Genomic DNA, 288358 nt, shown 5'->3' on the forward strand with positions numbered 1-288358 from the left:
ATGACTCTAAAGAGTCTTTATTTACTAAAGATGATTATTCATGGGACTTAATGAAAAGAAGGACTGAAATATGAGTGGAAAGCAGCAGTACAGTTATAGAAACCCAAATACCAGCTAAAATAACAGCATCTTGGTATTTTTTAGCACAAGTGAGAATTGTTTTTTTTTCCCCCAAATTATTTTCTCAGCTAAATATGATAAATATGAAGTTGAGTGTAACTAAAATTGTACTTACTGGTAAATCTGGTGTAACAGTCTATTCTATTAAATGCAGCCATGTAATAGTAAGGGTTAGTTTTGTATAAACAGATCAACCTAATAAGTAAAAGTGCCAAATAAGATGGCAGTTCTCTAAGTAAAAGGCGGTTTTCTGTGATAAACTGATAAAATTGCTAGAATTCTCCTTAAATTGTGTGAATTCTCTCCAGGACAAACAATCAGTGTTTCTAAAATTCATCTTGCCATAATACAATGAGAAGTGGTTGTTTTAGTTTTCTATTCTTGTTGTGACACATTATCACAAACCTAGTGTCTTAAGTAAACACAAATTTATTTTGTTACAGTTTGGGAGGTCAGAAGAAAAAAATAATAGGCAATCTGCATTCCTTCTGGATATTATGTGTGGCGGGTATCTGTTTCCTTGCCTTTTCTAGCTTCCACAGTGTTGGGAGCCAGGCTGCCCAAAGTCAGAGGAAGCCCCTCGCCTGAATATAGGAACGACTCAGACCTGTAAAGATAAATGTCCTTCCTGACATTGCCCAGGGGACTAAGGTTCCAGGAACTGGAGACAATAGTATAATCCTTTCAAAATAGCTACCGCTTTGCTCATGTTACCAAGATAGATAAAGAAAGTTAAGAAGTTAAGACGTCTTGTGATTAGGTAACTCCCGCCTAAAGCTACATGTTCCCTCCCTTAAACCTGCCCCTATATATGTAACCCCCCTACTTACAATAAAGGAGACTTGATCAGAAAGCCTGTCTTGTCTCCATTCTTTGCGCTTCTTGTCCCCCTTCTCCTTCAGTCCTAGGACCTCCGTTGACTGTCCCACGGGCCGGGACACCACAGGCCATGTGGATTCATTGGTCAGAGCCCCTTTCTCCAACCGCAAAGGCAGCAGCCTAACATCTTTATCCTTTGTTTGCATTATCACATCTTCTCTAACTGACTTTCCAGCCTCCCTCCTACAAATACCCTACAGGTTATATTAGCCCCATCAAGATTTTCAAGATCATCTCTCCATCTCAAGACCATTTCCTTTATCACATATGCACTGTTCTCCTTGCTATGCAGCATAGCATGCTCATCTTTGGGAGTAGAGGCATTTTTCTTCTCCCATAGTGGTTACTCTAAAATAATGTTAAGGCAGACATTAGTCACATTTCAAAACATCTCATCAACAAATCCATGACAGAGTTAGCATAAAATTTTGGTAAAATATAGTGAATGAACATATTAAATGAGATTTTTATACATAAAGTTAAATGGTGGCAGGTCTTCAATATTCGTTCATGACAAAAACTCCCAGAAAACTAGGAATAGAGGGTGTTTCATCTACTTGATAAAGAACATCTACAAAAATCTTATTGTAACATACTTCATGGTGAAAAACTCAAAGCTTCCCCACTAAGATTGGCAATAGGCAATGGTGTCTCCTCTCACCACTCTTTTTCAACATTGTACTGGAAGTTCTAGGTACTGCAACAAGAAAAGAAAGAAAAGAAAAGAAAAAAGAAAGAAAAGAAAAGAAAAGAAAAGAAAGAAAAGAAAAGAAAAAAGAAGGCAAGAGAAAAGAAAGGTATACAAATGAGAAAAGAATTATAATTGTCTTACTGTCTTAGTTCACAAATTACATGATGGTTTGTGTAGAAAATATGAAAAAATCAACAAATAAATCTTCTGGATCTATAAAGAAATTAGAACAAGGTTTCTGGATACAAGATTTACAAACAAAAGTTAATTCCTCCCCTAATTACTATCAATAAATAACTCTGATAAAAGAAATTTAAAAAGTATTAAATGAAGAGATTTCCCATGTTCAAAAAGAGAAGATGGGAAGATTTAATATCATCGGTTCTTTCCCATTCAATGTATGGATTAAACACAATCTCAAACAAAATCCTAGCAAGTTATTTTGTGCAAATTGACAGTGATTCTAAAGTTTATACAGAGAAGTAAAAGACCCAGAATAGCCAACACAATACTGAAAGAGAATGAAGTTGAAAGACTGACACTACCCAACGTCAAGACTTACTAAAGCTACAGTGAAGACAGTGTGGTGTTGGCAAAAGAATACGCAAATCAATGGAATGGAATAGAGAGCCCATGAGTAGACACATATATAGTCAACTAATCTTTGACAAAGGAGCAGAGGCAATAAAATGGAACACATAATCTTTTCGACAAACGGTACTGGAACAACTAACATACAAATCCTGTTTTTTAATACTGGCACTCTGTAAGCACATGTGACTACTCCCACTGGTGTGAAACTAAGTCCTACTGATATACTTTCCATGTAAACATCTTTAATGGGAAAGTAACCTACTCCTAAACAGATATACTTTTTCCTGTTCATAATCCATAGCCCATGACATGTTGATTAAAGCTGATTAAAGCCACAAATAAGCTAATATTATCTTTAGCAGATATTAAGTGTGCTCTGGTATAATAATAATGGAAAACACACTTAAGCAACCTGGACTTGTGTTTTATAAAGCAAGCAACCCACTTTAAATCTAGATGGACTATTTTATAAGGTACTAAGCTTCTATTTTGAGGCAGTTACAGCTTTGATTAATTTGAAGATGAAAATAAACACTTGATTCAGTATAGTGGGGCTATGCTTATGAAATTAATGTAAGTTAGTTTTGAATATCTAAACCTGCTGTTTTGCGGAATACCAGCATATGTCTAGAGGCAATAGAAACTGTGTTTTATAATTTTTTGAGGGTGGGTGTTTTTGCTTATTTTTATTTTACCAATTTTTAAATGAGTAGCATATTATTAGGTGATAGCTTATCTAACATAATTAACATAATTAAAGGGGTTTACGGTTGGCAAAGAGATTACTGTTTTTTAATTATTCAGTAATGTTTTGTTTAGTCCCTAATATAGCTCAGGCAACAGGATATATGCTTTAACACATTTTTAAATTTGATCCTATTTTTTAATTTGATCCTGATGATGTATATATATTGGAAGTAGCCAAAAATTATACTCTTTATGATTTTCACAGTGCATCAGTTCTGGCAAATAAATGCATTGCACCATAAAAAATGGGACACAAATTATTTTATCTTTGAAAGAAATTATTTAGAAGTTATAAACAAAAAGGAAAATGACAGACAAAAAAAGGTTTGGAAAATCACATTGTTTTTTTGTTTGTTTGTTTAACTTTAGAGAATGTTCAGTCTGAATCAAGGCAGCAGCACTTCAAAGGCTTTTCATAAGTGATGTCAAGTAATTTCAATTGAATTGAAGCTGCCAGGTTCAAGAGAGATATTGAAGGTATCAGGACCCTAAGGACATTGGAAACTTCACTAGTTTCAAATCAATTTAAAGTATATTAACATCAAACAGTGGGAAATGCAGGTTAGTGATAGCATTAGAGGAAGACTTTGGGCTACTATTTTTGGCTTTCCCTTTTAGTTGTTAGTTGTCATTGAAAAGCTATGTATGGCTTGTATAAATGTGTTTTCCGACTTCCAGAAATCCAGACCTCATTTTTCTTAGAAATTAAATTCTGCAATGACTGGTGGTGTTTCAGTTACCTTGCTTTAGGTATACTTGCTTTCTTTCTTTCTTTTTTTTTTTAATGAAAGAAAGTAAACCAGTCTTAAGTGAGGTTTTTGAAGAGCTTGTCATTCTCACTGTTACACTTTACCTTTATTTGGAACAGCATTCTCTGAATACATTATAACAGATATTTGGAAGTGTTTTCTGAAACTGATAATCACATATTTTATAAAATCCAGTAAGTAAAAGAACAGTGAACACATGACTGTGACTCTGGAATTTGGGATAAACTTTGGAGACAGAGTTCTGTATTAATTTACCAAGGATTTGGAGGTTTCTGCTGGAGGGCCATACAAGTGACTGGGAATAAAGCTTTTAAATCTCCTCTATTTCGTTCTCAAATAATTGAAGCTTCCTACATCTAGATAATTCAGAAACATCAAGCTACTACTGGAAAAAATAAATTATTTTTTATTAGATGGAATTATCCATCTTTACTATAATAGAAGTCTTTTTATCCAACAGGATCAGAAACTGGAGGTGATAGATTAATCCAAAAAAAAAAAAAAGGTAACTATAGAGCAAGAAATCATGAAAAAAATGTATAAACTGCACATTTTTTTAACTTTCAGTTTTAATAGAGTATTGACTTGCCAAACACTTCATGTAAGAGTGTAAGGCACTCCCAATTTCCCTCCCCTCAAGGTCCTGGGAGCAGCCATTCTATTCCCTGTATCTATGAAATGGGCTTTTTGTTTTCAGATTCTATATATAAGTGGTACTATATAGTATCTGTCTTTCTCTTTCTGGTCAGGATGTTGTACTTGTTAGACTGACTCAAACAGACACTCTTATGAGTTCTTGGTAGTTTTGCATATGTGGATTAGGTATAATTTCCTATTGTATTTTATTAATAGGTATACAGTATAATGAGATAATCCAGAAGTCCCCTTGAACTTTAGGCACGTTGGTTTGCAAACTGGCCGCCATAGATGGAGGGCAAGGCAAGACAGAACAAAGAGGGCAACTACTCCAGATTAGTAGGTGGTAGATTTAATAATCAAGGGAACTTGTATCTGAGTCTTGTCTTGGGTGACCGCAAGCTGAGTAGATCACCACACCTGCCCACCAGAAACTTAAAAGTTTATATACAGGCCTTTACTGGCTTCAATCGCATATTCAGTTCAGATGGTTTGAACAATATCTTATTCTCCCAAAGTTGTATCCTTGAAACAGCTCCTAATGTGAGAATGCTGGGCAGATAAAACATTCCAAGAACAGGGGAGGGAGTAAGGAACCTCCGATTGCTTGGGTTCTGCTCAAGGGTCAACTTGTGGTCACATTCTCTAAATAATCTCCAGCAGCATCAGCTTCAGTGAATCTGCTAAGTGATTACAATGCTATTTTCTCTTGGCAATTAGAATCAGTGTTCTGAGAAAAAATAGTAACCACTTTCTTTTTTTTTTTTTTCTTTTAATGGGAACTTGAAATTGCTACATTAGGCTGTTCCATATCCTTCAAAATAGAACCATTGTGAAATATTTCAGTAGAAGCAACGCTATTTGTTATTATGGCCTCTAAACCAACAGAACAAAGGTTTGTAGGTATGAGAATCAAATACCTTCAAGTTGACTTTTAGGGTATATTGGTAAATTATTCTACTCTGTTTCATATTCTTTATATCAGTGCTCAATAACCTGCTTTTGGGAGAATTTGGGATCACATAATGGTGGCTTATTGAAGACGTATCTCAGTCTATATGCCAGTACCCCAAGTTTGAGAGATGAGCGGGGGGTGGGGGGGTCTCAAGAAGTTATAACTGTGTCCTCAAAGATCCAAATTCAACAATTTAAAAGGCTGTGAAAAATAATTTAGTTCTCATTATTAGAGGTAATACCTTAAATCGAACCTGATAATTACTATGATCTATGGGTTGCCTCCTGTGCTACTACTGTATTTCTGAGAAACAAACTATCAAACAATGTAGCCACTCATGACTTAATACAAGTCAGAATTATCATCTCACAATTCTGTTGGTAAGAAGTTTGGCAGTCCTGAGTTAGTACATCTGTTTAGGGTTTTACTAAATCAAAATAAGGTATCTGTAGGCCTGGGCTTGGCTCTTACCTGAAACCCTAGGGGAAGAATCCATTTCCAGACTCATTTATGCTGTGGGCAGAATTTAGTTCCATGCGGATATACTACTGAGGTCATGGCTCCCAGTGGAAATTGTTCTCAAATTCTAGAGGATTCCCACATTCCTCTGTATTGTTTCAAAGTCACCTATGGTTGTCAAGAGCTTTTCACATTCTAAATTTCTCTGACTTCCACTTCTGTTCATCTCCCTTGCCACCAGCCAGGAAAAAATCTATACTTTTAAGGGATCATATGATTAGATTGGGCCTGAAGTAGTCAGAGTTCTCCTGAGAAACAGAACCAATAGTATATATTCACACAACAAAGAAGCAGATATACACACACACATATACATATGTAATGATATTATTTATACATATACGTATAGTTATTACTTTACAAGTAATTACGAGTAATTACATACAATTACACACACATATACACGCACATGAGAGAATGAGAGACAAACAAGATACATATTGATTTATATTAAAGAACTGGCTCAAAATGTTCAAGATAGGCCATCAGACTGGAAACCTAAGGAAGAATTGGTATTACAGCTCAAGTCCTCGGGGAGTCTTGGCATAATTCCCCCTCTGAGGAGGAGGTTAGTATTATCCTTAAGCCTTTCAACTGAATGGATGAGCTCACCCACATAATGAGGTAAATCTGCACTATTCAAAGTTTACTAATTTAAATGTTAACCTCATCTAAAAAAATACTTTCGTAAAAACATCCGGATATATTTGGTCAAATATCTGAGTACCATGATCTAGCCAAGTTGACACATAAAGTTAACCATCACAAGTCCACTCCTTGTCTAATTAGCACCTATGCACATTACTTTAAATCATACTTAATCTCCAAATAAACAAGTTCTTGCTCCCACCTAACATGATCCGACTATCCTGTGAACTGTAAAAATGCATTAACCCTTTTCTCAGAAGAGGATGATGGTTACTCTTCTTCTCAACATCCTATTCTTAAATACTATGTTATTAATGATGTTTAAATACTATATAAAATTAATACAACATATTTTACATAATAGAGAAAATAAAACAACATATATAATACCTGTCATATATATAACACATATGAAATAAACATTTTTATAATAAAATGAGATCTATAACTATTACAATCCTTATTTGTGTGTCTCGTTACATGGTCATGGCTGATATTTATAACTACCTTCTTCCATTACCCAGTCTGTTTTTGCCTACAGCTTTCTCCTCAGTTGATCATGGTTCTGTACTTGAACCTACATTCCTGAAGGGTCTGGATCTTTAGTAGCTCTATATGAACTGGGTTGTGGTTTTTCATCGACTTTAATCACAGGGCATGGTAATGCCAAGAGACACTCCAAGGGATCTCCTGTATCCCAGCCTTACTCTTCCTTATCTCCATTGTGTAGTAGCAGGTTGATTTCTCTTTGAGAGTCAGAATCAATTACCCCAGACAGGACAGTAATGCTTTTTTTGCCTGATGATTCAGAGACATGAGGAACCCAAAGTGGCTACATGACAATTTTAACTCAGTTCAATTAAATCATTTTTTGTGTATTCTGGTAGAAGCATCCTTTTCTTTGGAACTAAGACCTCTAGTCCAGAAGAACATAAGGTCATAGAAACAGGAAGCAAAATTTTTATTCATGAATTACTAGGGGTAAAATTGAGTGGTACTGCTCCCATTCCCACCTTAACTTCTAGACCTGTGAAATCTGCTACACTGATTTAGAGTACAAACAGCCTCCAGGAAGATATTGCTCCAGTTCTGGATGATACTGCCACCTACTTAAGTGTTGTAACTGAGTCTTCAAAAGGTTATTCCACCATTTTTTTTTTTTTAAGCCACTGCTTTAGGATGGTAGGCAGCATGGTAAGACCAGTGAATTCTATGAGATTTGACCCATAGTGGCCAAATTTGTTGTGAAATGAATTCCCTGATCAGAAGCAATGCTGTGTGGAATAACATAACAATGGATAAGACATTCTATAAGTCAACTGTTGGTAGTTTTGCAGGCAGAAGAAAATACATATCCAGAGTAAATGTGTATTTCAGCAAGAACAAAGTGCTGTCCCTTTCATGACAGAAATGGTTCAATGTAATCAACCTGCCACGAGGTAGCTGGCTGATTGCCCTGGTTAATGGTCCTATGTCATACTCAGTGTTGGTCTCTGCTGCTGTCATATTGGTACTCAATAGTGGTTGTAGTCGGGATGGCCTTGGTGAATGGAAGTTCATGTTGCTGAGCCCATGTATAACTCCCATCCTTTCCAACATAACTACCTGTTCATGAGCTCACGGGGCAACAGCAAAAGTGCCTAGAGAAAGAGGTTATCTTATCCACTTGATTATTTAAATCCTTCTTATTGAAGTCATCTTTTGGTAAGCATTTACGTGGGATGCAAATATTTTACATTCTTTGCTCAATCTTTCCCAGACCTCTTTGTTATCAATTTTCCAAATGTCTTTTTTAAAGTCCTTGACTAACCAGCCAAATCACTGGCCATAGCCCATAAATCAGTATATAATTATATGCCTGTTCATTCCTATTCTAAGCAAAATGAACAACCAAGTGTAGCCCTCAAAGTCCTACTCATTGAGAGGATTTACCACTGTCCTTTAGGAATATTCCAGAAAGGAACTATAGTAATACAGCTTTTTCATTTATCAGTGGTGCCTACATTTCACATCTGTAAACTATCTGTAAACCGGGCCTGGGTTTCTATTCCTCTCCATCAACTAGTTCTGAGAAAATTTTCATGAAGCCACAGTTGCAGACTCAGAGAGATCAATACAGTGGGAATGGGGACCATAGGTGTTTGGGTCACTTCATGTAATTATTTGTGTTTTCAGGGCCTGCTTGAGCCTGCACATATATACCATTTCTATATGATAATTAAGTGCTGCTGTGCATACCCAACTTTATGGGTTTATGTGTCAGGTAATACCCTGTTCTTGATCTGAAGCTCAGACTTGATGTCCATGATTAAGCTTTCAATCTCTAATAAGGCCAGTAGAACACAAAAGCCATTTATCTGAAGGAAAGTAGTTATTTGAAAAGAATGGCTGGTCTTAGAGACCTGTGCTCTATTTCTTCATAGGGCCCTGGAAAAAGCTCCCAAGAGCTTCCCACTTAGTGAGGAAGTAATTCCTGCCAGCTCTACTTTCATAATATGATCAGACTGTAAGCATGTCTCCCCATCTCCATTACTACTACCTTGGTCCAAGCCACCTTATTTGTGGGATTCCTGCAGCCACCTCTGATCTAACCTCCCAATTTTGACCCCATCAGTTGCATAAGAAAGCATTACCTATTCCAGTCTTGGATAAGAAAATTTCTACCATATTTCTGCAGAACTATGCAGGGTCACCTCCCGGCACAAGGTTGACTGTGGAATACAGTCCTCCTGCAGCCTTCTCACAGGCCAAATCTAATAAAGTCAAGTTAAGAGAAACAACCATGTTGTCCACATAATGACCATCATTGCCAAACCCCTGTTGATCACCCACAATGCAGGGCCCTTGTCGAAATGCAGATTTGGATAGGATTTTTGCCCAGGCTTAATTGTATACTGTGATCAATGAAAATACGATTCTTAAACACCATGCAGAGATGATTCTTCATTTATCCCACATTCTTAGCTCCCGAAAGTCTTACACTCATTCATTAATTTATTTACCAAATAGTTATTGAGAAAGACACCCCCCAAAAGGTCATTGTCCAAAAAGGTAGAGGAAAATTGATCATTGGACATGTAACCTTGGTACAAGGCAACATACAATAAGATGCAGGAGTAGTAGCAAGGCAAAGAATATGCTATGAACCTCACAAAGAAGCCTCTTTTTCAGAGGTTCCCAGGTTTTGAATTTCATAGACTCTCAAGGTTTCAACAATAAAAACTTTCCATTTTGTCCAATAAGAAAAATGTAAAAATTACCCTCATAATTGCTATCATTTTTTAAGAAAAAATTTCTGACCTTTTTTTTTTTTTTCCTTTTTCTGTTAAAAAGATAGCTTCCCTTGTGTATTACAGCCCCAGAAGGGGAGCTATGAAGTCTTCTAGGAAAGCTGATTTTCAGAAGCATACACAGCAGACCTGGAGAGATTATTCTCACGCTCCCACACCCCAATAACTAATCATCGGTAATTCCTGCCAGCTCTACTTTCATAATATGATCAGACTGTAAGTGTGTCTCCTCACTTCCATTACTACTACCCTGGTCCAAGCCACCTCTGATCTAACCTTCCTATTTTGACCCCATCAGTCAGTCTATTCTCAGCATTAGTTGGAGAGAGATATGTTAAAAATCAGACCATGTGACTCCTTCCCTCAAAACTCTCTAATGGCTTCCCATTACACTCCCAATAATATCCCAAGTCTTACCGTGAACTACATGGTCAACAAAATCCATACCTACTATCTCCTACCATAGCCTCTCTCACTCTGCCTCAGACATGCTAGCCCCTTGTTCTCACACATGCTGAACACATTCCAGCCTCAGCGGCTTTGCGCTTGTTGCTTGTTCACCAGCTATGCTTATACCATGTCTTCACTTATTCCTGAGCTCAGCTCAAATGTCGCCATATCAGAGAGGCCTTCTTTGTTTTGTGAATCTGCCCGTCACCCTAAAACAGTTAGAATTTGACCCCTGCCATTTTACAATCAGATAGTTGTTGGCGTTGACTTCTGCTCAGAATCGATAAAGATTCCAAGTGCTACCAAGCCACCATTTCTCAAAGTTTAACATGCATGTAAACCAGAACCAGTAAAACTGCAAATCCATTTGCAGATTCTTCGCAAGTTTGAGACAGGGCCTCTGCATCTCTAATATGTGCTTAGGCAGTGCTGACATTTCTAAACAACACCCCATTCTTTAGGCAGCAAGGTCTAGACTTAGGCAAAGATACTCTCCATCTCTTTCCAGACACACAGGCTGAAGGCCGGGCCTTACCTCCCTCTTCCCTACCTGTGTGTTCCTCATGCCATCAGCCAGAGGGTGGTCAGCTCTTCCAGCCCCAAGGATCTAAGGGTACAACATCTGAGGCACCTGGCAGTACCAACCCGTGGTGTCAATAAATGGCTGAATAAGAGATGATTGCTCAGTCACTCGACTCTTTGGACGAGTCCCGCCGCCCTTGCCCGCGCGCACACGCATCTCATGCACGACGTGCACCACACACAACTCGCGCACACTGCGCACCCCACGCACGGCGGGCACCTCGTGCACCACGCTCAGCGCGCAGGCTCGAGGTGACACTGCAGTGGATCCGTCTGTCAGCGCTCTGCCATGGAAGGGGCCTGCGAAAGTTGAGAAAGCAGAGAAGACCTTGAGAAATAATGAGGTGCGTGTGCTGAGAGCTGAAGAATGGAAGGGTTGAGACAGGTGGAGGACTCCGGTGGCATTTCTATCTGGGGAGCAGAAAGAGCCAGAAGTTGCAGCTCACATTCTGGGAAGGGTAGGTAAGCAGATCATTGGAGGTGGGTGGGGTGGGGGGGGGGCACTATCATTTTAAAGATGAAATTCCAACCCGGATGCACTTAAATTGCCTATTAAAAAGTTACAAAATAATATACGCTTGTTTCAACAAAGTCAAACTTTAAGAAAACGTAAAATAGGGAAAGAAAAGTAAAGGAGGGAAGTTTCCTCTTTGTTCCTTCTTTTAATTCCAGTCCCCCAAAAGGGTTGGGGAGCAGACCACCCTTCAAGAACTTTTACTTGAATTTTATCTATGTACTTGGTAGTTTTGTACCTGGATATTTCACTCGAAAAAAATAACCTGGATCTTTTTGTGGGCTAATAGTTTCAATTTATATAACATTCTCAAAATGACGAAATTACAGTGGATAGAGGTGACAAACAGATCAGTGGTTGCCAATGGTTAGGGATGGGGGTGGGCATAGGGAGGAGGGTGTGACTATGTGGAGACAGAATGAGGGAATTCATTCTCTCTCTTTCTTTTCATAGAATAGTTCTGTACCTTGATTATACATGCTTATATGTAACTGAATGTCATTGAACTATATACACATATTGTGCCAATGTCAGATTCATGGTTTTGATACTGTGCTATAATTTTGTAAGATGTAACCAATGGGAAAAAGTGGCTAAAGGATACAATGAACCTCTCTCCGTACTATCTTTGCAACTTCCTGTGAATCTGTAATTTTATAATAAAAACGTCTAAAAAACATTATAAATTTTGGAATTAACGAAATTACCATAGAATAGCTTGTCAGGCTTACTAAGCACTTTATGAATCATTTGTCTACTGAGCCATATATGCCCCTTCTTCTGGGTGATGGGCAATTGAATTCTTTGTTCCCAGGCATCAGTATTAGCTCAGAGAACATTTTCAGAAATCCTTCAGTGTGCTTTCCCCGGTGAACATTTCCTCTGATAAATGGCTGTAAGTCCCATTGGGGGATGACTAGAAGAAAGACTTACTGCTTGCATCATCTCGTGGTCCTTCCAAAAGAGAATACAGCCTCAGCCTCTTTTAAGGAATTCTGTTTCTGTAAATGGACTCATGATTGGAAATTACATCTAGGGGTATTTAAGGAGATTTAAGTTTGTCTTCAGAATTAGAGAATTCCCTGCCTCCCCTCCAGTTATATGAATCAAAGATAGTCTTAGAAAGTCTTAGTGATTCCTAGGCATGCTACCACCCATTGGCCAGAACAAAGATTCTTTAAGTCGACATTCTGATTAACAATACATTTTTATTGACCGTTAGAGTAACAAAGACAGCATCGTTTGAGCAATTTTATGTTACTACTTTGTTTCTGCCACTCAAGGACCACAGCGATCAAATCCAAATAGAGACTCTACTTAAGTGATAGCATTTCCCATATAACAAATACAGCAGTTTCAAGGAATTTCAAGGTTGATATTGTATTCATCAATGGATTTCTCAGTGCTTTGCCAAATAGTGTTTTGTTTGTTTTGAGGTCTCTCCAGAATATAGGGGGTGAATACTATGCCATATAGTACCCATCAACTCCAACCTTCCAATTCTTTGTGTTTGGATATCATCCTCTATGAATTTCTGGAATTTCAACTGCATATGGAATGAGCCACCAATAACTTCCAGATAAAGTCAACAAAGTTAGCCAGCAGTTGAAACCACTTCTTGTTCCTCTGGCTGGCACACTGATTCAAGAATTTCTGGCAGGTGTTCTACAACAGTAGATGTTGCCTAATATATGATTATATTATTTCTTTCTCCATATAGAAACCTCCAAATCTCTACACATAACTCCTAGGTTCCTGGCCCTAACACATGAGCCAACTCTTTCAATTATGTTGGTGGATAAACCATTTTATGAATTTTGGCTGTCTAATTTCTCCCTCAGAACAGAGTGAATATAATATTTATTGTAGGTCTGGTGGCAATAAAGGAAGATAAGAGAGGAGTATTAGGAGAATTTGCATTTTTATCAAGATTATTACCTCATATGGATTCATGATATTTGAAAAAAAAAAAAAAAGACAGGAGCAGTATTATATTTTGATAGAGTATTTCAGAGGGGTTTGGAAATTATATCCATGTCATTGGAGTCCTATCCAATGATCTCTTTCCAAATTTCACCATCCAATTTTCTCTTAATGCCTAATTTTAACAAAATATTTCAAAAGCCTGTATTATGTTCGATCTACACTTATTATGGATTGAATTGTATCCCTCAAAAACTATATATGTTGTAGCCCTCACTCTCAATACCTCAGAATGTGATCTTATTTGGAAATAGCTTCTTTACAGAGGCAATAAAGTTAAAATGAGGTTACTGGTACCCTTATAAAAAGGAGAGATTTGGATATAAGCATACACAGAGGGAAGACAAGAAGATACACGGGGAAAAAACAGTCATATGATGTATCTACAAGCCAAGGAGTACTGAGCATTGCTATCAAATATTGGAAATGTGAAGTGGCAAGGAAGAATTCTGCTCTAGAGCTGGCAGAGAGCACGACTCCACTGCCACCATTGGACTTCTAGCTTCCGAAACAGGGTGACAATAAATTTAAGTTGTTTTACTTTGCAGATCGTTGTCAAGGTAGACCTAGGAAACAAATACAGTGCCATAATTCACCAGACTAAAGGGTCAGGTTTTATTTTAAAATTTATACCTTTGTAAACCTTGCAGCTAAAACGATCAGTGATTACTTTATTGAAAAAGGAAATCCTGTGTTCCCACCAGCCTTTGAGATGAAATTTTAAATCGTGAGCATACTCAGAAACTGCCAGCTCTCCATCCCTCAGCCCTACTGCCCTGTGTTAATCTGTCATGATCATTGACTATAATACCTCTAAATCTGTTAAGGCCTTGCTCCCAATAGGTAACTCATTCCAGGAGACCATAGGTAATAATTTAAGTAAATATTTTGCCACTGGGTGCCATGGATTAGTAGTGTTTTATCCTTTTGTGTTAATTGGCTCCTCACTGACTTAATCTCAACCTTGTGAAGTATCTAATCTGAGATTTCCTTGGGAGTGCCTTTTCATGCAAGAACCTTTGTAACCAGTTATTGTATTGTTTACAATTCCTTAGTTTCCAGCAATAATCTACATGCTAATTTATGAAGAAATGGCCATATTATATAGTTCTTAGAATCTCTCAAATAGCCAAGGCTTTGATACTACGTAGCTAGGAACAATAGCAGCCAAGATAAACAACCAAACACACTTTAATACTCATCTATTAATTCTTTCTAAATGTTTTTCTAGATGTCCTATTAATTCGCTGATGCTTGACTCAGTGTTTGAGATACTAGGGATGCTGGGAAAGATAACTGAAAGGTAAAGTAGCATAGTGGTTGAGGGAGTGGACCCTAGAGCAGGCCTAGCTAAATCCAAATCTTGCCTTCACCGTTCATTAACTCAGTGAGCTTGGTCTCATTAGGAAATCAGCTGTGCTTCAGTTCTCTCCATCTATAAAAGAGATACCTATTCTATAAAGTTGTTATGAGGATAAAATGAATGAATATTAAAAACATCTGGAACTTAAGCACTAAATAAATGTTTATAAAATAGATAATAAATACATAAATATGAACCAGATACTACAATGTCTTCTGATTCGTTTTCCCAACCATTCTAGCAAGATAAATCAATGATTGCAAGCATTTTTAATTTTCTGCTTTCCAGTCCAGTGTGTGTGCCTCCTTCCACACTTCTAGGAATTTTGCTGCAAAGAAGTTTGAGAATTGCATTTTTTTAGATGGAGAGTGTCTACATTGAAAATGCACAAGTAAACTCATATTGTGTGTGGTACCCAGCCGTGACAGCCCCTTCCCACCGAGACATCACCGTATTTGCATATGAATGCAAAATGATGCTCTTTTTTATTGGGAAATTATAAGAGAAATCCCAAGAAGCTAAATATCTTGAAACGTAATTTCTAAAACATTAAATAAATTTCTTAAACATTAAAAATATTAATATCACAAGATCAGGATTTTAGAATTTTTTTTATCTTATTCTATAAACAGAATAATAGAGCTAAATTATACTTGAGCTTATGAATCTGAAGAGAACTAAGAGGTATAATAAATGAAACAATTTTGCAGTGATATAAACATAAATCCTCATTCACTCTTAAATGATGCTAGATACCATCCAGTTTTGACAGAGGTAAATTTTTAATATTTGGTCACTAAAGAACATATTTGTGAAGTGTATGGAAGTTAATTTGAACATAAAGTCAGACAGCTTGAACCTTTGCAAATTTATTAATATTTGAGAATTCACAGCTGTCTATGTGTGAAGATAACTACAGGATTAAAGAGGTAACCTGTCAACAATGTAATCTGTCAATCTGATAAATCCATGGGGTTATTAGGACCTGTAGATATGTTGTTCTGGGTTGAATACTATTTGCTAGCCTTATCTTACACTGCAAATTCATCCAGCAAATTTGTCAAAGCTGTACAGGATATATTTTGATTTTATAGTTAAGTTCTTATGCCTTTTGGGTCCAGGCAGATAAAACAAGTTTATATTCTATTAGCCAAAAACCTCGGGACTAAATGCATTTACAATATATTTCTGGATGGTTCTTAGGCAATATTTCATAATCACTCACATGAACACATATTAGGCAAAGATATCAATATTCACACTGAATGTGATAGATTTTATTTATAGCTTTTTTTACATTATAAATTCCTAAAGAAAGCAAGGTATTGTTGATAAATATTCTTAAGTTGTGGAACAAGCACGTAAAAAAAAAAAAATCAAACTAAACTAAATGTGTTCTCTACAGCCATGCCTCCCTGAATACGCCCAATCTTGTCTGATTTCGGAAGCTAAGCAGGGTCAAGCCTGGTTAGAACTTGGATGGGAGACCACCTAGGAATACCAGGTGCTGTAGGCCAAAAGCAAACAAATGAACAAAAAATCTAAATGTGTTACAATAAAATAAATAATATTTACTCTGTCATTCTGATTGAAGATCTTGAAGAATGGAGTACATCGATGTTATCATTTAGTACTCACTAAACTGAAGATAACATCTAAGAAAGCCTTAAGGTTTCTCAAGTGATACACAGACTTTAATAGATATCTGGTGTCCTCTGACTCTTAACATCTCTTTTGTCTAAGTAGCTTCTCTTTGAACACTAACAAATGTATATTCAGTTTACATATTTCAGGCATAGAATTGTTGATCTCCACCATTAATTTTTTTGCAGCTTTTTCCAACTTAAGTGTGTATTTGGTTAATAAAGTTTTAGTAGAAATAATACATTTTGATTTCTCATTATGGCAAAGAACCCTCTAAGGTCTTTGAATTCAGATTTACTCTTAAACGTTATTGTAGATCAAAATCTCATCCCAAACTGTATAAGTGGCATCCCAAGATCAAATTCCAACCCTTGGCTAAATATAGTAAGCAACAGCTATAAACATGTGTTAATAGTGACTTCCCTTGGGACAAAAATTTTCTTGATCATACAGCTGTTTCACAGATGCCATGTTTGGGGGAAAGTAAATTTTGAGTACATTTTTTATATATATATGAAATTCAGTCTGGTTAGTCTATGGTGAGCTTGTGCCGTTGTTACAGAATGGTTATTAACCCAATCAAAATTTGTTCTCTGGTTTCTCATGCTTTCTACCATGCATAATAGTATACACAAAAGTTGTTTGAAAGTTTCAGGTGTTGACTTTTTTAAATTATTGACATCTTTCCCTTATGTGGGCTTGTGACCAGCAACAGTCAACTTGGTTTGAGCACATTTACAGTCTGATGATGCTCCTTGTTCAGCCATGTTAATGTTTTATTTGGATTAATTCATTCATTCACTCATGGACTATTGTACCAGTAGAAACTGTTTAATAGCACTAAAAATCATTCAGAATTACAGCTTTCATTAGACATTATTAAGGCAAAATTTTTACTGTAAAATTTGGCTACTCCATAAGCTTTTTTAGCCCATATTTTTACTTATTTTAAAACATAATATTTAAATTTCTGGAGCATAATCACACTCATTTCAATGCTAAGTTTTCATGATATATATGAACTTCTTTCATATCCAAAATAACTGATGGTCTTTGATATATATTCATTTCTTTTCAAAACTGGTCTTAATTTGTCAAACCCTTTCAGTTATGATATGGTCAAGATTTTCAATTTCAAGCTATGAATTTTCTGTTTTTCATTGCTTTTACATGAACTAATTTTTATTCAACCCAAAACAAAAATGTGTATAACACCCTATGTGGCAGGCATTATTACAAATGATTTTGAAATATAAAAATTTATTTACTCTTTACATTGGGAAAGAAAAACCAGCCCCTAACTTCCAACAACTGCCTAGTGACAGTTTGGTCTCAGTGTTATTAGCCGTAGCATCAATGTATGAACTGTGGATAATGGTTTTTGGTATGGAATACCATATTATTTCACTAGAGCATATAAATTTAAAAAAAAAACAAAACAAAAATCTTTTTAACTTTGTAGTATAGCTAAGATTATGAATTGCATGATAATATTTCTTTTTCTGGGGTTAAACTCATTAATCCGATGTATGAAAGGAATTGTAAAATTTGCTTGTTAAATTTGACAAATAATAAACCACTGTAAAATCTCACTATAAAAGAATATTTCACCATACCTGTATCTTTTAAACTAAATTATTTATACAATTGTTATTTTGGAGAGTACTTTCTAGACCAAGGAGGACTATAAATTATAAGCTGAATTTCACTTGGTTCTAGCTGAATATGAGACATTATTCTGTGTTTAAAACATATTCTCTGTATAAACATCTGACAGAAATATGTTACAACTATTCATTAGATGAATATGCTTGTCAATGTGTATATAAGGCAGTAACTGAAGTGGATAGTTATTACAATCAAAGGGTTGAATAATTTCTTTGGATGAGACAGAGCTATAACTCCTTTGATAGAACTCCTTGCAGTTCTTATTAAGACAAACAGAAATTTTTCATATGGATAAAGATAAGAATATACCCCTAAGAGTTGAGAAATGAATTTTAAAAAATTGTTATATATGGCAAAGTGGTTTAGTTGCTCTCTAAACATGAAATAAAAAGTTAAGATATAAAGACTTCACAACTATGAAGCTATATAAACACAAATATCCTGTTATATAACTTTTTGGACAACAATGTAGTCTAAAAATGTGCATTTTTAAAATTGCATAGTAACTGTTAAAATAGACTATACATGTAAAAACATTTAACATTATTGAAATTTAACAGTTTTGCCCTATCCACCACAGATAACTTCACATGTATAAATTTTATTTAGTCTTCATGATGTTTAGGGTCAAATATCACTTTATAATAACATTTCATACTGTTATTCACAATGCATTTGGTGACTTTTATAGGGGGAAAAAAGATTCAGCTGCTTTTCCAGGTGTTTTTAAAATCACTTTGATTAACCTTAGCAAAATCTGTTAAATATTTCTGTAATGGAACTTTTCTCAGAGATTTAAGATTCACATAAATAAATTCATAAATCCAAATCACAAATCACCTATTCTCATAGGTGATTATTATTTAAATTAATAGGATTATCGCATATTCTTATCAAATGACAATCACATTTATGCTTTTATTATTACATAATTATCCATTAGACAAAAATATACCTTTTAAACATTATAACTTCAAAATTAAAAAAAATTATGAAGTTGTATTGATGTGTCAAGTTCACTGATAGTCAAATAATATTGTTTCTCTAATGTTAAAATAGAATTTAATCAATTTTGATGCAGTCAAATAAAATAGAAATTTCCTTTGATATTATGGAAAAGAACAAAATGGCTTTGAACTCTGTCTTTGTACAGTCCTGAAATAATGATAACAAATTGATGAACTGATGGTAACACATTTAGATTTTATGTCACTTTAACAGGTATACATAAAAATAAATATAGGGCAAAGCGATTTCTAAAATAAATATTGAGTTTTACTATTATGTCTATTATTCCTAAATTTCATCTTGAAATGTCTGAGACGTTTACCCACAAAAGTAAATAATTACCGAAACTCTTTTTTAAGAAAGGAATATTTTATTTTGCAGTTATGCTATATAGAAAAGAGAATACCCACAAACGTAAAACGCAAGTCGTAATTTTATAAAAATGTGTCTGTATTTATGTAATGATATGTGTCTACTTTTCATTCATTCAAGAAGAGATGTGATATGGAGGAAAAACTGCTATTCATTCAGAACAGTGGTGAAAATAAAGACATGTCAAAATACTTTTAAATAATTGGCTAATTTTTTATTATAAATTTATTTCTTTTTAAACCTTCTTCGTAGTACTTTTTTCTTTTTCTTTTCTTTTTGTTTTTTAGTGTGGTAAACAATCTGATTTAACAGTTAACTAATTGTAAATATGGATTATGAGAGCCTTAGTTTGGATCTGATCGAATAATTTGATATGTAAAAAAGGATATGACTATTTTCAAAGAGATAACTTGCCTATTCAGAGAAGATTTTAACAAAGTCTGGTAAACATTTGCCCTAGCCTAGTTGTTAGCAATAATTATTGGTGAAAATCCTATAGAAAAATAGTTGTCTATTTTACTGCATTTTTGGTTGCTTCTGATTTTTCTGTTTACCATGCCCTTAGCTAAGAAATAGTTATCCTTAATTGCTATTTAGACATTCTATAGGAAAGCTTACCAAATCTTCTGATTCCTTTTTACCCTTTTTCTTTTTCTCTGCCTTATTTGTTCTTGTTATGTTTCTGAACCTTTATTTTCGAAATGTGTTCTTATGAGTCCTTATGTTCCCAGAATCCAGCTAGGTGTCTGACTCACAGTAGTTGTGAAAATATTAATTCAATAAAAGATTGAGTGAATGGATAAGTAAATAAAGGAAGCTTGTATTCTTTAGGCTAGTATCTTAAATATTTAGTTTTTCAGGTTTATACAATCCTATTTTCCAAGTTCTTTGAAGTTAGTGTTATCTCGTATCAATATTTCCTTTGAATCTTTTGCAGTGCTTTGTATTAATAAAAGAGACCAAATCAATTCTACCATTGAGTCGTTGAAGCCATACGAACATCTTGAACTTGTCTCTCTTCATCTAGTGTGAATAATCAAAATACATTTTCTAAATTTTCTCTAATTTACTATTTGCTAATTGCATATATGACCAGGGTGCTTCATTCTTCAATCCCTAGTGGCTTTCTTTAGTTTTCAAAATAGATTTCTAACTCATAAACTACGAAGATAAATCTATTCACGATTTGCTTCTTGTCTCCACCTTCAGTATCATCACTCACTCATTTTAAATTGCATTATTGTTTGTTTTGCTCCAGCCACACAGTAATCGTTACTAAATGGGAATATGCTGTATAGCATTTAAGTTTTTTGTATACAAGTTTTTCTCATCTCATATAACTTGATTCAGTGTAAAATCAACCTTTAGGAGTTTTGTTTTGTTGTCAGAATACCTCTTTCCTACTGAGAGAACTTTTATAGAGTCATAGAAATTTTAGTTAACTTTTCTATCTCCCACACTTGGTTGGAAACCACTTGAAATTTTTCACTACTATTTCTTATTTACCAATCCATCACTAGTAACGACTACAATATTTCACATTTTAGATGCTGCTGAATGAAGGAATTAATAAATTCAACTGGATCAATCTGAGGCAGGTTCTCCTGATCTTGTAATCCACAGATCATGTAAAGTAGTCAGTTTTTATACACAGATTAGGAAGGATGAATTAAAACTGTCTTGGTTCACAGATGACATACTTGTCTATGAATAAAATCCCCCAAAACACTAACAACAGCAAAAATACTAGAACTAATAAGCAATTATAACAAAGTTGCAGGATAAGATTTTAATATCTGAAAGTTAATTGCTTTTCTATATGCCAGAATTAATCAAATTTTATATTGAAACAAAATGCTATTTACATTAGCACAAAAAGAGAAATACTTAGGTATAAATCTAATGAAATATATGCACTTTCTTTATGTGGACAATTACACAACTGATGAAAAATCAAAACAGGTTTATATAATAGAAAGATATCGAATCTTCATGGATAGACTCGATAAAGATGTAATCTGCACACAGATGTTTGTAGCATTATATTATAGTAATGATTGCCATCTGCATTTCCTGAACCAAGGTGAAGTGAACTTGCCCTCCTCACACTACTTCCACCTGTGTTAATAGAAAGCCCAAGAGTAGAGCTACAGCATCCTCTGTATGGAAAAGACAAGGAGTATATAATACTATTGTTTGAACAGCTTATTACACAAGTGAATTATAGTGCTTGCTAGATAATGTGTGCTTAGCATTAGGTGCCATTTGTTTTTAAAGTCTCAGAATACCTCATAGAATCCTTCAACTTTCTGTAAGCTCCAGTCACATAAATATGTATCACTATTTAAAAATGACTTCAAAAAAAAATGAGTTTTTGTATTAGTGCCTCAGGAAGTATTTACAATTTAAAACAACGAATTTAATTACATGCTGAATGCCATAACCATTAAATACACAAGTATCCTAAATATTTAAACATTTTTTTCTCCAAATCTTAAGCAAACAAAAAGAAAAAATGGGGGATTCCTTAAAATTTCAAGATATATAGTACTCTCAGGATTGCCAGGTAAAATATAGGACAACAGCTAAATTTGAATTTAAGGTAAATAATGGATTTTTTAGTATGCGTATGTATAATGGAGATTCTTATACTAAAACATTATCCATTTTGTTTCTAAATTTCAAATTTAACTGGGTATTTTGCATTTTTTATTTCCTCAATAGAGCAACCCTATCTCAAAGAAAAATCTTCTTTATATCCTTCATTTTATACTAAATCCTGCTATTAAAAAATAGTGACTAAAAAGATTAAAGCAGAATATATTGAAACTTGGAAAGTTTCAGTAAGTTAGAAGAAGAAGGAGACTTTAAGGAATCAACTCACACAGTTAAGGAGGCCGGCAGTCCAGAGTCTATAGGGCAAGCCAGCAGCCTGGAAAGATATATGTTAAGGTCTTGTTAGGACAGTTCAACAGGCTAAAAGCTCAGGCAGTCTGTCTGCATTACAATCTTGAGGCAAAATTTCTTGTTTGAGAAACTTTATTCTTTGCCAGTAAGACCTGAAGTAATTGAATGAGGCCCATTCACGTTATGGGGGAGGGGAGCAGAGGGGGGTGATCCACATTATTTAAAGTTACTCATTATAAATGTTAATCACATCCAAAATATACCTTCACAGCAACATCTAGAAAATGTTTGACTGAACAACTGTGCACCAAAGCTTAATCAAGTGGACACATAAAATTAATCATCACGCTAATCTAGGCATTGCCCTGGATAGATTTTAAAGACATAATTAAGACCCTAAATCAGCTGATTTTAAGATAGGGAAAATATTGGGGTGAGCCTGACATAATTACATGAGCCCTTTAAATTTGGGTTTAGCCATCAGATAAAGAGGAATGAATTTGACCACGAGTGGGATTTGAGCCATGGGAAACTTTCCGTTGCTGGCTTTAAAGATAGAGTGGGGCACATGGCAAAAGGGCAAGTGGCCTCCAGGAGCTGAATGCTCCACCCGACAGCAAGAAAAGGAAGAAAGTCCTATACTGGAATGAATTCTGCAAACAATCTGAATGAACTTGCAAGGAGATTCTTCCTTCAAGCCCCCAGATGAGAACTCCGCCTCGCTGACTTGTCCACAATTCTGCAACGTAGAAACCCCGCCTTGTGATAACCTGAGCAGAGAACCCAGTGAGTGATGCCATGCCATATGTACAGAACTCTAAGCTAAATAGGTGCTTTAAACCACTAAGTCTGTGATAATTTACTAGGCAGCAATGGCAAGCTAATACACACTAGTTTAGTATATGTATACTTTATTTAGATTGTTTTGAATTCCTCTAGATTAACTGGATATTGTCTTTCTATATGAAATATATTAAATATATGTTATACATTATATAATGCACATAATATCCATTCTTTTAGAAATTAGTATACTTGTATATTTTTCTATAAGTTGGCCTATGTCACTAATACATACTAGATATATTGCCTTCTTAGCTCATGGCACTCTGTGCATTTATATAGTGGTCAACAGTGTAGCATATGAAGCCCTTCTGCCTGATTCCAATCCCAGCTTTGCAACTGTAGGCAAATTAATTTTTCTAACATAAATTTTCTAGAAACAGGGACAATAAAGTTGTTGTGTAATTCGACAAGACAAGACCTGCGAAAACATCTAGAACAATTTTCCTAGCCTATAGCAAATTCTCAGAATGTTAATAAATAGTGCTATTCTTAAATTTTTAAATTGCACAAATAACATACAAATACATTTTTCTGTCATATAAAGGAATACTGACACATAAATATAGAGAAAATACTCTCCTTAATCTTCCCACAATGATGTTCTCTTACCTGCATCAGTAGCCTAATCCATTTTTATATCTTTAAAGTTTGCTTTATTACCTCATATAACAAGTTCATCTACATATTTATTTTGTTTTTGCATATTTTCATGTGTAAAGATATTAGTTGTTATTCAGTATGTCATTAGCTTGTCAAATTCATCAGCTATTCCATTGAAATTTTATTTTAACTCCATTGATTTATCAGATTAATTTGCAGAGAAGAATCATTTTAACATAGTGATACTTTTTCACCAATTTTAATTTCTACACAGAATTTATTGTTTTATTGATTAGAACCTCAAGGGGAATAAAAAATGTGAGCAAGTAATAAATGAGTTAATAGTTGACATTTTTGAATGCCCTCCAACTAGAACTGGCAAATAATTCATAATGACGTTTGTACTGATCTCTTTTAGTTACTAAGGAATCTATGTGATATGTATGTGTTAAAATCAACACTCTGAGTTACTTTGTAAAGCACTAGGAAACTGCTGATAGAAACCTATGGCATACTGACTATCACAGAATTTATTTCTAATTAAAAAAAGAAAAAAAATCTTTATTTTTTGTTTTTTAAGACTTTATTATTTTATAGCAATATTACGTTCACAGTAAAATTAAAAGGACTCTCATATACTCCCTACTCCCAGATACATAGCTTTTCCCATTATTAACATCCCCCACCAAAGAGGTACATTTGCTAAATCACTGAACTTATATTAACACATTGTCATCACCCAGAATCCAAAGTTCACATTAGAGTTCACCCTTGGTGTTGTATATTCATTCTAAGGATTTTGACAAATGTTTAATAACATGTATCCATTATGGTATCATACAGAGTATTTTCACTGTCCTAAGTACCCTCTGTACTCAGCCTGATTACCTTCCTGCCTCCCCAAACCCTGGCAACCACTGATCTTTTTGCTGTCTTCACACTTTTGCCTTTTCTAGAATGTCATACTCTTTGAAATCAATGTCATACTCTTTTTAGATTGGCTTCTTTGACAGTAATATTCATTAAAGGTTTTTCTGTGTCTTTTCATTGCTCTATAGCTCATTTCTTTTTAGCACTGAGTAACATCTCATTGTCTGTGCCATAGTTTATTTATTCACTTCCTAAAAGACATCTCGGTTGCTTCCAGGTTTTGGCAATTATGAATAAAGTTGCTATAAACATTTGTGCGCAGGTTTTTGTACGGGCATACATTTTCATCTCCTTTGGGAAAATACCAAGGAGTGTGATTGCTAAATTATATGGCAAGAGACTCTTTAATTTAGATCAGGTTAATATGTTTGATAATAAACCATCAGACTCTCTTCCAAAGTGGCTGTACTATTTTGCATCCCCACTGGCAATGAATAGGAGTTCCTGTTGTTTCACATCCTTTTCAGCATTTAGTGCTATCAGTGCTGTGGATTTGGTCTATTCTAATAGCTGTGTAATGGTTTTTAAATTTCATTGTTGTTTTGATTTGCATTTCCCTGATAGGATACGATGTGGAGCATCTTTTCATAAGTTTATTTGCCATCTGTATATCTTCTTTAGTGAGGTGTCTTCTAAGGTTTTAGACTTTTTTTTTTTTTTTAATTGGGTTGTTCATTTTCTTATGATTGAGTTTTAAGAGGTCTTTGCATGTTTGGACAACAGGCCTTTATCAGACGTGTCTTCTGAAAATGTTTTCTCCTGTTCTGTGGCTTGTCTTTTCATCTTGACATTTTCTTTCACAGAGTAGGTTTTTAATTTTACTGACGTCAATTTATCTATTATTTCCTTCTTAGACCGTTTCTTTGCTATTTTATTTTAAGTCATCATTCTACCCAAGGTCATTTGGGCTTTCTCCTATCTTATTCTCCAGGAGATTTATAGTTTTGCATTTCACGTTTAGGTTTGTGATCCATTTCAAATGAATTTTTCTGAAGGGCGTAAAGTCAAGGCTCTGAAGCTACTCCCACCGGTCAGGCTCTGGCTAACTAGTGTCACGTGAGGGTAGGCCTTTATTTACAAGAACTGAGTGCACTGGCTCATTTCAAAATGGTTCCTTTTCACTTCTCCTTGCAGGAAGCAGGAGGAGATTTTTCTTTAGTATTTACTCTGAGAACCTGGCCAAACTCCTGGAAGGTAAACTTCAAAATAGTGTGAGAGCCCCTGGAGTTTTTAACACCCTGAGTTATCCACACCGAGCCTTCAGCATTTTGTCAATTTCAGTTCCAGTTTACATGCCCCAGAGCTGATTTTTGTGGCAGTCTCTGCCCTTGAGCCTCTGCTCCGGTAAGTCCTAACTCCCTATGTTTATTGTCTGTCTCTCCACTGCCGGGGGCAGCGCGTTGCCCTGTGTCCTCCTCTCTTACAGAATCAAGAAGAGCTGTTGATTTTTCGGTCTTTTCAGTGTTTTACTGGTTGTTAGGATGGAGTGCCAACTTGCAAGAGCCTTGTATGTGTAACTGAAAATGAGAAGTTCCCAATACTTTTAAAATTTATTTTTAGAATGATTAAACTTTAATACGTTGACTGTAGCATGAACAATAAATATAGTGGATTTTTTTTTGATGTTGTTATAAAATGTTCTAAAGGGCTTCCATTTGAATTTAAACAAATGTGATTGCTTGATATGTCTGTTTTTGGACAGAACTTAAGCAAAAACAAAATTATAAATTTGGAATCCTTTAGGTTTAGTATTCCAGAGTCGATGAAATTTTCCAATGTTTGAGAAATCTATAGTGTGCTATCTAAGGAAGTCTCTCCTTTAACATGTGTTTCTCTTCTCTCACCACATTGATATTTATCACAAAGAGTGAGGAAAGATGTGTGAAACAAGCACTATTAGCACTCATACAGTTTAACAGTGTAGGAGCTGTAAGTGTCTCTGACACCTGTCTGACATCAATGCTAACAAGTGGTGCTGTGAACTTTGACAGCTGGTAGGCTTCTTAGTAACAATTTAATTCAATTGATGGGATAATGGCACTCCTGATACTTGACTTTCTATAATCCACAGAATAACTGGACCATAGATTATTCCATATAGGAGTGAATATATGCAAAACACCCAGCACAGGCTAAAGACTCATAAGAATTAACCAGTATTATTTTAAAATATTAGCAATCTCTGGAGAGTGTGAGCCCAACTTGGAAGCAACTAAAAGGTTGAATGTGACGTCATTCTAAATAAGAAAAAATCACGTTGTTTAAAGGTATATTTATAAAATAGTAAACCATCAATTAATACTACCGGAAAATTCCAATTTTTTTTTTTATTTCTTGTTGCATACTTAATTCTAACACCTGCTTTAAAAAGCTCATTTAAAATAATATGAAGCAATACATTTTGATGAAAAATTAACATTTTATAAATTTGATCGATAGTAAGTAATAACAACACCAGCTAAAATATATTCACATATGGTAGCAAAGAAATCCAAAGCCTTGACTATGCTACTTTGTGTTGGATTAGACTCCAAACAGTATTTTGGAAAAAGCTTGTCCCCGCAAGTTGTATTTGCCAAGCTCCTGTAAGTAGGTAGTGTGGCTTTATAATTAGGAAGGGGAGCATGTAATACTTTTCTGTCATCGTAAAGCACAAGCACACGTTATACAGTAATAAATATTTGGTATATAAAAATAAAAGGGATGAATGACACAGCCCCAACCCAGGTAATAAAGCATGTGAATTTTTACATAACTATCAGTAGAGGCTGTCACCTCTCCATTTACATTTCAAGATAGGACCAAGTAGGGAAAATAAAAAAAGTTAATTTTTTTCTTTTGTTTCTAATGTGACATTTTATCTTTCAATCTCTCTGACTTTAGTTATAACTTGTCCTTTGAAATCAGTGATTTTCAAATTTTATTAACTTATATAAATCCTTAATAAGACATTAATGGAGAACCCAATGAACACACACACACACACTTTCCCTAGCAATATAAAATACTGAATGTTAAGCACTAAGGACAATCTTCCGTACATAATCCCTTTCTATATTTTTTCCTTTCTATATTTTTCAATTTAACCCTCAGCGAATTAATTTTATAGGGGAATCAAACACTCAGATTAGTATTTTTAAAACTTTGTCCATAGATAGGATTTTTAGATGCTCTGAGAAAAAGAAGTCATCTGAGAATAACTTGTAATTTATTACAAATGTATCTAAAACTCCAAAAAAAATCACAGAAATTTGTACACTCATTTTGATATTTAAGTTCAACCACTTCTTAATAAATGAGCTAAGATCTAACTATAGTAAGCAATTTTTATCCTTGGTTTTTAAATTGACATATAACCCTATGAATTAAAAATGAATAAATTATAAGCACATAGATCACTGGATTTTTAAAAGTGAACATTCCAAAGTACATCAAGATATAGATTATTACTAGCCTCCAGAATATTCCTTTATGCCTCTACTCAGTTACTAAACCTACCAGAAATGTCACCACTCTTCTAATATCTATTACCATAAAAGGTCCTGCTTGCTTTGTACTGTTCTATTTATGCATTTTTTACTAACCGTTATGTGTATGAGATTCATCTATGTTGATGTATATAGTTGTAGCTTATTCTTATTGCTGTATAATATTCCACTGTAATAATTCTGAATTTATTTTTTACCCTACTTTATTTTATTGTGGTTATTTTGGTCATTTCTAGTTTGGGGAGGCTACGAATAATATTTCCATAAATAGTCTTGCACTTATTTATGGATTTCTGCTGAGTATTTATAAATTTCTAGATATATACTAGGAATATAATTGATGAGTATGTATACATATATGTTCAGCTTTGGTAGATACTGCTAAAATTTCAAAGTGTTTAACAATTTATACTTTCACTAGAAATGTGGGAGAGTTCTGTATCCCTATTAATATTTAGTGTTGCATTTTTTATTTAACTGTGCCCATTCTGACGCTTATAATGACATTTTTGGGGGGATCTATTTGTGTTTTGCTAATGACTAAATATGTTGAGCATATTTTTATAAGCTTTCCAATAAGCTTACTGTCAAATTCATTGGCTCATTTTTATTTTAAACTTAGTTGTCTTTATTTTCATTACTAATTTGGACTTATTTAGGTATTTTTATGAGTCTTAAGTTGGTTATTTGTATAGCAAATCTCTCATCCTTGGGTGCACATTTCCATTTACCTTTTTCAAAATTGTCTTGATGAACAGCATTTCTTAATTTCAATAAAGTCTACTTTATCAATCTTTTCTTTCCTAGTAAATAATTAGTGTGTTCTATTCAAATGTCATTCTTTATGCAATGTTACAGAAAATTTATTGTTTGACCCTTCATATTTTGACTTATGATCCATCTAAAATTGATTTTGGACAAGGTGTGAGTTAGAAGTCATCTTTTTTCTATAGTTATTCTGATATAATTTACTAAGGCCACCATTTTTTTCTTGCTTTAAAGCTATTTGTTAATGTAATTTAAGTGATTTGGCATTTTTAAGTTTCAGAAATTCTATTTTTTAATTCCATGTATTTCAGATTGTAGAGTCTGAGCAGAAAGTATGGCTCAACCACATTTGTCTTTTGTTTTCTTATAATTTAATCATAGTTATTTATATATGATTTATATTTGGGGCTTTCTATATCTCTTTTTTTTTTTTCTTAGTCTTATTTGTTGGCATGTTTGGTAAATTTTGGTTACTTCATGTGAAAAGTTATGAAGTCTTCAGATAATATCATCTTCCAATGAAGACTATTATTTTCTCTACAGCAAATAGCACACACACAAATCACCTTGCTCCAACAATGACTATGAATGCTTGCAGCTTTAAGTTTTGTAAAGCTTCTTTTATTTCTTATATGTCATTTCTCTTGGGGCATAACCTTTCAGGACTATGAACTATAGACCTGGGATGAATGCAGGGCCTCCCTTTCTTTTTAAGACTTCAACTGTATTTTTACCCCAGATTCCTAAGCCTGTGATTTGTTCCTCAGCAATTATTTTTCTCTAGGCATGTCCGACTTCGGAATTGGTAAATACTTCTGGACTTTAGTATACTTTAGTGTACTAAAAGCCTGGGACAATTTCCATGGATTAATTTCTCTGCCATTCTGGCCTCTTAATCTTTGGTTGCTGTGGTGCCCATGAACTTCTATATCTGTTATCCCAGCTCAGGGGAAACAACGCAAGCTCCAGACCACACACCCTCATCAGGCTCTACAACCATCATGCTGCAATTTTCTTGGGAACATACTGGGGATAATCTGAAATGAACCTCCATAGGGGAGGGAGAAAACACAGAAAAAGGCAGAGCATTCTAGATTGATAAGTGGTGATCTTAATAAGCAGGGGAACTTACTTGTCTTGGGTGGCTGTACAACTAGTGTTTTCCACACCCACCAACAAATTGGAAAGCTAAAATAATATATAAATATCATAAAATGAGGTAAATTCTGTGACTAGGAATTATAAACAGTAAAGTGCTATGTTAATTTATGTGATATTCAAGAAAAAATATATAAAATATAACCTTGCTCATATTTAAAAACATGTACCTAGCTAATATAATGAATATCCTCTTATAATTGTGTGATATATATTTAGTCAACAGTACAAATTTGTTACTTAAAATTGTATTGTTGGGAATTAAAATCTCATGCATTTTAATATTAACCTGGAAATTAAAGCTTGGATGATTATAACTTTTCTTTCAATTATAAAAATATTGCCATTTTTTATTTATAGGAGAAAATCATGCAATAAATGGATAACTTTACACTTGGGAACACATTTTCTTAAACATTTTTATAGAGTTTACACTATTACTCCTTTTATAACATAATGATTTAGATCTGTGAAGATCCCCAAACTGTATTTTAATAAATGCATTATTAAAGAATCCAAGATTGTAGTAACATTAAATAACATGTAATATTTTATATAATTCTACAACATTTAGTTTTAAAAAGTCAAAATTTTGTACAACAAATAATTAAAGAGAAAAACATTAAAAGAGTTTACTTTCTCCATTAAAAGTAAATTAAGACATTAGCAAACAATTATCTAAGCTACCCTCCTACTCAACTCAATCCAGCTGCATCTGTGAGTCAAGACTATTTTCAACTGCTTTTAATTAACAGTTTTTGTGACTATCTCAGAGGATGCCAATTAAAGAGAACATTAACTATCAGATTCTGTACTGCTTAAAAAGGAATTGTCCTAGGGATAACTCCAAATAGTGATAAAGAATTTCAATAGTAAAGGAAGGCAAAGATAGGTTATGTTTAAGTGAGAACTACTAAAGTCAAAAACGTGGTACTATAAAAAGATTCAGAAGAGATTAGATGTATTTGTCTCCTGTGATTAATAATAAAAATTTGAAAATCACAAGCTACCATCTCACAAGAAACAGTTTAAACTGTAGTAGTAAAGTGTGATGATCTAATTACTCTGATTTTTGAAGTATGACATAGATTTAATTGTTTACCACCAGAGGGTGCAGGGGTGAGGGGGGCGAGGGGAGAGGTGGATGGGATAAAGGGGGTCAAATATGCAAAAAAAATTTTTTAAATTAAAATTTGAAAAATATAAAAAATAAATTTAAAGTAGTTGTTTTTTAAAAAAAATACCAAATTGAGAGCAAATGATATTTCCAAGATGTCACTTCTACTCCACATTATGTAATAAATAATATAGTTAAAAATATCTTCTATAGTGTAAAAAAATAAAAACCTGTGTTCTTCTAAATTTCTGTCAGAAATGTACAGCTGGTTATTCAAGGTTTTGTTTTTTTTTTAATTTTCACTTTTAAAAATATTTTTTAGGGCAGTTTTAGGTTCACTGCAAAATTGAGAGAAAGGCACAGAGATTCCCCACATATTTCGTGCCACACATGCATAGGTTCCCTGTGATCAACATCCCCCACCAGACGGGTACATTTATTACAACTGATGAACCTCCACTGACATTATCATCATCCAGAGTTCCCTAATTTACTTTATGATTCACTCTTGGTGTTGTATTCTACAGGTTTAGACTAATGTATAGTGACTTATAGCCATTATTATAGTACAATATTGAGTATTTTCACTGCCCTAAAAATTCACTGTGTTCTACCTATTTTGCCTAATCTTTGGGTAAATCAGGGAAAATGGAATGCTGGATTTTTTAAACATTAGAAGGAGCTATGCCTAAAATATTGTCCTGAAGCAAAAGAATTATTACAAGAAGCCTGTCACCGACTTAGAACAGTTGTTTTTCTGAACATCAACTAGCAAGTTTAAAGGACAGTAGAATTCATTTTATATAAAAACTACTGTGAGTGGTGGTTAATTTTAAGCTAGCTTATAAAATTTACCCATTCATCTCATATGTATGTGTATATATACAGGTATATGTGTATGTATACATATACATATGTATGTGTATATGTATACACATGTATATGTATGTCTACACATGCATTGTAGACAGTGTGCATATGTGTGTATGAGTGTATGTATTTGTGTACCCATGCATGTGTTTGTATATATCTACATGTGTTTGTGTATATGTGGATGCATGTGTATACACATGTATCTATACATTTATCTTCATTTTATATCTCCACTCCTCTCAAAATAAAGATTAAATCAGTTATAAAATTATAAGATTCAAAAAAAGATTTTCAAAAGTCACAGTAGAAGTCTTTATTGAGATCTAAAGGAGCCTAATATGCTTTGGTTTAAAACATTTTATATGTGCATGTGTGTATGTTTTCAGGACATATAAAAGTAATGTGCTAACAAGTAAATAAAGGCATCGATGTGTAGTAGCTGATCAATTATTGAACCATTCCAAAAGTAGCAATTAATAAAAATATTGAATAGATTTATTTTTCATTTTGTTTTGTTTTCTGTATGCCAATTTAAATAGCCAATTAGTTTTCCCTCATTATTGAAAATCACACTGGTCAATGTATTTCCTCATATCCTTCAAATATTAACGATGCATGAATGCTAAATATTGGCTACAGAAAGACAACATGTTCCTAACATTTAAAGGTCATGTGCTTTACAGATGGTCTCGTATGGTTCTTTTATTGTGCCTTAAGGCATGATCGTGTCTTTATATTGTTGTAATAGTTAAGCATTTTTTTGTTCATTCTCATGTAATGCACATATAAATTTCATTAATATTCCAGAGAATATAAATAAGCCTCCTAAAACTATGCTAATAATAATATTCTCTAGATAGGGATATTTAAAAATATAATGTAGAGAATATAATGTATTGAAAATACAATATAAAAAGTTTAATGGTTCCATTTAGAGTGCCCAATTTATCTTTAAGGTACAGCATATATCTCTGATAAACTTACGTTAACAAATACTAATAAAAATTTTTCAATTTTTTTAAGCTATAAAACAAACAAAAGAACTTATTTCTCCCTCGTGCAGCCTCTGGAAACTGCCAATCTATTCTATACATCTAATAGCCACATGTATATTTCTTCATTTCTTTCATTAATGTCTTAATGTCTTATATTAGTTTTCAATATATAGGTCTTCCACTTCTTTTGTTAAATTTATTTCTAGGTACATATATTAGATCTGACCAATAAAATTGTATGATATTTGTCTTTCTGACTTATTTTGCTTAGTATAAAGCCTTCAAGGTCAATCCATGTTGCAGCATATGGCAAGATTTCATTTTTTATGGGTTAGTAATAGTTCATTATATATATGTTTATAGCATATCTTCTTCATTCATCCATTGATGGACACTTAGATTGTTTCTATATCTTGGCTATTGTAAGTAATGCTCAAATGAACATGAGAGTGTGTGTATCTTTTCAGGTACATGTTTTGTTTTCTTCAGATAAATACCCAGATGTGGATTTGTTTGAGCATATGTAGTTCTGTGTTTAATTTTAGGGGAAACCTACATGCTGTTTTCTATAGGGGCTGTACAAATTTACATTGTTATCAATAGTGCATATGGGTTCTTTTCCTCCCATTCTCGCCAACATTTGTCACTTCTAGTCATTTTGGTAATTGCCATTTTAACAAGTGTGAAGTGATACCTCATTATGGTTTTGATTTATGTTTCTTTGATGATTAATGATGTACAGCATCTTTTCATGTATCCATTGGCCATCTGTATGTCATTTTGGAAAAATGTCTAACCATATCTTCTGCCCATTTTTAATCAAATGATTTGTTTACTATTGAGTTATATGAGTTCTTTATATATTTTGGATATTAGCCTCTTTTTAGTTATGACTCATAAATATTTTCTCCTGTCTCATAAGTTGTCTTTTTATTTTGTTGATGGTGCCCTTTGCCATGCAGAAGCTTTTTAGTTTGATGTATTCTCATTGCTTTCTTTTTGCTTTTGTTGCTTTTGCATTTGGTGTCAGATTCAAAAAATTGCCAAGACCTATGACAAGAGCTTACCACCTATGTTTTCTTCTAGGAGTTTTATGGATGTGGGTCTTAAATTCAACTATTTAAACCACTTCTAGTCAATTTTTGATGTAAGTTAGTTGTCCAGTTCCATTCTTTTGCATGTGGCTGTTCAAGTGTCCCAACACCATTTATTGAGGAGACTGTCTTTTCCCCATTTTGTTTTTTTAGCTCCTTTGTCATAAATTATTTGATTGTAAATTTGTAAGTTGATTTCTGGGAATATTCTACTGGATCTATGTGTCTGTTCTCATGCCAATCCCATACTGTTTTGATTACTATAGATTTGTAATATAGTTTGAAATCAGGGATGTGATGTCTCCAGCTTTGTTCTTCTCTGTCAAAATTGCTTCGGCTATTTTGGGGTCTTTTATGGTTTCATTAAATTTTATGATTTTCTATTTCTGGGAAAAATGCCATTTGAATTTTGATAGAGATATCACTGATTCTGCAGATTGCTCTGAGTAGTATTAACATTTTAACAATATTAATTATTCCAATTCATGAAATACCTATTTGCATCTACTTAATTTCTTTCATTAAAGTCTTATAGTTTTCAATATATAGGTCTTCCACCTACTTGACTAAATTTATTCCTAGATATTTTATTCTTTTTGGTGTGATGTAATTGCTTTTTTTAATTTTTCTTTTTGTTGGTTCATTATAAGTATATAGAAACAGCATAATTTTGTGTATTGATTTTGTATCTGAAACATTACTGAATTAATCTATTCTGTTTTTTTTTTTAATTTTGTGGAATCTTTAGGGTTTTCTCTATATAATATAATGTCGTTAGCAAATAGTGACAATTTTACTTCTTCCCTTCCACTTTGGATGCCTTTCATACATTTTTTTGACTACTCTGGCTAAGACTTCCAATATTATGTTTAATAAAATTGGCAAGAGTGGGCATCCGTGTCTTGTTCATTATTGTAGAGGAAAAGTTTTCGGCTTTTCATCATCGAATATGATGTTAGCTTTGGGTTGTCGTATATAGCCTTTATTATGTTGAAGTACATTTCCACTATACTTTCTTAGTTGAGAGCTTTTATTATAAATAGATGTCGAATTTTGTCAAATGCTTTTTATGCATCTGAGATGATCATAATTTTAATCCTTCATTTTGTTAATGTCGTGTATTACATTGACTGATATGTGGATTTGAACAGTCCTTGTATCCCTTAAATAAATCTCACTTGATCATGGTGTATGGTCCTTTTTAATGTACTGTTCGATTTGGTCTTCTAATATTTTGTTGAATATCTTGGGTCTATGTTCATCAAAGATATTGGCCTGTAATTTTCTTGTAGAATACTTGTATGGTTTTGGTATTGGAGTAGTGTTGGCCTCATAAAATGTTTGGAAGGATTTCTTTTTCTTCTGTTTTTTGGAAGAATTTGAGAAAAATTAGTATTGACTCTTTAAATATCTAATAGAATTCACTGGTGAAATCATCTGGTCCTAGATTTTTGTCATTGAGAGGTTTTTGATTTCTAATTCAATCTCCTTATTAGTAACTGGTCTGGTTGTAACTTCTATTTTATCACAGTTTAGTTTCAGTAGATTGTATGTTTTTAGCGATTCATCCATTTCTTCCAGATTGTCCAATTTGTGAGCATATACCAATTCTTAGTAGTCTCTTGCTTCTTTTTATTCCTGTGGTATCAGTTGTATCATCTCCTCTTTTTGGATTTTACTTGAGTGCTCTCTCTTTTTTTTGTTGGTGAGACTACCTGAAGTTTGTCAATTTATCTTTATCTTTTCAAAGAATTGGCTCTTAGTTTTATCAATCTCATATTGTTTTTTAGTCTCTAATTCATTTGTTTCTTCTCTAATCTTTATTTCCTTCTGTCTTCCAACATTGGGTCTTTTTTTCTACTTCTTTGAATTGTACACTTGTTTTCTTGAGACTTTTCTTGTTTCTTGAAGCAGGCATTATTGCTATAAACTTCCCTCTTAAAACTCTTTTTGTTGCAGCTCATAAATTTTGTTTTACATTGCCAATTTCATTTGTCTTAAGGTACTTTTTAATTGTCCTTTTGATTTCTTCTTTGATTCGTTGGTTGTTCAGTAGCATGTTATTTAATGTACATCTGTTTAGATTTTCCAATTTTCTTCATGTAATCAATTTCTAATTTCATACCATTGTGGTCAAAAAAAGGTACTCGATGTAATTTCAGTCCTCTTAAATTTAATAACACTTGTTTTGTAGCCTAATATGATCTCTCTTGGAAAAGGTTTCATAGGCACTTGAGAATATATATCATATTGCTTTTCGATGGAATGTTCTATAAATATCTGTTAATTCTATCCAATATAACATGTTCTTTGCCCTAATTCTTCCTTATATTTTTCTACCTGGAAAACCTATCCATTGATGTAAGTGGGGTACTAAAGTTCCCTACTAACTATATTGCTGTCTATTTCTCTTTTTAGATATGTTAATATTTGCTTTATACATTTAGGTGTTCCTTTGTTGGGCACATAAATATTTACAAATATTATATCTTGTTGGATTGACCCTTTTCTCACTATGTATTACTCTTCTTTGTCACTTGTAAATCTTTGTTTTATAGTCTATTTTGTCTAGTATAACTACTCCACCTTTCTTTTGGTTTCTATTTGCATGAAATATCTTTATCTCTTCAGTTTCAGTCTGTGTGTGTTCTTACATCTAAGATGAGTCTTTTGTAGGCAGTGTATGGTTGGGTCTTGTTATTTTATTCATTCAGCCATTCTAAATCATTTTTGATTGGAAAATTTAGTCCATTATATTTATAGTAATTATTTATAAGTATATACTTGTTGTCATTAGTAATTTTCTGGCTGTTTTTGTAGTCTTCTCTCTGTTCCTTTCTTCTTGCTCTTGTTGTTTCATGACTTTCTATAGTGGTATGCTTATATTTCTTTCACTTTATTTTTGTGTGTGTGTGTATTTACTATAGGTTTTTGTTTTTTGGTTACCTTGAGGCTTACCTCTAACAACTTATATTTATAATAGTATATTTTTAGCTGATAACAACTTAAATTTTATCCATTTTAAAGCCCAACATTATTACCACCCCCCAACATTTTGTTTCATGTCGCATCTTTTTTATATTGTGTCTCTCTTAAATTATTGCAGTCATACTTATTTAAACTACTATTGTCCTTTAACCTTTGTAGTAGCTTTATAAATGATGAATCTACTACCTTAACCTTTTCCAGTGAGTTTTTTTTTCCCAATATATTTTCTTGTGTTATTTAGAACATTTTCTTCTCATCTTAAATAAGTCCCTCTAACATTTATTTTTATTTATTTCTTTAGTCCCTCTAACATTTTAGGAGTTTTAAGACCATTTTAGTGAAAAAAGTAATGAACTTTAACTTTTGCTTGTCTAGAAAACTTTATCCCTTTTTAAATTCTGAATGATAACTTTTCCAGGTATTCTTGATAGGAAATTATTTTTTTCCTGTCAGCACTTTGAATATTCATGCCACTGCATTCTGGCCTGCAAAGCTTCTGCTGGAAAATATGCTGATTGTCTTATGGGGATTCCATTGCATATAATAACATGTTTTACTCTTGCTGATTTTAATATGGTCTCGTTCCTTGTGTTTAAATTTGACATTTTAATTAAAATGATTCTTGGTGTAGGTCTCCTTGGGTTCCTTTTACTTGGACTTCTCTGGGCTTCTGCATCTTGAAATCTGTTTCCTTCTCCAGGTTAGGGAAGTTTTAAGCCATTACTTCAAAATTTCTTTGCTCCTTTCTCTCTCTCTTCTCCTTCTGGGAGCCCTATGATGTGCATGTTAGCTTGTCTGATGTTGTCCTATTACTCCTTTAAGCTGTCTTCACTTTAAATTGTTTTTCTTTGTACTTCTCTGATTGGATGAGTTCCACTGCTTTATCTTTGCATTAACTGATCCTTTCTTCTGCTTCATCCAATGTGCTGTTAAATGCCTATAGTATATTTTAAAGTTTAATTATTATATTTTTAGCTCTGTGGCTTCTGTTTGATACTTTCTTATATTTTCCATCTCTTTGTGCAATCTCATTGCCTTCATCCATTCTTCTCCCCAGCATCCTTATGACCATTACTTTGAATTCTTTATCAAGGAAATTTATCTCCATTTCATTGAGGTTTTTTAATGAGATTTTATCTTATTCTTCATTTGTTAACATATTCCTTTGTTTCTTCATTGACTGCACTCTATATTGGTTTCTATATAGTAGATTAAAAAAAAATTTTTTTTCCCAGTCTCATAGGAGTAGCCTTGCATAGAAAAATCTTGTCATTCAACCCTACTTTAGCCTTTGTCTGTCTTTCAAACCTTTGTGCTTGTCCAAGTAGCCTATCGTATTTTTAGTAGTCGAAGATGTGCCAAGAGCTGCAAATGTCCAAAAGGCAGAGGATTTCAGCAGTTAGATTCAGGCTGATTGGAAACCAGACCTGTTGGCATCAGCCTTTAAAAGTATGTAAATATAGTTCTATAAGATCACAAGCTTAAGCCAGTTTGCCACCACAACCTGGTGATCTGGAGGTGTCCTTTTAGTGGCAGCCATAGAAATAAGGGCTCCAGATGACTTTGTAAACTCTTTTCTGAGTGATACTGGTTACCTGGAGCAAAGCAGAGGGAGACTGCTAGGATGGCATCCACAGCCCAAGTTCCTTGAGAGCAGCTTGAAGGGCCACTAAATGTGTGCCAAACCTGAAGCTTTCCCATCAGGCCAAAGTTCTAGCACAAGCAGAGGCCTCCTCACAGAAAGATGGGGGTGGGGTGGGGCTGTGCCTCAGTCCACTGTCTGTGCAGTGCCCTTAGGGTGGTATCCTGCCAGAAACCATCTTTCCAATTGTCATAGTCCCGTGGGACTCAGGAATGCAAGACTTCCTGACCACCAAAGCCAGGCAATTAAGGGGTATCTCCTGGGTGGCAGCTGCAAAAACTGGAGTACTAGATATGTATATCAGGCATCAGACATGTATAAAACTTCTGTCAAAGAGACACTGGCCCTCTGGAGCATGACAGAGGTTGAGCGCAATAGGGTGAGTATGAAGACAGCACCTGTCTTTTGAGGTTACTGGAAAGGATTACAGTCAGCCAAATATGTGTGTTTAAATAGAAGCCTGCCCCTCAGGTCATGGTCATGATGCTAAGCTAATAGGCCTCCTTGATAAAAAGATAGAGCTCCTGGTTTTGTTTCTTCTTGCTGTTCCCTGAGTGTGGTAGCTGTTTAAGAGCTCTTTCTCAGTTATCGTCTTGTGAGACCCCATGAGTGGAGGCCCCACTTGCCACCAGAGCCAGGCCATGTAGAGGTGTCCCCTGGCAGCAATAGGAAAAATTGGGGTACATGACAGGGGCATGAGTTCTTTTCTGGGTAACATTACCATCTGATAAGACCAGGAATGCAAGCTCCCTTGGCCTACTGAGCCAGGCAACCAAGAGGCATCCCCTGTAGTGCACCCATAAAATTTGGGGCAATAGGCATATGTAAAAGCCCCCTTCTGGGAGATACCGGGACTCTGGAGCACATCAACAGGAGAGTGCAAAGATGGTGTTTGCCAGTCTCTGTTTCTACACGTGTTGCAGCAGGTTCTGCGTATGTGTTAAATTAGATGCCTGCCCCTCAGGGCAATGCTTTAATATAAGCAGGTTAGCATCCTTCACTTTAAGTCTGGGCACCATTGTCTGCCTCTGAGCTGGGTCCTAGGGCAGTGAGGCCAAGAGTACAAGCCCTTCAAGAGCAGTGTCTCAGATCACTAATCTTGTGGGTCTTGGTTTGGAAATTTAGATTTTATTTAGAACAGTGAGTTGCTACATGAGCTGAAGTAAGAGATGTTTTCTAGGATTTTATTATTTTATCATTAATCATCATTTAGCAATTCAAATCAATTTTATTTATTCACGATAGGATTAAATGAAATGTTCCAGGTTAATTATTTTTAAAGATATTTAGAAATGTTTTCCTAATGGTAATCAAATCTTTTGTTGTTATTAAAAGATATATCCTTAACAGAATATAACATTGATTTAACCATGCAAATAATTAGATTTAAGGATAAAATAAATTTTGTTTACTAGATTTTTATAATTATATATTATCACATTTATATTAGAGATGATATTCTGTTAGCTTTTAAATTTAACTCTATATTCCCAAATTAATGTGTTTGTATATCTTTTAAGTTAGAAACAACTTCAATCCTACAGATTAGTTACAAGAATTATAAAAGTAACTTTTTCTTTTCCTAAACCATTGGAGAATTAGTTGCTAAAAAAATGGCTAACTAATATTAAAAAAAAATACATAACATTGATAGAGTACTACTATCCAATACTGAAACCTCATCAAGTTTTACTGATTGCCCCAGTAAAGTCCTTTAGGAAAAAAGTGTCCTATCAAAGATAACATGTTGCATTTATTTTTCATGTTTCATTAGTCTTTCATATTGCTCAAAAAAATTAGTATGTCCCCTTGGGTATACAACATGTACTTGAGTTATTATTTATAGGAGAGTTCCTATTATGCTCTAGGGACTAAAAAATATAGATTAACAAAGCAGCAAGTACACATTTTCTCACAAATCAAAATAAAAATGTCTACGTATTCATTAATATTAGGAATATTACATTACTATTTAGAATACTATATAATAAAGTAGTGATTGAGGCAAAAAGATAAAGCATTTAATCATAATACAAAAAATAAGTAGTATTCATCCGATATTTTAAAAATTGAGTTGGATTTATCAAAAAATAATGGTAACTAGTAAAATGCATACTTGCTCCCCAAATGTCCATAGTGAATCTGGAATACATGAATGCCACCTTAAGAAACAACAATTTTCCAGTGATTTTGGAGGATTTTTATTGCTTCAAATGACTGATTGCTGTATAAGCAATTTTTTAAAATGTGTGAAATTTAAGTCATGAAAATCATTTGTCCGACTTCTTTTTTTCAATAAATAGAAATAGCTGTAATCCGCTTTCCACTACCCATAGAAGAAACAAACCCAAATATGTTAGATAAGTAAATGCAGCAAAGGCTGGAAATTTTTCAAGTCTCCAAGATTTCTCACTTGAACAATCTACTATAGGCATATCTAAGCAAAACCATCCTTATGTTATAAATACTATAGTTTCAGTACTAAAACAGAATGGATGACCTAATTCATAAAAGTTCATGTGATTTAAATGTATGAATATATGTTTTAACAAGACAAAGTGTCAGTTGCTTAGGAATTAGACTATTTTATATTATATAGCATATAGTACATTCTCAAATTCTAATGGAACCATGATTTGTTCATAAAATTAAAAAAAATTAGTTTATTAAACCTTATTTTTCATGTATAGAATTAGCTTTTTCTATATTAGCTTTTTTAAATTAAAAAATAGAGTCTGTTAAAAAGTAAACTGAGGGAAAATCTATTCAAACTGTGTAGCATCAAACCAAAAGTGGTTAGGAGTATTCCTAGGACAGGAACTAAAGGGAAGACTCATAAAGAGAAAAAACAAAAGCAAAGAAGATTTCTAATTGGCTTAAAGCTTCGTTGGTTTTATGTGATTGGTTGTCCTTAGTGTTTGAGTTCATAACCTTGAGGCATCTACAGACGTAGGTTCTGGTTTGCTTACATAGGCACCATGATATTAGAGCTACCTCAGTCTAATGGCCTCCTCCTCATTTAATTAACTTAAGTTAATATTTTAGTCCAGCATTTAACTTTCATTGTAATAAATTGTGTGTCTAAGAGCTATTCATTTAAAGAATTTGAATTTTAGGTGGTTTTGACTATCATCCATATATATTGTAATCTAAAATCCATGCCAATTTTTTTTAAGTGTTTTTTAATTTCTATATGATGAGGTACTAGGGTTTACATTATTAGTTTTCCATGAGAATAGAAGAATAAGAAACACCTTATAGTTTAAATACCTACTACTACTACTGGATGGATGGATATACAGCTACTCCTGAATAGATAAATATACAAGAAGTAAAAATAAAAAACTGGTTATTTGACTAAAATTTGTTTGTAAAATAACTATATCAACGTAGTTTCTTGACATATCCCAAACTATGAAAATAAAAGACTCATAATGCCAATATCAATGTTACTACTATTAATATTATTACTAAAAATTTATAATTTTTTATAGTTCTTTCTTGTGTATACCACAAGAGATCTGCAAATAATTATTGTATTTTAAAATCAGTTGTGAAACCTTCTTTCCATGTGATTATGCTGCCAAATAATTACACAACTTTTTTTAAGATTTCAATTTTTAGAGATTGCTTTGACATTTTACTTTGTTGTATAAATATAAAATTTTGCATGCTTCTAAAGTAAAGTCTACAAAACAAGATTCCCATGAATATGCCTGCCTTTGTAGATTTTCCATTATTTCTTTGGGACAGAGACCTAGAGGTAACATTTACATGTCACGTGGTAATACATGGGATTTTTTTTAGCAGATATTGCAAAATCTCCCTCTATAGGTTTGTGTCACATTTTCTTTTCATCACAATTGTATAATATGTCCTGAGCCCCATTGGCCTTGTAGACTACATTTTTACACATTTGTGTTTTTCCAATATGATAAAGGGAAAATGCTAATCTAGTATCTTAGTCATTTTAACTGCTCTAATAGAATAAATAGACTGAGTGGCTTAAACAAATAAATATATATATATATTAAATATATATAGTATCTTAGTCATTTTAACTGCTCTAATAGAATAAATAGACTGGGTGGGTTAAACAAATCTCTCTCTCTTTCTATATATATATATATTAAAATTATATATATAATATATATTATATATGTCACATATATATAATTTTCCCCTCTCACAATTCTGGAGGCTGAGAGTCTAAGATCAGAGCACCCTGTTGTTCCATTCCTGGCGAGAGCCCCTCTTCCTGACTTGCAGAGGGATGCCTTCTTTCTGTATCCTCACCTAGCAGAGAAAGAGGAATCTGTCTCATCCTCTTTTTTATAAAGGCATTAATTCCATCAGGAAGGCCCTACTCTCATGACCTAACCTAACTCTAAAAACCTCCCAGAAGCCCACCTTCTGGTATCATACAGGATTATAGTTTCAGCATATGAATTTTGGGGGAACACAAATATATAGTCTATATCTCTCAGTGTAGTTTTAATTTGAAATGTTCTTATGAGAGATGAGCAATTTTCATATGGCTTGTTGATAATATTTTTTGTCCTGTGGAATGACTGTTCTCATATTTAGGCCAATTTTATATGATTTTGTTGGTCTTTTCCTTCTCTATTTTGGAAGTGTGTGTGTGTGCACGCACGTGTGCGTATCTTTGTGAAATAAGTTGAAATCGTTTTTCCATTTTGTCAGTTGTCATCTACTTACGGTATTTTATTTTGCCACATTTTTTAACTTTTTTTAAATCACCATAAAAATAAAATGGCTAAGTCTTCACCATATAAATTGTAAAATGATTATATTTTCTAATTTTGTTTCAATGGTTTCCAATATGGACAAAATCTCTTAAATCTTTAGTTAGGTAATAACTACCTATTCTACTTGGAAAAGCCTCACTACATGGTAGACTTTCTCACAAGTGCCCATGGGAAATTAAGGTAGCAGACACTCTTTGAAAATAGGTGTAGATTAGATTGTTCAGATGAAACTATTTGCCCAAAACTTTCTCTTGAGGGTTTGAATAAAATTCCCTCAGCAGTATTTAAGACTTTCACATTGTCACCCAGGAGAAGAGATTACAAGGAACTAAAAGGAGAGATCAGGCAGTTTAAGGCAGAATCATTTTTCTTTTTAAATAGTTTACTTTCTAATACTCTAAAAAATGAAAGGTGAGACTCAATATTTATTTCAGAATCAGCACTTTCAGAATCGTATAATATCCTCTTTGTAATCTGGAATTTAAAATGGGACTTTTAAAGTGCATGTGTTTGTAATAAAGCATGACAAGTATCTTACTGCCAAATTCCATAATATTCCTTGATCATTTCACTGAGTTGAAGAAGATGGCAACTTTGATTTCAAGGATATATTCCCATACTCAACGTTTTAAAATACTTTTATATTTATTTTGCAAATAGTTTTAAAATTTGGCACTTCGAAATTGATACATTTCGAACATGGATTTAATATAAAGTCTGTATAATAGTAACATTGGGAAATGATTGAGTTCTAGTCACTATATTAAACATCTTAACCATGCTGTTTAATTTCATTCTTGTAAAAATGTGTCATAGGTATTCCTATTTTACAAATGAGACAACTAAAGTTATTAAGGATTAGGTAAAATTCTCAGTATTATATAGCTAATTAATGACAGCTTGAAATTCAACAAGCGATGTCTATAGAGGTCATATTAACTCCTAAATTTCAGTTGTTCTTGTTTTATTAGGAAAGGTAAATGATACATTTTGAAGCAATGCCTACTAACCAAGTAGTGACTCAAAGATACCCTTTCTTAATTCCATCACAACCTTACTCAGCAGAGTGTCGTACACCAGGTGTAATAAAGAAGACATTGGTGTGACAGATGTAGACAGGAAAGGCCTTAGAAACTTTTCTTGTTTTTGAAAAGGGCCAGGTGTCAGGGGATGTGATCCAGATACAGGTAGTAAAAGAAATTTTAGACAGGCATATTGAGCTTGTTTTACAACAGAAAATACAAAACCAAAAAATTAGAGAATTGACTGAAGCATTATAGCATGTACTCCAGAAGAAATAGAATTTATCGTATAGTATATAATATTTCATAAATATGTGAATTGCTGATATATGTTCTATTTTATGTTAACTAACAAATATAGAAGTACATTCGTTTTATATTACATGAATATCAATAAGTATATAATTAGCATATTGCAATTTAGACTTATTAAGCCATTTTTTTTTTTTATAGTTTGAAGGAAATATAAGCCAGCCTTTCAGAACATCGATAAACTATGAAATCAAGCATCATATGGAATGCCTAACAGATGTGAAATTCAGAGTGTATGGAAGCCAGCAGGGGATCAACTCTAGAGCTAAGGAATTGTTTCAGGGGAAAATTTACTATGAAAATTTTACTGACTCCAGAAGGTCTGAAGAATATAGTGAATTTTGACCATGGGAGAAGTCATTATCTGAGTTATAGGTCTATGGGGGTCAACTTCAAAACAAGATAATAAGAGTTTACTAATACTCAAGCCCATAAGGGCAAGAATGTTTGTGTCTCCCAGAATTCATGTTGAAATTCTAACACCTAATGGTGATGTTTTTAGTAGATAGGGACTTTGGGAGGTGATTATGATATGAAGGTGGAACCCTTATAAATGAGATTAGTGCTCTCATAAAAAAAGATCCTTCAGAGCTTCCTAGCCCTGTCCAGCATGTAAAGATACAAGTTTACAACCCAAAAGAGGGCATTCACTCAACCATGCTGTTATTCTCATGTTGAACTTCCCAGCCCCGAGAACAGCGAGAAATACATTTCTGTTGTTTATAAGCTATCCAGTCTGTGGTGTTTTGTTATAGCAGCCCTGGCCAAAAAAGACAACTAGTAAATACAGTCTTCCTAATAATAATTTTCACATAGGTGATACATTTTAGAAAAGGGTCCTAGCTTTCTCACTCCTTATTACCCACTGAAAATAATTCAAATAAAAACATAGTAATGGAAAGAGCTTTGTAACTGTCAGTTTGATTTGGCCATTTGACTTTTCCTTGTCTGAATTCACAACTTTCTTTTTAAAACAAGCCACTGACTAGTTTAGACTTCTATATTTTTACTAAATAACAAAATAAATGTAATAAGTACACTTTTAAGGAATTTACAATTGGACAAATAACCTCTCTGCAATTAACTGTACATTTTTTTCCTCTTATGATTCAGCATCCATTCAAGACAAAAGAAAAAGATTCTTATTTCAAAATGCATTGTCATTTGGATCTTAGTTTAAAATTGAGTAGAGTAAAATATCTTCATTTTTAATTACTTTAGTGTTTGAAAACATTACTAAAGACTGGATCTTTTACATGTTGGCATTTCCAATTATCTAATAAACCATTTCTACTGAGGATTATATAACACTTGTTTTATAACTTACGTGCTATATTTTCACTTATATTTATATTTCAATTTCATTGATTTGCATATATTTCCATAAGTTGAATAACTTTTCATGATCTATAGTTTTCTGTTCTTTTTTTGCTGATTGCATATAATTTCAAATATACATTAAGTATTTTGTAACTAAATCATATATCTCATTTAACAATAGTATTACTATTTCAGTAACAATTATTTGTAATAAAATTTTAGTATGAAATTATAAGACCTCAAATGGAGAAAATTAACAAAGAAACCATTTGATAATACAGTGATTTCCTCTAATGCACAAACATATGTCTCAAGACTCCCTAGTGGATGCCTGAAACTGTGGATAACTGCACTAAACTGTATATGTGCTATTTTTTTTTCTGCACGTATATATCAGTCATAAAGTTTAATTTATAAAGTAGGTACAATAAGAGATTAACAACAATAATAATAAAATAGAACAATTCTAACAATATACTGTATGTGAGTAATGTGAATGTTGTCTCTCTCATTCTCTCTCTGATAACCAAGACAGCTATTAAGTGACTAGCAGGTGGTTAGTGTATACAGTATGGATATGCTGGACAAAGTGGTGATCACATCCTGCGTAGAATGGAGTGAGAAAGCACAAGATTTCATCACACTACTCAGAATGATGTGCCGTTTAAAACTTATGAATTGTTTATTTCTGAAATTTTCTACTGAATAATTTCAGATTACGTTTGACCTTAGGTAATTGAAACCATGGAAAGTGAAACTAGATAATGGGAGACTACTGTATCTGAAAATTTTAAATTATTTGCCTAAATTATCTCTACTCTCTGATGGGGTCTGTTGTAAATAAACATTACAGTTTTGTATTTGTGATTTACTAGCCTTTTTCTCATCTGGGTTGTAATATTACATACTTTAGTTATAATAAATAACAATAGTTCTTAAAATGACCTATCATTCTCTTGTTCTCAGACCTTTTCGCTACACTTACCCCATTCCTTTATTTCCCCATCTACTTCCAAGAAACAAAAAAACTTTCTAGCCATCTTAATTAAGGAATGTAGATATTAACAAAACATACTTTAGATGGTTCCACTGCGAGTAAGAGAATTCTCAAACTCAAAATTGCTTATGCTATTAGATTTTATCTCACATCAGAAATCCAAAATTATAGTGATTGCCAGGTGTAGTGAGACGTATTTTCTTTTTTTTCTTTTTTTTTTTTTTTTATTTTCACAAATATACTGTTCATCCAAATCGCCCAGGCTTCTATAGCTCTGAGTTATGTTTCTTCCACAACAATTATAATCATTCGTGTTCCAGTGATTATCACCAGAACTTTAAAAAATTAAACATTTTAGATATATACATCTGTCTATTTTAGTGGAATTTTTAGATAATAGTTTTAAAAAGGGAGCCAGCCAGCTATGTTTTTTTTTGTTTGTTTTGTGTGTTTTTGTTTTCACAATTTTTTTAAAGAGACTGGGATAGTCTGATTTTTTAAAAGATTAATTTGAAGATAATTTGTAATAATGAGTCTACCCATTCATAAGAAAGTTTTATCTCTACTTCTTCATAGAACTTTTTGTGTCATTAGAGGTTGATTGATAATTTTGATAAATTCTCTGATAACTTTACATAACCTAAGATTGTATTTTAAGATATTTTAGCTTTTTCTATTTTGATATATTTACCTATGTTGATGGATCTTTATTTTTGCTAGTACTATATAGATTAATATTTAAATTGTTTTCAATATTAGAAATAATGCTCCAAATAACATAAGTGTATATATGTAGGATTCTGGTCTATGCATTCCAGGAAATAATATAACTGAATCAAAGGTTATACTTTAAAACAATTTTTAATGGTTTTAGTGCAGTTCTCAAGATTGTATTAGTTCCATGCTATATAGAATGACCTGTTTCCCCATCATTTTATGAATGAAATGTACTATGGATATTTGTCCATATGTAAATAGGGAAAATAACAGTGGAATATTAATTTGTGTTTTTCTTATATGAAAATTTTATGTTGTCATTACAGTGTCTTTTTCTGTCTGTTCATACTCTTCATCTTTCTAGTATTTTTTTCTTATCAGTTCCTAAGAGTGTAGGATGATTTGTCCTTTTCCAAAGATCTAAGTTGTAAATCTTAAAGCTTTTAGTAGTATATAAAAATCTACAAATCACAAATATAACACATACCATACATACACATCTTATTCTTCTACATTGGAATTTTTTTAGCAATATACAGCAAACTTATTTATCTTTTATAGCTTCTATAACTAGAAATTTTATTCTCACTTTATGGGTATAAAGAAATACTTATTATTTACATTTTATTGAAACAATTCATTTTGAGTTAATTATGAAATTTAGTATGTTACATATCTCATACCTAAATATATATTTAAATGTATAGATTTAATTTTTCTCTAAATGCCTGCTCAATTGATATGATGTATTGAATAATTCATGTTACACAGATTTGAAGTGGAACTTTTATCATATACTGAATCACCCACATGTATTTGGTTCTACGTCTGGACTTTTTAACTATTTACAGCACCACAATGTTTTAGAAATGGAAATTGAACTTCTCATATATATTTCTGTTAATTTTTTTTAGTCTGTAGTTCTTATTTTTAAGACATTTTCCGACTATTGATCTTCCCACAAAAGCAGATGAACCTTGTCCAGGTTGGGTAAAAAATAAAGCTTAATGGAATGAGATTAAAACTAAAATTTAACTGAGAGAAAACTGATATCTTTACAAAAGTGAAAATGGTGTGCATTTTCTTTTGCTTGACTTTATTTCTCTGACTTAGAAGTGTACTTTTAAGTTTCCTTTGCACTGATCTTAAGTATTTTACCTTTTTTTTTGTTTTTAAATCATTAGCTGGTATAGCATAGCAACCAAATGCATGTAATCAGAGCCGGAATACCTGCTTCAAGTCTTATTTGTACCATATTGCATCCTTATAATCTTGGACTCGGCTGTTTCTCTGAGAGGGTTAGAACTAAGAATAAACATATGCCTGGAGTGAGACAGGTATTTAGAGGGGCCGCCTCACTTCTCCAGACTTCCCTACTGATTCTCTAGGGTTTTGGACTCTGGATTTGCTGGCCTCAACAGTTTTCCAATTCTTCAGCCAAATATTGTGTTGTTCATTTTGTTTTCCATCTTTTCTAATTGTTATTGCTTTGGCTTGTTGCAAGCTACTCCATAAGAACTAACCTTTATGTACACACACACAAACACACACACACACACATACATATATATACATATATATGTATATATACACATACACAAACACACACACATATATATGTGTGTGTATAAAGTGTGTATATATATATATTTATTTAATATTGACTTATTTACAATGGCAATATATACTTTATAATAGGCCCAAGTAATAATAATTTCAAGATAGTCCTGTTCATCTTTTCTTTTAACCGATTTTCATCAGAAAACTTCAGTAGCAACCAATATTAGCTTTGATTGAGATAATTTCAAATGAGTGCACCTTTTACAAAATTTATTTAAAAGTAATTAAGAGAGTTCCTCTTAACATGAGAGATTTGTAAGTAATTAAGTGAAAGATGACTTCCTCATTTCTCAGAAATTACTTTTTTGGGAGTAAAACACACTATTTTATGTTAAAGTACATATGATATATGTATGTGTGTGTACGTATATATATATTTAACATTTATTTTATTAGTTTCAAGTATACAGTACATCGGTTAGACATTTATATAGGTTATAAAACAAACCCCCTAATTTCTCTTTCTCTCCTCTGGCTCTACACCTAGCCATTACATTACTGTTAACTGCATTCTCTATGCCATGTTCCCCATCCCTGTGACCATATAGTGTATATACATTTTAATTATCAATAGATTAATTTTCTAACCTAGGCAAAAAAAATTTGCCCTATAAAGGTTGTCTAATAAAAATTAAAATAATATTAACAAACTCACAAATATGAGCAGTTTTCTTCTAGATTTTACATTACATTCACATATCTGTAAAACTAAAAGTAAAAATTTCGCTGACATGTATTCTCACGAGGCTTGATACAGTAATATGGTACTGAAAATTGAAATAAGGTCTCTTCTACTGAAGAAAAGGAATTTCAAGTCTAATTTATTAAAATTTCCTTGGGAACTAAAGGAATTCTCAGAAGGGACTTAAGAGAACAGTATATGCTTTTATGAAACAGTGACTTTAAAATCTTTGCTTGGTAAGATAATGTAAAATAAAATGTGAAATAGTATTTCTTATTGATTTAAAAATGGTATTCCCCCTGGGTATAAAGAAATACTCCATATTTACATTTTATTAAAACATAATACATTTTGAGTTAATTATGGAATTTATGAGTTACATATAATTCATACCAAAATATGTACTTAATAGATTTAATTTTTTTCTGAATGCCTGCTCAACTGACATGGTGTAATGAATAATTTGTGTTACACAGTGATTTGAAGTGAAACTTTTGTCATATACTAAATCACCACATGTATTTGGTTCTATATCTGGACTCCCTTTTAACTATATACAGCACCACAAGGTTTTAGAAATTGAAACTGAACTTTACTATTCATATATATTTCTGTTAGTTTGTTTTAGTCTGTAGTTCATGGGATCAGATTTTAGCAAAACTTACTCATTGTAAAGGCAAAGTCTGCAGAATACTTATTTTGTCTTATTCAATTAAAACTTACTCATTGTAAAGGCAAAGCCTACAGAATACTTATTTTGTCTTATTCAATTAAATAATTTATTTTAGAGTTTGGATTCAATGGCTATTTAAGTGTGGGATAAATGGAAGTCTTTTTCATTGATTCCCTGGTTACAAATAGGCCAGAACTTAAACATCCAAATTCAATTTCTACTCATCACTGTGTTCTCTCTGGGAGAGTTCATATATACTTAATACTAGAATGCAAAGTAGATTTTAAATTCTTTTTTGGGGCAAAAAATCTAAAATGACCTATGAAGTATCAGGCACAGCATGCAAATTTCTTAGATTATGTTGGGTTTTTTTTTTTTTTTTTTTAGAAATATCGATCTATGAATATATATTTGAGGGTTTTTCTTTTTTTCAATAGACAAAACTCATTTAAGGCCAAGTTCAATGAATTAAGTGAATGATTATGATATTTAGAACTTCAGTCAAAAGTGAGATAAGCTTATAGTATTAAAATTAATGTTCTTGTATATTTATTTCCCTAAAATGACTCTAAGCCAGATCATTTATCAGGGGTAAATTTACTGAGAAATTATATTTTAGATATTTATAAAGTATTTAATGAGATTCAGTATTTTCTTATGAAACTTAACAATTTTTTAATATATAAACAAATGGGTATTTATTTCTTTTTAATTATGGCTAATAAAAAGTAAAGAAATGACTATTAAGAATTGTAGGCTTTATACGTCATTGCAGTAGCATTTCCTTCTGCTCTAGGTAATGATCTTGAATTAGTTTACCTTCTCTTCAGTACATCAAAATGCATAAAAAACATTCTATTCTTAAGACTTGAAAAAGAATTGCAATCCAGCGATCTAGATTTCTCTTCTAGAGTAAGTTCTTAGTTTAGAAAAATCACAAGAAATGACAGGAAAAGGGGACTGTGTGTGTAGCATGCACTGTGTTGGGTTTAATGACCACTCTATCCTTGGACAAAAGACCTATTTTCCTAGGACTAACTTGTTTTCCTCTCACAAAGTTTATTGGTCTTTAATTCGTTGGTTGGTTTATTTATTCAGTATCCTGGAGTCTCAGTTCTTAATTATGAAAGCTGAACAAAGTCAAGGTGAGGTGACTATCCTAATTTGACATGGCAGTTTAATTCTCTAAAATTGGATTAATTAAGACATATTAGGTTGCAAGAGTATCAGATTCCTTTGCTCCGTCCCACAGGTTAGAGATCTCAGAAGGGAGGAAAGGTTCTATAAGCACTGTGGTCTTGGAAACTGTGGTAATGTTCAGTGAAGGTTATAACTCTCATAGAAAGAAGCAGCACCAATTCTAATGGACCATAAAAATTTAGGCAACAGTATAAACATTTTATTCATTTATTTATTCATTCAGTCATTTATTTATTTATTTTTGGTTGTGGGGGGCTGGTGGTAGGGGATAGTATTTACTACTGGTGAGAAAGTTGGAAAGAGAAGTTATGAGCTTTAATTTTCCATAGACTGATTTTGTGTATTAACAAACAAAAAGGTAATATTTGTTTTAGAATGTATTTTGGGTGGAGATAGAAATTTTAGGGAGACTGAAGTCCTAACAAGCTACATTTCAGTAAAGCCACTGTGGGCTGTGTCTTAAAATTATCCATGTAAAATGAAGAACAGAATTCTTTACCCAGTGTTCTTGGTTTACTTATACTTCTCCCCACCTCCCCCTCCCCTCCCCCACCTCTCTCCCTCCCTCCCTCTCTCCCCTCATGCCTTCCTCCTTTTTTTTTTTAATTTTCAAAAATAAGAGAAGAACCTCCCCAGCAACAAATGGATGAGGGTTATATGTCTTGTTAATCCAAGCAAATAGTAGTGAAACTAGATCAAATTTGGTTTATAAACGTAATAAAATGTGACTTTTTTTTTATGCCTGAGTATACTAAAGAAATTCACATGGGCAGGTGCCTAACTAGTATTTATCAATTTGTTTAAATCTTTAAGTTCTAGAAACATATCCCATAACAGATTGTTTTGGTATCCTGGTAACCAGATACAAAGCCCATCTAAAACTTTTTAATACCTAATCTGTACAATAGAAAGAAAAAGTTTAAAACAGAGGTATATGTGTATAAAAAAAAAATGCAGGGTCAGTTTGCAGGTAATTTAAAATAAAATAAACTAAGAATGCTATCAGTATCCCACTCTTCTTACCATTTACCTGCTCATACAGCCTCAAATTTTTAAAGGCTCTGAAAACTATCTTTATGTGTACACATAAATTTTTGCAAACAATCAAGCTAATTATGGAAATATGTTCATTTTCAGAAATAATTTGCACTTGACTTTAATTCCATCTCCAAATCATCTCCAATGTACTTTTCAAGTACAGTTAGAAAAGAAATTTGAGCCCAAAACACCCAGGCAAAAATTGAATTAGGGATTATATATTTAATTACAGCTCACTTCTTCTGAAAGTTAAGCTAACATTCGGAATTCATTTGTGCCTCAGATTTAGGGAAAGCAAATCCTTTCTATGCAAACATCCAGCATTTTAATTCAACTAATTTACACTTTAAGTTGATCTTTTCTAATACATCAAAATCAATGTTTAAATAACCATACTTTTTAAAGTTAGATATGAACAGAACTACATAACTAGATGACATATTATTATGAGAACCTAGTAAAATATGATTAATGTCATACCTAAAGGGATATAGTTTTAAAACAAATAACTTTATCAGACAAACTGAAAACAGAAATCTAAGCTTAGTTGTAAAATAATGTATCAGGAAGTACTTAGCCATCTCAAAGAACACTGGAGTTAAAAATGTGGCAAGGAGCAGATGGGAGCGGGGTTAGGGGAGTGAGTGAAAAAGGGGAAGGGATTTAGAAGTACACATTGGTAGTTATAAAATAGTCATGGGAATGTAAAATATAGCATAGGGAATATAGTCAGTACTATTGTAATAACTATGTATGGCATCAGATGAGTGACCAGACTTACTGTGGTGATCACTTCATAAGTTATATAAATAAATGCCTAATCACTATATTGTATACTTGAAACTAATATAATGTATACCAACTAAAATCAAAGACTTAAAAAAATATTTTTAAAAATATGATATGGAGGCAGAAATACAAATTCTTAGGAGAGACTGAAAAAATAGTTAAGATTCGCTAACCACACATTAATGATGATCTGGAGTTATAAAATTTAAGTGAATAGAATTTTGAGAAAACACCTATCTAAAGTTATTTATAGGGGGGAAAGATTATGAGAAAGTACTGATTAATGTCATTTTAACTGAAAGACTGTGTGTGTGTGTGCGTGTGTATAATTTCATATATATGTATGTATGAAATTACATGGCTTTGTTTGCATTATTATTATTTCTTATAGCTTTTAACCTTTTTTAACAGAAGCTTTGGATAGTATTTTCATTGTTAGTTAATCAAAACAATGAGCTTAAAAAGCAAAAACTCCTGTCTCTCCATTAAATTACTATGTGAAGTCAGTGGCCTTAAGACCATTGTTCTTCATTATAATCTACATTTTCCAAATAGTAAATCGTTAGTTAATTTCTCCCTAAATTCTATAAGCACTATTTGATAGTACACATTTGGTTTTGTTTGGATGTATTTTATGAGGATAACATGCCACAAGGGACTGAAAACTCTTGAAGATAAAATGCTAAATGTTTTTAGAAAATGTGGCAGGAAGGCAAAAGGTCAGCAGATTAAATTAATACATGTTTGAACTGGAAAGCCAGATCCAATCACAAAGTCCAGTCGAGTGCTAGAGGCTGAGCTTGTTGAAGTCACTTTGAGAAAGAAATGTGAGGAAAAACATCTCTGTCCAAATGAGCTGGAAAAAATGCTGGCTGAATACACTGTTTGACTTGTTTTCAAGATCAGAAAACAGCAACATTGCACATAACAAACAGCACTTGTCTCCCTCATAGAAAGTAAAGGTTGGCTGACAGCCAAAGACAGTCTTGCTGTGAAATAAATTAAAGGAAAGCAAATACAGCATCACAATTTAGCGAGAAAAGAAGAGGAAGAGAAAAAAGTGAGAAGGCAAAAGAGAAAGCTAATAGATAGGAAAAAAGCAGTAGAATTTGTGAAAAATGAATAACACTACTGAAACTCTAAGTCTAATATCATTGGCTATGTATTGATTTGCAAAAGTATAAAGGGATATTTTATTAGGGACTTATATAAGCAGAGAAAAACACAGTATAGTTGACCCTTGAGTAATGCTGAGATTAGGGGTGCCAACCCCCCATGTGGTTGAAAGTCCACATATAACTTTTGACTTCCCCGAAATTTAATAGCCTAGTAATGACTGGAAGCCTTACCGATAACATACAGTAGATTAACACATTTTTTTTATATGTATTATATACGATCATCTTATAAGAAAGTAAGTTAAACAAAAGAAAGTGTTAAGAAAATCATAAAGATGTTAAAATACATTTATAGCATTTATTGAAAAAATCTTTGTATAATGGTCCCACACAGTTCAAACCCATATTGTTTAAGGGTCAGTTATACTCACAAACATAGATATTACTCTTGCTTTCTGTTATGTAGCTAAGGACTCTCTGGGTTCACTTTATCTCTCTGGGCTTAAGTGTGTTTATTTATAAACAAGAAACAGAACGGATGCTTTGGGGAAAATGAACCTTGTGGAACCTTCTAACTATCAGACCTGAGAGATGATAGAATGCTTGGTCCGTGGTTTTTGTAAGTAGTCGTTATTTTGTTACCAATGTACTTTATCAAATTCTGAAAGGACTATGCTACTGTGGTTTGTACTGATATAATTTGTAGTAACAGTATGATTTTATATGATCTGTTTATTAGTAAACAGAAAGCAAGGTACAAATAGCAAAAAACAAACAAGACTTGACCAAAGGAGTTTTTTTGGAGGCTGTTAACTTTTGTTAGATGTCACTTTCATATAGAAAGTAGTACACAGTTGTTGATAGTCCATAAACCACTACTACTTTTAAAACATATTACTGATTATCTAAAAATTTTATGTTTTTTATCACAGTAAAATACACACACACAGACAGACAGACACACACACACACACACACACACACACACACACCCCTCCCAAAATACAAATTGATTAATTAAAGCAAGAATGTGTTAAGGAAAATTTTGGAAGTTTTGTTATTCACTAATTGAGGTGGGGTAAAGTAGGGAGAGCTTGCTAGTGTTCTCCAAAATATTTTTACAGGTTACGTATATTCACTAATCCTTAAAGATTTCTTTAAGTGGCTATCCTCAACACTCAGTGCAACATAATTGCTTAGTGAGTTTTTAAAAAAATACTGATGTTCATACTTCAATCCCAAGAGTTCATTTCAGTTGCTCTGTGGTAGGGCCTGTGGAACAAGATTGTTCAATTCTAAGATGCACCTGGTGTTGAGAACGACTGCTCTAGAATGTAGAATCCATGAACACAGGAACCATATTTGTCTTGTTCATCCTCGGTATGTTTCCTGGCCAACTAAGTATGTATGGGTTGACTCAATAAACAAATTATCTCTTACTCTATTTTACCTGTATATACCTTATATTAGTATTTCTTAGATGCTGAACAGCCATGCAGATTCCATAAAATCAGCCAGAAAATAAGAATATAAACTTAAACATCGACAGAAAAGCCAGTTATCTCTTCTACTCTACCATTCCTACCCCAAGATGAATGTTAACAGTTTGGTACTCAAATATCCAATCATTCTCATTTAACAGATATACACAATTAGATATAAATGTGTAGGCTTCTTTAAAAATTTGTCTTTCTACCATGCTTTTTCTCAGCCAAATGAGATGAAAATATCCTCAATGCTCTTTTTTTTTTTTTTTTTTTCCACTTAAACATTTTTCAAGATCACACCATGGAGGACTATTTCATTTTTTTAATATAGACCTAAATAATAACATTTCTGTTCCCTAAGCTATTCAATCAAACTTTGTCCATTCACTGTATTTCCTTTATCTTATCCACACACTCCAATAATACTTTGACTTCCATCATACCAGAAAAGCCCATGATAAATTGTGAACTTTATTATTCTGTACATGTAGCATCTGACCAAGTCTTCACTCCTCTCTTATTACAACACTTTTCTCAGTTGGCCTCTAGGCTACCACTGTCTCTGTTTCCTATTTAATTATCTCAATGACCTTTGAGGATAGTCCCTTGTCTTCTCCAGCCTTAAGTTTTGAACTAAGCGCCGAAGACTCTCTCTTTTATATATGTCCTTCTAGTTTATCCATTCCCAGGATTTTTAAGACCAGCTGTATTATGACAGCTCCATTTTTTTTCTTCCAGGCTGAAACTCACCTCTAAATGACAAACCAGTATATTCAAGTAGTCCGCTGATACCTAAAATTTTGTGTTTAACAGGTGTGTCATACTTATATGCCCAAAATAGAAATTTTGATTTTCTCTTAAATTTTTCCTTTTCTTTCTCAGTTCAGTAAATGACAACTCTATTTTCTGAGTCGTCAGGCCAAAATCTCTCAAGTCCTCCATGGATTTTACTTCTTTTACATCCTGCGACAATTTATTGACAAATTCTGCTCTTAGAAATCTATCTATACTACAACCACTTTTTACCACCTCTTAGTCAAAAAACACACCATTTTTCACATGGAATATGGCAATAGCACTCCATCTGGTTTCCCTGTTTTTCTTAGTTTCCTAAAATCTATATACAACAGCCTGACTGATCCTTTAAAATATGAATCAGGTTACATCATCCTATTTGTGCTGCACATCCGTAAGGACTTCCCCATTTCACCGTGAATCCCACTTGCCTTTTCTCATTCAGAACCTGCCCCTGCATGTCATTTTACTCCGTGCTCTTCCCTGCACATCTACCTACCATCTCTCTTAGATTTCATTTGATACCATGCGCTCTGTCTTTTCCTCTGCTCTAGTTCTGCCTCGCTATCTAGGCTTTTTTGAACATGCCAAACATATTTTCAACTTTAGGTATTTGGACTTGCTCTTCACTGAGCTTGAGTAATTGTTGTATAGACATTGGCCTGGCTGATCTTTCATTTCATTTAGGTCTCTGCTTAAATATGAGAGGACTTGCCTGATTATTCTAACTAAAATACGATCATCACAACTAACTTCATTTCTTTTGATCTTACATTGGTCATACAATAGCTGAATTATCGTTGCTATCAGTATCTTCCCTGCATAAAATGTTGTATGTAAGATGGTGTGTGTGTGTGTGTATACTATCTTACACACACACACGCACACACACAGACACACACATATCTCATATATTTGTGCTTTAAATAATGAAATGGAGTTATAAAAATTAATGTCAATTTTCACTGAGATTTATCCTATTTCCAAAAATATTGCAGATTTTCACATTGGAATTGGTATTATATATTCACCCACATTGCTACTGGTGCTAGAGCTTCCCATCTTCCATCCTCTCTACCTCTTTCCCTCCCTTCATCTTTCCCTCCCTTCCTTCCTCTGTGTGATTTACAAATATATCCACATATTCTTTAATATTCCTCTTTTAAAAATGTAGAAATGTAATTTATTTCCCTTATGTGTGGGCTGGCCTTAATAAATTGCTTCTAATGAATAGAAAAAAGCAGAAATGATAGTGTATACCTTTACTTGGAAGAATTCTGGATACATATATGTGAGCGTGAGTATACATGTCTCTCTCTATATACAGATATATATGTCTATATAGATATACACACAAATAAATATTCTTATAAATTTTAATGGTTTATTATTTTCCTTAATACTCTCCAGTATTCCTAAAAATTAAATATTTCAACTTATAATAAAAATGATTTTATTTTTACAATTTATACAGATTTATTTTTCTCATTTTATCTAACACCTACAAAAATATTTTAATAGTTATAACTTAAAATGATACATTAGTGTTTGTAAATGTTTTTAATCTTGTTTAATCATTCTAATTTGACCCTTTAGAAACTTTTTTGAATGTAGTTTAATTCATTTCTACTTATTTAAAAGTAGATATTATGTTTTTTTAGGTGGCTTTCAATATTTTCAATGTTCTGGGACCTCTATGTACTTTTATGAAAGTAATATCTCTCACAAATACTAGGGAAACTTTAGACATATTTTTCACAGGGACTTTGTAAATGTTACATGTCTCGTTGGCTAATGTGACACTGAGACAGGTGTATTCAGACTCCAGTAGGACTGACTTGAGAATATTAACCATCTAAATATTTTCCGTTTTTTTTTTTTTTTTTCCAGAAGGGAGAAATTTATTAAATTCAGGTTGTTTTATTTCATTTAGGGAAATATTACCAAACATCTTCTAGATGCTCAATTTGACTTCTAAGGATAGACTATGTAGCAACAAAGAGGCACTGGGTAAATAAAGATAACTAAATTTTAGAGCACATGTTTACAGAGGATCTCTTTGGCAATTCGCCCTCCTTTTCTTCCAACTCCTTTTTCCTTTGCTGGCTGCATGCTCTACTCTCAAAGGCTGAGTAGTTAGTTTCACTTGGTATCACTCTCCTTTCTTAAGTGTCCCAAAGAGGCCCACCTAGATTTGTCACCATTAAAAGCGGTTTAAAATTTTACTATTTTCTTCATTTTTTTTAATCTGTCCTGGGAAGATATAAAAATAGACAATACAATTTGATAAAAGCAATTATTTGCTTGGTAGTTTTACTCCATACAAAAGTTCTATCTTGTCTACAGCCATCCTACCCTGAACAAGCCCTATCCCATCTGATGTTGGAAGCTAAGCAGGGTCAGGCCTGGTTAGTACTTGCATGGGAGTCCACCTAGGAAGACCAGGTGCTGTTGTAGCTGTAAAAAAATAAATAAAAATAATAAAAATAAAGGCTCTTAAGCTGACAACGTCTTTACAGTCTATGAGGTCAACCAAGGGCTGCCTCGCCTAAAAAAAAAGTTTTATCTTCATGAAAGATAGGTATTTGGGGGCAGGTAATAAATTTTCCCCTTTAGATCTTTTTTTTTAAAGCATTTTATTATTAGTTTAAAGTATACAATACATTGAAATATTTATCAATGTTATTAAATATATACCTTTTAAATCTTTATTCCTGGAATTATTTCTGAGTATCCTATGTTTTACAGGGTATATAGTAAATGTCTTAAACTAAATTTCTCTTTTGTAACTTGTTAGTATTTAAGAACATTGGTTAATATGCATGTGGTATATTTGTCATTTACATTTGATAGGCAAACATTTATATAAGTATGTATTCTTCTTAATGTATATTTAACACATTTATCATAAGTGATTTAAAAATTTATATTAATGTTACTGTATCAAATTGTTTATTTATATAATTTTATAAAACAATATACCCTTCTCCCCCACTATCATCACCACCAGTAGTTTTAAAATAATTGAAAATGATAAATGAGATATTTGTGAAATTAGAATACCAAAGCCCGTGCTACTTTTTATTCAATGTTTGGAATGGAGAAATGTCAAACTTTATCAAATTCCCAAATGTAAATGAGAAAGAAGGTCTTATGACTGACTTAAAGCTTTCGAATAGGTTAAAGGTTAAAGTCACAACTTGTAAATGTTTATTTCTTATCTATTTTTGTGGTATCCCATTCTTCTAGAGTTCGAAATGTGAGACAGGCCCACAGGCACTATGGCAAATGTCCCTACCTCTGTTTCCCTTTTTAAGTTTGTTGTTCTTCCCAGTCCTGAGATGGCATGGTTTGAAAGAAAGGTCAGATCTGGATTAGGGTTGGGGGATAAACTGGTCATCCAGTTTAACAGCCTCAAGCAGATGGAGCCTGAGACATAATTCAAGAAAGTTCACCAGAGTTTATTTTGGGACTTGGAACCAAACTCCAAGAAGGGTTTTTTTGTTTTTTGTTTTTCACTTCTTTGACTTCTTTCTATAGAACTGAATAATCTGATTTGTTCAGTTCTATATCTATTTTGTTTAAAAAGAATAGAATATTATGATGACATATAAGTATGATTATATGCTATATATTTTTTTATGTTTGTGTGCACATATATGTGTCTAAATGTTTCATTGTGAGTGTGTGATATTAAAACAAATTAGATAATTAAAAACAAATTTTAAATTATTTTATTTGTATGCATCTGGCATTTGATATCTACATATCCTAATCAGTAATGTTGTCATAATACCTGTTCATCAATCAATCAAAATGAAAAATTCTCTAAAGCTATTTGATATAAGATATTTTAATAGTAGGATAAAAATTACTATAAACACATTATCAAGACTTGAAAAATTTATAAAACACCTTAAGCATGTGTCAAATAAAATTGAGGTGCTGGAAACTCTTGTTATTACTCAAAACATAAGCACTGTTGTCAAAACCAAATCTCTCAGTAGTTTTATAGTCAAAGCAGAATACATGGAATGTCTAAGTGAAAACCAGTGTCATGCTGTAATTTATTTGCATCTATTTTTTAAATATTTATACACTTAAATTTATATATTTTAGGAGTAATGGTATATATCCTTAATTAGTTTCCTGTGCACTCCTATATATGAACAATTTTAGAATGTCAGTGTTATTAAAATGTTATTGAAATATATTTAATAAGAAAAATTCACAAATCATAAATATATATTTAATTAATTTCCAAAAATTGAGCATGCCTGTGTGACTAGCAACCAGATCAAGGAACAAAACATTACCATAAACCCATAATACATCCTTCTAGGCAAACATACCAAAAGTAATCATACTCTTAAATTCTAGGCAATCATGGATTACTTTTGCCTTTCATTGAATATTATATGACTAGAATTACATAATATGTATCTTTTGTATCTGACTCGTTTCACTCAAATTATGTTTGTGAAAATCCATATTATGTTATATTGATAAAAATGTGTTTTAACTTAATATAACATATTTATAATTTTCTTATTTTTGGAAAGAAATTTTCTATCCAAATTTAAAAATAATAAATTTGCAAGATCAAATTATAAAACTATAATCATTTTTAAAAACTTTATTTTTAATCCTTCACATATAGCTCTGTAGTTCATATGGAGTTTATTTTTGCTAGAGTGTGACGTAGGGACAAGGATTGCTTTAGATCCCTTATGAATATCCAATTAACCCAGCACCCTATTTTGATTTATCTCTTCGTTGTAGCACTACACTATTATCTTTGATATATGACAGGACTCTTTATGTGTGAGTTTCTTTTTGGACTACCTCTTCTACCTATATATTTCTGTTGATATTTTTCTCCGTTTTCTCCACACATACTGTTACTACCTGCTGTCTAGATTAAGAGTGCAGGATAGTACTTGACAATAAGAACAGAGATGCACACAAGGGCATATGGTCCTGTGTGTTCAAATGGTGTTTTCCAAAGCTGGCACCTGCATCTGTGAGGACTGTGGGAAAACTCAGCAAACAGCTCCTGTCATGTTAGGACACACCTACCCCACTGCTGCCCTGACAGCTTCTAAGGACTTCACAGAAACGGTGCAATACTGCTACTGGTGCCCCAGGGGCATCTGCACAGCAGAGGACCTCCCATTTCAAGCTCAGGATCTTTTTCCTTCCTTGGTTTTCTTTGGAGGACCTATAACTGGCTTCAGTGAGATGCACTCTGTTCCCTTTAGTTTCTTAAAGGTTAGTTTCAATGTGTAAGGTAAAACCATAAAATAGACATTCTGTACTCTGTATTTTAAAATCCACGTCTTTAGTGAACTTTGACTCCTTTATTCATGTCTAGTTTTGTAAGGTATGCTTCTGTCATTTGAAAAATATTGGATCACTGAATTAAACAGGTCCTCCAGTAGTCAACTTCTTTCATTATGCTTTAAAAAAAAAAAAAAAAAAAACAATTTTGATAATATTACCATCATCTTTATCAGCAAATCTTAAAGTGTTAGAAAGCTATTAAGTTCATAGTAGCACATAACAGTTTTAAAAATTTCTTATGTTTATTGGAAAACAAAAATTTTATCATTGGCATAAACTAGTTTTCTCTTGTTTTGCTTGAAGAGACAGGTTCATTTCATTTTCAAGAATCTGAGAATTTGTCTACCTGATAGCCAAGAATGAGTAACTGTAGTTTACCTGGTTGTCATTATTTCAAATAAAAATGGTGTTCTTTGAAAAAAGTTGTTCATTCAACTTATGAGTAAAACTATTACATACATAGTTTTCTTTGAGGCATTTATCATACTTCAATGTACATTAGAAACTTCTTAACACATACTTCCTATTTTGTAATAGAGTGTCTTAAAAAGACATGTGCTCAAAGGATTTAAAAGTTGTCAAGGATTGAAAAGATTTTAGGACTCCCCAAGGGTCTTCAGACCACATTTTGGAAACTGTTGGTATAGATGAGGAACAGAATCAGTTCTGGTAATCTAGCTTTAGATTCTCAAGAACATGATTCTGGTAATCATATTTTTTAGCACTATTATATAGTATCTTTAATTAGTTTATCTTTAAGAATTTAATTGCATCGCTTCCAGTTCAGTGAATAGCTAATCATCTTTGACCAAAAGGTCAGCAAAATCTCATTGACTTCAGAAACAATTGGTAGTATATCCATATAATACACTAAATTTTTTGGATGGCCTACTAACAGGAATTGCAAACTCAATAGATATATGTCAGATTTAAAAGGGAGAGTACCATTTTTTAAATCACAATTAAATCATCCATCTTAAACTATGTAAACTAATAAATGCATTATGAGTATATAAAAGACCATCTTCCTAACCATCAGATAGGAACATTCCTATTCATATTAATAAGTAAAAATAAAAAAAATACAATATTATAGTACATGGGAAATAAATTGAAACCATTGAACTGTACAAAGATATAAAAAGCACTTTATATCCATTAACATAATAGATCTAGGTGCAGGACAGTTGAGGAAAAGTTTTCCAGAAGAAAAGTTATATGCAGAACAGGAGAGAACAAGGATTTGGCTAAGCAGGGAAGGGTAGTAGGGAGAGAAAGTGTTCTTAGCACAGAGAACAGCCCTGAGTAAGGTACAGAGATTAGAGTAGGTCACTTGAATCAAATATTTCAGTACATTGTTATAGATTTTAAAGTGGTGAGATGAGGGCAGAGATTTAAGGTGATATTTATGTACGATGTGATAGGCAGAAGGGGCGTGGGTGGTACAGGTGGCAGGAGATGATGTTGGAGAGCTAAAAAGGGGCCAGAGATTTAGAAACTGGAAGATTTAAATGATTAGGGAGACGTTAGTTTAAAATGTAAGCAGAAGTTTGAACTTTAAAAAGGATTTTAAGGAGAGGAGGACTGGCTCAACAGATTTTCTTCGTATAAGGAGGACTCTGGCTGTTATATGGTGATCAGATCGTTGGAGATTAGACTAGAAAGAAGAAAATTTGTTAGAATCCTGTGACAATAACCCAGGCCAAAGGTGAGATTGGTAGGAACTGGGATACAGGAAGTACAGGCAAAATAAGATTCCAGAGTCTTTAAGTAGATTTGACCCAGCTTTGCATATACTGCGAACAGAAATTTAGGGTAGTCAAGGACGACATTTAGGATTATGGTACAAAAATTGAGAATGTGAAAGGAAAAGGGACCTGCAAAAACCAAATTGGGATATTTCTGAACATCTTAACTTAATTGTGTCTCTGAGCACCCAAGATCCTAGGCATAATAATCAGCTGAAAAAGAAAATGTACCTAAAGTCAGGGTAGAGACCTGGGTGAAAGATATTCAGGGACCAAAAAGGGTTCCCAGTAACTGAGCAATAGAGGCAGTAGATGAGAGAGTTTGGTCAAATTGTGTAAAAAGAGAAAAGGTGGAGGTAAAGAATGCTAGAGAGTGAAAATTTTAAGTTACTTGAGGGATAAGGAGACAAATAAAGATTATTGGTATAAATTAGATATCAAGAGACTGATACCTAGAAAAACATGACCCAGTACACACTGGCATGGGATGGGAATTGCCTGAGCCACAAATGATACTAAGGAGCTTTAAGGGGGTCAGGGGTAGGGGACAAGATAAAGGAAGAAGAGAAGAAAGGAGGGAGGGGGACAGAGAGAGAAAGAGAAAGAAAATACAGGCAAGAGTCAAACAGAAAACAACAACAACAAAATCCCTACATAAACCTGGATAGGAACTTCATTACTTTTAAGAGAATGAAATCAGAGCTGCTCTGTATATTTATAATTTGCATTAGATGTAAGTCTTATGTTGTCACACGAAATAGTGCATATAGTTCTCTTTTCATATTGTAGGTTGAATGAACAAAAAAAAATTGCAATTGTAACAAATTCTATCACATAAGCACCATATATGCATAGACTGACAATATCCTTTAAGATGCAGGCGTTCAGATTATTATCTGTTAATTCTTAGACCTGTTAATTTTTAGAATTCTATTCTAATGAGCCTTATTTCTGTTATGTATGTGATAATTTTATACATGGTTTTACTTAATTCCAAAAAAAAAATTTAAGAAGGTACTGTCATTTAATCAATCAACAATTCTGCAGTTCCACTGTAAGTCGTTTTACAGATGGTTCTGATATATATTTTAAAAAAGAATAAATAATAACAAATAAACTGAGACAGGCTGAAAAGACTAGTTTTCTTTCTTCCATTCACAGATGGGACAATTTGCTCCGTCTTTCCTTATGATGAGTTTTGGAGAAATAAAATCACACTGGAATGGAAGATGTTCATTAGATAGTTTTGTTGCTAGGAGCAATCATTTTTGTAACTTCAGTGACAGGTAATGATGCCTTTGGTGCTCTTAAGATTTGAAAATACTTTCCCTTATATATTATATAGTTCTTTATTTAGTTATATGAATTTGAAATTGTCAAAAATTATATAAAGACTCCTAAATTTATCAGATACAAAAAGGCAGAAATATAAAATCTTGTCTTGAGTTTGCAAATACGAAACTCATGCTTTACTTTTTCCTCCTGTACTCAGAGAGCATCCAGGGACTTCTGTTGTGCCTGAATATGGTTTCAGAATCCTTTTCCAAATAACACTGCAGGCATCAAGTACATTCAAATGGTTCAGCATAAAAGATGGAACCGAGATGATAGTCTTGCTGTATTACTTTTTTACTGATATATAATTGGCAAATAATATTATTTTCAGGTGTACAACATAATGATTCGCTGTTTATGTATACAAATTTCCAAATGATCACAGAAAGTCTAGTTAACATCCATTACCACACAGTTACAATTTTGTTTCTCATGCCGATACATTTTAAGATGTACTCTCTTAGCAAATTTCAGATATACAATACAGTATTATTAACCATAGTCACCATGCTTTATATTACATCTCCAATTATTTTATTGTAGAAATTAAAACACCGAAGTGAATGAAATTCAAAATTAGCTCAGTAGTAGCAAACAGAAGATTAAATTGCATGTTCATCCCTATATGTCCTTAAGCTAAGAAAAGTAGTATTTGGTGATATTAAATGTCAGTATCAGGTCATTAGATCCCTTTGGTTCATCTAGATACTTGCTACAGAACTGCTTCCCCTGGAACAAAGCTCTTGTTGAAGTTCTTCCTTTTAATTTTCAATTTCAGATCCTATCTATGGTTCTTTATTTGCTAGTACACTCTTTGCAGATTCCTAATGATTAATGCTAAAACATTAAAAGCGAACTCATGAGCTCTTCCCTTCTCTCCTCAGTGCTTACTCTTTTGCTATTGTTCCCTTAACTTGGCAAATGCCACGAGCATTAATGTTCGTGCAAATGCCTAAACCTGGGTTGTCATCTTTGACTGCACTTGACCCCTCTTGCCTCACCCCTTCCATCACTAGTTCTGAGTATTCTTCTTCCTGATTATCTCACAGATCTATAAATCTAAGTCCCAGTATCTTTAGCCTTTATTTCCTTCCGTCTAGTATAATAGCCTCTTAAAAGTGATCTTCCTTGATTTTCTCTTCCTCAACACTTCCAATCTACTCACCACTTTGCTCCCAGAGTAAAATAGAAGTCTATGCATGTGGTTTCTTATTTCTCTTAAAGTCTAAGATATTAACTAAAATTTACAAGTCCCTATAATATTAAGAATAATTCTCTCTTATTTCCCCTTGGCCTATACCATTTTGAAATAGACTATATTTTAGAGCTTTCTTAGATTCACAGCAAAATTAAGTGGAAGATACAGAGATTTCCCATATACTCCCTCCTCTGGCACATGCATAGCCTCTCTCATTGTCAACATCCTAACCAGAGTGGTATATTTATTTCAATTGATATACCTATATTAACGCATCATTATCACACAAAGTCCATAGTTTACCTTAGGATTTCCTCTTGGTGTTGTACATTCTATAGGTTTGAACAAATATATAATGATATGTATCTACCATTACATGATCATACAGAATAATTCTGCCCTGAAAATCCTTTGCGTGCTCGTTGCCTATTCATTTCTCTCGCCTCCCAACCCCTGGCAACCATCTCCATAGTTTTGCCTTTTCTAGAATTTCATATGGTTTGAATCATATAGTATGTATTCTCTGTCTAGCTTTTTAACTCCAATTATAATAAAAATGATCTTACCTCTTAAGATAGGCCCAGTGCTCTACTGTTTTTTTTTTCATATATTCTATTGCTTTAACATACTTCTTCCTCTATTCCCTCACATTTTTTGAGAAACTTTATCAAAATTTCCCAGAATAAGTTATCTTTCCTATACATGTCCCCATGGCATGGTGTATATTTATCTTCCTAGTATTTAATTTCATAAATAAATTATTATCCTTAATTATATGGATGAGATTCTTTTGTCCTGCATATTTTGAATTTGATTAGGACAAGTGTTATGTCTATTATTTATACTGCTGTAGTTCCACAAAGTAGCGTGGACATTATTGTATATTAAATGATTAAATAATTTGAATAACTAAACAGAGTAGTGCCCATGTACCTTATGGGTGGAAGTAGCGTAGGTACAACATTAATCAGAACAATAAATAAATACATAGATTATGAAAACTGCATTTGAAAGTTCATATGGAGAAACAACCCTAATGCATACTTCATAATAACCTATGTATTACATATGCAGTTAGGGAATCATAATCTTAAGAACTGAATAAGCCAATTTAAATTAAAATGCTAAGAAGTGTATATGATTCATAACAGTCCTTTACAGTTACAAACATGAAAATATGTCAGTAAGTGAAGTTTTTCTTGCTAGAAGCCATAGAAGAATGTATATAAAATATCTATTTTTTTAAAAAAATGATATCTATTTTCAGACATAGTAGTTATTTTAGTGGTCTGAAAGAGAAGTTTTTATTCCTCATTATTAACTTTCTTGTAATTGATTTAGGCATCCTCCTAAAGAAAGCTTTTCTTCTTTTTTCCCTTAATCTTCCCCAAACTTTTAGATAATATTCTTACATATCCTTTTGGAGAAAATTATACATGTGAAAATATAGGCAAATCATAGTGCCTTTGTCTTAAGCAAAACTCTCTGGCCCAATTCGGGAAGACAGAAATAGAAATGAGGTTGCCGACTGTAGATTTCTGTTGGGCAAACAGTATCACTTACTTAAAACATACCAGTGCCCAGAACCGAGCCACATAAACAGGTGGGAAATGTATAAAATAATGCTGTGTAAGCTCCCTTAGGGATATGAAGACAGACAGATTGATTTTACTTTCTGTTTTTTCTTTATAGAAATCTCTTTCTAGTGAAGGAACTCATAAAATTTATAGCTCAGGTGTTTATATAAAGAATTAAAAAGAATATTTAAGAGTTTTTTTTGATGTTTTCAAATGGACTTTTACCCAGGATATTAATAGGCCTGTAGGCATCAAGTTCACATGGGTGTTAACAGCTCTGTATAAAGTATATTTAACTGTATATCTCTTGCTAGATTTGTAAAGATATATTTTTATCTCTATAATTTATAATGCATAATGACTCTGATTATATGGGAATAATATATTTTTTAGTTTATTCTACTATCTGTTATTCACTTGCTCCATCTTTAACTGTCTGCTGTGCCCAGTATTAAATTTGATAAAAAATTTACCAAAAGTTTATTTGTAAGAAAACAAAATCTCTAAAAATATCTTTGGTTTCAAGTACTTTTTCATTATATATTATTGAATGAGACACAAAAAAAAATGACAAAAGTGATGATTTAATTAGAAGAGAATACACTGTTTATCAAAATTTAAACTTAAAGTACACATTCATAACCTTTCTATGGAGGCCTCCAGCATATTGATTAACATTCTAATGAAAGTTGTATTTTTCCCACCTTGCTTGAAGGTGCAATATAAGCCTTTTAAACAAACAGTCCCGTTGAGACTACTTGAGCCTGTGATCAGTAATAACCCTGTGGAACTGGAACCTAGTCAAAAGTCATAAGAAATCTTACCATCCCATTAGGTAATTGCTCATTGGGATCAGGAAAATAGCACGTCTTCAAAAGGCTAACAAAATATAATGTCCAGCATCCACAAATGAGTATTGACAGTCTCAGAGAAAAGTCAATACCATTTTTTAATTTAATCTTAATAGTCATGTTATTTGATATAATTAAAACTTGGTAATCTGGCATCTTATAGTACAGAAATCTTAATGGTTCATTCTGTACTATCTCAATTAATGAATATTTCATCTTATTTAATTGGACCAACAATTCAGTCTGCCTTTACTTTCTTTTTCTCACATCCTATTACCAAGCGTCAAATTATATCCAAAATCTCGCCACTTCATAACCTCTGCTGCTTTTTTTAATGCTGTCACCCTGGCTAAGTCTTTTTAACTAGTCAATCTGCTTCTATTTTCATTCTTCTACAAACCATTTGCAATACAACACCCATTGTGACCCTTCAGAGACATAACACAGATCAAACTATTCCTCACCTCAAAATCCCCTGACATCTCCCATTTTATTCAGAATCAAAGCCAAGAACATTACAGTGGTTCACAATATTGGACCACAATCGGACCCTCAGTTTCCTGATTTCATCTCCTCCTACTCCCTCGCTTAATCACTCTTTCACCTATATCACCTCCTCACTGTGTCTCAAATATTCCAGGAATGTCTCAATCACAAAGCCCTTGCATTGGATGCCCTTTTACCTGGACAGGGCTTTTCCCACAGATAGCCACATAGCTAGCACCTTCCCATCTTTTAAGTCTTTGCATAAATGTCATCTTCTCAAAGAAGCCCTGCTGTAAACATTCTCTTTAAAATTGTGACCTGTCCCCACCCTTCATAGATTGGTGTATATGATTCAATTTATCCTGTTCTATTTCTTTTTCCCCTTCAGTGACACTTATGACCTTCTAGTTTGCAATGCAATTTATTGTTTATTATGCTGTTTATGAAAGCTCTGCAGGGCAAGATTTTTTTTTGTAATGGTTTTGTTCAACGATGCATTTCAAGTGCTCAGAACAGTGATTATAACATAGTAGACATCCAATAGTATCTAAGTGAATGAAAGAATGATAATCCAGCATCTGTGACTTGACTGCTTGCCAAACAAGGTTTTTTTTAAAAAAAATAACTTTTGATAGCAGAGGGCAAACCAGATCATCAGAAGGTTCACAAACTGCAGTGAGACATTTTGTAATATATCTTGTAAGACTGAGGTATGAGCTAATGCTTGCACTATAATATTTCAATGAAGACTGGCTGTATTCTGGAATAAAAATTATTATCTTATAAGGTAACCTTGCCTTATGTTCTAAGGTAACATTACCATGTTACCTTATAACAGTATGTCTTTTCTTTAATATTTCTCAACATTTTACAAATTTTTTACACAGTAGTAAATTTAGGAACAGTGGGCAAAATATTAAAATATTTAAAACATTTTACATGCCTATAGTCATGACAATAGCTCCTAGAATTTAGATAATAATAGAATAACTTGAAAAAAATTGAAGTGTTGGAGTTAAAATATCCTCTATATTATGTGATATCAACAAACTACACAGACATACATATGCAAATTGAAACTGCCTTTGGCAATGATAAAATACTGAAGAAATGATCTTGAAAATAAGTAAAATACATGAATTGTATTATTTGAGTGATTTCGAGCTAAGTTTTACTATAACATCTTATATTAGAATACTTGAAGGTTTTCCTGTGGAAACTGAAATGAGCCTTAACACTATATTTTCTGACTCTTCATAGTTTCAAATTGCACAATGGAATAAATAAGCTCGATATTTGAAACTTTTGTTCTATAGGTGTATAGAGTTTTTAAAATATTTAGAAAAGGAAAAATTTGATTTTTTTTTTTTAACCTTAGCTAGTGGAAATGAAAAAGTCCAAATGCAGTCAAGTACATTAGCAATAGATACTTATTCTTCATTTTGCTAATAATTATTTCTTTGTCTTTTGCAAATGGGAATGAGGGTAACAGCAACAATAGCATTAAGAACAAAATCAAATAAAAATACATATTGGGATGCCTACTATGTGTTAAATGGTATACATGTACCAGTTTTTCGTAATGCTTGAGGATAATGCTAAAGTGACTTCTGAAATTAAAGATTTTTTTTTTTTTTTTTTTTTTTTTGTCATTTTAAAACTGCTGTGGAAGGAAAACATCTTAGAGAGTATTATCTGAGAAAAGCAACTATTTCCTTTTTTCTTATTATGGAGACTATTCATCCCCTTTGATATTTATTTGTGAGAATATTTTTGTCATTGATATATCTGTAATGTAACATTTTAAATCTGGCCACTAATCAATGCCACCCAGATAATCAAGAATATATAACAGCAACCTTCATTAAAATTAATGAATTATTAACTAACTAGGGAGCTGTGAGGTTTACAAATTAAATGTGATTTTGAGAGACTATGACTCTAAAATAATTATGAGCACATGACAAGTTTCAGGGAAGAAAGAGTTCTGATGACATGAGAGTATGTGAACTCTGTTATGATGGTTTGTACTAGGGCTAAATCATGCTGGGTTATTGGAATTTTATTATAGAGAAATGATTTTAAAAGTACATGCTAAGGTTAACATTGCAATCAGAAAAGTAAAATGCTTATTGAAATCAATAAGCAAACCAATATCAAACTACTGTCCAAGGAAGGTAACCCTGAACCATTGCATGTTCAGGTTGTACTTCTGCACATCACCAGGAGTATTTTAATACTGGATGAGGCAGGTTGAAGTTCAGCCTCAAGATCACTAGGACTGAGTAGACTAAAATAATCAACATGTGGGTTTATCAGTGATTTCAAATTAGCTACATTGTTGTTTAGTCATTCTAAAAGCCTATGTATTAAGAGTTTACTTCCTAAAAAATAATGTATAAAGAAAAATATACTAAGATTTTTATTAGACAAAATTAATTCATATAACTACATCTGGATTCTATTAGCTAATAATAAAGGGTGACTTTTTTTAAATGGCAGGCAGGGAAGCTAGTCTGGACATCATATATAAGCCTGTGTGTGTGTGTGTGTGTGTATGTGTTTGCCTACATATAAATATGATGTTTGTATTTATAAGTAGCACTCTTTCAATGTTCTAAGCTTTCTTATTGGCTGTGGAGATCACATCAAATTTTTCATAAAATGTTTTTCCGAAATGAAATTTAATATACAAGAAATCTCTTTTAATACATACTTTTAAAAAATAGCTCTCAATCAAACTGATTATGTCTATGCTGTAATAATGGCATTTTAGGATAATATGGAATAATGGTTAGGACATAGACTTAGAAGCCAGCCAACCTAGTTTGATGCTCAGCTGAAGGAAGGAATGGAAAGAAGGAAGGAACAAATTTGACCCACTGTCAAAAAACAAAAAGAAAACCAAAAACAAAAAACACCTTTAGCTATCACATGATAGACTCCCAATAATGGCCATCTCAAAATTCATAGCCTTGCCCCATCCCCCAAACTGAACATTATTGCATTTATGGATTAACTAGATTTAACTGTGTTAAATTGAGTTAAATTTTTATGTATTACAGGTTTATTTGGTATTATCAAATATTCTATTTAGGAAAAAAACAGAATTTTTTATGTTTTTTTTTATTATAGATAAATGATTTTAAAAGTACACCAATAGTAAATATTGATTATATATCTTCAGTGGTTCTATAGAATTAATTTTCACTACCACCTAATGAAATTTGGTGAAAGTATTGCTGAGTAAAAAAAGGACGTTTAAGATACTTTGTGGTAGAGGTTATGTCTAAAAATAGTTTACTAATATCTAATTTAAAGTTATTTGCAGGAGAATGTAGACATTGGAAGAAAGGATCTAGGAAGAGTTAAAAAGAAAGAGAAAGAGATAATGTACATAATTTTAGAGTGTTAAGTAATATATAATGAGCCATTGTCTAGGACCATTATGACATTTACTGACATGATTTTTATTAGGAAAATGCATTCTTAGTTTTAAACAACCATAATACAAACACTTCTGAATACAATCTGTTCACAGGTTAGAGAAAAAGTATGCAAAATTTGAAGTATATGGTTTCCCATGGGAGAGAATAAAATACTACAGATTATCTAAAGCTTTTCTTTTATCTCTGCCAATAAGGAGCTTAGATTAATTGGCAGCATCTATAATTTTTTAAAATTCATTTATTTCAATGATTTAGGTTACTGCTTATCTGCATAGTAAACAAGAAAATAAAGCAGAAAACAAAACAATGAAATTAGATTTTGAGGACATCTTCATGCTGAAAATAAGCTGTTAGGATCAAATAAGAGAGTGCTGTTTTTGACACTGGACTTCTCTGGTCTTATGCAGGGCTGGATTTATCACACGAGTCATTCCAGATCCCTCAGTAAGAAATTTACCATGTAGGAGAGAGAAAAAAATGCCTTGAGCATAAATTCTGTATCAGACTTTGCTCTGGAGACATCATTGCCATTAAGGGTATTTATTTTTCACCAAAATACAAGGGCATTAAATAGCTTTTCCTCTATTTTCCAATAAAATATAAAATTTGTCTCCCACGTACTAAGTACAAGATGTCTGATAACCGTAAAGATGAACTTCATTCATTACTTACTCATTTATTCAATCATATAATACACATTTATCACATCCCCCATCATATTTTATATTAGGAATGTAAAGGGGAAAGAGATGTAATATTTATGCTCAGAGAGCTCACAGTTTATTTTGGGGGTGCAAAAATGCAAATAAATGATTAAAACATGCTATGGAATATGAAATTATATTACTTGTAAAAATTAAAAAGGGCAGAACAGAGACAATACATAATCCTATTGGAATTTCTATGAGTGTTTTATAGAGCATTGAAACATTGATAAAATGACTGTGATGCATTAGATAATAAAATATATATCAGCTGTGTACCATTTTAATCAATCTGAAAATTCGTTAAATTTATTTAATATCTATTTTAATATTTATGTTGTTATTAAACATGTTCATTTGAAGAATAGGAAGATTTTAACATGATTTACATTCCCTGAAAAACCAAATTTACTTAGTAGATAAGGGTACAATTTTGTTGAAGAATCTAGGAAAAAAATATATATGTGTATATAGAAAATGGACATTTGCCTGTTGAAGAAATAAAACTTAACTGGCTCATTTCTTTGAATCTACATGTGATGTAAATGGAAATATTTAAGAGGGAAATAGGCCATTTCCTAAACTAGATTTTGAGGAAGGATAAAAATTAATCTGAGAATAAACTGCTACAAAAAAAAGCTAGTGAAAAAAACAGTACATTTGTACGTGTCAGTAGCGTTCTGACTCCTAAGTTAAATATTAAATGGAGATTCTTCAGCATGCAGTCATAGAGTTCAGCAGAGACATCTGACTATATAATCCCTCAAAAATTCCCATCTGAGGAAATAAAACTAATTTCAATGTACATATTTGGCTAAACATTTCATATATGTTATTTTTTGTTTTTCCTGTTGAAGAAATTAGGTAGTCAATTTAGAGTACTTTTCAAATTTACTGATTGCTATCAAATTTTTGTAATCAGCATATCATTGAGACAATAAATGTAATGTCCACAGTGCCAGACATATAGATGTTGCTTGCTGGTTGGCGCCCTTCACTTCTAATAAAATTTAGCAGGTGACAAACTCAAAAAGGAATAAATGAAAAGTGAATGGTTAAAAGTAGAGAAACTCTGCTGCTAATGTTTATTGAAAATAAGGAGTTTTAAATATTTGTATTGTTAAATTTAAAATGTTCATTTTCAAAAATGGGAACATTTCAACATGATTTATATTTTCTAATTTACTTAATGAATAAGGGGTATAATTTTGATTAAAAAATGGACATATATCTATAGAAGAAATAGGACTTAAGTGATTATTTTCTTAGAATCCACCTGTAATAATAGATGCCTTATTATTCTGAAAACTTGAATAATTCTTAAAATTCCATATTTATTTACCAATTTTCACCAAGTAATGGTCATGTGGTCAGTTTCAATGTTTAGTGTATCAACTGACAGGTAGAAATAAAAGCCACTAGTCACTACAGAGCTAGGCTTTCTTGTACAGAAATTTTCCTTGTTACTTAAGTTTATTATTTACCCAGGAGTAATACTCATGATCTATGTTTTGATGCAAAAAAGTTTTCCGTGTTCTTGAAAATTATTCTTTATCTAGGAGTCACACTCATGGTAGAAGATCAAGTACTAGCACATTCTACCAGAAAAGTGATAAGAGGAAGTACTCTTGCAGATACACCCCAAGAGGAATCCTGGATTGAGCTAAACTATAAACAAACAGCTATTATTATTAGTCAAAAGAGAATACTGTTAGGAAAGAAATACTCTAGAGAGAGAAATTATATGGAGATAGATTGAATACTAGCACAGATATCCTAATGTCAGGCTAGAATTATTTCTACTTCTATGACAAAATAAATTATCTACATTTATATAAATAATCATTTTTTGTTAGGTACGATAATTGTACTATAAAAACTAGAGACTAGTTCATAGTACTACTCTCATAATTTCAGTGAATTAAAAATATATATATAGCCTATTTTACTTACAAGTGAGCTTGGTGAGGTCAGGGATTCATCTTAACCCATTGATATTGCCTCAGAGCTTTATACTGTACTCATCACGGGGTGAATTAAACCATTAGATAAACAACCGGTCTTCAATGTGGGTTCATTTATAATATGCTGGGGAATTTACACTACTTCTTTGACTTTATAGGAATGTTTTTTTTTAAATCCATAGATTTCTGGATGCAACAAAAATTGCATAAAAAAGAAAAAAGGAGACAGAATCAAGTAAAGCAAACATGAAAGTCTTCGGTAAGTGTTTTCATATTTATAAAAATATTTTCTTCTAGTTCAGAAAGTTTAATTACATATAATTTTCTAAAGTAACAGCATCAAATGCCTATTAATACTAATACATTTTACTTAGATTTTTTCAATTACGTTATTATATACATTTGCTTATCTTCTATACATAAACATCTGTGACATTTGAATTCAAGATACATTTACTATTTAGCTATGGAATATTGGGTTAGATGCTAGTTAAAATATTTTAATTTGCCCAAATTAAAATTCCAAATCTGTAAAATGAAAGTTAAATTATTCATGCCACAAAAGTTTTGTGATGGTTTAAGTGAGCAAGACAAGCATATCGTTTCTTTACCTTACCCTTCTTTGTCAACAGTGTGAATCATACACTGCATTATAAGCTGTCTTTGGGCAGTAACTGTGTTTTGAGTGTGGTTTGAGAAGAATGCACTTTTGAGTACATCTTTGGGCACATACTGAGGAATCAAAATCAAATTACGGTAGTCTTCTCTTATTTGTTGGCTTGCTTTCTGCAGTTTTAGTTACCAGAGGTCAACTATGGTCTGAATACATTAAATGGAAAACTCCAGAAATAAATAGTTCATAAGTTTTAAATTGTACACAGTTCTGAGTGTCTTGCTCCATTTTGTCACGTAGGTATTATATCATCTCACATCATCCCAAGAAGAAGAGTACAGTACAATAAGATTTTGAGACACTATATTCATATAACTTATACAATGTATTGTATAATGTTCTATTTTTTATTGTTAATCTCTAATTGTGCCTAAGTCATAAACTTAAATTTATCATAGCTATGTTTGTATAGGGGAAAAAATAGTATATATTGGTTTTAATATTATCTATGGTTTTAGGCATCCACTGAGGGTCTTGGAAGGTATTCCATGAAGCTAAGGGAGGGCTAATCTAATCTGAAATTGGCCCTCCTGGGGGTATTCACTGACCATGCTTTGAGAAGCATCATACTTTGAGTGAAGGTGGATTTTCTTCACTACTAAAATTTTTTCTGTTAAGTTCATATAAAAGTACTACATATTCATCAACTTTCAGAATAGCTCTTTAAGCAAACACTGGAAAAATGTATATTTTAGTTGTGGCAATATGAAAATGTTCTGCTTCCATGAATTGCTCTAACTGGTCTTCAGGACACCAAAATTTGGTCAGGAAGATAGGAAGGAGGATAGCATATTAATATCTGAGTTAGAGTGTGGACTGACTGCTTAATGGAAGTGACTTTAAAGCCTAATGCCAGCACTTTTCAGTTTGCTATAAATAGTACAACCAGATTGCATTATAAATAAAAGAAAAAAAAAACATTCCTTGGGAACCTGCATCTGATCTGTATTTTTTCTTATTCACTATTCTCCCATCTTCAAATATAGGTGCTTTTCCTCTTTGCCAAATAAAACTTTCCTGTTTTACTGGAGTAACTCTTACAGGACTATAGACCACTCAAGGCAATCTATTATTATCAACTCTCATTCTCTCATTTTATCTTTCCCACGTATTTTTCTCAGCAGTTTTCACAGTTGTAAATTTTCTGCGTGACTATGTGTGATGTGTGTGTGTGTGTGTGTGCGCGCACGTGCGTGTATGTGAGTGTGTGAGAGAGAGTGAGAGAGTGAGAGTGAGTTTGTTTTGCTTATGAGACTATAAACTATCGAATATGTGATGGGCATATATTTTTAAGTCACTATTGTATCTCATGGTTTGGCATGGCACTCTGAGACTTTCTCATTTGTTGTGCTTAGCTAGGTCCTCTGGAGAGCTACACCCTAGTTCCGTCCTTAACTTTTATGGCTTTTTACCCATCAATTCTTTTGGTGCTAATTCTCTTTTGACCTCCCTATCTCCTTTATTAATTATATAATTGTTGTACAGAATCAATGTTTCAATGTTTGGAGTTACCATAATTTATTTAATCCCATATTTTAAACTTTTAGCTGATGAGGGTTAATTGATTTTTTAAAAAAATGCTTTATCATTGCTTTCTTAGATTAAATTCTTGGTTTTTCCTCTTAACCTTCTTGACTGAGCTCTCAATTTTCTGCTAGGGTTCATAAATACCCAACGGCAGCAAATGAGGATTTATCTTTAGTTCCATGAACTATATAACTGGATGAACCAGAGATGCAGAGGAAGGGATTTGCTAAGAAAAATAGGAAGGAAGGGAGGAAGGGAGGAAGGGAGGAAGGGAGGAAGAGAGGAAGAGAGGAAGAGAGGAAGAGAGGAAGAGAGGAAGAGAGGAAGAGAGGAAGAGAGGAAGAGAGGAAGGGAGGAAGGGAGGAAGGGAGGAAGGGAGGAAGGGAGGGGAGAGAAAAAGAAACTGTTAAAATTAAAAGGGCATTGATTTGCCTTGTTGGGAATTATAAAAGTGCTGAAAAGAACTCTGGAGTTAAGAGGAAAGAGGGAAAGAGAAGAAAAGGAGAGAATACTTTTTCTGTTTTCTTTTCTTTCTTTTTTTTTAATTAATTTATTTTTATGGTGACATTGGTTAACAAAATCCAATGTTTCAGCTGTACATTTTAACAGTAAGGCATGTATATGTTTACACTATGAGAATTCTTTTAAGGAAAGTGGGAGCTAAGTATGGAGAATAATGTAGCAAAGTTGTCTTTCTACTAAAATTGTATTGGATGGATAGGGAGGGAGTGCGAATGACAAAAATGGAGTTTAAAAAATTTGATTTATGCCAGAGTCTTACATTAGAGATGATGGATGCCTGAAAGAAGTGGCCCTGTGAATATTCTTCTGAATTCCTCCTTCACTCATTCCGGCCTTCATGTCATTTTTAAATGGTCTATAAGGTGATTGATTTTCAATTTCAAATCAGCACTTTACTCTTCCTGCTGCAGGTTTTCTGGTTCTCATTAATGATTAATGATAAAACGAGTGCTTCTTGGATGCTAATACTCCCCTTGAGTGTGGTATTCTTCACAGAACTCACCTTATTTTAAAAACAAATACAGAAATGCAAACTATCTTGTCAGGGTATTTCTGTTAAATAGTAAAGTGTTATTAAGGGCTCTTCTAATACTATTTCAAAATCCATTCATTTATTTGTTTGAAGAAAGGAGATATGCTAAGGAGCCATTTAAAAACCTTTACTTAATGCTTTTTCTAAAGTCCTAAAGACAACTGGAAGCAAATGCAAAAAATGGAAGGCATGGGGAAATGTATCTTTACAACTTTAATACTCAAGTGTTCTAGGAGTTTGGGGCTCCTGCTATCAAATTACGGAATTTCCAGAAGGCCCAGAAGAGGCTGATGTTCACATCATTTTTTCTAATGCACAAAGCCCCATGTTTATCATGACGTTTTTGAATGACAAAAGAGTTCTGACTCTAAGTTCCAAAGGGACCATTAAACCAACTGATGACTGTACTTTGTAAAGTAAGATGTAGAGAGTGATTTTATTATTAAAATGATAATCCCTGTTGGGCAACCCAATGATTCTAGTCATATCAAATGGCTTCAAAAGGAAGGACGATGCTGCATCTGAATTTCTTTAGATTTAATTTCCTGAACAACAAAGAAAAAAGAAAAAAAAAGGAAATGATGAAATTCTTGTAGTGAGCTTATAATGTTATTTGTCAAGATTGAGGCTTAATTCTTCCTAATTTTTTATGTAGTACTATGCTGGATATTAAGTTAGTATACTCCTCTAGGTCCTAATGACCTTCTGAGTACAGCAAGGAATGAAAGTTAAATTATGAGATTAAGCCTTCCCCAGAAATTTTTGATGAGTCAGACTGTAAGTTATACAGTTGTACAATAGTTGTGTCCATTGTGTTTGCTCCTGATAATCTTTCTTTGCTCTTATCAAGGTAAAATAAGGAACTTTGTAAATGTGAAAAAAAAAAAAACTGGGCTTTTGAGAGGAATGAGGGAAATTACAAAATTTTAGAGAGAATCCTTGCATGTTAGTTATGTTATATGAAATTGTGTGGGCACTGAATTAGTGAATATAGAAATCCAGGGTGAGGTTCCTGCAGAACCTCTGTTCATAACATTTAGTCAACTGATCAGTACATACTCTTGACTTATGTCTGTTTTTGTTTAAAAACACCTTATTTAATATATACTGTTGTTTCATTAACATTGAACTCATGGCCTACAGCACTGTAAGTCATGTCTGAGTAGTACTTATCTAACATGTATTTTCCTATAAGGCATCTCACAGCCTTTTACATTTAGGATCTCTAGATAACACTTCAGCACTATACTTGTGGGGCACCTTTATAAAACAACCCCCCTCAAAAGCATTAAAATGTAGAAAATTGGCACTAAATAGACTGTAAAAAGGACACTCGTTTATAGAATGAGGGCTAAAACAAGAAGGCAAAGCATCCCTTTTGATCAACTTTAGCTGGAGAAGTATGTTGTAAGGGACTCTGGTTGTTGCCATCTTACCTCATGTCCACAAGTGACTACGAAAGCATTATGAGCATTGATTATGTGGTTAGAGATAAATTTTAGCAAGTGGGAAAATACTCAACTACCAAATCCATGAATAATGAGGAGCTACTGTGTTAAAAATGAAACAGGCCCAAAATGAGGTCATTCATCCCCAAGACAGCCAACCAAGACTTAACTGCATGTTCAGCCCCTCCCAGGAATGTCACCTTTAAAGTCAACCTGCAGTCTCCTGATTAGCATTATTCAGGTAATCTGCATGATAAGACTCCTCCCACTTACTTCCTCCCAAAATGTGATAGCTCTGCAGGAAACAATTTATTCTTTTCTTTTGCCAATAATGTCTTTGTCCCGCCCTCCTTCTACCTACAACAACCTTCCACTTGCAGGATAGGATGCTGCCCAATTCATGAATTGCCTAATAAAGCCAATTCAATCTTCTAAGTTACTTGGTTCAATTTTTGTTCTTTAAAAACTAAGTATCTCAAATTAATTAAAAACACATCGTTGTAGTTTGTTTGTTTTTTTTCCCCCACAAAGTGACCATTAAATTGACTACTTCAGAAAAAATATTTTTAAAGAAGACGTCTTTCTCAAGGACCTGATAGATGATGGCATATCCAAAATATTCATGTAGAACTATTTCTAAATCTTGGGAAGTTGAAAATACCTAATATTTCTATTATACTTTAATATTTTACCATTTACTATTTTAAATGTGTAAAATATCACATTGATATAACTAGATAATCAGACCATTTGTATTTCTTCCTTAGGGAGTTACCATTTTTGTACCCAAAACTTTTATTTCAATTGATATGTTTTTTTTCCCTATGATGTTCAGGTGCATTCTATTTTAATGATAGTAATCTTGTATTGTTAATAATTTCCCTTGTTTTCCATTCTAGTATTTGCTTTTTCAATTGGATGTATTTGCATGTGCTGAGCCATAAGAATGCTTTGACCTCAGCTGCGTTGGGCTGAGAAGTAGTTTAGCCTTTGAGTAAGTACAGGACATATTCTTCATCTAACTCAGCTCTGTCCTTTGTACTATAAATCTAGTTTTTGAAATGCACTTGAAACTCTAACTCCAACAGGGCCTTTGTTTCTCTCTTATTGTTGAATGTGTAAGTACGTTGTGTCAGATAATTCTACTATTATGACCTGTGAGTTGGCAGATGTGTACTTCTTGTTACCAAACTCAAGGAGTCCGTTTTGCCTGCACACATCAATAGCCAAAAGAGACAAAGACAGGAGTTTCCAGCAAAGAAAGTAGAGGTTTATTTATGGAAATGGTGCCAAGCCCAGAGACACAGGTGAGCTAGTGCTCAGACCTGGGTCCCAGATGGCTTGTAGGGCAGGGGTCTTCAATCCCCTGGCCATGAACCAATATTGGAAATGAGCTGCACAGTATGAGGTGAGCAGCAGGCAAGAGAGCAAAGCTTCATCTGTATTTGCATCTGCTCTCCCGTGCTAGCATCATTGTCTCTGCTCCAAGTCAGATTATCAGGCATTAGATTTGTATATGAGCACCAGTCCCTGGTGCCAAAAAGGTTGGGGATTGCTGCTCTAAGGTATAGGTTGTATAGGGGAAAATTCATCAGTAGCTAAGGGAGTTGTAGTGGTGGGCTCTATTGACTGGTCGAAGCTAGGGTAGGAGGAAGTTGATCCTAACGTCAGTCGTGGCATCATTCTATCTGGTTTCAAGGGGATGCTGGTAGGGTCCTCTGCCTAAATGAGTATGGAGCTGTAAGATGTTATCTTTAGTTTGACTGAAACTCTGTTTCTGTGGTCAATAGAGCTGAGGCTTCCTTTCTAAGACTGTTTGATGCCGAGCTAAGGGCTTAATGGTTAAGGGTATGCAGAAAGATAAGGAAAGAAAGGAAGCAAGCAAGTCCAAAGCCAGTGTGAATCAAGGAGAAAGAGATAAAGTAATTTAAAGAAATTAAGATCCACATGATTACATTCTCCAGAATCTGGGTTCAGAAGCCTGGTAGAAACTAGCTAAGTTTATCATTTGCTCATTCTATCTTCATAAGTTTTCAAGCTTTCATGTTTTTGCTTTGCTGATAAATTTAAATAAGTTTAAAAATTATCAAATACATAATGTTTCTTTGTAAATAGGATTAGGACTTGCATATTTTATGTTTAATATTATGATGGATCGTGGATCATATTATCTTTTATCTTTCCCTCTACCTGTATTTTATGTTGACTGCTTCTTTGTAGTTTATTTGTCCTCAGTAGTGTATAATGAGTAAGCAAAGGTAAAGAATGGCAAAAAATGGCAAAAACAAATAAACGAGAAGGAAAAAATTTGGAAAATATGCCAAGAATTTAAATACATAAAAGGAATAGAGCAGGCATCTAAAAAGGTAATGGTTGATCAATGAAGCATTTGTAGAAACATAACAAGAACTTCAATAATCCTGTGATGTTAGACACATCAGGAACTCAAATGTTACATGTGCCATCCTGGATACTAGTTGTTTCATGAACTATTTGGTTTAAGCCAAAAATAAATGTAATAATCAAGAATATCATTGTATAATGAAGATTTTTTGGGCATAGTTTCATCGACTTTTTGGGGGACTTAAAGGGGGCGATTCCAGATATAGAGAGTTCACAGCCTTGGAAAATCAGAACTGATAAAAAAGGTCATCATGAATATGCTTGTAGAAAGGTAAACTTTGATGGGTATTTTGCTAGAGCACTGGTCAGTGTGTTCCCAGGATCAGCAGCATTGCCATTAACTGTGAACTTGTTGGAAATGCAAATTCTTGGATTCACTTAATGCCTACTGAACTTAATTTTCTTGTTATAAGACTGATCAATCTGTGTTTATAATAAAGTCCTATGTATTTCTTATGTACACTAAGTCTGAGAACCACTAAGCTAGAGGAAAGAATAACATAAAGAATAAGTAAGGATATTGTGTGTGTGTGTGTGTGCATGTGCATGCATGTGCACATTTACACACTACCCTATACATAGAAATATGTACTTATTGTATGAGCAATATAGTAATTGAATATTGTCAAAGATAATGATATCTACATGTACCAGATAGTATTAAATAAAGCTTAACAGGTTGTTGCTAAAGGCTGAATGAGAGGCAACAAGTGTTTATTTAGGATCAAGCAATTACAATTTGGAGAATATAACTTTAGGCAGAAACTCAAATAGTGCCCCTATTACAGGGTGAAATCAAAGGTTTTTGTTTGTTTGTTTTGTGAGCAGAAAATAAGGAATAATCACATGAAAAGAAGAAAAACATCTCTGTTGGTGCCATCAAGCTCAGCTACTCTTGGATATACATGATGGTTTACTGATTCTTCAGTAAACCATGGGTCCATAATCATTAGTTCTTGTGATCAGGATGTTCACTTTCTTGCTGACTTTACAAACAAGTATTTATAAAACAGCAGTAGCTTAGCCCTGTTCAAAGATTCAAGGAATAAGACAAGCAATGCTATTCCTCTTGAATGGCTAGCTCCATTTTAAAATAGCTCAATTTACGTCATTTTTCACATTGTCAAAAATTCAGTTTCTGTCCTTACAGATAAGATATAATGGTGGTGGATACTGATTCTGGCAGTGACAATGAGCTTTACAATGCCTCCTCAGAATAGGGCCTTTAGTGTTTTGATTAAGCATGGGGGTAGTGAAATCATACTGCGTGGGTTTAACTCCTGACTCTCCCACTTACGAGCTGTATGACATTACACCAATTGATTAATAACACTTTGCATGTGTTGCTAATTTGTAAAATGGAGAAATCAATGGAACCTATTGCAGAGGTTTGTTGTGAGGATTAAACAAGTGAATACTTTCAAAGTACTTAAAAGGTATGTGAAATTAGTAAAATTTTAATATTAGGTCTTATTTTTATGGATTCATTACTGAAATTAATAGCATATGTATTCTCAATTACAATATTTGGATGCAGTCCATATCTTTTTCTGTATTCCCTAACATATCTAGAAATTGAAATTAATTTCCATGGGAACTATGGAGTGATACCCAGTAAACGTTGGCATTTTTATTTGGGACAGGTATTTCCTATAATCCTATAATCCATTTTTCCTTTCATCCAAATGGCATTTTCCCATATTCCATCTGTAATTGGCACAGTTTTCTAATTTTGAAGCACAGAACTTTATCTTAGCCAGACAGATATATTTTACTCATTTTCCTGAGTTTAACAATGCTCGACATTCCATTTTCCTGACAATTTGGTGGAATACCTTTATGTCTTTGTGTGTAGGGTATATGCTTCAGAGGGAGCTTTTACCTGTTCTTTGAAGTGGGACATCCCTGTCAGTCACTGCAGCCTATTGTATTTTTCTAAGACTTGCACATTGATCCTTAATCAATGTCTCCTGAAAATCTGCTGTTTTTCATTATTTTACTTGATTCGCTAAGTTTATTGTTCCAATTAAAGGATTCTGGATCAGTTACAGCAGTTGCACACTGTCATCAAAAAGATCACAAATTTTATGCATCTCTCTACTTGGCCTTATCCACATCTCATCAATTATAACAGCCCTATAAGTGCCTAACAGATTTTAACATTTATGTCTTTATTGGCAATAATCATAAGGGGCCTATTCTTATATTTAAAGCATGATAATACATAAAAGTTACAATCTGTGATGCTAGCATTGGGAGACTTATGATGTCCAAATCTCTTAGCTTCGTGAATGATCTCATATGCTTTATAGATGCTTTCAAGGTACCTTCAAATAGTTGAGCTGGAATTAGGTGAATCCTATAGTTAAGCTATCCTGTGGAAGCCAATGGGAGAGGAAATTGAAGGTCTTTCAGATTAAAAGTTCAAATTGTGATGATTGCACCTTTTAGCCTCTAAACTGGCTTTTACCTTGATCTCCCTAAGCCTGTTCAGTTCATCATATTGAAAAGATTATGACATTTTCTAAATCACCTTGGGGGAGTAGTCCATTTCAATTCAATGACTAAGTCATTCCCTGGGTCTGCAGTACTATCCTGCTGTGTTTAGTCCTTTAATGTGGAAGTAATTCTTATGTTTATAAAGTTTTGTGGTTTTTTGAATCCCACAAGGAAACCTCACACTTTAATGTGAGATAAGCTGAAAGAAATTATTCACTGTACCTTAACTGGTCTAAAAGGAAAGCTTATCAAAGGTAGGGAAATGCTAGCTACAGCTACTTTAAACAACAATAAAGGACATCACTTGGAAAAAAAAAATTAAACGAAATAGCATTTCGATGCTGGAAATTTTGAATTGAGATGCCAAACCCGTATTTTCATTTGACAAATAACATTTTCATAGTTTTAAAAGTAATATATATTCTTTGCAAAAGACTTTTAAAAACCTGAGAGAAATACCTTCATTTGAATACAACCATAACTCATATACATCTTTTCTAGTCTTATTCTATACATATATACATAGGTTTAAATAAAATCAGTTATCGGGATTTAGCATTACCTTATAAATTTTATCCATGCTGTTGTATTTCTGAAATGATTTTTAATATTTTTATGGATGAGTTAATATTGGATGACCATATTTTTCTTAATATTAATTTTTAATTTTTTGGAATAATAATTGAATTATAAAGTTATGAACATCTTTGTAAGTAAATTTTGACTCACATCTTTGATAATTGCCTTAGGCTAAAAGCCTAGCAAGGACACTGATGATTAATGATATTGCTCATATTCTAAAGGCAGGACTGATTTTGCCCTCAACTTTGGCAACAGTGTGATAGTTTTAAATTAAAAAAAAATAAAAAGAAAAAAAACTTTTAGCCAAAAAAGACAAGTTAAAAGTGACCTCATTCCAAATGTCATTTACTGTTTCACTGGAAAAAAAATTATTCCACTTTGTGTTCTTTTTTCTTTTTCTTTTTAATTTGTCTGTCACCTATCTTTAATATGTCTGTAATTTTTGTGAACACTGAAAGGTAGAATTCTGCTTCTAATTTTAGTAGTTATTGCCTATATGTAATATACAGGTTTTAAAAAGAGTAAACTTTATTTAGCTTTTTAAAATATTTTATATTTGAAATAGAATTTCTAATAATTCTTGACCTGTGTCCTCTACTGTTTCATTAATTTGTCGAAAGATGGGAAATGCTTTAAATCCTCTCTGCTCATGTTGAAGTTTATGTCTCTTAAAAATTTGAAAGAGTTGTAGGGCCAGTAGCAAAGAAAAAACTTACTTTGTTTGGATTAGTTTTAGGTGAAGGGCATGAAGCTTTTCTATTATTTGTTGTCCAATTTTTATCCCACTCTGTTCAAGTTCTATAAATGTAGTATTTCTAGTCTTTGTCTCAACCTACGATGCAAACCAAATCGTACATTTGTAGAAATCTAGTCTCCGAACAGGCATTTCTTCAACTTTTAGTACGGTGAAAAAAAACTTTGTCTAAGCTCCTTTAAAGTATTGAATCTCTATCCAAAGATAAGAAATAGGTATTTCTATCTGCTTCTCTGAGGCTTACAATTCTTAGATTTTAACTTCATGGAAATTTCACCTTATCAATTAATATAATCCTCTAATCAATTATTGTTAGTGGCTACATAATATCCAACAATTTATATATTCCATTATTTTTTTAATCGTGGTTTTTATTAAGTAATCATTTTACTTTCATTTTTTTCTATTATAAAAGGGCTGCAATAAATACTTGTCATATGTGCAAATGTAGACACTGGTGCTTGCCTCATTATGGAATTGATTTGACAATACAAAATTTTAAAATTTTAATAGATATTATCAAATTGCTTTACAAAAATTATGTAATGCTTTACATTTTTAACATGGTATGCAAGGGCAAACATTTTATTCAGATCTCTGGCAAAAATAAATGTTTGTTTTGTGTTTGCCAATATGATGGGTATAAGATGGTACCCTACTTTTAATTTGCTTTTTTTTTTTTTTTTGATTTCCCAAGTTTTTGGACATTGTTTTCCATGGTACTTTGTTCATTTCTAATTTAGTTATTGGATCTGTCTTTTCATATATTCTCTGATTATTTCCTAAAGGATAAATTTGAGTTTTACTTGTGAATGCCTTTTTATATTATAACCATCATTTGTATTATAATATTTTCTAATATTTCTACTTGTAAGTTTTTTCAAAGGGTTATCTAATGGTGTGTTCAGTAATTTTCAAGTAGGTCAGATTGTTTTGCTCCCATTTTTATCTAATGGTGATTCTGTTACTATTGAAATACTAACTTCAGCTTTGTTAAAAATTAAATATTTTAGTTCAGACTTCAATTTATTATCCTAACAGTCTTTTTTTCCCTCATTTTCCTCAAGTAACTTTAAAGAGCAATTTAAATGCAGGTTCTGCTTGTATGCATGAGGTTCACTGATTTATATGGTAAAAAAAAAAAAAGGGTTTGTTCTTTGCTAGAGATATAATTTTGAATTACTAGTTTGTACTGTTTGAAACAAATTCTAGCCTTGCTGATTCTCCTACTTTTCTTTGAAAAAATTATACATTCTAATGCATTACATTCTTGGAACATAATCCTTGTTCAACTTGACTACCATTATATAATAATAAAATACAATATTTAGAATGTAAACATCTAATATTACATGCAAACCTGAAAATGGTTGGTTAGTAATCTTTATCATTGTCTTTTTCAATTTTTCCCTAAAATACTATGGTAGGCAGAAGGACTCATATAGGTGTCCACACCCTAATTCCTGGAACCTGTATGTTTTCGTACACGGCAAAGTGACTTTCTAGTTGTAATTAAGACTACAGACTTAAAATAGGGAGTATGTCCTGGATTATCCAAATGGGCCCAGTCTAATCACATGAGTCCTTAAAGCAGAGAATTTTCTTTAGCTGGAGGTAGCAGAGATAGGAGAGGGAGAAGAAAAAGTTTCTATATTCAAAATGTGTGCAAGACTTAATGCCCTGTAGATGGTTTGAAAATGAAGGGGACCAAGTGAGGTGGTCTGAAAAGGCTAAGATGCTCCCAGCTGACAGTCAGCAAGGATATGAAGACCTCAGTCCTATAAATGCACAGTATCGAATTCTGAAAATTTAAATAATCCTGGCAATGGATTCTCTCCTAGAACCTCCAAATATTAGGCCAGTCAGCTCTTTGATTTCATCCTCATGAGCAGAGAAGTCAAGCCCAGTAGACATCTAATCTTCACAATTATGAGATAATAACCTGCTAAAATTGTGAATATTTTCTTCCAGAAGCAATAGTAAACTAATGGAAACACCTACTGAGAAAAAAAAAAAAAGCCTTTTGTCAGAATGTTGACAAATGTCAGTTAAACCCAAGATTATCAGGGTTAAGAAGGGAAAAAAATTGGTAGTTTCTTCAGCAAACAGAGGAGATCCGCTGAACAGAGAGGAAGCAACCCTTAGTTGCCTTGCATACCATGTCACCACCTAAGTTTAAGTATGGGGTCTATAAGAAACAAACTAATATGGTTTATATAATTTTGAATTTACTTAGAGTGCATTCCCAGATCACAAAGTTTCTAACTCAAGTAAGTGATAGCAAATTCAAAAAACCAAATATGTGCGATTATTAAATAGAAATAAGCCCTGGAAAGAGCACATTATACCTTGAGTCAGTGATGTTCTACATAATATACAGTAATAAATGAAAATCAAAAGAAAAAATTAGAAGAAGTGAAAGAAAAAAAGGAAACAAAAAATCTTTAAAACAAAACTCTAGTAGCAAGGCATTCTGGGAATTATAAATTTTTGCGTACACCTTTATTTCTGCTTTCAGAGGACTATATCATGTGAGTAGAATACTCTGCTTAGGCCACAAAAATCAGTGCATCCTATGGAATTTAGTCCTCAGTTATCTCTGAGAGTTAGAAGACCAGTATCCAATTAGTATGTATATGTATATATGTTTATATATTATCATATGTTATTACATATTTATATATTTAAATGTCAATGATGGGTATAAAATGTTTAATGTTTGCCAATCTGATGGATATAAATTGATATAGATAGATAGTCTTATTTACTTAACCAATGTGCCAGAATATTCAATGATTTAATGGGTGAGAGATGGTGTTTTCAACAAATGATGCTAGATAGATTTATGGAAAAAATATAGATCTCTGCCTCAAAACACACATTAAAATTAATTACCATCATGAATGGAAAAGAAAAATGTAAACCAAAAGTTTCTATAAGGATTATAGAAGAATGTTTTTATTACCTTGATAAGATGAAGATTTCTGTTTTTTAAATAATATTTGTTTTAATATATAGCTAGTGCATGAATTATAAAGAAAAAGATATCAGACCGTAACTTGGATAGATGTATGCTATGGCTAAGAATAAATAATGTTCCTATATATTATGGTTAGTGAGCATATTAAGGATAAATATTTCTTAAGACGCAGAAAGTGTTAATACAAAATTATGAGTTAGAGTCATCTAAATAAAGCTTGTCTATTTATAAAAGGATTCTATTATAAAAAGGAGGAAAATCAGTGAGAAAAAAATTCACAAAACATATTTGACATAAGGTCTATATCCAACATATATAAAGAATTCATAGAAATCAAAAGTAGAAAACCAATAAAAATATCAACTATTAATTGATATTGTTTCCAATGAATGTGTCCAGACATAAATGAATTGTTCTGTCTTCTGTGACATCTTGAGGTGAACAAAGAAATTCAACTGATAATTTGCCAAATAGGCTTTGGCTATCTAGAGAATTTAGTAATGGTATTTATAGTAAATATAAGTAAACATATTTAGGACATATATTTAGGATATATGTCTGACATAAAAAACTATAAGCATATGATTTGTTATTTCATTTAGTCTTTAACCATATAGTATTCTACACATTTTATGATGTTGAAATTGAGAGTTTTTAAGTGCCTTTTTTACATCAGATCTATTATGTTTGATCAAATCACCTTTCAAATTTTGTAAGTTATATTGTCCTATAAATTCTTATTACTTAGAGATTTTTCAATAAAGAATAATTTATTGTCATCATTCATTTATTCAAAAACTTAGCATCTGTTTTTTCCAGGAAGTAGGCTAGTGAATTCAACAGTGGCAAAACAGGTGCGAGAAACCAAAGATAAATATGTGATTTCTAGTTTGTTTTTATTCAATATCGTTTTTTAAAATTTATAATCTGTATTTAGTGTTCCTTCACGGTACATCACCATGAAGTTTTTTTATTAATGATAAATATATTGCAATTTGTAAATGATAATACCCTAAGTTCACAAAGCATTGTCTGAGAATTTTAGAAGTAACTATTTAAGTGTCAGCTGCTGAGCATAATTTTACTTCTTTTGAGCTTTGTTGTGTTTAATTAGGAAAGCTTATGGAGGATGTTTTATATTCCTTTTTGGCCTCAGGGTGTGATGAGCATGAATTGACATGACAGATATTGCAAAGGATTTTCACATTGTGAGACATTTGGAAAGCTTTGCATGGGGAATCATTATTAATAAAAGTAAAAACTATTGAGCATATAATTCCCTATGTACATCTTCAAAACTTAACTCCAGTGGGATAACTTTTTGTTTGGCAGATTACTGTGCTAGTTCACAGATTTACTTTTTAGCATGCATTTTTTATAAATTTTTTGGAAATAATAAATAATAAGCTTTCCCAGAATAAAATTGCAAGTGAGGGAAATAGTCAATATAGCTTTCTAAATTTAATTTTTTCTTATGAACCCTGAAGTGAAATTCATGATTATAGTCACATGTATAATAAAGCTTAGGGCACACACACACAAAAAATGAATTTTATTTAAAATCATAATGAATTTTAACAAATACAATGAATTATCATTTTGATATATCTAAATGTGCTTAATACCCTCATCCATAATTCTCTAAAGGAGCCAGAATAGACTTATTAAAGTTTAAAATAATCCCTTTTAACTAGAAACAATTAAATGGGTAACAAAAATATTACAGAGGTGCTAGTAAGAAACATTAAATAACACAAAGCAATCTGTAGATTCATTGCAATCCTTATTGAAATACCAATGGCATTTTTCACAGAACTAGAAAAAACAATCCTAAAATTTCGATGGAACCACAAAAAAATCTCAAATAGTCAAAGCAACTTTGAGAAAGAACAAAGTTGGAGGTATCATGCTATCTGATTTCAAATTATACTACAAGGCTATAGGAATCAAAACAGCATGGTACTAGCATAAAAATAGACACATAGATCAATGAAACATAGTAGCCCCAAAATAAACCCATGCCTGTATGGTCAATTCATCGAGGACAAAGGAGGCAAGAATACACAATAGGGTAAAGAGTCTTTTCAATAAATGATGTTGGGAAAACTGGCCAGATCCTTTACCAAAAAAAAAAAGAAGAAGAAAAGGAAAAAAAAGAAACTAGACCACTTTCTTACATCATATACAAGAATAAACTCAAAGTGGTTTAAAGACTTAAATGTAAGACCCAAAACCATAAAACTTCTAGAAGAAAACATAGGCAGTGAACCCTTTCACATTGCTCTTATATATATCTTTGATATGTCTCAAGATAAGAGAAACAAAAGAAAAGTAAGTGGTATTACATCAAACCAAAATATTTTTGAACAACAAAGGATACCATCAACAAAATGAAAAGACAACCTACTGAATGGAAGAAAACATTCATCAATGCTATATCTGATAGGGGCTTAATATCCAAAATATATCAGGAACTCACATGACTTAAAACAACAACAACAAAAAACCAGTCTGATTAAAAACTGGGCAGAGGACCTGAATCGATATTTCTGCAAAGAGGACATGCAAATGACCAATAAGCATATGAAAAGATGCTCAACATCACTAATCATCAGGGAAATGCAAATTAAAATCACAATGGCTGTCATCAATAAATCAAATAAGTTGATTTTTTTTTTGTCAGAATGGCTATCAATATATCAACAAATATTGGCAAGGATATGGAGAAAAGGGAACCTTCATGATCAATAAATATCACAAATATTGAACTGATCGTCCTTTATGTAAATGGGGCCCAGCACAGACTCTTAAGTGTGTATAGAATGAGAAAGCATATGAGAAACACACTAAGAATACATAATATAAATATTAACAAGTAGCTGCCATTTGAAAAAAAAAGGCAAATAGATAAACCTGCAGTGATAATGAAGACATTTAATGTAGAAAATGTTATATTTAACTTGGGAGCCCTAAAATACTACTCCATACTATTGTATGCATACAATATTAATGATGCCAGTGTGAATATAAGATGTTTTTAAAGAAGAATGAACACTATTTGCCATCTATGAATTACTAAAAAGAGATGGAGTAAAATATATGTATTTCTCACATAATTCAGGGTGTGTGTGTGTCAGAGAGCAAGAGAGAATGACATGAGGAATTTGGTCAGGATTTATGTTCGGGCATGAAAAAGATTGAGTCCACTTAAGTTATAAATAGATGATAATTTTTTTGATTTAATACACTATAATTTCAATTCAATAATATTCACTCATTTTAAATGTACAGTTTAATAAATTTTAGTAAGTTTATCTAGTCATATAACCTCCAATATAAGATATAGAAGAGCCACTCACTGGGAAACATTCCCTGATGTCTTTTAATAATCAATTCCCTAACCCCTGGCCCAAGACCATTGATTTTTTGTCTTTTCTAGAATTGCACATAAATGGAATTATACAGTATAAAAGATATGTAGTCTTTTTGCTCAGCTTGAAGTTAGAGCGATGCTTTTGAGATTCTTCAGTGTTGTTTTATGTGCTGATGTTTTATTTTTTCAGATCATTTAGTATTCCAGAGTAGTGATAGCCCACAATTTGACTAGCCACCAGTTGAGGGATATCTGAATTATTTCTAGTTTTAGGCTAATAATACTACCAAGAATATTTGTGTACAAGATTTTGTGTGTGACCTATATTGTTTTTATTTTTCCTTGGTAATTCAAAGATGTAGAATGTAGATGCCTTATGATAGAGAAACATTTAACTTTATAATGTACTATGATAAATATATTCTAAAGTTGCTAAAGATGATTCCCACCAGAAAGGTATGACAGTTCTACATCTCATTCACACTTTTATTTTTCCGATCTTTTTAAGTTTAGCTATTTTAGTGAGTATGTAGGAGCACTTTATTATGGTTTTAATTTTCATTTCCCTGATGACTAGTTCTATTGGCTATCTTTTTATGTGCTTATTAGTCATTTGTATACCTGCTTTTATAAACCTACTATTCAAATTATTTTATCAATTTTTTTTAAAGATGAAGTTTGTTTCCTCATTGTATATGTTTTTATATATTCTAGACCTAACTTTGCAAGTGTAACTTTGCAAATATGTTCTCTCCGTGGCTTTTATAGTCTCTTGTTTTAGGTTTTGAGAGGGAAAAAAAGTCAATGTTCATAACATTAATTTTATTTTTTTTTTAATTTTTGCTTTTTTGTACTTTTTGAGAAATCTTTTCTCTAATGTCCCAATATTTTTCTGTTTTTATAGAACCTTAATAATTTTAGCTTAGGTGTGTGATTTACTTCGAAGTGATTTTTTGTAGAAAATATATTGGACTTATATACATAAGTTTGGTACTTGACTGGTTAATTTGCTCTATTTATGTCTGTTGTTATTTTTACCAATACTATATTGTCTTCATTAATGTGGCTTTATTGTAAGTCTTAAAGTTAGGTAGTTTAAGTTCTTCAATCTTGTTCAGTGTCAAAGTTGGTTTGAATATTCTAGATCCTTTATATTGTATATACATTTTAAGAGAAGCTTGTTGGTTTCTTAAAGAAATGTTAGCTAGAATTTTGATTTATATTGAATTATTAGACCATTTTGTGAAGAATAGCCTCTTAACAATATTGAATCTTCTAATTCATGAATATGATATCGATCTTTGGTCTTTGATTTCCCATAGAAATGCTTTATAATTTTCAATCTATAAGTTTTGAACTTCTTTTTAATAAGTATTTTTAAATGTATTAACTTTGATTCTGTCGATTTTATTCCATTATCTAATTGTTAACTACTAGTATTTAGAAATATCTAGTTTCATAGACTGATCTTGAATCCTTTGACCTTGTTACATTTACTTATTCGTTCCAGTAGGTTTTTTGTAGATCACTTAGTTTTTACATAAATGATCATTTTATTAGCAATAAAGACATTTTATATCTTCTTCTTCATTTAATGTACCTTTTATTTCTTTTTCATGCTTACTGCACTGGCTAGGATTTAAAGTACAGTTTTAGGTAGATATGGTAAAAGTGAACATCTTGGTTTTTATTTATCTTAAAAAATATTCAGCATTTTATCGAAATATTATATAGCTTTAGCTTTTCCATAGCATCCTTTTAGTAGTTATGTTATTTAAATATTACTTCTTTATGCCAGCTTCACTATGATGCATCTTTGTGTGTTTTTGTGAGCTTCTATTATGCCCTTTTCTATTGTCGAGAATCTTGTATTGCTAAATATGTTTCATCACCTTTGGGAAACTTTCAGGTCATTATGTCTATTCTTAAATCTCCTTCTGGTATTCTCATCACATGTATGTTTAGTATCTTTTAACATGTACCCCGAGGCTTTATTTTTTTAAATTTTTTCTCTGTTCTTCATATTGGATAATACAAATTATTCTATCATCAACTTCACCTCCTCATTTTTCTGACATCCATTTAGATATTAAATTCATTACCGAACTTTTAAATTGCAGATAGTATATCTTCTAGTTCTAGAATTCCCTCCAAATTCCTTTTTCAGTCATTTCTGATTTATTGTTTTTCTTCTTATTTTGTTTAAAGTCCTACAGACATTCTTGAATGAATCGAGGGATCGTTTTTCCTTTGATTCGTTGATGATTATTTCAACAGCCACTTCAAAACTCTTGTCTACTTTCAATACGTGTTTTATTCAGAGGTTAGGCGTGGGTGATTTTCTTTTGGTCTTTACATGTCAGGTGATTTTGAAATGTTTTCTGAACTCTTCGGGTGTTAAGTTATGGATATTGTGAATGTGTTAGTATTTTCCGTTAAGTACTATAGCTTTTATATAAGTACTTGGGCAATAATCTTGGCCCAGTTCGAAGTGTAAACTCTTATTCTCAGGTTACAGCTCCAGTCTTAATTCATAAATTTGTCTTTAGCTGAGAATCTCTGTTTCTGTTTTATACATACTGTGGTTGAAAAGTCAAGTCTATAGTTAAGACATACCAAGTTCTTTTTATTCTGGCATTTCCTTCAGCCACCAGCCACAGACTTTTGTTTCGTTTTTGTTTTGTTTTCCTTGGCAAGGAGACTTTTTTTTTTTTATTCTTTTGCTTTACTGGTATCCTTGTGACTCTGCACTTGTCATACCCCTGCACTCAACCCCAGGATAAAAGCTGCATAATGGGAAAGTTAATCTGTACCTTCCTTCCTCCACCCCTGTCGTTATGTACTCCCCACCGGAGTCTCCTTGTGTTCTTTTTCCAATTTATTTGAATAGAGACTTGTTTCTTGCGGAAAAGTCCTCTGACAGGGTCTTCAGCTATTATTACCAAAAGTGGAAAGGAAACATTATGAAATATATGTCCAATTGAACTTTGAAAATAGAATTTCTAATATATAAAAGTAAATATTAAATTGAAAAGGAAAAGAAATAGAAAAAATATTCGGTTCCATAATTCCATTTCATTTTTTATATATTTCAGTTTTCGGTAAAAATATTTTTCCTACATTTTCTTGTGCCTGATAGCTGTAGTTATTTTCACGCCCATGTTTATTATCTTCAAATTTTGGATCACTGATGGTCTGTTTCTAGTCTCTTTTCTTTCTCTAGGCTTTCATTATTAGTTCTTCTTTTTCTGATATTCATGGTTATTGCTTATTAAGTGCCAAACAGTGTGTTAGAAATTACCAAATAATTTGAATGATGTTATCTTCCTCCATAAAGGACAGATCTTTCTTTAGTCGGGGATTTAGTGTATGGCAGCTTGATTTTATCCAATCAAGGGAAATAGGCTATTGTGTTAGTATTATGTAAATAAACTGGTTTTCACTTATAATTCATGTGTAGGTCTTTAAAGATCTCAGTTAGAAATCTGTGGAGTTTATTTCTTTTTCTGTGGTATCTTTACTCCAACTTTAATCTCCTTAACACTTAAAGCTATTGAAATATATATTTACCGTTTTAGCCTCTTAGTGGTGCCTTTTGCTTTTTTTCCCCCCTTCAGTCTCTTATTTTGTTCATGTGCAAGTTTGAATTGATAAATGCCTCACGGGGAAATTACATAGCGAACAAATTTATTTTCTGAGTTTCCTATTCTCTAGGTTCACAGTACCTCAATTCAAGTGAATTTAGTAGTTTTCAGCTCAAATTTTTGTTCCCTAGTTGCAAGTGGTGCTGCTGCAAGCTCTAAGCCTCTGTTTATTACTGTTTCTCTAGCACTATACATTACCAAATGATCTGAGGGGAAAAGTGGCAGTGAATGTAGGGTGCACCTTAAAATATCGCCTTTTTCCAGCATCTTAACCATTCAAGTCTTGGCTGCTGGATAGTCTTCAATGCCTTCAAACATCTGTTGCGTGTTGTTTATTGTTCCACATTTTAGAATTACTATTCCTGGCAAACGCAGTCTAAACGAACTCCTCTGTCATACCTTGCAGTAAAACTCTTTCAAAGTATTTTAATATATTCTTTGGAATCAAGAAGCAGTACGTGTGTAAGCCCGTCAAGTTTTAACATTTGCTCTATCTGAATTCCCTTTCATTCATGCTTGCAAACTGCCATTTCTCATCTCCTTCTTTGGAACACCATGTTATAAAGGGTCAATGACAGCCAACATTCATATCAATGCTCTGATTGTTTCATATCACCTTCCCTAGTGTTAGCTGCTCTAGAGACGAGTGTCCCCTGTCTTAAGAATCATAGGTGGAGCTTTACTTTTTTGCATCACATAATCTGAATGTCTAGTTTTCTAGCCTGATATATTGGTTTCCTTGCCTTCTTCACCCCTAATCCAGCTGCAAAACCTATGCTATTCATTTATATTTTGATGACTGTTATACCTAATTTTGACAGAAAAAATTCTTAGTAAGCTAATAGTAGCTACAAAAAAAATAGCTTCAGAGTCTCAGTGGTAGATTTGTTTCTTGTTAATGTCACATCATGATATGAATAGGGTTGCTCTCATAGAGAGTTCTCCTTTAAGTGATGACTAAGGGACTCATGTTTTTAACATTTCATGGCCCACCATCCTCAAAAGCTGTGTTGTTCACTACAGTCACTACTAGCCTCATAAAGCTATTACATTTAAATTAATTAAAATTATAAAATAAAAAAATAATTATGTCCTCAGTCCTCAGTCTCACTAGATGCTTTTCAAATGCTCAATAACCATGTGAGGCTAGTGGTGAGCTCATTGGACAACACAGATATCGAATTTTTCCTTCATTGCAAAAATTCTCTGATTCAGAGCTTCTCTAGAGTCTCTTAAAATTCTCTGCTGGATCCCCTACCCCTCCCCCTGGCCAACCAACAAATAAAGAAACGGAGTCATTAATATCTAGTAGGATGTTATATGACCAGATCTAGAAGCGAAGTACATCATTTTATACCATATTCCACTGAGTGGATATCAGTTAAATAGATCTTCCCACCTGTAAGGGAAGCTGAGAAATGTAGTTTTTCTACCTACTTAGAAAACAAAACTGGAGAACAACTTGTCTCTTCCACATATTTACAGCATTCTCTTTGAAAGATGGAAAAGGAAAATTAGAACATTTAGGAGGCTATATGTTTGGCAGTCGAAGAGAAAGAGAAGGACAAGGAGAGGAAAGTTAGGTTTCTGGCTTTCACCAATGGGTATACAAAAGTGGAATTTACTAAAAGTGAAGAGTACAAGTATATAAACCTATGTAGGTCAGAAGAACTGTTTGGGCATTACCTTGGACACATACGAACAGAGCTATTTAATAAGCTAAATATATAGACATGAGGAACGAGGATACATATACCTTGAAGATACACATTTAAGAGTTATTAAAACATAGTAGATATGCATCTGGAATTTATGGGACTCTTAAGAGCTAAATTCTGAAGAATAAGATAGAGTGCTTCAAAGGAGTAACAGCAATTAGAGTTTGAGTATATAAAGAACAAGTGCAAAGCGAACGGAGAAGATGTCTGAGAGCAAAGAAACCCAAACATGCAGTTTCCTAGAAGCCAAAACATGATTGTTTTTAGAAGGCAAGACTTCATTGTGCAAATAATTCTAAAAGCAGAGCTCCAAACAGCAATGATTTAGTAATGTCTATAAACCATTTCTCTGAAAATGTTTGAAATGATGAGAAAGCAATATCTAAATAAAATTTGTTAAAATGTAAACATGGATCTTTATTCTCATCTATCAATAACTATAAATCAGTTGCCCTAATACTGCAATTTGCCCTTTTAAACCTTCACAGATTTGACTAGCGAATATCTTTTGATTCACATTTGGGAAGTTTAAATCTTATAACCCAGTTATAGGTTACATCTAATATATGTAATTTCTAGAATCATTGTTTATTTTGGAAAAAAAAATTCCCCATTGAAACAACTTGCCAAAGCATCAAGATTTAATATAGATTTTTGTACTATATTAAACATAATGCCAAATGATAAATTATTCAGTATCAAGGATCATTAAGAAAACTCCACTTAAAGAGTATGGTAAGGGAAAAAATTCAGCAATTACAAAGCAGAAAACATTTCTTAGTGACAGTTTATTCTGTAGATTCTGAAAGGATAAAGTTCATTTGAGGCCATATGCCTTTCTTATTCTTACTGCTTCATAAACTGAAAAAAATTAAAAGCACTCATTTTAGAACTATGCAGTATAAAACACTTTTGAAGGGTCTACAGATGAATGCCAAGAGGTTATCCCACAGTGAAAATAATTGGATTCCCCAGAGGTTAGCTTTTCTTTTTTTCCCCCTATTTTCGAGTTTCTGTTTACTTTATCTCATTCCTACCTTTTCTATCTTCTAAAATCCTCTTACAAAGTAGCAGTAGCAGCATGGTGACTTTAAGACAAAAAAAAAAAAAAAAAAAAAGACTGAGAAAGAAAGCTGTGCAAACAGTAGAAAATTTATTGCGATTAAAATATCTTGCATAATTTTCCTTTACTCTTTGTGTAAACTGTGAATCATTTAGAAGAATATTAAAATGTTTTTTATAAAGGAGAAATATACATTACTAGGAACATATAACAAAACTACATATTATAGATCACTTAAACAACTTACACTGCATTCTAAGTTACCATTAAAATATCTATTATCATGTGATTCCAAGCCATTAAAATATCAAGCCATTAAAATATGCATAGCATCAAGAATCCAGTAATTTTTACTATTACAATCTTACTGGTAGGATAATGCTTTGGCTTCTAGCATGGGCTCACATAATTGTTCTATTGCAAAATAAGGACTAGAGACATTAATGTTCCATTATCATACCAGAAAAGTGATAGCATAGGTTCTTTGATGCAAGCATTTCAGACTCTTTCTAAAAAAGTTTGTAATGACTAAAGGCTTTCACACATGTATATATATATATATATACACACACACACATATACATGTGTATATTTGTTTTTAAATATATAAATATAAATTTTTAAAATATATTTTATAGTTATATGTAACGTATAATTTAAAATATATTTTTCATTTATCTGTAATATATGGGGGGGGAGAGAGAGAGAGAGAGAGAGAGAGAGAGAGAGAGAGAGAGAGAAAGAGAAAGAGAGAAAGAGAGAAAGAAAGAGAGAAAGAGAGAGATCCTTGCCTGGTTTCGGTATCAGGGTAATGTTGGCCTCATAAAATGAGTTAGGCAGTACTCCCTCTTCAGTTTTTGTAAGAGATTGGAGGTCGAGAAGGATAAGTATTGATTCTTCTTTGAATGCTTGGTAGAATTCACCAGTGAAGTCATTTGGTTCTGGAATTTTGTTTTTTGGAAGATTTGTAATTACTGTTTCAATTTACTTACTAGCGATTGGTCTGATTAGTTTTTCGCATTTTTCATGATTCAATCTAGGATGGATGTATGCTTCTAAGAATTTGTCCATTTCTTCTAGGTTATCCAATTTGGTGAGGCATAGCCTTTTATAATCTTTTATATTTCTGTGATGTCTGCTGTGACTTCTTTCATTTTTTATCTGAGTTTTTTTCCCTTAATAACTAGAGGTTTGTCAATTTTTTCTTTTCAAAGAACCAACTCTTTATTTCATTATTTTTTCTACAATCTTTTTCTTCTCTATTTCATTTTTATTCTTATTTTTAATATGTTATTTCTTCTCCTGACTTTGCGTTTTGTTTTCTTTTCTCATTTTTTAAGGCATAAAGCTATTTATTTGAGATTTTTCTTATTTCTTGAGGTGGGCCTGTGTTGCTATAAACTTCTTTCTTATTACCACTTTTACTGCATCCCCCAAATTTTGGTATGTCATATACTCATTTTCCTTTTTCTCTATGAATCTTTTTTATCTCTTATTTCTCTTGATCTAATAGTTGTTCAATATCATGTTAATCTCCACATATTTGTGATTTTTTAGGTTTCTTCTTATAGCTAATTTTCAGTTTCATACCATTGTGATCTGAAAATATGCTTGGTATGATTTCAAGAAATATTCTTAAATTTATTGAGACTAGATTTGTGTCCCAATATATAGTATATCCTTGAGAATGTCCCATGTTCCATTGAGAAGAATGAGTATTATGTTGTTTTTAGATGAAAGGTTTTATAAATATCAATTAAGTCTATATGCTCTAATTTGTCATTTAAAGCCGATATGTCCTTATTGACTTCGTGTCTAGATGATTTATCCATAGCTGTAGTGATGTATTAAAATCTCCTACTAGTCTAGTAATATTATCAATTTCACCCTTTAGGTGTGTTAACAATCACTTTATATATTTAGTTGTTCCCAGGTAGGATGCATGTATATTAATAAATGTATGTCTTTTTGATGGATTGTCTCATTTGTCATTATAAAATGGTTTACTTTTGTCTCTTGTTATCACTTTTGTCTTGAAATCGAATTTGTCTAGTATAAGTACAGCTGTACCTGTTTTTCCCTGAATGCTATTTGTGTGGGGTATCATCTTCCATTCTTTTACTTTGTCTGTAGAGCTGGGATGGGTGTCCTGAAAGCAACATATTGTTAGGTCTTGTTTTTTAATCCATCCCACTACTCTGTGCCTTTTGATTGGTGAGTTCAGACCATTTACAATTAGGGTGAATATTAATATTTGAGGACTTACTGCTTCCATTTCATCTTTTCTGGTTATTCTGTACCTTCATTTTTTTTTTCCTCTTGTGTTTCTGTCTGCTATTTTAGTTCAGTGGCTCTTTATGATAATTTATTCCATTTCCTCTTTTTTATGTTTTGTGTCTCAGTTGTTTTTTTGTTTGTTTGTTTTTTGCTGCTGTTTCGTTTTGTGGTTACCATTAGGTTTGTGTAAAATGTTTCATACATACAATAAAATAGTCCCCCTTTTTTCTGATTACACGTTATCTTCATGTAACTACACAACTTCATTCCTTTTCCTCCTATTTTTTTTTATCACAAATTATTCCTTTTAATGTTTTGTATTCATTATAAAATCATGGCAGTTATATTTTAATGCTTTTTTTTTCCTGTTTAACTTTCATGCTATGATTAATTATTTAATATTATGTTCTGAAATAGAGTTGCAATTTTCTGCTTCTGTTTTTGTCATCTTACACAAAATTTTGTATACTTTCATCTTTGTTTCAGGTAGAACTTCTTTCGACATTCGCAATGCAGGTCTTGTGGTGAATTTCCTTAGTTTTTGCTTGTCTTGGAAGGCCTTTATTTCTCCTTCATATCTAAAGAATAACTTCTCTGGATATATTATTCTTGACTGGTGGTTTCTCTCTTTCAGTATTTTGGATATCTCATTCCACTCTCTCTGGCTTGTAGGGTCTTTATGGAAAAATTTGATATTTTGATGGGTGTCCTTTTTAGGTTACAGTCTTTTTTCCCCCTGGCTACCTTAAGACGTCTTTTTGTCATCAAATTCTGACAGTTTTAATATAGTGTGTCTTGGAGAAGGTTTTTTTAAAAAAATTTTGAGTTTCAATTACAAGTAATTATTTTACTTTGAGGTGTACAGATAGTTGTTGGACATTAATATAATTTACAAAGTGACTTTTTGTGTGGAGATAATTAGGAAATGTCCAGCTTCTTTTTAGTGAAAAGAGATATTGTTGAGGAATTTGAGGCTTTGCAACAGTCACAGAGCTCTTATGTATTATAGATGTAAGGTGAGTCAAGGGAAATTTGTTCCATGTTCTTAACAGGAGAAAGTTTGAAGTAGGGTGTCTGTAAAGATAATAGATTTTTTCTAGATAAAACTATTTAGAAGATAGTATGGAACAATCAAATGGAGATGATCCATAGGAAAGTAGCTATAGATTTACTTGATGGAAGTAGGGGAAGAAGAGCACACATGTTAAAAGCATGCGGGCTCTCAAATAGTCATGTCTGAATCTATATCCAGGTTCTACTATGTATTAGTTTAATCAGGTTAAACCTTAATTTTTCTCTTTTTTCTATACTAGATATACTATCTAACTTATGATGTTGAGTAGTCTATGTAATGAGTTTAAAAGCGTGTGGTTACAAACTGATAACAGTTAGCTTTCATTTGTAGGGCTAGAATTAGGAGAGGGATACGAAAATAGGAAATATATTTTGTCAGAACTATTCTGTTTGTCAGTTAAGTATTTAGACGTGTAATTTATGCAGGAAGAAAATGGAGATACAGAACAAAAGTGAAACCTGTGGAAATGTATGATGGTTTTAATTTGATTTAAATTATAGTTTTGATTAAAGATATAAATTGGGACCACATTTGGACTTAAGAAGTATCAGATTAAAATAATTTTTGCTTTATTATCTCAAAAAAATAAAAGGAGATACGATATGACACTAGAAGAATTTTTAAGATGGTTATTCAGAATAATGTCTATGACATGGAGAAGTGTTCAACTGAAAGTAGTTACCAAATTTGAAAAATGCTTCAAAAGGAGACTTTTTAAAATAGATGGGATATGGCTAAGGACAAGAAGAAATCAAAGATGACTATATATTTAATAGCTTGGTAATCCAGGAGTATAATGGTGATATTGACAGTGATGGGAACACAGAAGATAATGAGCTTGGCTATAGACATGTTAAGTTTTAAGTGTCAGCATGATATTCAGGTAGAGATTTTTTATAGCCAAAAATGAGGGCTTGGAGAACCCATGGGAATTAACTTCTCTTTTGCACCTTTGCATATCTTTTACATTTTTATTTCACTTAGCGACTCAGTCATATGAGTTGTTTACTAGTGTTCCTTATGACTTAATATTCATATTAGAAATATCTGGATACATGTTAAGTTGCCTTCTTTTCCTCAGTAAAGTTCCATTATTTTCTCATATTTGAAAAAATTAAGAGGTTATTTACTTTTCTCTTAGTTTTATTTACAAATAACATGATACTGCTAATATTTAACAAAATTTATTAGTTCTATAAACAACACACATATACTAGATCACTAGTTAGCAAGTTTTACTGTTTTCAATTATTTGTCAAAAGCTTTTAAAAATTTCCCCTTGTGTTTTGGTATAGTTTCTTTTGGCTAGATTGGTTTATGTAAATGTTTGATGCCATGGTATTATTTCAAAAGTGCTATGAAGGCCCTGAGAGGTTCAGGAGGCCCTGTCAAGTACTGGATGATGACTAACATCCTTCTGGAGATTTATCAGCTTAAATCTAGACAAGTCTATAGTTTTCTTACAGTTCCAAGACCTCTATAGCTCATAGTAGTCTAAGCTGACCTCTACAAAAAAGTGTGACTAAAGAATCTAAAAATATGTTTTTTGAGAATGGAATAGAAACTTGGAGACACTGAAAATGTCAGTGGAGGATATACCAAAACAGAAATGAAAGTTGGAGAAATTGGTTGCATTAAGAGTAAATTTAATGATTGCCTAATGCATCATTATTCATAAGTTTTAGCAAAGTTTTTAGGACAAGAAAAGCCTCTGTCTATCTGTTCTCAACAAAGAGAAAGAAAACTTCTTGACATATCATTCTCTAGGACTTAGACCACATTTACTAGCTGGTAAGGGTTTTTTTTGTTGTTGTTGTTTTTTGTTTTTTTGCTTCTTCTAAGTTACTCAAATGGATATACAAATCTTTTCATTCCTAGGAACCTTGGATATCAGAGTGAAATAATCCACTACTATAATTTTCTATGTAAAAATAAAATTTTTGGTTTAGAACTCTAGTTCTCTAATAGTACATACCATTCAATTATAAAATATTTGTACCACAAGTTATGAATTGTTAATCATATCCACAGCCTTCCACACAAACAGTAGATGTTAAACAATGTATACCAAGACTCTACAACCAATGAAGAAAAAATTGACAACTGAAGCATTTTAGTGAGGATTTCTCCATGAACTATAAATGATTTGACTTTGGTAAAATAATTCAAGTAATGATTTTCATCTCAAAGGGTATTTGCCTATTTCTGTTGTGAAAGAGCTGCATTTAATTCCAACTAAGACTCATCATGACCCCCCCCCCTTTTCAAACTAATAATCAGAGAAAATTGTTTCAAGGAAAATACAATAAGGGTTTTCATGTAGATTCTGCATACGCTTCTATTTGTTCTACACTGCAATAATAACACATAGTAGAGTTTTGATGGTTTTGTACTCTGGTCATATACCTTTCTCGCTTGCAAAGACAATGATTGTTATCAGCATTTTCTCTGATGTACTTGTATGAATCAAAGCAGACATCAGATTTCATACAAGAAAATTTTTTGAGACGTGGAATTTCCCAGGATTCTTCTGAAGCTTTAGCAATGGAGGGACCATCAGTCACCACCTGACTAATATCATCTGAAACCTGGATATCCTTGGGGCATTAACATTTTAAAGATGAGCAATTTTTAGTAGAAGAACACTCTGGCTTCAAAAAACGTTTTAAAAAATCCAGGTGATGACAAACATACAGCAATATAGTGACAAGATAGTGGTGTGGATTATACAGGTGTTTCCTTTCACCAAAATTAATCGGACTGTACATGTAAGTTGTATGTATTTCACACTATGTAAACTACACTTTGATAAACGTAAGACATATATTTAAATTTTTTCTTTAGACTAGTTTTACCAAAGAAATTTGTAGCATTTTGTCATTAGATTGATTTTCTCTAATAAATGCTATATTTATGTGATATGAAAATAATTACACCAAAAAGTGCTGTATAACATTTTTATATAGCCCAACAATAAACCCTGCCAAAACAAAGTGTTCACAGAATCAAAAAAAAAAAAATACTACTAATATCTCATGAATACCTATTAAGCTAACTCTGTAAGAAAAATATTCAGATAACTTTATTCCTACTTGAATTATTTAGCTAGCTGCTGTAGAATGCTTTTGAGGATGGTTGCAAATCTGAACTTAATCAGACAATAGTCAAAGCAAGAATATAGATGTTTACTAACATAAAAAAATGTTAGTTCTGTGTAATAATAAAGATTTATAAGTGGTTTGGTTTAGAAGTTTAGAAATATATTTGTTTAATATATTCATTAAGAATTCACTGTATGACAGAAACTTTTCAACATTGGAGGTTTGATAATTAATAATAAAGACTGTCATCATTGTATCTTACATTATATTGATGGGGAAATAAAAATACAGTGTTAAATAGTAATGTAGACCATGAAGGAGAAAAAAAAAATTTAAGGGGAAATAAGAGAGTGATGAAAAGCGAAAAGAGGTTAGTCAGGAAAACCATCTCTGAGATAATATTGGAACACAATTCTGAATGGTGAGAGAAAAGTAGTCAAGAGTGTTTATAAACAGACAATTGGCAAAGATTATTTCCAACAGAGGGAACATAAAACAGATTACCACTATTTTCTCTGAACAGTTTATATTCCAAACTGTAGAAAAACATGACAAAAAAAATCTTTGGCACCAATATGTTTCTTGATGTATTATATTGTAAGATATAATTTATGTAGTAAGTTGGCTCTGACTACTAAGATATCTAGAATCTTATTTTTTTTCCACTTCTACTATCACTGTTTATGCCAAAATCATCTAGTACTTACATTAATACAATAGGTATCACTTTGACCCTATTTTCAACACTACGTCCATGGTATTCCATTTAAAAATGAAGTTGAATCATATAATTCCCCTGATCAAAAAACTGCAATGGCTTAACATTGCTCAGTAAAAGGCAATATCCTAAAAATGACCTTCAAGGATCCACATGCTCTTGTTTACTACTCTTCTGATCTGCAAGAGCACCTTCCTTACTCTTAATGAAAACACCAGGCTTTTCTTACTTTAGGGCCTTTGCTCTGATATTTTCCCTGGTTGAAATGTTTCCCTCTGAGATATACTAATTGTTTTGTCTGTATTATTTCTCACCGCTTAAATTTTAATCTTCATAACTTGGTTTGTTAGCTAAGGTGTTCCAAGTGCCTAGAACAGTGACTAGCACAGAGTGGTCTCTTAATACATATATTTATATTGCATAAAATGGTAGAATAAATGAAATTAAATGTTTTATCAGATTCTTTTCATTGAATTCTGTATTATTCGTATGTTGTCAACACCAACAGGAGTTCCCAGTTAGGTGTCTGGTAAGGAGGGAGACTTTATTCAGTGAAAACAGTTCAATTATGAAATATCTTGGCTATAAGACAGCCTAGTTGAAGTGGCTCCAGTGTTATAGCTCCATGTGCAGTGTTACAGTTTCAGGCAGGATGCACAGCTTTCAGTGGAAAATGAAAGAGTGCTCTGTTGAGGTAGAGGAGAAGCTAGCTTATATAGAGGATAGTGCCTACCCTGGGTCCCTGATTGGCCTATTTGTATACAAATGAGGACTCCAAATAGCAATGTCTTGGTTGCTCAGAATGGTAGGTAAAGATGCAAATGCAGATATAGCTGCATAACTCTGACTGGAAGGGGAAAGTCTCAGTCCTTTTGGTCAAATTTTGATCCCAGAAACTGTCATATAAGGGTTGACTCAGATGGCAGGTGCACAGTGCAGGAGGCTTGGCAGCTCTGTCTGTGGCTTTTCCTGAAATTCAACATGCATGAGGGACCTCTGCAAACAATGGTTGTTAGACTTTGGTTATGAATTTGAGCCTAGTTAACCACCAGAGGTCCCTTTTTGGCAGTTTTATTTTTCTCAGGGTCAACAGTGTAATAACAGCAATGTCCTGATTTAAGTTGATTCAATACTGCACCTTGTTTTTTTCTGACTTAGGATCTGTTAAGAGATAAGCTGAGGATGGTCAGAATTAATCAACATAGTAAAATTAATCCTTAAATATTTTTAAAAATTAAAGGTGACAATATTCCACAGCACTTATGTCTTTTGGTTCTGATTCAGTTGAATGGGATGGTATTATATCATATGTAGTGTATTTCATAACACTGAATCCTATGCTTCTGATCCTTGGTGCTACAACGGAATATGAACTGAAACTGTGCCTTGCAGTACACCCAGCACATACACAAACAAATGCCACATGCGAAGGATATATTCAGGTGTGATTAACATTAGCCTGGAGCCCCTGTATAGAACAATGTCACAAATGACTAACAGCTAAAAGATATCATGAAGTTGCTCTTAAAAATGGTAACAGTAGACATGAAAGAAAATTTGGGTAACACAGATAAATAAATTCATAGCCTTTCAGCATCTAGCTATTGGAAACCAGTAGGCAAAGACTGTGTGCCTCTGTACTAATAGGTCCCTCTGTGACTGACTATACAGGTCATGTATACTGGGGAGTGAAGAATAGAGAGGAATCATTTAATTCTCTGTTCACATACCCTGCAGAGCTTCCTTGGCCCACAATTTTCAAAATTTTCTCATATACTTCAAGATCCTGCTTTTCTTCTAGGAGAAAAGTACATCATAACATACAAATTTACTACAGTTGTTTAACTTTTTTTTTTAGGGAAGAGTATGCCAATAATTTGACAAAAGGGCAGCTAGTTGAAACACCTGTGGGAAAAGGTATATTCCATCTAGTATCTATAATGCTATACAGCAAATTTTAAAAATATATGATATCATTTGGGTTATAGGTAAAAAGCAAATAATAAAAGCATAAATAATAAAATGAACCCATCAAAGTTTATGTAAATATTTTTTGAACACTGTATAATCATTGCCTAGATCCAAAATGATATCCACAGGTCCAGAGATCAACAGTCTGTCAAACTTAAATATGTCCTAATTCAACATCTTCTGTAATCCTCAAGGTAGATGCATTGATGTATCTTGAACCTGAAATGTCAATATCTATATATGTGAGATATGAAGGTCTCTAAAAACTAGTTTTATTTCAGTTGAAAAATCAAAAAGCAGATGATACCTAAAAAAAAATGGCCATTGTTAAGATACACTAAGCATAGAAAGAAACTACGTTATAGTATTAACTTTTCAGAGCTACCAAGGATTACACATTGAATACAGAAATTTCTTCACTTTTTGTGTTGAAACCAGTGGCTATCAGTAGCTTTTATTTATGCAGAACCAACTAACCTTACCTCTGTTTATTCCTTCCCAACTAGCTTGAAATTGACATCTTAAAACTGAAATTCAACATAAAATTTAGGAGAAAAAGAGATGCTTTGCCTAATAATATTAGCTAAGCAAAAGTAGCCTTAAAAACATAGTTTTACCAGCCAAGCCATAAATTATCCAAGTATTAATTTTTTTAAATGTAGAGTTAACATGTTAACATGTTGTTAATATATGTTTCATAGTTATAATAACAAGGAAGTCCTACTTCTTCATGCTTATGTAAGTTAACACTTCAGAGATGGACCTATGTGATTTTTCCTGTCATTTTTCTTCAGCCACTTCTATTTTTATGGGGCACAAGTTTTATACTTTGCCAACTATCTGTAACAATATAATAAACAGATAGATTACTAATACATGTTTGACAATAAATTAGCATACCTAATTGCTTTCTAATTTGATTATTACATTTATTCATGACATAAATATTTACTATGTGCCTATTAATGCCAGGTAATAAGAAGCCACCTATTTACATGACAACACCATCCTCTAAGTCTCTGTAATCTAGAACAGAGAGCTATATTAATAAAACAAAAGAATGGTATGAAGATGTATACCATTGTATAGTATAAGATTTGAGGAATAATAAGTCATTTCTATCTGTGAAGATCAGGAAAAGCCTTTTACAGCTGAGAGGGAAACTGTGAAAAGTGGGGAACTATGACATTTTGGAACATAGGACAGGCAGATGGAGAAATGCGAGCAAGGAAATAGAAATGTTTAATGGACTTTTTGGAGAAATCTGAGTTTCAGGAGTTCTGTTTCTCACCCAACTAGCTAAAACATGAAGCCTAACCCACTGTTCTGAGGAATTTGTGCTTACTTGATATGGTGGCTGAGAGAAAATAAGTAATTTAAGGAAATAGTTTTTAAACAGTTTATAGATAAAGAAAATATTAGCTTAACTATGGAATTGTTAGGATCCATTCTTGTATCTAAATCTGATTGTAATGAAAAACCACAACAACTGATAGTCTCAAACTTCCCTTGTATAGTGATTTTGAAATTCTCTTAAAAATCAAGTAGAAAGAAATAAACACTTTGCAAATAAAGATAGGTTTTTGTGAAAAATCGTTTAAAGGCTGTGTTCAAAGGATTTAAGCTCACTAAAAGCATAATGATGGAAACAGAAAATATAGTGGGTAAAGGAAATTACATTCTTTGAAGGTTTCGTAGAAGTACAATTAAACATTTTAAAATGACTTTGTTACATACAAACCATCTGGTGTGAAGGAACTCTGTAATGTCTAAAGGACCTGGAATAATTGTAATTTGCTGACAATAGACATTTTTTATTGTTTGCAGGTTCCTCGTGAAATCTTTAATTATGCTCTGTTTTTGTTATCGATAAAATAAGTTAAAGGGAAAAAAGTTGTATTTCTGTACCACAGCATATGACAAGAATGAAAATAGAGACACATGCAGAGGAGAGTTCAAGGACGTTCATATATGTTATGCTAGACATTAAAACAGGAGTCGTATGATTAATAGTTCAATTGGTTTTAGTGAATTGGAGGTAAAACAGCATGATTTTGATGGAAAGGCATATTAAAAGGTAAGTCCAGAAAATGAAAACACTCACCAAGAAAGGCAAAGTTTGTGAGGTTTAAGTTAAACAAGAGGTAAGGTCATCTAATAGGACAAGAAAAAAATGGAAAATAGAGAAATGAAAACCACCTTTATCTTATTTATAATGGAGTTGGAATTCTGGGAGTTATTCTGAGGCTTGGATGCCAGGCCAATTGGCTGTGACATCTATTACTCTATGATTGCCAAAGTTGATTTGGTGATCCAGCTGACTAGGCAGGTGTTGCCTTGGTGCTTCATTTGTAGGAGAACGTAGGGTAGTTGAGCTTCCAAACTCCTGATACATCCAAATGAGGACTGTCTATTGGCAGTCTGCCTTTGTTTAAAAAGAGAGAGAAAAGGAAGGATGGAGGGAAGGAGGGAGGGGCGGGGCAGAAAGAGAGAGAGGCGCGGGGAGAGACTGAGAGATTGAGACTTGTTTTGAAGAAAGACAGAAAAAAGAGACGCTCATCAGGAGATACCTTTACAATAATTGAATTTATTTTAATTTTTTACATGAAAAATGTGAGTGCTAAGTAGGTTTCTAGAATTTTCTAAGGTTCTACAGGTAATTAATGAGGTAAAGAATACAAAGTTTTCTAAAATTGTGTATAGTTGCATTTCTTAGAAAAAAATTGTTAAATTATTATATTAATCTCATTTTAAGACATTTTTAGAGCAGTTTTAGGTTTATGACAAAATTGAAAGTACAGCGATTTCCCATGTACCCCCTCCATAGCCTTCTCTATTATCAACATCGCTTACCCGAATGTACATTTTTACCAATGATGAACCTATATCGACACATCATAATCACCCGAAGTCTATAGTTTAGAGTTCACTCTTGATAATGCCCATTCTATGGATTTGGACAAATATATGTAGCTTTTTCAGATCTGTTTCTTTCTATTAGTACTATGCATTTAAGATTCCTCAGGTATTTCCATTGCTTGATAGCTCATTTTTTAGCACTGAATATCCCATTGTCTGGAAGTATCACAGTTTATCCTTTTTTTTTTTTTTTTTTTTAAGTAAAAGAAATCTTAGCAATTATGAAGAAAACAGCTTTATCATCCATGTGCTAGTTTTTGTGTGGATTTCAACTCTTTTGAGTAAAGACTAAGGAATGTGATTACTGGATTATATACTAAGAGTATGTTTGGTTTTATAAGAAAGTATCAGACTCTTCCAGTGTGGCTATACCACTTTGCATTTCACTAGAATAAGTGAGAGAGTTCATGCTGCTTCAGATCCTACCACCAATGGGTGTTGTCAGTGTCCCAGATATAATCCATTGTAATAGGTGTATATTGGCTTTTTATTGTGCATTCATTTGCACTTCCATGATGATGTATAACAGGGAACATTTTTTTTCATATGCTTACTTGCCATCTATATATCTTCTTTGGTGAAGTGCCTACTAAAGTCTTCGGTTTATTAAGTTTCTTGTTTTCTTATTGTTGAGTTTTAAGAGTTTATTGTGTATAACAGGCCTTTGTCAGATATATATTTTTCAAATATAGTCTCCTAGACTGTGGCTTGCCTTCTAATTCTCTTGATATTGTCTTTTGCAGAGCAGAATTTTGTTTTTTAACATTAAGGAAGTCTAGTTTATCAATTATTTCCTTAATGGACCATGTCTTTGGTGTTGTATCTAAAATGGCATCCCATATCCATGATCATCTAGGTTTTCTCCTTTGTTATATTCTAGGAGTTTTATAGTTTTTAAATATTTTCATTTAGGTTTCTGATTCATTTTAATTTGTGTGAAGCATGTAAGGTCTGCATTCAGATTAATTTTTTTGTGGATTTCCAGTTGTTCCAACATCATTTGTTGGAGAGACTATCTTTGCTCAATTGCATTGCCTTTGCTCCTTTGTCAAAGATCAGTTGACTATATTTATGGAAATCCTTTTGTGTACTCCATTTTCGTCCATTGATCTATTTGTCTATTCTTTTGCCAATACCATACTCTTGATTATTTACAAGTTATTGTGATTCCCCAAATCATCCCGATTATTATAAGAAATCTTGTTCCAGTTCATGTATTTACCTAACAAATGTTTGAACATGTACTATGCTATGTAATCAGTGCTGTCATGGAGCACAATATAAACTGACAGTTATTATTCCTGTTATACTAGAGTTTTATTTATTGGGAGAATACAGCTATTGAAAAATAGTTGAATATTTGATAATTCTAGGACAGAGAAAAATAAAAGAATGGTATGACATTGCATAGTCAAACTCCTTCATCCTCAGGTTGGCATCTGAAATTTCAGTGCAGTTTGGCAATTGTTCTTTGACATCTGCTAATTAGACACTTGCATGTCTCATTGGTGAATTCCCTATTAAGATATTTTGCAAATTTTTAATTGGCGTATTTCTTTTTATTGTTGACTTGTAAATGTTCTTTATTTTAGGTTGTAGACCTTTTTTCATATGTAGGTTTATAAATACTTTTCTCATTCCGTGACTTGTCTTTTTTTTGCTCATGTCTTTTCAAGCACAAAAGTTTTCAATTTTGATTTCAGTTTATCTATTTTTCTTCAATGTTTTGTGCTTTAGGTGTCATCAAAGAAAGTATTGCATAAACCAAGTTCACAAATAAGTGTTTCTACATTTTCTTCTAAATATTTATATATATTTTAATTTAGTTCTTATATTTAGGCATATAATTTATTTTAGTTAGTTTCTATGCATGGTTTGGCATAAGAATCTAAATTCATTCTTTGGCATTTATTGAAGACTGCTCTTTCTCCTTTGAATTGTCTTGTCACCTTAGTTGAAAATCACTTGCCAATAAATATAAGAGTTTATTTCTGGACTCTTAATTCTTTTTCATTGATCTATATATTTATACTTATTCTAGTGTCACATTGCATTAAATCTGTAGATCAGTTTGGGGAGTATGTTTTCCTTTTAACAATATGAAGTTTTCTAATGACGAATATAGATCTTTCCATTTATTTAGGTGCTCTTCCAATTTCTTTCAATGATATGTTGTAATTTTAAATGTACAAGTAAATGCTTCATTTGGTTCATTTATTCCTGAGTATTTTGTTTTTGATATGATAGAATTATTTTCTTAATTTTAATTTTAATTATTTATTGCTAGTGTATAGAAATACAACTGATTTTAGTATACCGATTTTCTATTCTACAGATTTGCTGAACCCACTCGTTAACTCTGTTTTTTATGGATTTCTTAGTATTTTCTTTCCATTTCTCCTAATGGATAATCTCAATTGAGCTATCTTCAAGTACACTGATTTTTTTTTTTCTGCCTGCTCAAATCTTTTGTTGATCCTTTCTAGTAAATTTTTCATTGCAAATATTAGACTTTTCCACTCTAGAATTTCTCTTTGGTCCTTTAAAAAAATAATTTATATCTCTTTTTTGATATCCTCTATTTTTTGAGACACTATTCTCACAGTTTAGTTCAGTAGACATTGTTTTTTTAGTTCTTTGAACACATTTAAAATAAATGATCTTTTTTTAGTAAGTTCATCTTCATCTTCTCAAAGGGACAGTTCTTATAGAATGCCTTCTTTTTTCCTGTATATAAGACATGTTTTCTTGTTGTTTTTACTTGTTTCATAAGTTTTAGTTGAAAACTGGATATTTTAAACAATATAAGGTGGCTACTCTTGACATCTCCCCAAGGATTTTGGTTATTGCTATTTATTGTAGTTTTTTTTTTTTTTATGAGTTTTCTAATTCTATTAAGTCTATAGTTTGTCATGTGTGTCTACCGAAGTCTCTGTTTAGTTAATTCAGTGGTCAGCTAATGATTGAACAATGGGTTGCTTAACTCTCTGAGACCAATGTTCCTAAACTTGAACAATTTCTATATGAATATGGGTCATGCCTTCAATATTCAGCCTGACCGTTGAAATCCTGTCTTACACTTCACTTCTTGCTTGTGCAAGGTCAGCTCGTGAGAGAGATTAGGGTCTTCCCAGATCTTCCTAAATTTATGCTCAGTTCTGGACAGGCAAAAAGCCCTCTGCATACACACCTTCTTCTAGATTCCTAGGAATATGTAGGGCTTCATGAAGCCTTTGTGAACACTTTATTACCCCAATTTTCTTTTAAAGAGTTTTAATTAGTCATTTGTTTGCCCCAACTGTTAGTCACAGTATCAGGCTATAAAGTTTAATAATTGCTTATAACTGTTTTTGGTAAATACTGGGGGAAAAGACTTTTCATACGGAGTGAGTTCCACAACCTCAAATGTAGATTGTTAGACTACAAGGCTCATGTGAAGCTGGAGAATGGGGAATGGGACTAGGACAAGTTAAAATAAAGCTCACAATTCTTACCAAGATTCAGGCCTTGTTCTTGAATAAACAATCCTGGATTGTTGCAAGCCTTTAATTTTCAGAGTTCTGAAAAAGTTGATTCTAACAACTTTTGCTAGTTGCTTTTATGGAGGTGAGAATTTTTGGAGATTCTTACTCCACCATTTTTGCTACATCTATTAAGTGTATATATAGAGTATATCTAATTCAGTTGTGACAATTTCCATTTTGTCCTTTAATGTAAAACTTTGAAAAAGAATACATATTTCCCTAATTAGTACAGCGTCAAAAACTACAGTATTATATTTTTTTCCTATAAAATGTATGCTATTAGGTAAGTAATTGCATAATTTACCATCTGGACATTCAATTATAGTTGAACTTATCAGAACATATATAATATATACACATACAGCTTTTGTATCTAGAACAATTTGCACACCACTTCAAATTATCAGTTAATCTATTTCTTCATCTATGCATACATTTATCTATCCATTAGTGATCTGTTCATTTGACAAAATTTTATTCAGTTCTAGCTTTGTTAGCTTTAACAGAAACTGAATGAAATGAGCTTAGAATAATTCTCTCTCTTTGTATACACACACACACACATATATACATAATAATAGAAGGATCCAGAAAAGTGAGCAGACAATTTAATTCCTGTGTATTACATATTACAGAAGAAAGTAGAGGATACATGTGAATTGCATGGTACATAAAATAATCTGGTATAAAAACTATAATCTGAACAATAATAAAAGTTCAAATCACTATATTTACATATGGCTATATTTATGTTATGATCTATTAGAGGCAGTTTTTCAGCTTTTTAAAAAAATTGATATATAATTCATGTATAACATATTTTAGGAGTATAACAGGGTATAACATAATGACGCAATATAAGTATATATTATAAAATAATCTTGAATGCTGCTAAATAATATTACCAAATTCCTAGGTAGAGTTGCTCATTTTTAAGAGTCTCATACTATAAATGTATACATATTAATAATTTGTTAAAGAAGATACATATTTATACACATAGAATTATACATTAACCGGGTGGCATTTCCTAAAAGAAAAAACATAAGAGCCTTTGCAGTTACTATCACCTCTATCTAGAATACAATTTTTCTAGATAATCGGCATGGGTCAGCCCCTTATCTCCTTTGTACCTTATCTGAGAGATATCAACTGATCAGCCTATTGAAAAGTCTCGCTGCTCTGACCAGCTTTATTTTCTTTATAATACTTATCTCCTCCTGAAATATTTTATATTTATTTTTACTGTATTACTGAGTTATCAAAGTTTTTAAACTGCAACTAGTAGCTCCCTTCTTAAATTATAAACTCTTCTTAGCCCTTTTAATGAATCTTGGATCTAAATTATGGCAGAGATGTCTTCAGTATTCATTGGATGCTTATTCAAAATTCCTGAAGTCTGACACTGTAGTTTGGATATGTTTGTTGTTTGACCAATGAGGTTATATAACATAACTATTCAGATTGTAATATAGTTAGACTAATAGTATACTAATCCATATACTAATCCAATAGTATGTAGATCCATGATATTACCAAAAGGAAGCTCCTCATTATAAAATTCTGAGGAGACAAGTGCTCCTGTAACAAATTCTTGACATTCAAGTTCTTATATTAACTTTTGTACCACCACTATCATATTTTAAATAATTATTTTTATAGTTTTCTGTAGTGATAACAATTGCCACCTTTGTTTCAACCAGTGAAACATGGCTTCAGACAACCTTTTAATGCTTTCAGATTTAAAATGAAGTTTCAACTCATGATATTTACTATACCTTTTAAAACTAACCAATTTCTCCAGTGCTGTTATTTAAATGCCTACCTCATACAATTCTGCTTATGCCTAATTACTTCAAAACTTGACTGAGATTGAGGTCTACATTTTAATATACGGGTTGGCAAAATGTTAAAAGATCTAGGATATTTATCCTGACTAAAAAAACCACTATTAAGTATATAAAAGGGAATTATTTGACCAAACGCGTCTCATTGTGTCTGCTGCCTCATTGCTGTAATGCAAGACTCACTGAAGTTAGTCACCCACTGGCAAATCTTCCTATCACTGTTGCACCAAAAACCACCTCCAGCCTTTTAGAAAATTAGATTTGTCAGTGTCTTGTGTGGCTGAATACACAGTAGATAAGAATGGAAGATTATAACCTAAGCCTTTAAATTTTTTTTTAGTAATTATTTAAGACTATGATGTGTTTACCTTTTCTGAGTGTGCAATAGATGAGCTTATTGTTTGATTATTTATAAATGGCTTACGAGATATTACATTAACTATTCTGATTTCCTTGTTAGGATGCAAAAGAATGTTTTATTGTTTTAATGTGGAATTTTGGGAGTAGTGTTGCTATAAGAGGGAACTCAAATTCATATTTCAAATAAAATCAATTACGCTGAAGATAGAAAATGTCACAGCATAAGATGTGTGGTTTGCTTTATGAACAGAGGAATGTTGTGAGACATATTTTGATGCTGTCTTCAGAATGCGTAATTTTAAAGAAGGAAGTGACAGTCAAGAGTGTATAGTTTATTTTATGTTTGTGGATAATGCTTCACAGGTATGTTAAATGACCTCATGTGAGTCAAACAGTTAAGGAGATGTCTGCTAAAATAAGTAGGACATGCCTCCTAGTTCTGTAACTTCCACAGACATGTTAACTTCTTTGCATCTACATTTTACAGTGGGAATAGCCAGAAATGTTGCATTTTCATATTCGGTATCTTTAGGTTTTTATATACAGTGTTATGGGCATTTGCATGCACATATATATATGAACATATAGATACTATTGGTCAATAAGTATGTGTTTATAAACATACATGACACCAAGGGGAAACTCTTAAGAATACAAATGATTATCAAATATAGCTTAGCTAGTACCTTTGGAAAATTTGCATTATCTTGATCTCATGGGTTACTGAAGAATGTGTTTTTACTGTTCCTTTAATGGCTAAATTTAAATATGTTTTGTTTTTTTTTTTTGGTTATTTAATTCTCCCTCTAAACTAATTTTAAATAACCTAAGTTTCCTGGTTCAAACCATTACAACATGCAGTGTCTGATTTAATATTATCCACAGCATGTCTACCTATCAATCTAGCTATATCTCAATTACCATATTTAATGGGCTTATAGAAGTATAAACCCAATTGATAAAATTTATTTATAAATAGAAAATATTTTAACCAATGTAATATTCTTTAGAAAGTAATGGATCTCAGTTCATAAATTCAAGAGTATCAAAAGGGTTACATTTCTTTATTTTATATGTCAATCAAAATATCCTGAATTCACACTCTGGTGGATTAGTAAATATTAAGTAACAGTCATTATTGGGTCTTGGTCCATCACCTCAGATTTGCATTGCAGAAGATCCTCCATTCATAAGACATTTGTCCATGCTGGTTACTACTGAGAAGCCCATGGCTCATTTACCAGGGGGCCTCCTAGTCCAGCAGCTCTGTTGCTTTTATATAGTATCTGAGGATAAGTATCTTTGATAATTGGAGCCCCTGAGTCTTGAATCCAGCCTTTGCTACTACATAACAGACATCTTTTCTGAGATCTTGTCACATCCGCCCTAGACACTCCCAAGGAATAATAAGGAAACAAATCAGAGTCTTAGCTTGGAATACGATGACTAAATTCCATAAAGTGGGTCGAACAACAAAAATTTATTTTCTCACGGTTCTGGAGGCTGGAAGTCTGAGATCAGGGTGCTATTATGATTGGGTTCTGGTGAAAACTTCATGGTGAACAGGTAGCAGCTTTTTTTTTGCCGTGTCTTCATGTGGCAGAGCGGTGAGAATAAGCTCTCCGATGTCTTTTTATAAGGGCAGTAATCTCATCCTGAGAGCTCCACCATCATGACTTCAAATGCCTCCCAGTATCTCATTTCTAAATATCATCACACTGGGGATGAGGGCTTCAATGTATGAATTTGGGGAGGGGGGGTATATAATTCAGTCCACAGCACTTGTTTCCATATTATTTATATACTTACTTACACGTACTCCTACTGACAACTATTTTAGCCCAGAGAGTCCTCTGTTGGATTTCTGATGTACAGAACTGTCCTGTAATGTTTTATGGAATCATGTTTCTTCATGCAACTTTTTGCAGGGCTGGCTTGGCTTCTTTATTAGTTATAATAATAATTTTTAATATATATGTGTACTTATGTATATAATACTTATCCATGTGCATAGAAATTCTTATCAGCATTTAATGAATCTTAACTGTTGTTCTTATTATTATATTTTAATAATTGTGCAATTATTTGTACAATCAATATGTATACAGAATATGAGCTTTGTGAGAGAAGGCACTATGACTTATGATTGCTATATACTCAGAGTCTAGCATGGTGTTGTGCAAAAATATATTAATATTTTCAAATAAGTAACAGTGAAGTCATAAAGAAATGCAAAATAAGTGTTAAATTAAGTGGAATAGTAGAAAACAGACTAATCCTTAAACTCTTATTTTGAATTTGAGCCTCATAGAGCTAAAAAATAAATAAAAGGATGTAGAAGAAAACTGCTAAATTTATATATCATAAATTTTAAAAATTACTGTGTGGTAAACCATATTATTATTGGCTATAAGACATTTATACTTACCCTAAATGAAAGTTGCTGTGTTCATTTCAAGAACTGAAATAATCCTTGAACCAATGCATTTAAGTTTTCCTTTTATCAGCACTGAGTGTCTCTAGAACAACAGGGTTCATTCTTTCAAATGGCCTTTACTTCCCGTAGATCCCTTTTCTGAGATGGTGACTTTGTATGATGTAGTGATAAGGCTGTGCCTCACACAAACCTGCAGAAGATGATAAGAGGATGTTCAGCACTTTGCTTTTCTCTACTTCCCCATGACCTTTGTTCATCTGGAGACTGTTCACTAGATTGGTATCTATGGATGATGTCTGAAACTGTCTCTCATCTTAGATAGCTCATTAAATCTTTCCCAGTGGCCCAGCTTCACTCAGGCTGCTATGGCTGCTAAGTTCCATCTTTTCCATCCCCTACCTTATCTTGCTGCAGTGAGATCCATGGTATACTCACTAGCTGTCAACTCTAGGTTCACGGCCTCAGGAGTGATACAGACCTTGGGGGAAACTTTATCTGACCTCAGTGTATCTAAAGGTTGACCTGTATCTACAAAATGAGCAAGTATTGTGGAAGCCAGAAGGCAGCTGTCTTTTCAGAATTCTAAATGGTGGATGGACACACAAGAGGCTTCTTTTACCTTAAATTTTACCCCTCACTCATCTGAGGCCACTGTATTTCTGAGCTGAAGCCCGAAGAGGAGAAAAGTGGGCCAGATTTGACCCAATTTACAATACTTTCTCTGTCCCCCTTTCTTTCATCTCCACAACTCCCAGGCTCCCTAGAGATTTTGTTGTTGTGTTTATTATTATATTTTAATTTAGCAAGTATACGCTTCTTATTTTGCTGATAAAAGGTAGAAATTATAGTTCCAATATAACAGGGAGAAGGTCATTTTCTTTAGACAATAGGATTCTAGGAGATCATTTCCAGGCCTCAGCTCCTGGTACTTCAGCAGAAGTTTGTAGATGAAACAAAGAAGGTCATAAAGCAATTTCAAATATTTTCCTTCAAGGCTGGATAAGATTTTGGGTTCCCTGAAAATTCTGTTTAACATATTGGAAACTGAATATTGTCTTCTCTGTTTTTATTTGTGATATTTCTATATTGAATCATATTTTTAACTCCAAAAGAAACATTTCTTACAATGAGTAGGGTAAGGTCATTTACTCTGAAGGAGATGGGAAGCACATTAAAAAAATTCACAATTTTGCCTGACTGTATCTGCCATATTTTTTTCATAGACTTTATCATATACTATGTTATGGTATTTATTATATTGCTTGTTTACTTTCTGTCTCCCCCACCAGAATGTAGTCTCTATAAAATAAGTGTTTAACCCTGTTCTTCACTCCATTCCAAGTGCCTACAATTGTGCCTGGCAAAGAACAAGTAACTCGGTTACACTTTCAGAATCGAATGGAGAGTAGTAAATTGTTTTGGCAACTTAAAAACAAATTTTAAGAAGTTGGAATGTGTTTCATAATATAATGGAAGGACTAAGACTGACAGAAGTTCTGGAATCCGAAGATTAATTCTAAGTGTGTTTCTCAGTTCAGTCACTATCAAACCCATGGCTTAATTTCCCTCATTCATTCATTCATTCTATCTTTGCCACTCTCACTGCTGAAATCTCCTCTGCAGCAGGCCCTGTGAACACTAACATTTTCACCAGGTACATAGCTTCTGTACTTGCATTCTGGTGCCTTATGAATTTTTCACTTTACATTTCTTACATTTATAAAAGTTAAAAACAGATAGTTTGATTTGATTTCAATATTACCATTGAGACTAGAGATCTGGTCTGGGCCTGAATACCACACTAGGCCACATCATATGTCATTGACCATGTATTTACTTCATTCATATTTTAACATATGGTTTTTTAAAATTTATTTTTTAATTACAGTTGACTTACAATACTATGTTAGTTTCAGGTATACACCAGTGTATACAACAGTGATTAAACATTTACATACCTTATGAAGGTTCATAAGGTATGTAAATGACTTTTTATAACTGGCAATTTACACTCTTAATCTCTTTCACCTTTTTCATCCATCCCTAAGCCTTCTTCCCATGTGGCAATCATCTAGTTTTTTATGTGTTTGTTTTGTTTTTTGTTTTGTAATTACCCAAAGAAGCAAAGTCATATAGTATTTGTCTTTCTCTATTTCACTTGGCATAATACCCTCTAGATCCATCCATGTTCTGTCACACAATAAAATTTCATTCTTTTTCATAGCTAAGCAATATTCCATTGCATACATGTATCACCTCTTTATTCATCCATCTATCATAGGTGCTTGGGTTGCTTCCATATGTTGGCCATTATAAATAATGTTGCAGTGAATATAGGGGTACATATATCTTTCTGAATTAGTATTTTGGATTTCTTTGGATAAATAGTGGAATTGCTTGGTCATGTGGTAGATTTATTTTTACTTTTTTTGAGGAACTCCCATGCTGTTTTCCATAGTGGCTGTACCAATTTACAATGTCATTGAAAGAGAACAAGGGTTAGTTTTTTCTTCATATCTTTTCAAAATATATTGCTTATTGACTGATGATAGCCATTCTGACTAGTGTGAGGTGATATCTCATTGTGGTTTTAATTTGCATTTCCCTGATGATTAGTGATGCACATCTTTTCATATGTCTATTGGCCATTAGTATGTCCTCTGGAGAAATGTTTGTTCCAATCCTCTGTGCATTTTTTAATTGGATTTTTTTTTTTTTTGGTGTTAAAATTGTATGAGTTCCTTATATATTTTTAGTAATAAACCCTTATTGGATGCATCATTGCTCAATATCGTCTTCCTTTCAGTAGGCTGTCTTTTCACTTTGTTGATGGTTTTCTCCACTGTAAAAACTTTTTAGTTTGATGTAACCCATTTTTTGTTTGTTTGTTTCCCTTGCCTGAGGAGACATATCCGTAAATATATATATATATATATATATATATATATATATATATATATATATTAATAAGAGCAATGACAAGGGTTTATATTTCCTCTAAGAATTTTATGATTTCAGATCTTAAAGTCTTTAGAGTTTATTTTTGTATATTGTGTAAGAAACTGGTCTATTTTTTTAAAGATGTGTTTGTCTAGGTCTCTCAAGAGTATGTATTAAAGAAACTGTCTTTAGCTCATTGCATATTCTTGCCTCCTTTGTCGTTGATTAGTTGACCATATAGATGTGGGTTTATTGCTGGCCTATTTTGTTCCACTGATCTTCATGGCTATTTTTATGCCAGTACCATGATGCTTTATGATCGCTTTGTAGTATAGTTGGTATCAAGTAGTGTGATATCTCAGTCTTTCTCAAGATTGCTTTGCATATTCAAAGGCTTTTGTGGTTCTACATAAATTTTGGGATAATTTATCCTAGGTCTGTGGAAAATGCCTTTGATATAAAGATTGCATTGAATCTGTACATTGCTTTGGGTAGTATAGACATTTTAACAGTGTTAATTCTTTCTATCCATTAGCATTATATAGCCTTCCATTTATTTCTATTTTTATAGTTTGCCAAGTATTGGTCTTTTGCCTCCTTGGTTGAATTTATTCCTAGGTATTTCATTTTTCTGATTCAATTGTAAATAAGATTGTCTCCTTAATTTCACCCTCTCTCATAGTTTGTTAATTGTGTACAAAATACAAACTTTTTCTAAATATTAATTTTGTATTCTCCTGCTATACTACATTTCATTTATTAGTTCTAATAGTTTCTTGGTGGAATCTTTGTGATTCTATTTGGTATCATGTCCTCTACCGAAAAAGACAGTTTTTACTTCCTTTCTAATTTCGATGCCTTTCATTAATTATTTTCTTGTCTCGTTGTGGCTAGGACTTCCAGGACTACATTGAATAAAAGCTGTGAATGTGAATATCCTCGTCATGTTCTTGATCTTAAGAAGCTTTTAGCTTCTCACTATTGAGTATGATATTAGCTGTGTGTTTGTCATATATGTCCTTTATTACATTGAGGTATGTTCCCGTCATCCCCACTTTGCTAAGTAGTTTTTTTTTTTTTTTTCACCATAAATGAATGTTGTATTTTGTCAAATGGTTTTCCTGAATCTACTGATAATTTCATATGATTTTTATCCTTTGTTGATGTGGTATGTAACATTAATTGATTTACAGATCTTGAACTAGCTTTGCATCCTAAGAATAAAACCCACTTGATCATAGTGTATATTTTGAGTGTGTTGCTGAATTCAGCTGGCTAATATTTCATTGAGGATTATTGCATCTACGTTCGTCATGGATTTTGGCCTATAATTTTTTGGTAATGTCTTCATCTGATTTTAGTATCAGGTTAATGCTGCTTTCATAAAATGAACTTGGGAGCCTTCAATGTTTTGGAATAGTTTGAGAAGTACAAGTATTAATTCATCTTTGACTATTTGGTAGAAGTCCTCTATGAAGCCATCTGGCCTAGAACTTTTGTTGGGAGTTCTTTTGATTACTGATTCAATTTTGTTAGTAATTATCAGTCTGTTCAGACTTTTCTGTTTCTTCCTGATTGTCTTGGAAGCCGATGTTTTTCTAGGAATCTATCCATTTATTTCAGGTTGTCGAATTTGTTGGCATATTTCTAGTTCCTTTACGTATAAGGTGAGGTTGCTTATTTGTGATTTTTCTCGAGGTGGGCCTATGTTGCTATAAATTACCCTCTAAGAACTCTTTGGCTGTGCCCTATGGATTTTGGGTCACTGTGTTTTCATTTTCATTTGAATCAAGGTATTTTTCTATTTCTTCCTTGATCTCTTTGTTAACCCATTTATTGTTTAGTAGCATGTTATTTAGCCTCCCATATTTTTCAGTTTTCTTCTTGTAATTGATTTCAAGTTTCATAACACTGTGGTCAAAGAAGATAGTTAATATAATTTCAGTCTTCTTAAATTTATTGTGACTTATGGCCTAACATATGGTCTATCCTGGAAAATGTTACACATGCACTTGAAAAGAATGTATATTCTGCTGCTACAGGGTGAAATGTCCTAAAAATTAAGTCCATCTGGCCTAATGTGTCATTTAAGGCTACTGATCCCTTGTTAATTTTCTGTTTTGATGATCCATCCCTTGATGTCAATGGGATGTTAAAATCCCTACGATTGTCTTACTGTCAATCTCTTTTTGTCCATCAATATCTGGTTTATATATTTAGGTGGATGCTCTTATGTTCACAAAAAAAGAACTTGTTATAGTGCTAGTCAGAAAGACAGCTTTCTAAAGTTTTTATAAAAATTGATTTTTCATTAAGAATTTTATTGGAATTTGTGAAAACTTATCCACTGGTTACTGCACGTCATTATATGAGTTTCCAATATTAAAAGATCCTGACATTCTTAAGCCATACTGTAGTCAAATTATCTAAATATGCAACTATTTTGGCTATATATACACACACTTGTAAATGAGATTGTTTTTATTTGTAAGTCTACAGAATCAAGATTAACTCAGCTTTAAAAAATGCATAGCTTTCCATCTTTTCTTCTGCCTCCCTAGCATATTGTAATGACAAAATATCGATTGTTTAAAGGTTTGAAAAAAATCAACTGAAACTCTAAAGGCATCAACCTGTGAGATAAATTTTTTCCTTTGCTATTTGTCTATTCAGCTTATATATTTGTTATAAGATTATTTGGTGTTCATTTTGAGGAGAAAGGTGAAAACTGATAGGATGAGGGAAACTTTCAGGATTTCCAGACCCAACTCCACTAAATCACACATGCTTGATAATATTAGCACTTCAATATATATTCCATCATGTGCTGTAAAATTATTGAAAGAGACTCCAAAGGTGGGTCAGACTGAAGTTTTCTTTTGCTTTTTGTTTCCTGCTCATAATACAGAAGATATCCTTAAAGACCAGATTGAGACCATCTGAAAAGATCCTAAATACTAAAGTGAATACCTTAATCACCACTTTTCATTAGAAATAAAAAGAACATCAACACAAAAACAATTAGTGTTATAAAGCTGAACACAGTTCTGATTTATGTTAATACTTTGATGCTATTTTTGAAATATCAAGTATCAAATTTCTTTCAAATTAAATATTTGATGTTCCTGCTCTCCAGATTTTTACATATTTGAGCTACCTATTGGTTCATCCAACAGTACACTCCATTTACTGATTCCAAAAATAGCACTGCAACACTTTAAAAGGATACTAGGTCTGGACTTGAGGATATTTTGAAATTCAGGATGTATGCTGAACATGACCCCATATTCACTTACATGTTGGCAATGCACAGGGACATTTAAATAAAGCTATACTCAAACACTTATGAGACACACCTTTGAAACTTGGCTAACAGATTTAGAAGAAAATATATAGTCTTTTTTTTAAGTATAGAATAAACCTAAGGATTTCAACTCAACAAACTTATGAAGTGTATGTTTATAACCAGAATTCATTAGAATTTCATGTTTCTTTTGTGCAAATAAGACATACATTTTGACCTCCAGAACTGCAAAACTGTTTGCTTACCAAGTTTGTGGATATAAAAGCCCTCTGTACACTGTAATTTGTTTACTCTAAGAGTGTGATAATTATCAAGGTAATCTACAGTTACAATAGTATTTAATGTAGTGCTTTTAAACTTGTTTGATTTTTAAAAATCTCATGAAGTTTCACTGCATAAACACACAAAAAAGTATACTTTGAAAATACTAAACACATTTTCTAAATTAAATCAATACTTTGTAGAAATTGAAATTTTCATTTTAAAAATATAGGACACGTGCACATTTAACTTAGGATGAAGTTTTATAAGCCTGAATTCTTCTACTTGGGAGATTTGTACAAGTTTACCAATGCAATTTGTACACATATATGTTTTGGTATTTTCTAAATAGTATTCTGCCATAAGTATTAATTTGCTACCTTAGAAATCAGATATTTATTTTTTTACAGAATTGTTAGGCTCACAGAAAAGTTGAGTGTAAGTTACAGAAACTTCCCATACTTCAACAATTTAAAAATGAATTCTGTAGAAATCCTATTTGTAATCTTTTTTTTTTTTTTGGTATTATTTATGATAACAAACTAATATAAACCAGTATTTTTAATTTACTGGTAGAAAATATACACCTATGTAAACTAGATTCAGTTTTAGCTCTTCATAATCCTTTAAAAACAGTTTTCTATGTCAAAGTATGCTACATTAAGAATTATAATAATACAAGTTATACAAATTTGGGTATGGTATAATGAACAGCAGAATACTAATTTTACATTAAGCAATAGGAATTCCAAAACAAAGAGCATTGTGATTTTTCCTTCTTAACATTTTATTCAGTTAAAATTAACTCGATTATTTGTGCTGTAATAGATGCATTTGACATGCAAATAGTCTATCTGAAGAGGAACAGTCATAAGCTTTTAAAAATTTTATTAAATTTTTTGGAGATTGGTTAATAAAATTATATAGGTTTCAAGTGTACGATAATACACCATCTGTATATTGCATTGTGTGTTTACCAAATTCAAATCTCCTTCCATAACCAAATATTGGACCCTCTTTACCTTTTTTTATCTCCCTCATCACCTCACTTTTCCTCTAGTAGCCATGATACTGTTGTCTGTCTGTGAACTTCTGTGTTGGTCTTATTCATCTATAGCTTTCAGTTTTATATCCTACATGAGTGAAATCATATGGTTCTTGACTTTTTCCATCTGAATTATTTTGCTTAGTATGATATTCTCAAGACCCATCCATGTTTTGCAAATGGCAGTATTTCATCTTTTCTTATGGCAAGTAATTTTCCATTGTATATATGTACCATATTTTAATTATCTATTGAAGGACATTTCAGCTGTATCCATGTTTTGGGCACCGTGAATAATGCTGCAATGAACATAAGGGTACATGTATATTTATGAATAAATGTTTTCAAATTTTTGTGTAGATACCCAGAAGAGGGATCGCTGAGTCATATAGTGATTCCTAATTTTTTGAGGAACCTCCATACTGTTTTCCATAGTGGCTGTGCCAATTTACATCCCCACCAGCAGTGTATGAAGGTTCCAACAATTATTACTTGTCCTGTTGATGATAGCCATTCTAATAGGTGTGAGGTAGTATTTCATTGTGAATTTGAGTTGCATTTCTCTAATAGCTAGTAAAGTTGAGCATCTTTTCATATGTTTGTTAGCCATTTGTATGTCTTCTTGGGAGAATTGTCTGTTCAGGCCCTCCGGACATTTTTAATTGGATTGTTTTGTTATAGAGTTATATGAATTCTTTAAATGTTTTGGATATTATCCCCTTATCAGAGGTGTTGTTTGCAAATATTTACTTCCATTCAGTCAACTGTTTTGTTGTTGTTGTTGTTGTTGTTGGTTTCTTTTGCTGTACAGAACTTTTTAGTTAGATACAGCCCCATTCATTTTTGCTTTTACTGCCTTTGCCTTTGAGGTCAAATTCATAAAATCCTACGACCAAGGGCCATAAGTTTCATACCTCTGTTTTCTTCTATGAATGTTATATATAGGTCTTTAATCCATTTTGAGATCATTTGTGTATGTAGTGACAAATAGTCTAGGTTCATTCTTTTTCATGTGGCTTTCCAATTTCCTAGCACCATTTATTGAAGAACTTTTCTTTTCTCCATTGTATGTTTTTGGCTCCTTTGTTGAAAATTATTGGCTCATATATGTGTGGGTTTATTCTGGGTTCTCAGTTCTGTTCCATTGATCTGTGTGTCGGTTTTTCCACCAATATCACGCTGTTTTGGTATTGTTGCTCTGTAGTATAATTTGAAGTCAGAGACTATGATATCTCTTTCCTCTCAGGATTGCTTTGGCTATTTGGGGCGTATTTTCAGTTGCAAAAAAAAAAATAATAAACAAAACAAGTGAAGGGCCTATCCGGTAAATATTACAAGACATTATTAAAAGAAATTGAGGACAACAAAGAAATTGAAAGATGTTCAACATAGTTAAAATCACCATATTATGCAAAGCAATATACAGATATAAGGCAATCCCAATGGCATTTTTCAGATTCATATGGAACCATCAAAGACATGTCTATTTTGGATAGTATTCAGAGCTGAAGTGGTTTGAGGATAATATTATTTTGATTGCCTGAGCACAAATGTTCTTTGTCCATCCATGTCAGTAAGTACTTGAAAAAACAAATTCAAAAAAAAAGGTTTTTATGCCTTTTCTCCCTAGGAGAGAGAGGAGGGAAATGGACCTAGCGATCTATAATTAATGGATTACACATCAAAATTTCTAATGGCATACATTGATTCATTAAGTTACAGTCATTAATCAGGAAATTATTCACAGAATTCCTCAAATCATCAAAGAAAAATAAGTATATAAACCGGTTCCATTTTAATTTGGTTAGATATGCTAATGGTACATTCCTGAACTAGCAGAGAAAACCAGGTTTTCTGGTTAAATTGTCCCTGCCAAAATAGTGTTCTGATTTACCTTTAATAAAAGTAACTTAGGTCACTAAATTCATTCTGCAGTTATTATGTGTAATGTCAATTATATGCAGTCCAAGACAAAATTTATTTTAATCATTTCTTGATTTCATTGAAATAAAACATAATAAATATGCAGTGAAGATAAAGCTTTCAAAGAAACAATTTCCATTTTTGTTCTTATTAAAAAACTAAAGCAAAATTTGTGGTAGAGATAGGGTTAGAGAATATCAATTTTCATCATAAAATTGAGTGTTTAATATACTGAACAGAACTTTTAAATACCACTGTTATTTCAGCTTAATCTTAATTTTTTATTATAGATTAATGAAGAGACAAATACATTTAGGACCTAGATAAGAGCTTACTGTGATTTACTAGAGTCCTAAGTGTCTAATATGGATTTCCAGGTTCTTGTCTGACATATAAAGATCCTGGAAGTAGGAGAAGAAATAATTAAAGTAGTAATGGCTGAGAATTTTATAAAATAAATGGCACAAAAACCTACAGATCCCAAAAGCTAAAAGAACCCTAAGAAAGATAAATATCAAAAAATTTTGTTTATCATATGTACACTGTAGAAAATCAAAGGCAAAGATAAATTCTTGAAATAAATCAAAGGGGGAAATATTTTATATATAGAAGATCAAACAATAAGAACTACAGTGGATTTATTGTTTGGCACAATGCCAGAAATCAGAGTAGCGTGAAATACTTAAAATGTTGAACAATAAACTACCAAGCTGAAATTATCGAGTAACAAAGTGAAAAACAAAGGTTTTCTCAAACAAAAACAGGAAATTCATTGCTAGCAAATATGTCCCGGCAAGAAATATTTTGTAAATATTTTTTGGGGGGAGAAGGAAAATTATATGGGTTAAAAACTTAGATCAATATGAAGAAAGAGAACATCAGAGAAGGAATTAAAGGAGCCAAAATTAAATCTATTTTACTTAATTGATCTACAGTATAAATTTATATAAACCAATAGCAGTGACAAAGTATTAGATGATTATAGCTTATACATGAGTGACATGAAGGACAGCAATGATATATGGGAGGGTAGGAAATAATTAGAAATACTTTAGGGAAACTGCAATACCCACCAAGCACTATAATGTTAAAGTTGTTTTAGAATAGTAAAATATGTTTATGGCAAACTCTGGGTAAACACTAAAAGTTTTTTAAAAGAAGAGAAATTGATATACCAATGAAGAAGATAAAATATAATTATATAGACTATTCGATTAAAACCAAAGAAGGTAAAAAAGGAAAGAAAAAAAATTGCAGTGAATGTAAAATAGTTACAATAGGGCAGATATTAATTCAACAATATCATCATATTGTCAGAGAAGATAAAGATTCAACAGTATATTGTCTATAAGAAATCCACTTTACACATAAGGACTCAGGTTAAGAGCAAAGGAATGGAAAGGAATATACCATTTCAACATCAATCAAAAGAAAGCTGGAGTAGCTATATCAACTTCAGGCAAAGCAGATTGCAGTAAAGAAAATTATTAGGTACAAAGAGAGGCTTTATGTCATAATATAGAGGTCAATTCTCCAAGAAGACATAACAGTGCTTAATTTATATGCATCCAACAGAGCATTAAAATACATGAAGTAAAAACTAATAGAACTACAAAGAGAAAGAGACAAACCAATATTACAGTTGGAGACTACAACATTCCTGTTTGAGAGATCAGACATAGACCATAGACACGCTTTAACAAATTTTTAAAAACTGATGTACGAAGTTATGTTTTTAAACTCAACTAGTCAACATTAGAACTGAAAGATGGGTGGGTCATAATTACTGATGCCACTGACATTAAAAGAAAAAGGAGTATTATAAACAACTCTATGCTCATAAATTTGATAACTTATGTAAAAGTCACAAATTCCAAAATACATAAAAGGAGAAATAGGTCTATATATCAAAGATATTGAATCAACAATTAATAAGTATTCAAAATGAAGCATTAGCTCCAATGATTTTACTAGTGATTTGTACCAAATTTTAAGGAAGAAATGAAACCAATTCTATATGACGACGTCTTGCAGAAAATAGAAGCAGAGGGAATATTTCCTGTATTGGGTTGAATGGTGGCTCCCTCAAAATGATGGCCCCTGAAATTTGTGAATGCAATATTATTTTGAAAAAGGGTCTTTGAAGATAAAATTATTTTAAGGATATAGAGAAGAGGTTAACCTAGGTTAAAGTGGACCCTAACTCAAATGACAAGTATCTTAGAAGGGAAGAACAGGAGCAAAGAAGAGGTATGTGAAGATGGATGCAGACTCTGGAGTTAAGTGGTCCCAAGCCAAAATATCAATAAACTGATTCTAAAGTTTATAGGAAAAGGCATAAGACCTATTTTAGGCAACTCAATACTCTAAATGAAGCACAAAGTTGTAGGACTCATACTGCCTCAGTTCAAAATTTATAATAAAGTTACAGTAATCCAGACAAGGTAGTATTGACCAAAGAATAGATACGTAGATATCTATGTGTCTACAATAGAACAGATTTGAGAGCCCAGAAATAGATCTGTACAAATACAGTCAACTGAACTTTGATAAAGAAGCAAAAGCAATTCACTAGAGAAAGATATTCTTTTCAACAAATGATACTGGACTAATCAACATTCATAAACAAAAAACTGATGACCTTACAACTTAGCTCACAATGGATCATAGACCTAAATAAACATGAAAGTATAAAACTTCCAGAAGAAAATATTGAAGAAAATCTAATGTTGGGTATGGTGATGGGTTTTTAGATCCAATATCAAAAGCACAATCCAAGAAAGAAAAATCATTGATAAATTGGACTATTAAAATTAAAACTTCTAGGAAGGACCCAAGCCACTGACTGGAAGAACATATTTACTAAATATATATAGAACTTTTATCCAAAATATATAAAGAATGCTTAAAACTCAATAAGAAAACAACCTATTTAAAAAATGGAAAAAAGATCTGAGGAGACATGTCACCAAAAAAAAAAAAAAAAGAGCATTTAAGCATATGAAAAAATGTTCCACATCATTAGTCATTAGGGAATCTCAAGTTAAAACAGCAATGAGATGCTACTACACACTATCAGAATGGTTAAAATAAAACAACTCTATTTCTGGGAGAAATGCAAAATGGTAAAGCTACTTTGGAAGGCAGTTTGACAGTTTTTCATAAAATTAACATTATACACTCCGACAATCATACTCCTAAGAATTTACCTAATAGATTTGAAGACGTGCCCACACAAAAACTTGCGTTCACATGTTCGTAGAAGTTTTACTCATGATTGCCGAAAAGTGAAAGCAGCCAAGATGCCTTCAAATAGATGAAGGGGTAAACAAACTGCACTACTCTCATGCAAAGGAAGAGCACTTGGTGATGACAAGGAATACACTATCAAGTCACAAAAAGACATGGATGAATTTTAAATGTATGTTACTATAAATCATTCTGAAAATACATGTTGTGTGATTGCAATTATATGACACTTTTAGAAAAGACCAAACTATAACGACAATAAAATGATCAGTGCTTGCTTCAGGTTTGGTGGAAGGGGGAGATGGTTGAATAGGTGAAGAAAAAGGGAATTTTAAGGCAGTGAACTATTTTCTTTATAGCAATTGTGAATACATGACCCTATGAATCTGTCAAAATCTATAGACATTTACAGCACAAAGAGTGAACTTTATGTAAATTTTTTAAAAATTAGAAGCTCAGGGAAAAATGCTGAATATGACAAACTATTTTTATTTTTGCATTTTTTTGTAAATCTCAAACCGTACTATAAAATTAAGTTTTAAATGTATGTCTACACTGACAACTATATTATATCCTTGGTTATCAACACTTTGATTTTCTTCAATAAAATTAAGTTACAAATTTCAGAAACTATTAAAAGTATTTTTGGTAGAGTTAATATAATTTAAAATAGTAGTTTCTCTTTGTCATCACTTATCATCAAGCATGGAATTGTAAAGCAAAATTACAGATCTACTATTTAAGAATAAGAATTCATTTTTTCACTATGCACCAGTATTAGATGTTGGAATATAAATGATTGATTGCTGTCCATGTGTAGGGTCCTTCTCTGCTTCTGTATTTGAAAAGGGCAATGGATTATTTTCTATGTTCCAAAACCACCTTCCTTGTCCTTTCTTTCTCAACTAGGTGATATGTTTGAAATAGGGTTATTTTCTAAGTATACCACAGGTTAGATTATCCATCATCCAGCTTCTCACTGATGTAATCTAAAATTTCTTATTCCTGACCCAACTCTTCAACTCATAAATTAACTGGAACCATGTAATCAGTGATAAAAGTTTAGAAAATAGTTCAATCTCCCTTTCTCTCTCATTTCTCTGGCTTAACTATAGAAAACATGAAACCGTGAACAGAACCAAAGTTTAAGAAAACATTCTAACATGATGCAATTTAACCTCTTACTTGCAATTCTATGCCACCTTTGACATTTCCAATTAGGAGGAGTCCTAGGGCAAAATAAAATTTTTAAAAAATGAAATAGTAGTATAAAGTTTATCTTCTCTTGGATATCTATCTGTAAATTGTTTTGACTAATACAAATATAATTGAAACATCATATTTCTTGGTTTTCCAGTAAAGCAGTGGATAAATAAATTCAACAAATTTAAAAATATGCTACAAACATTTCTTTGCCCCCCAAAGCTACCTTTCAGAAAGGAAAAAACATGTGCATCATTATTTGAGTATTACAAAGGATTTCCCATTATCTAGAATTTACATTAGATTAAAATACCCTGGCTTTAGAAGACATTTAGCCTAAAACAGAATGGAAAAATAAAACCACACTATTAGTGGGTACTTGTGGATTTAGAACATATTTTCCATGAAAGCATAATATGATTTCCACAAGTGCTGTATTTTAGACTTTAATACATATGAGGATTATGCCCTCTGTTAGATGGCTACAAAAAAGATTTGAGTGATACTAAAGGCATCATGTGTATGAATAATTTGAATTATTTTATAAAATGGATAGTACAAAAAGCAGTGTTTCTAAGTTAACACTTGTGCTAAATATGTGCTTAAATTAGTAATTTAAATGTTATTCATAAATGATTTTACTGGGGGTTTTTGCACCTTTCAACATTTACAGATTCAGGTTTGATCAAATATTTTGAGATTTACTTGATAGGAAAAGAGGACATCCATTTTTATAAAAAGTTCTCTTAAATTATGACAAAATGTATCTGTGTATATTTTGTTAGTCTGTGCATCAATGTAATACTGATTATAATAGGGGAATGTTTTATAGAGCACAGGCTAAGGAGCGAGGCAGGTTAGATTTTCATTCTAAAGTTTAATGCTTTCCTATGCTCTGATTTGACTGCAGGAAACCATCAAAGAGTTGCCCTCTCAGTAGAAGGAACCTAGTATTTGACTGAAGAATTTATTACTAGGTCAAGTATTGTAACTGCCTTTAAGATTTAAAGATCTAAGAACAAAGAAGAGAGATCAAACATGAACAAAGAATAAAGGCATTCACAAGGGAGATTTATTTACCGTGCTATTTTGTAATGCGAAGAACTGTAAGTGTCATTTGTTCGTCAGATAACGTTATTTCAACTGTAGGATTTAAATTAAAAAGTTAGTTACCTTCAGCTTCAATCAAAGCAAAGAAGTAGGGAAAGGAATGGGTCTGTTGTTTATTACTCAGAAACCAAGTGTAAAAAGTTCTAGGACACACACACTATTCCACTGCTCATCAGAGATCCAAGGTCTATAATCAAAACAGCTTTATTGCCATGACCCAGTTGACTGTGGGCCAACAAATTGATTGTGCGAACCTCATAAAAGTCATTAAGCCCTGAAGGAACATCTAGGAAAAGATTTTGGGTTGTATAAGCACTTCCCTAGATCTAAGATTCCTCCTTTGTCTACTAAACAGAATATTTAGATCACGAAATGATGGTTGTAAAAAATAAATATATCCAAGTGTTAAAAAAAAAAAATCAAATAGTAGCAAAGGGTATATAACGTAAGTTAATTATTCCCCTTATACATTCTGGTCTAAATCAGATTTTGTCTGAATCAGATAAGGTAATTTTAGTGATTATTTTCTTATTTCTCCCTAGGATGGTAGAAAACTAGTAACATTGTACATGAAAAGGTGAGAGATTAAATTCACTGCATATGTTGATATGTTAGGACACTAGTGATTAACTCTCTATAATGAAATCCACTTTAAACCACTATGGTGCTTACACATTCCTCCTGGCCCCTTATTGGACAGGTTATTTTCGTCTGGGGGGTTATGTATGCACATAAGTACCAACATTCAAGTATTTGAGAATGTATGCGTGGCTGTTCCCTTTAAAAAACAAAATACAACTATGCTACATACTTTGCTTACTCTAAGTCTCTAACATCCAACATTCAACATCTGTTGATTCTTTATCAGGTGACTTCAGTGACTGATTTTTAAATGGCTAGTGTTTCATTGCAAAAATGTACCATTGAGTAGCCCCTGACTTATAAGCATTTAGTTTGTTTTCAACCTTTTACCATGGCAAACAGTGCTGCAAACAATATCTTTATCGTACTCTTTTTGCATACAAGTATATTTGTAGGCTAAATTACCATAAGCAGAAACTCTTGACAAAAAAAAAAAAAAATGCGCCTTTACAAAATATATATTGTCATATTGTTCCCTAAGAGATTGTTCCAATTTATACTCTGAAAATCAATGTTTCTGAATTTTTGTTTTGTCTTGAATATATTATATGCTCTCATATATTTCATATTGTTATTCCTAGATATTTTATATTTTATTGCATTAGTTAATGGGTTTTTCTTACATTTTATACCAGAAACGGAAGCTGTAAGAAAGCACTTGTTTTGATAGCTTTACTTAATTTCCATACTGTTAAGGGTAGTGTTTTCGGTATATTATCTTGGATTAGTAATTGAACATATTTTCTTGTATCTTTCAGATAAGTTATAGCATCTAGAAATGATTAAATTTCTTCTCCTTTTTAATTTTATGGCTCACAACTTTCTCTAATTTTATAAGCTACCTAGAAGACACTTTAGATAATATTAGTCTTATTATATGTACTGTCATTTTAACCATGACTTTAACATTTATGCTAAGTATTTTGCTTACCAAATATTATGATCAAAATTTCTAGTTACTTTTTAATCATCTTAAATATTGTTACTTTCTATTTTTATATTTTCTGTTTTAAAGATATAGATGTCTTTTTTTTATTTACTATCTAGTGTTAAGAGTACATGTCCTGCATATGTATTAGAAATGACAAGAAATATTGAAAATTTAGGGTAATTATATACTCTTCCTTTCCTACAGTTGCTACTAATTGCTAAATATGGAAAATGAGCTAATTGTGGATTACTTCAGTTAATGACAGTGAAGAAGGAGGCCTTAGGTCATGGTAAGAATGGGAGTAGGAGGATGGAAGGTGCATCTCAAGGACCACCTCACCTTGCATTTCAGGTACCCTCTAATCATATAGGCTGATAAGATGGGTCATTGTGTAACATAGCCGATGCTTGCCTGGGAAAGAGATGTTGAGGAATGATAGGATGAGGGATGGAGAAAAGTCAGTCACTGAGAGATGTTTCCTATCTCTTCTGAATTCCCAAAGCTAGGAGGAAGAGATGGAGTAAACCTCACCTTTCTTTACCGTTTCAGGTTGAGCATATCGTGTTATATATAAGTGTGTGTGTAGAGATGTATCTCTCACTTTAGAAAGGGTTTCATGAATATAGGATACACATCATGAATCAGAGGAAGATTAAAATACCTGAAGATCTGCTGTGTCTCAACTATAAGATAAATAATGCAATAGAAAAGAAATGTAGCTTGTACAGCAGTTAGTGTGATAGTAAATCATGCAGCAATCACACACAAGGTATGAAGTTATCGATTTGGTGAATAAAGATCATTATTCAGCAATTAAAATATTGTATTTTCTATTAAAAAAAAAGAACATCAATCCAAGGAAGCAGAGTCTTTAGCCAAAGTCCCCAGAGAAAAAAGAGCCACTACTAGCTATTGAACTACCCCAGAAACTGAGGAGGAGGAAGGAAATTATGGGCATTCCATTTTTCCTCCTCCCTTACTCCTAACAGCATTGAAACCTGGGAAAAGTAAGTGGTCACTATAGAATGTTCGCCAGAGTTGAAGTACCAGCATTTTGGTTGGGAAACTACAACAGTTGTTTTGTTGAAATTACCAACAAAATTTCTCTTTTCACCCTCAGGTGAATTTATCTTAAATTGGTATAAACAATCCCTAATCAAATTAGATTTCTCATTACTTTTAAAAATAGTGGTTAGTGACTTCACTAGTTTTAATCTCTCCTTCAGGTTTGTCTTGGTCTGGCAAAAACTAGGTTTGACAGCATGAATTGAGTTTAAAATTTTAATTTTTTTCAGTGATATTAGAGATCAAATGGGAAATGTCCGTAATATATTATTAAATGAAAAAATGTTTAACAAAACATTATGCATAGTAACATTTTTTAAATTTGTTTTTGTTTTTATATTAAACATATGGATGAAAAAAAGGGCTGGTTCTATGGAAAGTAACCTCAGAGGGTGATCTAATCATAAATTCCTATGATTTTTATTGTCTAAGATTAACAAGAGAAACTGGGCAGGTCATGGTGAGTAGTCATGCCCCAGGCATATAACTTCTCAGTAAAAGGTTATCTTTGCCTAAAGCAAGCCCTGTCCATTGTTTTTGTGCTTCTAAGTTAACATTCTTTTGAGATAAACTTAATTTACCCTCAAGAGAACACAATCTTGTTAACTATCCTGTAATCAAATTGCTACCTGGCTATCTCCCACTTTCATGCAGTCTGCTTTACTTTCCCTCCTTAATTTCAAAAACATAAAAGAAACTGTGAGATCGTTATTCTTAGAAGCATGTGAGAGCTTGCTTCCTGGCAATTGTCATCAGTCTTTGCTCATAGTCTTATGAAAACTCCTTACAAGTTTAGATATTTCTTACATCAACAAACGTAAGGCTATTTAGAAGATGTTTATTTGCATCAGCAATCATTGATGCAAATAGACAATTTTAAACATGAAAAAAACATTTGATTATCTGAATAAAATAACATTCAGTAACAAGAACAAGTTCTTGTGTTAAAGTGCTGTTATAATTAAAATAAGTAGAGCTTCAGGACCAATTCCTATCCATCAGAATATACTTTTCTTTAGTATAGCATTTGAGGAATCATTTCATAATGTTAATTTCTTTGATATTGAGTTTATCAAATAATAAGATGAAATCACTGCCTTGGTCTGGGATTATTTTTACTCATTAGTAAGAAATTAGCTTCTCCTTATAAACTTTATTTTTAGCACCAGAATTCTACTTCCTAGAATACAGTCATGTTAAAATAGTCCAGTAAATTGTTGGTTCTTATATCTTAAGGACATTATTTAATTTTTAATTAGATTTATGCTATGAAGAATGAACCAGGAAAAGGACCCACAGTATTTTATGTTGCCTATTTACTGGCTGGGGGATCTCATTTTTCTACTTATATAGACCCATTTTCATAAACCCTACTATGACATAATATCTTCTAAAAGCTTATAAACATAGCCTCAATCTCTTTATGGTATTGTGAATCAAGTAAAATATGGCCAGTTAATTAGAGTTTGGTTTATCATTAGCTAAATGGCTTTTTCTGATTTGTCACCCTGTCTGTTTGAAACATGTTCACTTTCAAAGCCTCAATTACCAAATGTATGTTGATGATTTCCCAGTCTCTATGCCCAGTTCAAACCTTAATTCTAAGGCCTAGGCCTATTTTTCTAACAGTTTTCAGCTCAGGGATAAGAATCCTTACCTAAATATATCAACTCAGTACTTTTAGCATAGCATCCTATTAATTTCTTCATAGAAAGTGCTCCAGATTCCAGCTATCTATGTACTTTTTTGTAATCTGCTTGTTAGCTACTTCATCCACTAAATTATAATATTTTGTCTTTATTCACAAATTTTAAAAAAAGTGCCTAGCATATGATACATGCTTAATAGGAAGAGACTTTGGAAATTAAGTAATGAGTTGATGAATCTTAGTGATTCCTAGCATACACACAAATTTTCATTTTCCCTTCCAAACTCATAATTTTCATTATTATTATCATTAGTATGGTTTGCTTCATTAGCTAATAGCCTTGCCATCTGCACAGTCTTCAACTCATTCATCTCATTTCTTCTTAATTTAGATGATTATTAAATCCTTAGGAATTCTAAGGCCTAATATAGAAAGAACATCAAGGCCAGTTATCTAACAATAGAAACAATCTCATATACAGCCTTGAGCCCGAAGACTTTGTCTGTGGGGAAGGGACATGAGCATGCCTTTAGCAAATTGGTCAAGCAAAACCCAAGGTTTAGAATGTTTACCAAGAAAATTCTCAAAAGCTAACAATGCATAACAATTTGAGAAGTCATACAGGAAATATCAGTTCCCCAATCATTAGAATATTAAAATAAAGAAGAAAAAAATATAGGCCATATAGAAAATAGACCTCCATGAAAGAAAACATTAAGACATAGGCTATAAGGCATGAATTTGCTCGTAAGGGACTAAGATTAACAAGACAAATGGTAAAATAAGTCAATATTCAGAATGGACTACAGAGAGGTAGATTTTATAAGACCATATAGTCAAATTTGAGAATAGCTTTTACTTTTTTTGAGAATAGCTTTTAACAAGCCAAAATCTTTGTAAAACCTCAATGTACCATAACATTTTACTTTTTCTAATAAAAATATAATGGTATAGCAAATACAACAACTTTTTTGCCAAATTGACTTATTGAGCCTCCTTGATCACTAAAAAGTAGACACAATAAAATAATTTTATGTCTTTGAAATTATTTGAAACTCTTCTCAAATTTCAGGACCAAGGATAGGAAATACCAATCCTAATACTGGAGTCCACAGAATCTGATCAGGTGCGTGGTATGTCTATTTCTCATTTGTGTTTCAGCAAGTATCCAGAACACACTGCCTGCTAATTCAAGGAAAATATATCTAAAGATGAGATTAGAGATGGCATAGATCACTCTTATGACACAACTTTATCTAATGACTGCCATTCTCAAAAACACTTATCTCTTTTTAAATCCTATTACACAGTCTTGCTTTTTTCAAGTGTTTACTTTGTGAATACTTTTTGAGTTACTTCATGAAAAATAAAACCGTTGAAATAAACAGTTGCATTTTCAACTGTTAGTTTTTTTTAAGTTTTTGTGCACTAAATTTTAGTTATTGGTATAGTTAGAGATATTGTTTCATTGACTGATCCTTTTGCCTGCAGATGAAATAACAAAGTCTAAATTTTTCACAAAGATAGTTAACATTTACCACTTAGAATATTTCACCCTATTGTTGATAGTATCATAAGAATTCAGAAGACCCTAGAAATCTTCACATCTGAGCCTGCTTATTTGCAGATGAAGAAATGATCTTCAATTTCACACAGGTGATGAATGAGAAATTATCCAACTCTTGGCTCATTGTCCTTCCTACGTTGCATTTTGGCTCACATTTCAATAACTGTATCATACTTCAAAGCATTTCAATCTTGACATCAGTTCTCCTCAAATCACTGAACGCACAAGGCTAAACTGTTTAGCGTCCTTTGATATTTGAGCATTATCTATTAGAAATTCTATGTTTTAAGAATTATTTTCAGGATAATCTTTAAATATATAAGTATGTTGTGTATCACTTGGATCCTTATAGCTGAGTGCAATCAAATGATTTCAGTGTTTCCACTTGTACGTGTGCTTGGTATCATTCAGGTGCCAATTATTACTAATTTAATACCTTTAATTATCATGAATAACATTGCCACAAATGTCTAAATCTGTGACTCACTGCGATTAAACATTAATTAATGCTTAGTGGAGTTATCTGAACAGATAAAAGTAGTGTGAGAATGGTATCATTACATTGTGAATTGTAGTAAATTCAAAAGAACATTCTTCTTAAAAATAAAGTCATATATGATTTTGCTCATCAATAATTCTGGGATAGGTTATAAAACCTGAACTGATATGTATATTCCACAGACCATTGTTGGCTGGTTTAATTAATAAAAATAGCTACTTAAATTTTAAACAATATCATGTGTCACATTAAATTGGTGTACTAATTTAAATTTAACTTTTAGGTATTTTGTATTTAATGTCTATATGTCTGTTTCGCAGTTGCATAAAAGCAAAAACAAACTTAAATCTACCTAAGTTTGCAGATATTTAACATTTTAACTAAAATAACAGAATCCAATTGGGGATATTTTTTAAAAAAAATTAAAGAAGCTTTAACAGTCCTCCATATGAGAAACATTATCTTAAAGACAAAACAACCTCCAAGAAGTTAATGTACATGAGTAAGTTCAGATGGCCAGCTATGAGCATTGGGGAGACTAGTTCTGATGTTCTCACTTCAAACACATTTTCTACTAGAGCTTTTGCCTACAGAATCAGCAAATTTTAGACTCCGTTGTATTTCCTGTAAATAATTGTAGCAACTAGAGTTTTTATAGTTAACAGAAAACGAATTCAAAACCTTTTTTGATACCACAATAGGAAACATACCCAACAAAATTGTGTGACAAAAATGATCTGAAACTAGTGGAATTTACTAGAAAAACCCTACAACAAAATTTCCAGAAAGATGTTCCTACTGCAGAAAATGTGGTTTTGTGGGACTTCTATGTGATTCACAATTAAGAAAGTTTCAAATTCTGTTTTATTGCTGATTAGTTCAGTGACCTTGATTGTGATTTTCTAAATTTTGAGCTATTTTGTTCTATAATATTCTTATTTGTCACCATAAATACTTTCAGAACCAAACTGGGAAATTACAAACAGTATAGAAAGGAAAGATGCCGTAAAGAAGGCAGGAAGAGAAAAAAGGGAAAGGAAGAGGGAAGTAAATTTTTATACATATTTTTCCCTGCTAAGTTTCTGGACCTTCGTGCTAATTTTCTAGATCTATATATTACTATTCATTGTGATAAATTCCAAATTTTAAAAATACCACAATGTAAAAGTGAAACCAAATAATTTCCTAGAGAAAACTTCTAGATTCTTTTATATTTTGGGAAGGGAGAATAAGTTCATACTGATGACTCAAAATCTTGAAGCAACAATAAGATGAATCAATTTGAGTGTATTAAAAATATGTTGGAAAGTTATATCTATTGTATGTAGGTATGTGTTTGCCTTTGCAAATTATATCACAGGCAAAAGTCTAATCTAGTGTAGAGAGTGCTATAAAGTTAATTGAAAAAGAGCAACGACTTTATAGAAGAACAGATAAATTAGGACAGTTCACAGAAAAGAATGTGTTAAACATATGAAAAATACTTGATCTCTTTCTTGTAAATGGTAATGTAATTTAAAATTCAACTGAGATCTCATTTTGGGTTTAGTTTTATAACTAAAGATTTGCAAAATTCAAAAGTTTGACAATGTATATCATTTTGAGGTTCGAGGATTCATGTATTCTCAGGCTGAAGAATATCAATTGGTGCAGTTATAATGGAGACAAAGATAGCAATACTTCACAAAACTACATATGAACTAAAGCTTTAATTCACCAGTTATCTTCTAGGATCCATCACAATTATGAACCAGCAAACATGTAAAGCGACGTGTACATATTATTTTAATTTACAAACCACTGGAAAGAACTGTGTATTGAGTAAACTGTAAAAGAAAATTAAATACTAATGCAACCATAAAAAAACAAAGTGTTTCATTGTGAATCATAACATTTAACTTTTCTGTATATTAGAAACTAATCCTCATACAGAAAACAGCCACACTGAAAGTGTCTGTCACAATTTTTCCTGAACTATTTTTAGGTAAATTATAGATTACATAATAGTTTTAGGGGATAGACTTAGGCTTTGAGCTGAATAGTAAAGGAATGATATTATTTAGGAAAGTGAAAAATACAGAGATGTCCATAGAAGTGGAAAGATGTGATCCATTCTTAGAGGAAAGAAAGCTAAGTAATTTCCAAAAGGTCCTTTCATCCAAAGGCTTGGGCAGTTGGACAATATTATATTGAATCCTAGAAAATCTGTTAAAAAGGAAATGACCACTAACAAAAGAAATTGGGGCACGAAATTTATTCAGTTGCCCGATGCAAGCATTTTAAAACCTTTCACTGTATTTTCATTGCTATTTTTATCCTCAGATTACATTTGTGGTGAAATAAAATTGATGTGAAATTAAAGCCTATCCTGGTCATAACTGACACTACTTGCTTTTACACTTAGGGCTACACTGGAACTGTTTTATTTGTTGGAGAAAGCAGTGAAATCAATAAAAACACTGTCAATGTTTATAAATGACTTATTGTGAATGAAAATAATGAGGTTAAATTTTTTATCTGAATAGCATCAGAACAGACAAACCAAAATGGCATCTATAAATACATTATTTATAATATCAAAGCTGAAGAAACAAAACTGATTCAAATGTGCTCATATGTCATTCCGAATGAAATATATTTCTTCGTGATATATTTTGTATTCCAATCCACATTACTCTTGTGAAATTTATGGAACTTGTTTAAGTAGGCAGTTATATGAGAATTTTTATTGGAATTGTAAAACACAGAAGATAAAAGACTGTGGATGGAGAGCCTAAATTGTTTGAAAGCCAACTCCGGTCTCCTAATTGGCAGAAGTTGATGTGGAATTTCCTAGTTTTTCCAAAAATTGGCTGAGATCATCATATATTCATGGATAAACTCTCACATAACCTTTCAGGCATGTTCAGTACTGAGAGTTTTAATTCTGGATTATTTGAAATATATGACATTTAAGTTATGACAAATTGTAGATAAGTGCTGTGATGGTTAAATTTGTGTCAACCTAACTGGGCTAAGGCATGCCCAGATAGCTGATAAAACATTTTTCTGAGTGTGCCTGTGAGGGTGTCTCTGGAAGAGATAAAAGTGATTAAAAAAGAAAAACTTGTATTGACTATATTTAGACTTCACAATTAAATATTTTTATTTAAACATAACGCTAACAATGGTCAATAATGATATTTGAATATTATGTTTCAGATTCTTTAGGTTCTGCAGATATAAGAAAAATTCATTCTTACATTAATGTAGTTTACAACCACTGAAAACTTTGTATCATTGAAAACTGTTGAGGATATTTTTGATTCCTATGGTATTAGCAAATTATGTTTCTGTAACTAAAAGGACACATTGAAACAATAGGGATTTAAATATCACTCTTCTTTTCTGACCAGGTATAAGAGGAAAATAAGTCCCTTGCTTCTGATGTACAGGCATACCTCAAAGATATAACAAGTTCAGTGCCAGACTACCTCAATAAAGTGTCACAATAAAGCAAGTTGTAATCTCTGCTGGTGGAGAGTCTTACCTTCAATTTGTAAAAAAAAAAAAAAAAAAAAAAAAAAAAAAAAAAAAAAAAAAAAAAGCAACATCTGTGAAGCTCAATAAAGCAAAGCACAATAAAACGATGTTTGGAGAAAAAATGACTCCTGAGAAGCTGGTGTGCTCTATTGATAAAATTGCAGTAGTAAAGGGAGAGTACTATAAAGACATCAGCCTTGGTATATTCCTGAACTGTTGTAGTTGGCACTAACTAGGTTCAGCTCTTCACAGCCAGATTTGTGTAGGTTAAAAGACAAGTGCACTGCAGTTTTAAAGGGGACTGTCATGACATTTCCTGTCAGTCATATTTAGTCCAAGTAGGAGAATGTCATGAGCCTGAAAGTATTCTGTTCCGAGAGCAGGAATTAGTAAATTAGACTGAGGGAATTAGTTGCTGCTAATTCTTTGTTCACTATAAGCATTTAGTGAACTTTAGTGTAGGGTTTAAAGAATCTTCTCTAATTTGAAATATACTTTCAAGACTAATGAAAAATTTAATAAACTAGTTCAAAGTCACTTGAAACTGTTTATCTGAAGAAGGTAGGTATGTTGCTACTAAAGGAGATAAATTGTTTTGTAATTGATGTTAGAAAGCTTATGTTTTAAGTAAGGAGTACTAGTTATAAAGAATAAAGGAAAACAGACTCTGTCAGTCATCTACCCATCAACGGAAGTATAAAAATCATTAATGTAATTGAAAAACAGACAGTAGTTTCTTGACTTACAGGAAGTCCAGTGTGAAAGAGGGAAGACAAGTAGAAGCGGGGGTGAGGGTATTTCTGGCTTCTCATCCTGAGAATTGTTAACTGACATGTTCATCGTGAAACATTTTTTTCTTTTTTCATTTTCTCAAAGTTAGCAGTTGGTTCACATTCAATATAAGAAATTACAATATTAAAGGTAAAATTTCTCAAAATGCAACAAGTTTTAAATGAAGAAATTAATCACTGAACATATTGTATTTCAAAACTCACGGTCAGAAAGTGACATTGCATTGTCTCTTCTTAAGGAAGAAATTATCTTATAATTGACAGAATGACTTTTTTATAGAGATTTTAATATATGCTAGATAGCAAAATTAAAAATTTCAGCTTCAAGTTCATTATTAATTTATGCCTTCATCAAATATATAGTTTGTTCAAATAGTTACTGCCAAAATGGAATTGTCTATGAATTGTTTTAAACTTAATGAAATATCTGAAGTAATTGAAAATTGAACACTAAAAATAAAAATAATTAACAACTATTTTTTCTTAGTTTAGAACTTTCTTTCTTTATGAAAGCATACCTATGAAAGTTATATTGCTATATACTGAAACTTTAAAATTAATTTTATCTGGAGTGCTAGAAGAAAAAAAGACTGAGATTAAAGGCCTCACTCTACAGTAGCTTTTTGATTTGTTAAATAAGCTCATAAAAATTGTAATTCTAATTTTTAAATTCTAATTCAGTAAAGCATTTGAGGTGTCAGTTTGATGATTTTTTTTTTAATGGAGTTTGTTCAGCAACAGTTTATTCAGAAAATAAACATGTCTACTGAAATCCTGATTCTAATTCTTTTGGACATATACTACCCATTGATTCTCCTTATTAGAGGAATCTAGGACAGAAGAATTCAGGGAGATGGAAAATAGTGGTTGCTAGAGGTTAGGGGTTGGAGGAAATGAAGCTGTTGTTCCATGGGTATGAAGTATCGATTATGCTAGATAAATGAGTTTTAGAGATCTGCTGTATCTGCTGTATATAGCGTGTCTATAGTTAACAATATGGTGTATTGTACTTCAAAATTTAAGAGAGTAGATCCCATGTTAAGTGTTCTTACCCCAAAACAAACAAAAGGCAAAGGACACAGGAAACTCTGGGAGGCGTTGGTATGTGTATTACCATAATCGTGGTGATGGTATCACAAGTGCTTGCAAATGTCCAAAGTTGCCCAATTGTATATATTAAATATGTTCTGTATAACAACTATAGCTCAATGAAGCTGTTAAGATATGGCTGCACTTTACTTAAGAACTACTCTACCAGAGTCTAAAGAAGTAGGCCTACAGTCTTTTTGTTTAAGCTACACTGGTAAATCATATATTCTGGTAACTTAAAGATGATCTCATTAATCTTTCTTTATGGTTTGAATTAAGAAGTGTTAAAATATATTTGTACATATATATTTCTGAAAATAATTTTTAATTTATAAATGTGACAAATGTGTTATATTTCTTTAATATTAGTATCAGCATTTTAAGGTATTAATTCTCCTGAAGCATTATTTATAAACAGAATTCTTATATTTTTGGAGTCAATAGAATACTCAGTACCAAATTAGTAGTGTGCATATATATACACACACACACACACACACACACACACACACACACACACATATATTGATTTGTTAGAAAATAAATTATATGTGCTTATTTTGTGGAGAAAGAATAAGTAACGTACTACGGCACTCTTTCAGACACTCCATTAAAAATCAAATGAAATAAGCTACTTGCATTTTGACTATAAGTCAGTAAGTTATGAGATATGAGTTGGGTCCTGCCCTTAAGATATTTTTTGATTAAAAGAGGATCAACAAAGAAACTATTGAAAGTTTTGCATCTTTTCCACTTTTCTCAGAGTTATCAGAAACATCCCTGTTTCTAATGCCAACACATTCTTCTTTTGTCAGTTAACTTATCAACATAATAGAATTTATCAGTCCCTTATTTTGAAAAGACTTTTTCCTTTTCTTGATATTCTCTTGACTTTTTTTCTTATTTTGCTGGCCACTTATATGTAGTTTTGTTTGTTTTGACTCTGACTCCTAAGATATTAGAATCTTTTAAGCTCTTTTCAATCTATGCTCTCTGTAGAATGATTTTAATGAATCTCTTGATTTTAAGTATCATACATGTATAGAATATACAAATTGTATATTTCCTTTCAACATCTCAAACCAAAATCATAGGAGTCACATCCTTAATTTCCCTCTCTCTCACCTTCGGTATTGAGTTTCCAACATGACCTTTTATATCTCCAGAATGCACCTCAAATTTACCAAAATGAAAACACTACTATCATTACATTAAATGTAACAACAAGGCTTGTTACAGTGATACAGTGGGGAGGACTTCTGTGGGCCTAGGTAAAGAAGTCCCTTTCCCTTTCCATTTGCCAACAAGTGAAAGAACAATTGTTAATAGGTAAGTATAGTTAAAGTCCATCTATGATTTTAGGGGCTTCTAACAGCATAAGAATGCCATCAGTTGTCAACAAAATGTAATAGTCATATTCTATACAGTATATTGGATGATATATAGCATAAGTGTTTACTATGTTTAGAGATCAGTTTCTTTTAGTTTGAAGGAAAACATGTCATAAGATTAAACAGACTAAAATAAATAGGCACAAGTAAAGGTCAAAATTCAGAGGATTTATTTTCCCTCAGGTATGAAATAACCATATGATAGACACCAATTCATATTTTGAAACTTAAACATGTCTGTAGTTTTCTACAGATACAGATTTGAGAACACCTCTGTGAAATTCCTATTCAGTAGGTCAAGATTTCTGACTTGTCTAAATGTTGCACAGGAATTTGATGCTGACCAGCCAGAGTATTAGATGCAGGTATTATCAATAGTAAACAGTAGACGCTAAAAATAAGCCTGATAGATTCAAAAAGGTATCCCAGGAAAAGAAGTTAGCACAAACAATATTTCTTTGCTGGAAATATGTGTATTATGAGTCCTTTTTACTCAAAGTGCCATGAGTCAGAAGACCAGTAGAAATACAGAAGACAGGTAGGTGGAAATGCAGCATCTCAAGCTCCCACCTGTCTTACTGCATCCAAATCTTCATTTTAATGATCTTCAGGTAACACATTAACATTTAAGAAATACTGAAATAAAAGGAACAGGAAAGTTATGTCTACTTTTTTTTTTTTTTTTGATATGGAAACTAAAGTGATATCTGCAAAAAAAAAAAAAAAAAAAAAAAAAAAAAAATAGACCCTACCATTATGTGTGTGCCATTTTGGTTTTACTTGCTTGTTTGGCTTCAAATATTTTATCCTAAACTTTACTTAAAATTTGTTAATGTGAATACATCAAAAACATTTGATTAATCCACATTTTTCTTCAGGTGAAATAATAAAATATTCCTATCAATAAAAGGACAGTCTATCAAAACGTGTAAGACCCGAGGGAAAACAATCACTCCTTTCACATTAGCTTTTCATTTGACAGTGCACTAAATGGTAAAAGTCTATAGATTTTAAATCTTTCCAATTTCAATCAGAACTCCTGTCGTATTTAAGCGTAAGTTAGAAAGGGAATAGACTATTTAAGAAGCAAAAGCCTAGAAATAGTATCAAATTGCCCCTTAGGATGTTTTAGGCCTTCAGCCATAATATATTCCACTCACAGAAAGATTAACTTCCTAGAAAATTCTATCTTATTACAAAATGCCATTAACTCCTGATAGTCATAAACACATTAAATAACAACCATCGAAGTTGCTTTGACAGCTCTAAAGAATTCATATGCAGTTTTAATGATGGAGAACCTCACTCATCATAATTTTTGAGTGTTGAATTGATCCTTGGAAGAGAGGCTGATAATTTGATTGTTCTATAATGTGCTAGTGCATGATTTCAGAAAGAGAAATCATTTTATGAAGAAACTAATTACATGCAAATGAGTCTCTTCACAAGATGTTAATAAAATTAGAAATACTTTTCAAAAATGAAGAAAAAATAGTATAAAGTAAAATGCCTGGAAAAGGTAGATGATTAAAGAATAATATAGAGAGATTACCCTGGGAAAGTACATGAAGGAATCTATGTCAAGGAGAGGAAACTGTTGTTTTATTTTTCTACTATAGCAAAAATATTCTCTTGTTCTTTATTTAACCTTCTAAAATCCAAATAATAATACAAATAGTTAAAATCCTAATTCATATTGGAATTAAAGTGGTCTTCATGGGAGACATATCATAAAATTCTCTCCAAATAGAAAAATTCATACGTTATAAGAAATCAGTGAAAGTTACACATCCATCTTACAATGCATGGTACTATCTTGTTAAAAAAAAAAAAGCATAAAAATAGTCTAATATATTCTAGAACTTTAGAAACCCTTTTAAAGAATAAATTTGACTTTACTTAGTGAAAAATATATTGTATCTTATTATCAATGTTTCTCTATCTTCCACAGGCTCTCTTCTTTCTTTTTCTAAACTACTGCAGCCTTACTCTGGATAAAGGAATTGAGCTGGACTAGAGGTAATTCAGGTTTTCTCTTCTAACTGGGTCTTCTAAGTCTCAATATTTATCTCAGACATCAAAAAATTGTCATGTGAACATTATAGATCGGGCATGATTTTTGCAAATGAAAAAAAACTTGAGAACCTTCTGCAATTAGAACCATATATACTTTTGTTAATATTCTTAGTTTTCTTGTTTTTTTTTTTCATTAGCAAAACAGAGTTCTTTCCTATGAACTGTCAAAATTTTGCTCTCAATAGCTTCTCATGTTCATTTCTCGTATACTTTTGCAAATCCTATTCTTCCTTGACTTTCTGTAGTCTCATGCTGATTTTTTTCTTTTTTCTTTTAAAGTTTATGTGCACAATATTAAGACTTAGAAATATTTTAGGGACCCAAAAATTCCAAGGAAAAGCTTAGTAAGTATATTTTAAATTTACTAAGTTCAGTGCAAGGTCAATTTTCTTGGCTTCTTCCTTCCAATGCAGATTCAGGCATCCATCCCTTTTTCTCTTTCATAACTAATTCACACACACACACACCACACTCTTACAGCTCTGGTAAATGCTATGAAGGAAAAGTACATATTGCTAATAAAGCCTATGTTAGGGATATTTGTCTTTTTTATAAAGATCATTTGATGCTTCTCTAAGAAATAGGACTTGTAGATATGAATTAGCCAGGTAACTGAGTTCTCTCTTTCACCTGGAGAAACTCTTTCAATAAGAAAATTGAAAGAACTGAGTACTGATTATTAAATTTAATAAGTTATTTATAACTTTGACCAGTAAATTTGCAATAGAGTAGATAGAAGTGTAACTGAATAAAGAAATGATAAAACATGGGTATTTCAGATTTTAAATTTAGATAGCTACTATTAGTTTTGCTGTGAAAGGGTCATGGAGATTTTTGAGAATGGATGGAGGAATGCATAGGGTCAAGGACTGATTTTTTTTCTTATGCTTGTCAGCGAGTTTTAACGGTAGTTACTGAAGCATGTTCATGTGATGTTAGGAATAATATAAATTTAAAAAATCATGACATGAGTCAGCAGAATTTTGTGGATTGTAAGAACAGTGAATGTAGTCTTATTTTTTAAAAAAGAGGTTAGCCTCAGCTAGATGCAGAGAAGAGTTCATTTACTTAAATGGAATTCATCATATATGGGTACAGTTGCAAGTCTAATATCTGCTGGTGATGAGAAGAAATACTGTTTATTTGATGACTTTATTTGCTTAATGAAATATGATTTAGTATCTTCAAGTGATATTGAGGAGTGTTTGAAGATTAAGAAGAAAAAAAGAGAACTAAATCACTAGAGAAAGTCAGCACTAATGAAGGACAGTTTGGATGCTGGTGAGTAGGCAGAGCATTGAGTTTCCCAGACGGCCTCACTGAGAAAGCAACAGGAATTCAATTTGTAAGTTGGTAAGCATTTCCATTTGACAAAATAAACTAGATGTGGTAAAGAAGAATTAAAGACCTGACAGAATTGACAGATAACATAAAATGTGATAGTCAATATAGTAGATATCTCAGTGGAGTGGGGATCCTAGAATGAATAACAGAATGATTCAGGGTGAGAGTTAAAGAGTGGATTGTTTTAAAATAACTACTTGAAAGGGATGTGATTTGGATAATACAAAATCTAGTTAAAACCATAACAGTTGATACTTTCAATACTTCATTGGCTACAAGTAGGTTTTGGATATAACTAAATTCCTGTCATTGTTTACAACTCCCTGCTGTAGACTAAGTATATTCTTACATTTCTAACCCTGTTCAAATGGAAAAAGAAATTATACTAGTCTTTTCCTCTTAAATTATATTTCTGCTTTACATTCCAGCAGCTCTCAGCTTTAAATTTAAATGTGTCTGACATGCAAAAATTAACCAGGCAACCAGAAAGTAGGCTGGATATCCTGGTTGTATGTTCTCTCCATGCCCTATCTTTACCTTAAAATACCATTTATCACCTAGCATTCCAAATGTCTCTTATGTGTAATTCTATACTAATAATTTGTTTTTTAAGGAACACATACTTAAAATTTAACTTGTGAAATATCAGGCATCTTTCTTTTTTCTTTTCCTTGACCTGCTCTGTAGCAAAGGTTTGTACCCTGCATAATCAGAACTGTAACTGATGAAATTAAATTTGAAAGAGACTTCTGGATCCTCTTATTTTTTAAAAATGTTTTTTATAAGACTTATTATTTCACACTTACAAATATATTTGTTTTTAACCCAAAGGACACAGTTAGTTGGCAAGGTTGCATTGCAGATATTTTTTTAAGTTAGTGGAACATAAACTAGAGATAGGTTAATTCTAAGTATTTTTGAAACTATAGTATTCTAAGACATCAAAGAAATGTCATAGTTGATACGCTGAGAAATTATTTTCTTTCTCAGTCTGTGTGTACATATATCATGCATAGTAGTAGTATCATATTTTGCTGAGAAACATTTAGGTTGATATAAGTAAAATAGAATACTAAAATCTGTGAATAATCTCTTACTATTGAAATTTGTTTTTAAATCACTAAATAATAATCTAGTACATCTAAAGAATTCAAGTGTTTTTGTATTTTTAGGATCTTCTTTATGTCAATAAATATTTAAATAAGGGCCTCTAATATGAAAATATGATAAAAAAAGATATAAATTCAATTGCAGAAAAAATGTAGATACATAAAAATATAAGTAGACAACATATAGAAGACATCAATTCAGAAGTGAGAATTGAGAAAGTTAGAATTTTAGCAGCACAAGTTTGTTTTCAAAAAGAAGAGAAATGGAGAATATTAGAGACCCATAGAGACAGCTGTGCGAAGATTGAACAAAATGGTCACTAGTTCAGTTGTATTAAATGTGAGATTCATTTATGTATTACCTGGAGATAAACAAGAAATGATTTGCTAAACCAATATAAAAAAACTGTGAACCCAAGCTATAGAAAATAGATTATATCCAGCAATAATAAATACATGAATAGGGAAAAATGTATATGGCATGAAAAACACAGTTTCTAACGTAAAATATTTCACTAAAAATACAGTTCCAATAAAATTATTTAAATGTAAATTGTGTTTAAGTAAACAAATTGGGAGTGTAGCAATTTGTTACGACTGAACTAGTTTTTGTTTACTTTTTTTTTTCTTTTTAAACCTAACTTCCTGGCTACACATCCTATTTAGATTTGCTTATACAGCTAACTAGCACTTTGCATAACTTCCAGAATGGGAAATTAGCTTTGTAATTTAACCACCAGGATTCTAGTCTAATCCTGTTGATATATTCCTGATAATTAACAATCTGTGAACAGCTGTACTGTCTAATATCCAATACATAACACACAGAAAATGATCATTTGTACATTGTGGGTTTAGTGGACTAAATGAAAGAGCATTTTTTTATATTAATAGCTGCACTTTTCATAAATTTTATGAGTTAATAGGGTTCAATTAATGTTGCCAAGTGGTGTGCTTCATACATATGTCTCTCGGGCTTTGCAAAGTTGAGAAGAATGTATAATGAATGGTTGAGCAGTTATATTGGTACCCTAGTAATTAGAGAACGAGTAATTAATGTGCATCTGTGTTAGGCTCCTGGGTACTGTCAATGACCCTATGGTGAGCAAAAGAAAAAAGAAAAATTATGAGCTTGGCAAGGGAATACAGCTTTTCTCTTTTCCTTAAATTTTAGATCTACATCTGTGTGTAATTAGAAGAAGAAATGAATTCCCATTAACACCATTAGGCAACATGCTATGATTGGTTAAAGCCTACATGGACTGTGAAACTTATTTAGACAGCTCAGGAGATTCTAACAAAATTTTTAATCTCAGAAGGACATTTTTTAAAAAATAAAATAAGGATGCTAATAGTCCCCACCTTCTACTTTTTACTTTTGACCATTTTCTAAAACTATTATCTTAACAAATATCTGCTGAGCAAAGACAACTTACACACCCACTATGAGATTTTGTTTTCCCAGCCATAAGGGGTGAGACAATAGCACACCTTGTAGTAGTCTCAGTATAGAAAAATGTCACATATATTAATGACAGTAAAAATAGTTTACTAAAAGATAGCCATGATGTTACAGATGACTAGCTGTGCTGATGCTTTACTTTCCAAAGAGATTCAAATTAAATTGCTTTTATCTCCTGAAGCAGAATAACATTTTATATTCCACATGATAATAAAATGTGTCCTCAGGGCAAGCTGTATGTCTGTACTTTTAAAATGAAACAGACATGATTTAATTAGTATGCAAGAACATAGACCTAGATTTTAAGAGAAAGATGACTCTCCTGAGTGTTCTTGTTCAGTGGCCCTCTAAAATTATGCTTTTTGAGAGAGCTGAGTGGTTGTATTTGTAATTAAACATTGCCTTTACTTAAAGTTTTGGTAATATTCTGCCAAATAGTCCCCTGAGATATTCAGTTGAAATGATGATATTCACTGTTTCATATATAATTATTCTAGAAGCTTGCTATGTACTGTTGTCTATAAAGTTGGAATTTTGGGAAAAAAATTCAATGTTGGATGTCAACAACAAAATATATAAGCAGGTTAATGGTGGATAGTTTCACCCACAGGAAAGTTCAATATTTGCATTTAGATGTTAGATTTAAAGCAAGACATGAAATTGTTCACTACTTTCTATTTAAAGATATAATTTTTAAGGAACATTTATCTTAAATTTGAATCATTTATCCAAAAACATTATGAAAACAAAATATATAATCAAATGCATATTATAAATTAAGATGAATCTAAAATCTCTATTTTATTCTTGCTCTGATTGGTAATTCATTTAAGATGTGAAAGGATTTCTTTAAAAAACTGAAATATTGAAATACAGTTGCATTTTAGTTTTCTAAATTATTTTAGTATTGTACTTTAGAAACTCAGGGGTCAATAGGTCCAAGATGAAACTTTGCCTCTGTTTACTAGGCAATATGACCTTGATTAAGATGCTTATCCTATATCATTTTCCTTTCTTGCAGCTTTCATCAGGCCTTTTAGAAGAGCAATTGCTCTCAAGATGTTTCCTCTTGAAATACATCTACCCTTCTCATGGTGCAAGCAGCTACATATACTTTCTTTTCAAAAGCCCCAAGTGAATCTCAGATGACAGTCAACACCTATCAGCCATGTGTGTGGTCACTTGGCAAGTTCAGCCCAAATAAGCCTTCAGATGTCTCGCACCTCTAGCAGATATTTGACTCTATCTGCATGAGTGACTCCACATGATAACCATCTAAATGAGCCTTTTTAATACATAGGACAGCAAGATACGATAATGGATTATTCTAAGATTTACACACCAACAGTTTACTGGAAAAGCAATATCATTAGGTAAACATTTTAGTATGCCATTTTGCTGATTATGAAATCTAGGCTTCATAAAGTCTAGTAACTTACCTCAGGTTACACAGTAAAAAGAATAATTAACAACAATTTTAGCATTTAATATGGCAGATACTATTCCATACATTGTGCATATCTCAACTCATTTAGTCACCATAAGGTTAATTCTCTTGCTATGGCCATGCTACAAGCCCAATCCTGTCTGATCTCGGAAGCTAACCAGGGTCTAGCCTAGTTAGTACTTGCATGGGAGACCACCTAGGAAGACCAGGTGCTATAGGCATAAAATATATATATATATACACACACACATACATATATACACACACACACAACATATATATGTATATATATGTTGTGTATGTGTATATATATACACATATATATACACACACACACACATAACATATATATGTATATATATGTGTGTGTGTATGTGTGTGTGTGTGTAATATATATATATATATATATATATATATAAATAAACAAACAAACTACTCCTTCTTTACAAAACACAGGTACATGTTCCAAGCAAAGGAGAAGGTGCAGCTCTGAGTTGCTGGAGAGCCCCAGTGGCCATGGACTGCGGTCATTGTTTTTCCCTCCTGCACCCATGGAAACTAGTTTCCTCTTGTTCTATTTTTTTTTCTTTTTAAATTATCACACAAAACTGAAAAAGATCCAAATTGTTATCAAATAATTCTATGTTCCTGCTTTGTATCGTAGGATATAAGTTAATAATAAAATTACTATTTCTGTTTGGCATCGTAATATCTACACCATTCTGAAATATGCTGTAATGATGGCCAGCTTTACTATGAAATCGCAAATTTTTATCTTCTTGAAAATACTTTTTGAATGAGAAAAATCATCGCAAGCTCTTATCTGCTTTGCCGTTGCTAGAGCTAAATTTAGAATTCTATAGAAATCCATTTTACATGTGTGTGTGTGATAAATCAAGAGGGTGAAGGCAATTGTACCAAAATATCCTTAAGTTTTATTTTTAATAAGTCTTAAAGTGCGTTAATCAGAATGATGTAGTAGAAGCAAAGGTAATTCGGAATGTATACCTTTATAGAAAATTCCAAATTAATTGGAGGAATGTATGCTTTTCTTAATATACTATTGTATTTCCACTAAAGGCATCCAAATTGAGAATGAAGTAGTAAAACTGTCACCTTTTGCAGATGACATGATTCATTATATAGAAAACTTTAAAGACTACCAAAAAACTACCAAAAACAATGAATACAGCAAAATTACAGGGTACAAAATCAATGTACAAAAACCTGATATGTTCTATATACTAACAATGAAATTTCAAGGGAAAAAATGGAAAAAAAAATTCCTTTTGCAATTGTAACAAGAATAATAATACACCTTGTAATAAACTTAACAAAGGATATGACGCTGAAAACTACATGACATTATTTTAAAAAGTTGAAAAAGATACAAATAAATGGAAAGATATTCCATGTTTGTGGATTGGAAGAATCAATATAGTTAAAATGGCCATTTTTCCGAAATCAATAGATAGATTTAATGCAACCCCCATTAAAACCCTAATAACTGCCATATTTTATATGTTTGTTTGAAAATAGTTGCTTTTCTCAGGCATATGTTTTAATATATTTTTAGTCAAAAAGTTTTCTTTAATTTCAAATAATTTTATAGATTGCAACTAAATTTTATTTTCATTAAAGAGAGCACAGATTTTGAATGGTAGAGATAGAACAGTTTAAAAAAATTAACCACAAGAGAAATTTCATAGCAGCTATCATATTTTAATTTAGTACTTGGCTATGTGACTAGAAATAATATAGTCAAAGAGAAATGTCTGATGAAGACAACAGGAAGTCAAAAAAGGCTACCTGTTGAATTAGATTTTTTAAGCAGTGTCTTCCAGTTATGTAAAAAAAAAAAATCCAACCCCGAGGCCACCGATGGTATTGGTCTGTGGCCTATTGGGAACCAGGCCACACAGCAGGATGTGGGGAGCAGGCAGGTGAGCAAAGCTTCATCTGCATTTGCAGTTGCTCCCCAACACATGCATCAGCTCCGCCTCAGATCATAAGGCATTAGTGTCTCACAAAGAGCACACAATCTGGATCCCTTCTATGCGCAGTTCACAATAGGGTTTGCAACTTCAAATACAGATTAACATTATCAGAGAGACCATAGTAAATCAATTGCTTACAGACTCATATCAAAACACTATCAGTGATTGGCAAGTGACAATTAAGCCATATCTGGTGGCAGGCTTTATAGTGATGAGTTGATGTACTTTAATTGTACAGCTGCATCTAGTGGTAGATTTAAGTCAGAGTCCACCACTTATTTCAGTCTGCATGTGGCATGCCCATTATTTTATTTACCATTTCCATCCATGTCTCTTTCCTGCACTGCACACTTGTCTCAGTCAGTTTTGGAAAGCCCACAAGCTAACACTACACAAAATGAGTAAAAAACATCACCAGAGAGCTTCTTTGAAAAGAGAGAGAGCTCTAATGATGGGACAGCAGAAGACTCTAAGACTGCTATCAAAAAGAAAGCTGCATCTAAAAGAACATACCAAAAATCCTACTTAAACTACGGGTTCATTGGAACAGGTGATTCACATTCTCCAAACCTGCTTTGTATATGTGGTGAATAACTATCCAACGAAGCCATGAAACATTCAAAATTGCTTCACCACATGGAGACCAAACATTCAAAATTGCTTCACCACATTAAAAGACAAGCTTCTCGAGTTTTTCAAAAAGAAAAAAAAAAATGTGAACATGAAAAACAGAAGCAATTATTGAAGGCCATCACTCCATCAAATGTGTCTGCCCTGAAAACATCATTCTTAGTGGCTAACTGCATTGCTAAAGCTAAGAAGCCATTTACTACTGGTGAAGAGTTGATCCTGCCTGCTGCTAAGGACATTTGTCATGAACTTTTAGGAGAGGCTGCAATTCAAAAGGTGACACATGCTTCTCTTTTGGCTAGCACCATAACTAGATGAATTAATAAAATATTGGAGGATACTGAAGCAAAATTGTTAAGATTAATGAGTCACCATGGTACACAATCCAGGTTGATGAGTCTACTGATGACAAGACAACGATGCTTATTTTTGTGCAATATATTTTTTGAGATGTGCATGAGGTACGTTGTGTGCACTTTTGTTACCAACTAACACTGCAGCTGCGTGACTGTTTAATTCTTTGACTACTTATCAGGAAAACCGAATTGGTCATTTTGCATCGGTACATGCGTGGATGGAGTGACTTCCATGACTGGATGGCTTTCAGATTTCATGACTGGGATCATAAAGGTTGCTTCTGAGTGTGAATCTACACACTGTGTCATCATAGAGAAATACTGGCTGGCTGAAAAATGTCACCTGAACTTAATGTTTTACAGGATATGATTAAAATTGTCAACCACATTAAAGTACATGCCCTTAAGTCATATCTATTTGCAAAGCTCTGAGGAGATGGTCACAAAGCACACGTTTTATCCACAGATGTAAGAGGGCTTTCTAAAGGTAGATCACTGGCCAGTTTATGAGTTATAAGAGCCACTCCATAGATTGCTTTCAGAGAAAGTTCCCACTGGCAGCACATTTTACTGACAAAGAATGGGTCACAAAACTTGGTTTCTTGGGTGACTTATTCAACCTTCTTAACCAACTCAATTTGTCACTTCAGGGGAGAATGACAACTGTATTCGAGTCAGCAGATAAAGTGGCTGCATTCAAAGCCAAACTGGAATTATGGGGGTGACGAGTGAATGTCGGGATTTTTGACATGTTTCAAATATTAGCAGAGATTTTAAAAGAGACTCAGCCAAGGCCTTCTTTCTCCCAGTGGGTGTATGATCACTTATCTCAGGTTTCAAAAGGGTGTGAACATTAATTTCCTACCATAAAAGACCCATGAACTGGGAAAGAATGTATCTGTGACCCATTTGTGAATAACCCAGGTGAATCGACTTTGTTCGTGCTAGAAGAGAAGCAATTGCTTGAGATCACAAATGGAAGTGACCTTAAAAGTATGTTTGAGACAATTTTAAATCTCCATACATCTGGATTAAAGTCAAGACCAACTATCCCAAGATTGCCACAAAAGCACTAAAAGCTTGCTTCCATTTCAACATCTTATCTTTGTGAAGCAGATTTTTCTGCAGTGACAGCAACCAAAAGGAGATTATGGAGCAGACTGGGCATAAGTAACACACTTCGGGTGTCACTGTTCCCCATCCCCCAGTTGCAGGTAAACAAGCTCAGGGCTCCCACGGATTCTGTATTACAGTAAGTTGTATAATTATATCATTATATATTACAGAGTGATAATGATAAAAATAAAGTGCACAATAAATGTGCCTGAATCAACCCGAAATCTCCCTCCCACCCCCGTCCCCGGTCCATGGAAAAATTGTCTTCCATGAAATTAGTCCCAGGTGCCAAAAATGTGGAGAACTGCTGCTTTTTTTCTGGGATAAAAAAGTGGTGCTACTGAAATAAGACCCTTAATTCCCACAGGAGTAAGGATAAAATAATTCGAAAAAACAAAAAACAAAAACAAAAACAACAAAAAAACTTAGTCTCCTAATAATTCCTTGACTATTTCCATGAAATCAGAACACAAGTGTAAATACTTCAATTTAATTCAGAGAATCTAATCTCATGACCTCAAATGATTCACATACTCATTCATTCATTTATTCAGTCACCATATATTTTCGATAGACTCCTGTGTTCCAGGTACCTTACCAGATGCTTACAAAACATTAGTGACCAAAACGAACAAAAGTACCTGTCCTCTTGGAACGAACTTCTCTTGGGTGGAATCATGCAATAAACATAATAAATAAACAAATTAGATTGCATGTTAAAGGATTATAAATTCTGCTGAGGGGGAAGTAGAGCAGAGGAAGGTGGCTCATGAGTGCGAGCAGTAGTTGGCAGCAGGTTGCAGCACTGAGCAGAGTGACTGGGGTAGGCCCTGCTGAGAAACTGACATTTGAAGAGAGTCTTGAAGGAGGTGAAACAAGTAGATATTGGAAGAGAAGTATTTCAAATGGAGGTATCAGCCTATGCAGAAGCACTGAGGTTTCATCTAGGAATAATCAGGAGGCTCAGTGTAACCAGAGCTGAGAGAGTGAAAAGCAAGCAGTATATATAAAGCCAGGAGGCAAGAGGCAAGATGTGAGATCTTTAGGGCACTATGAGGACATTGATTTTTACTCCAGGTGGAATAGGCAGTCATTGCAGTGTTTTGGGTAGAGAGGCAATAAAATCTGCCTATATTTTAAAGGTTCGTTCTGTTGGCTGTGAACATGACAGCAAAAGCTACTAGGAAACCATTGCATTAATCCAGGTCAAAGATGGTGGTGGCAGAAGCAAAGGAGATTGTAGTAGAAATGCTAAAAATGTTCAAAATCTGAAAGTACAGCCAATAAGATTTTCTAAATGGTTGAATATGGGGTGTAAGAGAAAGGAGAGAGTCATAATATTCCAAGAGTAACTGCAAAAATGTACTTGCTTTTCACCCTGATGGGGAAGTTGACTGATTTTTTTTTTGGTGGGGAGTGAAGAGATCAATAGTGCAGTTTTGGACATGGTGAATTTAAGACCTATAAGGCATGCAAATGAAGATTCTCAGTAAGCTGTTGAATATACAAGTCTGACTTTCAGCAACACAATTTGGACCGAAAAGATTGTTTGGGATATTTGAGCATAAACTTGGTATTTAATTTTATAACACCACATGATTAAAATAAAAAGGAGCCCGTGTAGGTGATAGGGTAAAGATTTTGCTAAAGATGTTAAGGTTGGAGGAGAAAAACCTCAGGGGAGACTGAGGAGGGGTGTTCACTGGAGGAGGAGCAAGGCAAGAGTGTATGCAATCCCAGGCCAATTTAAAAATAAACTTTCAAGGATAATAACAATCTTCCATGTCAAACACTGCTACGAAGTAAAGTGAGGAATTTAAATTCACCATGCAGGTGACCTTGATGGAGTGATTCCACTTAACTATTGGGTATAATCATGATTAGAACGAGTTTCCAAGAGAATGAGATGGGAAAAAGTGGTGTAGATGGTAGAGGCCTTGTTCATCCCTCTTGAGACCAAATCAAAGTTGTGACATTTGCAAACAGCAAAGAAAGTCACTGGGGACCTAGACAAACAGAAGCACTACAACTAGGGAGAGACGTAATTAATCACCCTGCGATGGTAGAAGGTAGGAGGGCGCGACGATGCGAGGCTGCCTGGTCTCCGGCAACTGAGTGGGACAGAGACAGTGGCAGCGGCCGCGGCAGCCTCAGATGCCTCTTAAAGGGGCCGTGTCCGCGAGTGGAATTTCACAATGACAGACCTGCTTGCTCTAAGCACCAGTGCCAGGTCGCTTACTTGGGTGGGTGGGGGGGAGGCACCAGGAACATATAGAGGGACACCGAATTGTCATAGTAAAGGCCGGAGGCAAGGCTCTCTCATGGGCAGAAGTGCCGGTATCCACTGTTTCTCTGTTGAGCCCTCCCCACTCCCAGTGTGTGGACACAGTGCCGCCATAGCTGAGACATCACCAAACTGGATGACACATGTCGCTTGCCCCAGAAGATCCCCTGAAATTCCACCTCCCCCAACTCACAGCCCCAGCCAAGACAAATCCAGTGTGTCCTCGGTAAGTCCAGTGCTCCTTCCTGAGCCACACCAAGACTCACACTGGTGGTGGTGGTGGGAACTGACCTCAGTTTCTAGCATGGCCTCTTGAAGCAACTATAAGCACAGCATCTGTGGATGACTTGCTGAATCTCAACAGGTGGCCCTGTTGAGGGACACAGGCTGGGGCTATACTTGGCCTGCAGCTGAACCCCTCTCAGGACTGTGCCACTGGACACCTACTACACAAAGCCATGACAATAAGACTGAAAGATGTAGGAGTTTTGCTAGGTACATAGACGCAAACACAGAAAGGCAGCCAAAATGGGAAGACAAAGCGGCAGAAACCATATGGAGAACAGAGATGGAATAATGGAGTCAAACAATCTAATAGATGCAACATTCAAAACATTGGTTATAAAGATGTTCAGTGAACTTCAGGAAAGTGGAGATGAACTAAGTGAGAACTTTAATGAAGAAAGAAAAAACAAAAATGGAAATGGAACTATAAAAGAGAACCAGTCAGAAATGAAGAACACATGATCCAAGAGGAAGAGTATATTAGAGAGAATCAATGGAGTGAATAAAAATAGGATCAAATCACCAATATAGAGGTTGGGAAAGCCAAGGACACTTAATCAGAATGGCAAGAAAAAATAAGCCAAGGCTATAATAATAATTTAAGGAGACTACGAGACAATTAAATGCATAAATACACATGTCATAGGGGTACCTGAAGGAAAATAAGAAGTTGAAGAGCTAGTCGAAGAAATAATGATGGAAAACTTCCCTAACCTGGTGAAGGAAATAGACATACAACCCCAGGAAGCTCAAAGAGTCCCAAGAAAGAGGAACCCAAAGAGGCTCACACAAAGACACATCATAATTAAAATGCCGAAGGTTAAATACAAAGAAAAAATCTTAAAAACAGCAGGAGACAAGCAGTTACCTACAAGGGAGCACTCATAAGATTGGCGGCTGATTTCTCAAAAGATACTATGCAGGACAGAAGGGCTTGTCACAAAATATTCAACATGATGAAAAACTAGGATCTACAACTAAGAATATTTTATTCAGCAAAGCTATCATTTATAGTAGAAGGACAGATATAGAGCTTCTTAGACAAAAATAAGCTAAAGGAATTTATAAACACCAAGCTTGTATTACAGGAAATTTTGGAGGGACTTCTTTAAGAAAAAAACATGTATCAACAACATGAATAAAGAATGGTAACAACTCCATTCCTATCAAATGGAAAAGAATTAAGTGCTCCAACCAAAAGATGGAGTGGCCGAATGGATAAGAAAGCAAGACCTCTATGTATGCTGCATACAAGAGACTCACTTCAGATTAAAAGACACACACAGACTAAAAGGAAGGGGATGGAAAAATATATTGCCTTGATGGATGTACAGGGTACTGCGCTAAATGAAATGGGTCAGAGAAAGGCAAATTTTGTATGATTTTACATACATGTGGAATCTAAATAACAAAATAAGAAAAGCAGAAATAAACTCATAGATATGGAGTATATTTTGAGGGGTACTAATGGGAGAGTGGTTGGGGAGATGGCGAAAAGGCAAAGGGATTAAGAAGTACAAATGGAAAGTTGTAGAATAGACATAGAGATGTAAAGTGTTAGCATGGGGAAGATGGTTAATAATGTAATTAATATATAAGAGGGAAGAGAGGTAGTGGATTTAGAGAGGGGATTGCTTTGTGAGTTATGTGGATCTCCGATCAATATGCTGTACAACTGAAACTTTTATATTATTGTATGCCAACTATGAAAAAACTCACTGAATTATACAATGTAAATATAGCAATTGTCTATTATATTTCAATAAAGCCCCCCCCCAAAAAGATGAGGAAAATTAAAGACAGTAAAGGAAAATTTCAAGAAGTTGTATTATAAAAAGGAACAAATGGTTTGCTAACTGGTAAAATAAATGGATCAAGAAATTTTTTTGAAAGAGGACTATAGATTCTAGTAAGTGGGTAGATGTGATGTTGTGATTTGTGGCAAACAAACTCATAGCCCACAAATATACCTGCTGTCTGGTATCAATGCCACTGTATAATCCTCTTCCTGTATGTGCGGGCACAACTTATTATTTGGTTTTGATCAACAGGATACAACAAAGATGATAGGATGTCACTTTTGTGATTACATTAGATTGTAACTTCTGTTTTGCTAGTAAACTCTATTGATGCTCTTCCCTGCTTGCTTTGATGACATAAGCCATCATATATCGAGGCTCGGGTGGAAAAACTAAAGGTGGCCTTAGACTGACAGCCAGAAAGGGCCTCTATTGCATTTAATCTGAGAACATTCATTTTTGGTTATCTCTTTTCCTCCAGCCGCACTCCAGTTTAGGTTTAGAATAGTGCCATACTAAAGACAGTGAGCTAGTAAGATGGGACATAGTGATCTTAGAGTGCATGAAATTGAGACTATTAAAATAATAATAAAATCTAGTTCATGACCATGGGAGTAAGTAGCTGAGATACATGGAAGACAAAAATCAATAGAAATCATTCAAGGAACTGAGAAGCAAGGGTTTTGAGGAAAATCATCTATGTGAATATGAAATAAGCTGAAAATAAAGACAGAAATAGTACTGAGCATAGTGGCAGTGACCCAGGAGATAAAAACATTAAGAAAGGTAGGAAAGTTTGAGGGTTTGACATCATGGTAGCAATTAGATGTGGTAGATGAGCTAATCACATAGCACATGATTAAAAGCTGGAGGAGAGCAATGTGGAAGTAGGGAGAATTGTTTGAAAGGGACAATAAAGAGCAACAAGGACATTTTTCCAACTCTAGGCTCAATGAAATGAAGCCCGAGGAAGAAAAAAACAGCCAACATTTGAAGAAGCTGCAGTGAGCTCAAGGGAGATTATGATTTTCAATGTAGCTAAAACATGAAAGGATGGTTCAGAGAACGTATTGAGCATATAGCAGATGCTGCTTCTGATGGACATTGAAATTCAGAGGGTTCTGTCAATATCCTTCAGCCAAAAGCCTCAAGGAACACAGATGTAGTTCAACAAAGTTGAGTATATTGACTTGCTAGAACTTGTTACACCAAAATGCAGCACTGGATGTTTCAATGACAGAATGTTAGAAAAGGTTTATTATAGAATTTGGATTTGTGTTAGATTATTTAGTAGAGAGTTCAGAAAAGAGGAACTTTGCTCTATATTGGATGCTGCGGAGTGAAGTAATACCTTTGATTGGGTGTTTTTAATAATTCCTATATAGAAGATCAGAAGAACAGAGCAAGGCTAAATCTGATCAGTAAAGAAGTACCAGTCACTCATATAAGTCAGTGTAAAAGAACATGCAATCATTACTGTTTTGAATAATTTGCTCTGATGTGTTCAGACATGATTCTGAATTGTCTGGTTTTTGTTTTAATCTATCCAGCTACAGAGGGTTTTTGTCTGATGTTGGTATTCTGTGAAAATGTTTATGTTTAACAGGAGAACACCATGACCTAGGTATGATCTCTAGCTCATCTCCTCCCACTCTGGGGATGCATTTCTCTTTCCCAGTTAGGAGAATGGTTTTAGAAATTGGGAAAGAATGTAATAAGAGACAGAGTAACACACATGCATAGCTTTACAGATATTGGAGGGTAAGAGGTCAGAGTTAGTTTAAGAGTCTGAGGCTTCTTGTGATGACTGATATGAATAGGGATGATGAAGGGGCACGATTTAGCATGATGTGGCCTATTAATTTATTCGAGATAATATTGCGTGACAGTTGCTTTTGATAATAAATATAATAATCATGATTTAGTAGTTATAGTAGTTATAATTTGTGTAGTGCTTATTTTCATCACTGTTATGCCAAGTGTATTTATATATAATCGTTTACTTATCACAAGGTATATATTTTTACTTATTTAATGAGAAAGTCAAAACCCAGAAATTTTAAGCTTCAAGGTCGCGTCCTTAATCCTGAATCCAAAGCCATTCATTACTGTCATATTCTACTCTAGTAAATATAAAATGTTCAATAAAAATGCAGACTTGAGAATTGCAGTTGTACTGAGGTTGCAGCAATATCAATTAATACTTACATAAAAAAGACAAAAAAAATCTTGGAAAAAAATAACAAAAAAGTTTGATTAAACAGTCAAACCAGGGGTGATTTATATCAATTTTTCTTCCAATGTTGCTATAAGATTTTTTTGCATAATTAATAATGTTTACCTATCATTACTTGTCAGAATGAAGATCATTTTAAATAAAAATTTTCAACTGAATTTCCTAAGATTCTGAGCAGTCATAAACTCAAGCTAATTGGGTTTTCTTAATATGAATATAACTACATTAGAAGCTAAAAGACTTCTCTCCAAATTTTCTTGGCTACTGGGACTATTTCAGGTTTAATCAGAAATTTTATTCCCATAGAGGATATATTTAAAAATCTAACAATCGAAATTGTAAGGAGTACAATGTCCTTCTTTGCTTATCAGAGAAGTTGAAGATGAGTATATGCACATATATTTAAATTATTATATCACTCATTAGTAAACTTAAATACAGTTGCTGTGTTTTCAATCATCCTTTTTCATTCCAAGTATGTGTACATTGTTTTCTAAATTAACTGAGCCACAAATCTAAAAAATGTACACACGCATATATATACACGCGTATATGTGTGTGTGTGTGTGTGTGTGTGTGTGTGTGTGTGTGTATGCATGGACAAAGTGAAATTATTTCAATTAGAGAATCAATTTTGGACATTATATCTCAAAGAAAATGTATTTTAAATACATATATCACTTATTAAGTATAGTTTATTTATAGATATAACTATATGCTTTGAAATATCAAATCAAATATTAATCAATTACAATTTATAGAAAACTTAGAAGACAGAGGAATAAGGAATTGTGATAACACTATCTGAGAAATAACCTGATTTCATCAAATAAATTACAAGAGAAAAATATAAGAAGAAGAGGGGGAAGTTATATATTAAAAGGACCTAAGAAGAAATCAATGATAGCACTGGTAGATTGACATTGATTCAAATAATCATAAATGCAAAATCAAGAAAACATGTGACATAAGACAAAAGCCTATTTGAGTACAAGACATTTTATGACATTACATTATTATTACTTTTCAATTATGACAATGCTATTATGGTTACTTTTTTAAAGTTCTTAACTATTAGTGATACCTACTGAAATATTTTACAGTAAGTGAGGTACAGTTGAAACTATATTAATCGTGAGTTGATGGTTGTTAAAACTGAGTAATATATACGAAGGTATTTCTTATGTTATTCTATTTTTATTATAATTTGAAATTTTTCATCCTCAAAATGAAGAAAAATAAACCTAAGTAATCACTTATAAACAAACAATAACAGAAACAGACTAATCAGAAATCAGAGGGATATTTTTTCAAGATAATAACTTCATGAATATTTATGCTTTTATACCAATTATATGACTTATAATGGCTTGATGAATTTTATTTATTATATTTGTCTATATTTCCATATTTGTCCTAAAATTTGTGTCTAATTAGTTCCAAAATGCATATTAACTCTAATCACATAATTATTCAACAGTAGAAGCTGACAAACATTTGAATGTCAATATCAAAATGTTCTAAAGAAAGCAATCTGAGACCAGAAAGCACTTATGAAGCAGCTTCTTTACTTAAAGGAAAAATTTTTTGTGTATTATGCATCTTGTGCTCCCTTTAGTTAGCATAACTATTCACTTAACGCGTATTTTTATAGAAGCTCAATGTATATAGGATGGCTGGCTATTAGAAAGAATGTATAGTGGAATAGATGGATAGATAACTTAAAAGATGTACGAATGAATTAATCGAAAACAGACTCACAAACATAGAGGACAATCTGGTGAAGGCCTGAGGGGAATGGGGGTGGACGCGCTGAAAGAAAGCGATGAAAGGTTAAAGAGGTACAAATTAGTAGTTGATAGATGGTCACGGGGAAGGGGAGCACAGCACAGGAAATGCAGTCAGCAGTAATGTAATGGCTAGGTGGAGAGCCAGAGGAAAGATAGATCAATCAGGGGGATCATTTAATAAGTTACACAAATGTCTAACCAATGTACTGATACTTGACATAATAAAATCGAATAAAAAAAAAGAATGTATTAATCAACAACTGAGTGTAGTTAAAGAACTCTATATTGAAATTTAATCATATAAAATCACTTTATATGAGTAATATTTTCGAATGATGTATTTATTCCAGAAAACCAAAAATTAAAGAGAAACATTTACTGCAAATATTGTGGCTTTCTAGTTTAGAACTGATAGTAGATATAACCTTTTGCTTTAGAGAGCAGATGGAACCTGCTTATATGAGATGTATAGGAGGAGCACAGCTGCTTCAACGTAAGGAGAAAATAAATATTTAGAGATGTGTGGCAATGAATATGCTGCTTCTTAAACTAGAGTGTTATGCTAAATCATTGAAAAATATTACTGCTGTCAAAGATGTTATATGGATAATTTATGTACCTCCATTGTGAAGCCTGATAAAGATGATCTAATTTCAGTTCAACTCTATGGTCCTATATTTCAAATTACTACAAAGGAAAATATGAAGCATAAATATGTATTCATTCATTCAAGAAATGACTTATTCCTAAATCTTGGATTTGAGTATTGCTTATTTCATAGGTTGTCCTGGAAATCAGGGATGAAAAATAAAATGGTAGCACATTTAAAAATCAAGTCTTCTAAATGTCAATAAGGAATATTAATATTTGGAACATAAAATTAAAAATATATGTGTACATATACATGTACATACATATAAACACACCATGATCTCTTGTTTCCAAGCCTTTTAAAATATTACTTAGTAATATATTCAGCTATTCAGTTCTGTAACCCTGTTATATAATATGTACTTTTGAAACTTTCACCATGTCCTGGAAACCACTTGAGGAAAATATACTTCTTGTTACAGAGCTGCCTTCAATGAATGAATGAATGAATGAATGAATTTAAATCTACTCCATTGCTGAGCATGCAGAGTTTGAGGTCAGTGAAGAATAACATAATAAAGTCTGCTAAAGTAAATAGCTTATTTCCTGGCTATCAGTACCTATGTAATCAGGCATTAGAAATCAACTCTGTAGCTTAGCCATCAACCTGGCACAAAAATAGCCCCACCCTCAGAGCTATATTTCCTCTCAAGTGACAGTGAATTCCTAACATATTTTTACAATCTCTGTACATTGGATACTAAATGAAAAGTGTATTCGAAGTGTACAGAAAAATGGTGTTCTCAAAATCCCTGCCTTTGAATTGTTTACAAATGGTTCTATGTAGTAGCTGTTTATTTTTACACATATTAGAAGCCAGAGTCACAGTTTTAGAGCAGAAGTGCATGTTAATAGCTTGAACTATTGATTTTATTTTTTTAGTCAATTTTGGCACAGAGGTGTTTACCTGGCATTCCTCTTTCATGTATTTCTACTCTTTCACTTTTATGCTAGCTTATTAGCAAAAATAGCACCTTTTCCATATCATTTGTGATTTGATTTTGTAGTTGTCCCTTCAGTGTGGTCTGTTTCCTCACTTCTTTCTTCTGCGATGGCTTTGTGAGTTGCTTTAGCCAATAGAATGCAGCAGTAATGAATGTACAATTCCAAATAGAGGCTTCAACAGGCTGCCCATTCTTCTGCTTCCATCTACATTGTTCATACCCAGACTAACCTTCCAGAGGTTGACAAACCACACAGAGGAGAGAAAAGCCATCATAGATGAGACTAGGGCAGCCTAACTGGCCTCTAGCGAATCCGGCAGCTGGTCAGCTGAAACCAGTCCAGATTATTAACAAAAAGAATTGTGTGCTAAACAAACATTTGTTGTCTTAAGCCACTAATTTAGGGGGCGATTTGTTGTGCAGAAATAGTCATCAATACAACTTCAGAGCATTGACCACTTGGGAGATTTTAGATGCTACTTCTATGCTGATGACAACAAAATGCATATGATGATGTTAAACTCAAACAACCTTTGCTATGCGGCTTAATATGCTCCTATAACTTCTATCTCTACTATGAGCTAATTTAAAAAAATCAATCATCTCAGATTACTGTTATGAGATCCATATCTACATATTTCACTACTTTACCAAGAATCTTGACTTGTTTATCTTAGAGGTTACACATATTCAGAAAGACAAAAAGTTGATTCAACATTTTTTTCCCCTTAGAAAAATCCCTTCTCTTTCATCATCTCCCTGGGGAAAGATGTCATACCCAGGATAGTGCCAGGATACCCAGGCATAGTGATATTTATTATTTTTCCACAATCCTTTTCTCTCCAAATCAATAACACCACGGTAACATCACATCATAGCACATAATCATTCAGGTGAATGGAGCACTGTGTTAGAGAATCCAGAGAGCAGGACGACAAAGGCTTCTTATCTGTGAGTGAAAGAATCATATCTCTTGTCCAGGAGAAAGGTAAGAAAAAAATCTGAGTCTTGGCTGATGGTCTGATATTCATTTTAGTGCTTTATTCTGTAGAGTGTATAGTGTATGTTGCAGTAATAAATGAAATGCAGCCGTAGGAGCTGACCCAACATAGGGACAGAGTGTTAGAGTCTAAAAAGAGGAGATGGTGTTGGTAGAAAACTAGAGCTGTGGCCCTTAGAAAGAGACCTTGTAAACATACTGGTGTCAGGGACAACTTTAAAAGCGATAAAGGAATTGTTACTCTGTTATTGTCACAGTATGCCTGAGTTCCGAATTTGGAAATGAAGCCTAAAAATTCTGAGTTTCATTAGATTAGTAGATATAGTTGTTTATACTCTATTTGCCTAGTCAGGATTGGGTAAAAAACAAACAAAACTAGACTGAAATTTTAGGTGGAGAAATCAACAGATCAAATTTCTGGGAAAAATAGAGCAGAGAAAAACAAATGTAGGTGACTAACACTGTTCCAACCAAAAGAAATGTGTTTGTTTGATTTTTTAGTAGTAAAACTTTTGCTGGGGGGGGGGGGGGTTACACAATTCTTTTATGTGCATGTGTTCTTGCTCTGTCTTATCTATTCCCATTTCAATTTAAAATTCCTATTTGTTTCTAATTTTATTTTCTCCAGATAGAGTGTAAAGCAACTACTTCCTCAAAGATTTCCTTTTTAAATCATATTTTCTAATAATTTGTATATGTCTATGAAGCAGCAGCTAGTATAAAAACAGTTAAGTTTTGCATAATAGATGTCCTATTAATATCTTGAACAAGCATCATGTTGTCAATTAAAGATAATGTGTTTGCAGAATAAATATGCTATGAATTACTTTTTAATAACTATTATAACTTTGCTACTACAAAATAAGTCCAGCATATTCTAATGATTATATGTAAAATATCTTTGCAAAGTATTTTATTGATTGCTCCACAGAAATAAACTTTCATGTCACAAGTAAAATTCCAGCTTTCTAAAATACAACGGATTACCAAGCTTATGAAACAGAGAAATAGTGAAAGTAACTAGGTTATAATGTTCAACTTTTTAAATACATAGTATAAATATTAGGTGATTTTTATTGTAAATGTCACTTGACAACACTAGTGGCATTTGCTAAAAGGTTTTCCTGGTATTCAAGGAAGATTGTAATAATTTTAAAAAGTATTTCCTTGAATTCCATATGTCCTGTAGTGAATTGTTAAATGTTGATGAACAATGTATTTTAGCTGTCACCTCGTATTTTTTCATTCATTGAAAGAATAAGATATTTCCTGTTTTTCTTAATATCATACGGAAACTTTTTACAAGAAAAGTCAATAGGTTTGGAAAAGAGAGAAAATTACTGTTATTAAAAAGAAATATATATATGCAGAATAGAGTTTACCAAGAAATGTTTTTATAAATCACTTTATATGTAACCTCTTTCATTTTTAAACTTAGAAACATGATTATTTGTTACCGGTAAGATGTTTTGATGTTTTAATCTATTCATCCTGGACTTGGCTTTATGACTCTGACATTTTTCTGTCTCAACCATAATGAAATTAATAGCTTTATACATACGTACAATTTGAAAATTAGTATAAAATCTATTTCCTATGAACCTAAAACAGCTTTAAAAAGTCTCTTAAGAAATAGACTTTTCCTTATCAAGTGGGGACATGTAAATAAAGAACCTAAACAGACCAATCTGGTTTAAATATCAATTCTATCCCCAGTTACATTGAGTATAACCTCTTTAATATTATTTTTCTGCTTCACTCTTGGGGAATGTTCTTTTGGATATTAGTTAGGAAATAAAAGATTTTAAAGTAAAAACTTTCCTGAAGAGAATATCCTATATGTCCCAATACTGAAATTCTCTGGTTTGACAAACTGAGTAATGTGTGATGCATTTCGATTTTTTTAAAGTTAAATTTTAATAGATAAAATGCTTGATATTTTAGAACAAGTAGTAAATAAAAGTGACAATAAAGAAACTCCAATTATTAGTGGTTATAATTGATTTTTTGAGAATGGCATTATTTCACAATATTCTTACCATTGATTTGGCATTTACCATAACATCAGTAAATTCTAGTCATATTAGGATACAAGTCATTCAGATTTGATTTCTGCAGAAAAGTACTAGAATAATTTCAGTGATTGATGGAGGGAGGAAAGTTTAATTTGTATTTGGGTGAAAAGGGTCAGATAAGGACACAATTTAGTTTTAAGTAAAATAATTTTACCAAACCTGGGAAGGACATGAGGAGAAATAATTAATGATCTGTGTTACAGATCTGGCTTTATTAAGTGGCCTGATATAAAATCTCTTCATCCCTTTGTTTTCAAAAAAGAATTTTGACATTTTCCATAGAAATGTTCCATTTTTTCTTTCTTGGGGGATTTCATAATAGCCACAATATTTGGAAAATAGAACAAGATAAAAATGGCCCAAGTTTTTAGTACATTTGTTTCATATATGTTTTTCTTGATTTACTCCTTTTAAGAGAAATACTTTAACTGCATAAATTTGATTTTTTTCAGTCTGTGCATGTCAAAACTTTAATGACCAAATTTAACTGCCTATGTTCCAAAAACAGATTTTGTGTTAATAATCTACCCCTGCCATCCCTGACTACTTTGATCTTTTAAAAAATAATTTAAAAAATGGGGATGTTGATTTCTAGATTAACACAGAATACTGAAAACATTTTTATTTTCCCATTTTTATAATTATAAAATTTTATTACACTTGTTGAAAATCTTATTTGAAAATTTAAGTCATCCATTTTTCTAATTGTTTAAAACTTAAATTTCTAGTGAAACGAGATTAAGTACTAAATTTAAAGATCAAATTTAATGAATATTCTATCTTTATAGCATGATTATTTTGAAGTGAATGGATAGCTAACTCCAGGATATTTTACCATAATTCTAGGAAGTATGTTTCTAGGTCTCTGCTTCTTCTATAACCCTACTTCGTTCTTCACCCATTCCTATATATAAATATGTAAATGGTATGTGAGTATATGGTATTAGTTACTCTTATGAAGCATTTACTATATGCCAGCAATTGTAAGAGCTTTCTATGTATTAACTCATTTAATCCACCAAACATCTTATGCAGTAGATACACTTCCCTCTATTTTACAGAAGAATGAACTGAGGCTTGGAGACATTAATTGACTTACCCTAGATCATAGTGTTATCTTTCAATACCCACTGTTTACCAGCACTGACTCCATAAGTGAGCTGCTTATTCTATCAACATATGTAATTTAAAGCATTTATTCAGGTGAGGTATCAGGTTCTTTAAGAAAAGGATATAGAATTTCTGCTAGACTGAATGAAGAATTAAGTTGAGGAAGGATAAAACAAATGAACAAAACTACCTGATGAAAAGTTTAAGGACAGCTTACAGCAAGGATTGCTGTACATTCTGAAAGATGCGTACAAGACCTCCAGGGAAATGGTAAAACAATACACAAAGCAATTGACTCAGTGGGATCTCCTGATGGAGATACATGAGGCCAGTTTGATCACTTTTTCCTAGTAAATCTTTTACTACTAATATATTACTGGTACATTATAATCTGTATTGACAACATACAGTTCAGCCATATGAAATTTCATTTATTCGAACTTTGTATATATATGATTTAATTTTTTCATTATTTACCTGATAGGGTAGTGTTGAAAAATCGGTATCTGGTTGTTTCAAACACATAACCTGCCCTCAGTAAATGTTTACTGAATGAATAACAAATAAGTCAACTAATAAGCCATATATTTATGTGAACTGCATCGTTATTTCATATTAGGTGAGAATTAGGATCAGTACTCTATGGCCTTGCTCTCCTTTGTGATATTTGCCATTCGTATATAATTCATCTACTATTGACTTAGCTATTATTTTTAAAAATTCAGCATACCTACATCAAGCACAAAACCCTGTTACGTATTGAGAATACAAAATTAGATAAGCTTCTACTTGGTCTTGAGAGATTTTGAAATCAGAGGTGGAGACAAATATGTAAATCAGGAATTAATCAGTGTGATAAGTGTCATAACAAGCAGGGAGTAAAATGGGAGCAAGGAAATAGCATCGAATGAACTCTTGAGTTGAGGAAAAAAAAATTGAGTTGGATCTTTTAGGGTGAGCAAAAGAAAATCAAATGTAGACGAAACGGCAAGGCAGAGAGATAGCAAACACCATCACTTAATCTATAAGAATTTCAGCAAAACTGAAATGCATGAGGCTTGAACACTTGAAAGACAGAAGACAAGACAGTGATCCTGGAATATCTTAGGTGCTAACTTGTCTAATGAGTTTCAACTTTATCTTGAAAGCCTCATGGACAATAATTGCATTGTTTGAAAATGAAATAGTATTCTAAGGCTTATAAGGAAGATAAATTGCTTAAGATAGTTATTTTATGAAGCAATTAAGATGCTAAAATAGTACCAATTAAATGTCAGTGGAGGTATGAACAATAAGAATTTCAGTTATTATCAAAATTTTCTCATTCCGTTGAAATCCCTGCACAATACCAAAAACATGGGTACCCAGGAAATTGAGGAGCAACAAGGTATTATTAACTCAGGATGAGGATTTTTTTTTTTTCTGGTGTTATAACTCAGTAATTTATCACTAAGACAAAAAAAAAAAAAGAAGCTTAGTAAAGAATCTGATAACTTGAGTCAATTCTCATATTCATTTTCTAGTTTCTTGCTTCAAAGAATATGTTACTTCATAAGCCTGTTTAAAGCATTAATATGCTTAAAACCTGTTCATAATAGAATATGTAGATGGCCTCTGAAGCAATCTACCACATTCAAATTTAATACTCATATTAATTTTCTCAAGACTCTTGAACACTTTATAGTGCTAATTATGTCTATTAATGTGTCATTTACTTTGAAATGATATGTTTTCTGCTAAAATAGAAATGCTTAATTTTGCTTAGCAGAGTTCTATTTCAGTAAGCCTTTCTGATCTAATGACTCTGATTTCTCTGGGAAATAATAGGTTTACTTGTACAATGAATAGTAACACATATGTTTAATGCAGATAACTAGCTGCTTATCAAATTGGTTCTAATTAGACATTTTTGCATTATGAGATTAATATGAGCATTGTTGGGACAGGGCACATAAAGCATGTGAATTTTCCAAGTGAGAATACATTTCTAAAGATGGCATTTTCCATTCTATCCCAGCTTTGTACCATTTGTCAAATGATAACTAACTACAGGTACACAACTGGGTCTTGATAATACCTGGCTGACCAACAGAGAGGGGAAGATTTGGACGAAAAATAACAGATATGGTGGAATTTGAGAGGAAAATATTTATAATAATGGAATTCTATTTCCACATAATTCTCTCATATAGATATATAAAGAGATGGGAAATTCCCTAAGGACAGTAGCCCCCTTATTCAGTTTCCCCTTCTGTAGTTTCAGGTACCTGCAGTCAACTGCAGTCTGAAAACTTACAGAAAATTCCAGAAATAAACAATTTGTAAGTTATAAATTGTACACCATTCTGAATAGTATGATGAAATCTCAAGCCATCCCACTGTCCCACCTGTGACATGAACCATGCCTTTTGCCCAGCGTGTCCCTGCTGCATACATTACCCACCTGTTAGTCACTTAGTAGCCACCTTTGGTTATCAAGTCAACTGTCATAGTATCTGATCCTTGTTTTCAAGTAGTCTGTATTTTTCTTTTTAACATCCCCAAAGCTCAAGTGTAGGGATGCTGGCAGTCTGGATATGCCAAAGAGAAGCCATCAAGTATATGTATGGATAGAAAAAGACAATTTATCTAGAGTTCAATACTATCCTCAGTTTCAGTCATCCGCTGTGCATCTTGGAACAGATTCCCCCGCAGATAACGGGGAAATGCTAAACTAAACGTATTGGTACAAAATAATGTCTTTTCCAGCTTACTGTTGGACACTAGCATAAAGAGTGACTGGTTGATTCATCTCTGTGATTCCGTAATTTTTTTTTCCTCACTCATTTTGTCTTTTATATATTTGGAGGTTAAATATCAGGATGCCTGATTAAAAGTTACTAGCATAACTAATACAAGGCTAATTTAGCTTTCTAAAATTTATGCTTTATCTTAAAGCAATTCTACCAATTTATACATGTAAAATGTTTCCCTACATCATGCCGTAATAAGATATATTTCCATTTTATCTGAAGAACTATTTCCTATATATTTTTACTTTAAAAATATGCCTAGATAACTAACTTTCCTTTGTGTAACTCTATTTGCCCTCATCTTCTTGCATAAAAACACATATTCTTCTCCATTATGACTTTTACAAAAATTTCCTTTTAATTATACCTTTCCGGTGTGACATACAGAAGGTAAATGATGAATCCTTTGATTACCTAGGTATAGCATGTGTCGTGTCAGCAGGGGCAGATGCCCTTGCAGTCCTGGGCCCAGGCTTGCTAGAACAGCCTGGACTGAAGAAACCTCAGAGGCAGTATCGACAGCAAGAATATAAACTCCCCATTGGATAGCATCCTTTGAGACACTGCACAGATATTTGGCAGAGCCTGATATCACTCTTAGAAGAACCTAGAAAGAGACCCCAGCATTTGACTGTGGGGCTTCAAAGCTGCATGTTTAGGGAAAACTGACTCTCCCTTTGGTGTCATCAGGGTTAATAAATATGCAGAACCTTGGCTCTAGCCCCAAACTGCCAACTCAGCATCAGTAGAAACAGAGTCTGCCCCTCACCCCACCCTTGCAATGGGCCTAGTCTAGGAAAGGGCTGTTATTTAAGCTTTGTAGTCAACTAGTGCTGATTGCTTTAACACTGTGCTATAGCTTGTTTCTATGCACCTATTCCATTCCTAGGAGCCAAGCTAACAAGGAATCAATCTTGGAGAACTGCTTCCTTACCACTCTGATGTTATCTACATAAATTGTAAAATACTATGTACCATTTATATTATATACATAGGCAGTAGAATTATTTTTAGAAATAAACAAGGAGGAAGAAAGCAAGTTGTTTTATCTCGATTGCCAATTCTATCATAAGCATCATCAAATAGTCTTCATTTTGCACTGCTTTCTAATACCAAGCTCCTACATGTGTACAGATGTGTTTCTTTGCTTTCTATCATATTCCGTTGATTCACTGGCCTAGCCCTGCGTCAATGCCACAGGCTCCAGCTGTAGATCATTTAATTACTCACATTTCATGGAAGAAAATGAAACATTAATGTTCTTCAAGAAATTCTTAAATTATATAAGTATCCGCATGAAGTGGACAGGCAAAAGATTTTTATAAAAGTTCAAATTTACTAATGAAAACATGACAACACTGGCAAGCAGTATAAAACATTTAATGCCCTATCTCAAATATACAACACATTACTCTCTAAAACAATAGTGTCTACTTTTTTCCCCCACTAAATTTTAGTAACTCATTGCCTACAAAAACAAAACAAAACAAACAAACAAAAACAACTAATGAATCATTAATGTTCTCTGCTAAGAAAACACTAGAAGATGTTTTGGGTAATTACATTTATACATGAATTATATTAAGCAAACAAATCTGGAAAGTTCAAAACTACAAATACAAATGAGTTAAAGCACAGTACTTGCTTCTTTAGGAGAAAAAAAGGTTACCTTTATTCTATTTGATAAAACTTAATGATTCTAGAAATCAGATAAACAGTAAAAGACTGTTATGAGGAAACTTGGATGATAGAATATCAGTTGGAAGTTCAAGCATGCGGCTACCATATATACAACAATTTTAATAGGATACTCTTAGCAGTCAAAAGTTAAATATTATGAGACCTATTTACACATTCTTGAAATTTAATTACTCATAAGCAGTTTGATTAGTGAGAGTTCTTCAACCAAGTCACTTAAACGTAAGATGGGTAAACTTTTTAGAATAGGATATTAGATAAAGGTAAAAAATTATATCCACTTCTCTAATATAGCCCTTTATTGCGCAATATCAGAAGCCAGTTTTAACTAAGATCATAAGGGATATCTAATGCCTCAATTCAATAGTTCTCATTAACTGTTACAACTTAATGGCCTAGATTATATCAGTAATTACCCAACTGGTGTCCAAGCCTTCTCTTTATACTCCAATTTATTCTCCAAATAGCTTCAAAGGCATATTTCTAATATAAAAATGTGAATGATGTTGCTACTATAATTAAAATCCTTCATTTCTTCTCATCATCAAAACAATCAAGCCCAAACACTTTAGTATAGAATACCTTGCCATGGTCTCTGCCTGACTAAAATTATCCTGATCTACACCTAATGCGCGCACACACACACACACACACGTACACATAGCCTTCTGATAAGTATCCTATTATCAAGCAATATGGAACCATCATGTATTGTGTACTGTAGTGAAATGGAATTTCTGCCCTGTTTCTTTTACATTTTAGTAGATGAGGCTAACATAAAACTAAAGGAAACTATTCTGACAGGTGTGAGGTGATATCTCATTGTGGTTTTTGCATTTCTCTGATGATTAGTGACCTTGAACATTTTTCATATGTCTATTGGCTGTCAATGTATCAAAGAACAACACGTGTTAGTCAGGATGAGGAAAAACGGGAACACTCATACACTGTTGGTGGAATTGTAAATTGGTACAGCCACTGCGAAAAGCAGTGAGGAAGTTCCTCAAAAAATTAAAAATGGATCTACCTTTTGACCCAGCAATTGCACTTCTGGGTATTTTGCCAAAGAAAACCAAACCAATAATTCATAAATATGTATTCCTATGTTCATGGCAGCACTAATTACAATAGCCAAGATATGGAAGCAACCTAAATGCCCATCAACAGACAACTGGATAAAGAAGTTATGATTTATATATATATAAATCATTGTGTGTGTGCGTATATATATATATATATATATATATATATATATATATATATATATATACGCACACACACGATGCAATATTATACATATAAAAAATGAAATTCTACCATTCTCAAAGACCCAGATGGACCTAGAGGTTACTGTGTTGAATTAAATAAGTCAGAGACAGGTAAATGCCATATGATTTCACTTATATATGTAATCTAAGGAACAAAAAGAACAAACTAATCGAAAACAGACTAACAAATATTGAGGACAATCTAGTGACAGCCAGAGAGGCAGTTGGGGGGCTGGGAGAAAGGGGTGAAGGGTTAAAGAAGTACAAATCAGTAGTTGATAGATGATTATAGGGATGGGGAGCATAACATAGGGAATGCAGTCAGCAGTAATGTGATGGCTAGGTGGAGAACCAGAGGACAGAAAGAGCAATTGGGGATCATTTCATAAACTATATAATGTCTAACCAATGTACTGTATACTTGAAACTAATAATAAAATTAAAAAAGAAAAAAAACTAAAGGAAACTACATACTAAGAGGAAGAGGGAAGGAATAAGAAGCATCATTGTTGTGTTGTGAGTTGCAATTTTTAATAGATCGGCCAGAGAAAGACTCAGAAATGAGACTTAAACATCTGAAACGGGTCAAGGATTAACCCATGTAGCTATTTCGGGGAAGAGCCTTCTAGGAGGAGAGAACATTAAGTGCAAAGGCATTGCGGCGAGGGCTTATCTGGTATTTTTGAGGGTAAAGCAGTTAAAATGAGGTAAGAAAGTGGCAGAATGTTATAGAATCACTAACTTGAGATAATCTCTTTCATTATTTTCACCAGCCAGCTTTTATCTAACTTTTATTCCTGGTTCTTAAATTTATGAAACCTTAAAATGACTATTAGCCAGGAGAAAAATAGTTTTCATTACCTGGGTATGCAAATATGTAGTTGTTATTTAGGGTATGACTGGACAATTATAATATTTTGATATAATAAATATTCCACACAAGGATCATTAGAGTAAGGAATTTTAGTATGATTTTCTAAGACGATTTCTATTGATAGTTTTTATGATAATATCAAAAAAGTGCCAGGATGAATGTTTGAAGCTTGAAGTAAGCAATCTTTCCAACTGGAAGCTTTTCCTAGTATTTACCAAAGTCTGGTAAAGGTGATGCTTCTCAGAGTTGTAACAGCATGTTCTACATACCTCTATCAAAATGGTTAAATTCCACTGTACTTTACATGTTTCATTGAACATGTTTGTTAAGTTCTCCATCCTCTCCTGCACAGGAAGTCATTGACATCTGTGTGACTCACTAGTCGAACAGGCAGTGAAGGATGGCAATTAAAAATTAGAATCTTTGGGCTGTAATCCCAGGTTTTCCATGTGCTAGCTGTGGTTTAAGGAGTTAATTAACCTTACTTTTTCAGATGCCTCACCTCTTAAATTGGAAATAATTGTAATAATATAGTAATTGATATGGGGTCGGCATTGTTCTGAGAACCTCATACACACATTTTTTCCCCCCCACAATGCCTATCTATAACTCTTACAGGGTTATGGTAAAGGTACTAAGCTGTTAAATTACGTAAATCATTTTTAATAGTTTCTGGCATACAGTTAGTGTTTAATTGTATTCAAAGAAAAGTACACGTGATATAAAATTATGGATTTCCTAAAATGTATTTACATTCAAAGATATAATTTTAATCACTTTTCAAATCAACATCGTTTATGTCCATGCTCTATCACAAAATATAGTCTTCTGTGAAGTAAAGTGGTGGTTCATACATTTCTTAAAAGTGTTCCACATTTATCCTGGAAACTTACTCTAAGCTCCACACATTCATCCTGCCACTTTCTTGATATTATAAAAACTATCGACAGACATTGCTTTATAAAATAATAAACACTAATATTCCTTACTCGAATGATCCTTGTGTGGAATATTTATTATATCAAAATAATTGTCCAGTCATGCCCTAAATAACAACTACATATTTGCACACCCAGGCAATGAAAACTATTTTTCTCTTGGCTAACAGTCATTTTAAGGTTTCATAAATTTAAGACTCATTCCAATCTTGGAGATATAAACAAATGGCATGTTTTAAGCAGAGAAATATAGTAATTATTTCTATATCTCCTAAATTTAGTAGTGTTCCTGGAAAACATTAGAGAAACAGTGAAATTTAGAATGAGTAAATTACTCAATAAGGGAATAAGAATTCTTAATGGCATTTTAGATCTGTTATGAATTATGACCGAAAGAGTAAATCCTTCTTGTGCAAAAAAAAAGTAGCATAAGCTAAATTATACAGGTAGAATTTTCCTAGGTAGATTAGAGAAGTCACAGGTAGCTATGTGCTCTCTAAAGTATCAGCAAAGTAAATAAAAGTATTATCCATTGAGTAGTGCTGGCCTAAGAATTGTTTGTAAACAGAATGAAGATATAAGGAGTTTGTTCCAGCATGGAAATCAAGGCACTGCTTCTTTTATCAAGAAAGTCTTGCTATTAAAATGTAAGAGAAGCATAATTAAATTGTTTTATAAAGTATTTTGATTTATATTCTGATAAAGGCATTTTATCTCCTACAGTACAGGTAATAAGCACTTTGATACCATTAGTTTAATTAGGTCTTGTATAGAGAATATATAGAAAACAAATATAATTTTGTGACATTGGATGGTGATAGAATATGTAATTCCTTAAATGACAGGCATTGATGAATGTTATTCATAGGCTCTGAACAGTTAATCGCATGATCAGAGTTAATTTTAAGGGTTCTTAAATAGATACAGGATACATAAAGAGGCAGAGGAGGGAATTATTCACCTAGTGTGAACTAAAACTAAAAGGGGTATAATGAGGATGCTGAAAGTTGGAGTAAAAATGAAAAGGATTGGTAAACAATACGAGTAGATAAACAGATTTGGCAGCAATTACTTGGTGTACGTGTTATTTTTAATCCACTGGGGTAGATATTATTTGAATTTGCTAATAAGGCACATCATTTTAAATACAGGTAAAATGCATAAATATACATAAAAGAAATATACAATAGGACTACACATATCTATGTTTTTCTGCTTAGAAAGGAACTAGCCTATCAGTAATATCAAGAATATCTGAGTCTATGATGTAATACAACAATAAAAATGCAATGTTAACTACATGTGGAAACAAATATTTGTTTATGAATCTTTCCATCAGAAGTTAGCTTGTGTAAAGCCGTATGACACATTCCATACATACAACTAAACATTTACTTAGACAGTTACAAATAACATCAGTCTAATAAAGTCTAGCTTTTTTATCCTCTAAAATGTTTTGAGTTACCAATAAATATTATAGAAAAAAGGGCTATGGGAAGTGATTATTCTTTTCATGGTTGTGCATCATGCTGAAAGGAATAATAAACATTCTATAAACATGTAAATATATAAAAAGTAAAATACACTTTTTGTATATAGACCAGATTTACCAACTGAAAGAAGAACTTAGATTATTTAGTCAACATTATGGAAAGGTCAACATAACCTTCAAAATGAAATTAGAAAAGTACTTTTAAATTTGACTGAAATATTACAGCAAACAGAATGATGATAAATTATGTCTCTTAAATCTAAGTGCTGCAATTATAAGATTCTCAGAACAGTCTTAGAAATGATAGATTTAATGTTCTGCTACATATGAGACAAAATAAAAGCACTCGGCTAGCAAAGCTTTTCACATTGAATTTCCTTTTTCCCTTTCAGAAAGGACTGACAATAAGAACATCGGTCTCTCAGGACAGTTTGGAAATATCGTGATACCTGAAATATGTTTCTGAATTTCAAAGAAGAAAGGATGAAAAAGAAAATGTGTGTAGATTAACACAATGACAAGGTTTGTGCCCCATTGTAGCATTCATCAAAAATAACAGTTTTATCGTATATCCATCGAGATTTGACAATAGAAAACTGCCTTAAAAAATTGGAAAATTAGACTAAAGGAAGAATTAAAGACCCACCTCCTTGGAGAAATTTGGCTTTCTTATACAATGGCGGTAAGACATCAAAATCATGAAATAAATCAGACACAGAAAGATAAACACTGCGTGATTACTCTTATATGCAGATTTTAAAAACTCAAATCAAATGAACAAACAAAACAAAAACAAACTCAGATACAAAGAACTGATGGCTGCCAGAGGGTGGGTGGGAAGGAAGAGTACAAAAGCTGAAGGAGAATACAGTCTATAATATTGCGATAACTCTGCATGGTGACAAATGTTTACTAGACTCTATGTGCAGAGCACATTCTAAGATAAATAAATATCAAATCAGTATGTTGAACAAAACTAATATATGCCAACTATTCTTTAATGTGGAAAAAAATTAGCCAAAATTTCAAAAAATAATTAAAAAATAAAAAATAAAAAGATGTTATCTCGATCCAGGGAAATTTTGGTCTCTTCCTGCTTCAAAAAAGATTAAATAGATTGCCCTATTGGAGGTTATTATGTTTATTAATATTTAGGACATTATAAAAAACTTAAGAAATTTAGATTTTGTCTAATTGCAGGAAAACTTTAGTCACATTTTAAGAAACGATGTGATGTGGCTATTTAGGTTAACGTTAATAGCAAAGCCCAAAAGTGCCTAAATATTTTGATATATAGGAAGTTGTAGAGTCAGCTAAATGTTAGAGAACTTTCTAAAACATTTTTTTTCAATTTGTTTTTAAACGGGTGCTGATTTTGAGTACAAAGAGTTCTCGAATGAAAGGGGTTCACTTTTTTTTCAAATATCTATTTTCTAGTTTTATAGTTTTATGGTATTCGAAAAGCTAAAATGAAATTCATTTGGACAAATTTTTATTAAGTCCTCATATTAACAACAAATTCCTAGATGCAATACTCAAGGAGCCATAGCTAAAACAGACATTTTCAAATGATAAATGTTACAATGCATTCCTATAAAGAGTGGTAAGTTCCTAGCATATCACATACTATTATTTACCAATGAAGTATTGTTGAATTAGTTTCTTACCTTTTACTCTTAATGACTTGTTTTATAATACTCAAAAATATAATATTTCTGAAGTTGGATTTTTTCAAGCTGATTGTATCTTGCTAATCATTACCTTTTACATGACTAGGCATGACTCATTTGCTATAATTCTTCTTTGTTCTTTTTTTTTTAGTGTTATATTTTTTGACTTTTCTTTCTCAATCTTTCTTGTACAGTTTCTCAAGTCTTTTTTCCTTACACATTTTAGTCTTTTTTATATTTCTTAATAATTTAGCATGTTATTTCTATGAACGTGTAACATTTTCAAAGAATTTTTCAAAAAAGTAAATAAAGTTATTTATAACCATTATAAATAGTAGTATCCTCTTGTTATCTACCATCATCACCACTGGAAAACCAACAGGTGTAGTTTTCCCAGTATTTACTGCATGTCTTTCTGGTTTTCATTACTTGGAGTACTTACATTAAAACTATACCTAACTATATGTGGTACAGAACATAGATGTAAAGATATTACAGGAGCTTGCAGAGTTAGATTTAAATTAATATCCAAATTCAGGAGAAAACAGAGTATAATAAAATACAGCAAAAAGAACAGAATGATTAAATTTATACAGTATATAAAAGCAGGATTATATACATAAATAGCATTTTTTATGTCTTGGGCTTCATTTAAGTGTTTTACCTATATCGACTCATTTCTTTATTACAATTCTACAGGGAAAATGAAGTTGTTATTCTTATTTTGGATGGAGAAACTCAGGCTCAGGACTATATAATAATTTACCCAAAATCTCACCAAAAAGTGTCAAGAGTTGTGCCTTGGTATAGCCAGCCAGGCTCCAGATCTTGAGCGATCCAAAACAGGACAATACTGCTTTTCAGGAGATACATGCAGGAATAATGAAGGCTTTTGAATGCCAAGTTAAAGAATAAGAAACTATAGCTACATTAGCAAATGTTTCTGAACAACAGTATAACGTCATGACTTATTTGTATGAAAATAACTTTATTGGACAAGACTTTGATGAGAATATATAATACTGGGTTTAGAGAAATCAAGACAGTAATTAAACTTCCGGTGAAGGCAAGAAAGAAGTAGAAATCAGTTACTTTAGTGTAGGGTAATGGACTGCTGGCCTCGCCTAGGGCAATGTCAAAGGGAATAATTTTAAAGTTGCGCGTGCATGTGTGTGTGTGTGTGTGTGTGTGTGTGTAAACTTTTGAAACAAGCTCACTTGCTCCTAGGGACACAGAGACCAGTGTTCGTGTGTGTTTTTTTTCCAAAAAGAGGTCATATGCAAAGAAACTCCAGACAGCTAATTAAAAATTATAATAATGTAGATATAGTACACATGTATATAATTTTCAGCAAAAAAGATTTTTTTCTCTTTAATAAGCTACAAATGCTGGAGGGGATGAAACTGAAGGTCATGGGATAGATCTATTTATAATGCCCTCTTAAAGGAGGATATAGTTTGAACGAAGTTCCAGGGTAACAAGAGCTCTGAAAATTGCCTTTAAAGAAGCTAAGTGTTTCTGAAGTAGTTTGTCCTTTTGGATTTGAAAATACTGATTTTCGCAATGAATTGTTATGTCAGCACTTCATCTGGCCCACAGGAAAAGCATGATAAATCTGCATTATGCTTTGAGGAAAGAGCTTTACCAAGCTCTGGTATTAGCTTTCAAACAAGCTATTTCTAGTAACAGGTCAGATTTACCCACTAGCTATTCTGACACACACACGCAGATGCACACTTTATGCTGAATGGGCTGTATTTTTTTTTTTTTAGTATACCTATTACTTTAACCTTCTTACAGCATTTATTTTCAATATTTAACAAATTATACATTTACTTTGCATTTTTTTTCCTGATTAGAATATGTAATTAATTTCATATAGTATCTGAATGTAAAGTATGTTGATATGAAACATGTCTTTATAAACAAGAAATATTATCAAGTATTACCTCCGCTTTGAATCTATATCAATTATTGCATTTTTTATATTTAACAGGAATATGTCTGTTTTCTTGTACACTTATTTTAAGAAAAATCAAGTCAAGTCACAGAATTTCTATCCTAGGATTTTGTTTTGCCTGATTTGAAATAGAAACCAGATTGTTGGCTAAAACTTCCCAAGGGCTTAGGAACATAGCATAGTGTATGGAACCAAGGGTACAAAAATCTTTTTATTTAAAATATGACCTTGAAGAATTTTTTGTCATAACTTGATTCTTCCATTAAGGAGAACCATTCATATTAAAATGAAATTAGCTTTGACTATCCAGAGCTAAAAACCATTAATAGGAAGAGTAAGCACTTTTTGGCTGCTTGGAAGTGAGAAACTCAAGAAGTTTATAATGACTATTTCAAGAAAACAGATATTCTGCAAATAAATATGGAATTTAAAACATTATATTCTCTATTATGTCTAAAGATGCTGTTCTTGGTGTAAAATGATGGACACTTCCAAGTTTAAAATATGAAATTTTCTTCTTCTGGCTGCTGTTTACTGCTTTCAACATTTTAAACTGCATTGTATAGATCTAGTAATGCTTTGGGGAGAAGATCCAGTAAAAGTGGAAAACTCCTTTTGTGTATTCTCAGGTAAAATTATTCTACCAGGAGGAAGAGGTACATTATGATAATACAATTTTTTAAGTAAAAGCTCCTTGATTCTATTTTATTTATTGGATCCTTCCTTTACAGAAAAGGAATCAGGTCCCCTAAAAAAAAAAAAAATGTTCTGGCTCCGAGCTAAATAACTGCTATAAAAGCATGCATTTTTGTACTACACAAGCATCTCATCTGTGAGGAAATATTAAGAATTTAAATTTTAGGATAGTCTTGCCAAGTTGTCCAATTCTCAAGGATAGAGATCATTCCTCATGCAAGTTTGTATTCTATCATTTAGCACATAGTCTAACAATTCATAGAGGCTCAAGATAAGCTAATAAAGCCTGTTGTTCAAGGACCATAAGAAACATAACATTAGTCAAACTAATTAAAATTTTTAAATTTAGGATAGCAAGAGGAAATATACCCCCAAGACAAGCACGGGACATGTCAAAAGGAAGTTAGAAAAGGACATTTATAGGATTTGGAGAACTAGGTTGTCATAAGAAATGAAGGAAATGAAAAGCATTCCTATGCAAAACAGCAAGGTTAGAACTTATAGTCAGACAGCCTAACAGATTCTAGCACATTGTGAAAGTGAGGGAATCTCTGATGGTTTGTAAAAATGCTCACATGGCTCTTTTCCTCCTATGATTTGGCCATGAACTGGCTTTGGCCAATAGTACATTAGCAAACATGAGGTAATCAGAGGTCTGAAGAGTGTTTGTGATTTGGAGCTTATTCTTTTTTTTTTTTTTTTTTTAAGAGTATCCATTAGCTGGATAAAAAAGCCAGCCAGCTAGATGAGAATCCAGGGTGAGGACCAAGGTCATTCTAGATGAATAGACCCCCAACTGAACTAGTGACTGACTGCACACAAATGAGTATACCAGACTCAAACCAGAAGCACACCTTGATGAGCCCAGCACAAATCATTGACTCCTGAAATCATGATCTAAATGTTTTTCTTAAGCTACTAAATTTTAAAGATTTTATGTCTCAAAAACTAAGAAAGAGTTCAGAGTAGCCAATTCAGGCAGTCTATCCATCTCCACTTAAGAGGGCAATCATTCATTAACTATGTTCAGGATTTATATTAAATCCATGAATTGAGGTCATTCTGATGATAATCTGTGGTAGTTGCCTCAAGGATTGCTAAATCCTTTAGAAATACCTTGAAAAAACAACCCCTTTTTGAATGGATTAGAAGCCTCAAAAGATACCTCAAACTGAACTAACAGTGAGAGCTAGTACTTATCTTTCCATCTGAAAAAAATGAAGCTAGCCTACAAGATGATGAACCCGCCCACTCACCAAATAAAGTGCTGGAAAAAAAAAAATCAGAAAATTTGGGAGACTCAGTGTTTAGTCTGGCTTCAATAATATGTTTGACCAACTGCCTGCACAAATTTTAGTTTTCTTTTTCCTATGGGAAAACTCAAATTCATAAAAAGTTTGTATTACTTACAAATAAAAAATAATTTGAAGTAACTTAATGCAAGTATCACAGCTTAATTACAAACAAGAAGTGTGTAACATTTTGGTAAAGCACTGACCCTACTCTGCTGAATGAAGACAATGTTATAAAGGAGTATTTTAAGTCATATTTTGTCATGGCTATAATTTAACAATTTAGAAGCAAAATTAATGTGTGATGTTTCCCTTTGATCGATACAGCACATTTTATTCAAAGTGGCTTACTATTTCTTTTTGTTCCTGCCAAAAAGTGCTGGTAGACACCGACAAAGAAATGGGATATTGCGTGGGCCAAATTTCTGACATTCAATTCCCTCAGACATTAATTTAGTACAAAGGAGAATAATCTGCTGTTCACAAAGAAGAATAAGAAATCCCAGCACATTTGAAGCCAAGTCCTTTTACTTAAAGGTTATAGTGACTGAACATAATTTTCTCAGGAGGAAACTTTGTTGTTTGAAATGTCTAAGACAAGACTCATCAGAAGGGAGAGTAAACTGTATCTTATCTGTTATTGGTCTTCAGGTAGTTAAGGACACAGGATAAAGGGGAAAATTCCATCTGTTTGGAATCAGAATCAATTTTTGACACAAGCTGTCAAACAAAATAAAAAACAGAAAGCAGAACTTCCCCATAGGACTATACCATTGCTAAACCAGTTTGATGGAAATTTAGAAATTATACCTGTATTTAATTAAATCTAAGGAGACTACTACTTCAGGTCTTTGAAACAAAGTTAGAAATAAATAGACCTACATAGACCTTTACCATCAGAGATTATCAAAGTGTTTTTGAAGGTGAATTACAAAGACAAAGGGAAAAAGATGTTGAATATTTTTATAAAGTAATTTTTAAAACTAAATCCATTAACACTACTTTAACTAAAAACTAGAGGTCAAACATGACCAGAGACATTCTTAATTCCTAACAGATAAGGTAGCAAAGAACTGGTATACATTACTAAGGAAAACTGAATGAAAGACTATTTTACTTCTATTAGAAATTAAATTGTGTGTCCTTTAGTAATTAAACAGCAAACCTTTATATAATATTATCAAATGAAATGTGACTTTAAAAACAAACATGTTTAATTGAGTATATGGAAATATATATATATATAATATAGAAAAAATATTAAACTGGTCTTTATTTTCCCTAATCCCAGAATGAATCTTTTTTTTTTTTATCTGGTTTTACAGATATTCTCTACAGAATTAGGATTTTAGAAGAATTCAAAATATTTCAGTTTCAGGAGAAAATAAAGTCCTATTTATTATGACTATATTTTTACATTTATCAAACTATGTAAGGGAGAGTAACTCAAACATGTATTCTAGAGTGAGACTACCTGTATTCAGATCTCCACTCTGCTAATTTAGCCACATTTTTAAGCCCTCTAAACCTCGATGGAGTCAAATAATCCATCTTATCTCATAGGTTAGTTGTAAGAATTAACTGTGATGAAATGTATAAAATGCTTAGCATAGTACCTGTTTAAAAATTTTAAAATCAATAATATATGGTGATAAAGATCATTTGTTATTTATTTTAATGTAAATAGTACAAGATCCAAAAGACCTATCACAAGCAAGAATTGTTAAGATTATTAATTTTAGAGCAGTAGAAAAATACTTTTACATCATTTAACTTTTCAAGTTCATAATAGTTCTGCCTTTTAGAAGACAGATGATCTGATAATGAAATCATTTACTGTCTCAATTACCAAATATTTATCGACTAACGTGTGCCAGGAACTCCTTAAGCACTAGTTATACTACAGTGAACAAAAAAATTTATTCTCATAGAGTATACATTTCAGTGGAAGATATATAAACAATTTATACGTATACATATATAGAGATAGATAGATATAGATCAGATGTTGATAAATACTGCAAAGGTAAATAAATCAAGAAGGGAAAATAAAGGTGGCTGAGAGATTACTTGCCATTTAAAATAATTAGGGTAAGCTTCGAAAAAGAAAAAAAATTGAGCAAAAAATCTGAAAGCGAGGCAGTAAGCTGTGGATGGCAAAGTACTTTCCAGGTAAAGAAAAGGGCAAGTGATTGGGTGTAGATATAAAAGAACAAGAGGAATGAAATGATTTTGAAGTTTTGGGTGTAAGCAATTAGATGAATAGTTTAAAGAAATAAGAACACCTACAGATCATTGGTTTTAGAGACTACTACTAAATATTAGACATTAACATGAATATTAGATGAATATTAGGTGTGGAGCTATTGAGACTTTAGCTAAAACCAAAGATATAGCTCAGGGGAAGCTTTAGGCTGGAGATAAATGCTTGAGAGCAACATATATCTAGACAAGTAGTTAGAAAACATTTTAAATAATTTTTACCTTTTTTTTTCACCTAAAATTTTTGAATTCTTTAAGACTCAAGATGTGTATTTTTGCTTCTTTGGGAGCTTTCTTTGGTCCAGAGCAGCCTGAATTAAGTTCTCCTAAATATAATATTTGCACATCTATCATTATAACGTCACAATTGTAATTATCTTTCTTTGGTATCTTCACTCTGGGTGAGAGCTACCAAAGGGAAGAATGTTCCTCTTAGAACCAGTGCTTAGGGAAGGCACTTGGCAAACAGTTGGTGCTCAATTCAAGACTGACTATAGTAGTGTTATTGCATCAGGGAAAACTTTTACGTGATTTAATTAAACAGTATCATGGATTAAAAAAAAGTATACAGAACTGGTAAAAGGGGGCTGAAATTTGTATGTGAAAAGTTAAGGAATTTGAAATATTTCCTGAAAAATATGAAATTCTTAAAAATTTTAAACAAGTGATCTGCATTTTGTGAAATAATTCTTACCGCTTGATGGAGGATGGACTAGAGTATGCACAATGGTGGTCATTTACTTTGGGAAATGGCTGAGGTTGCCTTAAGGATATGGGTAATGTTGCACTGGGTGTAAAGTTTACAACCTAGGAGAGGAAGAGGATCTGGGGATCAGTATGGATGGTAGTTATGGCATTTACTTTAGGAGACTGTAGAATAAGAATTGAACAAGAACAGATTTTTATGGAATTGTTTAAATACTGTGCAAAAGATAGAACCTAAGGAATATAGTGAAAAAGAGATGCTAGATATAGAAGAAAATAACCCAAAGAAAGTTGTACCATAAGGGAAGAGAGTTTTAAGAAGAAATAAGTGAATACTGCAATTCTTAGATCAATAACATAAATAACCAAATTATCTATTGAGTTTGGCACTGAGTTGATCGCTGGAATTCTTAGAAAGATTTCAGTAGTAATGAGTTGATGAGTGAATGAGAAGATTAAAAAAGGATAAAATCAATTTTAATAGGGTACAGCATTACAAAGCTTGGAGGTCAAAAACGAGATGTGATGTTAGCCAAGAGCAAAAGGCATAAAAAAGGTTTCTGATTTTTGTTTGCTTGATGAGAGCAATATGAGCATGTTTATTTACGAAAGGGAAAGATCTCTGAATCATTTACCACTGTTTTGGATGCTTTCCATATTACAGTTAATGATAAAAATAAAAATTTTCATTATACTTTACCTGAGCTCTGGGCATCCTCTGGGAAATGAGTATCTCATTTCTGCCATTACTGTAGATTGAGAAAATTTCTGAATTTGATGTTTCTAAAATAATTGTTTGTGTCTCTAGGTATCTGGCATGATAGTTGTTTGGATTAATGGAGCATCTGCTTTATAGTTAGTTCTATGTAGTATTCCTTTTCATGACTCCCTAGATAAAACCTGTGCTTTTTTATACACTAAGGTTGTTATTAGTGCAATGAAACACTTCTCGAAACTTAAGGGAAACAAATTTTATTTGAAATATGTTAACAAGAAATGTTATCCATAAGATAGGTCCAAAACAAACTATTTAGAAGAATTTAATCAGTAGACTAATTACTCCAGTGTAGACAAGGGCTATTCCAGAGTAATATCTGTTTAGCAATCTGTGTGCAATTCTTGCAGCTACTTTCAAACACTTCTGGTACAGTAGCTTAAACAAATTACTTCTTACAATTATTTATATTAAGATGTCCTAAGAGTTTATGAAATAAAAAAAAAAGAAATTTTCTTTGGCTATTTCAAACTAAAATATAAAGTAAATGTAATATCCTAAATAATTAATATGACAAAGTGATGTCCATTTTAATTACAAGACAATAGATAATCTCATAATTATATCCAACACAGCCATTTTGGCTGAATAAACAAGAAAATCTGTGTTGTGTGTGTCTGTGTATGAATAATAATAAATTGTGATTTATAAGCTTCACTGGTACTTGAGTTTGGTACCCTTCTTGAGTATGTTGGTGGGTATAACATACAAGTTTTTTAAGGAGATTTTAGAGCAGACTAGAATTGCTCTGTGTAATAAAACAGAAATAACCAAGTTTTCAGTGGGAGAATTCAAGAGGAAAATATAGCCACTGAAACACTGGACTCTTAATTGAGAAGCAGTCAAAAAACAGAAGAAAACTTGATTCATAATGCAACCATGAGAGTTTGAATTGGCAATGCCACCTGAGAATTGGGGATTAAAATCCTGAGAAAATATGAAGTGGCTGAGGTCTATTATTAGTTCATGTAACACCATGCCAGATATTGCATGTGCAGAAAATAGAAAAGGCATGTAGACATATTCATACAGTTGTCTTGTACTGAAAATGGACAAATCAATCAGAGAAACTTGACTATTTTATATTCAATTTATAAAGATGGGGCTTGTTTCTTGCTCTGTTAATGAGACTATCTTAATATTATGATGGAATCCAAGGCATGGATTAAACTGTGTGTCACAGTTTCCTTTGACTTAGCATCTCTTAGTAATGTCCCAGAGCATTTGAAACAAATGTCAAGAATACTTACAAGAATTACAAGAACTCGATGATGAGGACCTGCCTTCTTCTTGAGCTTTATTTTGAATTATTATTTCTCTTTTTTCTATGTTAGATTGTAGAAAAAATACAGGTACTCTATTATTTTAGTAACTTTTTGTATATGTTTTTACTGATCTAAAATATTATTGACTACAATGTTTTATATCTCTTATGTCCTATGTATGATTATATAATGAATATTCACATTTCTTCTCATTAGACTATATGATTCATGAAGGATGTTTTTCTGTCTGGTATCTCTATAACAATTTAAATGCCTATAGTTATAATCATTAAATATTTGTAAACTAAATGTGTAAAGGATCACATTACATACCCGTAAATAAATTATTTTGGTAGAGAATTCTACTTTGCTCTGGTATTAAAAGACAATTATGTCTTTTTTATAAATCTTAAGACAGTTCTAAGCCTTATCAAATATTTTATTGAAGCATATTACTGTAACAAATCAATTTTATAAATATTAGTATTCAACATCAATTGTGAACTATAATAGACACTATGTATTATTTCCTCTACAATACGTGACTTAAGTTTAGCTTATGTCTTCATATCTGTTATTACATGAGACGCTTAAAAAGGTAAACTACACAAGATCACATAACTAGTGAGTAATAGAAGGGAGATACAATCCCTGGCAGTCTACCTCTGAATCTAATTTTTACTCTTAACTGCTTTTCTAGGCCACCTCACATGATTTCCTTAGGAGCTCAAAATGTTTAATAATGGCTGTATTTATCCTAGAAGAATGTGAAAATGCCATTCATTATTACACTCAACAACTGTTCACTGACTGCGTATTAAATGTACATGGTGTGCTATACATTGGAATGTAGTACAACCAAGAATAGATGGGCCCTGCCCCTTGGAGCGGACTGTTCATGACCAAAGCCAGTGTAGCATGGAAATCAACATTGTTGGCTCTGGGGAAGCCAGCCCAAGTCCACCTCACAGTTCCATGACCTTGGACTAGTAACTAACTTTTTCTTTCCTTAGTTTTCTCGTCTGTTAAAATTACTACTTTTTGGAATTAAATACATATAAAATGCTTACTACAAAGAATTTCACATAGCAAACACTTCACTTTGATGGAAGAGTCAGACACCAAACAAATAATCATGCCAAACAATTTAAATGCTCTAAAAAAAAAAAAAAAAAAAACAAGGAAGAGTTTTATGTGAATATTGACCAAATAATCTATCCCAGACTTAGAATAAAGATGGTTAGAAGAAATATCTATCAGATGAAGAATTCACCCGGAAAAGCCAACCTTTTCTGAAGTAAATGTACTTTGATTATTACCATAAAAAGAGTACAAAACTTTGTATTAGACAAGAATAAACTCCTTATGAACCCTTGAACAATGAATGACTTTAGACTATTTCAGAAAGCTATTCAATCGAAACTTGACTCCTCCCTTGATCCCACACCAACATGAAACTTACATTAAAACAAAAATGGAAATAGACAAATGAGAGTAACAACCCATTCTAAAACTCTCTAAATAGACCTTCCATATCTGGTCATAACTAAATCAATTTGTTTTTCTGTCTTTTAGCTTTGAAGTCTATTATATAAACCAGAAATAAGGTAACAAAAAGGTACAATATAAGAAGAATAAACAAAACCAAAGCTAGTGACAAATCATTTTCATTCTTTGTTTGCATATCTTTCCCACTGTCCAAAGAAATAAAATCTGTTGATTATGTGCTCTCTTCTGAGAAATGTTTTCGTAAGTTCAGTTGACATCATTAAAAACACTGATACTCATACTTGACATTTCATAAAGGAAAACAGTATTAAAAAGTTACTATAAACTGTTATAAAATAACAGGAACTAGTTTTATAGAAACTTATTATGTAGTTAAAGAATACCAGTTCACTCAGAATCTAGCTATTCCAAGATTACTGGAAGAATTTACATAAATTGAAACATATTTCCAGCCATTTTATTTTTCTCTATGGCTTTAGAAATTGTTAACAGACCTAAGTCCAGGACAAACTCCTTTTTTAAACACTCAAATTTATGTATGTGGATAATATTCAGAATATTTAACAATCAGCATTATAAGTATATGAATCAACACATAATTATCTTTTGTTATTGAAAATTTTTAAATTATATATTTAAAAAGTATTTAACATGTGACAAACTATAATGCAAATTAATTAATTTATTCTAATAGTTTCCAATCATCTATTGACTGATAGAGGTTGTGACCCTTTGGTGTGATCTGTCACTATGAGTGGTGTAATGAACCACATTAATTCCTGCAAAGACATCATTAGTGACTGAGTATTTGGTAGATGACAAAGGATACTAGAGTCACTGCCTCCCACCTTAGTCTTCTCACCACCCTCTATGCTTAACACTCCTCTCTCACGGTTCTTTTCCTCTACCATCAGTCAGGATCTTATCAGCTGGACACTGGTCACATGCCTATAATGAGGGTGAAGACCACTCAGACCAGATGGAGAGTAAGTAAGGAGAGGGCTAGAGGGAGGTGTGTGGGAATATACAGAGCTAGTTGCTGGTCCCAGGAGCTCAACTCTTTCTAGCCTGAATACATCAAGGAGTGTGAAATGGCTGTGTGCCTTGCAGAAACTGATGAGTAAACAGTTGGTTACACACACGAAGGCAGCTGGCTGAGGTCCTCTTATTAAACCAGAGTAAAACAAGAAGGAAGGAAAAAAGAGATAAGATGCCAAAGAAAGTTTAAATAGTGATTACTGACAGACTTGAGTCAACACTCAAGGACTCTCATTGATGCTAACTGTTCCAGGGTACATGAGGGACCAAGCAGGGGAAGGAAGACAGGGAGCTGGTGGGAGGCTTCTCGGCCTTGCAGGGAGAGGAGAGGAAGAGAGGAGGTCACAGTGTCATACCATCAAGATATGCTGAGGTGTGTACCTTGAGAACAAGTTAAATGGACAGTTTCCCTCCCTATAGACCTTATCACAAGGAACCAAAATGGACCCCATTTGCCCATGCCAAACACTAGGATAGTTTTCAAAAAACAAAACAACACAACAACAACAACAACAAAAAAAAAAACAAAGAACTGCAAACTTACCTGAGGAATGAATATTCTGAACACAGCAAATTTTCAACATCCATGGGTCCTCTGGAGTCAGGGACTGAGCCCAGACAAGGCTAAACATTACTTTGTGTAGGAAAAGGGAAGGAGTCTTGAGGTCAGGAAGAGATAAACGAGCATTCCTCGCTCTGAAAAAGCCTCCCCAACTCCAAAACTTTTCAACCTAGAGGCATCTCTTCATATCTGACGCAGTTGAAATACCTGCATCAACTCCACCCCACCCTGCAACACATACACACCAAAATCTGTCCTCCAGTTTCCAAATTAGAATTGCACAACAGGTTCTGTATACTAGACCGATAACATACTGTAAGCTAGAAAGCGTATTATTTTACAATTTATTGAAATTACTATTATATTATTGATCAACCATGACACATACTGCATCAATCTTTTTAATACTTACTATAATTGTGACTGCAAATTTACTCTTATGTAGGTCTCATTTTAATTACATTTTGTTTGGTCCACATTCAGAGCTCTCTTTTTAAAGAATTTTGGATTAATACTAAAGTGGTTAAAAGTTATCCCTGTCCTGGTAGTCCACCCATCACTGTCACGTACGTAAGTTAAGGTAGTGCTATTGAAGATGTCTAATGTTTCCTGCCTTACATTTACTTCATCAGCAGCACACATGTTTGGCCTAAGCATAACTCTATTCTTGATACATATCATCTCAAATAACGGAGAACACGTTTGTCTAAGAAGTGAATAGAATTTTATTCTTCAGAAACATTTTAATTGATTTCAAGATCCTCGTCTAGGAGGACATATTATTTCACCTATGATAGAGATTCAGTTTCCTCTTAGAATATATTGATAGATTTTCATAGTACCTCTATATGTGTTTTTTTAAATCGTCATTATCATTATCAATGAATGTTGAAGGGTTAGAACTCTAGGATTTGTAAAAATTAAAATACAAATCTTGTTTTATAATCATGATGAGATGTGAGAAAAAATAAAAATGCATAAATTTCAAAATATGAATTCTAATTCAATAGCTTAAATAAACTTTATTGAGAATAACACATAAGTTTATAAATTATATATATGTAGAGACCAAGCAGATTATATGTTTGCATGAAAGACAGGTTTTAAATATTAGGCTCAGAAGTTGTTCATGATTATAAACTATTTTAAATTTGTGATTTTTCACAAACATTTAAAAATATTAAATGTTAGTGTACATGTCTATGTTTATAAAGTTTAACTTTATAAACAGGAGTCATATTCTTGGATTTACTGATAGAAAACATGTTGATCCTAGTAAGAAATGCTTTTAAAAGTCTCAACTATGTTAACCAGTGAAAGAGATGAAACCAGGATATTAATCAGTGAACAGATTTCAAAGGGGCTTTCGAACAATGTGAAGTTTTGATTTTATACTGAAGAAAATATGAGGTAATTAATGGTTTTTAATTCCACTTCCTGAGACATCTTCCCTGACCACCTGACCTAAAATTGTTTTCTTGTCCTCCTTTATTTTCCTCTGTAGTACTATCATTGCCTACTATTATTTTAGCCTTATTATATATCTATTTGCTTAATGTCTTAAAGTTTCCAACTTTCCCAGAATTTAAGCTTCATATGAGCCAGGACCTTGTTTTCTAATTTTTGTTGATATTGTTATTCACTGTTGCTATTCCCAGAGCCTACAACAGTACCTAGTAAATACGTATTCTGATTGAATAAATACTAGTATAAGAACACATAAATTGCACACGATCAGTGACAGTTTCTCTATTTGATAAACATAAGCAACTTCACTTAACCAGAAAGTAAGTAAAACCTGAAATCTTAATAATCACAAAATGTCCTAAAATACAAAAGGTGTAGATATATTCTATAATGCAAATGCTTTGAGTGCTGAGAAAAACCACTGCCTTTCTCATAGGACTTATTTACTATTAATTACATCTTAATTACATGCATTTGGTAATCTGCTTTCCAGGCCTACATCAAGTTAGAAAGCAACCAGAGCAAGCTTCCGGAAACTCGAAAATTATCAGATTACAAAAATCATAGGTCATACCTGTACCAGATTGAATAGTATGCCCCAGACTTCATGTCTACCCAGACCCTATGAATGCAATCGTATTTAGAAATAGAGTGTTTGCAGATGCAGTCAAGTTAAAATGAGGTCATGCTGGATTAGGGTGGGCTTTAAATCCCAAGACTGGTATCATTGTAAGGAGAGGGAGATTTACAGACACAGGGACACCTAGAAGACAATCATGTAAAGACAAAGAGAAACTGGAGTGATACAGATACATGCCGAGTAATGCCAAGGCTTTTAAGCAACCACCAGAACTTAGAAGGCTGTAAAGATAGATACTTTCCTAGAACCTTCAAAAGGAGTATGAATGGCTCTGCTGATAATGTGATCTCGTATTTCTTGCCTCCTCTGGCCAAGTTCTAAGTCTTCTCAAACTTTTTATTTTCTAAATGAAAATGTTCATTTTCATTCATCACTGTCAGCAAAATTTTTCAAAATTTTGAAAATTAATAGCAATGTAAACATAAATGTAAATTGCTTTTTTTCATAGAAATAGATTTTTGCCCTATAGAAAAGATGACCCCCAAATTACATTCTATCGCCTTATATATATATTTACCAGTTTTGTATCCATTAGCAAATTCATTTCAGCCTTTATGTGTATGTGTATATTCTTTATAGTCCCTTTGAAACAGTTTTAACATCTTAATGGTTTCCTCACTAATAATCTAACTTAAGTGACTGACATATGTTTATTTTATGCTTGTATGAATATCATAATTTTGCATTTTGAAAATTAGTTTACCATCCCACATTCACTTCAGCTGGAAAATCATTCAGTGAATTCCTCAATTAAACTCTCAGTTATATGCTAGGCAAATCACTTATTTTTCTGATCTTGAATTCCACATATTTCTTAAATATATTTTCTTAAGTAACAAGCAATATCTACAAGCCCACCTGCCTTGAGTTCAATAAGCAATTGAGTATCTGCACCTGATTTCACAGACAAGCCACATGTATTGAATTTTTTTCCTTAACTTTCCCCATTGGCTGACTAGAGAAGAGAATTTGAAACAGCTGATCTAATTCTACATAATAAGGCCAATTTAAATGTTGAATCATACTCACACAGGATTGTCAGGTAAAATACAGGAGGCTCAATTAAATTTGAGATTCAGATATAACAAATGCTTTAGTATAAGCATGACTTACGCAATACTTGGACTATATACCTATTGACCTATACTGAAATAGTATTTATTTTTACCTAAAATTCAAATTGAAACAGAATACTATATGTTTATTTGCTAAACCCGACAACCCTTCACAGGTAGGAATACATGCTGAAAGGAGCTGCCTTGTAGTTTAAAATCAAGCAGCAAAGCCTAGAGAGAGGACCTCTTTATTTTATAATTGAATTGTTGCCTAAGCCATATCTATTATTTAAGAAACACTGTACCTGAATAGCTAATTGTGCTAGTCTGCATTTTCAGTCTGTGCTAAAGTGCTCTGGTCATGCTGCCTGTATTGAATATATGCCCCAACAATGAAACAATCCCGTTTACTAAATGCCTTAGTCCATTCAGGCTACTATAGCAAAGTACCATAGACCAAGTGACTTATAAATAAAAAAAAAAAAAAAAAACATATTGCTTACAGTTCTGGAGGCTAGAAATCCGAGATTAGGGGGTCAGCACGGTCAGGTTCCAGGAAGAGTCTTCTTCCGGGCTACAGACAGCTAGGAAGAAAGAGACCTCACTGGATTCCTTTTATAAGGGCACAGGTGCCAATCATCAGGGTTCTACCCCCATGACCTAATGACCTCCTGAAGGCCCCACCTCCAAAAAATATTACACTAGGGATTAGGATTTCAACATATGAACATGGGGAGGACACAACCATTCAGTCTATTGCACTTAGACCCCCAAAACTTACCACTGACATTCTTTTCTAGTCTTCATTTATGTTTCTTGCCCCTGCTCTCCACAAAGAGGCACCTTTGCCTTTGCTGAGGCTGCAAGTTGTCTGAGGCCCACATCTTGGTTTAAAGCCCACTCTATACCTATATAACATTGACTCCCAACCTTAACTGCACATTGGAATCACTTGGTGAGCTTTAGGACGCTACTTATATCTGAGTCCCATCCTCAACAATTCTGACTCAAGGGGTTCGAGATGCCTCCAGGTGACCCTAATGTGCAGCCCAGATTGAGAATGCCCTGGTGATAATGAGGCTGCTACTCTAGGGAACCAGTGCTCTAAAGAAATAGCCACTCAGCTACAAATAAAGGCAAGATCAACATATGAGGCACCCTAAGATTTAAAAATCTTTCTTATGTATCAATTCTATTGTAAAAGCCTAATAGACCTGGTCTCTATAGAGTACCAAACTGAAAATGCTCCATCCTCCCACAAAAGTCCATGTTTTCAGCCCAACTCACCTAAAGTCTACACATACATTTATCTTTCTTTACAAATTTATCAGAATGACCAGCTACAAAAACAATTGCCTAATTTTTACTTTTTTTCCTTCGGTGTTGAGATCTTTTAGGAAATCTAATAAATATCATCTCTCTTCCCTATCTAGGTTCTGAATAAATTGAGGAATAACTCCAAGAAAGGGCATCTCAGGAACAAAATATCATCTGAATTTTGACACATATTGAGATAAAGGGCTGGACTTTACCTTTGTACTTGAACCAGGCCGAACTATAGTTATTAAGTCAATACATTAGCTCCTTATATAAATACTAAATAAAAAGTCAGCTTTAATTAGAGGATTGATTGGTGCACATTGTAGAAAATGGTATCAAGACACCAGAATAGTAGTCTGAATAAAAATAATTAGTTGTGTGATCTTACTGCATTACTAATCAATCTGACAGCTTAATGGATCCATTTCCACATGAATCTTATAAATGTCCAATTAACTACAGTACTCATTTAACCTGAAATGATCTTACTCTTTCATTTACCCTATTAAATTTTAAGCTCCTTTAAAGAATGGAATTATTTCTTTTATCTGTACTTCCAGCACCCAGACTAGATAAATGATGTAGTAAGTATCAGTTGAATTAATTGTAATGCAATATGATGAATGCTACCACCAAGATAGAGGTGGATGGAAACCTCTATGATTTTATGTTATAGAAAAGCTCTAAAACACAGAAATGGTGGAAGAGCCTTCTCAAGAACAGGTACCATTTCATGTAAGTGAAAGAGAAACAAAAGTATGTTTTCACATTTGAGAGATATCAAGTAGTTATAGATTTGGAGATCAGTGCATGTATGAAGGTGGGCTGTGAGACATGCCTGGATCCAGTTTATGAAGTGTCTGTTAACTGTTCTAAGGGATTTGAAGGCCTATGTTTCCTCAAGCATCTATTATACACACAGCTTTGCAAATCCCCACAGGAAAAAATATATGTTTTTATTGCACCAGTCGACTTTCTAAGTATCTAATACAATAAATTACACTGCCTAAACTGGATCCTGGTCTGTGTGATAGCTTCTTGTAAAGTCACAAATACGTAAACCTTTCCTTAATCTCTGATCTGTTTGCCTGGAAACAACATGTATTTTTAAAAAAATCTCTTCCTATTTAAGGCTTTAGATCCTTTTCTTTTCTTTCTTTGCTTTTTCTTTTTCTTTTTCTTCTTTTTTTTTGGTCTTTTAAGGAAATAAAGAGGATAATAACAATACCAATAACAATAGCAATAATTCATATGATAATATCTGAGAATTGGCTAGACTAAACAGAGAGCCTGTGGAGTTTGAGTGCAAACAGTTCTGCCTTTAACTACTTCACCTTTGTGTATCTTTCCTTTCATTTGTCAAGTGGGCATCTTATAGTATTTACTTCATAGATTTGTGAAGAGTACATGAGTTAATCTGTGTTAACTACTTGGATTGGAGATTGGCAAAGAATAAACACTACATAAATGACAGCATTAATGACAGAAATCGCATTTTCTAAGAACTTTCTCTTTACGATAAACGTATTTTTCTAATGTTTAGTTATATTTTCAATAAAATGGACTTTGTATAAGTCAAATATTTATATCCTTAACTTCGGGTCTAACAATTTCTAGGTTTTGATAGAAATTTAGATTATGATTTTATACTTTACCTGCAAATGTATTAGATAGCAGTAGCCCAGTTAGCCAAAGTCTCAAAGGGGAAACTTGTTCACCTAGGTAAAAAATAGTACTTTCCTACATTTGGAGACAATTTACATTCAGCAAATATCCAATCTCTAGCAGTCTGAGTCAGATGTTATGTGTTCAGAGCATGATAAGGACTGAATTTGTCTAATAATCTCTCCTGGCCTACCATGTAGAAACTTCATGATACCAAACACATATGATCAGTTGAGAATTGGAACAATTTTCAAAAAATAGTAGTAAATTCTATGACCTTTTTTTTAAAGATATCTTGTACCTTCTGCTCAAAAAATCTTTTTAAAGAATATTTGTCATGTAACATTATGGATAATTTTTGTAAAAAAGTGATATGATTTTTAAACATTGTTTCTTTGAATTGCCATCTGATTCAATATAAAAGTATCTTATTTTTACTATACAGAATTGTCATATAATTACATATATAGATATAGACATAGACAAAGATATATATATATATATATTTATGTACTATTCTTGAAACATCAGCTTTTTACTTTTCTTAATTTCCTTCTAGACTCCTTTTTAAAGAAAAGGAAAATATACCCTTCTGACTAAAGAAAGTATTAATTGAGATTAGTTTATTAATTGATTAAAATTAAAGTATTAAGTTTAAATATTTTCTATTTTATTTGTATTTTTCAACATCACTCACTAATGAGTATTCTTTTGGTCTAAAAATGTATTTTTTTTTTTATTCAGTGCACTTTGGATTATTCAAATTCTAAGTTATACTTCAATATCCATTTTTTTTGTATCTCTGAATTTGGAAGGGTCCTAGAGGATTATATGATGTCATGCTTGGGAATATTCTATGTAAATTAAGTACTGTGAACATATTACATTTATCATTACTATCCAGTTTGTCTTATAGCACTTTGTGCCAGTACCATATGTCTAAATTAATATACTCTTCAAAGAGGAATATTTTCTCATAAACATATTTTATATTTTGAGAATGTACATATATTGACTGACCCAGACATAGACCAACTGAAAAATTTTATTTGCGTTTTAATTTGCATTAAATGCCACTTTGGGCCAATGGTTTTGCAAAATTCTAGAGGATAAATAATTCTATAGGCAAAGGCAAAAGGTTTTAGAGGAAAAGCAGAAGTAGAAACAAATTGAATTACTTTCAATTAATTTCCTCGAATTTAAAACTTAGTAACTAACTCTCCTTTTAGCCTTCGGAAAGCCCAGTACACTGTGCTTTTCTTATTCTTATTCTTCTAAATATATTCCTGAGTGGGGAACTTGCAGACACGTTCATATTAACCTCATTAGTAGCCTTTCGTGTACGATTCCCTGACTAACATGATCTTACAGTGGAAACGCTGTCACGAACAAGTGACTTTCCCTCTGCACTCACAGAAATATTTCTAAGAGAACCTCTGGTGACCACATCTAAGTTTCAGGCATTTGTTTGCCAAATGCCATGTTTTTGACATAAAAAATTCTCTAAGAACTCAGAGGAGGCTGTAATGAGGGAAACCAACACTTATTTGTCATAACCTTTTATGATATTTTTGTTCACCTGACTTTAAAACAAAATAAAGATCCTTAAAAAAGATGCATTGTGTTTTTTTACCATATTATGAGTTTAAGAAAGGAATATAAATATATTATAAACTAAAATATCAACATCTAGTGTTGTAGAGGTTAAGACGATTTCTTGTTATTAACTTGAGTCTTATTAATCATATATGATTAAAATGGTGATTTTAAATTAAGACCAGATGCTTCAAAGAAACACAGGTAGTGGCTCTGCTACATAGTCAACGAATGATGTTTGTAAAGAGAATTTATACAAACCAACACTTTAAAAGAAATTTATGATTTAACATGATCAAAACATAATTATTTCAATGTGATTATTTTGCTTCTTTATACTATCCCCAATTGTTGCTGAAGTTGATTTACTTCAAGCCTGTAGTATATAAAGGTAAAAATGTGGCAATGATGGAGGTAAAAGTAAAATGGCAAATGTGCTTCCAGAACTGTGGTAAGCAATGTCTAAGATAGCATTCAAGATTTTAAACCCCTGGTGTAATGAATTTGATGGGCTATCGCTCATTCAGTCAGATTCTAATTGGTCAACTTTAAATTAATCTAAAATAAGATTATCTGAGTACACCTAATTTAATCAGGTATGCCTTTTGGAAAAGAAGGTGGAGAGGTAAGAGATTAGAAATGTGAGAGAGCCAGTGGAGGGGGGCATGTGGTAAGGAGCCGTAGGAGCATCTTCTGGGCTTTGAGAGCAGTCTCTGGATAACATTCTCAAAGAGAACAGGGCTTCATTTCCATGGCAGCAAGAAGCTGAGTTCTGCCAACAAATATGTGACCTTGAAAGAGCATCCTGGGCTCCAGAAAGCACAGCCTCTATATTTCTTTTACTTTTTGTTAGATTATTACATTATTTTAAATAATAATGCTCATGTATACTTAGTAATTTTACTGAAATTCTATGAACTATCTTTCTCATTCTTTAACGATTTCTGAAAATTGCCCCATGTGTGTATTTTCTTTTATATTAGCACTTTAATTTGGTCCTCCTTTATTTGGAAATCAATTTCTTCATTTAGTCTGAGTTCGCAATGCTTCATATTTACATGTCTCAAATGTTCTTATGTCTTTATATATATTTTCATCTGTGTTCTGCATATATGGTTCTTTTATTTATTTATTTTCTGTTTTCATGATCGAATTTCAGCATAATTAATTCTGCTGATTTATTTTAGTAGTAATAATAAGATATAATGGCTTGATTGAATAATAACACTTTTTTTGTATTTCAATAGAATTAAATTCTATACCACTTTTGAATGAAATTTAGTGACTCTTTTAACTCCTTTTTGTTTAAGTTTTGGAAATATAACTGAGAATATATGAGAAATTAACAGGAAGGAAAGGCATATAGGCAGAGTTATGAGAAAGAATGAAGAAAGATATAATCCAATCTAAAGATATAATCCAGATTAAAGATCCATTCTAAAATATCTTTTAGAAAGATCTTTCAACAATTGATTGTAACTCTTCTTTACAAACATTACCATTATTTTATCTATACTGTTAGCTTGCTTTATTGAACCTCTAGTTTCTTATAAGGTTCAAGAAATTTTGTTTTTACTGTTTATTGAAATTATATTTGAAATATGAGATTTTCTAAGTCTAAGAAGAAAAGATGGATTTTTAGAAATAAATAAAAATTCATGATGTAGTTTTAATTAGTTATCAAAAATATATTTTATGTGGTTTTTTATCTTAAATCATTCCATAATAAAAATACCTTTCTATTCTAAAATATGTGAATCATTCTCCTTTAAATATTTCAATTATATTTTCATGATTGATATTCACAGTAATTGATAAATAATTTTTTAGTGCATTCTTTAATAATTTGATGCTAGCTATTAGAAGACTATTCTAATTTATCTAGATGCATGGAAACTAAGGTAATTGAGTAAGACTATTATAACCAGAAAATATTAGAAAAATACTTTGCTAGGATAGCTACCAAGCAAGCAAGGCAATATATGGATCTGAATTCTGGCTCAACCAATTAGTGTAAGAATTTTGTATATTTACTTGAGTGCTAAAAACTTCCTGCTCATCAATTAAGACAAAAATTGGACTTGATGAGAATTGAGCTTGTCTTTTAGAATACCTTACTAATTTTTTTTTACTAGATTCTATTAAAGAATCCCCATCTATGAGCAAATAACAGAGAACATTGAGAATTAATATTTTCTCATGAAATTTTCCTTTTGTAGATTATGACATATCAAAAATGCATTCAAAGTAATTACAAATATGACTATATATGGGATTATAAATCAACCTATAACCATTTGAAAAATTTCAGCCCAGAATAGAAACACTTCCTCTAAGAAGGCAATAGCATTCTAAATCTGAAATTGTAGGCTACTGATGTTTGAGGATGTCTATAAAGGAAAAGAAAATAGACCTAGAAAAACATTTAATACTCAATAATCTCTTTCAATCACCGGAATTCTATTTTATTCTAACTGTTTTAAAAAACTAAAACATCATTACTTGAGATTAAGCAAAATATATATAATGCCATTATCAATATGTAATGTTTGGAAAGAAATAGTAAAGGAACAGGAAATATAAAAAGAGGAGGACATCTGGCCAGCATCATTCTAATTAGTGCAGGTTGCTTTACTTTGGCGCTGGGCAAGAGTTTACCGACTAATTATTCTAATTTCAAAAATTAAGATTTACACATAAAACACACATAAAACTCTCTACATCTCTCTATTTTCACATATTCTGTTCTTAATAGATAATCTTCATTTATGTCACAGGAGCACAGAAGCCAATAGTCATGCACTTTCTAGATTTCCGTATTCTCTTATAAATTGACCTACTTTTTTAAAAAACCAATTCTTACCTTTTTCTCTTAGCTTTTTACTTCAAAAAATAACCTATTTTTCTTTATACATTTCATTTTATGTTTTAGATATTTCTGTAAAGAATTACTTCCAGAATTCGTCCCCAGTAATTGCTTAGGACATAGCATTCAGTTATTAACTAAACACAATATAGGTATTTCTATGAAAGTATTTTTGTATGATTAATGCCTACAATTAATTGACTTAAAGTAAAGGACATTAAACTGGGTAACATGAATGGAACTCATTTATCAACTGAAAGGATTTTATAACAAAACCAAGGTATCCCTGAAGAAGAAATTCTAGCATTCTGCACTAGACTTTCCACGGCATTTCTGAAGGACAGTGGTAAAAGAAAATTCTTTGAGTGAACAAAACTAAGCAGTGTGACAGGCTGTTGATTTTGCTCAGAAGGAGAAATGGCAGGAGGTGTGCATCTATGCCATTTCGTAGGCAGCAGCCAGTGGTTTGGCTGGTGATCAGGAACATGGTAGTAATAACATTGGAAATCTGGTGACAAGGTGGTCTGGGGAAGAGCTATGTGGATAGACCTCTCGAAATGAGCAAAGCATATGAAAATATTCATGTCTTATGTCAGTGCTTACCAAGGTATGACTTCAGCAGAGGAGAATTTTAATACTCAAGTGGACAGGATGAACCATTCCATGACTACAGTCAGCCTCTTTCCCCAGCCACTGCTGTCATTGCCCAATGAGTTCATGAACAAAGTGGTCATTGTAACAGGAATAAGAGTCATCCGTGGTCTAAGCAACATGGACTTCCACTCATCAAGGACAATCTGTGTACAGCTATTACTAACAATCTGCCAGCAGCAGGTGCTAATAAGTTCCCTAAAATAGCTCCATTTCCCAGGGTGATTAGCCAGCTACCCAGTAGCAATTTGATTATGTTGGCCCACTTCCTTGACAGAAGTGGCAGCATTTTGTTCTTACTGGAATGGGCACTTACTCTAGATGTGGATTTACTCTCCCTGCTACAATGTTTATTCCAAAACTCCATCTATGGACTTATAAAATGTTTTATCTACCATTTTGGTCTCAAACACATCATTTCTTCTGATCAGCTAACTCATTACACAGCAAATAAAGTATCACAAAGAAACCTATATTCATAGAATTCACTGGTGTTACCACGTGCTCACTATCCTGAAGCCACTAGCTTAATTAAAAGGTAGAATGGGTTTTTGAGGACTTGGGTAGATGGCCAAAATCTCTAAAGCTGGGACAATGTCTTACTAGCTGTATATGCTCTAAATCAGTACTCAGTACATGACGTTTTTCCCAATAGCCAGGATTCACAGGTCCAGGAAGCGAGGGATATAAATAGGAATGGCACTTCTCACTATTACCCCTAGTGATTTTTGCTTCCTTCCAGTGACCTTATTCTATGCCGACGTAGAGGTTGCAGTTCCAAAAAGAAAAGTGTTTCCACCGGGAAACACAGCAATAATTCTGTTGAACTGGAAGTTAAGACTGCCACACAGCCTCATTGGGCTCCTCAGGCTTCTGAATCAACTGGCAAAGAAGGGAGTTACTGTACTGGCTCAGTGACTGATGCTGATTATTAAGGGAAAATTGGGGTGCTACTAGGCAAACAGAAGTAAGAAAAAGCATTTCTGGGACACAGGAGATCCCTTAAAGGTTTTGTTAGTACTATCATGCCCTGTGATTAAAGTCAGTGGAAATCTATAATAATCAAATTCAGGCAGAACAGCTAGTGGCAAGACAGAAATTAAGATTTGGATCATCTTACAAGGCAAAGAACCATGGCAAAGCTGAAGCGATTGCTGAGAGGAATATGGAATAGGTAGTGGAAAAAGGTAGTTTTAAATATTAACTATGACCACATGATCGGGTGTATAAATGAGGATCGTAATAGTTCTTTCCACTTTGTTATGAACATGTTTCAGTATCTGTGTATGTGTGTGCATATAAACCATTTTATTTCCTTTCTTCTCTTATTATCTAACATAAGGTGCGTTAACAATAGTAACTTTACATTCAGATATAGGATATCAAATAGAAAAGTAAAAATCCCTCTAAGACTCTGTATCCTCCTCTAGAGAGGATAGCAAGCTTTTTATTGTATGCAGGATAGTGGTATCATCTTAAGTGAAATTATAATCTTTAATTTTACATGTCAATTAGTTGTTGAATCAAACATGAAGCTAGGTGTTTTTGTGAAGGCATTTTGTGTATGTGATTAGCATCTATGATCAGTTGATTTAAACAAAGTATATTATCCTGGATAAGCTAAGTGGGACTAATCTAAGTATTTTAAATGATATAACAGAACTGAGGTTTTCCTGAAAAAGTGGAAATTCCACCTGCAGACGACAGCATCAGTCTTGCCTGAGTGTCCAGCCCAGCCTTCCTTGTGGGTTGTCCTACGAATTTCAAATTCGCCTAGCCAGTCCCCACGACCATGTAAGCCAATTTGAGGTAATAACTATCTTTAAAATATATATTATTATATATTATATGCTATAATATAATTTATATAGCATCATTATTACATATAAATATGTTGTCAACAAAGTCTACGAAATCTCCTACTAGTCCTCTCATTAAGTGAATAGCATCCCACTCCCCCTTATTATGTCCCTCATATCCATGTATCTTCACCTTCTCAAATAAAAAAGAATCATCTTAAATTTCTGAGAAAACAGTTCTACCCACTTTTTAAAAAATAATTACATATGACAAAACTTAATGACAAAACTTCCTAAAAGAGGTATAGACTCTTCCCACTCATAATGTCCATAGACACAATATCATAACCACTTGAACCTTCTCAAAAAGGTGCATTCTCAAGGCTCACTCGGACCTACAGAATCAGATTTTTTTTTAAACTACATCCTGTGGTAATTCATCTGCACATTAAAGCTTGGAAATGTTAGACAGACCACTGACCGAACTTTCTTCTTCAGCACCCTAACTTCTGTAACCACCAATCTTCTGCAGCATGGTTTCCCAAGTTTTCAATTAAGCTCCTAATTTTAAAATTGAATACAAATTATCGGTCCATATTTTAAATTGTGTAAATTATATTTTATTACCTAGCATACTTCCTGAGCCCTTTTTCATGTACTCAAAATCAGAAAACAATCTCATCTTTTCTGTTGCTTAATTTTCACCTATATCAGGGGTTTCTCCAAAATCTATTCCACTATCTAGATGTAGGTCAAAACAGAAACATGAGTAAAAAGGAAAATAAAAAAAAATTGCTGTGTTCGAGAGTCACAGTATATAAAATATTTACAGTTAAAAGGAAAAGTCTATTATATTAAATTCTGTTGAAAAGCTGAGTAAAATAAGGACCAACACTGACTCTTGGATGTCTTAATATAGGTCATTGGTGATCCCAATAAGAATAACTTCAAAGCAGTGATGAATGCCATATGTAATAGGAATGTGTTCACAAAACAGCATATATAGGCAGATAGTTAGTAGAGTTTTACTCTGATGAGCAGACGAGACAATAGAGTCATAGTTGAGAAGGTGGTTGGAGGGACCTTAGAAGGATTTTTTAAAATAATAGATATTACAACCTGCTCATATTCTTAATGAGAACTTTTGATGATTCTTGAAAGAGTAAATAGATCATTGCTGAATCAAAATCATTGATGAGATGGATGTGGACCACTATACTAAGGAGCAGTAAGAATTTGAGGAGATGAAAAGCAAAGATTACAGGTACAGATATAGGCAGGTTGTTAGATAAAATAATAATGAAACTTCACTTCTGTTAGCTTCTATTTTCTCAGTGAAATAAGGAGCACAATACTAATCAGAGAGAGACAAAAGATTGAATGTGTATACATATGGCATGTTAGGGAAAGCAAAGTATAAAATAATTGCTTGAGAGAAGTTAATAAATATAAAAGGTACACTGGAAAAAGATTGGAAATAAAAGTGCATGATATGTTACTATAATAAAAATGTTATCTTAAATTAAATACGAATAATTAAAATATTTTATTTTGGTGTATTTTAAAATAAACATTTATCTTAAATACTGTAAAATAAGGTTTTGAAATACACTCTACTGATAATAATTTTATATACATTTCAATGTAAAAATCTATTCTGTTATATCTTTTAAAAGTAACATGCCTTATTGTTTTGAATTTTCAGTGACTTATCTAAGAACATTTAAAATGAACTGTTCTTATGGGCAATATGCCAAATAGCTTGCAATTTGTTGACTCTTTCATAGCTAGCTGAAACTCTAAATTCTAACAATCCCCAGTGGTAGAAGTTTAATCATTTGAATCACTGCTTGCTCTGGAAACAAACTGAGCAGAAATTGAAATTATCATCCTCCCAAACCCAAGAAACATTCTCAGGGGCATTGACCTATTTTAGATTTCTTGGGTAAACTGCACTAGACTTCATCCTAAACTCAGACCATGCTATCAAACCACAATGATGTCCAGTGTGTTCCACAAGTTTCACACGGCCTGTAACTATTTATTCAAAAAGAAAAAGAAAGGTCGTGGAATCATCACTCCCCTGCCTCACTGGTTCATTTATTCTTCTCAACAGGTAGAAACATTCCATTCAGTATTTATTGAACATCTCCTGTGGGCACAATACCGGGAAACTGGTGATAGTAAATGAGCTAGATTATATTGTTAGCAAGCAGATGTTCAAGCATTATTTGTCACCTGTGACTAGTGGGATGCTTGACTTAGCTGATGTGTGAAAATTCAACAAAGCAGCTGGAATCCTTTATGTGAATGTGTGTGAGTTTTTACAAGGATGTTAGTAAAAATGTAGTTCATTGGAGATCAGTTTCCTGGTGTATCAATTCAGAAACTCATAACCTCAAATATCAGAGCTCTGTGTTCATCAATAACAATGAAGACATCCAGAGAACTTATGGAGAATATTTATGTATTATTTTCTCTATACCACGACTTCTCTCCTGAAAAAGAGTTTTAACCAACATAAAGATGAGCTTACAAAATGAAATCTGAGATAAAGCTAGGCTACTATTGTAAATATCAAAACGATTTTCTAAATTTCTTTTTATCTGTGCAGGGTATTATTAAATTAGAACAATCAGATTGATCCTAAAGCTATTGCCTCTCTAACTATTGTCAAAATATATTTAGCACTATAAATAAAAGCTTCTTTATGAATCAAATTAATCACCTAATTTCCTATGAGTATCCAGAAATATTGACTTGAGAAAATAACTTTCATTGACCTGAATCATCCTTCTGATTTTAATTATTTTGTGCATTACTATACTTGTCTCATACTTCTTTCTTCCCACCCATAGACCTCCCTTCCCTCTCTGTCCCTTTTTATTTCTCTGGAAGAAAAGTGAATTAAAATTTAAAAAATTAAAATATATATAACCGAGATATAAATTTGATTGACACTTATCCAAAATCATAATGTTGATACCCTCAGCCCATATTATCTCCATCGGTCTCAGTAATTGGCTGCATGATTCTTCAGATTACTCAAAATTACAATTCTGAAGTCATCTTGCTAGACTGGTCTCCTTATTTCATATGCTACACTTAAATTATCAGTAAATATTCGCTCTATCTTCAAAGTGTAATCTGGTTACAACCATTCTCACCAAATCCAACAACATCATTCTTGTTAAAGCTACCATTTTTCTTGTTGCTTTTAGTAACACCAAACTAGTCTCCTTTCTTTCATTCTTGTCCTCTTCCGTTCATTCTCTGTTAGCCAAAATAATTATTTTATAATTAAAATCTTATTGGGTTATACCTATTTCATACTCTCCAATGGTTTTCTCTCTCTTAAATTGGCCTATGTAATGCTACATGTTTGATGCCTTGCTACCCCTCTGATCTGCTCTCCTACCATTCTTTTGCTTTCCTGCTCTATCATAGTCATACTTGCCACTTTACTGCTCTTTGCTAACGCCAGGTGTACTCTGATGTCAGGGTGTTTGCACTTTTCTGCACTTGGAACTCTCTTCTCTGAGGTAACTACAAGACTACTGCTTCTCTTTCTTCAGGCCCCTGCACAAATGTCACATTGTTGAGATACATCTTCATTTATTAGCACATAAAAACAAAATAGCATATTCCTTCCCTTACCTACATATTTAACCTCACTCTGGGATTTTTTATTTTTATAAACCTTATTTGAAAAAAATATTTAATTATCCATGTATTTTCTGTTCCCTATCATGTAACTCTAAACTTTATGAGAACAAAAGGTTAATGTGTTTTTGTTCACATTAAACTATATTCAGAGCTTCTAAAAAAAAACTTTAAAAATATATTCAAAATGAGACTATACTTTTAATTGTCTAAAACCAAACCCATTTTATGTAACAAATAAATATAATGTATTATACAACTCTCAAAAGCATTGAATTTAACCTCCATATTCCACCTACTTAATAGGGGGAAATTACAGTAAAAAAATAAATTAAAATCTCAGTTTCTTTGAGAGATTTTGATTAGTCTTCATTGCAAGCATCTCAGTGTTTGCCAGTGAGCTGAAGTGAAAGAAAGGATTCTGGTTCTCTCAATTCTCAGGTAACTCATTTAGAATAGCACAGGGATTAACACAGCAGCTAAGACAAAATAAATGCAACACCTATAAATAGAAATACCAGCAGAGACTTTGTCACTGTGTGTTATGCACTTCCTACAAAATTTTGTTTTTAGATAGAGTATAGAGGAAAATATTGTCAATGTCATGAAAGCACAATTATACAAGGACCAGGAAATAATCTCAATAACCTAAGTTCTCTTTTGTAATTATATTATGTAAGAATAATTTGGAAATCCATTTATAGAGTATCTGAAGGCCTGGATCAAATCACATGGTCTGGGAACCTCATTCTCTTCAACAAAAGATAAAAAGCAAATATGAAAGAGAACACCTGTAATGGTCATAGAAGGAAAAGTCAAAGAAAAAAGATTTTGAAATGAAGTAAAATATAATTTCACATGTAATTTAAAAATTGTAAATATATGACATGCAAATTATAAATTCATAAACTGACCTTTAGGCAGAGAGGGCAAGGAGAGACTGAAGAAACAGAGACCACTCCACATTGGTAGAGGGTAGGTTAATAAGCAAGAGAATTTAGACTTCACGCTTGTCTTGGACACTGCAAGATGAGCGGGTCACCACATCCACCCACTAGAATCTTAAAAGTTTATACAGAAGCCTTAACTGGGTTCATTCAAGTATTCAGTCCAGATGGTCTCAACAACACTTTATTCTCGCAAAGCTATGTCCTTCGAACAGCTCCTACTGTGGGAATGATGGTTGGAACATACCTTCCAAGGACAGGGGAAGGGGTGAGGATTGTCTAATTGCCCAGATCCAGTTCACGGGTCATCTTGTGATCACATACTGTCGATGACCTCTTCCAATGCAAATATCAAATAAAGGCATGTCAAAGATTATTAATATATTAATGAGAAAACTATACGATTTTTAAAAAATCTTTTATAGAGAACCTTTTGAATTTATTGGAGTTTACAGATATTAAAATTGTTAAAATAAGACTGCTGGATTGGGTGTAAAACTATTTAATGTTTTTATTTAGGAAAGAGTTACTTTACTATTAGATGGGGGCACCTCTATGCTTATCTTCAGAGTTGCTAGGATATCTGCTTACTTCTTGGCCAAAATAAGGCCTACATGACTAACTAATGATTTGTGATGTACTGTTTAAAACCTAAAGCACAACTGGTAGCAAGGAAGGTTTATTTATGGATGACTTTCACCTAGTATAACAAGTTAGACAACTTGACTTTTCTAAGTAACCAAAGGGACACACAATACACTGCTGGAAACATTTGTCTAGAGGCTCTCTAAAACCAAGATTTATTGCACAAATCTTGAAAGTTCAATCCAAAGATGATGTACGTCTTTGTGCAAATGAGAAAGACTTCAGCAAGGATAAGCCTTGATGTATATCTCTTGGACCTCCTCCTAAGTTTTCCTGAACTCTACTGTATTCTTTGCCTTTATTATAAGCCTTGCTTGGGTATATTCTATAGTCTTATGAGTCCTGGTAATTACCTCTGTAATATTCACAATTACCTGGAACAATTAACAACAACAAAAAAAAATCAGCAAAACATATAAAAAATTATTCAGTGTAATCCTTTCTACAGGAGAAGAATTCTATGCAACTCTATTAGATAAGATGCAAAACCCAACATGTCACTTTGTGATATCTTGGCTCTAATTGAATAGTAAATAGAAAATCAAATAAAAATGCATTCTCTTATAGAATTACATAATCCTTCAGAGGGCTTGTTAAACAATGTTCCAGTATGACATTGAAAGGACATGCTGTTTAACCTTTTTCTTATGTCAGTTTTTAAATTACTTTTCTTAAGAATGATGAAGTAAAATTGATATGATCTAGTAGTATTTTTATTTGCTTATTTTATGACATTATAATGATAATGCTTCTTTATTCACTTCCTAGAGAATATTTAAAGGGCGTAGTTACAAAGACCTAGGGCAATTTATCTAATCTATACTTAAAGATATCTCTGATAGGAATTGATATCATATAAAAACATTACATATTATACTTGTGTTTACCTAGACATATTTTAGCACAAGAAATTTATTGTGGTTAAAGTTAATAGTGCTAAACAACAACAACAAAAACTCTGAAACAAGGTGTCCTGATTTTTTAAGCATTTTAAATAATATAGTAAGTAAACTGGGCCTTCTGCTCATCTACAATACAGCTAGACATGAAGGGGAAAAAAAAGAATGATATGGAAGCTTAAATTGCAATTTAAAAAAAAGATATTATGTTTTCCTCATAAATTGCTTGCATATTATACACACACACACACACACACACATACATAAACACACGGAAAACACACATATGTGTATACATATGTGTGAGAATTTGACATTTGTTTATTGCTTAAGAAAATGCAAAATTTAAGATGTAAGATATGTCTAATGTATTTCCACACAGTTTTTAATAGTGTAAACTAAACACTCAAATAAGGCAAGCTAACAATATAAATTGAAAAAGCAAGAAAAACTTAAATCATAAAGAAATGATATTGCAAATGTGAGATACTCTTTTGAAATACACGAGTTTTATAAAAAATTTAAAGTTTATTTATGCATAGCATTCATATGAAGCATTCTTCAACAATTCAGTTATTTCCTAAAGTGAAATGTAATTTAACCACACAGAATCTTATATACATGCATATGCTGTAGTGTTTGACTCTAGTTGATTCTCAGGGAATTATATTTTATATAATTTTAATATATGTTGCCATAATTAAAATAAAAATGCAAAATATGAACTTTGATATGGGAGATTTTGAAGGTCAAAGCTTATTTCATAAGATATAATTTGAATATAATTTCAAGTTTTTCCTTTATATAATTATGGTTATTGAAATTATGCTTAAAATGTGTTATATTATAAAAGACACATGATATTTCCTTTGTTGTTTTTGTTCTGATTTTTTTAGCCTTTATAATTATGAATAGTTATTTCAGGAAGTGACAGAATTTAACTACCCATTTTGTTGCTAATGGCATAGAGATCTAACGGCCCATAGATAACTTTGTTCTTTAAAGAATATTTTTAAAGTATTTACATAAAAGCCTAGTCAGACATTTCTCACAAAATCAAAGATTGATTTTTAAGCTTTAATTTAAAGGGAAATAATTTGTCTAGGAAATATATTCTATTTAAATTCTCTAGAGATATTATTATGATAATTATGAACTCTGCTTTTTGTATATCATTTCTAAAATTAAATTCTTTATAATTAACTAAAAGTAATGTGCTGTGGTGTTTTCAAACTGTAAAAACAATCAAGTCTCAAAGAATAAAGTAGCTCATTAGAGTTAAAATATAATGATCACCTGAGTATTTTTCCAACATACTAAATTTTCTTTACAGCTAAAACTTTACCAAATTTATTGCAATGTCTTTATCACATAATGAAAAGTAGGTATTTAGATGCTTAGTGTTGACCAGTTTGTAAAGCAGCACAAAGCTCCTAGTCCAATTATAAAGATGTTCTAGAGGTCAGAGGAAAATGTAAGATTAAGAAGAGTTACGTTAAATCAGAGAGAAAAATCTGAGGCAAATGAGAAGGTACTTTGACCTGATGAATAAAGAAAATGGCAGTGCTAAGGAGGGTCAGTCTCCAGATCTGAGACAAATTAGGTAATAAGTAGAAATTTGTGAGCCTTTTTTTTTTTTTTTTTTTTTTTTACCCACGGACACATTCCCTGGGAAAATTATTGTCCCCTAGGCACTGCAAGACAGAAAATTAATGCTACTAGAGGTATATTGCAGGTTATATCTGAGTGACCCAAAATCCCAAATCAATAATTACAAGGAAAGGCAGGCATGAGAATGTCCCTCTCATTTCCTTCTCCTCAACATTCTAGTGTTATGTGACTACGACAAGGTGGGACATTTTCAGAAGTGAGCAGAGTATGAGGAAAAGGCAGATATAGGTGCCTTAAAGATCAAGTTTCTGTTGCTGCTTCAAGTACATACTAGTAACAAAAACAAAACAAAAACAAACAAAAGCCTAACATCTTAATGGAAAATGAATTCCTAGGCAAAGAAACAGGCTTCATTCCGATTCCACAATGATAGTATAAGCCCTACAGAACAAATTCTTTCAACTAATTACTACTTAAAACTTAGTTCAACAAGAAATAAGGCTCTTAAATGCAAGCAAAAACCAGCAGATTTTAGAGGGAAGTCAACTTGGACAATCAACCCTCAGAAGGACTTTTTTTTTTTTTTTCTAATATTTTAATACTGGACTCAGCTCTTCAATGATTATTCATTTTTTAAAAAATGGATTTTTCTGAGGTACCATTGATATAATATGTGCATATATTTAATGTGGACAAGATAATGATTTCGGACATAGGCAAACACCTGTTAATACTGTCATCACAATCAAGGTAACAGACGTATCTAACACTGGCCAAAGTTGCCTGGGTCCTTTGCTTTTTGTTTGTCTTTTGAATAAGAATATTACTGTAAACTTTGCTTTTTGTTTGTCTTTTGAATAAGAATATTACTGTAAACCTTCCCTCTTAAATTTTGAAGGGCACAATACCACAGTGATAACTGTAGACACAACGTTGCACAGCAGATCTCGAGAACTTATTCATCTTGAGTAACTGAAACTTTATGCCCACAGAACAATAACTTCCTGCCCCACCTTCCCAGCACCAGGCAGCCAGTACTGTATCCTCTACTTCTCAAAGTTTGACTGTTTTAGGTTATCTCATACAAGTGGAATCATGCAATATCTGTGTTTCTGCATCTGGCTTATTTCACTTAGCATAATGTCCTCCAGATTAATCCATGTAGTTGGAAATGACAAGATTTCCTTTTTTTAAGGCTGAACAATATTCCATTGTATGTATATACCAAAATGTCTTTATCCATCTATTACTTGATGGCACTTGGACTGTTTCCATATCTAGGCTATCGTGAATAGCACTGCAGTGAATGTAGAAGTGCAGATATTTCTTCAAGATCCTAACTTCAATTCTGTGGGATATGTACCCAGGAGTAGGATAGTTGGACCATATGGTAGATTCACTTTTACTTTATCAAGAAATATTCATACAGTTTTTCATAGCTGTTATACCATTTTACATTTCCACGGACAGTGTACAAGGGTTCCAAATTTCTCATAATCTTGCCAACACTTATGCTTTTTTAAAAATCGTAACTGTCCAAACGGGTGTCAAGGGAGCTATCATAGTTTTGATATGCATTTTTGTGACTATTAATGATGTTGTGCATCCTTTAATATATCTGTTGGCCACTTATATGTCTTTTATGGAGAAATGTCTGATAGACACTGAAAACTACACCACCGATGAAATAAATTAAAGGAGACACAAATTATGGAACGATAACTCAAGTTCATGGATTGAAAGAATGCTATTGTTAAAATGTTTATACTATCAAAAGCAAGCTAAAGATTCAATGATATTCATATCAAAATTTCAATAACATTTTTATATAAATAGAAAAAATACTAAAATTCATATGGAATGACAAGAATCCCAGAATGGGCAATGTTATCTTGAGCAAGAAGAATGAAGCTAAAAGTATCACAGTTCCTGATTCAAAATATGTTACAAAGCTACATAAATTAAAACAGTATGGTACTGGTATAAAGAAAGACATATAGACCAATAGAATAGAACTGAGAGCCCAGCAATAAACCCACACATATACAGTCAACTAATATTTGACCAGGGTACCAAGAAGACTCACGGAGAAAGGATGCTGTTTTCAACAAATGACACTGGGTGTCCACATGCAAAAAATAACAGTAGACCTCCACCTTATATCATGCAAAAAATCAGCTGAAAATAAATTAAAGACTTAAATGTAAGACCTGAAAATGCAAAACTTCAGGGAAGAAAACATAATGGAAAAGCTTCTTGACATTGGTCTTGGTAATGATTTCATGGATATAACACCAAAAGTAAGAGCAACAACAACAACAAACAAACAAACAAAAACTAAAAGTAGATAAGTGGGACCATATCAAACTAAAAAGCTTCTGCACAGCAGAGGAAACCTATAGAATAGAAAAAAAATATTCGCAAACCATTTATCTAATAAAGGGTTAATTTCATTCCTGATGTTTTATGACTAAAAGGACATTTTTCATGTAATCAAGTTTAAACTTGCTCAAATAAGCTATTATGGTGTTCTATGAGGCTGATAGTCTTAAGACTGTACATGAAGTGAACGTTTTATTGAATGTCTTATTCAGGAATCCAGTACTGCATATTCTGAGTAGTGAAATGAGTACCTTCATCACTCACAGTAGTGTCTGGAAACCCTCAAAATGTTAATGTTATGTAAAATAATAGAAGGCAGAGGGGTTGTCATAAATTAAAAGAGACTAAAGATACATGTCAATTCATTGTTTATTTGTGTGTGTGTGTGTGGGCGCGCGCACGCACGTGCAAGTTTTTCTAAAATAGCTTAAGTGAATATATATAAGGAATTATAATTGGGGTTGGGTTTTATGATGTGAGTAGTACGGAGAGAGGGCAGAGGTAATGTTTGACGAGATGCATAGAATGTGAGAGTGTTACAGTGATGAACGGACTCTTTGCTAGATTAGGAGATAATTTAAGACATCAAGGAAGTAATAGGGAAAAAATGAAAAACAATGAATTAGATTTCTTGAAGAATTTTGAGATGCAAGAGTATAATAGAGCAGATAAGTCAGCAGAAGGTGACCAGAGTGATATTTGAAATAGAGATTTTAGAGGTGATGAAGTTCATACTGATATTAATGAGTATTATCTAGAGTATGGCCATAGAAGTGAGTAGCTGAGGTGTAGGAAAGAGAAAAAAATGTTTGAAGAAGTACATTCTGAATTAGCAGAAAAACGATTGCATTTTATATTTTAAAATTAGAAAGATAGGTATAAGGATATATGTATAGAATAATAGAACAACACTGAGAGTCCAGAAATAAAACCTTACAGTTTTGATAAACTAATTTCTGACAAGGGGTCTAAGACAATTCAATGAGTAAAAGGGAACAGTCATTTCAACAATTGGTGTGTGAACAACTAGATATCCACAATGAAGCTAGACTGCTTCCTCAGAACATACATTAACAAAAATCTCAAAATGGATTATATATCTAAATATAAGATCTAAAAATATAAAATATTTAGAAGAAAACAGGAGTGAACATTGGTGATCCTGAATTAGACAAAAATTTCTTAAATATGATACAAAAATCAAAAGTGAGAAAAGAAAAATGGATAAATTAAACTTCATTAAGTTGATCAACTTTTTATAAAGAGTTCCATCATGAAAATGAAAGACAACCATCAGAATGGGAGAAAACTTTTGCTAATAATTACCTGATAAGGGACTTATATTCAGAATATGTAAAGAAATATTACTGCTCAATAATAAAAAGACAAATAACAGCATTAAAAATGGGCAAAGGAGCTAAACTGCCATTCTCTAAAGGAATTAGACAAATGACTAATAAGCAAATTGAAAAATGATTAACATCTTTAGAAAACTGCAAATCACAATGAGGTAGAGATAACACTTCACACTCACAAGTACGTCTACAGTAACAAATGTTGATAAGAGTGGAGAAATTGGAATTCTTACACTTTGCACTGGGAATGTAAAATAGTATAACTGCTTTGAAAAATAGTTCAACAGTTCTTCAAAATGTTAAACATAATTAATATGTGACTCAACAATTCTACTCATATGTAAATATCTACCAGAAATAAAAATATGTCCATTCAAAAACTTGTACATTAATGTTCATAGCATCATTATTCATAATAGCCAGAAATAAAAGCAGCCAACATTTCCATCAGCTGATGAATAAATAAATACAATGTGGTATATTAATGCAGTATGTGCTACAACATGATGAACTTTAAACACTTTATTCTAAAGTGAAACAAGCCAGTCACAAAAGATCACATTTGTATGATTTCATTTACCTGAAATACTCAGTATAAGTAAATCTATAGAGACGGAAAGTATATCAGTGGTTGCCTTGGGCTTAGCAGTGGGAAGAATTGGTGGAGTGAGTCTGTTGGGCACAGAGTTTCTTTCTGATGTAATAAAATGTTCTAAAATTTATTTTAGCATCAGGATACACTTCTGTGAATATACTAAAAACATTTTACTTGTATTCTTTAATGGATAAATTATATGATATAAAAATTAGATATTGATGTCTGTTTAAAAATAAACACAATGAAAGCAAACAGTAAAAAGTGGAAGTGTATGTGTGATGCAGATTATTCAGTTTAATGACTGTTTGGTATGAATATGGCAACCTGCACTCCATGTGATAACTTAAGAGGTCTGCAAAAGTGTCAGAATTTCATGGCTTGAAATCAGAGGCTTTAGATATATAATATTTATTTAAAATCATATATCCAGAGTGCAGAGAGTAAATTAGAAAGGAGTATTGAGGAATAAGGCTGGGAAAGTAAGTTTATCTTATCAATAGACCACTGAAGATGAGGTAAGATTTCTCATATTGATAGGAAATTCAGCAGTGGCAATCCTCACACCCTAGACACCCACCTTCTGATATTTTCTTTATTGCTCTAATAAGGGAAAAAATAGCAAAAACAAACCCACAAAAAACAACCTCATTTCATGACTCAGATTTCTGAAGCAATGGCACATGAGCTGAGCTGAATTACTGTATCAACATTTATGAGCTGTCAAGAGCCCAAATACTAGACAATGACAATGATAACCAGAGATTGCTGAAGTCTCTGAGGGACTCCAATAAAGAACAAACCTCTTTCCCACCTGAGTTCTATACAACCTGAGAAATAAGGGAAAGTATTGAAGTAAATAGGAAGTAAAAAATAAATGTATATTTTTATTACAGATATCAGCTAGGTTAGAGGGGACGGGTTTTATCTATAGGTAGTAGTTTTCCTAATATTAAACCCCGAATTTAGACAGAAGTATCCAGTGTCCATGCAAATAAAGCAGTGCTGTACTAAGCCAAGACTGTCCACATGAAAGATCTGCCAGCAGACAAAGAGGACATCTCAAACTGTCAAAGTGTTCCAGACAAGGAAGAGGGGCTGGGCAGAGCATGCCCTGTCCATTCTTCTGAAATTTACCATTTACTTAAGGATAATGGTTCTTTGGAGAAAAAGGGCAAGAGTGTTATATTAATAGAACTCTCATCACATGAAATAAAATATGAGTGGAGAAAAAACATTCCATTTCACAGAGACATTACAATTTTTAAAGCAAGCAAGGTGGAGGCAGAGGGGATTAGGGACAGGGTGAACGATTTACTGAGCATCTTATTTCCCAGACTCTGTAGTCAGTGTATTAAATACAATCATTTATTTCATTGAAGCACAGAGGATAGTTTTTAATTTTCTATCTCTAGTTATGGATGAAGAAAATGAAAGTCAGGGAAACTACATGACTCCTCCCAGACTAGATTACAAATAAATTAGTTTCCAGAGAGGATGGGAAAATTGTATGTAGTGTAATTCTAGCAAATACATTCACATTTTAGCCTTTATGGAACAAATTCAAGATCTAGAATAAATCAGTTTTGTTATGTGATTTATTAGTGATATCTTTTTAATATTCAGTGACATTTTTGTAAAGTTTAAAGCAAATTTGGGCACTCAGTAATCAACAGAGAACAAGTTTAATAAATTAGAGAAAACATTTTCATATTTTATTGAAAAATATGCACTTGGCCATTAGAGAGACTGGTGATTGATGACAAGTCAATTCTTATGAAGATTATGATGACTACCCATCATATATTCAGAAGCTATAGACAAATTAAGGAGAAAACATTTTATGCTGGAGATAATTCTGTTTTTATCAAACAGTGATATAACCTTTTGTTTTATACCAAGCTTTTTAAGTATATATTTTAACAGAGTAGAATTCTTTTGTCTAGTAATGATGTAGTTCAGGGGCTGTTAGTAGAATTTTAAATTGGTGGTTATATTGGCTCTTTGTTCCAACATTTTATTTTCATCTATGTACATTCCACTACTCTAATTACAGCTTCTACATAAAGTATTATGCTTTTTGCCAACACAACTTTGCATCTAATTGTAAATATATATTTTATAATATATTTAGATTTCTTAAATTTAGATAGTTATTATCTAATAAATATTCTGGCTAGTGTGATTTCATAAGCAATATCTGATGATATCAATGTTATAAATTCATGTTTTTTCTTAGTTTCTTTAAATTGATATATTTAAATTTAACTAATCTTAGAAGTGACGTAACAATCATTTCTATTGTATGCTATATAATACAGGCCAAGCTAGGTACAATGTGGAAACCTACATGAGGGAGTAAATACCATGAGGCAAGGATCATAAGAGGCCATCATAGAGGCTTGTTACCACACTAAGTAGTTTCATCAATACTTCCAAAACTGATCTCCTGAACATGTCTCCTCCTGAAAGACCTCCTCCCAGCCTTCCATATCTCTGGTCAATATCTCTGATATTAAACTGATACATCTGTTTTATCCCTCATCTAATCTGACAGCATACTTATGTCCTTCAAAATGCTATCTCTGTAATGTGTCCAGAATGTGATTACTTCTCACAATCTCGAAACTCTCACCCTTGTCCAAACTTCCAATATTTTTCTACTGAACTATGGCAATAGCTTTTTAACTTGTTTCAGTACTTGCATCCTTGCCCAATCTGAAGCTTTGTAGCTATACAAGAGTTGGAATGATTCTTTCAAATATAAATATATATATATATATATATCCACTTTTCTGCTCAAAACCATGTAATAGCTTTCTTTCCACTTCACTTAGAGTAAGATCTGAACTCCTAAGTGATTTAAAAGTCTCATATGATGACCGTCTGTCACCTTGCTCTCTTTTACTCCCACACTCTCTATTTCATTCCAAACACAACAGTCTCATTCTTATTTCTCAAACACTCTAAGCCTTCTCTCATCTCAAGGTCTTTACACTTGCTCTTTGCTGTACCTAGAATCTTTATTTCTCCATCAACAACATAGCTCCCTTACTTTATCCTCTGCTCAAACATCAACTTATTATGGCATCACTATCCAAAATAGCACCCACTCCCTCTTCAATTTAAAACTTTATTGCCAGCTTTATCTTAATAATGATTATTACCACTTTAATTTCTTAAACGTTTTTAAGACTATAAGTTTAAACAAGGTTGGTACTTTGACTTTTTCCTTCACCATTCCTGTGTCCAGATACTATAAATAATAGAGGTTTTTCCTAACATTCACCAGTTCTTTTCCTCCCCACCCTACCCGCATCTTGACATATTTATTGGGCTTAACCAGCTAGTCTCTTCTAGCTAGAAGGAGAACAGGAGTTTATCAGGACGATTCAGCTCCTGCTCCCACCTTTATATGCAGCTCAAAAATAGCATCATCTGCACTTTGTGGCTCTTTCTGAGCTATTGGCATACAGTTTAACTTGGACCTCAGAAGCTCTTAAAGTGGCTTTGAATATGATATTATTTTTCCACTCCAAGATCTTGTAATACTTCAGGATAGCAATTTACTAAGTATTATTCTATTTCCCATACCGTGCATAGGTATTTTAAAGGTTTTGCAATGAAGTAAAATAATATCAGAGATCTATTCCAACAATACTATGGCAATGATATATTAATGCTCCAAACTTAATCCTTTTGAATTATTAAATAACCAATGAAATATCAAAGTTGAAACTTTCTATTTACTTGACAGTGTATATTAACATTCCAAAATCTAAATTGATATCATTAGAAATTAAAATCTGTAGTTAACCTACACAATTGCTTATAATGTCATACTTACATTTATTCTTTCTCAATGAGCTTTCAACACATAATGCCAATATGCTTATGAGAGTGTGTGTCTCACACTTTTCATATCTAATTGTGATGGTAACTATAGCACTTCTTTGAGAATTGAATCATTGTATTATCTAGCTTTGTGAATTTTGCTATTGTCCAGAGGAGTCTAGTTTTTTTTTCTTTCTCTCTCTATTCATTCAGATACCAAAATGAAGTAGACATTCCCTTATAAATTATCACAATGACAGAGAATCAGAGATCAGCAAATAACGTTCTTCCTTAATATTGCTTTTTTTAAGATCCCAAAAATGTTTTAAGCTCAATCAAGAGGCAGGTCAAATTGCAAGAAGAAATAAAAATGTACCACATTTATCATATGTTAAATAATTTATATGTAGCAAGTGAAATTTCTAAGGCTAAACCCACATCGAAAATTATGCTATCTGCTTGTATAATCTGCTTCTCATATCTATAAAAAAAAAGACTAGACAGAAAAATAATTCACCAATCTCAAATAACAAGGATATTCCTATATTTATGGCTTCAGTAAGTATGAAACATTAACCTCACTCAGAAGTAGATTAATTCATCCCAAAAGCATTTAGTAATTTTCATGAATAATTTACTCAGGCAGCTTTTAAAGTCATTCATGACTCAAGCTTGACTCTCTTCATAGATGAATCTAACAAATGAATATGTCTTAGGATTTTAAGCAAATATAACTTATTTTTTATTAGTCAGAGATGGCATAAAGTCATGCCATCTACTTACTTATGTGCAGACTAATGAGTTTTATTCACTGAATAAGTAATCAATACTGTATATTCAATTCAGTTCTGCCTTTCCTGTGAAAATTAAGTAGTGCTGTTCAAATTATTTAGTCCTTTTCCTCTCAGAAAGTCATTTTCTATAATAAAAAAGCTGTCCATAAGTGTGATTTTCACTCCTGCCTATGAGATTATCATCATGAATGATATGGTAAAAGATATAAATTGGCCATAACTCAGATATAATGTTTTTCTTTTATTTTGCAATTGATAAATTGTATCTTGACTATTTTGGGGGGGTTGGGGGGTTAATGGCCAGTGTGATAGTACTACAAACATTTCACAGTTATGTCCCTCCATTTTTATAATCTATGAAATTAATCTATTAATAATCCTTTATATCCTTCAGCAAAGTAATCAATACTAGTTAATGCAATGTTAAAATTCACATTAATCATAATCACTTTTTCAGGGAGAGCACCTTTCTACGTCATCTTAGAATGAAAAGTGTCCTGTAATTCTTATTTAGTAAACTAAGCATGTGAATATCTGCTTCTGTGTCTGTGGAATATTTATTTTACTTTTCTCTCAAATAAACTGGAGAAACAATGTCTTTAAAAATCAATGCCCCAAAGGCTGCATCTGTTAAAATTACAAAGTGTTTAAAAACTTGGATGGCCATGCAGATTAATTACATATAGAAGGTAAAGCACACTGCATATCCACCTGCCAGTAATTGCATAGCACTTACAATGAACCTGTAATTCATGTATGTTTTCTTGTGCAATTTCAAATAACTTTACAGCTCACATTACCTTTCGTACATCGAAATTTACTGTAGGTGCAGCATATAGCCTATTATAGAATTTAGAAATAGAAAAAGACAGACATACTTAGAATTCTGGAAGTCTCATCCTGGAGGTCTTTTCCCGAGACTGTCAAAATACCTTATTTTGTGCTTTTCATTCACTTCCAAGAGAGATTTTTTTTTTCTCATGAAATGTAGAACTAATGGTGCAGGGAAGCATAAGTCTTCATAAGGCCCATGGATGTTTCAAATCAAGATCATAAAAATGACTGTCTGGTTTGTATAAGTTAGTCTGTATTCTCAGCACTTAGCAGAATCATTGTCTCGGAGATGATACTATAAAATATTGGTTAAATAAAATTTAGTTTAACAAATATCCAAAACAGAAGAAAAATAGTATGCATATATTTCTGAGATAAAAGTTTTACATTTGTATAAAAGTTTAAGGATTATATGTTATTCATGTGTTTAAGGACGAATGGAATAGAGGTTAGAGTATGCCTTTATAAATACAGAAGTTATAATTAGGACTAATGAAAGGAAGCTACAGAGAGACAGATCTTAGACAATAACAAGAATTTTTTTGCTTCTCTTCCCACAAACCAGATTATTTTTCTTAAGTATCAGGGTGGTATCTCTCAGTTATAAATGTTATAGACATGGTTCCTGAATTGGTAAGGGTTAGAAGAGATTACCAATCAGATACAATTTATTTTCCAGACTATGATTTCATATTGTCCATATTGCAAAATCAGTATATCTTAATCTCTAAACTAAGATGTCATCAAAAGATCTTCTGTAACTAGTGGGTGAGGCACAGAAGTGAAAGAGGAGAACTTGGATTCTGGAGCTTCCCTTTCTGGATTTCAAAACAAGCTCTACCACTTAACGAGTCTGACATTAGACAAATAATTTAATATTTCTAGGTCTCAAATTCTCCACAAAATTGAATAGGATCTATTTTAGTGAAAATCAATTTAGGTGATGTTTGTAAAATATTTCACATATATTAAATAGAAAATCAATGTTAATTAATAACATTAAATTCTGAATAATATTTGTTTGCTTCATAGTATCTTCAAATATCAGTTTTGAGTTATAATTTTCGATTGGGCTCTATTAAATATTCCACTAAATTTATAATCTCTGTTGTACTCACTGAAAAACTTCTTCAAAGACTTAGCTGTAGTCTCTGTCCTATTTTCTCACACCTCTTTTTTCTAATTTTAGAATTTAATGTTTTAAATTTCCTTTATCCTCAAATTCTGTTAAATTTTCATTTCTATTCAGTTCCTTCTATTTTCTAATTTTCTTTGATTTATTTTTTGACCTATAAATTGTTTAGAACCTTGTAGTTAAGTTCCCAAATATGCAGCGTTTTTTAGACTTCTTATTTTTATTGACTTTTACTTCCATTCCATTGTGGTCAAAAAAATATCCTCTGCACCATTTAATCCTGTGTAAATTTATCAAAATTTGCTTTTGGTATGAACTAATATATGGTCTAATTAGTAAAAATATAACCTCCCCCCCAAATAAAATATATATGTTATAGTCAACAGTCATACTATATTAACTATCAATATATTCAGGGTAGCTAATAGTTGGTTCATATTTCTTATGACTATGTTTTTTATCTAGACCTATCAATTGCTTATAGCAGGTATTCTTTAGTTATAATATGAAATTATAATTAGTCTATGTATATTATACATTACATATTTCTTTGTTAATGTCCTCGTGATTAATTACCCACTTATTTTAAAGGATGCAACTCTGGAACAGCCAAGAGGAGGAGGTACATAGAATAAGGCATGGGGCATGAAGCCTCCATGCCTCTCTGGGCATATCACACTACCAGCACCGTGGTGTGTTCACCAACACTGAAGCTCTCTAAACTTCTTCTGTTAGGGTTTTTGTTGTTGTTGTTGTTTAAGGAGGCTTTATTATGCAAGCATGAATGATTAAATCATTGACCATTAATGATAACTTCACTTCCAACCACTGTTCCAACCTCAGATGTAGGGAAATAAGGCTGAAAATTCCAACCCTCTAGCCACCTGGTTGGTTCCCTTGGCAACCAGGCCCTATCCTAAGACTACCCAGCAGTCCCCAGTCACCAGTAATTTTATTAGCATATAAAAAGACCCTTATCACTTTAGAGATCCCAAGGGTTTTACGAGCTATGTGCCAGAAAACAGAGACAGAGATCAAATATATATTCCTTCTGTCACAAAGGACCTTTTAAAAACTCAGACATAGTGCCAGATAGGTGTGGCAGTACCTTGCAGGGCTGCAGCAAAGTTCCTCAGAAGGCTGTATATGCTCCAGTCAGCTTTGGATATGTGGGGCTGTTTCTCCTACATTCAAGATTCACAGGTTCAGGAATCAAGGAATGGAAATGAGAGTAGCTCCAAGAGCTATTGCCCCTGGTTACCCACTAGTCAAATTTTTGCTACTTGTCCCTGTGATCTTATGGTTTGCTGGACTAGAGTTCTTATTTCCAAAAAAAGGAATGCTTGCACCAGGAGACATAACAATAATTTCAATGCACTGGAAGTTAAGACTGTCACCCAGCAACTGTTTGGCTCCTCACACCTCTGAATCAACAGGCAAAGAAGAAAGTTACTGTGCTGGTTGGGATGATTGATCCTGACTCCCAAGAGGAAACCTAGCTACTACTCCACAATGGAAGTAAGGAAGAGTATGTGCAGAATACAAGAGATCTGAAGCGTCTTTTTGCATTACCATGCCCTGTGATTAAAGTCTATAGAAAACTGCCACAACTCGATCTAAGTTACTAATGGTCCAGACCCTTCAGGAATGGAGGTTTGGGTCATCTGCCAGGTAAAGAACCATTACCAGCTGAGGTGTTTGCTTAGGGCAAAGGGGATCTGGAATGGGTATTTAGAAAATGCAATTATGGATACTAATTAAGACTAAGTGACCAGTGATAGAAACAAGGACTGTAATTGTCAAGAATATTTCCTCCTTAATTTATTAGAATGTGTGTGTGTGTGTGTGTGTGTGTGTGTGTGTGAAAGGGGGGGGGAGAGAGAATCAAAACTCTTATCCCCTTATCATGTAACACAAAATGTATTTATTTTACATCATAGTGTTAAAGTTACAGGATATCAGAAGAAGAGTGAACATCATGTAAGGACTGCGACTCCTCTCTAGGGAAGAGTTAGTGCTTTTTCAGTCATATGTAAGATAGTTGTATAATGTTAGGTAAAAGTATGACTTTGTATTGTCTTTATTTAGAGATTGAGTATGATTTAAGGAGATGCATACGAGTGCCAGATGGGTGTACTTGTGATAATTATTTTTATGCGTGAACTTGGCTGACCCACCAAGTGCCCAGATATTTGGTCAAATATTACTCTGGATGTTCCCGTGAGGGTGTACTCATATGAGAGTAGCAGTTTTTAAAACATTAAAATATATATTAGAGAGAAGAACATAAATGAAAAGGTGGCATACAAGAAACAATAAAGCTCTTTAGAAAGGTCTTCAATATTTAAACAATGCAAAAGCTATTTTGAAAATAATGGTCCTAAAAATATGCAGCCCTTAGAACAATGTAATGCGTTTTTAATTATTTTGTTTGTTGGAGCCCTCAATAAAATGCCCAGATTGAGCAATTCTCAAGAAACATTTGCCAATGTCATCTCATTAAGAAAGGGAGGAAGCAATGCTTCAAATTTTACTGATACCAGCTTCTAATCTGCAAAGATGCCTGGATCGTTAAAATTATCCCCCAAAGACTTCTTAACATTTAAATCAGTAGACTTTGAGTAAAGCAGGTTCCTGCGATAATGTGTGTGGACCTCATCCAATCAGTTGAAGACCTGAGTAGAACAAAAAGACAGCCTTCCTGAGCAAGAGAATATTGTCCGGCAGATTGCCCTCGGCTTTTCCTCATTGTACAGTAAACTACAGTAAGGTGACAACACATAAATACACATGTGTGTGTGTAAAATTGATATTGTCTAGATCTAGGATACTGTCTTGTATCTATATATGTCATATATATGTAAATGGCAGCGAACAGTAAATGTTATATATTAATATTAATTCTTATCAAAGTAGCTAATTTGCCAAAAATGTCTTAGTTATCTTGAAATAACAAAATTTGTTTTTTCTTCCTAAAATGAGCCATGTATTTCATTCTTTGGAAGAAAATGTAAATGTCTTTGTTAATTGATCTTTTACTTAAAAATAAAATAAACATAATTTTATAAAAGGCAACTGAAAAAATAAAATAAATATTGGGTTATATTATATTATCCTTTATTTATTTTATTTTATTTTTATTTTTTATTTTATTTTTTTCAGTGCCTTTTATAAAATTATGTTGGAAATTATCATTGTTATTAACTCAAGATAATTTTCTCCTAATAGCAAATTTTTCCATTATGATCTTTTTATGTGCACTGTTGCTAATTTCTTTTCAAAATATATTTTGTAGGCATAATCTTTTGAAATTTGTACAGCTAATCAGTTACACGTTAACAATGTAAGTAATTATAATAAAAGCTTATGCTAATCTCTTCTAATAGAGTAAAATAATCTATGGTTAGGAGTCAAGGCTATTTCAGAGTAGATTCATTCATTAGTAAAGCCAGCTGACACATATTGCAGTGACCTCTGAAACAGCATGGTATGCTCTGGAATTAAATGTTTAAGTGGATTTTAAATTAGTTGAAATGAATATTGAAGGAACTGTATATGGGGTATCAATATAAATAAAGGAGAATATATTTCAAGAGAATTTACAATTATTGGGTATGGGATTTTATATCAGTCCTATTTGCCTTACTTTGTAGCAACAGTAATTACACAATTTTTTTTCCAGGTATTTGATTTAGAGGAGCAATACTGAGGATGATACAGCAAAGCACAAAAGGTTACACAAGTGCTGCTCTACGTTATGTGGACTTGGAAAAACCACCTCACATATTTAAATCTGTTTTCTTATATTTACTGTAAAAATAATTATGCCCACCCAACAGATTGTTCTAAGGATTAGTGATAATTCGTATGCATATCTGTACCATGTTTGTAAACTGTGTTTACATTTAGTATGCAATTTAACACAATAGAGTCTAACTCTGCAAGGCACTAAATCTATAAAAGAGAGTTAAATTAACTAGAAACAATCAAACAACTACTCCATATTCCTATAATACACATCTAACTATTCTACTTAATTAAAGAGTAAGGAGACAATGTAAACTTAACCACTTAAATTTATTTGTATCTGAGTGCTTCACCTATCAAAGGAGTCACATGTTATCTAAGATTCTAGAATATAGTGTAAACTCTTTTTTATAAACAACCTTTATCCAACTTGAAATAGTAAGATTTAAAAGAAAGATGCTATCAGTAACTTGCATTTGTTTGTTTTGTTTTGTTTTTGACACATCAAGGAAGTCAAAGTTCAGTGAGAAAAACCAAGGCCTAAAAGAAAAGGAAAGGCAAAAAGGAGAGATGAATATAGAATTCCAGTAACATTTGTCATGTTGATTCTAGTTTTACCTGAGACCCAAGTATATCACTGTAATATATTCATTTATTTTACCCTTTCTCGTGTCCTATGAGTAATAAAGAATTTTCCCATGAACTATGAATACTCTTAATAAGCAAAACTAGAATAAAGAAGAAGTATGATCAAGTATAACTGCTCTCCTGAATAAATCACGTGTGTGCATACACACCCACACGCATACTGTTTATTATTATAGTCTTTGATTGCCTTTCCTCTTCCTAGAGTGTCTGAATAAATGCATCAGAATCAGTGTCTTCCTAGGATAACCTCAATGGTAACAAGTTTATGGTTGTCTCAGACTCTTCAGCTAAGTGGTTATATAGATGTTAGCGGTCATTCTTCACCTTAAATGAACGATCCTCAAAAAGCAAGCACGTTGATAAATCTCTCTTCCTGATATATAACACCAACCCCAGAGATAGCATTTAGAGCAGCGGCCCCCAACCTTCTTGATACTAGGGACCGGTGCTCCTATGAGAATCTAATGCCTGATGATCTGAGGTGGAGCTGTCAGTGATGCTGGTGCTGAGGAGCAGCTGTAAATACAGATGAAGCTTCTTGCTTGCTCACTCGCCCGCCACTCACCTCTTGTTGTGCGGGCTGGTTCCTAACAGGCCACTGACCGCTACCAGTCTGCAGCCTGGGGGTTAGGTACCTCTGATTTAGTGAATCCCCCAGGAAAGCATTAACTTCCTTTAAAACAATGCTTAGGCACTTTTACTAAGCCAGAGCTTATCAGTGATTAATTCACACTGAGTGACATGTCAGTTTTCCTTGGGGTACATGTCATATGTAACTGATGCATGCTAATTTTATCTTCTTAGCTTAAATTCTAAAACTGTAACTATATAGTATATTTTATATTATTGCAAGCACTGCACACCTGTCACAGAAATGTGCAAGATTTCCCAGTATAGCAACATAGTTCCGTAATTGGATAAAACAAGACATATATATAAATAAATATTATATTTATTTACTCTCACTTAATGGTCTTATGCCAATACCCTAATTAAGAGGAGATTTTGCAAGATTTCCATTAAATAACCTCCATTTTCTTTTATTAGTACATTGTTCACACGTGGTCTTAAATTCTGAGCTAATTTTGAGACTTTAGTCAGATTTATGAAATATCCCTATTCATGATATTCAAACTGATCTGCCTTTTATTTTCAGTTCCCCATCTTTATTTTTCCTCGTCTTAGTTCTTATTTCTCAATATTACAAAATGTATATGCATTTATTTAACACCCTAATGAATCCAATCAGGTAGATTGCATCCCATTTTTTTTTAGTTATATAAATCAATTAACTGAGAGTCTACCTCTGAAATAAACATCTGAATTATTAAATATATTTTGGAATATGGTAGAGTGTACTAAATTGAGAAATTCTGACCAAATTACCTTTGTTATGTATAAAAAATTATCAAAGTAATTTACAAGATTTTTAAACTTTCCTTATGCCAAAAATATTTTAGTAGAAGGATTCGTGTTAATCACAATGCCTTATGAATGATTTTGGGCTTCTCAATAGATATTCTTTCTATAAATTTTATTCAGCTTTCCAGAAATTTACACACAATAATTCTTAACATTTATATTTATGTACTCTTGCCAGAGTACATAAGAATTTAAGAATTCTTTAGATGGCTGGTCTTATTTTGACAGTTCCTTAAAATTGATCTTTTATGCACCCAATGGCTATCATAGAAATTTTATGAAATCTGAATGTCAGAGTTGGCTGTAGATTTCTTTAGAGTAAGAATAAAGAAAAAGTAACGTGGAGCTGAAGAACATATTAGCACATGAAATGTCTAAAGGAGAAGGTATGACTTAAAAAATTCACTCGGCTAAATACATCTCTGAGCTCAACTGATTATAATCGAAAGGCAGGTCTGTAAGGTTCAGGGTATTATGAATCACAATGCAGTGTGTACTTCACGAAGGTGGAGGTAGGATACTTATTTTGATATATAGGGTACTTATTCTGCCCAATTCTTCAGCTTCTGCCAGAAAATTTGAGTGCCTAGTCTAAGTAGACTTTCTTTTAGAAACAATTTAATTCAACTTTGAATTGATGTCAGTTACTTTCGGCAGCTGAATCTGGAAAAATAATTATCAAAAAAAAAAAAAAAAGGAAGAAAAGGATAGCCGTGAAAACTTTGGAAAAACTTTCCTATGAAGAAATGGATCAGAATATTTCTATTAGAAGCCAACTGGCTTGCTTCTTGAGATAGGGATCACATTCTTCATGGACTAAATGTTGCCCTCTATTATTAACTCTAAGAGCCCACTGATAACAGTTGGAGTAGGATTGAAGGAAAGATGTGGTCTCATGAAGAGAGAAGAGGGAATAGAAAGAAAGCTAATTTAGGAAAGCCTCTGAGCTTCACTTGTGTTAAAATAAAAATTATTTAGAAATAAAAAGTTTGTTTAGAAAAGTCCCAGTTTCGTTGCCTGAAATCAAATATAAATCTCAAAGCAGTTATACCTAAATTCAGATATTTCTATTCACTTACCAATAACTGTTGTTGAATGTCTTATTTGTACATTACAATCTTTATATTTTAAATCAATGCACATTTTTACTTATATAAGTTATTTTCCAAAGGAATTTGTATCATTACTATAAAGTTAAATGCAAAGTTATTTCCAGTTAATAGAAAATGTAGAGGTTTAAGCTAATAGTTCCTTTGGCAACGCGTGCCCTCAAAAATGTATAGAGTGGTAGATTACCATTCTATGGTTTCACATGACTATAACCACATTTAAAAAGAACTTTTAAATACAACACTTTTTTTTATTTTTAATTAAGAAACACCTCTTGGCTTGGTACTGGGCTCTGAGTTGATAGATATTAAATCTCTACCTATGGGAGACTATGTGACTATGAGACCTGAAGTGAATATTACCTATTTCACCAAACCATAAACTTAGAGGTGATAAGTAACACTCCTTTATCAAGAGGAAGTGGTATATGTAATATCAGGTTTAAGAAGGTTTGAGAAATCTAGGTTCTTTCATGAAGTGGCCTCTACTCAGGACAAAATACCTTTATTTTGTGGCCTTTCCTTTCATCCATACTTATGAATTCACAGGGAATCACCTCTCTAGAGTTAGTAATAAAAGAAGAAAAGGTCTTGATTTCACTGCTGCTGCACTATTGCTGCAATCAGGGATTGCTCAGGAAGACAGGAAATCTTCGTTGTGGGCAAAACTATAAAGAGCACATCTCAGGTTTGACTTTGAATACAAGAAAGAATGAGTAAAAGTAATGATCTAAATATTGAAAGGATAATCTAAGGGTTTATCGCTAACTAAGATTAAAAGGTCACAAAGTGCTGACTCCTAGGCTTCCCTCAGGTAGCTGGATCCCCCACAGCAGGTGACTTTGTAGGTCAGGGCCCCTGGTAACTGAGTAATGTTTTGTGCCTCCAGTTAAACTGTTGCATTAAGTTTCTGTTCAATATCCACTTCATTTATGTTTTCCTGATGAAATGATGATAAACATATTTAGAAACAAAGAAACTTATCAATAGAATTTTGTTTCTAGCTCACTTCTCAGATCTATGAAGTTGGGAGAACCCTTCTTTACACAGCAACTCAGAGTCCAGAGTATGTGGACTGGATCTGCTGGTTCTGCTATCTTGTGACATCATCCAGACCAGAATCATGAAGAAAAGCTCACCAGATGTTTCACCTATTAAGCCAAGAAGTGACAGAGGTTTCTTCTCCTCACAGTCCAGTATTATTTATATGGGAAATACAGTTATACATAGGTATATAACTTATTTCTAACTGTGATTACAAGTATGCACAGCTAAAATAGTATAAAACCCATATACTACCTGTTTATACATAATACACACAGTAATAAAAAAAACTTTTATAACTCACAGAGATGGAGCATGGATTAGAACATTAAAACGATCTGTATAGTGAAAAATAAAAAAAAAATTGTGTGAATTTTACTTTCTCAGAAGACTCAAAATATAAAATTTTTATCTTGAGATAGGAAAATGACAAAGACATTATAATACCTTCATCTTATCCCTGGAATAAATCAGGAAAAATAATCAGTAAGAAAGCAGGATGCCTTTTAATAGACTTTTAGGTAATATATTTATCTACATGGTGTCATAGATCATACATGTCCTATCTATTCTACAGGGTTTTGATAAGTATATTATGAAATAATTAGTTTTAAAAAGTAGATATTTTACTTTAAGAAAGTTCAAAGTATCAATGAATATTTCTAGATCTCACATAAAGTCCATAAACCTAATACCTTAAAATACAAAGTTTAAGACTGTATCGGTTCTGGGCATATGGTCCCTCCCGTGCATCTTACCACTTCTCCTCCCCCGCCCCCATCATCCGCATGTACTTCTTTTGGTTTCCTTAGGATTTCTTAGGTTAAACTTACAGTTTAGGCTCTGATATTCAGTCTATTTATTTTTGAATTTTACAGGCTCTGATATTCAGTTTATTTATTTTTGAATTTTACAGGAATCATTGATGCCAACATCTCTGAGTTGATAAAGGACTCCACATTTATACAGACCCAGTTGTGTTTAGTATGTATTCACGTTGGCCTTTTCAGAAATCAGAGCCAAACCTCTCCTCCCATCACTAATTCATCCCTAACCTCTCTCCCTCATCACCTATATGACTTCAGAGATGTTTTCTTTTTAAAGTAGCATCTGTCTGACTCTTCTGTTGACCAAGATACAGTCTTTTTTTCTGGGTCATTGGATTAAAAAGATTAAATATATGTAACAGAAAGGTTTATACTGTGATTAGATAGGTTGCCTATTTCCCTTTGGAAGCTGAAAAACCATTGTGTTTTGAGACAAAAACAAGCAAAAAAATTAACCTTTTATTAAAAAAAAAAAAAACAGGGTAGAAAAATAATTCTTATCAACAAGGAAACTAATAGTTTTTATATTTGTATTGCTATCTCTAAATGAGGGCAGAGACTTCAAGTTCATTGTTCACAGATGAAGGAAAAACGTATTGCCTTCAGAAAAATAAAACTAGATTGAAAGGTTATTTAAATGGTAAACTCAAGTAACTAAAATTGATAGTTATGATTATTGACAAAATTATCAAAGTCTTGGCTATAAGACTTTTGTTACAGTGGATTTTTCATTCATTTAACATTCTTGAAATTAAGAGCACATCAACTTTAGTTTGTAAATTGTTTTGTTATATAGCAAAATGAATGGTAATAGAATGAAATTATAACCTGCACTATGGAATGAACTGTCTGTGTCCATAAAACTCAGTGAGATTCAGAATTCCATTACATTTTCAGCTTTCATGTGCTGTCAGACTGTAAATTTAAAGAAAACAATACTGAAATCAGTTCATTAAGCAGTATGTTAAACTTTGATGAATTCTGGTAAGATTTTTTTTATGTAATTAAGTTGTTTTTTTTCCAGTTATTTTAAAAATGTGTTTCAATGATTCTAAATAATTTAACATGTAAGAGTAAAGGCCATTTGAAGAAATGACGATGATGCTAACAAAGATACTAGCTCTTCAGGGTAGATAAACCATTCATCATTAAACAGAAGGGGCAGAGGTTAATTAAACCTTTACTGTGGAAAAAAGAAAATAAAGATTATTCACACTGTTAACTTAGCCACCCATGTTATCTCTTTTGGAATTAGTAATAAATCCTTAGTCAGCTACTCAAAAGAGTCAGAAATATAGTATCTGAAACATGATTTACTCATTTATTCAAACTGAGCTTAAATTAAATACCTTCCAACTGTAGGATTCTCATTTGTAGCTTGTAATCAAAGAGTTTTACCAATGGTAAAACAACATCCTCTCCATTCAACACTTCCCTATTTGTAAGGTAAAAGTTAATGATGAAGAAAAAATGAAATAAGAAACTAATTTCTGTTGTCCACATTCAGTGGAATAATATTAGAGAGTAAGGGCTTAAGAAAAAAAAATCATTCCTTAAAAAATAAATAGGGGTTGATGATGCTTCTGCATAGACTGGAATAAGCAGTTGGTAGAACCTACAAATTGATTGAAAGCTCTGATTTTAGGCTCTTGCTCATCTTCATATAAAATCAACAAAAACTCATGGAATTATAGAATCAAGATCATCTAGCCCAGGCACCAACCTTGACATGTATGAAGGACTTCCTAATTCTCTTACAAAAGCCATTATCACTGTGGTTTTTACTCCACTTTTATTAATAGCATAATCTATGTGTGGCAATGAAATTTAGCAGGTGTTACCTAAAAATTTTGAAAATATATTTGTTTCCTCATATTTACCAATTTGGGGTCTAAATTCTGCTCCTAAATACAGAATAAAACTAATCTCATAATTGACAAAAATAATTATATATTATAATATGAAACTAAGAGCAGCAATTTCAGAAACACAAGTATCAGATAAAATATTCATAAGAAATATTTCTCGGTAACCTATAATCTGAGTCCCACATTTATGAGATTAAAGAGGTTATGTTTTTCTGGGCTAACCTAGGCGATTTGGGATTTAGGTAACATTCTATGACATAAACAAATATAAAGCAATACTTCTGCAAAGAGAAAGTAAAATAATTTATAAAATATACAAAATTTCATGAAATTAACGGAAGTTATGCTGGATAACTGCCAATTGCACTAATGTGGTAAAAGTAAAGTGTCATTTACAAGTATGGTGATAGGATTGGTACTTCAAAGGAAAATGATCTAAACGACAAGATTTAATAAAGGTGGGGGAAATGAGTTAAGTCTTGGAAAGTTTGAAAAAATATAAAAAAAATCATGCTGTAAAATTAAACATGAAGGAATTTACACTGTGATATAATTTGATAGGAAAAATTGTACAAAATATTCAACACATTTGCTTTGCATTGTTTTAAAGATTTTACTTAATAATTCCAATAGCTAATATTTTATTTATTTTTTTAAGTTTCAGCTTTCTAGATAAATTTTAAACAAATTTTTAAAACCAACCAATACAAGCATACTCAGAAATTGTTATTATCATTTTTGTATAGACCAATACATACTTATTAATTGCATGTATGAAAGATTTTTTATTTTTTCTAGCTAGATCTTATTTTTTCAGTTAAAATTTCATATTAAATCCTAACATAATATTTAAAATAAATTATTTTGTTTCAAACCATGTGACAAAATCAGAGTCTCACGATCTTAAACCATGGCACACAGTTTGAAAAAAAATTAACAATATTGAATTATGTGGACCTAGCATAATTTACTTAAAACATTTTTATTCTTGAGTATTATATTTTTTAAAGAGTTATACTATTTTCAAACACCTTTTCCAATCCAATAATTGCAAATTTCTTTCATTATAGTCTATATGTCAATTCTAAAAATAGAAAACTGATTCTGATAGTATGAGGTATTTTTGAGAGCTGGGCCTCAGTCCATACATAGTCGACCCTCTGTATCTGTAGGTTCCACATCCACAGATTCAACCAATGGTGGACTGAAATATTTTTTTAAATGTTTCATTGTTACTGTGTTGTATGTAGTTAGGCTTACAGTGGTTGCTTTATACAGAACATGTAAAGATCTTTTTTCTTGTTATTATTCCCTAAACAATAGAATATAACAACTATTTACATAGCATTTGCATTGCATTAGGTAGTACAAGCAATTTAGGAATGAATTAAAATATATGAGAGGATGTGCATGGATTATATGCAAATACTACACCATTTTGTCTAAGGGACTTGAGCCCACAGGGGTCCTGAAAATAATGCCCCAAACATACTGAGGGACAACTGTATTACCAAATTACTTACAGTAAAATATTAAAAATATATATGCCTAACAACTTGTGTTTTATTGAACTCTTGCTATTTTACTGCTGCCTATATTTGATGAGGGTATCTATTACTCTTATCTCTAATAATGCTTTAATTGAATTTTTTTGGAGGGCAGATATTATTCTTTGTTATTTCTATTTGTTTATCTTCTTAAAGTTGTTTTCTTATATAGTGGACAAATATGGCTTGTACTACACCGATATTAGAATGTAAGCTCGATAACAACAGGAAACTGGTTTATCTTATTCACCTTTTTATCTCCAAAAAACATAGCTGGGCTTCAGTCCATACATAGTAGGTGATTAAGAAATATTTAATAATGAAGGATGAAAAGTTTTAATGAGTAATGAAGCTATTTGCTTTAAAAAGTTAACACACTCATTAAAAAATCAAAACAATAATGCAAAAACATACTCGGCATGACTCACAATATTCTGGTGCTTAGAAATATTCCTTAATCAAATGAGTCAATCATCTATACATGTGATTTGCTAATTTTTTTTGCCATAAAAATATATGACAAGACTATTACTCCAAAAGCACAAATCACAGTGTAAACACAATTACATCAAATAGTATTAATATGCATTGGAAGATTGCACCAGAGAAAAAGAAACTAAGACACAATTGTTGCCTAGATTCAAAAAGGTCCCTTGTATGCTTAAAGAGGGTAATAAATTTGACTTAATCATAAGTAGTGTGTGTTTAATAACTCAGTTTTATTATTATTAGAATAAAAAATATTTGGCAAAAAATAGAAAATGCAGATTCTAGATCACGAAACACATCTGCAAGATAATATTTTGGGCTGCGCTGCCAAAATTATGTCCCCCTATCCACCACAGAAGTAACATATAATACACAGAATTAACATATAATAACACAAATCCATCTTTGTTTATAAAAAATGTACATTGAAATTTAAACTATCAACAAAATAAAATGCTTTAGGTACATATAGTGTTGAATTTATTATTCTGGTTGTATATATGTCTTTTAAGACAAGCCAACTGATCTGATACTTTTTAAACTCTACACTCTAAAAACTTTATGCTATTATTATCTCTGAATCCTAGAAATGACAGTTTGAGCAGGAAGCAACACATTTTAAGTGTCAGAAACAAGCATGATCTTAGAACTAGGTCTCACCTTGGTACAAAAGTATTGCATTCATCGTCTATCCACCAGACTAATGGGGAAAGAAGATAGGAAGTATATATCAAGAGTCATCCTAATACCTTTCAAAACATGCATATTTGCCTTCCACCCAGTTCTATAATTTTAAGACACACAATTTCCAAATTTTAATTGTGCCTAAGAATCATTGAGGGGAACCTAGGGTAAAGGCAGAACTCCAGAATCTTTATCCAGAAATTTTATTTCAGTAAGTCTGCGGTGGGTTTCAGAGTTTTAATCATGTGAATTAAAGTACTCATTGTGTATTTACTATGTTCCAGGCACAAGTCTAAAGGCTGTCTGCCCTCATGCAGCCTACATTCTAGTGGGAGGTAAGAAGGAACTCTAAACAAGAAAACAAATTTCATACTGTTACAAGTCAATAAGGACTATGAAAAAATAACAGTATAACAGGGTACAGTGGATCTGGAAAAGTCAGAAAGGTCAACGTTACAATGAAAAATACTGTGGCTATGGTAAAGCTCATTGAGAAGCAGTATTTGAGCAATTTGAACATATCGTACTTATGCAAATGCAAATAGTCATGGAAGACACTGTAAAAGTGGGAGAGGGAACATTTTTTAACTAGGAAATTCTCCTAAGCTGCTTCTTCCTCTTTTCAACATTTACCCACCCACCTCAGAACTATAAGACTGTTATAATTTCACGAGAAAGCAGACCAGTAACTAAGTTTACTAGAAAGGATAGAGTAAAAGCTTCTAATAAACACGTTTTACATAGGGATTCATATTCTTTTTTTTTCTGGGTTTTCTATTCTGTTTTATTGTTTCATTGTCACTGAGATCCATATATATAGAAGAATAATGACTACATAGCAAAAATTTTTCAAGGACTAATGATGGAATTATGTATTAAATTTCTTTATGGTGTTTGTATATTTCAGGATTTATTCAATGTATATATTTTATACTATATTCTTTTTAAAAACTATTGACCTACTTTATTATTTATATAACTTTACGAATTGTACCTAGTGGTATATGTAAAGTAGGACATTATCAAGAGAAAACAGCTTTAATAAATGTTTGAATATATCATTCTACTTTTTTTATTCCTTCCATGCATGCTACTATAGGAACAAAATTTAAGTTGAAATGTATAAACTCTTATACTTCTATAATGTTTTATTATTTTATTTGTGCTCTATTTTTAATAATTCATCAAAGGTCAATTTATTGAAATTCAAAAAGTAAATGCAATTTTATTGTTAAGTCTTGACAAGGCTCCTCCTTTACCTCTGCTAGGTAATTCAGAGATTAACTGGCCAAACTTTCCAGATGAAAAATGACTTTTCATCTCACACATCTCAGTGACAAGCTCTTTTCCTTTTCACATTGAGTAACAGGATCATCCCAGATGCCAGTTTGTGTGCCGAATATATCGATTCTTATTTATGTGTTCCTTAGATTTAAAAAATATTCATTTGTTTAACTTCTATTACTTTGATGAACTAAAATCTGTGATTATACCCTTAGCATACAACTCTAAACTGATAATTATATTACAAGCTGATTATTATGATACATCGTACCATCAGAAATCTTAAGGTGTATAGCAAAAAACCTCAATATCCAAAACAATAAAATTATTAATCTAGTTGTGCAGAATTATGGTGGTCCCACTATAAATGTTAATAAGTAAACTAATATAATTTTATCTTAATCTTGAAATATTCCTATTTCTTTTAAACATTAATTAAAAGATACATTACCCTCTGAAAGTTGAAAACTTCGGCATGTTGATGAAACGAAGTGGTGGTCTGCGGCCAGTTCTAACTGGACAGGGCTCTATGGTTTTAACATTTGCCATGATGATTGGCATTAACAAGTTCCTTGGCTGGCAGCACTGTCAGACAAATGAAAAATTATGTGAGATGAATGCATGAATTTTCACCCCCCGCCCCCAAAACTGAGCACTGTTGCCAGAACTTGGGAATGTGAGTAAGGCACAGGAAGAAGTCACCACTGTATTTTACAAAATGTGGGACCTATAACTAGAGAATCAGTTTTCTGTTAGCCTTCTCATTTGAGAGTTTTAAGTTTGCACTTGAAGTTGCACAATGTTAAAGCTGCTTTGAGAAATTTGAAAACAATGTATATCTCCAGTGCATTAAAAAACGGCATAAATTAGGCAAATATTGTCTAATCAAGAAAATATCAGATCAATATTGATAGATATCTTATTTTATTACATAAAAGTTCAAAATTATTATAGTACATATCATTGAAAAAAAATCATGCATTTAGCCCAAGTAAAAGCCACAATTAGAGATAATAATGTACCCTACATTTAAGCAAAATAAGCACTGTTTTTAGAGGTACTAACTCGTGCAATCATAAATGAAGGTGGGTTGCTGTTTCAGTCAATGCCTTGCTCTGTTTCTCTCTCTGGGAAATCATCTCCCTGGGTCCACATTTTCCTCATGATTTAAACTGAATCATGAAACTTTAGAATAATGGAAAATTAGAACTGGATGAAAAGTTAATAATGATCTCTATACTACTATATGTACCATATAGGCCTATATGATATGGTAGTTCATGCTATCACAATTATCCATGGCCTTTGACCTGGAAAAGAACAGAGGTAAGAGAGTATAAAAATGAGGTGGGATCGATGGATCTGATTTCCCAGGAGATCAAAGAACAAAGGAGTGATCCAAAATGATAGAATGTACTGATCAGAGAATAGGATTCCAAAAACAAAATTATAGAAAGGGCATATAATAGCAAGAAGAAGTGTTCAAGGAACTGAAAGGAACTAAAATCATCAGAAATGTCAAGAATACCACAGTGATCAAATCAATAATTGATGCACAAAGATTTGCCTGAGATATTGCCAAGTTCAGAGGAATAAGATCTAATAAATCATCATTGAAGTTCAAAGTAAGAAAACAATAAAACTGTAAGGTAATAATCCCCTAGTCGATACATGTAATTATTTGATAAAATGTTTTTGATCATTATATTCTAGCTGTGCAAAATTGTTTTTATTCCCAACAGAGTGCACAGCTTCCTATCCCTAATAATAAACATCTAAATTTCTGCCTCAGAACTCTCATCCAGACTATTTTCTTTTTCTTGTATATTTCCCCATCTCTGTAATTTTATATCATTTAATTTTATTATAAAACAGTTTTACATTGTAGAAAGTTTTTCTTAATAAACTCTACTATATTTTGAATTTTTACTCTCAGCATTTTGACATTTGCACATTTTTTTTTACCACTTAAACTTTCCATGTATTAACAGTTCTTTCAATGTTAATTCTATGCATATTCAATATCTCAAAACTACACATAAGCGAGAAGAAATCCTATAAAAGTATGTAAAATATAAACTGTAAATAGATAATGGCAATAGTGTATTCAGACTAGGAGTATATATTCATTATTTTTTTTAAAGATGTTTTGTGGTAGCTGATTTTGTTTATACTTCCCTCATTGAAAAACAAAACAAAACAAAATGTTGCATACCTCTCTTATTAAAAGAAGTTCTGTTGTGTCATGTTTGAGTATAAATTAGGGGTCATATGGCATAAGGTGAAAGAATTATAAGTTAATACAAATAAAATGCTTAGAAAAGTGACTGGCGCACAGTAAATGTTACATAAATATTAGTTAATTTTATTATCCTTATTTACATTATGAAATATCTACAGAACACAAAACCAGTCAACTGGAAGGGAAGAAATAAGGACCGAAGTAAAATAATTTTCTTCCCAGGAAGCTCAAACCAAGAAATGAGAATTTTAAGAAATATTAAAATATGACTTTGCTTCTCCTTTCTCTGGCCTAAATCAATGTTTTTTTCTGGTAATATAACTTAGATGCAATGCATTAATTGACAAATTATTGAATTAGACAGCTATCCCGTGACTTGACTTCTTCTAAGCCTCTATTTCTGAATCTGTAAATTGAATATAAATCATTGTAATTACTTCATAGAATTTTAGGAATCATTAAATAAAGCAAGCTACATGTGTAGTACAAATTTTCTTTATTATTATCATCATTATTACTGTTTATAGTTTGGACATAAAGAGAAACAATTATTAAGCTGAGATGCCTCCAGCATTTACTATATACCAATCGCTGCGGTGATCATGGATAATAAAAATATATATAATATTATTATTACATATTAAATTCTATATTCCAAGTATTATTTCCTGATTTATATCCCTTGCTTCTGCCTTAAAGAGTTTATTGTAAATTGAGAATCAGGTATACAAATAAATAAACATCAAGAACCATGTGAACGAATAAAATAATAGAAGTTTGTGAAAAAAAAGGCAACACAGGGAGGAAAGTTATTAGCTGGATTGTAGTTGTGGGGAAAGTTTTGGAATACAATGAATGAGCTGTTTTGAAGAATCAGTGTTATCCTTATTCTGATATATAGCAACTCTAATAACAAGTGACCCAATGTGTGAATATAGCTTAAAATACTGCACAATGACAAAGCATTTGATGTCATGGACTGTATCAAGTTAATCCTTCTAAGACAATTTTACTAGTTCAGGTACTAAATATATTTTATATTTGCATAATATTTTATAAATTGTTAAGTGGCTTAACAAACACACATATTAAATATCCAGAGGTGAAAAGCAGTTTTCTTTTGGCAAAGGGAGAATAAAAACACACAGAAGCAAAGTAATATTTATGATTAGAAATTTGAAGAAACAGTGAAGTGAATCTGAAATCACTATGATTTAATAACTTGATGTCTGTTTAAGATTTGTTTAACTTTCCTGAACTCAGTGTTTTTTATAAATGCTAAGGCCACCCTGGCATGCATTAAACGTAAGGACAAGAACCACATGATTTCACTCATCTGTAAAATATAAAACAGAAAGCGACAAATGAACAAACAAAAACATTGACACGGACAACAGTATGATAGGTACCAGAGGGAAAGTGTGGTGAGGGGAGGTCGAAGAGGGTAAAAGGGATCAAATGTGTGGTGACAGAAGGAGACGGAACTTTGGGCAGTCCGCACACAGTGCAATATACAGACGCTGTATTATAGAATTGTACATTTGAATGTCGCCTCAATAAATTAAAAAACAAACAAACAAAAACAGAGGTGGATATAGTACTTTACATGATACAATAAATAGTAAAGTGCTCTCATAGGTGCCAGAGGTAAGAAATTTTAGGGTTCCATGTATTTTCTTCTCAGAAAAAAAAAATTGTTTATACATGACAAGAGTGAATTGTCGAAACTTAACTGGAGTTTATGATCCTGGAAAAGAACAATGGTTAAGAAATCGCCCTACCCTTCCGGGTTCTGGAAACAGCTGACTACAAAAAAATGGTCCTCCCCCATAAGCCTTAGGCTCACAGATACACCCTTGTTTCTCTTTAACAACAGCCCTTCCAAATCCCCATTCTTTGCCTCATGAATGACTAGCTAAATTGTTTGTTCTTGCTGATCAATTGAAACAAAAAGCCTGTTAAGCAAATATAGGCTCAGGTCCTGTCCTTCCCAGGCAGCTGTCCTTTGACCCAGCCTCAGCCTAAGCAAGCACAAGACCCCTCCTCAAAGGCTCTTCTGGAGAACAGACTGACTTCAGGGTGAAGCGGTCACTGATCCACTGCTCACTCAAGCCACAGTGGCTCATCCTACTTTTCAAATCCCATCGGTTTAGCCTTGGTTATTCTTTCTTATAAAAGATAAGCCCTGTTGACCTAATCTTTGACATACTTACATGTCCCTCCTATTGTAATAGTTCCTCTCTCTCTCTGCCTCCCCCTATTGCAATAGCCCCCTTCCTTTCTCTTGCAATAATGCTTTCAAATAAAATCTCTCCTTACCTAAGCCCAAAGTTTTTTGTTTGCTCGTTTTTGTTTTTGTTTTTGTTTTTTGGCAAGAGAAAACTGAGAACTAAAATAGGAAAGCCACATGGGGACCCAAAGCAATTACTGACAATATTAAGATACATTTTCATGATTGCTTTGCTTACAGAAACATAAACTAGGAATCAGAAAACCTAAAGTCATTTCCTGACTCTGCCTCTTAATGTTTGATGTGACCTTGGGCAAGTCATAAAACTTTTGAGATTTCAATTTCTTTCCTAATAAAGCAGGAATCACAATGCCTACCTCAAGATATTTTGCAAAGATTCAAAGACATAATGCATGTGAAAGAGATTAGCAAATTGCCAAGTCCCTTTATAATGCATTTATTACCAATAAATGGCTCTCTTCTACTTGCTGTTTGTTGATCACTTTAAATAGTTCCTGTCTTATAAGGATAATTTAAAATGTTTGCAAGATTAACAAATGTGATCATTTCTGCAGGGCAGAATAAAAGGTAAATAGATAAAAATAAAATTTAGCCAGAAATAACTCCACTTAAATTGACCATAAGTTTTTTCTTAAAAGATCTTCAAGCAATACAGGGAGAATAATCTTAAAGGACAATCAACATTAGACTAGAAAATACAATAAATTTTGAAATATGAAATTTTATGTGATTATAAAATATTACATAGCATCATTTTGTAAATAAAGAATTTAAGAAAAATTTTTAAACAAGGGAGAAGTTTGTTATAAAATATACATGAAACTAGACTGAAGTTTAGCAAATTATACTTTGGGGGAGAGTTATAGAATCAATCTTGCCATAAGAAGGTCTTTTAATTATCAGTCTTTTCGATTGAAAACATTTTAATTTATTTTCTCTGGTGCAGAGAGGCAGCAATTTGACTCTTCATTTATTTTTCTAGGTACAAAAAAGTATCTTTTTAAAGTTCAGTGCTCGAGGTTATAGTAGTTCTATCAGATTTTTTTCTTTTTCTTATATTAAAGGACTTCTCCCTACCTGAATATTTTTCTTTGTATATTTCTTCAAATCAAAAGCCTTTTAGATTAAATTATTTTTCTACTTCATATATTACAAACAATAGGGAACAAATTATTTAGTAGCTAAACCCACTTATTCTAGTTCAATTTATTCAAATATTTTTAAACTTATACATACTTTTGCCTACAAAATAATATATGCTATTTGCATTATAAATATATATGTTTTATTTGTCTATTTAGGAACTGAATGCATTAATAAATATTTAATATATTTATTTCTGCACTAAACAATGTCAAACTTTTTATAAATTCAATTTTATGTCACGTAACTATTCTTAGTCTTTAGTGGTAAGAAATCTCATTTTACTTAATTTTACTTCATCCTATGTTGTTCCTTACTCAGCCATTGATATTTTTACCTTTCTTGTCAGTTCTGGCCATTCGAAATATTAACCCAAAGTTGTTGTTTGGTTTGACTTGATTTTTGTCTATTCTCCTCAAAACTGTCACTTTGCAGAATAACCATGAATAAGAAACTACTTTTAAACACCAAAACAACAATATTACCATTTTAAAAGAGTAAGTTATAGTTAAAATTGCAAAAAAAAAAAAAAAAAAAAAAATGAAGTTTTAAACTTAAATCTTAGTTCTGTAATTTAATAACATAAACCTCCCTGGGTTTTAACTGCCTCCTTTATGAAGTGGGTAAACCAGGTATTTTATAAAGTCTCTTTAAATTCAGCTTTCTAAAATCAAATTAAATTCATTCAGAGTGTTATAAATTAGAGCCCTTCTCTAGTGAATACTTTTTCTATTAAATAAACTTAGTTTCTGAAATCCGACACATCCAGCATTTATTGAGTACGGCATTTCAAATGTATAAAGAAGAGTAAACAAAAACGATAACCTGCAGAGCATACTTTTTACTCAACATTAGGGAAGTGAAATGCATAGCATTGCATGCATTTCTCCGAAATCGAGAAAATGTGCCTAATTACTTGTGTGGTTGTGCTGAGCACCACATAGAACTTGTTGCGATTGCATTTTTGTTCACTTTGATTTTACAAATATAAAATAAGTATACTCCTTCCAAATGAAAGGCACCCCATTCAAAGTCATGTCTTGGGCAGCAGACCTTTCAAACAGAACCCTTCACATCACACTGAGTGAACTGCAGGAGAGCTCCAATCCCAAACTGTGCTTTCCTTGGACACCAACCGTGCTTTACTTCTCAGTAAACCAGTTTACTTTCTGAGGCACTCTTTACTATAAAACACAGATAATGATCTTTGCTTTGTGTGAATTATGGGATTACTCTCAGGAGAAAAACTTTTAAATTTACACAGAAAATCATTCCTTGAGCTCCCTGTAAGCTACCACTCCTCATGTAGGCCAAACAAATCTGAACCTTCTTGCTCTAAAGTCCTGTTTTAGATGCACATGGCTTTGTCTCCCCAAAACACTGAAGATTAATACAAATACTAGCATTAAGTCTATATTCAAATAAAATGTTATAAAACAAGGTGAAAAAAGTCTTACAGGGTCAAAAGTACCCTCGTTTGGCTAAGTCCTAGGTTTTCATTTGGGTAAACCAACCAAAACAATAGTTTCGTTTAAAGCCGTGAAATCACTCACTATGGCAAGATGCTAAAGTGCTGGCACCAACAATAGTTCCATAGATCTCAAGTTATCTCACCCTAGGGAATACATTTTCATTAATTGGAACAATCAAGTGAACTGCCAGTACTATTTAAATTTGCCATTTTTTGGCATTTACTTTTAATCCAGTAAAGCATTTGTATAAGTGAATGATGGGTTAATATAAGGGTTAATATTGGGCAGGTCAATTATGTGCCTTACGTGTTAGAGTAAAGGGTTTCCATGTTATTCTAAAGAGAATGAGACTTTATCCAAAAGAAGGGAGAGGTCTATTTAGGGAGAATATCTAACATACAATATTTTGCAGAAGGGAGCTTTGCAAGCACAAAACCAGGTAGAAGAAAATGCAATAGTTATGAAAAATGACTGCAATCAATATAGCATTTTGGAAGTATAGCAAAATAGCAAAACCTGTGAAATTTTACAAAGGGTAAGTAATATAACTTGGTAGAGAAATAAAACACTGGAGTGACAAATACATCTCTAAGGTTTAATGCATGTAAAAACTACAAGAAATGTAGTCTCTTTGGCATACACAAGAAATAAGGCAGGAAAACTGTCTTGTGGTCAAATATTTTACAATTTTAAAATGTTGCATTTAAAATGGTATCAGAATATTGAATAAGAAACAAGTCCACACAGAAATGAATGCCTACAACTCAGAAGAAAGGATCGAGCTGAAGATATAGATTTAGAAGACATTTATAGAGACAATCAAACAATCCAAACAAATTTACTCTGAGAAGATGCAGAGAAACTAACCGCCTCAAAATCATTAGAAGTCATGCATCTAAAGGCAAGAATTATTAGTTTGATACTATTTATGAAATGTCTCATAACTTGAATTTCAAAAAATTGCTCACATTAATGATGAATTATAGTATTACTTATTATTTATTTTATTTTAATTCTATGAAAGTTATTTATATACATTATATATAAAGCAGGTTCATTAATACATTGCATTCTCGAACAATTCAGGATAACATTATCTAACTACATTATCTACGTGTATGTATGACTTTAATCATTAACTACTATTAAAGTTAGGGATCTTACAATGGTTCAGATTTTCCATATCAAAAACTGTGATACGAATTATATTAACTCTTTTCACTAACCTTTCTCAGTCTAATTTATATTTGGGTAGTGTGAAAAATGCACAAAAATTCTGTTTTTTTCCCACTGTAAATGTCAGTGTATTTAATTACACGGCATAATCACAAAACTCATAATAGAAGAGTACAAAGACATGAAACAAAAACATAACTTCAGACTATATTTGCATAATGTCTATTACGAATTTGTATATTTTATTGTGATACTTGCTAAAAATTATAGTTCTATGTATCCTTGTTTTTTTAATCATTGTCTTGTTTCACTACTTGCACACTTTAAGAGAGCAAGGACCACTATATATCTAATAGTTACTCCAGTGTCTGGCACATAGTACGGTTGTCCGTCAATTTTACACAGAAAAGAGAATAATCGAAGATTTTAAGTGATACAATCTAATAGTTTTCTATATTTGGCAAAGTATCAAGGAAGAAAATATATTGACATCCCTAGTTAAAGAAACCTAGGCTGTTCATGTATTCTCACACATACACAAATAATTTCACTCGTTCTACCTTTTTACCACAATATCTTAAAAATAGTAGTTACTAGTTTATGGTATTTCCATCATATATAGCAATCTGCTATCTGTATGTAATTATCATCCTTAATTTGTAGATGACAAATCTAAAATTTAGAATAAGTGAATAATTTTTTTCAAGATACTAGAATTGATGAAGAATAGAACAAGAAATCCTACTTGGTTCTTTGGATACTGAAGGCAGGTAAAAAAAATATCACCTTAGATGACTACATTTCAAATAGAATGCTCTACTCATTTGTACATTATAATTAACTCTGCTATTTCTCCATTAAGCACCCGTTAACTAAAAAATGTAACTTCTCTGCAAAAAGGTCAATGTGTGTCTTCTTTCAGCCCATTTCATTTCTACTATCACTGCAAGTCTGAATGCAAGATTATGTTGCTTAAGGGCCCAGACTGAAAGAGTTCAGGCAAAAAAAAAAAAAAAAAAGATTTCTTATGGCTTCTTATATGAAAATGATGTCAAAGTTGTATAATAATCATGTATTCATTAGCTTGAAAAGCATATGTGCAGTTTAAGTACAATAATATAAACATTATTTATGATAAAAGCTTCAACTAAATTTTCCTATAAAACTTCCAATCAAAGAAACAGTAAATGTGTAATTCCTTGGGTAACTTAATTGCTAATTGTGATTGCTGTCTTATTTTAAAATAAATTTGCTAGTATCACATTCCATGTTATTTGGAACGAAATTGGTATGCAGCATCTACATAACCAAAATAAAAGCAATATATTAATGTTAACTAATTTTAATAATTTCTTATATAAGACAAGTCATAAGCATCATTTATGATTTAATTTTATATAAATCAAGATAAATATCATGCATAATTGTTAGTAAAATGATGAAGAATAATATTGTCATAATTGCAATGAGTTTATTGTTGAGCAGATGAGTAGGAGGAGAAAAATGAAAGTAGTTAATTCCTGGAGCTTAATAAAACATATGGAATTTAATGCTTTCATTAATTATTGGAGAAAATAATGGGGAAAATGTTCTCCTTCTCCTTGGAGGAAATTATATCAACTACTTGTTTTTGACAGGGCCAAATAATTATTGAATTATCTGTAAAATGCTATGATTATAAAATATATTTCATCTAAATCAAAGTACCTATCTCGGTGCTTCCCTCTGTTATATGTTACATATTTTATGTGTACTGTCATTGGTGAAACCAAGAAAGAAAGTCAAGTTCTTATACAAATGTATGCTTTTTCTCTCTTAATGACCCACGATCTCCTACTTTTCCCATCCTCAAATCATTTAATAGACATCTTAAGACTGTTCACTCTCTTAAATTCATCTTTGAATTCACTTTACATTTCCCCCATCCCCATATGCAATTGAGTAAACAATTAGTTATGTAAAATGTCCTTTAATTTAATTAAAAAAATAATTAAATAATCCATGTTTCTAGCACAGTAGATCATGTAGGAATGTAAGAATCTTTAAGGAATAGCCCTATCTTCTGAATGTATAGTGAATCTACTGGAATAATAAACAAGATGATAACGGAAGTGCTAGAATAGATGCAAGGAGGACTAGGAGGATGTTAGAAATGGTCCACACACCTGATATTTGATGTGTGTCTGGAAGAATAGATTATTATTATTTTTCTTGTGTAGGAAAAGGGATAGTTACAACGTTTAGAAGGAAATATGTATAAACTTTAGAACTGCTAGAATCTGAGCATATACAAAAATTATAATGAAAGAGAAATGAAAAGATCTTTGGGTTGGGGCAGTGAGTATAAGAGATAAACCCAAACATAACTGGTCTCAGATTTAACAAGCAAAAAAAAAAAAAAAAAAAAAAAAGTTTCCCTGAGCAGATTATCATAATTAATTATTTCTTATCTTAACATTTATTTATCATGTTTTTTGTTTTCTTATGTATATACATTTTTTATTAGTTTCAAGTATAGTCGATTAATTTTTAAAGAGGTAATTCTAGTAAAAAAAATTAGAATATTCTAGATTCATGAGAAAGTGAGGCAGATAAAAAGCAATGTTAAAAAAAAAGTCCAAAAAGGAAAGATTGCACAATAGTCTTACTTTTGCCTATTGTATCGACTAGTATAAAATAATTTTAACTGATTTCTTCACATTGTCTTCCTTCTATTTCCACATTATATAGTTTATCACAAAATAATCTTATTTGACCTCACATTTTCCTCTGCTATCACATAGTATGTATATATATTTTTACATTTATTACAGCAATTATCACTATTCTATTAATGGAAGTTTATTTCCATTTTCTAGTCACAGAATATCTAACCTAAATTTGTAACAAAAGATAAATACCAAAAGATCACTTTATTTTTGATTTACTTTATGTAAACATTTGGAGAAGAACAAGCTTTACAGGCAAATTTAGCTGAATATTTTAGATTGCCTCTAATTTAGTCCCATAGATGAAACCAGAAATATTTTAAACATAAGTAACCTTACCGGTATATGCACTGTTAAAGAATGACATGTTCCAAAGCCAGTCACTGGGAGCTATTAAACCCTAATGATAAAGATTTAAACCTCGATAGTGTTATTCAAACTATAGCACTTTTTTTTCTGACTTAACTGATTAGGATCTTCAAAGATGCTGGCTCATAAGATTCATTTCTACATTTCTGAATTCATGTCACTGCTGAATTAATTTCTTTGTCATAAAGTGGAGAGTGTACATAAATATTTCAAATGAAGAGAAACAGATTATTTCTCACCTAACCATTATTTCTATGGATAGATGGCATATAGCATGTTATTAGGGAAACAATATTACCATAGAAGATATCTATTTTTTACTACTCACAAACTGTTAATTAACTAATCTTCTACTCACTATTCTCTGTTAATTAACTAACTGATTTATTCTTCACTATTAATTGATTCTAATTCTCTTCTTGTCTTCATTTATAATTAAATTGAATTTAGGTAAATCATTCATTTTTCTTTTTGAGCAGATTCTTATCTATAATATAAAAGTTCAGCAAGTGATATATACTGCTTTTTCCGGCTCCATGATTTTATTGACTAGATGTTTACTTCAACTTCAAATATAATAAAAGTTGGCTATTTCCTTATGTCTGTCCTGAGGTAGTTTTTTATTATTATTATTTGATAAATAACATTTTTATTGAATCCTTATGTTCAAAATAATGTATCTATTGAGTTCAAAGAACTGTAAAGAAAAAGGGGGTTAGTGTAAAGTATCGTTTATTGTCAAAAAGAACTAGAAGAGAGGTAAGGCATTGCTCTAGGGAATAATAATATTCTCAGTAAAGTGGGGGGAAAAGATGACCACCACACTTCAGTAATTCTGCACAAATAAATGCTTCTTTCCCGGCTTCTGCAACTTCACCCACTAACATAGGCTTGGAACTAAAAACTCACTAGCACTGATTAGACCAGTTACATGATTTCTTATCATGCTCTGGATACTTTTTTTTTTTTTTTTTTTTTTTTGGCTTCAGGCTTCTTAGTATGAATCGTACTGTTCTTTGTTTTAGGAGCTCCGCCAAAACTAAAACTGAAGTAGTCTTTTAAAAAAACCAACTATTGGGAAAATAGGTGAAAAACTGGAAAGCCATTCTGCAAATGCTTTGACATATATTATCTTCTTCACATTGTGAACTTAAAAATCAAAGAATAGAAAGGGGACAGAGTCAGGAGTGTTCGTACATGTATCTTCATTTCTATTTAAGTAATAGAACTTCTTTTTTATGGTTTTGGTTAGGTCTCTATAGCTGCAAGGCTGTGAAAGCTTAATTGTTTAATTCTCCTTAAATGTTATCAAGCTAGAAATCATTACTATGTGATGGCCCAAATTGTACAAATGTATCATTTTTTTGCTGTCAAGAAGAAAGAGAAATACAATTAGATCTGGTACCTAAAAGGCAGTGATGGTGGTATTAAGGGGCACAGTGGAAGGGAAAGATGATTGAGAAATATGAAATTCCAGCAGAAAGTATTTCTTTCTTTTTTTATTAACTAAGGAAGTTAAGTAGTGGATTAGTCAGTGTTCTCCAGAGAAAGAGAAGCAATAAGAGATTTATTATAAGTATTGGCTCACATGATTATGGAAGCTGAGAAGTCCCATGATCTGCTGGAGAACTAGGGAAGCCAGTGATATGCTGTAATTCAGTCCAAGTCCAAAGGCCTGAGAATGGGGAGCGGTTGGGGACAGGAGAACAGTAAGTGCCTGTCTTAAGGCTAAAACCTCAAGAACCAGGAGCATCATAATCTGAGAGCAGGAGAAGATGGATGTCCTAGCTCATGCAGAGAAAGCGAATTCACCCTTTCTCCACCCTTTTGTTTTATTCAGGCCCTCAACAGATAGGCTGATGCCCACCCACATTGTTGAGGGTGATCACCTTTATTCAGTCTACTGATTCAAATGGCAGGCTCTTCCAGAGACACCCTACCACACACCTCAGAAATAGTTTTTTACAAGCTATCTGAGTATGACTTAGTCCAGTCAAGTTGACATAAACTCAACCCCATAGGCAGGTAGGAAAACAACTTAAGGCAAAAAGGAATTACCAGTTTAGATGAGTAAAAAGGACTAAGAAACGTGTACTTGCACATTCATTTTACATAATCTATAACCCTTTTATATTAATAAAGGAACTAAGTAAAAAATACAGTTTGGTACTTAAAATATCCTATTATTTTTTTTAAACAGTAAGTTTCTTATGAATATAAAGAGAGCTCCAAAAAGTCCTACATTTTATAAAAAATGAATAATACTTCTTTTTCATGATTAGCAAACACAAGGCTAAATGAGAGCAATTGTTAAGATATTCTCTTGAGCACTGTAGAGAAGTGGTCTCTGCAATAGTTTTCTATTACTGCATTTATTAAGATAATTATATGCTTTTCCTATTTTAATCTGTGATTAATAGATGGGCTGTCACACTCTTTATTTCTGGGAAGAGTCCAACTGATGACATTATACTTATAAGCATTATTGGATTTATTTTTTTCAAATACTTTATTTAATCATTACATGTTTATAAGTAAAATTTTCCTATGATTTTAAATTATTGTTCTTATGACTTTGTTTTTAAAGTTATAACTGATAATGCAATAAACAGTATAGTGATTCTACATTTTATCTTCTTGAGAACATTTTGTGAATGATTATATATATCTGCTCCTTTATTTTTAAGTAATTCTTAGTAAAGAAAATTTTCTTTTCACACAATATTAAAAAACACACAGTATTTTTATTGTCATGTATATATATATAATATGTCATATGTATGAAGGAAACTATCAGACCATTCAAGAAGTCACAAATTTGAACAAATAAGAGTGTTTTAAGTAACAAAGATGTGAGAAAAACTCTTCTCCTGTTTACCAATCTTGCTATAAAATATCAGACTCTCTTCTAGAATATCGGATTTCTATTTAAAGGTATAGAAGTTTTAAAAAAAATAGTAATAAATAACAGAAAAAAAATTTCTCTAGGTTGTTTATCAACATCATCTCCTCCTTTCTTTGTGTCTGTAACTTCAGTTTAGCTCATCACTAAGCCAGAAAATCTGTCCATCCCCACAACCTTTTTTCACAAGTATGTTTTATATAAAAGTATAGTCAGCTTTGTATGAACTAAATAACAGTTAAGATTGTCTCTTTACCTAAAAAAAATAGTCATTGCATAATCCCTGCTAATGAAACAATCTAAAGCCACTTTTTAGCTTTTGCTGGACTCTCTTCTGTCATGTCTCTTTGCTTTGTTTTTTTTTTTTTTTTTTTAAATCTATCATGAAAATAAATCAGTGAGCATTCTTCATACATACATGGTTTTATTTATCAGCATAATTTGAATTTAAAGGTGTTAATTTAGAAAGCAACATAAATTGAAAATCTGTCTCCCTGGTCATTTCTTTTTTTTTTTTTTTTTTGGAAAAAACTGTCATAAGAGGGAGGCATTCTAATTTCAGCATTTGTTCCAGAAATGACTTTGATTGTGTGTGTCCCCACATGCAATCACAATTAGAGTACTTAGAAACTACATTAGCACTAATCTCACTAATGTCGTTAAAATTGTTTTTATGATTTTTGTTTAAATTGGTAAAACAGAATTCATCAAAATATTATGTTGCTTGGGAAATAGCAAAAACATGACTTCTCTTGTGGCTCTGCTTATAATTGCAAAAGGTCACTTCAGAGATGAAAGGATGCCCAGTAATTTATGCCAGTAGGTAAGAATAACGTAGTTGTTTATTTTGTAGTAATCTAAAAACATAATCTTTTCCATAGTTCTGAGAGTCACTTTTTACTGCTGTTTTTCATTTTGATAGATTATTTTGGACTACAAGTAAAATCATTAATTGAGTAAAAAAAAATTGAATATGCTATTGACATTCTTATTTTTTTATTGTATTTATTGCGTCATAATACATAAGACATAATTCATGATACACAAAAGGCTGCATAATTCTGACTTCATTCCTGCTCTTATTTCCAATTCTAAAACTAACTATATGTTAAATAAAATGTCCTTCCTAGGTCTTTTACTTTCATACTTGATTTTTTCTAACGTCATTAATTTGCTAATTCTGTAAGTTTTTTGACTACATAAAGTTACCATTTGCTAACTATGTTTGGAATACCACTAACATCATATTTTATTGTCTTAAATTAAATTTTGCTTGGTCTCCCCAAATAACACTTGCACATAATCCCGATTCAGTTTCAAGGTCTGTCTTTCCCTCTCCCTAACAAAGAAAAATGTTTCCATAAAAACGTAGGAAGTCTCCACAGCCATTCATGGGAACATTCACTGGACAAGTTTACTTTTCTACATATGCTAATAAGCTTGCAGCTGCTGACACTTTAGTCTCCTGAAATCCAAAATCACTTGAGTCAAGGCTGCTGCCTCACTTCCTCATTTTTTTTAACCTTTAGAGTTTAAATCCTCTATCACTTCTCTACACAGGCAATTCAGCATATTTTCTTTGGCATCTTTCATAGTAATAAGCAATGTTTAAGATTTGCCTTTTGGATATTCCAACATTTGTCTTTTATTCTAACACACACACACAAATTAATCTAGAGGGGTAAACTGAGGCCAGTCCATAGGAGACAGGCTTAGTGCATCCCAGAGTAGGGATGCAAATGGTATTTGATTTATCATTCATTCAAGCTAATGAGTCTATACATTGACAAGTACCATGTAATTTCTCAATAAGTTTTCCAGCTACCCTGAATTTTCAAAAATGTATTATATTCTAACTACATTTTATGGACTTTGTGCAATGTAAATCCCTAATTAAAAAAAATATGTTTATACAATCACTTATAACTCAAATATGAATATATGTATATATAAATATATATTAAAATACATACATATATCTGTGTGTATATATGTATGTATATGTATATATACGTTACCTACATTTTTATTATATTAAGAGACAGTCTGTTATGACATTGATTGCTGGTAGGAGCACTGAAGATCAAACTGGAATACTACAATAGATTAAATAATTTTTTTTTTATTCTTCTGCTTACACCCTACTAACTGTTGCAAGAATGATCTTCCTAAATATATCACTCTATAGTTACACATTATACAAATACCTCTGATGGCTTTTCTTTGCTCAAATGTCTTCAACATTGTTTTAATTTTTGCCTGGAAGTAACAATGATAAAAATGTTTATTCTAATGAACTGTGCCTATGAAATCATAATTAAGATTATCTGAGTGCTGTGTGTAATTCATTGCAGGAGGGTATAATCAACTATTTTTTCCCCCCACTATATAAAGTATACCATCAAGCTAGTGAATGACCATGACTTACCAATGTGCTAAACTGAAACATTCTAATTTATATTTTTGAAAACATAATTTACTAATCCACTTTAGAAATTAATAACAAATCTTTTTCTGAATACTCCATATGTTATAACATCACAGATGTAAATTATTGACTTCACAGATAAATTTCACACCCAAATTATCAGTAGAAGCCCTGCACAACACAGTTCCTATTTACTTCTTTGACTGTATTTTCCGATGACCATATTCCACAATCATCCTCAGAACATGCTTCTATTCATTCTATCTGGAAAACTTTGTTTATAACATTCCATTCCTCCTTCTCCTTTTTCTTCTCCCAGTCCTATCTCCTCTTAATCATCCTTGAGTAAATATTTACCATGAATTTGGGTCTATAATAATATAGTCACTTCTTTGAAATCAACTAGGACTTATTATTCTGACAATACATTTGATTATTTTTATATACTACCACAAATTCTAAATACACCATGTATGTGTATATACATTATAGACACTATATAATATATATTACATATGGACCACATGCATCCATATGAGGACACACACTCATATAGCATACATATTTCTTCTGAACTCACTATAAAATTTGTAAGTCTATCAGCTGATGTCATCTTGTCCTATAAAATACATGATACTAGCTCAGTTCTCATATAAGTCAATGTCCTAATTAATATATCAATTCACAAGAACATACAATCTTCTGATTTTAGACTGCTTCCTATTGATTCCAGATTTCACACACGTATAGCCTCTTGTTGCTCCATCTGCTGCTGACCTCTTCCCACTGTACCACACAGACCTGGATTCAGTGGCCAATCTCCTTCTCAGAGAGGGTGGGGGGAAGAATGAAATATTTTAACTGGCCATTTTGTGTATTTCAAACTTTAATACATTGAGAAAAAAAATAAAGGACTTAATGTTTGATGATTTTCTCTCCTCTTACTCTCTTTTTCTCTTCTCCCTAAAATTTCTGTTTGCTGACTATATAACAATTTGTACATGAGTCTGGCCTTTACATTAATTGTGCCTTTCTCATCTTATATTACTTATATTGATTCAAGTCATCCTTTGTAAATGAATTCAGAGTTTAACAGTTAAAATTGTTCAACAGAATATTTTATTCTCAGCAAGTCATCCTTTCCAACATACAGGCTTTCATATTATAATGAAAAACACCACGTAGAAAAATACTTTTTCTCAACTTCATGGGTGTTTCTTAATAAAAACAACTCTTGCTAACTCTAAGGCTGAATGATGATAAAATCAAGAGGTCTTCAGAGGTTTCTTTAATAGCTACAGTATCTTAAACACTAGAGTTGTTTATTCATTTTCATGGCAGAGTGGAGTTTCAAATGTCTCTGGTCTTGATTTTAATGTAGCATATGCTGTGAAAAATCAACTGAGGCTAACTTATTTTCCTTAAAAATTTGTTTCCAAAAGGGTAAAGTTAACAAAACTTCCTATATACAAACAAAATAGCAGAACATTATAAGCACTTAAATTTCAAAAGACACATAAATACAGATTCAATTTCAAATAAATCCAAGTTCAATCTCCATTCTAGTATTTTCTTATCATATACATGTTTTCATTAAGAAACAATGTATTAAGAAGAAGGGAAAGATAAATTAACACGTCTTTTGAGCTGCTGCTTTATGTGAGGCACAGTGATTGGTGTTTGAGTAAATTGATTCACCAGCAGAAAGCTGTGAGTTAGCTACTACTCATAAATCAAATAAGAAAACTGAAGCTCAGAAGTATAGCATTTATTCATTAATTTTAAAATACTGTCTTTCTTAGCTGTCTCTAACGTTGGTATTCAAAGCATAATCCACGAAGCAACAGTATCACCATCATCTGGGAGCTTATTGAAAAAACGGAATCTCAGGTCCTTCCACAATCTTCTGACTTAGATACTGTATGTTAACATTAAACCTGGGGTGATTTGTAGGAACATTAAACTTTGAGAAGCACTATGCCAGCAGTCTTTCCCAGATTTTAATCCTTAGAGTCTCTAATACAAAAGTTTGAAGCATATTTTTTAGAAGTTAAAGTTTCTTTTAAAATGTATATTCAGTTAGCACATCCGCTTTACACGCAGAGGGTCCTCATTTTGAACCCCAGAGGAGCCACTGCCTGTGATCTATGGCCATACCACCCTGAACAAGCTCAGTGTCTGATCTCAGAAGCTAAGGAGGGTTGGGCCTGGTTAGTACTTGGATGAGAGACCACCTAGGAAGACCAGGTGCTGTAGGCATAAATAATAAGAAAAATAAAAAGTAAAGTGTGTATTTCCCTCTGAGAACTGCTACATAACAAAAATTGCTCAATTTTTAAAATTGTCCTACATTATACATGTATATTCTTAATCACCATAATAATTATAGCGTCTTACTGGAAGCTGAATATACTACCAGATAATGACTTAAACACAAGTTGCACTTCCCTATTTTCACCTCCCTCTAAACACAGATTTTCATATTTCTAATGAATAAGTTAAACAGAACCAGTAAAGCTTTGGAGGAGCTCACCAGCTCTGAAAGCTGAGCATCTGTCTGCCTCTTGACAGACAGGTTCTGGGCTGTGATCGACGAGCTGAGTCAAATTACTATTCAGAAGCAGAACTTCACTGGTATTAATGCTTTGAATTTGTTTGTCAACGACAGATTTTTTTTTAAATAACGAATTTAGTATCAATCTTATATAATATGTTCCCAAACTATCAATTATACCATTACTGACTAAAATTTCCTACAATAGATTTTACTCATTATTTTAAGTCATAATCTTCTATTACAAGGTATATTGCTGTTTGATCAAAAAGACTAGTTAATTCTTAGCATTATAATGTAAGTTATTACTGTAAAAGAGGAATTAGTTGAATAAAAATGAAAGGAAGGATTCAAAAATGTAAAAATAATTTAAACAATTCTTTGGTGCATTGTATGAGTTAAGAAGAATTCCTAATTCTTATGATGCAGGAAGAATCACAAGATAAAAAAATCCAACACGGGAGAGTCCAGAACTCTAAATTACTTTTGTCTCCCATCAGTTCCAATTGTCAATTAGCTGGAGAAAAAAATAGGGACTTACATGGCCACACAACTGAAGACAAGGTTGAGGGCATCAGGTAAAATTCTCTTGATCTTACCCTTTCTCCTTGCATAAATTTCAGACTCATATCAGCTAACACCATGGATACCAAATGTCTGCCTATTCCAGAATTCAGAAAGTCATATCACTCCATCCAGGGGAGAGATCTCCTTTACTTCAACATTTTTTAAAAAATAAATACAAAGTCTTCAGTCCTCTCTGATTGTTCCTATCTAGGCCATTTCCTCATCACTAAATCAGTCACACTGATTAGGTGATTCTCAGCTACTTTACACAAGACCTGAATGCTGCTCATATGGTTGCTACACAGTTTGGGAGGCCTTGAGTGGGTGGAGCAGAGACAATAAAATTTACATGCTCTTAAACATCTATAAATCTCTGCTCAAAATTAAACACATAGTACTCAGTAAAATTATTTTTAATATGTATTTTATTGATAAAATAAAATGTGGAATATTTGAAACATTTCTCTATTTGTTTTTTCTTTTAGATTTTCTTTGCACATTTAAAATAAAAATATCTTATTAAATATAAAAGTGTCTTGAAATTAATCTTAGCTTTCTGGAACATGTTACTGTGTATTGGTACCTTATAATGTGCATCAGTTACACAATAATTTGGTTTAATAATAAATAATAAGGTGCATGTATGTGTGTGAGTGTTGGGCATAGCAGGCTGTAATTGAGCTCTTGGAAGTAATTTTGGTCTTATTTTATCATTTATAAAATTAAAGTAACTTTACCGAGTTCTTTAATTTTGAGCATAAATTTAAAGAATTTGCTATATTAATATTAGGATATAATCCTTTTATTTTTATGTTTTTTACCTATCCTTTTATAGTTGTCTACCACCTTGATACACAAAATATCGTAAACCTTTTATATCTATTATTTAATTTAAAACACTCAAGAATTTTAATATCCATATCAAGGGTATTGTAAAAATATCTCCTGAATTCAGCAATTTTCTCTACTCATCCTGTTATGACTCTATCCAAGCAGTCATAACCTTTCACTTAGACTCCTTCCATAACCCTGTGTGGGTCAGCTGCTAAAATGCCCAACCCTCTGGAGCCCATAATCTCCTCAGTGCCTTAAGACTCCTCAACAAATTACCAAGGCTTCCTATCTCATTTAGAATAAAGTTCTAATTATTTATCATGAATGAGGGTTCACAAAATTTAATAATAACTAGTCCATAATATCACTCTTGTTTTGCTTGGTTAGCCCAAATTTATCATCTTTCTTTCTTTTTTTTTAATATTCCAAGTTTTGTTCAATCTATGAATCATTTCAACTTGCTGCTTTTTCTGGCTCACATTTACTCCTCTTTTGTCCATTGCTTTATCTTTCAGTTGCTAAAAGCATTGCTAGTGTTTTTGTGTATGTGTGCGTGAGCATATGTATGTGCGTGTGTGTATATGTATACATACATACATATACATTTGCTCTTATTTTAGGAGACTATACGGTAGCAGCCATCGGTTCCGCCACATACAGATTGTATGATTCTGGACAATGTTTATTAAAAAGCCAAAAGAGTCATCTTATATGAGCCATTCAACTGAATGTGTTTGTTTATCCACAAAAGAGGGATTAAAACACCCTCTTCCTAAACTTAATTATAAGAATTAAATGAGAGGAATTACAATATTGTCCTGCTAAACTTGATTATAAGGATTAAAGGAGATAGAACAGAGCTTTTCCCATTTCCTAGAAATTACATGGAAAGTCATCAAATGATGACTTTCCTGCCTTTTTCCTTCGTGGCTGACTAGAAACCTCATTAGCATCAGAAGTCACATTTTCTCTTCTTTTTTTCCCTTTTCTTTTTTCTCCCAGAATAATTATCTCAGGGTTTGAATTGATATTTAATAATCTTGAGTTACTAGAAAGAGTTTCAAACTTTACAGGGACTGAAACACCCAAAGTAAACAGCATTGCTGCTAATTACACATCATAAATTAGCACTTGGAAAGTCTGTTTTCTTATCTCAAGGCACATGTTTTGATGCTTCTTTCCAAGTGACTGCCTCTTAGGTGTTCAATGAAAAAGGACCTGAAATTAGTGCCGAGTCCCTCGAAACAAAATGAGCAGAATATATTTACCGAAAAACGCACTTTGCACATGTTTCAAGTTTACGTGCATATACAGCTCAACCACTTGGTTAGCCCGAAACGTTAATGGGATCTTAAAATAATTATAGCACAAAATCAAATCTCAGATAATGAACAAGGTGTCAAGTTTACTCTAGGGCTATGACTATTTCATTTTCCAGTTAAAAAGTCTGTAACAGCTCCATTAATGATCACATTTTGTCTCTGGCTGATGCTCTGAAAACTTTTCCTTTAGTTTAAAAGGCATGTCCTATGATATTTTTGTTTGTATTATATATAGACAGAGAATATTCTTGAATGTATTCCTCACAAGAAATTACATCATTAAGTTATATTAATACTTGCCAGTATTCTCTATATTATTATATCTTTGTATAGTGATTAAAAATTTTCAAAACGAATTTATAATATTAACCTTATTTTTAACTTACAACAAACAACTCAGCAAGCATAAAGGGACTGTTATCCTTATTGTGCAATGAGAAAACAATTCTGAAGAAGACTTCAATGTTGTGGTGTGAGCTGTAAATCCAAGACCAGAACACAGGTTCATTGTACCTTCTCCAATTCCTTTATACTGTGCAAACTGTATTCTACTGCATGGCAGGCTAAAGAGATGGGGGGTGTTTTACGAAGTAAAAAATGGTGGTAATAGTTTCAGGAATAAATCTAGATGTTTTATGGAAACTGATGGAAAATATGGGGGGGGGGATCACAAGGAGATTTCCAGAGAGTGCCACGGCAGCTCTCGTTAGCTGTGAGGATTTTAGAGAGGAGATGATGAAATGTAAAGACTTTCCAGGAGCGAGAAGATTATAGAGGCATACCCTTCACTCCTAGGGTGGTGGTGGAGATATCCTCAATGTGGTTGTCTGATTTTAAGGTATAGGAGCTCTGCAACTCTCTTTTCTCACATAAGGAAACTACAGTATGTTTCTCAGTAGTCAAGATAAAGCCACAGAGCTCACATTCACTGCTTTAAGGAAGATACCTTTTTAATCAATATAGAGGAAGATATAAATGATATCTCCTTGCTCACTAGATTGTGAGCTCTTTGCAAAGTTTTATGAATATTTGTTTCACATGGAACTAATGTTACATAGTAGGCATTGAACAAATACTGGTTGAATTCATGAAGGTTATGATAAGTTCAAATAAAAAAGATGATGGGAAGGAGAAACTGAAGACAGAGCAGAGAAACCTCTAACTTCCCAATTCTGTTCTCCAATTAAATATAAAAGATGACTCAGGACTTGCCAAAAGCCTTTAACACTATTTTCTTTTGCATGATATATTTATAAAATGAGATTATCTGAATTACACACAAACAAATAATTTATCTACAGTCCCATTGCATAGAGTTTTCTTATATTTTTCATATTTCTGAGCCATGACTTCCTTACAAGTTTGTGACAAGCCCATTATATTTTTCTAACCTCCACAAGCATGCAGTATTCTGAATAGCAAGGACAAATGCAATTCTAAAAATGTGTGAGAATCAAACAATTTTATAGTGTTGCTCTAATTAAGCCTTTATTTTAATGTAGCTCTCTGCAGTAGAAAAGGTTCCAATTAAATTTCATTTATGATCAAGTCAATTCATTTCAACTAAAGTAGTTTCTTTCATCTTATTTTGAGAGTTCAGCAAAATACGTCCCCAGTATTCATTCTAATATGGCAATGCTAGAATGAAAAATGCCTTAACCAATTGTTTTGAATGCTATATGGTAATATTTCACATTCTCTTCTCTTCATAAATAACCTGAAAAGTATAGTAAACATTAGTTAGTTAGGCAGACATGAGCACGGGGAACAAAGGAATTAGGGCCCAGCCCAGAGAGAGATAAAAAATATCTATTAAATAATAATGAATAGCAGCAAACATTTTGGACTGTCAGGTTATAGAGACTTGTGTTCAAATCCAGGCTCTGGATCTCCCTAAGTGTGTGACCTTGGGTTAGTGATTTAATCCCTCTCAGCTTCATTGCTCCGTTGGTAAAATGAGTATAACAACAGAATCTACCTGACAGGGTTTGGTAATAATTAATTAAGCTAATTATTTTAGAGTAGCACTGGACCCAACTGAAGTACTGAATAATCAGTGTCTATTAGTTTCTTTCAAATGATATAAAGATCTAAAGAAGAAAAAGAACCCCACAAACTTTCTAATTCACCTCAAAAGAAACAAAAGTCATTGTAAATTATTTTGTGACAAGAAAGGCATCATCGATCATATAAAATCACTAAACTGTATAATAGATAAAATAGAGATAGTTAAACCCACTTCAATTTAAATGTCTATCCACCTTAGATCATTTCCAGTGTAATGTTCCTTTCACTTCCAGTCATTAAATGTGTTCATTTACACAAGCAGTATTTCTCTCAAAGATCTTATGAATGAGCACAAACATTCTGAAGGCAAAAGCTTGTTATATTTGGTTATTTTGCAGTCATATAAAAAAAAATGCTCTTAGTAGAAAAGTTAAGTTATATATACAACAAACTGTACCTGACTTGCAGAAAATGTTATGAAGATACTTATATTAAAACAAATATAGTAACCCTTCAGAGATATTTTTCATGTGTATGCACACAGGCACATATTTATAAGCCATTAAATCTTTAGCAGTGTATATTGGATCTGCAAGCTATGTTTTGTAATAAAAGAACTGGTTGGGGAATTAGTATCTTCCTGATGCCGGGTTGCACTTTTTTTGTAATTTCTGTTGTATGATTTTTCCTCTTGCAACACAATGACCCAGGACACACATCAACAACATATAACTGAAACAAAATTTATAAGAAATAATCCAACAACAGATGCGTTGTTATTTATTTCCTAATGCTAGTCTATCTTTTACAAATGTAGTCTGTGACCCACTAAATTGATTTTTTAAACTAATAACGTTTATCATATATTAATAATGCTGAGGTCTAGATGTGGCAGAGTATTTAAAAGGCTCTCAACTATGAGGCGTGTCTACTCCTCTGAATCCCTTCTTGGAATCAGAGGTTATTCACTTGTTTACTCATTAATACACATTTACTGAACACCACTAGGTGCTCAGGTCTAGAAGTATTGGATACAGCATCGAATAAAATGTATATTTTCTCAAAGAGGTTTCCCTTGTGTAACAATGGTATCTTTCCCACTTTCTTCATTAAGAAACCAATACTAGTGTTATTTGCCAATTATATCTCAAGAAACCTGTAAAAAGAGGAGAAAGCAATATAAAGTACAAAAAAAATCTAAGAACAGTAAAAAAACTAATATCAGACTAAAATAATCCAGGTCTTAGGGAGGAAATGGTGAAGAATATAAAACTCTCCGTAAACATATTCTAATGTGAAGAAAGGGGAATGAGAGCTTGAATTTTCTCTTTTGGAAGAAATTAAGGTACAATATAGCTCATGATTGAAAAGAAGGGTGTGTCAAGCACCCAGTATTTCTCAAGTCATGAAATCAGAACCTTTAGCAGGGCCTCCAGGCAGATGAACTTTCCAGTTATTTCTTTCATTTCCTTAGCTGATCCCTGAATTGGTTTTATGTTGATCCAATCATTTCTCGAAAATTGTCAATTTTTGTATATGTAGCATACTAGTATACAAATAATAAGAATATAAGCTGGCATTAGAATTGTATTTGATTATAAAATATGACTCTGAAAAATAGTGCATTAACCTGCTATTAATATCATGTAATCCCTTCTTCACAACTTTAACAGTTTGGAAGGAACGATGCTAAGCACCTTGGTATGTAATTTAATATGTAACCTTACTGGTTAACATAAATCATATTATAAGAATAACGACAGCATGTATCAAAAGTGTTCCTACTATTACCACTTTCATTACTGCTACCATTATTAGTATTACTACTACGATTTATTGAGGCCCTATTATATGCCAGCAACTGAAATGTGCAATTTACATAAAGTATAATCTAATTTTTAGACAAATTGCAAAGATTAATCAGTAAGTTGTAGAATAACTACAATATAGGTGAAAATAATGGAAAATGAAGAACATTTTTTTAAAATCACAAATATTATATTTAAGAATAAGAAATTAGTTTGGTTTTAAAAAATATACCATGTAACACAAACTGTATCATTTTAAGTTACATGATGCCATCCATTTAATTAAAATTATAAAGATTCATACTGATTATCAATGTGGCTGAATCACTTTAGAGGCCCCAAAAATAATAACATTAAATAGCGAAGTTCTTTGTTAATGTTATAAAACATTTTATAGTTCATTTATACCCTCTTAGTATAGATAAATAAACATGTCTTTAATTTAATATTCTATTGTAAAATAGGGAAAATAGACTGTTTTCCTTATTAGAGAAATTAGAGAAGCATTTTATAATTTTGTATTATTACTGAGTTTTATTTTATTCATTTTTTAATAGTTTTTATTCAATTTTATCTATTGCATGAATAGTACTGTTTTACATACTGCAGTCTGAAATAAAATTAGAGGTGATGTCTATTTTTTTCCTCATCTCAAAATATTCATGTTTGCTATTTTTTAATAAAAAACAATTTAGTAAAATTCTTTTCCTTTTTAGCTACTGATTATAATCTAAAAGAAAATAGAAGAGTGAATGCAAAAATTCTGTTTTGTTAGTATTTCACCCATCATTTCAATTGCTAAATTCAATTACCAAGGAAAATGAGTCTATGTAAGTTTAAATAATAAAGAAACATGGTTTTCTCTCGGGATCACAACTATTACAAAACCTATTAAAATACAAGAAAATATAGATAGCCCTATATGCGCTTGTTACTAGTCATTTTATAAATATATATTGGATATTGTTCTAAAGTAAGACTTGAAAAATTTGTTATACATTGGTATTTCTTTTAAACACATGAATGTATCTATCTTTATATTCCCTGCTGGTTCAATACTCAATTTCTTCTTTCTTTATTCCCAGAGAACACAGATGCTACTTTGTTTCCTGTATTTTGTGTTAGAGCTTTTTAGCACAAGAATGAACTTGGCACAGAGGCAAGGCAAGAGAGTGTGGATATTTATAACAATTCATTAAATCTTCAACTTTGACCAAGTACCAGAATCATTACTGTAATAAGCATACTACCATCTTTTATTTCATATACTCATCTAAAATAAATTCAGTATGTTTTTCTAAAAATATGTATACTTTAGAGAATTAGAGAATTTTTTAAATTACTGAATATACATTTTGGAATAAGTAATAGCAACTACACAATGTATGTGTCAAACGAATGAATGAATGAATGAAGCTTTAAGGAAATATTACCATGTGCTTCTGACTGCTGTTGTAACAAAAATCCACAGATTGAGTGGCATAAGACAATGCAAATTTACCTTACATTTATGAAAGTCTAAAGTTTGCAATGAGTCATACTGGGCTAAAATAAAGATGTCGGTACATCTACATTCTTTCTAGAGTCTATGTGGGAGAATCTGTTTCCCTATCTTTTCCAATGTCTATAGGCCACCTGTATCCCTTGGATCATGGCTTCATTCCTTAATCTTAAATGACAGATATGAGTTTTTCTCACAATTATTTTTCTGGTTTCCTTTTCTAATTCCTTCTTACACCTTTAAGGACCCTTGTGATTACATTAGAGCTACTGTGATAATCCACAATAATTTCTTCCTTTTAAGGTCAGTGATTAGCAATCTTAATTCCATCTGCAACTTTAATTTCCTCCTTTGCCATGAAACTTACACATTTACAATTTCCAGAAATTAGGATGCAAAAATATTTTAAGGGAATTGTTCTGCCTACCATACCAAGATATTTTATAATTAACTTAAAAGGGAGACAGACTATGTAAAGAAGAGTTTTATTGATTATTATAAGAATTTTAGATGGTATCTTTTTTTAGCAACATTTTTTTTTTAATTAAAAATTTTTTTTGTTGTTTTTATTTTTTACATCTACAGCACCTCATCTTCCTAGGCGGTCTCCCAAGTACTAACCAGGCCCAACTTTGCTTAGTTTCTGAGATCAGATGGGATTGAGCTTGTAGACTGTATCTTAAGTGGAAATAAATGAAAGAATTTAAGTAAAGGAACATCAATAATTCAATTTGTGTTTAAAAGATCACTTGTGAGCAGTGTACAGAATTAATAAAAAAAGTTGAGTGGATTTCTTGATGGATTGGATAAGAAGTGTGAGGAAAAAAATTAATAGTGCACAGATCCTAAAATATTTAAATCAAATCACGGGGTCCAAATTAACTAGCAGCATGGCCTTGAAAAATTCTGTCTCAATTCCTTCATGGTTAAAGTGAGGATAATAGTGGTGCCAAACTTAGTTTTTGTTTTTATTTTGGCTCTAATAAAACTAAGGTAATACATGCAAATAAAACTAAAGTGTTAGTACATGAGTCCCTAATAATGATATTGGTGGTAGAACTTCCAAGTGACTCAATGTGGAATTAAGATAAATATTTATAATGGCTTCACAGTTTCTGAAAATTGAGAATTTTTTCAATGGTAAAGTCTGGAGTTGGAGCATATGTGGCTAAGTATCCTAAGCCTTTGCTTGTTATATGATGAACACAAGATACTCAAGAGAAATCCAAATACAAATATGGAAAAAAAAATTGCTCATAACTCTGTTGCTCAAATGCAGGTTTGGAAATGAGGGTAGAATTAATTTGTGTTGCCTTATGCCAATGCTATTTTTCCTCATACAGAAGATGCTATAGATTGTAGTATGCACCATTATATTCTTTTACCACTCAGAAAGAAAAATAAAAAAACTGCCAATAGAAATATGATATGTGATCAATTTACAAATAAATTATGTTTTTGGTGTTAAAATATGAAAGAAACTTACAGCTCAGAGTCAATATAATAGAGTTGACTGTTTTTGACAACTTGTGAGTAGGTTAAATCGTTCAGGTAATCGGTGTAAAGTGAAAAGTGAAGATCTTGGGAAAATATGACACAAGAGTAGAAGTTGGAGAATGGGCAATGAAGAAATGGGAATTGTGGGTAAAGTCATTTCTTCATTGAAGGTTGGCTATCCGTGGAAGGAGCAGGTAGAGAATACGGTGTCTTACATTATTCTTTTTCTTTCTTTTATTAAAGATGGAGCAATAACCACATTTTAAATATTGAAGATTAATTAAAAGGAACAGGAGAGGGGAATATGCTAATTATATATAAAATGATGGGATATAAGAAATTGAACAATACCGTGTAGAAAGGAAGTCATATGAAGAGAAGTAGATGAGTTCCAGGACACACGTGGAGCAATTTTCTCCTGACTTGTAGAAAGTAAATTCTGCCACTAGAACAGGAAAAAAGGAGATGGAGGCAGGAGGGTGAGAGAGTTCTATCAGATGGCTTCAACTCTGCGAGTGAAACACGAGGCAAAGGTATCCGCTGAGAGTAATGGGGCAGAGCTAGAGTCCAGGTGTCCTGCACAAAAAAATCGTATGAAAATCACTGCAGCAAAGAGTGAAGAGATGAATTCAATAAGAAAAAAAGGACTGACATGGACAAATAAAATTGAAAATTTATTGAATGTGGTGATAGCAAAAATTTACCTAGTAGGAATATTGTGAAAATTAACTCTTTGGCCTGTTTGGCCTGGCAACTAGTAAGTGAAGCTGTTATTATTATCACCGTGTAACAAATTCCAGATTGTAAAATATTCTTCAGTGGCATTAAGTTACTTCGATGAAAAATAATAGATGTGTTTATTTAAGACTGAGATTTAGCAAATAGAAAAAATAGCAATGGCTTTAGGGAATTGGCCTAAGGGTAAACATGATTCTAGATCATAGAATTCAGCTTAGGCAAAGAGAAAAGCAAAGGCAAAAGTATATGTATCACTTTGTCCACGATCATGGACATGAATAAAAGACTTAGGCTAATAGGAATCTGGCTGGAGAGGTAAACTGTAAGCTATATGCTAAAATCATAATAAAACATGGAATACGGCAATACTAAAGTTGCACATACAATTAAGTAGCAGGAAATCAAAAGAGTAGATAGTTTAATAAGAAGTGAGAGGAACAATAGCCGTTGGACAAAAGTGTGGCTACTATGACAGTTTGGCAACATTTAATATCATATGGATTTCAGTGCCCAAGAGAGGGAAAGGAATTAAACATGGCACTTCATGTCTAACCATATATAGCTTCATATCATACCTTTATTCCATCAGGCAACAAGCACATTTTAGGAATGTGCTGGTCAATAAACTAGTGCTAGGAATGCTGTGAAGGATAGAAATGGCAAGTTTCTATCTTCAGTTATCTGCCAAACTAGTGAGAATACCAGGCTGAAAAAAAATGGTCATATCAGCCACAGAAGAGACAGAAGATTTTTATGAGGCCACATGAAGGAAGATCCTGAGTCATGTTGAGATCTGAGGGCACAGTAGATGTCAGCCAAACATAGATCTCAGGAATAATATCTTAGGAAGAGGGAACGCTGTATGTAATGGCCATGAACAGAATAGAATGCAGCACATTATAAAATTAAAAGACATGTTGATCAGACTGTTGAGAGACAGGAATGAGTGTTGAAAGATGAGGCCAGTGACATAGGTAGGGGTCAAATAGCATAAGGTATTGCAAGTTTGGTAAGAACTTTGGCTTTTAAAGTAAAAGCAATAGGAAGTGAAATATATTGCACATGGAAAATATATTTCCAGTAAAAAAAAAAAAGTCACACTAACTGAATTATAGAGAGTAATCTGGGGGCAGGTGACGTTAGAAACATACATGGATACAAAGAGAGGTAACAGAGATCAAGAAGTTGAGGTCTGTGCACACAAATAAGTGAATATATGGTGTGAATATATACGTGAGTATACACATGGGAATCCATCTCTCTCTCTCTCTCTCTCTCTCTCTCTCTCTCTCTCTGTCTCTCTCTCTCTCTCTCCCTGTCTACTCTATCTCTCTGTCTGTTTTTTTTTTCTCACACACACACAAATTAAGCAACAAAACAGTGACCGATTTGAAAGTGGGAGAATAGATTATAATGGAAACAAATTAAACATTGCTGATATTAACTATAACTGTAACCAAAAAATATTTATATTTATCCATAATAAGTAAAAATAATGGAAATTAATATTCGATTAAAGTTTGTTTAAGTATTTTTGAAAATATAAAGGACAGTTCTACACAGTTTGATATTAAAATCTGAGGAAAATTCCACCACAAATACTTGAAAAATTTAGTAGTTTGTATGAAATAGCTGAAAGGAAAGAAGCTGCAAGGTATACTTTATATAGAGATGCTTTTCAGTCTCCACTAAAAAAGCAATTTAGAGTTAGGAGTAGGCTTTAAATAAACATGATTTTGCAAAAAAAAAAAAAAAAAAGTTACTTTTCTGCATCTCAATACACCTTTAAACTTACTGAAATATTTATTGACTAAAATGCCCATAGACATACCTTTTGCATCTCACCTCAAGACAGCTTCCATGGTGAAGTAATTCACTTCAAAATGTGTTCTGATACTTGTGTCATATCCTTTCACTTATATAACTCATGCTTGACAGAATCTGTCCTTCATCCCTATTATGACACCAACTCTTTAAAATTTATCAGGTATAATTATTAACCAGTTTTATCTTCAGCCTATTCTCACTCTGAGCACCATATTTTATCCTGAAATCTTGCATCCAAATATATTAAAATAGCTATCATTAGATTGGAAAATATGATTAAAACTGTTTTATTTTAACAAGAGTACCCAAACCAGATCTTTCATAGTTTAAGTCTTCCATTCAGATTATAAACTGATGCTGAGAATCAAGCATTAATCTGATATATACATTCATAAAATGTCAACAATATGAGACTCAAGCCCTCACTTACTTCTGTGTTCTTCTATAAACTGGTCCATCAGAATTCAAGTAAAATTAATTTTTTTTCAAAGTTTGAGATTGTATTAAATATATTTTGTCATTTTTGTCACACTTCTTGCCAACATTTCCAAGTACTTCAGGCAGTGAAAAAGATTATCTTTATGAATTGCGTATAAGCATTAATAAGTCCCATCTTTTAAACTACACCACTTTTACGAGTCAGAGGGAAAAGAGTGGTAGATTACACTATCAATAATGCCAGTTTAGAATTTACATGAGCAAAAAACTAAGTCAATAAAAAATTTTCTGTGCTCCCAAGAGGGAGTTCTAAAACTTCAGAAATGGTCTTTGTGATGTATGTTAATAAATCTGATCATTCTGACATCACGATAGAGGTTCTTAAAAATAAAATGTACAAAATTTATCTATGTATGAAGGACCTAATCCATTTATAGACTGAAATGGTCCCTTTATTTTCTGTTGAAAAGGTATGAAGGAGCAACTGAAACAAGCTACAAATGACAAGAGAATGGATTCATGTAGTAATTTAGCTTCAGGAGCAGGTTTATTTTTTTATCCTGGTTGACCTAGTGTGAACCAATACTTTCCTCTTAGAAATAGTCTGATTTGAATCCTCATTAAACCATATAAAACATCACAATTTCAACATAGTATGTATTCTAGAAATAAAGGCTATTAAGTTTTCAGCAGCCATGAAAAGCCTATAATTTATATCTTAGATGATGAGTCTTCAGATGCTTTAAAACTGATTACATTTACATTTTTTAGATTTAATCATATCTTTTAGCATTACAAAATGATAGCACACTGTTATACATAAGCAAAGCTAGTCTTTCTGACTTATAAAAAAAAAATAGTACTAGAAAATTTCCCTGGTTTATATACTTCTATGTTACTGAAAATACCTAATAGTTTATATTACTAGGTATTTATTTTTAAATTAGCATAATTTTTTTAGTCTTAAATTCAGTGCAATGACCATGAGCTTCAGAGTTCAGCATTACTCTCATCACGAAAAGATAATTTGATCTAGTGTTCAAAATGAGATAGAATTGAAGACGGTGAAAGTAACATCATTTTATGAGTATGACAACTCAAAATAATGGGTTCTAATTATGAAATGTGTAGCATCAAAATAGCATTAATATTTACCAAAATATACTAAATTCTTATTAAAAGTATAGCTTGTATACATATTTTTATGCATTTCCTAGAGAAGAGGACACTACATAACTTTTCATTGTGTTTTTGCTGCTTGAGATGAGGGCACACTATGATGATTTCCAAATGGAGACAGCATAGACAAGAGCTATAGTGATTTTTTAAAAAATGTGCTATGTAGTGATAAATATTTCAGAAACATACCCATAAAAGGGGCATAGTAATGTTAATAAAATAAATAAGTCCATTTATATAAAAAATAAAATTGTGGGTGAGTCAACATGGTAAGCTGAGTTTTCACTCAACTGATGACTATTAAAAACATTTGATCCATTCTCAGCCTCTTTTGAGGTGAGATGAGATGCAGCCCTCTATTTTTGTGTTAGGACCAACATACTTGATTGATGTTTGCCCAGGGTCATTTCATTGCATTGGCCCCCCGTAAGGCCAAAGAATACAAGGGAGAAAGGATTACTTTTTTTTGTAAACTAGGTTAATAGTTTCGTTTAAAATACTCCTAAGGCTTTCTGTTATAATTAAGAAAAAGTTATATTCTTTACCATCAACTTTAAGGCATGAGATGAGACAAAGTAGAAAATGTAAATTGCTTACCATAATCATACAACTAATAAATGGTATAGTGGAGTTTTCCCCTTTTATTAGCTAAATCCACCACATTTCATGTACATAACTCTACTTCTCTGTGTCACTTAAGAGATTAAAATTTACCTGATTATAGGCATGTTTAGTCTCTTATGATGAATCATCGATCAACTATTACTAAGTACGAACTTATTCATTCCAAACTGAATGGACTCAATTGAAGAGAGTAGGTGGGAGGTCAAAAGTAGTGACTCTATCTCTGTTTCTTTTAAGAACACATGTGGACTGGGAGTAAAATTCTTCCCAAGCTAAACTAACTGTACCATGGATTTTACCTAGAAAAAACAATTATGAACATAGTATTTCATGTTTATAAACATTTAAAAATTTATTCATAAACCAAAGCAACTTGGGAAAAATGTTAGTTTCAGCAGAATCTATTTTTTAAGGTAACCTGAAACTTTTTGTTGTTGTTAACTTCATCTTGCTAATTTGTAAGAATAATAGAAGTAGTAACCTCATTTTGTAAAATATGCAAGAACTATAATTTTATACTCTCTGCTAAGCATAAATATAGTGAACCAAATGCCATATGGCTCATCATTATAAAAGTTAGTATTTCCACTTGCTTTGTAAATCTCTTTAATTTTATGGAGCATAGAAAGAAAACTAATTGTGAAGTGAGGTCATAGCATTCTCTCTCTTAAGCACAAAACATTCATAAGCTTAGTATAATTTTTTTCAGGAAAAAAAGTAAATTATATTTGTGAATGAAGGTTATTATGATATAATATTTATTTTCTGTTTTTTATGAGATGTATGTTTCCCAGGCAAACAAATTTCATTACTGTCCTTTTTAGTCAAATAAGATGAATTTATTTTAAAAAAAGCAATAATGAGCCTTTTTAGTAATCCAATGTAAATTAGTTTTCACACAAATGAGAAATTTCACAGGGCCAAAATTAAACTCTTCACAAAATGGATATAAAATGATTTAGTTATGCAAACATTCTACTTTGTCTTAACTTTTTCTTGGATTAGCAATTAATTGCAATCTTACAAATTATATTTCTTTTGTAAGATTATTTTTCTATTGTCTAATTTTATCCATATTCACAGATGTGCCATATAACAACAAAAAAAATAACATCACATACAGATTTTTACTTTAAACAGTAGAAACTGTTTCCCTTCCTTACAAACTATTATTGATGTGATTCTGGCTCTGAGTGTGGTAATAATAAACATTAAGTCAAAATATTTTAGGAGTTTCAATATAACATTTAAATATTAGGCAAGTGGACTAGTGTTAAGTTCAAGCTTTGGTAGTAGTAGTGGTGGTAGTTTTATATATGTGCATGTACATGTGTGCATTTAATGAAATTGGCAATATATTTTTATTTAATCTATTACTTAAGAGTGATTAATTCTTACTAGGATTCAGAACTATTTATTGTGGTTTTTTTTTACAATGTTATTTAGAAAATGTGATATTTAACTTCTCATATTAAATTAAAAAATATAGTCGCTGACCTTTCATCATTTTTTTTTAATTTTATATATTCTAAAGGTTTTTATGGTCTTTGTATAATTATTTTAAAGATAAATTATACATAAATATTATATATGTATATTACTAACATAAAAGAGAATGAAAACCATATGCACAATAATACTAAATTAATACTAGATTTTAGATTAACCAGTAGCATACATGAAATAATATTTTCCTGTTTAAGTTTTCTAAATATGACATTCAGCTATAGTAATTATCTGTTTTTCAGTTTACATAAAGGGTTATTATGTTTTGCTTTTACCCCTGTCAATATTAAATATAAAACATATACCCAAAGGTTTAAATAATATAAGAATTATAAAAGTAAAACTATTCAACATAAATAAAAATATCCCTGGTAATTTAGAAAGCTTTTCTTAGTGTTATAGTCATCAACAAGATAATTGCTAAAAAAAAAAAAAAAAAGAGCAATCCTTTGGTTAAACTGTAAATTTATCTCTAACTATGTAATGCTAGATAAATTAGTGTTTTCTGTAGCCTACTATAAATACTATATTAGCATTAGGAATTTATTTTCCCCCATATCAAATTCCATTACTTCTGAGGATATTGTATGTCACTTATTATAAACAAGAAAAATCCATCTAGTTGTTACAAGTGTCCACAAGGGGATAGTGACACTGGTACAGTTGATGATTTCATTATCCTAACAGTTCTAGGTAAATATTCTTGTGTTTGATTTGTTCGATGTGTTTCTTAAACAAACAAACAAAAAAACCCACCTTTTTCTAAATCATTGAGATAATGGATTTAAAAATTGATAAATTCAACAGGAATATTTCTGCCTTTCAAACAAAAATAAAGGAAAACATATCCCATCCCTCCTTATTCCTGGGATTCAACAAAATGCATAGCTTCTGACAATAGATGCCTTCTTCAGTTTGCTCATAATATGAAATTTCACATTCTAATTTCTTTTTTTCCCATAAATTTCCTTTGAGAGTGAAACTTTATGAAAGAAGTACTTAGAAAAAAATCAAGTACAACAATGCAGTTCTTCAACAGTGTTATATTTGCAGATATGGCCACCATTCATGCATGCTTGCAGCAAACATTTACTTATTGAGGGTTTGCTATGGACAAATAATGGTGGGCAGAAGGGCAGAATTGGATATGGTCCCTGCCTGCATAAAGACTGTATTTTAGTGCACTAATCAATAAACCATTAAAAAATCAATTAAATTGTTAAAAATGCCATATAAGAAAGCACTAAAAGACACTAATAGGAAAATCTGTGATTGGAACTCTCCATATCATTTTAGTAAGCCATCTTCAGGCAATTAAAAATATATCTTGCTATTTTTATGAACAGTCTATGCTATGTTGCTTATCTTCAAATCACAGCAGAAACTGATTTCATAATTTGACACACCAATTTGGATTAAAATGACAAAGTATTTATATTTTAAGGGGGAGTTCTACCCAATGTCACAAAAGTATCTCTCCAATGGTAAAAATTTCTGCATCATTACTTAGAGCAATGAGAAATATATGGCTAGAATGAGTATACATGCATGCATTTATACCATTTATAACTAATCACATTGTGTCCCTTGAATTCCAAAAAGCATCAAAAACTGTATTTTGACTTACTAAAATAATATTCCAGCACAGTTTTTAAATCTAATGTAATCAAAGTAAAATAAGAGTTAGTGAGATAGAAACAATAAATTATTTACATTCTAGAGTTAAACTCCACAGAACCCTGAAACCACCCTGAGGTGATTCATATGATCCTGAAACAATGTGTTTCTATTAAATAATATAGATTTAAACTAGTTCATCATTTTTACTTATATCATATGTTTGATTACTTCTCCCTAAACAATTATTTGTTGATCATAAACATTTTAAAATCACTTCCATATATGGTAAGCTACTATTATTCTGATTTTGTGATTAAAAAACTAGAATAAATAATTCATCATTTACTATTCATATGGATATTTTAACTTTTCTTTAAAACATGAATTGGTTACTTAATAAAGTCAGAATATTATAGAAGGAAGATAACAAAAGATAAATGTTCAATGCATACCGGAAAAAATTAAGCAGTTTTAAATATAATTTTCCAAAAACTTAAAAATGTACTTTAATAATTTAGTACTTGAAATGACAATTTAATTTCAGCCCTGGAAATGAGAAGAATGCACAAAGATATAAAATCAAATCTTAATATTTTCTTAACTGGTTCATATCCATGTAAGCAGGATTTAAATCTTTGCTACTTTTTAAATTCATCTATTACATATAAACCACGTGTATTTTTCAGAAGTATACATTTTATTTCAGTTTAAATATGAATGTTTGTAGAATAAAATATTGAGAATATTAATAACTAAGGCAAATTACTGATGAATGTTTATACTTGTTTCGTCAAACTTCTTTATATTTGATTTTATGACAAAATATAAGATTTCAGCACAAGACTATTTGGAAACATGAAAAATAAATTTAGTTTTGGTTTATTTAATTAATCTCATTATTTAAGACTCATTTTGAAAAAAATCTGAATTAGTAAAAATTGCTTAATTATAATCTTTATAAATGTATAAAATCTTTTTGGAAAATAAACTGACAATATATATCACAAACTTATAGCATTTATATCTCTAATTAAGTAACCATATTTCTACGAATTTATCCTAGTGGAATTTTAGCATGATTATCTCAAGGTCCATTCATCATCTATAATTTTAATAAAATATTTATGGAAGTAAGCTCCAAATAAGTATGCAAACGTAACTGGATGAATCATTTTGCTTCTATTTGAATCATAAAAGACAATTAAATGAAAATAATGCTCTTTCCTAATGTTGTCAGAATAGATGATATAGGTACCACTTTAGAAAACATAAATTCTAAATGAACTTTCTTGGAAGTTAATATTAAAATTTATAATGATTTATTTTTAGAAATGTATCTTTAATTTAAAAAGGTCAGCTGTTAAATGATGAGTCATTGTATATACGTGTGTAATCACATTTGATTGCAGGTTTTCCTTTTTCATTTTGTTAATTTTATTATTAACTCATATTCTGATTGAATAATATTAATACTGTCGGTGTGTTTATATAGTCATTGCACTTTGTGCTATAATTTTCACTTATACAATGTTTTTTTCTTTTTAAATTTTTAAATGATTTAGTTAAAAGATATATAGATAATCCAATAAAAAGTATTTTTTCAAATTCATTGTTAAATAGTTTTTTGTAATATTGTTAGATCCCATTGGGCACTACTAATCTAAACAGCTCTGAGAATCATGGGCATTTCATCTATTTTATGATCTCAAGTATTGAACACACTAACAACTTTATGTATCTTCTCTAATGTCAATATTTTAAAAAATAACATGCAAATAAATTTATTTAATGAATATTGGAGATCATCTACCTAAAGAAAAAACTTGAACGTGTCATTACAGTCTCTCTCCCCAGATTATAAACTCAGATATTGGACATAATTACTATTATAAAAATTCTTATTTTTTCTTGTGCCCAATCTTTAAAGATTTACTGAGTAGTTGCCAAATAATGTTTTATAGCCCACATATTAAAAAATTTATATGGAATCTAGTGGGCTATTAAGTCTTAGTCAGACAAAGGATGAGAGGTACCAGAAAGACTATTTGTTTGTGAATACAAGAAGAAATGTATATTTAGACCCTGGTTCCAAAAATGTTACAAAGGCAGCTGTTTTCTAAACTTTATGGAAAGTTCCTTAAAATAACTGATGGCCAGAATTTAAGGGGGTCATGAGGAAAAACAGTTGACGTGATTTCTTTATTTGAACAAGAGAACTAGTTCATTTATCTAAGTTCTCTCAAATAAGCTAGGAAAGAGAAAAATACTCTAGTGGCAGAATTAAGAAGCAGTAGTTAACTTCTACAGATGGAAGTGGGACGTACCTTGATAAATGAACCCTGTGAATCAAACAATAATACTTGATTAGGTTTAAATCTCAAGTAATCTAAATGGTGTGTGCAGAAACCATTTCAGCTTAACACCATCTAAATTTCCTCAAATTGTGTAGATACTATTGAAAATGCCACTGGGGTATGTGTTTTGTGTTTGTGCATGTGTATGCATAAGCCTGTAGACAGTATATTAATTAAAAACATAAAATAAAATGTCAATTATAACTAGATTTAGAAGGCAAAATGATGTTGCAAAGAAACATATACATTGAAGAAGTAAATTCAAGAAAATGAGATAGTAGAAACTTCCCAATGTGTAAGCTATGAGTAATTGTATATTCTTATTGGAATGGTTGAAAATTGTATTAAGGAGAAAATTCTTCACAGGTACTTATTTTTTGAGCATCAGTTATAAATAACTGTCAAATACCTGACAAAAAACTAATAAATAATTTTAATGAATGAATACAGAGTTATGATGGTGATAATTTTCTATTCCATAGCAGGAGAAATATTATAATGAAAAGAACATCAAATTTGGCATCAAAACACCATAGTTTTGGTCCAGGCTTTGTCTTTGTCTCTTTAAGTTTTATTAAATTAATGATTTAAGCCTTAATTTATAGAAATGTATATCAAGTCAATAGCAAGTCTTTTGCCATTACTGAATTTTTGATAATTTTTACAATTATGTAGCATGTAGTTTCCTTTTCTAGAAAATAAAGTGAGAAAAGCTCAAATGATGGAAGAATTCATGGATTAAGTAGGCCAGATGAATATTTAGAAACAATGTAGCACAATAACTTTGAAGAATGAATCAGGAGTAAAGAACAAATTGATAACACAGAAAAAAAGAAGCAATGATGTGGAGGATCTACTTGAAAACCAAGCTTCAGAAAGTAAAGAAAAAGAACAACACTATGGGAGAAAAGATAGTTCCAATATAAGGAGCTAACCACAGATATCTCACAAATGAAACACTGGCATGCAAAAAACTTTTAATAGAGATAATGCTCAAAAGCATAATACAAAAAAAGCATATCCAAAGAGATGATTATACATATGAAGGGCATTTAAGATAATATGTATGTATTCTTGAAAGGCAATGTTTTCCAAATGCATTGCCAGTGCCCGGCAGATGGAATGCCAGTTCCAAGCCTGCAATAACAGTGCCCTCAACACATTGCCTACTTCCAGACCAATGACATGCACCATAGCTTTTCTCACATTGGAAGTACCCTACTTCTAGGTACTAATTTCTGTATCAGCTTTGGATAAATTATGCAATAGTTTAAAAAAGTATTTGTTGTTTACAACAAAAATGTTAATTTCTCTCATTTTACATGTCCATTGATGATTGCTTTGACTCTGCTTCATATCTCCTATATGAGATCCTGTCTGAAGAATATGTTATCTAAATTTATCTCGGAGGAAAGCATACAATCTATTTGATAGAGTCATAGATATGTGTGTGGGGGGGGTACCTTAAAATTTATGCCAAAAGGTTATAAAGGCCTGTTTTGCTCAGATTTTATTAATCAAAATAGGTCATATCACCGAGCATGACAACAATGGGAAATAAAATTTAATCTTCCTTCTGGGTGAAAAATCACAAGTCACATTGCAAAGTATGATGTCAGTGGAGTGGGTGAATATGAAGCTCCTAAGGAAAAAAACTAAAAACTTGAGAAACACAGTACAATTTGCCACAGTCCCATGATTAAATTGCAGTGGGAAAACATTTTTGAAATCAAAACAAGAGGAAAAAATATAAAAAAAGAACTAGCATGTCTATCTTAAATATGGAGAAATATTAAGAGAAATAATATCTCCAAAATAAAGAAATTTATACAGAATAAACAATATTATTAAAATAAAATCCTACCTAAATATTTTTCTGATTTTGATTTCATGTAATTAAGCATACTTGCCCTTCAAGTTCAAAAAAGAAATGTCTAAGTATCAAAGTACCAAAAATAGGTTAAACCTATAAAATAAATGCCATTACTTTATTAAGCAGCAGGTATTTTTGTAAAAAAGAAATACGTACATTATATCCAATTTGCATTACAATTTGTGATATTGCTTACCTGAATTACATTTGTAATTCCTTTTCTAATTTGTAATAACTGATTTTGATTTTAAAATAGAAAAATAATATTGCAAGCATTGTGCTAAATTAGACAATACAAAAATGGGCACAAATTCTTAGGTTTCATATATTTTCATTCTAGCAATGAGGCTTGATAGTGCTTGTCACAAAAATGTGAAGACTCTGCCATGCCCTTGAATTGGCAAGGCCTGTCACTTGCTTTGGACAATAGGAAAGTAGCCACTTTGATACTGGCAAAAACTTCAAATGTTTGATGTCTTTGAGGCCTGCCCTTTTACTGCTCTTTGAATACTTCTGCCATGTGAACAAATCCAGGCTAGCTACTGGATAATGACAACCATAACCTCTATTACCTCAGTCAAAATGCAGCAAATACCAAGCAAGCCAATGAGGCTATCCAATACAAGTGAGTCACTAGTAGGGAGCCCATGAGTGAGCCCAGCTGCAAGGAGCTGAGCTTGACCAAAAAAAGATCAACTATGCAGATCAATCATGAACTAAAATACCATTCAAGCCAATACTATTTGTGAATCTTTTATCATGCAGCAAAACTTACATGGCACTGTTATGTTGTCAGATATTTTAATAGAAATATGCTAATTAAGTGTCCAGGTAATGCCTCAAAATATTTCGATGTCTTACCATGGAATAGCAAAGAAAGCTTTCAGGTTATTTAATGTACCTTAATCTGTCTTATAGACAAAGAAACGTAGAGCACTGTATACTGAATCAAGATACATGTGCTCTGAAATATTTTTGTTTGATGGTGCAACTATGTTATGAATAATTTTTCCTCCAAAAATGAAAAGTGTTTTTATATTAGTCACAAGAATTTCAGTATAAAATACAAATTAAAGTTACCTGTTATTTTAGGAAATGAAAGAGGAAAATACAGCTCTACACGAAGTTATCTGCAGTTATAATACACTGAGAGGTGAAGGGAGGAGAGAGAAGGGAGACTGGCGGGAGTTGAGTGTATATCGCACAAAAAGGCGATGATACTTTATATATATCTTTACATATTTCAAAGCCCCATCAATTTAATATTAATTAACCTAGTTCTTTTATTTTATCTTTAATTATCTTAACATTCTCAGCCATATGTGAAATATAAAGAAATTAAAGCATAGGTGACAAGTTGAAAAGAAACGTGTAATCAGCAAGAAATTAGTATGTTTTTGCAAGATAGCATTTTCAAGTATATTCTAATGTGCTTGAGACCTGTAGTAGACAAGAAGAACTGAAGTTAGCTTGTGCTTTAAATTACTTTAAGGTTATCTAGGACATTCTTTGAAGGCAGCCTAATAGAGAGCCGAGTGTTTTGTTAGATCTGCAATAAGCAGTTTTATTTTACATCAAACACAGGTGAGTTTAATAGCTTGACCTAATTTCTTATGAACAGAGCTCTCTGTGTAAAATACTGGGGAAGACGTTTTTCTGGTATACTGAAGGACATTAGGAAAATCGCTCTCTGTTATGATTTTGCTTGCAGGTTCATGAGTTGAACTAGCCTAAATGACCTGTTCTTTATAAAATGCCCTTTTAATTTGCTGATTTTGCTCCCAAGACATACAAGTCTGCTGATGTACTGATCACTAAGTTCTGTAGGGATAATTATTTCGGAATAATTTCCCTGAGTTGTAAGGCAGGTCAAAAAGAAAAAAAACTTACAAAGTTTAATGCCTAAAGGAAGGACACTGGTAAATGTTTTCAAATTAATGATGTACACAGAATTTAAACAGTGAGCTAACTCCAAATAGTTACTATGTTAAAATTATTGCTTACTTTAAATAAATATTTTATTCTGAGCCCTGAAGGGAATGGTCTCAAAAGTATTGAGAATAAAATATTTTATAAACCAACTTATGTGTGAGAATTGGTGCCAGAGAAATATACTCTATCAATGTGACAAATCAGAGCTTCAGATGGATATGTTCGGTCTTAACATATTTTATCATAATATATTTTATTAATGTCTCCCCATCCTAATAAAATATAATATGGTTTACAGAAATAAGTATGCAATTAAAATAATGAGTGAGATTGAAAGAAGGCAGAATATCACCATCTATCTAGACTTTTGTCTATAGAAACAGGGATTTGGTTACCAAAACCTATGATGTTCAGAATCTCTGTATGTCTTACACACACACACAAAAATGAAAGAAACAGAAATAATGATCTGATCTGTCTCGTTTTAATAGAATATGTTGCAAATGTTATGTTCTTTCTGAAAAGACATGAATACATCTTTGTACCTATATATCACATGATCTTATACAAATAATTTAGCAGTTTTCAGAACAGAATCCAATTTAAAAGAGTCTGGACTACTCTATTTCTTTCTGTATAGTGCAGTTATTTGGCTTTAACAAGGCCAATATGATATGACATTAGCTTGGATTCATAGATTAAATAAATACTAGAGTATGTATAAATAACCTATATTTAAGCAATGCTAGTTTTAGGGTACATCTCTAGTCTTCCAAAGGTCTCATATGCTAATAGTCTTATTCAGATTAAATGATTAATTGAATGTTTTGCATGCCTTTTAAAAAGTTCATGTAAATATGTTGTCCCCAAACTATTTTTATAAATGGAGGTAGGCAATTACATTTTTTATAAATGGCCAGATAGTAAATGTGTCCTATTTTACGGGGCATATAGTTGACACAGCAAATATGCTATTGTAGCACAAAAAGTAGTCACAGATAATACAAAGCTACAAATGTATGTAGCAGCTTTGTTTAATAAAACTTTATTACAAAAACAAGTCTGACTCAGTTTTGCTAATCCCTTTCTAATAAACATAAGTATCCTGAGAAATGTTGGTTAGTTGGTGAAATACTTCTATTTTTACATAAGGTTGGAAAATTCAGCAATTGACAACTCTTTTTTGAGTTCTATCGCATATCAGCATATCAAAAGTTCTGAGATTAGTTTTAAGAAACCTCTTGAAATTTACTATCAATTACTTAACTCTTCTAATTGACATATAAATTATGTCAATTATCATGTTATCAAATTAGCAATTAGCTATTATATAACTTTAATAGTATATATACTTATCATATATACTATTATATATATTTTAATATATACTGTTATATATATTAAATATTATATATTATATATCATGTATGGATATTATATATATTACATATGAATATTATATAAATGTTATATATAACAGTATATTTAACATATACATATACGCATAAAGTAGAATTCTTATAGAGCTCCATCTCCAAATACCTTAAGCAAAAAAAGAAATTTCATGAATTATATAACATACATTCTCCCTGAATGTATGTTTCTAGCAAAGTTCATGAAAAGCCATGACTAACCACAACCTGAGACGCACATCTTTCCCTGGTGTGGATCAAATGTGGCGGCGTCATAGGGACTACAAAGATTGGGTTTCTCCAGAGGAGAGACATATTTTTCCAAGAGTAAGGGGGGTAGATTAAAGTTATAGTTACTTAATTCAATTTCTAAACTCATTTCCTATCGACCCAGGTATTTAAAAATAATCATTAATAGTCATTACGAGTATTAATAACTCTAATAACTAAGGTTAAACTTGTTCCTTCTGAAGTGGTTACATCAAAATCAAGATTTTTTCATAGGTTTAAGTCCCAGAGATAATTGAGTTGTTTAGCCCCTTCCAAATGCATCTGACTAATAATTCTTCCACAAATTTGTGTGAACAGACCCCAGTTTGTATTAACAGAGCAAACTGTACAGTAAAATATCACAGTGATACTATATATACATACTCTGTAATGCAAGATTCTAAAAAGACAGAGAGAATTGATGGTGAGAGTTCTCTAGAAAGAATCTGACTTCCAAGAGCCCAGAAAGTAATAGTATTTAATTCATTGCCATACATGATTATCAGCAATAAACTTTTATTAGGTGCTCTGCATTATGACTATCAGGCACTTTAGATGTAAAATCATATTGAAGCTCTATGTAAATAGACCAGGAACAACTTTCATGGAAAAAAATTAAATTTACATCCATTCTTTCTTCCCTGGTGTCAGTCGAAAAATGAAAAAAAAAAAAAAAGATTATATGATACTGACCTGTATTATCTGAAAAAGTAAA

At 32.3% G+C, this 288358-nt stretch overlaps 1 long non-coding RNA gene and 2 pseudogenes across 3 annotated transcripts; all 3 read left to right on the plus strand.

Annotated features, from left to right (window-relative positions):
* Positions 1-16138: 16138 nt before the first annotated feature.
* LOC118609213 lies at positions 16139-16257 on the plus strand (annotated as a pseudogene).
* Positions 16258-25858: 9601 nt separating this feature from the next.
* Positions 25859-184688, plus strand: LOC107504135. Of its 3 annotated transcripts, none has more exons than XR_004953057.1 (7): positions 25859-26060; positions 76216-76292; positions 134816-135011; positions 136793-136939; positions 140374-140427; positions 150112-150179; positions 183326-184688. It is a non-coding gene; the product is annotated as an uncharacterized LOC107504135 (long non-coding RNA). The 3 variants fall into 3 exon arrangements; XR_004953059.1 differs by lacking the exon at positions 183326-184688 and adding an exon at positions 155173-155724; XR_004953058.1 differs by lacking the exon at positions 134816-135011.
* Positions 59717-59835, plus strand: LOC118609051 (annotated as a pseudogene).
* Positions 184689-288358: the final 103670 nt, after the last annotated feature.

Source organism: Rousettus aegyptiacus, unplaced genomic scaffold (assembly GCF_014176215.1).
Source record: "Rousettus aegyptiacus isolate mRouAeg1 unplaced genomic scaffold, mRouAeg1.p scaffold_m13_p_10, whole genome shotgun sequence".
Classification (NCBI taxonomy): Eukaryota; Metazoa; Chordata; class Mammalia; order Chiroptera; family Pteropodidae; genus Rousettus; species Rousettus aegyptiacus.